This window comes from Furipterus horrens, unplaced genomic scaffold (assembly GCF_987537825.1).
Source record: "Furipterus horrens unplaced genomic scaffold, mFurHor1.1.pri manual_scaffold_3, whole genome shotgun sequence".
Taxonomy (NCBI): domain Eukaryota; kingdom Metazoa; phylum Chordata; class Mammalia; order Chiroptera; family Furipteridae; genus Furipterus; species Furipterus horrens.
Window position 1 is genome coordinate 103483594 of NW_028327173.1, and position 288358 is coordinate 103771951.

Genomic DNA, 288358 nt, shown 5'->3' on the forward strand with positions numbered 1-288358 from the left:
TTGAAGCAGCTAGAGGAGCTCAAGACCTGCACCCATTGTCCTTTATAAGATTATAAAGGGTCTTAAGTCTGAGAGAGAGGGATTGTTATTTTTAATTGTTAAAATAATTAATTGATTGATTATTTATTTATTTAAAAAGAAGAAGAAGAATATATGAAAGGGTGAGGCAGGAGAGCTTGTATGTACGACCCATGGGCACGTACTTGGGGAGGGGGGTTGTTGGGAGAGAGGGGTGCTGGGCGGAGGGGAGCAAAGGGGAAAAATTGGAACTCTTGTAACAATATAATCAATAAAATATACTTATAAAAAAAGAAAAAGAAATTGGAAACCTATTTTAAAAATTAATGACAGAAAACTTCCCTAACCTGGTGAAGGAAATAGACATAAAAGATCAGGAAGCGCAAACAATATAAACTCAAATACATCATAGTTAAAATGCATAATGTTAAAAACAAAGAGAAGCTCTTAAAGCAGCAAGATAAAAGCAGTTAGTTACCTATGAGGGAGCTCCCATAGGACTGTTTCCCTAAACTGATTTCTCAACAGAAACTTGGCAGGCTAGAAGGGATTGGCACAAAATATTCCAGGTGATGAAAAAGGATGCAGCAATTCCACTTCTTGTGTTATCCAGAAACACAAAACATATATGGAAAAGATCTATCAGGCATATATCAAAAAGGCATATACCTCCATATGTTTATCTCATCATTTTTTAAATTATATTTTATTGATTATGCTATTACAGTTGTCTCATTTTTTCCCTTTGCCCCCCTCCACTTTTTAGATTCTCTCTTTATCTTTAACCTTTGGCTTAATATGATGTGTGTTGATGTGGTCCTCTCTGGATCCAACTTGTTTGGAACTCTCCCTGCTTCCTGGATTTGTATGTCTGTTCCTTTGCCAAATATGGAAGTATTCTTTCATTATTTTTTCAAATAAGTTTTCGATTTCTTGCTCTTCCTCTTCTCCTTCTGGCACACCTATGATTTAGATGTTGGTACATTTAAAGTTGTCCCAGAGGTTCCTAAGTCTCTCATTTTTTTTCATTTTTCTTTCTTTTTTTGGTTCTGTTATAATGTTTATTTCTTCCTTTTGTTCCGCATTGATTTGAACCCTGGCTTCCTTCCACTCACTATTGGTTCCCTGTGGATTTTTCTTTATTTCACTTAGTGTAGCATTCATTCCTTCCTTTATGCATTTGTCATAGTTAATGGGTTATCTGAACATCCTTATCCGTTTCGAACTCTGCATCTGATAGGTTGGCTATCTCCATATTGCTTAGGTCTTTTTCTGGAGTTTTGAGCTGTTCTTTTATTTGGTCCACATTTCTTTGTCTTCTCCATTTGGCAGCCCCCCTGTTTGTTTTTATGTATTAGGTAGAACTGTTTTCACTCCCTGTTATGTTGTAAGGGGAGGAGCCTTAGGTGTTTGCCAGGACAGGGCAACCTGTTTCACTGCTTTGTGGTACTCTTAAGTGAGGGAGGGGTCAGATGTGTCACTTACCCCATTTCCAGTCAGCTCACCCACTTACCATATGCAACTGGTGCCCCTCTAGCTGTTGCCCTGGTGGTGCTTCCCAGAGTTAGTGTGATCATGTACATTCTAGGACCATGGAAGCACTCTTAGTGGACTCTCCTGAAAGACAGGCAGTTTCTTCCACCACGCCACCCCCGCTTGTTTTCCACAGCCAGAAGCTATGAGGCTTTATTTTCCCAGCGCTGGAACTCTGTGCAGCATGGTCTGGCCGGGGCTGGGATTGCTCCCAGGTGTGCCTCCCAGCTTTTATGTGCTGCATGTGAATGTGCAAGCACCTGTTACACCAGCCACCACCACTTCTTTGCCACTACTGCCTCTCTGCTACCCCACCATATCCTCTCTGCCCTGGCTCCCCTTTTCCACCCCTCTGACACATCTGGATGAATATATCTTCATTAAGTCTGTGGTTGTCAGACTTCCATACAGTTCAATTTTCTGGCAGTTCTGGTTGTTTTTTGTTTTGAGGTTAGTTGTGATGCTTTATGGTTGTATGAGGAGGCAAAGTGTCTACCTTTGCCTTCATGTTGGCCGGAAGTCTATCTTACTGTTATTGACAATAGCCAAGATATGGAAACAACCTCATGTCCATCAATAGATAAATGGATAAAGAATTGGTGATATACAACAGGATATGATACTGCCATGGAAAAGAATGAAATATTATCCTTGGCAATAACAAGGATGGACATAAGGGTATTGTTCCTTAAATCCCACATATAAGTGAAACAATCTGGTATTTGTCTCTATTTCATTTAGCATAACACCCTCTAGTCCCATCCATGCTATCTCAAGTGGTAAGGTTTTGTTCTTTTTATGGCCAAATAATATTCCATTGTATATAAGTATCACTGCTTTGTTATCCACTTGTCTATTGATGGGCACATGAGTTGCTTCCATATCTTGGCTATTGTAAAAAAATTGCAGTGAAAACAGAGGTGATTGTATTATTTTGTATTAGTGTTTTGGCTTTCTTTGGATATGTACCCAAAAGTGGAATTACTGGGTCATAAGGCAGTTCCATTTTTAATTTTTTGAGAAAATTTCATACTTTTTTCTAGAGTGTTACACCAATCTGCATTTCCACCAACAGTGCACCTCACCAACACTTGTTGTTGACTTATTGATGATAGCCATTTTGACAAGTATGATGTGATATCTCAATCTAGTTTTAATTTGCATTTCTCTGATGATCAGTGATGTTAAGCATCTTTTCATATGCCTATTATCCATTTGTATGTCCTCTTTGGAGAAGTGTCTAGGCAAAAGAGAAACAGACTCATAGATACAGAAAACAGACTGATGGTTGTCAGAGGAGTGTGGGATTGAGGGATGGGTGAAAAAGGTGAAGGGATGGAGAAGTACATTTTTGTAGTTATACAGAGATGTAAAGTACAGCATAGGCAATATAGTCAATAATACTGTAATAACTATGTATGCTGGTGATCACTTCATGTTATGTAAATGTTTAATCATGGGTTTGTACACCTGGAACTAATATTGTCTGTCAATGGTAATTTTAAAATTTTTAAAAAGAAAAAAATAACAGTAACAGATCGATGAAGGACCAGCTGAGGTACAAACCTATATTTCATAAAGTTTTATGGGGTCACTTTTCTGAACAACTCTCTCTCAGCAATTTCTCTATTACTATTGTTTCCTGAGGCTTCTCATTTTAGTCTTCCAACGAGAAAACTGTGACTTTAATTATCCAGATCTGCTATGCACTTCTACATCTGGCACCAAGGAGCAGGACAGAATTGGAACAAAAACAGCACCAACTGGTTTTGTCCCTCAAGTCTACAGCTCCATCAACTGGAGAAATTTCCCTCTTTCAGTTTTGGTTCCTGTGTTCAACTAAATGGAAATTCTCATAAGGTTCTTCCTGTAGGCTGTTCTCTTTGCCTAGAATGCCCCTTTCCTCTTTCTTCTGAAAAGCTCTTTCAGTATCTTTCAAACCCCAGTTTAGCCATCACCACCTTTGGGAAACTTTCCTAGAGTCCCTAGAATTAACCATGCTCTCATCCGAGCAATCTCTGTATCCTACTCTTATTTGTTAGTTCTTACCACACAATATTCTGATGCATTCTTTATGGCCCCTGGTGAACTGTAGGCTTTCCAAAGACTGAAAGTTTATAGCTGTTTTATTATTACCTAGCACAGTTGGTTGGAGCGTCATCCTCATGCACTGGGATTGTGGGTTCAATCCCCAGCGGGGCACACGCAGGACTCAACCAGTGAAGGCATGTTATGGCTTTGTAGAATACTTGAAAAGGATAAAAGTGTAATGTACATTGCCCAAGTATTCAGTCTGCCATTCAGTAATTACTGAGCTCTTACCGGGTACTGGGCACTGTGAGATGCATGGAGGATACAAAAATAAGAACAACACAGCCCTGGTTGGGTACCTCAGTTGGTTACAGCATCGCCCAGATATGCCAAGGTTGTTAGTTTGATCCCTGGACAGGGCACATACAAGAAACCACCAGTGAATGCATAAATCGGTGGAACAATAAATATGTCTCTCTCTCAAAGAAAAAAACAATACAACCCTTTCTCCAGGAGCCAGACTTTTGATGGGAATAGAAACCAATACATACAGTTCACTTAATAACTACTTAAGTAGAGGTACAGACAACTAGGGAAGCAGAGAAGAATGATTTATTTTGCTTTAAAAAGTCAGGAAAAGCTTAAAAATGGAGTGAAATTTCAGCTGAATCTCAAAAGTGAGAAGCATACATTTTTTATAGGAAGGCAATCAAGGTCTGGGAAAGATAGTTCTGTGTAGCATGCACATTGGCCATTGGGAGACAAAGACTTAACAATAGGTTAGGACCTGCCTGTGAAGGTCTTTGACACCATAGGAAAGAGTTGGGACTTTATTTCACTTGTTTGAGTAAGCCAAGGTTAATAAACAAGGAAGAGTTGATTGATGGTTGGGAAGTCTGAGCAGAATGATGGCATGAGGCAGGCAGGGGCTGCAAGTCAGGAGAAGGGTTTCTGGGACCTTTCTGCAGTTGAAGTGATGAATTTTTGGAGTACTTACATGTGGGAACAGGTGGAGGTTGTGGGGAGTGAACAGAAGTCAACTCAATATTAGGTTGGAATCCTCAATAGGTGGTGATGTCACTATAGAAAATTGAGCAAATAGGAAATGAAAGAGGGCCAAGGCAACCCATCTTGTGGCCCATCCTCTGCCTGGTTAACTTGTATTCTCCTTTTGAGATGGCTTTCCTAAGAAGCCTTCCCTCCAGCTCTGCTGAGGGTGATGCTATTGTGATCTTGCAAGACCCTATGATCATTCCACCACAAATACTTCCCAACTTTTGTAATTACCCCTTTTACCTGGCCAGGGGGAAGTCAAAGCTCTGTACCTGCCCAGGGGAGGAAAAGAAGCGCAAGACTCAGAGTCTTCAGGATCTCTATTTAAGGAGGCTGAAGAGCCAAGAAGGACGAAGCAGAGAGGAATGCACTGGCAATGAGCGAACACACCACAGTGCCTCAAGGCTTGCTGAATGATGTTCCGTTGGCCAAAATTTGTTTTTCCCATTCGATGGCTCTAGAAGTGCTTAGTTGTCTTTACTTCATTCTAAACAATTTTGTTAAGATTGTATTTTGACAGCTGTCATATCAGTGTGTATTAAAAAAAAAAATCAAAGTCAGTGAATGTTTTGTGCAGCCATTTTAATATTGAAGATGTAAGAAGCTATGCAACATTTTTGGCATATTATGCTTTATTATTTCAAGAAAGGTAAAAACGCAACTGAAACACAAAAATAATTTTGTGCAGTGTACGGAGAAGGTGCTGTGATTGATCAAACATGTCAAAAGTGGTTTGGGAAGTTTCTTGGTACTATTGACATTTCAGCCAAATAATTCTTTGCTCTGCAGCTGTCTTATGCATTTGAAGATGTTTAGCAGCATTTAGCAGCACCCCTGGCCTCTACCCACTAGAAGCCAATAGCAGGAGATAGCCAACATACTCAAAATATCCAAATCAATAGTTATTGGTGAAAATGAAAAACTAAATGAACTTTTTGGCCAACCCAATATTATGTCTCTTTTGTTAAGAAACGAAAACCATGGGCCACTTCTAGTGCTGCTTGTGTGCTCGCTGGGTGCAGACCTGGTACCTTTTGTGAAGCGGCAGTTGAGGCAGCTCTGGCACTTGCCATGGCTAACGAAAAGCCCAAGGAAGGAGCACAGACTGAGCATGATCATATTAACTTGAAGGTGGCAGGGCAGGATGGTTCCGGGTTGCAGTATGAGATAAAGAAGCATATACCACTTAGAAAACTGACAAAAGCCTATTGTGAAGGACAGGGTTTGCCAATGAGGCAGATCAGATTGCGATTTGATGGGCAGCTATTCAATGAAGCAGACACACCTGCACAGTTGGAAATGGAGGAAGGTTCAATTGGTGTGTTCCAGTAGCAGACAGGAGGTGTTTACTAAAAAGGGAACCTGCTACTTTACTACAAAACTCTGGTCCTCCAGACCAAGAAGACATTCTCTGAAAACCACTTTTTGGTCCCACCACATTTTTACTACAGTATGCTACTGCTTCTTCTCTTCTTTCACTTTCCCTTTTTTCCTTTATTGTACATAAGGTAACTGATACATGTGCATAAGTATTTGCATTTTTAAAAACTAGACAGCCAATGGTGTGTTTTGATGGACATCAAATGGAGTTTGGATGGGGGAAAATATGGATTCTCTGACTAGACCCGCTTTTTCCATTACTGGCATGCTCATTCAGACCTTATCTTCCAGTAAGTTATTTTGCTCTCAATATTTAACAAAAAAAAAAAAAAAAAAAAAAAAGGCATTTTAAACCTCTGGCAGTCACCATCTCTTTGTTTGATTGGAGATTTTAATGTTTTTCATTTATTATTCTAAAACCAAGACAATTGTTACATGGAGGGAAATGTGTCTTTAAGGAGGGATAAATTACTTCAAAAAATAAAATAGGAAAAAAAGAATCCTAGATTCCCCTTCAAGTCAAGCATCCCATTGTTTAAGTAAATATCTTAAATTTAAAAAAACTGAAAACTATCAGAATTTATGGTGAATAGCGGGACGATTTCACCAGTATTCTAAATGCTTCTAAGACTTGGCTTATTCTCATATATAATAACCAGATCCTTTTATTTATAAACATGAATGTTTCTACTATTATGTTGAATACTTGAATTTTCTTCACATACAAACCTGTAAACACATCTTATATACACATGCCAAGAGAAACAGGACCTACTTAACATCACTATGTAAATCCTCTGCTGTAAAAGTGGGACGAATGTTAAGTACTCATATTGTTTTAAGGATTAAATTGTCTTGTGAATTTTCTATGTTTGATATTTTTCATGGTTTTAGATATATTACTTTTAAATTGTGTTCCTAAAAAAAAAAAACTACATATAGTAAAAATTTAAAATGCTCTTTTAAAAAATGTGGAACTTATAAAAAGATATAACTGACATATATTAGTTTCAGGTATTCTACATGATTCAATATTTGTATATATTGTGAAATGGTCACCACAATAAATCTAGTTAACATCCATCACCACAGTTACAGATTTTTTTCTTGTAATGAGAACTTTTAAGATCTACTCTACTCTTAGCAACTTTTAAATATGTACTACATTAACTACAGTTACCATGCTGTACATTACATCCCTGATTTATTTTATAACTGGAAGTTTGTACCTTTTAATCCCCTTCACTCATTTTGCCCACACCCTACTCCTATCTCTGGTAGTCACCATCTTTCCTTGTATCTATAAGCTTTTCTTGTTTTTGTGTTTTTTTGTTTAGATCCCACATATAAGTGAAATCATACAGTATTTGTTCTTCTGACTTATTTAGCATATCTTCAAAATCCAAGATCCACCCATGTTGCTGCAAATGGCAAGATTTCCTTCTTTTATGATTAACAGTCCAGTGTATACATGCATACACACCATACTTTATCCCATTCATCATCAATGGACACCTCCGTTCATTACAAAAATGCTTTCTTTAAACGTTAGCCCTTTCTTCTCAAAGTTCTATGTCTCAAAGTCATTCAAATTAAACAATGTACAATATTGTTATTAATTATGAACATTTATTAAGTACCAAAAGTATACTGCAAGTTGCTATATAAAAACATAATTAGCGATATTGTGTCCCTGCTATTGAGTTTACAATCTAAAATGAAACACAATAAGAATGCTTATAAACCTACCTTGAAATTTCCTGAACTTAGAAATGGCTCTTTTGGCAAATAAGTGAGGCAAAATTCAGGTACAATATTAATAAGGCTTAGAACATAATCCAAAGACTGTTTTATTTGTTTCCAGACATTTCCTCTAATTATACCTGGCTTGGTAAGAAAAAGAGCACTTAGAAATTTGGTAAAAACCACAAATTATTTAAAACTGCCTTGTTGGACTTTAAACAAAGAGATGCTTACTAGCCTTAGTTTTTTCACAGCTAGGAAAAGCCCCACCAAAAAATATCATGAACTAAACCAAGTTTGTCTCTTTTGTCAATACAGCTTTTCAACTTTTTCCTCCTTTCCCACAAATAAGGGCTCCAATGATAGCCCTATTACGGAAGTACGTATGGCATCTAGATAAAATACCTAACAAGCTGAACTTCCAGGAAACACTAATTCATATTTTAGAGAAGAGTGAGCGAGGAGGGCACCGAGACCTCTGGCTACAGGAGAGGCCTGGCTGTGTAAAGTACGTAAACAAAGCAGCTGAGTTCGCTCCATGCATCTTCAAAGCGATTAAGAATATAGGAGATATATATATGTAAGTGGTTGCTTTTCTGCTTTGTATTTCTGGTACAGAAGTATTTTAGAATTTAGCATCAAGACCCTATACTGCAAACCCTGTACTATTTTGCCTATATCCATAGTGTAATATTAATAAATACGCTTAAGGTTTTCATTGCTGGTCATAAATTAGCTGACAAAGGCACACTGGAGAGATTTTGATTCTTACTGTCAAACAAAAAGACTGTTTTAAACTTCTGATCACACGCAGTCTTAAATTATATATGTAATTATTTTCAATTATTTGTAATTCTTTGAACTCTAAAAGAACACTAAAAATAAATTATTGGTTATAAGTTATCTGAAATCTGAAATAGAATTTACCCTATAACGTGCACACAACAACTTTTTAGTATATGCATAGAAATGTTTTAATGGCAGAGTGGCAGGATCCTGAGATGATACATTTAATGGCAAAACAATAATTTTCCCCTTAGAAGTCTATCTTGGCAACTTTCTTTTAAAAGATAACATAGCAGCAGAAGCAACATTCAAATAACGTTCACAACAAAATACACTGCATACCACTTATCAAGAATGGTCCAGGAACTTCAGAATAAAATGTTTTATGAAGTAGAATAATTCACTACTTTTGACCTAAAATTGACACTTAAACATTCCTCTTCCGATTTAAAAGTGTCATTTATACATCTTTCTTACAGCAAATAAAATCCAACTAATTAGAAACACATATCAACATCATTCTATTCTAATAAGATGGCAGAAATTAATCTTAATATTTCCCAAAAGGGAGAAAAAAAATTAAAAATATAGTCATAGCTGTGGTAAGTGAATCTGAGTTTATAAATCTCAAACAATAAATTTATTTTTAATTGGTACTGTATGGAACAGCTAGAATTCCTGATTAAATCATGTGTTTTTCTAAGGCAAGGCAAATATAGTAACTTATCTATTAATATAAAGCAATATGACCAAAACATATACATTCACTTTTTTTAAGTGATACATTCCAAGCTACATAAAATTTAGTTTCATGTCCTATTCTACATTTTGATATTAAGCTTAGAAGTATAATTGCTAATATAAAGAAAGTTTCATTTTTCTAATACTGCAAATTATACTGTCTTTTCAAATACATAGGATAAATTTTTGCACACAATTTAAAAAGGCAAACTATTAGCTAGTTGTATCTACTGTGTTAACTGTATGAAGAAGTTCACAAGGAAAACAAAATATAAAACTAAGCGTAATTTGAAAAACTAAGCATAATTATTGTATTTAACAACTACAACCACAAAAAAAATCAAGTAGTTCAGAAAACACTTGTTTTGTGTAATATGTATATTCATTTTACAGCTACCAGTTTCATAAACATACTAAGATTCCGTAAGACTTGTTTTTCTTGGTTATTTTTCTTCCTTGTATCCTCCCCAATAGCAGTTTGGAATTAATTTTCTTTTGAGTACAAAGTAAAATAATGTTTGTATTTTTTGAGTCATGTAAAAGCTGACTCCTTACTTTCATTTTTAAAAGTTGTATTTAATTTTTTAAAAAACTAAAAACTAAAAACTAAAGTTGTACAGAGGAAACAGAACTCATGGTCATGGACAACAGAACGGTGACTGCAGGGGGAGTTGGGCATAAGGGGGATAAATGGTAACGGTTAAAAAAAAAGGTGTGTTTAATTTGTTGGACCTTAATTAAAACTTAACATTTCACCATCTGTTTTTTGCTATTACGTATAATCTGCATTTTAATAAATTGGTAAGAATTATTAACAAAGGCAAATCTTGATTTCATCTGTTTTAAATATGATCACACAAACATTTTTTTTCTTTTTTAATGAGAAAAAGGAAGAAAACCATTTATTTAGGTCCTCTTCACTCAATTATTCTGAGACAGGTTCAAATAGGGTGGGTCAGGTCAATAATGTCGGCACTCTTTTATCTTTGCAGAGAACAGAAAAAAATAAAATGAAGTTATTTCCTTCCTAAGGTCTCAGCTAGTTTCTTAAGTCTTTTCTTCAGCTCCAACGGAAATTTCTCATAGCACTTCTTACAGACTGGTTTCATATCAAACTCCACAAATTTATTCCTAAAGATAATAATAAAAAAATTAGTGGAAATATATTTAACACAGACATGTAAATAATGTTAAATAATTTTACTAAAGTAAATGAAGATGCTATATAATGATGTGTTAGCAAACAAATATAATTCTAATCTCAATTCTTGTCATTGTGATAGATGTAAAGAAGTCACAATATTTGAAAAACAACTGTGTTATAAACTGATCTACCTATGTAATACAGAATGTGTATTACATTGTAGTCAGTGCTAACTATACAGGAAATTTAATATAAATATAATTTAGGTAAGTAAAGTCAGTCATACTTTTAAAAGTACCATGAGCACCATTTTAAAGTTCTTAAAAAATTATATTTCTGTAATTTGAATGATCCTCTTTATTGAAAACAGATTACTCTAACTTTTAAATTAGGTAGTTATGTGGTATAATCTTTCCTGGCATAAAATGGTTTCCCTCCCATCCCCCTGCTCCCCCCAAAAACAACTTAAAAAATCATCTGAAAAAATTTTAAATCAGAATGGGTTATTTTGGTTGATTGTCTGACAGAAAGGTTGGTAGGGGAGATACAGGAAAGTTTTAATCACTCTTAATGAACCAGACTGCCTGTAGTTACATTTTGTGAATGCTAGCTAGCTGTATGGAGTACTGAAGTCTTCTTTTTAAAATCTAGAGAAATACACATTATTAATTTATTGGTAAAACAATTCTGGAGGTGGCCTCCTATTTGTAATACTTTGCTAATTTGTAATTACAATAGCTTATTACTGCAGAAATCTAGGGTCCTTAATTGTGAATTGAATCAATACACAACTTTATAACTTGTTTATCATCTTTGAAATTATATTTAAATAGCACTTGTGGATTACTTCTGGAATTACATTGTCATATATGACAAGTGATTAAATCTGCTAAAACCTTTTAATTTAAAGCACCACGTAGGGATTATTTTTTAGCTGTTTTTCAGAGATACTAATGCTGACAGTAATGCAAATGATGTTGCATTTCAATTGTCAGTTTGATTTAAACTATTGAATTAAAAATTTCTCCCAAAGTCTTCCTAGAATAGAAGCTATTAAAACTGCCATTTTTTTAACTGAAGGAAATAAATCATCACTTCTTTTGCAGATACTGCTAAGCAAACCTTCTATTGTGTTAATTTGATATTTGAATTTTAATTCCTCTTTATAGAAGATGAAAACTGAAAAAAATAAGAAAACCTTTAGAACTCAGAACACAATGGTAACCATAAAGGAAAAATGGGAAAATCATGTTAGTAATTCAAAAGAATTTCAAAGACTGAATTATTTTTCATAAAAATCAAGAATAAAGTTTGGAAACTTCAAGAAAATGAATTCATCTTCCTGACTGGTGTAGCTCAGTGGATTGGGCGTCCTCCTGCAAACCAAAAGGTCACTGGTGGATTCCCGGTCAGGGCACATGCTTGGGTTTTGGGGCCAGGTTCCAGCTGGGCGTATGTGAGTGGCAACCGATTGATGTTTCTCTTGCACATTGCACATCCATGTTTCTCTCCCTCTCTTTCTCCCTCCCTACCCCTCTCTCTAAAAATGAATACATAAAATCTAAAAAAAAAAAAAAAAAAAAAGGTAAATGAATTCATTAACATTAAACATATGGGCATTATATGGAAGTATACATACAGGTTTGGCAAAAGTAGGTTTACAATTGTGAGTACACGAAACAGAGTTTATTGTTGTATTATTATTTATTAATTATTGTATTATTTTCCATATGAACAACTTAAAACCTACTTTTGCCCCACCCGGTACATATACCAAAGATAGTAGATTCTCATTATGTACATTACATGGTGTTTGTTTAGATCTGAAACACACTGAAAGTATTACCAAATTTAGAACACAAGACACTTGAAACTTATCAATTAAATTGATTTAGGCAAAGAAACCCAAAACTAGGATTTTAACAGCTGCAAATATCAAGACAAAATACTTTAAAACTTTCTCAGTATCAAGAAACTGAAATTCTTCCCTTTGAACCCATTTTAAAAAGAGAGAAATCTATCCCTATATTGTGATTTAAAAAGAGATGAGGGAATCTACAAGTTAAGGTAAATAAGAGAAGTACAAGTAAAGTACAAGCTGGTATTAAGTGTGAATCTTATTATTTTAAGCTCTAGACTTTAAAATAATCATGTAAAAGGACCAATGCTACACAGGACGAATTCTTGTATTTCACTCTCTAGCGGTTACAAATATATGAGTTCCCCTCCCCCGCCAAAGTAAAAAGTAAAAGACATAAACAGAAGAAAAACATTCTAAAGGACTAATCAAAGAAGAAAGTAGTGAAAATGATAGAAGGGACAGAAAAGTTTACAAACAGACAGGCTTTTTCTTTTTCTGCTTGTCCTTATCCTTTGCTTCTCTCTCCCGTTTGGCAAGTCGCCTCTTAAATTCTTCTGGCATTTTCTCATAACAGTGTTTGCAGACTGGTTTTAGATCAATTTCAACAAATTTATCCCTTTGAGCAGGACAAAGAAGAAACAGAAGAAAGAACAGGAAAAAATTAAAGGAAGAACATTTACTTTCAGAAGGCCTGAGTAAAAGAAGAAAAAAGGAATAAAGTAATTATCTTTTTAAAAACTCTGTTTTAAAAAATGTTACCCCAAAGTTTTCAGTGTTAGGATTCATGTTGGACCAAAATGTATACTTACTTGAGAGTTAATTTAGTGTTGCAGGTAGAACAGGCAAAACAGTTCACACACCAGGCCTTATTAAGAGCAGAGACCACTAGAGAAAGAGGAAAGACAACTGGTCACATACACTGGTATGGGAAGTGGGGAAGCTGAAATTTTCAACTCAAATACAGAATTATGGTTATTTTCAAGACACGTGGAAGAGGTTCTCAGAGGATTGCTTGCAAAAGAAGCACATAAAAACCTTAGTGCCATTAATTAATGCTTATCGAATCAATTTTATTAATTTTTTTCACATTAAAAACATATAAACGGAACAATTTATGTCTTCTATGACTGTAGGCTTCATCTTAAGATTATTATTGCCCTTTTCAACCTTTTTATTTTATTTCTTATTAAGATTTCTTTTTTTTTTTTTTTTTAGAGAGGGAGAGAAACATGGATCTGTTGCTTCCCATATGCCCTAAACGTGGGACCTGGCCTGTAACCCAGGCATGTGCCCTGACCTGGAATCAAACCGACAGCCTTTTGGTTTGCGGGCCAGTGCTCAGTCCACTGAACCACACCAGCCAGGGCTCAACCTTTACTTTTTAAAAATATACACAGAAATCTACTTTCATTCTTCCTGCACTGAAAACTGGATGAGTTAAGTATTACTGCTCTGTGTCTTGAAAATGCTTGACTGAGCTTCACTTATTAGGAAACCATTCATTTAAGGTGTGACTTTAGGAAACTGCATATCAACCTCTATTTATAGTTAATTTTGTTCCTTTCCTTTGAGTGTCCTATGAGGCATATAAATGGTATGTACCATGTCTTCAGAGCAAAGCTCTTGTCCTCTCACTCCTGCCAACAGTGTAGTGTATATGTCACTTAGATGAGCTTCTGTGGCACAGTGCTTGCCTACCAGAAAGTATACTTCTCACTACTTTTCTGTTCCTACTGCCATTGGTCCAATAGAGAAATACAAAATAGAGAGGTAATTAAAGAAAAAAAATCCAGACATTAATGTATTCACTTATAGGAGTCTTTCTCTGAGAACTGAGAGCTTCCTTTGACAGCACCTTTCATCTGGTAACTCTTCCAATGTAGGAGGAAGTTTTATTGTAATGGCTCTAAAAGATTGCTTTAACTAATCTTTTTGCCAACTGCATATACGCATTATTTCAGCAAGTCTTTTCTGAGTTAGGTTCTCTGTTGAGAACCATGAAGCATGCTGAAAACACTGACAGGAAGCTTCTGGCAAAATTGCTCTAGGGACTAATTAGCAAACACAGCTGCTTGCTGTTCCAGTCAATCATCTGTGCCTAATTATCCCAGTACAATGGTGGTAAGCCTTAGAAACGTCTACAGAAACTGCCAGGTTTTAACATCTAAAAGGTTAAAGTGACTTCCAAACTACCATGGTAGATTAAACTGTTCTTAAAACACTGCTCTACAGTTTCCAAATATATAATTCTACGGAAAGGAAAGAGAAATAGGTTTCAGGGTTGGCCATGAATGTTTTTTCAACTTCTAGTGTTTAACAACACTGTTGGACTGGACTGAACCTTGAAGTATTATAAAAAATGGGTAACAAATCCAACTCTTAGACTACTATCACCTCACTGATATAAATTGCTTGGGAAACAGACCAAAGAAAGAGAAAAAGTAACTGATAACAATAACATTCCAAATAATAGCAATCATCCACCTGTTTCAATTTTCACATTTCCCAAGTGTTTCTGTCTCAAAATGGGGCCATATGAAATTCCTATAGTTACTTACCATCACCTTCTATAACACGGTTGCAGTGGAAACAAACATCACCAAATAGCTGAAAAATGAAAAGTGGTAAAAATTCAAGATGTGTTTGAAGTAAGTTTTAAAACACCAAACATTTAACATAATTTTATTTCTTTCTACCACTTAAAAACAAATAGCTGGCACCCTAAATCAAGGTTTTACCATTACTAGAGAAAATGTGCAGTAGTTTACTAATTTTTACTTGTTATGATGAAAATAATTTACTTTTCATTACTACCAAAAAACAAAAAAAGGCTCTGGAGGTGTTCCAGATTTAAGGAAGCTAAAGGAACATGACAACCTTAGAATGGATCTCATACTAGAGTGGAAAAAAAATTTTCCAAGAGGTTTCTTTCTAGCAGAAATATTGATAAGCTTAATTTCATAAAAGTATATTTAGTATCCAATGCATATAAACAATACCTGGTTATAGTGGGTTTCACAATATGCCAGGCCCTTCCTTTCATAATGGCGATGTCCAAGAAATGGTTTTTCACACTTGGCACAAACAAAATGCTGAAAAAAATTGCCACAGGTCATTTTTGATTTGCCATATTTTACTTATTAAATGAAGTAGAATTCCAAAGTTAAACTATCCTCAGAGAAGATACATGAAAGTTTGAGGCAGCAGTTTCATTTGGCCATAGGTACTACTGCAGCACTTTCAGTCTTAATTCAGGTGTCTTTGACAAGTTAAGACCTAGCCTATTCAAAAGTCACAAAATGAGAAGCCAGGTGAATGTCTGAGCAGCATCTATAAGCATGGGCTGCTCCTGGAGATGGATCATGACACTTCTTGCCTCAAGAAAATTTAAGAACAAAACATCACATCCTATATCATTACAAGAGCTCACAAAAACAGTATATATTCTGTATTCTTAATTTTCTACAAAGTCAGTTGTCTTTAAAATGTTCATATTTAATCTTTAAAATCTCCTATTCTTGCTAACATATCTGAATCAAGGAAATTAAAAAGTACTGTTTGCCCCTACATCATTTAGAACTCACCTCCACATGCCACTGTTTGCCCATGGCATTTACCACACGCCCTTCAATGGGCCGTCGACAAGCTCCACATATGGGGACCCCCATTTTATCATGGCATGGCAAGCAATACAGTTCTCCTTTCAGCTCCCGGGCATCAGCAGTCAGCTCCTTCCTGCCCATGAGGAAGATACCCAAATGAATGGATACCATCAATAGAGGAAAAAAACAGGCAACAATGTGGATAACATTTTTTAGAAGGTTTCTGAAGATATCATTATAAGAATCTCTGTAACTTCTTTTTCCTCCTGGTAATGTGAATTAACATTTTTTTTAGAACTGTTTTTTCAGTTACAATTGTCCCACTTTTTCCCCCCATTGTGAATTAACAGGTTTGAATAGGTTTCCAATTCCTACCAAAACATCACTACCATACAATAATGATAAAATGTACCAATAGGTCATATACATATCATCACACTGGTCATATCTGTCATTTCCTTGTCTATTATCACATTATAGTTCATTTGTTGTCTTTAAAAAGCTAGGGAATAGTAACAATACTGAGGAGTTTAGAGACTAGTTCCATATAATAATTACTTAAGCTTCACAAGCTTTTAAGAATAGTTACAGGCTAATAGGCAATAAACAAATGAAATAACTAATTTTCTGTTTCCAAATGCTTAAATATGCTATTATTTTCAGTCTCTTGTGTCAATAAACATGCCAGAAATAGCCCCGATTAGTCAAATGGATTTTTTTAAAAAATTTCATCTGCTTAAATAATGCTTTAAAAATGCTAATGAAAATGAGAAATATCCCACCAGAGGACAAGCCAGAAAACCAGATAGAGCATAATCACAAAAAAGATGAGATGGCTGTACTAACACCACAAAGCTGTTTTCTTGACCTTTTAGCCCACCTATGTCTTCCCTTACTAGGCTTTAGCATGTAAGTTCATATTCATTAAAGTACCTTTTTCCCTGAATTTTTATATTAGATAACAAATTAAGAAAATCATAGCCCAACAATGTATCATGAGTTTTTGAAGAAAAAAAATTCCCTTTAGATGTTATTTAAAATATTTTGAGATAATACCCTAATTACTACAACTGTAGAAGTTATATATATTCAAAGATAAGACTTTTAAAAGCTCTTTTTGAATCTTGTATTGGAAAAAGTTTTGGGGATGATGGGGAATATTTTAATATGGTTTGAATATTTCAAAGTCTGTACATGCACACATATATGCACACACATACACAAAATGTGCTGCACACCAAATCAAATGGGGCAAAAAGTTAACTGATGAAACTAAATGATGAGCATGTAGGTATTCTTTATATTATTCCTTGACTTTTATACAGGTTTAAAATTTTCCAGATTAAAAGTTGGAGAAAAACAATTTGGTTTGCAGAAGTAACAGAAATATAGATAAATGTGATCTTTTATTTCCAACATTCGTGCAATAACAAAGAAATCACAATACCCGCAGTTGGCACAGTTGAAATGGTCTGGATGGTAAGGGTCATTCTTGAATATCAGAGGCTGTTCATCAATAATAGCATGGCATTTCTGGCAGATGTATTTTCCAAGGCCCCTGGCTTTCTCACGATTATGACAGGGGCGGCAAAGATGTCTAAACAGAACCAAAACTTTTTTAGAAATTTAAATTTAAAATCTAAGGTTGTTCCTAATAATTAAATAGAAATATGTTTCCCCAATATCCCAATAGAAATTAAGGAAACCATCTCTTTAAAATCACTGCTGATGTAACAGAGCAGTATCAAGCCACTACTTTTTATATAAAAAATTATGTATCCCAATCTAAGTAATCTGACTGATATTTAAGAAACTGCATTTTAAGTACCTAACCCTCTTTTTGTCAGCTCAGGAACTCAAGTGGCAGCAAGTACTACTGCACAGAAATCGTAGGGCCCTCTCCTAACAGGCACCAGTTCAGAGTCCTTAAACCTTAAATTCTGTGTCTTAAAGCACTGCCTTACAGCCCCACGAGAAAATATGCATGACCTTGTAGTAGTCATTCTATCCACCTGCACCTGACAAGGATAAAAACTCCTACCTGCCAGCATTCTTGACAAACCCGATGTCTGCCAGGACTTGCTGGCAGAGGTCGCAGCGGAAGCACTCAGGGTGCCAGCTGTTGTTCATGGCTTTGATAACTCGGCCAATGATGAACTCACCTGTGGAAAGGGACACAACACAAAGCATATCCAGTGTGGCATTTTACTGCTAAAAGCAGTAAGGGAAAAAATACGAGGAAAAAATACATTTAAACCTTTCTCCACAAATAGGGACTTTTTATGTATGTGTCTACTACAGTAAGCACTGTATCAAAAAATGTTCTCTTAGTGGATTGAGCGTTGGCCTGCGAGCCTAGTGTCGCTGGTTTGATTCCCAGTCAGGGCACATGACTAGGTTGCACGTCAGGTCCCCAGTTAGGGATGCAAGTGAGAGGCAACCACACAGTGATGTTTCTCTCCCCCTCTTTCTCTTTTCCCCTCTCTGTAAAAATAAACAAACAAACAAACAAATAAATTTTAAAAAATGTCTTCTATTTCATTTGAGTCCTTGTTTTTCGTTCTGTAGTTCTATTTTCAGGCTGTCTTATATATCTGAATCTGGCTTTTCTTTTCCAAACAATGTACTGGGCTCTCTTAAATGTCTTTTGGTAATTTCTGGTCACTGACACAGAAAACTGAAATCCACAGAACATATTCTTGTAACCCATGTTTAATTTTTCTTTCATTAAATCTTCGTAACATTCTAATCTGTTTCTCCAATCTCTGGAGACCTTCTAGTAGGGCTGTTAGTGACCAGTAAAGGGGCAAAGGTGCAAGCAAGCCCAGCACTTATGCAACACATAGGCAAGCTTTAAGTATCTACGCACCTCACTGATATCTTCTCTGTATCCTGGCAAACCCAAAGCAAGTAGGTATAGTTTGCATTAACAGGGGAAATGAACATTCTAAAAGGTCATCTAACAGAAGTCCTAGTTTATCCCAAAATACCTTTATACTAGAAGTCCTTAAAAATCATTAAAAAAAATTTTTTTAAGTTAATTTTTTATTTTAGAGAGAGGGGAAGGGAGGAAGAAAAAGAGAGAAAGAAACATTATGTGAGAGAGACACATTGTCTGGCTGCCTTCTGCACACAACCCAAACCGGGCTCAAATTTGCAACCTAGGCATGTGTCCCTAATGGGAATTGAACTGGTGACTTCTTGGTTTGTGGGATAACGCCCAACCGAGTCACATCAGCTGGGGCTTCACTCTGGTTTTTAAATAAATTTTAAAAATTTTAAATTTATTTATTGATTTTTTTTTTTTTAAAGAGAGCGAAAGGGGTAGATGGGGAGGTGGAAGTGGGAAGAGAGACAAAGAGATAGAAAGAGAGACACTGATTTGCTGCTCCATTTATTGATGTATTCATTGGTTGATTCCTATATGTGCCCTGATCAGGGATCAAATCCACAATCTTGGCGTATCAGGACGTATCAGGACGATGCTCTAACCAACTGAGTAATCCAGAGCCTCTCTCTGGGTTTTGATACTCTTCCAGTTTATTATATATTAATAATAGCAAAGAGGACTGGTAAATTACCTAAATGCTATTTATAAGGAGCACCAAAAACCATTGCCATTTCAGTAAACAGCTTAAGTAATTTTGAAACTTATTTTACATTCAGCAGTAAAACTTACCACATTGATGACAGCAAGGTGCAAAGAGCATCTGAAAATCATGTTCACAGTACTTCCTTCCTTCAAACTGAAATAGAAAGTACTTGTAAATATTAAATATCCAGAGGATAAACATAGTTATTCTATAGAGACAACAGGAAAGATGGTTTTGAACTAAGAGCTCTGCTACTGAGATTTTAAAAAGCAGGTCCACTTTTGTATCTTCCATATAGCTACATGTGGGCACAGGAAAAGATACAATGAAGAAGTTGAGACCAGAACTAAAATTGTGTCCTCAGAATATGGTGACTTTGCCTCTAACTATTCTTAATTGTTTTTGGCTCACACAGTCCACCTTTTAAGAATCTGCAGAAAGCTACAGACCCCATTCCCCAGACAACATGCACATACAAACCCCTTCTCACAGGTTTTAAGGTTGGCACCTAAAATATTTGACTTTAGTCTTAAATATTTTAAAAGGGTAAATATTCCAGCATATTTTACATTTAAATATTTTGAAATGGGTCTAAAACTCTATTAAAAAATTAAATTAAATTTTTTTTAACAGTTGGAAAATTTACACCCTTCATTTCTCTCCTTCAACTGTTTCCATTTAATTTCCCCCAAAGTTTTATCCTAGTGTATTTAATATACTAAGGTCTAACTGATCACCCAACCATACCTCACTGCAATTAAAAATTTTAATTTCTGAATCCATAAGGCTCTAAAAACCAACATTTCCCCCCCTTTTTTAAGGGAATGCACTGATACTTGTGAGCAGCAATCTTAAAAAAAAAAAAAAAAGATTTTATTTTTAGAAAGAGGGGAAGAAAGAAAGAAAGAGAGGGAGACAAACATCAATCAGTTGCCTCTTGCATGCCCCCAGAGGGGTAACCTGATGCATGACCCAGGAATATGCCCTGACCAGAATCAAACTGGTGACCTTTTGCTTAGCAGGATGATACCCAAACCATTGAGCCATGCTGTTCAGGGCAACGTTCATTTCTTTTCTGATTAAGTTATCATTATAATGATTATTAGTAAAACATAAGTTAAAATGTGTTACATTTTACTTTTTACTATTTATTTACTTGAAAAGCATATCTTAATGAGATGAGCAGAATTACTTCATGCATTCATGGAGAAATATGACTTACCACTAGAAGACCCATTACTCTAGAATAATTCCTATTTGTGGGAATTACATCTTCCTTTGAATCTTTGAGCTCCTTACAAGTTATATGTTTAAAATCACACACTTTTATCAAAACCCACTTTTAATAATGTATCGGTCGTCAAGTCAATTTCCTCAATTATGAAAATTACCTGAAGATTTGAGCCATTCAATTTAATGAACATATCCACAATAGAACTGGCAAACCAGGCAAAGCAGATTTATTTTGTGCCAGAAAAAGTCTTTCTTCACATGTAAATTCAAAGCAATAAAGTGTAATACACTTAATAAATTTAATTTAAAAGTTACAAACAGAAGATAATAAGTCATAAAAGCAATTACTCAATAGCATGTCATAATGTAATGCACTATAACATGTACCTCAAAGTAGAAGTTATTTCTAAAGTGAGATGTTCCTTTAATGCATATATATATTAGGTACGTGTATAGAAACCTGATATTTGCCCTTTAGTAGTAATTTAAAAAATAAAATATAAAAATTCAAAAATTTAAATTAAAAAAATATTAACTCCCCCTACTCTTCTTAGTTAGTAAGGAAGAATGATCTCAGGACTGTTTGTCTCAATTGGCCACTTCAGTTTAATAGTAAAAGACTGGGCTGATGATAGCAGGGAACATAAAACCTTCAGAAGGAAAGGAGAATGTTTTGTAGACCATTTGGTTTTTCTCTGTGTGTGGTAGTTTTAAGTTACTAGTTTTAAAAATCAGTACTTTTTAACAGAAAAACTTGACAAAAAGTCTGTCACAGAATATTGAGGCCCATTAAAATGTTTAATGAGAAGAAAAAGAAACGATCAACTTCTTCGTATTTAATAAAGACATGTATTTTTCTTTTTTTAAAATGAGCCTAACACTTAACACATATACTGTATTTGTTAGCATAATGTAGAAAAAAATAAGACTGGTTGTTATTTGAGTCAGTCTTCTATGACATGACTCAAATAGGTACATATCATAGGTATTAAGAACATGGACCATGGATCCAGATGAACTGGGTTTAAATCCTGGCTGAAGCACTGACTGGTGATGTGACTCGGGGCAAGCTTTTTAACCTTCCAGTGCCTTCTGAGAGTCACACACTTATTCTGTTTCCATTGTGTGTCCTGGCTCATAACACATACTCACCATGTTCATAATTTCTTACCACTGCTCTCTGTTTTGCTTTCACAGAACTCTCTTTAAATGGATGAGTCTTTTTGAAATTAGGGGATGAAAAAGGAGAAGTCCTAAATGGAAAGTTGTCATGACTATTCCCCACATCTCCAAATTTACCACATAACTGAATATAAAACATCCAAAAGCCAGCTTCATCCTTAACAAGAAAAAAAAACATGAGGCAAAAAAAGGACTGGAAAGCCTTATGGGTTTAAGGACCCCGGACCAATCCCTTTAGACTGGTGTCCTGGAGCAATTCATCACAGTAAGACTCGAGATCCCTGTGTTTTGTAAAGTGAGAGAAATGCTATTGTGAATACAAATATATATTAACAGACAAATCAATATTAGGAATAAGAATGCAGAAACTGAGTTGACTGAAACTACCCAAATTACAAATTGCACACACTGGGTGCTTGCTTACCCAAGGTGACCACAACTGCAAGAGCAGAACTTCCTTTGCTCTAATAAGCTACCTGTTCTCTACACTGTATAGAAATTATCGAAAACTGTTATGGTCAGAAGTTGATCCAAAGTGAAACTACAGGATGTAAAATGAAGAAAATTCAGAAATCATAAACTTGGAAGAATCGAAGGTCCCTAAGTATTTCCTTTCTAGGTAATCACCCATTACAATGCCAAATTGGTTTAAAACACAACGAGTCATCAATAAATGTAATACACTACGTAAACAAAAATCACATGATCATATTAACAGATGCTGAAAAAGCATTTGATGAAGTACAGCACCCATTTATGATAAAAACGGTCAGGGAAGTGGGAATAGAGGGAGCATACCTCAACATAATAAAGGCCATATACAAGAAACTTACAGCCAACATCATATTCAATAGGCAAAAACTAAAAAGCTTTCCCCCTAAATTCAGGAACAAGACAAGAATGCACACTCTCTCCACTTCTATTCAACATAGTGTTGGAAGCTCTAGCCACAGTAATCAGACAAGAAAAAGAAATTAAAAGGAATCCAAATTGTAAAGTAAAACTGTCATTATTTGCAGACAACATGATAGTGTACATAGAAAACCCTATAGGCTCCACCAAAGAACTATTCAACCCAGTAAGTGAATTTGGCAAAATAGTAGAATACAAAGTCAATATTCGGAAATTGAAGGCACCAACAATGAACTATTAGAAACAGAAACTAGGAAAAAATCCATTTACTATAGCAAAAAGAAACATAAAGTACTTAGGAATAAACTTAACCAAGGAGGTAAAAGACCTTTACTTGCAAAACTACAGAATACTGAAGAAAGAAATTAAGGAAGATACAAATAAATGGAAGCACATACCATGTTCATGAGTGGGAAGAATTAACATCATTAAAATGTCCATACTGCCCAAAGAAATCCATATATTCAATGCAATCCCAATTAAAATAACAATGACATAGTTCACAGATCTACAACAAATATTTCAAACACTTAAATGGAACCCAAAACGACCTTGAATAGCCTCAGCAATCTTGAGAAAGAAGAACAAAGTAGTAGGAATCACAGTACTTGATATCAAACTAAATTACAAGGCCACTGTAATCAAGAGTCTTGTACTGGCATAAGAACATACACATAGATTAATGGAACAGAACAGAGAGCCCAGAAATAAACCCAGGTCTGTATGGTCAATTAATATTTGACAAAGGGGGAAGGAGCATAAAATGGAGTGAAGATAGCCTCTTCAATAAATGGTATTGAGAGATCTAGATAGGGACATGCAAAAAAATGAAACTAGACCACCAACTTACACCATACACCAGAATAAACTCAAAATGGATCAAAGACTTAAATGTAAGCTGTGACACCATAAAAGTCCTAAAGAAAAACATAGGCAGTAAAATTCTAGATATCCGATGCAACAATATTTTTGCCAATATATCTCCTAGGGCAGGAAAATAAAGGAAAGAATAAACAAATGGGACTCCATCAAACTAAAAAGCTTCTGCTTGGCTAAAGAAAACATCAGCAAAATGAAATGGGAAACAATTGTATAGGAAAACATACTTGCCAATGATACCTTAGACAACGGTTTGATCTCCAAAATATAAAAAGAACTCTTATGACTCAACACCAGGAAGATAAACAATCTAATTTAAAAACGGGCCCTACCCTGGCTGGTGTGGCTCAGTGGATTGAGCGTTGGCCTGCGAACCAAGTGTCGCTGGTTCAATTCCCAGTCAGGGCACATAACTAGGTTGCACGTCAGGTCCCCAGTTGAGGGTGCGAGTGAGAGGCAACCACACAGTGATGTTTCTTTCCCTCTCTTTCTCCTTTCTCCTCTCTCTAAAAACAAACAAACAAATAAACAATTGTAAAAAAAAAAGTGGGGGTGCCCTGGCTGGTGTGGCTCCCTGGATTGAATGCTGGCCTGGGAATCAAAGGGTCGCCAGTTCAATTACCAGTCAAGGCACCTGCCTTGGTTGTGGGCCACATCCCCAATTGGGGGCATACCAGAGGTCGCCACACATTGATGTTTCCATCTCTTACTCCCTCCCTTCTCCTCTAAAAGTAAATACATAAAATCCTTAAAAAAATGGCCTAAGGACCTGAACAGACTCTCTTCCAAGAAGGACATACAGAGGGCCCAGAGGTACATGAAAGGATGCTCAACATCATTAGCCACCAGAGAAATGCAAATTAAAACCACAATGAGATACCGCCTCACATCAGTCAGAATGGCCATCATTAACAGTAAGTGCTGGTGAGGTTGTGGCGAAAAGGAAACCCTACTGCACTGTTTGTGGGAATGCAGACTGGTGCAGCCACTGTGGAAAACAGTATGGAATTTCCTCAAAAAACTAAAAATGGAACTGTCTTTTGATCTAGCGATTCCACTGCTGGGATTATACCCTAAGAATCCTGAAACACCAATTCAAGAGAACCTATCCACCCCTATGTTCATAGCAGTGTTATCTATAATAGCCAAGTGCTGAAACAACCTAAGTGCTCATCAGTAAATGAGTAGATCAAAAACCTGTGGTACATTTACACAATGGAATACTATGCAGCAGAAAGAAAGAAGGAATTTTTACCTTTCATGACAGTATTGATGGTACTGGAGAGTATTATGCTAAGTGAAATAAGCCAGGCAGCAAAAGACAAATACCATATGATTGCACCTATAGGGGGAACCTAATGGACAAAGAGCATGGAAACAAGGAACAACCTGACAGTGACCAGAAGAGAGGTGGGCTGGGGAAAAAGAGGGAAAGAAGGGGGAGGGTCTAGTCAAGGAACATGTATAAATGACCCATGGACATGATCAAGAGGGTGGGGATTGACTGTGGGAGTGGGGGTGGGGCAGGGGAGAGCAAGAGGGGAAAAATTAGGAGAACTGTAATAGAACAATAAAAAAAAAAAAATCACAGTAAGCCTGTAAGACTACTAATGCTCCGTATTAGCAGTGTTTAAACAAAATGTCCAAGTCCCACCACCTGCAGGGAACAAGGGTAGTTCAGTATGGGGGAGGATGAACTCTAGCCATGATTGGCTCTACTCTGAACTGATTAAGTTGTGGAGTTCTATGAATATTCTCTTTGAGGCTAGAAAAAGAATTCTGCTGCTTTAAAGAATACTAGTAATTAGAAACTTAGGTAATGGTCTGATATCAATTCAAGCGCAAATGTTGAAAACTTTCAACATTTGTATTTGTTTGTCATAAGTTGTCTGGAGTGGATCAGCAGATGAGCACCTCTTTTTGGGTTTGCAGGCAGGCGCTCAGTCCACTGAGCCACTGCAGAACCTCTTTTTGTCGGAAACTTTTTCCTCCAACAGTCATTATTCCCTTTTTAGGTTTCATCTTTCCTGAGTAATCATGATTCAGTATAAGAGGAAACAAGTGAAGAAATCTCCTGTAAAACATTCTTCCACTAAATCTCTCATCATAAATTAGTCTTTCCTGTTATGCATTTTGTGATGGGGAGAAAAAGGATACATTTGGAATAGTCAAACTAAGGAGAGAAAAAGGAATCTGACCTATCAGCCAAGAACTCAGCCCCTAAACGTGTACTATGCCAGGTTGAAAAGGCTGCATACCAAATCCCTAGTCTGGTTCAGATCATCATAGTTTGTAGTATTTCTGAAAGTATAGCCCTCTTTAACTATTGATTCAATTTCCATTACAAAAGTATTTTCTTAGGGGAAAAATTAAGATAACTCTTTTACTGGAGATAATCTCAGATGTCACAAAGTTAGATTTAGGAACCACTATATGGCTATATATAGTTGATATTAGGTCTTTGGGTTGAATGGGTACTTCACCCTGGAAATGGCATTTAATCAGCTTTCTCATACCACCAGTAATTTGACAAATACCAGGCAGCGGAAGACAAATACCATATGATTGCGTCTATAAGGGGAACCCAATGAACAAAAAGCATGAAACAAGGAAAACCTGACAGTGAAATATTTTACAAATATTTCTCCATGTGGACTGGAGAATGATTTAGGATACTGACAACTTATGTAAACCAGCACTGATGGAAACAGATTTCCCTTTGAAGATAACTACAATACCAAATTTAAGATCAATAATCATATACAGTAGTCCCTCACTATATTGCGGTTCCCTTATCGCGGGATTTTAAAAAATATTTAATTATTTTATTTTTGTAAAGATTTTATCTTTTTAAGTATATTTTATTGATCATGTTGCTACAGTAGTTCCAATTTTTTCCCCCTTTGCTTCCCTCTGCCCAGTGCCCCCCTTCCCTCCAGATATCCACCCTCCTTAGTTCATGTCCATGGGTCATGCAAATAAGTTCTTTGGCTTCACCCTTTCCTATATTATTCTTAACTTCCCCCTGTCTATTTTGTACCAATCGATTATACTTCTTAATCCTTGCACCATTTCCCCATTTTCCCCCCTCCCCCCTCCCAGCTGATAACCCTCCAAATGATCCCCATACCTATGATTCTGTTCCTATTCTGGTTTGCTTAGTTGGATTTTGTTATATTTTAGATTCAGTTGTTGATAGTTGTGAATTTGTTGTCATTTTAGTGTTCATAGTTTTGATCTTCTTCTTCTTAAGTAGGTCCCTTTGACATTTCATATAATAATGGCTTGGTGGTGATGAACTCCTTTAGCTTCACCTTGTCTGGGAAGCACTTCATCTGCCCTTCCATTCCAAATGATAGCCTTGCTGGATAGAATAATCCTGGTTGCAGGCTGCTTTTCATCACATTGAATACTTCTTCTCAGTTCCTTCCTACCTGCAAAGTGTCCTCTGAGAAATCAGCTCATAGTCCTATAGACACCCTCCTGTAGGCAACTTTCCGCCTCTCTCTTGCTGCCCCCAGGACCCTCTCTTTATCTTTCACCTTTGGCATCTCAATCATGATGTGTCCTGGTGTAGCCCGGGGCCCTCCGTGCTTCCCGCACCTGTATGTCCATCTCCTTCACAAAATTTGGGAAGTTTTCCTCATTTTTTTTTCAATTCTTGCTTCCTCATTCTGCACTGGCTGTTTTTTTCTTCCTTATGTTCCAAATCATTGATTTGAACCCCGGTTTCCTTCCCTTCACCATTGGTTTTGTGTGGATTTTCCTTTGTTTCATTTAGCATAGCCTTCACTTCTTCTCTTATGCGTTTGCCATACTCAAGCATATCTGTCAAGCCTGTGAGCATCTTTATTACCAGTGTTTTGAATTCTGCGTGTTAGGTTGGCTATCTACTCATTTGTTAGGTTGGCTATCTCCTCGTCACTTAGTTCTCCCACTGGAACCTTGATCTGTTCCCCCTTTTGAGCCATACTTCTCTGTCTCCTCATTCTGACAGGCTCCTGTGTTTGTTTGCCTCCGTGTCCCAGGTACAGTTCTCGCTCCTGTTATGTTGTAAGCGGCAAAGCCTTAGAGATTCGTCAGTACAAAGCAACCTGTTTCACCACGTTGTGGTGCGATATGTGGGGGAGGGGTCCGAGAGGGAACAATGCTGCCTGTCCAGCACTCACTCCTTTTCCAGGCACCTCTCCCACTTCCACACTGGACCGGCACCCCTCCAGCCGCTGCCCCAGCCATCGCCCCCAGAGTGGGTGGGTCTGCGGGTGCCCCAGGACTGCAGGGGCCCTTCAAACAAGCAGACCCTGCTGAGAGACCGGCAGTCTCTGTCTCTAGCCCAACCCCCACTGGTATGCACAGACAGAAGCAATGAGGCCTGACCTTCCCCAGTGCTGAGACTGTGAGCCACTAGGTCCAGTGAGGAGCTTGGAATGCTCCCCAGGTGTCCCTCCTGATTTTAAAATGTGTGATTGTGCTTTTCGCCGGACCGTGTCCTCTCCGCCCTGGCTCCACAACCCCCCACTCGGCCAGACGAGTACCCCCCCATTCACATGTTTGTCTGCTGGATCTCCACGCAGCCCGATCCTCTGGAACCTTCAGTTGCCTCCAGTCCCAAGGGAGTTGCACTCCCTCCCAGCTGTGGAGGGAGATGCAGCGCGTCCGTCCACACCTCCATCCTGGCTGGAAGTCCTTATATTTAATTATTTATCACAAATTTTTCGCTATATCGTGGGATTCTGCAGTACTGTATATGTATGTTGTTAAAGTTAGGTGAGTTTCGGAGTGTAGAATAAATGTAAGGCTCCTACTTCGCGGTGGTGTCTGGAACGTAATACCCGCGATAAGTGAGGGAATACTGTATAACTCATACATTTATATGACTGCTCAATTTTCCTAGACCGAAAATGAGAACAAGAAGCACGCAAACTGTCATCAAGTCCTACCCAAATCACTCACCGCATTCATTCCTAGAACTAGGATGTAATGCGGTCCATACAGCATGCCACCACAGGGCAGGTTCTCCATGAACCTCTAGGGAGAGACTGAGCAAAGCATAGTGGTGGTAACACAGGAGAGCATTACCCATCTGTAGGGAAAATGGAGTCAGGCTCCCTCACCCAGATGTCCGGGCATGAATGACTTGAGATATTAGTTAAAAGACCCGCATGCACAGAGCACTTGCACTTATGTAACCAATGATGTCATACTCTGGCATGCAGCTTTGTTTATGCTTAGTATATAGGGGGATGGGACTTTCCGCCTGCATGAATCACCCCAGCCCACGGAATAAAGGCATGTCAGACATCCCCATGGCTCCATGTATTTTCTTCCATCTGCCCAAATTCCGATTGAACCTGCCTGGCCTTGAACATTTCCAAAACAGCATCATTTACATAAAATACCACTCCTAGGAAACTGTTTCAGTTTCAGAGAGTCAGGGCATCATATGGAGGAAAACAAAGCTGTGGATACAAGCAGGCCTGAGATAAAATCTTAATTTGCCTTCTTACCCACCAGTGAACTATGTGCAAGGTCTTTGAGACTCATGGCCACATGAAAACTGTGAATAAAAATATTTAATGTGCAGGGTTCATGTGAGAAGCAAAAGAAAGAAAAAGAACAAGAAAAATTTGTAAAACATCTATAATAAGGGTTTAATAGAAAATTATTTCAGAAATAAAAATGTTAATATAATTCACACATCTTATAAAATTAACAATAGGGGACTTATTCATGCATAAAGTACTACATTCCAGGCAAGATCAAGTAATGTGAAGCAACACAAGCCAGATGAACCCCAACTTTGAGAGACACATGAAACTACGAAGCAGCACCTCAACTCTTGGTGATGAGAGTGGTAGAAAGCAACACCTGTTATTGTTTTAACATGTTCACATCGTTTCTATTATTACCCTGACCACCATCTTCTGATACAAGTAAATTTAAAACAGTTATTATAATAATTACTATTTAAAATTTACTTAAAATTAAGATGCAGAAGTAGAATATTTGAATAAAGAAAAATAAATTTCAGTTGGGGAAAAGTTCCAATTACTACACAAAAGATATATCTTGCCTTCTGCTAAATGAGTGATAAATTATTCAATTTAAATAAGAAATGTATGCTCTCATTAGGGTCTTTCCTAAGTCAATTCTTTCTAGAATTACTTTCTAATTAAATTCACGGCATAAGAATTTACTGTGACTGCAGTTAAATTCTTAAGAGACAGGACTATAAAAGTTTTTGCTTTGTGTAGGATATTGTCTAAACAACTTGGGAAATACACCCATTTATAAACTGGCTTGTTATTAACATAGTGAACTTCACTACCTATTTGAAGGGATGTCCTCATTTTAGTGCAGTGGCTCTCAAATGAGGGTGGTTTTGCTTCCCAAGAGATATTTAGCAATGAATGGAGATATTTTTGGTTGTCAAAACTGGGGATCTAGTGGGTAGACTAGGGATGCTACTAAACATCCTATAATACACAGGACAATTACCCAGCTCAACATGTCAACAGTGCTGAGGATGAGGAACTCTGTTTTACTGTGGAGAATCAGTACTTATCTGAAGCAGTACCCACTGTAAAGTGGAGGAAGGGAGTGGGATAACTTACTGGGTATTGTACAAGCTACCTTGGTTCAAACTCATAACCCTATGAGACACATGTGATTATCCTCTTGTTTAAGAAAACTGAAATTCAGAAAGATTAAATAACTTGCACCAAAGAGAGTGGAGCTGAACAAAGCCATCAGATCCCATAATCTGAGCTTCTACCTCTGTATCCACCACCTCTCTATTGCTCTTTGCCAGAGCAATAGAGAATTTAACCTAGAATTCTTCAATTATCTTGGAGTTTCTATCAGAATTTGAAAATCACGATTGAAAGATAACTCTTGTTTCTCTGCTAGTACCCAATGTAATCTTGAATTCAGAATTGCTTACTTGAAGATAGATGAAGATGATGTGGGACAATGACATTAGTCTCGCACTACTGGGTTCCTTTTTGACCATGTATTAATACCAATAGTAAATCCACCCTCTATCCCCACTGCACAAAGCTGAGAAAAATGTTGAGGTTCTAAAAAATCCTCCTTGTAGATATGCACTTACTAAGACACATTTTTGCCCGCAATTTCATCAACAGCTTCTCTCAGTCAGCGAATACTCAAGAGCACCCTCTAAAGGCAAGGCATTGTGCTAGGAACTGCTGTAATGTGTACTCTGTAAAAACCACATTGCGATTATTTTCTAAAACTAGTATCTTCCATTTATTAAGCTCTTACCAAGGGCCAGGCACTATGCTAAAGCACTGAAAACATCATCTATTCTAGTTTTCAGTGGATTCAGGGGAGGGAGGACAATCTGTGTTCAGGTATATTTAATTTTTCCCTATTACCCAAGCAGTATACCCTGGCTGGTTTGGCTCAGTGGATTGAGCGTCGGCCTGCGAGCTAAGTGTCGCTGGTTCGATCTTCCAGTCAGGGCACATCAGAGAAGGAAAACTCTGATTCCAAAAAACCTCCGCTGCCTTGCGGCATACCTCTTCAGGGGAAAGGCTAAGGGAGTAAACCCCAACAGAAAATCCGGAGCCGGAGTCCCTAAGGCGGTTTGACGTTGTAGTCAACACTGGCAACTCCTGCGGCGCACCTGAAGCCAAGCTGTATTGACTCTGTCTTTCCCCTTGGATCCTTCAGCTGCGAAGAGAGGGGGGGTCTGCTGCATGGGCAACAGCTGGCCCTCCATATCACCCTGCCCAGGCTTTGTAGCTTCACTGGAGAGGACACTCTAGCGTCATCACAGATGTCGACTCAACACGGGAGGAGACAGATACCGGTTATAAGCTCATCTGACTGGCGAAGGAAACGAGCGCCAGGGGTCTCCTCTGACGGTGGGAGAGGTCATCGCACCTCACTGGACAGCTACCGCCCGCCTCAAGCTGGGCAGCCCCCAGCCAATTAGGTGCCGTCTCGCTATGGCTCGCCTGCCCCACTGGGTGCATGGGGATCAGAGAGGCGCCTCTCGAAAAGTGGGCCATAAAACACTCGCACCAGGCAATTCCAAGCAAAAAACAAGAAAGAAGCCTCCAGCTCTTCGCCTCGCTAGCTGGAACATCAGGACCATGTGTCCCGGACTTACTGCAGACCTTCCGTGGATCAATGATGCCAGGAAAACCGCCGTCATCGACAGGGAACTGGCACGACTAAACATCGACATTGCGGCTCTACAGGAGACCCGGTTGGCCGACAACGGAACTATCAGAGAAACCAACTACACCTTCTACTGGCAAGGGAAGTCTCCGGACCAACCAAGACAGCACGGTGTTGGGTTCGCTGTGAAGAACACGCTTGTTAACTCCATAGAGCCACCCACAGGAGGCACAGAGAGATTACTTACCCTCCGATTGTCAACAACTTTCGGCCCAGTCAGCATTCTTAGCGCGTACGCCCCAACCCTCTGCGCCACCACCGAAGAGAAAGAACAGTTCTACCATGCACTGGACGAAGCGTTGTCCAAGATCCCCAGAAGTAACGCTCTTTATCTCCTTGGAGGCTTCAACGCAAGAGTAGGAGCCGACCACATGGCCTGGCCCACCTGCCTTGGAAACTTTGGGAGAGGAAAGATCAATGAGAATGGTCAGCGACTGCTTGAGCTTTCGTGTCACCACGGCCTGTGCGTGACAAACACATTCTTCAAGTGCAAAGAGATCCACCAGGTGTCATGGAGGCACCCCCGCTCCCACCACTGGCACCAGCTTGACCTCGTCATCACCAGAAGAACGGATATTGGCAGCACCCTCCTCACCCGCAGCTACCACAGTGCAGACTGCGACACGGAACATACCCTCGTGGTAAGCAAGGTGCGCATAATGCCGAAGAGGTTGCACCACTCCAAGATGAAGGGTCGCCCACGCATCAACACCAGTTGTGCCAGCAACCCAGTTAAGACCCAGCAATTCATCAACAGGATGGAAGATGCACTCGGCGAGGGAATGGCGGCAGATGACATTATCGAATCCAATTGGTCACGTCTCCGCGACGCCATATACAACTCCGCCATTATTGCTTACGGGAAGAAAGAGCGGAAGAACGCTGACTGGTACGAGGCTCACTGGGAAGAAATGGAACCCGTGATCGAGGCTAAGAGGAAGGCCCTACTGGCTTACAAGGCCACGCCCACTCCCAGTACACTTCAAGCTCTACGGGCTGCCAGGAACAAAGTCCAGAAGACCGCCCGCCACTGTGCCAACACCTATTGGCTAAACCTGTGCAGAAGCATCCAGGAAGCCGCCGATATAGGCAACGCATGAGGGATGTATGAGGGTATCAAGAAGGAAACAGGCCCAATCCCCTCCAAGATCGCCCCCCTTAAGTCCAAGACAGGTGAGGTCATCACTGACCAGGAACAGCAAATGCGGCGGTGGACCGAGCACTACCTCGAGCTGTACGCGACGAGGAACACCGTAACAGACATTGCTCTTAACGCCATCCCAGACCTACCAGTCATGGAGGAGCTAGACACCCCACCTACTGCGGCAGAGCTCGGCAAAGCCATTGACCGCCTCGCTTGCGGGAAAGCACCAGGAAGCGACGGAATCCCTCCAGAAATCCTAAGAGCGGGAAACCAGTCCTGCTACAGCCGCTCCACCATCTACTCTGTCTCTGCTGGAAGGAGGGTTACATCCCCCAGGATATGAGAGACGCCAACATTATCACCATGTACAAGAACAAAGGAGACCGCAGCGACTGCAACAACTACCGGGGCATCTCTCTCCTCAGTGTCGTCGGCAAAGTATTCGCCTGGGTCGCTCTTGCCCGCCTGCAGACCCTTGCTTCCCGTGTCTACCCAGAGTCCCAGTGTGGCTTCAGAGCTGGCCGATCAACAGTGGACGTGATCTTCTCCCTACGCTAGCTGCAGGAGAAGTGTCACGAGCAGCATAAACCACTCTACCTCGCCTTTATCGACCTCACGAAGGCGTTTGATCTGGTCAGTCGAAGCGGACTCTTCAGCTTGCTACGGAAGATTGGCTGTCCACCACATCTGCTTGCTGTGGTCATGTCCTTTCACGACAACATGCACAGCACGGTGTCCTACAACGGCGCAACCTCTGAGGCCTTCCCAGTCAGCAGCGGAGTAAAGCAGGGCTGCGTCCTCGCGCCTACGCTGTTCGGAATCTTCTTCTCCATGCTCCTCCAATACGCCTTTAAGGACTGCAGCGAGGGTGTCTTCATTCACACCAGATCCGATGGCAAGCTCTACAACCTGGCCCGTCTACGAGCCAAGAACAAAGTCAAAGAGGTGCTCATCCGTGAGATGCTCTTCGCCGACGACGCAGCCTTGACATCACACTCCGAAGAGGGACTCCAGCAGCTAGTCACTTGCCTTTCCCACGCATGCAAGGAGTTCGGACTAGCCATCAGCCTGACGAAGACGAACGTTACGGCTCAAGGCACGGGGACTCCCCCATGCATCACCATCGACGGATACACCCTGGAGGTTGTCAACGACTTCACTTACCTCGGGTCCACCATCTCGAGCTCTCTGTCAGTTGACTTGGAGGTCAACCGGAGAATCGCCAGGGCAGCCACAGTTATGGCCAAACTGAACCGGCGAGTGTGGAACAATTCCAGCCTCACTGAGAAAACCAGACTGCGCATCTACCAAGCCTGCGTACTCAGCACTCTCCTCTATGGCAGCGAGACGTGGACCACCTACGCAAGGCACGAAAGGAAACTCAACAGCTTCCACATGAGGTGCCTGCGACGCGTCCTGCATGTCGCCTGGCAGGATAAGGTCCCCAACACCGAGGTGCTGAAGCGAGCCAACATGAGCAGTTTGCATGCAGTTCTTAGTGAGAGACACCTCAGGTGGCTCGGCCATGTCAAAAGAATGGATGCAGGCCGTATTCCCAAAGACCTCCTCTATGGCGAGCTAGCAGAAGGCAAGAGGATGACAGGGCGCCCAAAACTGCGGTTCAAAGACATCTGCAAAAAGGACATGACACAATGCTCCATCAATCTCAACACATGGGAAGTTCAAGCAGACGACCGCCTAGCCTGGAGGCTCGCGGTCAGGCAAGGTACGTCACGCGCAGAGGCTGCGCGCAACGAGGAGGCGGTCCAGAAAAGATCGAGGCGGAAGCAGCGTCAACAGCAGCAACAACAGCCATCTGCCTTCACCTGTAACAAGTGCGGCAGGGATTGTCACTCCCGAGTCGGACTGCACAGCCATTCTCGGCGGTGCAGATAGACTCTCAAGAAGCTACGCCATCGTCTCTCGAGACGGACAGCTGCCGACGACGACGACCCAAGCAGTCCATAATATCATACTATAAACTTTTCATATCTGACTTGCAAAGACTTGGTTAGTCTAGCATAATACACTAGGTAAGTTTTTGAAAACTAAGTCTGTCTTGCTCATCATTGTACTCCTAAAATATAACACGGTGTCTGGTACATTTTAACTAGTTGATTAATATTATAAATATTTGTTGAATGGATGGACAGGTCAATAAATAAATGTCACTCACAAAATCTCATGAAAGTCAGACCAATCAAGGTTCCTTAGAGTCCTCCAATCTGTGACAGTTCCTCAGCATTGCCCTGTCTTGCATGACACTTTTGAAAGGTACTGGTCACATAGTCTGTGGAGTGCTTGTTATGAGTCTGTCTCATGATTACACCAAAGTTATAGTTCTGGTGAAGAATACCACAGAGATAATAATACAGACCATGTTGGGGAATACATGATATCAACATAACTTATTCTTACTGATGATATTAACTTTAATGACCTGATTAAGATGCTATCTTCCAGGTTTCTCCACTGCAAAGTTACAACTTTACCCTTCCTATATCTCTGTTAGAAGAGAGCCAATCACTCCAGTGCATAGTAAAAGGGAGGAGAATTGAGATCTCTTTTTTTCCTTTTAATGTCTGCTCTTGGAAATAGCATTTAAACTTATTTGAATCACTTAAATAAACTATGAGGAGGGTATTTTTAATTCAAGAAATGTTACTCCATTACCAGAGTGATTATAAAATATTAAAACCCCAACCTGATATAACATGTCACTCAATAACAGAACATTTTGGTAATGCCAGTGTCCCCAAAAGTGATCTCTTAAATATGACTTTCCCATTGCCCCCCTTAAAAAAACCCAGATAAGACCCAGATTATTAACCATCCTCACAAGTATTTGAAGGTAAATGCCAAACTTGTAGAAAACTCTAAGTAACTTCATGCAACATCACATGTCTGCAACTTACTTTCAAAATGTTTGCCAAAAATGGGTGTGGTACATGTGTGTGTGAGATGTGTAAGGTACATGGCATTCATTGTACTATTTTCAACTTTTCTGTAGGTTGTAAATAAAAACACCACATTGATCTGAACCAACATATAAAGTCAACGGTCCATATGTGGTACTAAAAACAGGTTCCACCGACAAGTGAGAACTCCTGTTTTCATTTAAGAATGCATTTCTTTCATTCATGCTCTGCATATAAAGCTCAAAAAATGTGCGAGATAAACAAGCAGTTAAATACATTCCACCAAGATTGTGACGTATAGCCTGCAAATGTTTACATTAAAAACTGTCTGGTCCTGGCTGGTATGGCTCACTTGGTTAAAGCGTTGTCCTGTAAACAGAAAGGTTTCAGGTTCGATTCCCTGTAAGGTCACATGATTAGGTTGCTGGTTAAGTCCTGGGTTGGGGTGCATACAAGCAGTCCCCAGTCAGGGAGTGTATGACAGGCAACTGATTGATGCATCTCTCTCACATTTTATGTCCCCCCACCCTCCCCGCTTCCTTCCTTCATTTCTAAAATCAATAAGCATATCCTTGGGTGAGGATAAAAAAAAATTGTCTGATGTAGTCCTAGTTGATATATTAGCACTTTATCTTTTTAAAATTCATTTAAATTTTTTCATTTACAGTTTACATTCAATATTACTCTGTGTTAGCTTCAGAGGCACAGCAACGTAGTTGGAAAATCATGTACTTTACGGAATGGTCCCCCAATGCCTCAAGTACCCACCTGTCTCCATACATAGTTACCACATTATTTTTATTCCCTAAGCTGCAATCTACATCTCTGTGACTGTTCCCTAACCACCAATACTGCTAATCCCTTCATCTTTTTAACCTAACTCTCCAACACCCCTCCCCTCTGACAACTGTTAGTCTCTTCTCTGTATTTATTTTGTGTGTTTTTGTTCTTTAGATTCCACACATAAGTGATATCATATGGTAATTTTCTTTCTCTGACTTATTTCACTTAGATAATATGCTCTAGGTCCATCCATGCTGTCACAAAAGACTTCATTTTTTATGGCTGAGCAATATTCTGATGTGTATATGTACCACTGCTTTGTTATCCACTGTCTATTGATGAGCATCTAGGTTGCTTCCATATCCTGGCTATTTTAAGTATTTTTAAATAATGCTGCAATGAACAGAGGAGTGCATACATTCTTTTAAATTAGTGTTTCATATTTCTTAGGGTATGTTCCCCAGAAGTGAAATGGCTGGGTAATTCCATTTTTAACTTTCTGAGGAACCTTCATACTATTTTCCATGGTGGTTCCACAATCTACATTCCCATCAACAGTGCACAAGGGTTCCCTTTTCTTCACATCCTCACCAATACTTGTTTGTTGATTTACTGGTGATAGCCATTCTGACAGGTGTGAAGTGGTATGTAATTGTGGTTTTGATTTGCATTTCTCTGATAATTAGTGATGTTAAGCAACTTCCCATGTTTATTGGACATCTCTACCCACTTTTTAGTTGGGTTGTTTTTCTGGTGTTAAGTTGTATGAGTTCTTTATAAATTCTGGATATAACCCCTTATCAGATATATCATTCTTCTTTTATTCAGTATGTTGTCTTTGTTTTGTAAATGGTTTACTTTGCTCTGCAAAGGCTTTTTGGTTTCGTATAGTCCCATTTGTTTGTCTTTAGTTTCCCTAGCCCGAGGAGATATAATAGAAAAAATATGCTAAGAGAAATGTCTGAAATTTTACTACCTGTTTTCTTCTAGGAGAACTACAGTTTCAAGTACTAAATCCAGTCTTTTAACCCAGTTTATTTTTTAAATTTTTATTTATTGATCAAAGAGAGAGGATAGGAGAGATGCAGGGGAGGGAAAGGGGGACACGGAAGTGGAGGGGGGGAGGGGGAGAGAGAGAGAGAGAGAGAGAGAGAGAGAGAGAATGAGAAGGAATGAATTTGTTGTTCCACTTATTTATATATTCACTGGCTGATTCCTGTATGTACCCTGATTGAGGATCAAACCCACAACTTTGGCGTATCGAGATGACACTAACCAACTGAGGTACCTACCTGGATTTCCTGAGTTTATTCTTGTATATGGTCTAAGAAGGTGGTTGAAAAGGTGGTCATTTCATATGTCTGCATGTATGTGTACAATTTTGCCAACACCATTTACTGAACAGACCGTCTTTACCCCATTGTATGTTCTTGTCTCCTTTGATAAATATTTAATCGACCAAATAGTCCATGGTTCATGTCTGGGCAGTCTACTCTGTTCCACTGATCTATATGTGTTTTTATGTGAGTACCATGCTGTATTGATTACTATAGCCTTGTAGTATAGTCTAATCTCAGGCAGTGTGATACCTCCAACTTCTTTCTTCTTTCTTAAGATTGTGGAGGTTCCTTGGGGTCTTTTGTGGTTCCATATAAATGTTTGAACTATTTATTCTAATTCTATGAAAAATGCCAGTGGCATTTTGATAGGAATTGCATTGAATCTACAGATTGATTCTAGTATGGACATATTAATAATGTTAATTCCACTCCATGAGAACAGTATATGCTTCCATTTATTCGTATCTTTTCAATCTCTTCCTTCAGTATCTTATAATTTTCCAAATATAGGTCTTTTACTTCCGTGGTAAAATTTATGCTGACGCACTTCATTATTTTGATGCTATTGTAAATGAGATTGTTTCCTTAGTTTCCCTTTCTGATAGCTCATAATTGGTGTATAAAAATGGGATAACTTCTGAATATTTGTTTTGTGTCCTGCTATGTTACTGCATTCATTTATCACTTCCAGTAATTTTTTTGTGGAACCTTTAGGGTACCCTACATACAGAACCATGTCATTTGCAAATAATGAGTTTTGCTACTTCCTTTCAAATTTGGGTATCTTTTATTTCTTCTTGTTTGTATGCCGTGTCTAGGACTTCTATTACTATGTTTAATAAGAGTGGTGAAAGTGGACATCCCTATTTTGTTCCTGATCTTAAGGGAAACACTTTTAGTTTTTCCCACTGAGTATGATGCTATGTGGTCTTTATTATGTTTTGGTATGTCCCCTCTATTCCCACTTTGCTGAGAGTTTTTATCATAAATGAGTGTTGGATTTTGTCAAATGCTTTTCCTGCATCTATTGATATAATCGTATTATTTCTATCCTTCATTTTGTTTATTTGATGTATCACATTTATTGATTTGTGGATACTGTATCAACCTTGCATCTCAGGAATAAATCCCACTTGATCATGGTGTATGATCATTTAATGTATTGCTGCATTTGGCTAATATTTTGCTGAAGGTTTTGCATCCAGATTTATCATGAATATTTGCCTATAATTTTTTTTTTTGTAGTATCCTTATCTGGTTTTGGAATTAGAATAATGTTGGCCTGTAAAATGAGCTTGGGCATCTCTCCTCTTCAGTTTTTTTGGAAGACCTTGAAGGGGATAACTGTTAATTCTTTTTTGAATGTTTGGTAAAATTCACCTGTGAAACCATCTGATTCAGAACTTTTGTTTGCTGGGAGCTTTTTGACTACTGCTTCAATTTCATTAGTTGTAATTCGTCTGTTCAATTTTCTGGTTCATATTACAGTTTGGAAAAATAGCACATTTACAGGAATTTATCCATTTTTTTCAGACTGTCCAATTTGTTGGCATATAGTTTTTAATAATATTTTCTTATAATCATTTGTATTTCTGTGGCACCAGTTGTTACTTCTCCTCTTTCATTTCTCATTTTATTTATGTGGACACCCCCTCTGTCTTTCTTGATGACTTTAGTTAAAAGGTTTATCTTGTTTATCTTTTGGAAGAAACAGCTCTTGGTTTCATTGATCTTTTGTATTGTTTTTAAGACTCTATTTCATTTATTTCCTCTTTGGTCTTTATTAATAGTCGCCTTCCTTCTACTCACCCAGGGCTTTGTTTGTTGTTCTTTTTCTAGTTCCTTTTGGTGTAAGGTTAATTATTTATTTCATATTTTTCTTGCTTCTTGAGCTAGAAGCTAGACCTGTATTGTTATGAATCTCCCTCTAAGGACTGCTTTTGCTGTGTGCCATCAATTTTGTGTTGTGTTTTCATTTTAATTTGTCTTGAGGCAACTTTTGATTTCTTCCTAGATCTCACTGCTAACCTTCGTTGATTATTAACATGTTATTTAACTTTCATGTGTTTGTGCATTTCTCAGTTTTCTTCTTGTAATTGATTTCTAGTTTCATACTGTTTTGATTGAAGAAGATGCCTGATATAATTTCAATCTTCTTGACTTTACAGAGACTTCTTTTGTGTCCTAAGATATCCTACAGAATGTTGCACATGCACTTGAAAAGAACGTAAATTCTGCTGCTTTGGGGTGAAATGCTCTGAACGCGGCAATTAAATCCATCTGGTCTAGTGATGTCATTTAAGATCACTGCTTCCTTGTTGATTTTTTTTTTTTTGGTCTGGAAGATCTATCTATTGATGTAAATGAGGTGTTAAAATCCCCTAGTAGGACTGTATTACTGTACATCTCTTCCTTAAAGCCTGTCAAGATTAGGTGCTCTTAAGGCCCTTCTTTGTCTTGTTATAGACTTTAAAGCAACTTTGTCTGTCATAAGTAGTGCTACCCTAGAATTTTTTTTTGTTTCAATTTTTATGAAATATCTTTTTCCATCCCTTTACTTTCCGTCTGTGTGTGTCTTTCATTCTGACGTGGGTCTCTTGCAGACAGCATATATATGGGTCTTGTTTTCTAATCATTCAGCTATCCTTTCTCTTTTCTTTGGAGCATTTATTTACATTTAAAATAATTACTGGTGGTATGTATTTATTGTCATTTTATTCATTATAACTATGTTCCTCTTTATCCCCCTTCTTTTTATAGGGGATACTTTAACATCTCTTGAAATACTGTTTTGTTTCATTTTCAATTGTAAATGATACCTTGCTGGGTAGAGTAGTCTTAGTTGAAGATCCTTGCTTTTCATCACTTTGAATATTTCACACCAATCCCTTCTGCCCTAAAATGTTTCTGTTGAGAAATCAGCCAATAGCCTTATGGGAGCTCCCTTGTAGGTAACTGTCTTTCTCTTGCTGCTTTTAAGATTCTGTCTTTAATTTTTGCCATTTTAATTATTATGTGTCTTAGTTGTGAGCCTCTATGAGTTTACCTTGTTTTAACTATCTCCAGTTCCTGGACTTGTGTGTCATTTTCCTTCATCAGATCAGTAAAGTCATTATTTATTTAAAGAGGTTCTCAATTCTTTGCTCTCTCTCTTCTTTTTGGTACCCCTATGATGCATATGCTGTTATGCTTGATGTTGTCCCAGATGTCCCTTAGACTTTCCTCATTTTTTAAAATTCTTTTTTCTTTTTGTTGTTCTGCTTGCGTGTTTTCTGTTATCTTATCCTCTAAATCGCTAATTTAATCTTCTGTTTCATCTAACTTGCTGTTGATTCCTTCCAGGATTCATTTCCGATACTGTATTCTTCATTCTTGATATTGTATTCTTCATTCCTGATATTGTATTCTTCATTCCTGACTGGTTCTTTTTATGGTTTCTGTGTTCTTTTTAATGCTAATTATCTCTTTATTTAAGTTCTAAGTTCATCCATTCTTCCCATAAGTTCCTTGAGCATCCTTATAACCATTGTTTTAAACTCTGCATTTGGTAGCTTTGTCGCCTACATTTCATTTAGTTCTTTTTCTGGGGACTTCTCCTCTTTCACTTGGGGCACATTTCTTTGTCTCCCCATTTTGTCTGCTGTTATGTGACTGTATCTGCATATTACGTAGATATGCTATGTCTACAATCTTGGTTTCCCTGGCTGGTTTGGCTCAGTGGATTGAGCGTCGGCCTGCGAGCTAAGTGTCGCTGGTTCGATCTTCCAGTCAGGGCACATCAGAGAAGGAAAACTCTGACTCCAAAAAACCTCCGCTGCCTTGCGGCATACCTCTTCAGGGGAAAGGCTAAGGGAGTAAACCCCGACAGAAAATCCGGAGCCGGAGTCCCTAAGGCGGTTTGACGTTGTAGTCAACACCGGCAACTCCTGCGGCGCACCTGAAACCAAGCTGTATTGACTCCGTCTTTCCCTTGGATCCTTCAGCTGCGAAGAGAGGGGGGGTCTGCTGCATGGGCAACAGCAGACCCTCCATATCACCCTGCCCAGGCTCTGTAGCTTCAGCTTCACTGGAGAGGACACTCCAGCGTCATCGCAAGATGTCGATTCAACACGGGAGGAGACAGATACCATGTCACTCGCGAGTCGGACTGCACAACCATTCTTGGCGGTGCAGATAGACTCTTAAGAAGCTACATCATCGTCTCTCGAGACGGACGGCTGCCGACGACAATCTTGGTATGGTGGTCTTATGCATTAGGTATCTTGTGGAGCTTAGTGGTGCAATTTTCCTGATTCTCCTGAGCCAGGTGTTCTAGGAATGTCTCTTGTGTGGGCTATGTGCACTCTGCTGTTATAGCTGAATTTGGAAGGCTGTTAGCCCATTCATGGGTGGGGTTAACCCTCAGGCTGGCTGACTATGAGGATAGACCCTGACCATAGTGTATGAGCCATTGTGGTGAGCTGCCACCTGAAGTGGAGTTGGCCCCAGTGTGGTCTAGTGCCTGCCAGGATTTCCCTTGGGTATGCTACTTGTATGACTAATTGGGTAGGGCTCAGTTATGACCTGAAGCCCATCACTTGATATGTTGGTTCTGCATCCACCTGGGCAGGACCCCAGTGTAGGTCAATGTGAGAGGCTCCCTGCTGCTGGCCTTGGGATACTTATCTGAAGCTACCAAGCTATCTGCAGTTTGCGGCTCCCTTTGCTGAGCCTAAGTGTGCATGGGAGGGACCAAGCTGTGTACAAAGTTGGCTTCTACTAGCTCTGGGCCTGGTGGAAGATCAGTAAAAGCCCAAGGATCTCCACCTCTACTTGATGGTTACTCTACCACTCCCTGAAGCTGCTTTGATTTCCTTGAAAGCCTTCTGAAAAAGAGTCTATAGATTGGGCCTAGGCTGGCCACAGCCTATATGCAGTCTCTTCCACAAGGCACAAGCTTAACAGGGCACAGCAACCAGGGGCAGGACAGGACTAGTGGGTTCCATTTGCATATGGCACCAGATAGATACTCAGTGGGGAGAAAGTGACCCTTATTTCATACACCATTCAGTGTCTATCCAGTCTCTGACCAGCACTCACCAAGAAGAATGCATTGCAGTTCCCAACTGGGTGCAGGAAGCAGACTTTTTTTGCAGGAATATCTATCTATTGACGTCAATGGGCAGGACCACTGGGAGTTGGAAGGATGGGGCCAGTGGGTTTCCTGTTGTGGGATAGGTGCCAGTGGGAGGGAAGAATGGTGCTTGCTCTGGAGCCACAGAACTCAGTGTCTGTCCGAGGCTCTGACAAGAGCTTTCTAAGAAAAAGTGCACCACAGGTTCAGGCTGGGTATAACCAGCAGGCTTTTCTGTAGGAAACAAGCTTGACAAGGTGGGGCCACAGGGAGCCAGGAGTAGTGAGTTAGTGCTCTCCCCAGGCTGGTGCTGTAATGACAGGAATGCTCAACCCAGGGAAGATGGTGCCTATGGGTGGTGTAGGATAGGGACTTAGCACAGAGACCTTGGCAGCTGACTCTCTAGATATCTCCTTGGGGCCATGCAACCCAGATCTTCTCTGTATGACTCCAGTTTACTCTGCATCACCATCCCTCCTCCTGAGCTCTGGGTGAGTAGCTGAGAACAAAATTTTGTGTACTAGCCATTTGAGAGTGCATGGATTTCTAGCAGACACCTGTCTCCACCTGGTGGCCATAATCACCACTGATTTTCACTGCCAGATATTATGCAGGCTCCTCTTCCTAGCTCTGGTGCTCCGGGTTGGGGATCCCAGAACTCCTTGTTTCTCAGGGTGATCCTCTGCAGCTGAGATATATCCCTCTAGATTCTCAACCGCCACCCGTGAGTGCAAGGCCAGCACTTTCTGCATCTCTGTCCTTCTTACCAGTCTTTATGTGGCTTCTTCTGTAAATCTTCGGTTATATTATTTCTGTTTAGCTAGTCTTCAGTTGGTTATTCAGACTGATTGATCTGTAATTTAGTTGTAAATATGGTTTGTCACTGCGAGAAGGTGAGTGTAGCTTCCACCTACTGTGTAGCTACCAGTCATCAAATACTGTTAAACAAGTGATAGAAATGTAGAATCAGAACAGACTTTGCATCCTTGGCATTCATAATCAGATGCAAAGAAGATAAACATATAAATAAATAGCTAATGAAATGTGTAAATGAACTCCATACTAAAAGTATAAAAGAACTGCTGTGTGGACTTAGAGAATATAACTGAAATGAAACAGATGAAATTAGGTTGAAAACACCATTAATGATATCATAATAAGAATTACTTTGAGTAAGCTAAGATACTGCTTCTGATTTTTATCCACCACACGTGGGTGTGAGACAAGTCTGTTCCTCATCTTCTTTCCTCCTATCCAATTCAACGTGGCTTCTTCTTTAATTCCATAGGTGTAGGAATTCCGTTCAGCTTGATTCCAGGCAGTTCTGAATGATGGCTGTTCTGAAGTTTAGTTGTAGTTTTGATGTGGTTGTGGGAGGAGGTTAGTACTGTGTTTACCTATGATGCTATCTTGACCAGAAGTTAAGTTTGCTTTTAAATCACATAATCTAGTGGGATTCAAATTCATCTTGAGTAGGGAGCCACTGCGGGTAATAATCCAGATTGGTGTTAAATTACTGTAAGCAGAGTTGCAGAGCCATAAATATTTGAGCTGGATCAGCTTATCTCGAGACACACATCCCAGAGACTGGTAAGAAACAAATCTCACATTAAACTTGCCTTTGTAGTCAAAGTGAAGAATGTCCTGGCTATGTGATCCAAAATACCAGGAAGTTCCACAACAAAAAGTGAATCCCACTTTCAGGGATCTTGAGTACAGAGAACCCACCTGTAAATCTTCATCCTTAGCCTTTAGAGAAAAGGTAAGGGCTGTGAGAATGAAGGAAAGATGGTGTTTTAATGATTAGACAAAAGCCACAGCAAGGTATAGAGTGCAAGTAATGCAATTACTATTACCACCAAGATTGCAGCACACAGTAGTCTCAAATGGAAAGCAAGACAAATAAGTTTTTGAGCTTCCTTTCTGGAAAACAATTTATTGCTGAATATAACTGGAAATGCAGATTATTCCTCAGAAGTCTTGGATAGCTTTTTTTCATTCAACCAAAAGGAAAGGTCTACTCTGGCCTGAACAAAGGGTTTTAGTTCTAAATATAGCTAAAATAGCAATCTTCCTCAAGACTCCAGGGAGCTTAAGCTGGTCAACATCCCATTAACAGACTAGTTGTGGGTGTTGATAATATCTTCTGGAACACTCTCAAAGAAGCCCAGGGAGACTATTTATAATACTGAAGTCAAGAAGAGTGAGGGGCGGACAGGATGACAAGTATGAGTCATGCTTTATTTTGTTCTACTAAAGACTCTTACCAAGCCTCCCCTGTGACTAAGCACAAGTAGCTTGGCATCTGACAGGACCCAAATATAGGACCCAGGAGAGCTTAGGAGGTGATTGTGTTTAACAATATTATTAATTCCAAAATGGCACACAAATGGATAATATAGGAAAAAGGAAGTTATAGAGAGGGATTAGCAGACTATGATAAGAAAAATGCTTGAAAAAACAGTCTGCCTTTCTCTGTTGAGTTCTTCTGTACTGTTGCTCTGGAATCTCTTTTAAAGCCTTTTGCCATGATAATCCATTTCAATAAAAATACCTTACATTTGAATAGAATATATAAGAAAAAGGATACCATATCGAGTATTAGGAGACCAAACTAGATTCTAATTCCATTCATGTCACAAATCTGCTGTTATCAAGGACATTTCAACCTCTCTCGGCCTCATGGAAACACAAAGGTAGGGATAAGGAGGGATTACAAAGTACGAAGACAATGTTTCCTCTGGGTGCAGATTCCTAGGGTTCCCTTAAATGTGCTTTGGGAGTCTTACCTCCTTCCTTGCTAGTCCTGGCCTGCTTCCCCTGTGCTTACTCAGAGATCAGAGACTGTTCTGTCAACACTACAGAAGCAGGTCCTTAGGTCTTTATATACACTGCTTTTCTCTTCTCATGCCTCAGCGCTAAGAATTACCTTCTCTTCTTGCATGTAGTTGCCACGCCCTTCATTATCAATAGCAACCCCACCCACAACCTCAGGGTGGGGTCTCTTAACAGTCATCCCCCACCCCAGTTCCCTCCTGCTGTTGGACACTGCCTTTTCTGTTCAAGTCCACTCCAACTCTCACTTGCTATTTCCATCCAAAAGCCATCCCCCTTGACAGAAAAGAGACTGCGCAGGAAAGGAGTTCAGAAGAAGTGAAAAAGAAAAAAAAATTCCTGTTCCTATTGCTAGCATTTTTGTTGCAGTGAATGTATGCTTCTGGGCCATAGCAGGAGCTCAAAATGTGTCCCAGTGAATACAACAGAGTTCTCTAATCAAAACTCTCAAAACTGTTTCGCAGAGTGAAGTTACTATATACACGGTAGTTCCGTATTTCATGTAAACATGACAGGTAAAAAAGCTTTTTGCAGGCTGACCTGGGAACCCTACTTTCACAAGGCATTGTTTCTATGGGAAAATGCTGTCTGAATCGCAATTTACTAATAACATTAACTACTACCTTTCCTTCCTCAGGAATGGCTGGTAAAACTATGAAAGTTAAAAACCTGTTAAGCAAAAGAAGAAATCAAAAAGCAGTCATTTCTGGATATAACATAATTCTATGTACATATATTATCATATAGAGATACACATATGGATAACATATATATACAAATATGTAAGGAGTAAGTTGGTAAAAGTAAATTACTAAACTGATCTCTCTCTCTCACACACACACACCACTCTTATCTCCATTAAGAGCCTGAGGTCAGCCTCCCTAGACCAGTCCCAAAAGTAGACATTTACTGTGAGAAGGGAGTTTCAGTCATAGTAAGAATAAATACAAAGGATGTAAAGAGCACATGGTAACACCAGAGGATCAAGAAAAACAAATATTTGGAAAAGAATGTAAGACACACAGAAGAGCTAAATATGGACAAGGTATCCGCCCAAAATACTGATTTCCAAACAAGATCTTTAGCAAATAAATGCATGGAAGGTCCCACTGGTTGCCTGAAAGTCTTGGTTTAGGTTAACAGACAGCCTCCTTCAGAGGAGATATCCAGTGGTGCTCTGAGAAGGAAGACATAAGGAAAGAAATCAGGAAAGTATGTGTAGGGGCAAGCAAATGGAGGGAAACCTAAGTGGAAAAGTCAGAAAAACTGCGGCTGAAGCTTCCAAAAGAATTCTGTCTGCTGAGCTGAAGTGCTCAGGTTTGATAGGTTGAGTCACAGGTGCCACGGGTTCTGAAATAGGAGGGTGAAATGAAGAATATAAATGGTGGAGTCTGTCAGGGCATTCCATGTATAAGCCATCATTACCTGACAGGTACCAAACATCTGGCACCGTATCTAGCTCTTAAATACAATCTTTGACATTAAAATTTAAAAGGAAGGTGCCTCCAAAAAGAAGGGGACTGGAAGAAAGGGAAAAAAGAATGGTATCTTTATGCTTTTCTTCAAGTTGACTCACCTCATAAAAAAGTCCTTCTGGAAACTGCTGGAAGCACTGAGCACACACAAAACACTGCTCATGGTACAGCTCACCATTACTGTTTACGATCTTCTCAGCGGGTGCAAACCCCCCCTTGCAGCGCTCACAGGTGGCATTGGCAAGGGCATTGGCCATGTTACTGTAACAAACAAAGGAAGGGAAGTCACAGATTGACCACTTCTTAGACTTAAGACCAAAAAAACAGAATGAACTAAAGAGCACATTCTGTTTACAAAAATCATATTTTATCTATAAAGCCCAATTTTTCCCTTGTGTCTTAAGTACTCAACTCAAATTTTTCTCATCTCTGCCCTAGCATGTTGGTCCTGAAAGCTCCTCCTGCTTGGAACCTGTTTTTCTTTACCATTTTGACATTGCTCTTGATAAATATACCACAAGTGAATACCTATGAATACAGATGAAAGTCAAAAGCTGTCCCCATGGAGCCTGAGTTTACAGCTTTATTAGTGGCTTAATTAAAATGTCCCTGGCTGGTTTGGCTTAGTGGATTGAGCGTCGGCCTGCGAGCTAAGTGTCGCTGGTTCGATCTTCCAGTCAGGGCACATCAGAGAAGGAAAACTCTGATTCCAAAAAACCTCCGCTGCCTTGCGGCATACCTCTTCAGGGGAAAGGCTAAGGGAGTAAACCCCGACAGAAAATCCGGAGCCGGAGTCCCTAAGGCGGTTTGACGTTGTAGTCAACACCGGCAACTCCTGCGGCGCACCTGAAGCCAAGCTGTATTGACTCCGTCTTTCCCTTGGATCCTTCAGCTGCGAAGAGAGGGGGGGTCTGCTGCATGGGCAACAGCAGACCCTCCATATCACCCTGCCCAGGCTCTGTAGCTTCAGCTTCACTGGAGAGGACACTCCAGCGTCATCGCAAGATGTCGATTCAACACGGGAGGAGACAGATACCGTGTCACTCCCGAGTCGGACTGCACAGCCATTCTCGGCGGTGCAGATACTCTTAAGAAGCTACACCATCGTCTCTCGAGACGGACGGCTGCCGCCGCCGACGAATTAAAATGTCTACAAGTCAACATCTCAAAGTCAATTTTCTCTCCCTTCTGAGAACAGAATCTAAACTTCATGTCAACTGAATGCCATGTCATTACACAAACACAGATTATCCCTTTGGTTAGACCCTGTTGAAACTTCTCAAGTAACTCTTAAAACCAGTCAAAATTCCTTAGCCCTGTAATCTAATTGGTAAAACAAATATTAAACACTAATATTGTAAAATACACCTTAAAATCACAATTTTACATTATAAAGATGATGTCACAGATGATAAAATGGAGGTTTGGAGAAGACAAAACAAAAGCTATTTGGGGAATTCAATAATTTTTAGAAGTGTAAACGGGTCCAAGATAAAAATGTTTATCAGTGACCATTACACTAAAGATAAGCAATTCCCAACAAGTGTGCCACAAGAATTTTTAAAACATACAATATCTGACTATTTAGTCAGGGGCACTGACCTCTTTTTCTTTAGACTGTCAAGTAAAAATACAAAACTACAACAACCGACACAACAAAAGCCATCTGGTGCGAATGAATCAAAATTATACTTTTTTTTTATCAAATAGGCAAAAATATAAAATATGCAGACACGTTATATAAAGAAGCATATAGTTCTTTTTACCAAAGACAAAATAAACTATTTTTTAGAGATAATGTAATATGTATTTTTGAAGTATTCCTTTTCATAACAACCAGGAAAAGAAAAGAAACAGAACACAAGAGGAAACTTTCAGGAAAAAAAATCAGTAATTTCACTACCTTTGATCCTCTGACACTGCTTTTATTGTTTCGCTCTGTTTTGTTCTGAATGGACTGTTTTCCAGAGCAGTTTTAGGTTCACAGAAAAATTGAGTGGAAGAAACTGGGATTCTCCATACGCCCCCCTGCTCCATTACCAACATCCCCACCCAAGCAGTGCCATTTGTTAAAATGGATGAAACTACACTGACCTATGTGGTTTTTTACAGTTGACTTTTATATTTAATAAACACGATAAAAAGTTACTTTTTGAAAGTCATGAATGATAGTTATAGCTGTCATTTGGTTAGTTACAATAAATCAATTTCTGAGAAAAGAAATTTCACTAGATTTTTCAACAGAAGTGTTGATGGCAATGATTATGTACACTGGGGGATATCTCTAGATATATTTTTATGCAGGATATGCCTTTAGTGTAGAATCTTCTTAACAGCCCAGTCACAATTGTTCTAGCTGATCTACTTCCAAAAATCAGGCACCCGCAGAACACCTGACGTCATCAAGCTTTCCATTATTTAAGTGCCTCATTTATCAAACTATGAAAAACAAATTTTCTGGCATTAAAATGCAAAAAATGTATAAATTCAAAAAGCATCTTGAGAGGTCACAAGCATTTCAGTTACAGTGTGATTATAACTGACTAATTACTCTTAAAAGCTCTTTATGAGCTGTGAAAATGAATGACATCTGTTGCAATACCACACGAAATGAGTTCATGGAAATAGGTCAGTTAAATTCTCCTTAACTCTCAAGTGAAAAATCGGGGATTAGCAATAAGTCCAAGCTTACAATGTTATATAAGGTCAACAATCTTACATGAGTTGGTCTAAATAATATTCTGCACTGCTTTTTTAAAAGAAATTTTGCTAAAGCCCAGTAATAATATGAATAAGATGAACTTTGAGGACTAACTACATTATACATATATTATTTGCTAGTTATATAACACCCTTTTGTAGTCATTCAATGCCCTAGAGATATTTTTAAGAAACCCAGTTAGTGTACTTCAAACTCCTAATTTTTGAACATCACAAAAACCTGTATTTTTATCAGCAGTCTATAATTCATTTTTTGGTTTCTCCCAATCTGCCCCTTACCTGTGGGCAGTTTTAGATTATGAAAATTTATTATAATCCTAATAATGAAAATTCTAAACCTCCCTCTTGGACTATACAGTGAAAATGTACTATTATCAGGAACCTGCTAAGACAGATGCTACTACACTTACTTTAAAGGTAGCACTTCCCTTCACATTTGCACTTCATCCAGCACAAGTTTACATGACCAGGCAACTGATCTGCCGCTGGAACCTGCCGCACCACCTGGAAAGCCCTTGCTAAAAGTCCAGGAAATAACACCGCCAATGGCTATCAAATTGAAAGCCGAGAAAGGCTAGATCTGGGAGAGGGGAACTCTAGGAAAGGAGACACTCACAATTTCGCATAAAAGTCACAGAACTCCTTGTAGACTCTGACGTCACTGTGCCTGTGCTGCAGTTTGGACACAGCCCTCTCATCTTCGTTGCCATCAGGCTGGTGGACACTGCTCAGTGCTGTCTGGGACATTTCTTTATTCTTTGGGATAACAGAGGGGGTGTGTGCCCTACTCAGGAATGCCATCATTGATGCTTTTGAGCTTGGAGCCCAGGGCAGAGAACAGAGGGACAGGAGACGGGAGAAACAATGTCCAGGCCTCCCCTGCTTCCCTGCCAGGGTCACTCCTACTGTCCCCACATACGTCAGCCTGAGGCTTGCCAAGGTGGCTACTGCCCTTCACATTAAGAGCTCCAGCAGCAAAGCAGTCAGTTGGCATGACAGTCTTGATTTACTGAGGCATTTTGGAACCTCTAGGAAACATTCCAAAAAGTGGTGATCCACCCTTTGCAGAGCAGCCCTCCTGGGGGTGGGGGACTGTGCCCATAATCACTACTGCAGGAATACAGGGCTGCTTGGTAGGTGTCTTAAGAGAGAAGCAGCCATGTACCCTGGGTGTCTGCTGCTGGCTTCAACAACACTAACACTGTGCTTTTCAACTTTGGTGAGCAGAAGAATCTCTTAGAGAGCATGTAACACCCCCAGAAATTCTGTTTCTAATTAGCTCCTGGTGAGGCTGACACTGCTGGCACACTCTGAGAAGCATCACGATGCCCAGGGCATGCTTGTCAGATGTGCACTATAGCTGCCTTCCCGCAAGAATCTATGAGTTGGTGCAATGAAGAGCTACGAATGACTTAGTCTCACACTTGACACATACTAAGAGTTCAATAATGTGTTCAATGAATGGATGTAAGAGGTAACAGGGAAAAGCTGGAGTTTAGTTAGAACTCCTTGTATTTGATCCCCAGCTAATCCTGTAACTTGTGAGCCAATACTGGTTTTTATCATGATTAAGGATATGACTGGCATGCTTTATTACAGGTCACAGGTCCTGTAACAGTGTCAGCAATGAAGGTGATAATGATGTAGTACTGTCCGGCTCTATTTGTTTATTTTCCTTACAACATTCTTTACAGTCCTTAATTTGTATTAGGTTCAGTGAAAGCAAATCATGTTCATTCTCCTGCTAGAAACATCATTAGATCCAAAATATTCTGCCCACACTCACATAATATCCAGGAGGGCTGGGGCAAATTCTCTCTCGACTGTCTTTTAGCCTTACTTCATATGCCAAAAATGTAACGCCTGGGAGGGTAGAAACTTTGTTTTGTTCGTGATTGTACCCACGTCAGGGCAGAGCCCACCCCTTAGCAGGTATGCAATAATTACTGGAATTAATAATCCATCTACTTGATCAACAAACCATGGAAGCAATGAAAGAGCAAACTGGCTAACAGTGTGCTAAGCACTTTGAGTCAGCAAGAGATCTAAAAATGTAACTGAAAAAATAATAAAAAAGTAAAAATGTAACTTATTTGCTTCACAATGACTACTAGACAGAACTATGAAAAAGTTAATATAAAATATAATGAAGTCTCTTATCTACCAAGGAACTAAAAATATTCTGAAAGAACTGCAACCAAATTTTTAACTTTTTATTTTGGAGTAATTATAGAGTCACGGAATTGCAAAGATTGTACAGAGAGATCCTGTGTATATTTCATCAAGCTTTCCCCAGCGGTTATATCGTATGTAACTACAGTACATAAAAAACTAGGAATCTGACACTGGTGCAATGTGTGTGTATAGAGTAGATATAGAAAACAGCATCCCAGTCATGATATAAGACTAGTCCATCACTACAAAGGTCTGTCATGTTATCTCTGAGAGTTCTCTCCCCACCCTGCCATCCCTAACCCCTAGCAAGTAGGAATCAGATTTTCATCTATGTAATTGTAACTTACAGAATGTTATTGCTATGGACTGAATGTTTGTCTCTCTCCAAAATTCACATATTAAAAGCTTGATCCCCAATGTGATGGCATTTAGAGGTAGGGCCTTTGGGAGGTTATTAAGATTAGATCAGTTCATGAGAGTGGGGCATCAATCCCTCACCATGAGACTAATACCCATAGAAAGAGGAAGAGACACAGATCACTCTCTGTGGGCCACGAGATACATGATACAGTACAGCCAGAATAGCTGTCTACAATCTAGGAAGTGGACCTTCATCCAAGCCGGATCTGCTGAATCCTTGATCTTAGAATTTCCAGTCTCCAAAACCTTGAGAAATAAGTAGTTGTTATTTAAGCCACATAGTCTACTGTATTTTCATTATAGTAGCCAAAGCTGAGACAATTACATAAGCAAAATCTATACAGTATGTGACCTTGGAAGGTTGGCTTTTTCCACTAGCATAATGCTCTTAAGATTCATCAAAATTGTTTTATTTATATATAAAAAGCTTGCTCCTTTTTATTGCTGAGTAGTATTCCATGGTATGAATATACCGAAGTTTAACCATTTACCCATTGAAGGTCACTCAAATATTGGGTTGGTCAAAAGGCCATTTAGTTTTTTCCATAAAATAAAAGACATATTTTTCATTTTCACCAATAACTTTATTGATTTGGATATTTTGAGTATGTCAGCTATCTCCCCCTATTGCTTTCTAGTGGGTAGAGGCCAGGGGTGCTGCTAAACATCTTCCAATGCATAATACAACCCCACAGAAAAGAATTATTTGGCCAGTATGTCAACAGTACCAAGAAACTTCGCAAACCACTTCTGATATGTTCAGTCACAGCACCTTCTCCATACACTGCATAAATTTATTTTTCTTTGCGTTTCAGATGCATTTTTTAACTTTCTTGAAATAAAGACTAGTATGCTGAAAATGAGTATTTTCTTCCATCCTCAATATTAAAATGACTGCACAAAAATTCACCAATTTTGAGAAGTTTTTAAAAAATGCATGCTGTCACTAATATGATCAAACAAAATTGTTTAGAATGAAGTTAAAGAGAACTAAGCACTACTAGAGCCATTATATGGAAAAAACGAAATGAGCTTTTTGGCCAATACAATAGCTTCTATTTTGGGGCTATAGTGTTTAAGTTTCTGTGTGACTATAAGTCTTCATTTCCCTGGGATAAATGTCCAAGAGTGAAACTGCTGATCTGTATAAGTCCATGCTTAGTTTTTTAAAAGAAACTGCTGAATTATTTTACAGAGTGGTTGTACCATTTTACACTGCCACCAACAATGTGAGATTCAAATTCTCTATATCCTTGACAGCATTTGGTGTTACCATTATTTTTATTTTAGCTGTCCATATACAAAAATGTATTAAGTATATGTAAAGATAAATACAAAAAACAAGTCGGAAATTTTATTTCTCTAGATAACCATATTGACAAGAAGAAAAAAAGAGTAATACGTATATTTGGGAAAAATTAAAACTCTACAGAGAGGTATAAAATGAAAACTCTCCTAATAGTTTGTGTGTGTGCACACATGCATTCTATTCTAACTGTCCCTTTGATGAAACTGAAGAGCTTATTTAAAAAATCATTTGTTTCTTGATCACCAACAAGACATTAAGTTGAAATTAAAGCAAATCTGGTTTTGTTTTGTGTTTTGTTTCCCCCAGTGCCCTAAGTACAAACAGGCTCATGGTTCTCACTACTAACAGAGCCACCAGGAATCTGTTCTTAAACAGGAAATACATCTTAACTCTCCTCCATTAATCACTAAATAATTGCACACCTGTCCTCTGCTTAATCATATTAGTGCTGGAAATTTAGTAAAAATTCTTATTTCTTCAAGTTACTTAACAAATATTGTTAAGAGGAAGCATGTAGAAGACCTTTTTCCCCTAGTTTCTTCTGCTTCCAGCTGGGACTATATTAATGAGGGTGCTTGGCACCCAGAAATCCTAGACAGAACTCTTCAAGAGAAGCCCCCTTGATATGATTCAGTTTTGTGATCAAAGGTATCACATACTATGTAAATATTTTAAAACATTTATATAAGTATTAAGACAGATCTGTGGCTCAGTCTCTTTGTTTTGCCAGCTCCTATTCTTTCCTTTATTTTTATAACCAAGGCATACCCTTACTGGGAGCTGAAAGTTCGGAAGGCAGGCTGAGTTTCTAAAGAAAGAAAAGATGGGTCATGAAAGGGCTAGATCATCTTCTATCACACATCTCCGTCCCATGTGCCTTTCCACAGGAACAAAAGACTTGCAGAGAAACTCTTGCATCTTGCACATACTACTTACACTCAAACGACAAAGGAACTAATTAATAAAGTGAAGGTTCTACGCCAACCAGGAAGGCACAGAACTCTGAAATTATGAGAATAAGCAAGGTCTAGTATCTTAGGGCCTTGTGGCAACATAAACTGGCTCCCCTTCTCTTAGCAGCTTTTCTATTACAGTCAATAGCTTCTTAAAAAGTAATTGCTCACGTTATTTCATGTTTACTTACTTGTATTATTTTACATTATGTCTGAACATAAGGAACTTTTACTATGTGCTCATGGTACAGCACACATAAAGGGGTACCTAAGAAAGATCTGTTAAATGAATAAATAAGTGAATACAAGTCACATCCTCTGTTTCTGAGTATACGATATAGTTGAGGAAACAATATATGGATATATGTGATTTCTTCCATTATTTAAGCATATAATGATGCAGATTTCTATTTCACTTAGTCCAGGGCTAAGTGAGCAAAGCCATCTGTGGGGCCCTAGTTCCTGGGTGAGGGCCAGTAACCATGTATGTGGCCAATGAAAGCTTAGGTGGCACTATTTGTCCAAAAGGACTGTACAGGTGAATCAGTTGATCACTTCTCTTATCCAGATACTATAGAATAGAGCTGAAAAAAAAAGTGTGTTATTTTTTCAAGAGGACAAGAGGGTAATTTGAGGCACCATTGCTCAATATATACCCGGGCATTTTGTTACCTTTAAAACCATTTTTGGCACTTCATATCACTCTAAGAAATGCAAACAATCCTTTTAGACTGTGACTGTAACCATAGAAAAAGTTACCTGAACTCCCCTTATAAAAAAATTACTACTCCCACTACAAGTGGTATCAAAATAGCTCTTGAAGTAGGGTGGGTAGCTGTTTTTAAAAATACCAAAGACAACATTTTTGTCTAAATAGAGGGCCTGTTAGGTGGTTTTTGATAAAGAACTAGTTTCCTGAGGCCTGTGATTCCTTAACGATTCCAAAGAGGTTCTATAATCTGATAGATTATAACCTGTTTATAACCATGCATAATTTGGGTCTTCGGGAGATCCCACAGGACAACTCTGAAGCCCAAATATCCCTTAAATCCATCCAGAGTAGAGAAATTTATATTTCATAAACTCAACATTTTCTCATCATTTACCGTGTGCTAAACTATATCCCTTACTGAAGTGATCATTTTCTCAATATCTACTGTGCAGTGTTCTACCCCATTTGGGCTATTATAACAAAATACAGACTAGGTGGCTTATAAACTATAGACATTTACTCTTCATAGTTCCACATGCTGGAAGTCCATGATCAAAGCTCCAGCATGCTTGGGTTCTGGTTCACAGTTGGCACCTTCTCACTGTATCCTCACATGGTGGAAGGGGCTAGGGATCTCTGTAACACCATTTTCAGAAGGGCATTTATGCTATTCATGAGAGCCCCACCCATATAGCCCAAGCACCTCCCAAAAGCCTGAACTCCATATACCAACATCTTTGGATGTGAGGATTTCAACATTTGAATTTTGAGGGGACACAAACATTCAGACCACAACAGGGAGCACCTGGGACCCTTGCTGAGTACATCTAACAACTTGTTAGATGCCAAAACGTAGACAGAATGTCTGATGTTAAGCTGACCGACCACTCTCTGTCCCATAAATGCTGCAGGGCTTCAGTCCTGCGCTAATGCCATGATTTCAGCAAAAACGAATTCCACCCCTAACATAACACATAGCCAAAGACAAATAACCTACTTAGAGCCTTCATACAAAAATAAACTGCAGCTATTTCCAGGAGCTCAAATACTTAAAGCCTGGATATAATTATAAACACGGCTGTCAAAATTAAAAATCAACTTTTAAATAACTGGTATTTCTAAATTAAAATTCTTTCAAATAGAAACTACTGTATTGTGTACATCACTACCAAATATTTCACATATGTGGTTTTTAAAACCCAAGCTGCAGATTTTGACCAACTGCCACTAAAACAGGAGACTCTAATGTAGGAACAAGGCTGGCAGGGAGATTCAGTTGGTTAGAGTATTATCATGATACGCCAAGGTTGTGGGTTCAATTCTTGGTCAGGCATATACAGGAATCAACTAATGAATGTATAATGAAGTGGACCAACAAATTGATGTTTCTCTCTCTCCCTCTAAGTCAATCAATAAATAAAAATAAAATAGGAACAAGGCTATTATATTCCAAAGAAATTTGTCTTTGTGGATGGCAAATGAAAGGCTTCAATGAATGCAGGGGTATACAAATTGTTGAGATGGCCTGGTTAAATTACCACATGGTAAAATATTTTCACCGTGATTCTCAATGCTACTCAAATGGAAAATTTAATCTGATTTTCCCCTATTTGTAAAAACAATAATAACATTCAAGTAAAGATAAAAGATAATGGAGCTGAAAAGTTCTTTCTTATTTCCCAGCTTCCTAGACAAATACACTGTGTTTTCTTTTAAGAGATGATGAGGAAATAGACAAAGGCTGGTCAGAAAAGGACGTGGAATTGCAATTAATATGCCATTTTTGCCCTGTCTGTTCAAATTGTTTCCTGATTCCTGAATGCACAAGCAACAAGAAATCATCACTACAATAGGGGCCAGAGAGTGAGAGCAGAATAAGGTGAACATCTCAAATTTAAAATGAAGAAAACTGCCCTTGCTGGGTGGCTCAGGGGTTGGAGTGTTGTTCCATACACCAAAAGGTTGCAGGTTTGATTCCCAGTCAGGGTACATACCTAGCTTGCGGGTTCAACCCTCGGTCGGGGCGCATGCAGGAAGCAGCTGATTGATGTTTCTCTCTCACATAGATATTTCTCTCTCTCCTTTCCTCTCTAAATTAATCAGTAAATATAACCTCGGTTGAGGATTTTTCTAAAATGAAGAAAACTGCACATTTACCTGCTTACCCTGGCGGAGCTTTCTGTGATCATGATCAAAGCAGGGAAGAGCCTCTTTGGCTTCATTAGTATGTGTTAGAAATAACTGGAGAGCGCTAAGGAGGATGAAGAGAGTGTAATGATCTTTCTGTATACCACCAACCGCCCTTTTGTCCTCTCCAGGGTTTCCAACTCACCTGAAATACTCAGATCAATTCAGCAGTGACAAGGAGGCTGTGACCCAAGAAGGAAGTTTGTATCCGAATGTAAGACCCTTCCAAAGGAAACTAATCTGAAGGAGAACTCTTTGGTGCTGGAGACAATACGTACAGCACCTCAAACTTTGTGATACTTTAAGCAGAGCGCTCATAAAAAGTGAGTGAAGCACAATTCCACCTCAGGTTGAAATGTTCCAGTAAGTGCATTAGAGGGCGCACTTTCAGTCCTGAAGTCGACAATTAAAATGGTGTTTCTGCTTGGCCGGTACGGCTCAGTTTGAGCGCCATCCCGGAAACCAAAGGGTCAGACCCCCAGTCAGGGCACATGCCTGCGATGCAGGTTTTGTTGCTGCGAACGACAGAAGTTTCTCTCTTACACTGATGTTTTCCTCCCTATCTTTCCCTCTCTCTAAAAACAATAAGCATATGGTGAGGGTAAGAAAAAAAATACAGTGTTTCTATTCTCCATGAAACTCTCTTCATGCAGAGACATTCTGAACCGCCTGCAGAGAAACTAACAAATGATTTGAACAATGGGGCAGCCCCAGTTTCTGTAAGCCCTATGTGTATGAAATGTGAACACTTGCAACAGGGTCACTGGGCTGCATTGTGTTTGCTTTATAATTTTCTCACCTCCTTCGACCCAAAAGTAGTTTATTACAGAAAATTTATAAAAGGCAGAGAAGAGTCACTGACATTTTTGCCACCCAGAGATAAGCACTTGAACATTTGATCTCTTTTCTTTTAAAAATACATATATGATTTTAAATAAAACAGAACTGTAGCAAGTGATTGTTCAGAATTACCTTTAGTATTATGATGAATCGAACATTCCTAGTATTGGGTGATATGTCTAAAAGAACATTTGACAAATGCTGGTAAGTTGATTCCTTCCCCAGAAACTCAAACAAGCTCCATGCAGCTCATGTACTTCAGCATGACATTCTCCTCTCAGTAAAGAAAACTCACCTATCATAAATGCAGTTTGAAATCTGTAAGCTCTCTCACTGAATCCCCATCTCATGGTCACTCAAATAAGCAGTATTTGGTCAACTGAAAAAACATTCTTAAAATTATCTTTCATAGGTTGTGCAGTTTTTCTCATAAAATTTTAAACTTTACTGGAAAAGGTCTTTGCAGGAGTTCCTCCGTTATGCAAATAATTTCTCTCTGGCATTTGTATTGTGACACACTAACACTATTCTCACCCCTAAATACCTTTTCAAAAATGATATATTGTGTCCTGACCAAATAGACAAATTTAAGAAAGACTTGTATTTCAAACATACAACAGTATTTTTAGCTAAGTGTGTTGACTTAAGAGAATGCCCAGCTTACCAGGAAAATACTTCTAATGTACCCATGAGCCCCTTTTATGGCTGCGGTGAGCATCAGCACCAAATTTTCTGACTCTAAATTACATTCTTATTTTAGTCTGATTCACGTAGGGATTTCTCACTGAACACTGACCTTTAGCTAAGTTGGTAGAGGAAGTCAGTGCGAGTTTTTATTTTGTGACTAAGCTTAACATGAAGTCTACTTTTCTCAATGATAAGGTAAATGAAAACCAGAATTTGATCATGGAAAGACAGAAGAAAAAAAACCACTTTACTCAAGTCAAGCGAAAAAAATCCTTTCAAATTTAAATCTACATACATATATTTCATTCCCAGTTGTTTCTTTTTAACACAGAACCTGTTTTCATGTATATCTTACTGTATTAAACCTTTGACTATATTGGACAGGATTAAATAAAAGAACTAAAATTTTAATTTTTTGTTAACTTTAAAAAGGTTTCTTCTCTTTCATTAACTTCAAATTTTGTGACATATATATAGAAAGTCAAGGAATTGTTTTAGCTACCATGACTTAGATTTTCCCACAAATGTGACCAAAAGATGTGGAAGTGATAGGTCACAGGAGGCCTGACACCCTGTAACTGTCAGTGTAACGATGTTCAGCACACAACTAGGGCTTCAGTTTCTCCTGGGTGTCTTTGGCATCTTCCTCTTCCCTCTTCTGGCTCCTGTCCTCAGCCCTCCTCTCTTCCTACAGAGCTCACCATCAGCTGTCACAGGATAAAACTGGGTTTCTGAAAGCATTTTACAAAGTTAGGTTGGAAGCTTTGTTCAATTCCTTTAGCTCTTCTCAAGAAGATGTATTCTAACCTTGCCCAGTGTGGCCTGGTTGGCTGGAGCATCGTCCCATAGACCGGAAGGTAGAGGGTTCAATTCCCAGTCAGGGCATACAGCCAAGTTACAGGTTTGATCCCCAGTCAGGGTGTGTATGAGAAGGCAATCAATCGATGTTTCTCTCCCTCCCTTGGGTGAGGATAAAAAACAAAAGATGTATTCTATAAATCTAGCAATAATATATAAAAGCATGGTAATTATGACAGCAGACAGACCCACACATTTCCCTGATGGACTGTTACTGGAACCTCTTTGGTGTTCCAGTTATGGAGTTTTGCCTGCTCTGTGAAAGTGGTCTTTTCATTGGAGGACACTGAAGAGACCTGTTAGACAAAAGGGTTTTGCATCCTGGGCCTGTGGGCTCACTTGCCAATCTCCTGGGTTAGGGCTTTCTTTGGTACTAGGCTCCTGCAGCACACTGAACTTTGTCAGTGTCCAGCTCCTGCAGGCAGGGCAGCCAGAATCAGCCAGGGGCAGGGAGCCTCTCAGGCAGCAGCCAGTGGTTGTTCAGCAGATGGCCTCTGACTCCTACAGTACATGGGCGACTGCAGCACACTGACACCTTCCCCCAACCCCTCCTCTCAGCAGTTCTGTAATGGGAGTGCCTCTGGTAATATACCTCCTATGAATGGCCTTCCCTGGCACCATGGAGGGAGGACCTTCTGAAGTTCAGATTTATAGCAAGTTTCCCTGGCCTGACACCAATCAACTTCTCTGATATTCCAAGAGTCTTCACAGTATGTCCTGTGGGTAGAGGGTGGGCAGGAGCTTCTCCTTGGGGCTCTATCTCAGCCCTGAAGTAGTAGTTGCTCCTTTTAGCTGCTACTCCTATACTCTTGTTTTCTCTACTTCTTATTAGTCAATCCCTTATCACCCCAACTCCCTGTTAAGAGTTAATAATTCTTTCTATCTTTGTATTAAACCTTCCTTATTTGAATTACTGTGTGGTTCTTCTCTCCTGATTGAACCCAGACTGATACAAGAGACTACAGTTAGGACTCTGACTGTTCTTAGAACCTCATGGACCCTTTATCCAATATGAAGCACATGTCTCACTTAGCAACTCAAAACAACTGTATATGCCTTTTAAACTAGGAAGGAATGGGAGGAGTAATAGGACAAAAGCTCCCTTTTCAGGCCTTCTTTGCCAGAGCTAGCTGGACACCATAAAGCATGACTGACCGTTGTTTTATAAGCCTCTACCCTCAGGACTAGAAAATTACTGGAAGCACCCTAAAGCCACAGAGGCTCAAGGAACTTACCAAACAGGAGATGTCAGTCATCAACAACAACCAGACTCTGCACCCAAAGATAACACCAAAACAAGCTACAGCCTATATAGGACCCACTGAAACACCCTGCTCTGCAACCATCCCAATCGCCAAATAAAAGCTCAAAGCCACTACATCGCACTGCTGGTGTATCTTCCACACCAAGCCCTTCTCCCTTCCTAGAGTGAATAAAAAACTTTACTCTCTGCACTTTCTTTTCTTTGAGAATTCTTTTACAGCCCATGTCACTGACCACCCTAACATTTGGAGGGCCGTACAGGGACAGGCTCTAGTTCTCCCTCTCCTCCACCTCCCAAGACTTGTGACTAGGGGAACAGTGGGCACTGGAAGCTCGACTTGGGCTAATTCCCTAACCCTGTCTCTCCGGAATCTGAGGATAGCCTCCTCCTCACCCCCTACACAGCCTGCAATCGGTAATTCTCTCCAAATTTTGGTACGAAATATTAGCTTTGTCGAAAGTGACAGTTTAGCCCTGCCCCCGTCTCATGGTCCTAAACCCTGGTACGGGGTCTATCACTCTCCCAGGGTTTTGGCCATGAGGGATGCCTTCTACTATCTCCCTGCTAGGTTTGGTCTGCTCTTGGGCTTAGGGATGCCTGGCTCTGAGGCAGATCTTCGTGGTCTGTCTGCCGTCAGGCTCAAAGATGCTCGACTCTGGCTGTAGATCTTTTAGGCTGTTTGAGTTAGGGATGCCCTCCATATACCTTCCGTAGCCTCTTTTATTCTCAACCCTGAAATATCCTTCCTTTATCATTTTTGTAGTTCTCACCACATGCAATACTCAATCAATGCTGCCCAAGGACTCCCCATTGGGACATCTACTTAAGAACTTGAAGGCTCTGGGACTTACTGACCTCAAGCCCAAGTGCTTGACTTCTTATTACAACACAGCCTGGCCCCAATACAAACTGGGTAACCAGGAGGTTTGGCCCATGGACAGATCTTTTTTATTTTTATTTTTGTCTTTTTTTTGCTTACTTGGATTTGTTTTTATTTTTCAGATTCAGTTGTTGATAGTTGTAAGTTTGTTGTCATTTTAATGTTCATAATTTTGATCTTCTGTTTCTTAAGTAAGTCCCTTTGATGTTTCATATAATAATGGCTTGGTGATAATGAACTTCTTAAGCTTTACCTTGTCTGGGAAGCACTTTATCTGCCCTTCCATTCTAAGTGACCGCTTTGCCGAATAGAATAATCTTGGTTGTAAGTCCTTGCTTTACATCACCTTGAATAATTCTTGACAGCCCCTTCTTACCTGCAAAGTTTCTTTTGAGAAACCAGCTGTGAGTCTCATAGGCACCCCTTTGTAGGTAACCCGCTGCTTTTCTCTTGCTGCTTTTAAGACTCTCTCTTTATCTTTAACCTTTGGCATTTTAATTATGATGTGTCTTGGTGTGGTCCTCTTTGGGTCTACCTTGTTTGGGACTCTCTCTCTGTGCTTCCTGGACTTGTATGTCTGTTCCTTCACCAAATTTGGGAGTTTTTCTACATTATTTTCTCACATAAGCTCTCAATTTCTTGCTCTTCCTCTTCTCCTTCTGGCACCCCTATGATTCAGATGTTGGCATAATTAAAGTTGTCCCAGAGGTTCCTAAGCCTCTCCTCATTTTTTTTCAATTCTTGTTTCTTCATTCTGTACTGGTTGACTTTTTTTTTCTTCCTTATGTTCCAAATCATTGATTTGAACCTTGGTTTCCTTCCCTTCACCATTGGTTTCATGTGGATTTTCCTTTGTTTCACTTAGCATAGCCTTCACTTCTTCCCTTATGCGTCTGCTGCACTTAAGTATATCTGTCAAGCCTGTGAGCATCTTTATCACCAGCGTTTTGAACTCTGCATCTGTTAGGCTGACTATATCCTCATTGCTTGGTTCTCCCACTGGAACCTTGATTTGTTCCCCCTTTTGGGCCATACTTCTCCGTCTCCTCATCTTGACAGGCTCCCGTGTTTGTTTGTCTCTGTGTCTTCCAGATCTCTTAACTATAATACCATCCTCCAGCTCTATCCCCTACTTAGGTTAAGTTCTCGAGAGGAGACAAGATTTTAACCTTCAGCAGGGATTCCAAGTCTCTTTCTCCTAACTATGTCTTTCTGTTCAAATTTGCCTCACAAGTTTTTTTCCTCCTTTCTCTGACCATTCTATTTACATCTCTACCATCACCACCACCACCCTCCCAACGCCCCCCAACCCCCACCCCAAGCCTGTAAAACACTTTAAATTCTCCTCCTGGAGACCTGGGAGCTGCTAAATCCTGGGAACACTTGGGCTTGCCTCTCAATGCAAAAAGAAAAAAGTGACATATTAAAACTCAAGCCACTTTTCTGCTCTTTTGTCTCTTTAACACTTTCTCCATCTCTTCTCCCTACTTCTCCTCCTTAGACCTTTCCCCCTGCCTAGCCTTCAGATTGGATTTCTTCCACTCATTCAAGTTCCATCCAGCCATCCCTTTCAGGAACACTCTAAGCCTCTGACCCAGCTCCCTCTGTGTGAGGTTGCTGAATCAGAGAGCATTATTTGGGTCCAGGCTCCCTTTTCTTTTTTTAATTAATTAATTAATTGTTTGTTTATTTATTTTTAGAGAGAGGGGAAAGGAGAAAAGGGAGGGAGAGAAACATCACTGTGTGGTTGCCTCTCACTCGTGCCCCCAACTGGGGACCTGACATGCAACCTAGTCGTGTGCCCTGACTGGGAATTGAATCAGCGACACTCGACTTGCAGGCCGATGCTCAATCCACTGAGCCACAGCAGCTGGGCCAGGCTCCCTTTTCAATGTCAGACCTCTCTCAAATTTAAGGTCAGACTGGGCAGTTATTGTTGTTGTTGTTGTTTTTTATCTTTTCAGTAAATCTAAATTTACAAAGGAGTTTGAATATCTCACCCTTTCATAGGATATCTTGTGACTGTTTCTTGACTGCTAATTTGTACTTCTTAATACCTTCACTTTACTCACTTAATTCCCCTTTACCTCTGACTACTGTCATTCTCCCTACCACTTCTACCATTTGTGAGCTTCTATACAAATGGTAGAAATAACTATCCAATGTTTTTAAATCAGAACCTGTTTTCTTCCAGCTAAGAAATGTTATGGGGTAACACATATTTTTACCAATCAAATCTGTCCCGATTCACCTGGTATGGTGAGACTTTCTTGAAACCAGTGATGTCCAAATATCTTTTTCTGGAATATATTTAGAATTAAGTAAACCAGATACCGGATCCAATGAAAAACTAATGATTTTAAAGGAAACTCCAAAGAGGAAACTAATCTTGAGACTGACCGACTATTTGCTAATCATCTATGGCCATATCACCCAGAACACACCCAATCCCATTTGAATGTTTGCTAACCATCTTTTTTTCACCAGAGCCCCAGGAACAGCTTCACAGGGTACCTGCTCTATTCATAATGACCCAACACAGCTCAGAGACCTACAGGAAGGCCTCTAACTCTCGGCTTGCTACATATCTCTCTGTAGATAGACAACCAGTCCACAGTGCCTCGAGAGTCCCCTTTTGGGGTACATACTCATGAGTTGGGAGAAATCTGACCCTGAGTCACTCAAGAAAAAGGCTGATCTCTTTTAAACACAACCTGGTCCCAATGTAGAATGGGCAATGGAGAGGTCTGGCCAATCAATGACACTTAATTTCAATGCTATCTTGCAACTGGACCTGTTTTACTATTACCATGGGAAATGGACAGAGGTTCCATATATTTAAGTCTTTAGGGCTTTCAGAAATGACCTAAGAAATATGCTGTCAGTAAATTGGAAAAATGTACTCAGACAGAAAAAATTTCAAATATGGATAAATGGATTTGTCGGCCCTTTATAAACACTTGAGTGGTTATCCAACTGTTAAAGTATTAAAAATAACTGTTCTTTGATTTATGAGTAAAGTCTTTACAGGGCCAGAGGTGCGGCTCCAGAACTAAATCCTTTTACCTTTCCAAAACCTCTTCTATTCATCTTAAAAAATCTTATAGGTACTTGGCTTTATGAAACCAAAGTCCTTCTAGGAGAAGCTTACTTTTCTTTCTCTACATTTTTGATATGCACATACCTGGTCTTCTTCAAGAACTCTTGTCTAGGCCATCTTCTAAAATACAAATTTGGAGGAGATAATTCTTATCAAAAAGGGAACCTTAGCTATATCTGAGCAAATCAATTTAATTTATTTCAGCTATTCCTTTCTAAATTAATAAATTCTCGTAAGTTATTGAATGTCTAGGTATTTTGAAATAACATGAAATACCTGAAACATTGTTAGACAAGTCAAGTTCACCTATTTTTGGTTTTTTATTACCAAGAGGCTGTAAAATGGATTTGGAGCTGTAGATAAATGTCTTGTGCTTTGTCGGAGGTGTATTTTTTGAAAGTGAGAGTGTGCCTGTGAGTAGAAAAACCTGTTTCTAAAGGTCATGAAATGTGTTCATAAAAGTCAATCTAGGAAACACCGTTGCTTACCTTTTATCATTAGAAATGGAAGTTTCTAAAAGTTAAAAGTTCATTAAGTTAGAAAAAAACTGTATGGTTTTAGTAATAGAGGGCATGAAGATACAATTTTGAAGGACAAGGACTGAAAGCGAATTATTCTAAAAAGTTATTTCTGAACAGATTTTTAAAATCTATGAAAGTTACAAAAAGGTTTGTAAAAGTATATAAAAGTTTTAGATTTGTAAAGAAAAAAACCTCAATCAGGCTCCAGGACCCCTTCCTCCACCTAATTTCTCTCTGGTGACATCATTTGCCTCTGGTGGGAACTGGAGTTATTTTCATTACTATAACTCCCAGCCCTCTATCTGTAACATTTACCTTCTGTCACAGGTTTCTAACCTTTCAGGGGGCCAAAGCAGCCCCGTTCATGCTCTTCCCTGCTACTTGATGGCTAGGATGAATCCAAGACTTTCTTTATTTCCACCACTCATTCATAGTTCTTGAAGCTTTCATTGAGAGTCTCAATGGGTCCTCCTGCTTGGTATTTAGGACCTTGCAGCCCTTTTTCAGTCTTCTTAAAAGATGTCAAGAGCAAATGAGAAAAATCTTGTGCTTTCTCTAGAAAAATTAATAATTCAAATTATGTGTATGGTCTTTATGTGTTCAGTCTTCAGGTGTATGCTCTTTATGTAATGTGTTTTTCTGTGTATTACATGTGGTATGTTTTCTGCCTCTGGTTGGCATAATTAGGGTATATGTTATTGGCCTAAAGAAATTAAATACTAGAATCCCTCTCAGCTCCCTGCGAAGATGGAGGCGTAGGTGGACATGCTTCACCTCTTAGCAAAACCATTAAGGATAACAACGGCCTCAAAACAAAGAAAACAACCAGAACTTCCAAAAAACTGAACTGTATGGAAGCCCAAAACCAAAGATCTAAAGGGGAAGTGTTCACTGAGACAGGTAGGAGGGGCAGAACCAGGGTGGAGAGGATGCATGTGGTGCTGGTGGCGGTGGTAAGGCAGAGGCTGCGGCCAGCTGGCTGAAGGAATGCTCCCACATTATAAAAGCCAGGAAGAGACACCCTGGGAGCAATCCCAGCCCCAAGCTAGACAGCAAAGCTCATGGGTCCAGCGCCAGGAAAATAAAGCCTCACTGCTTCTGGCTGTGAAAACCAGTGGGGGTTGGAGCAGAAGAAACTGCCTGTCTCTCAGGAGAGTCCATTTAGAGGGCTCCCATGTTCCTAGAACATACACAAACCCACCCGCTCTGGGAACCATTACCAGGGCAACAGCTAGAGGGGAGCCAGTTGCATATGGGAAGCAGGAAGGGGGCAAAACTAATGGAAACAGGGCAAGTGCCGAGCAAGCGGCATTGTTTCCTCTCTGACCCTTCACCTACGTACAGCCCCATAAAGTGGTGAACGGGGTAGCCCAGCACTGATGAATACCTAAGGCCCTGCACCTTACAACATAACAGGTACAGCAACTCCACCTAATACACAGAGGCAAACACAGGAAGGCTGTCAAGTTCAGAAAGGGAAGTATGGCCCAAATGAAAAAAACAGATCAAAACTCCAGAAAAAGAACTATGTGAAAAGGAGACAGCCGACCTGTCAGATGGAGAGTTCAAAAGACTAGTAATAAGGATGTTCAGAGAAATGACTGAGTATGGCCACAAAATAAAGAAGTGAAGGTTATACAAAAAGAAATAAAGGAAAATATATAGTGATGGGAAGGAATCCATGATTCAAATAAACAATTTGGAACATAAAGAAGAAATAAACATTCAACCAAAATTCAAAAAAATAAGGAGCTTAAGAAGACTCTGGGACATCTCCAAAAGTGCCAATATCTGAATTACAGATGTGCCAGAAGGAGAAGAGGAAGAGCAAGAAATTGAAAACTTATTTGAAAAAATAATGACAGAAAACTTCCCCAATCTGGCAAAGGAAGTAGACATACAAATCCAGGAAACACAGAGTCCCAAACAAGTTGGACCCAAAGAGGACCACACTAAGACACATCATAATTAAAATGCCAAAGGTTCAAGATAAAGAGAGAATCTTAAAAGCAGCAAAAGGAAAGAGTTACCTACAAAGAAGTTCCCATGGGGCTATCAGCTAATTTCTCAAAAGAAACTTCGTAGGCAAGAAGGGACTGGCAAGAAGTATTCAAAGTGATGAAAAGCAAGGGCCTAGAACCAAGATTACTCTATTCAGCAAAACTATCACTTAGAATGGAAGGGTAGATAAAGTGCTTTCCAGACAAGTTGAAGTTAAAGAAGTTCATCATCACAAAGCACTTATTATATGAAATGTTAAAGGGACTAATTTAAGAAAAAGAAGATCAAAACTATGAACAGTAAAATGACAACAAACTCACAACTATCAACTGAATCTGAAAAATAAAAACAAAAACAAACTAAGCAAACAAGCAGAACAGGAACAGAATCATAGGTATGGGAATCATTTGGAGGAGAAATGGGGAAATGGTGCAGTGATCTAGAAGCATAATTAGTAGGAACAAAATAGACAGGGAGATGTTAAGAACAGTATAGGAAATGGTGTAGCCAAAGAATTTACAAAACAACACATGGACATGAACTAAGGTGGGTATTGCTGGAGGGAAAAGGGGATACCAGGTGGAGGGGAACAAAAGGGGAAAAGAAATTGGGGCAACTGTAATAGCATAATCAATAAAATATAACTTAGAGAAATTAAATACTGATATAAATTAATCAGGATCCTGTGGTTTGGATAAATTATTTCATATCAAAACCAGTTTTAAATTTGATTGACTTTTTAAAATTATATGTGTGTGTGTGTGTGTGTGTGTGTGTGTGTGTGTGTGTTTTATAACAAGATTATGTTATAATCTTTTAGTTAAGGTTGTTTGACAACCATCCCAAAGTTTAAGTTTTAGAAGATCTGTTCACCGAGAAGTGACTTTGGCTTGTTCAAATGTGCCCTAGAATACTTCAAGGATTTATTCTCTCTTCTTATAAAAGAGAAGTTTTTGAACTAATTACTCCTGTTTATTATGCTCAAAGTTACATGGGAAGCTTTGCCAAATAGAACATCTATGTTCTGTTTAAGATAAATTATAATGTGATAGTTACCTAAGAGGATCAAGTTAGAATTGTGTTATTATCATAATACATACCAAAAAAATTACTGAAGACTTCAAACACATTTAATCTAGAGAGAACAGTATAATGAATCCCATCAAACTCATTATTTTGATAACTCCAAAAGCTGTCAAATCATGATCAATGTTTTATCTGGTCTTCACACATAAAATATTTTGAAGCAAATTCTATACAACCTATCATTCGAACCATAAATTCTTCAATATGTAACCTTGACATATATTTAAGGTTTTATTTCCTACAGGGTGTAAAGCAGCAGCACCGTGAGTTTTGAAGGAGGCTCAGTACAGACATACTTGAATTCCACTGTTTCAAAATTACAGTCCCTTAAGTAGGGGCTGGCTGTCTTCCAGTAGCTGCCACAGGAAAGACAAAAGGAAGGTGATCAGGAAAAGAATTCAGAATCCAGAGTCTACTATTCATCCCCGTGCCTTCTCATATCACCTCCACAGAGCATCACAGCTTTCATACCACAGTCCCCAGGGGAATACTGTCGGGGGGGGGGGGGGGGGGATGATTCTCTGAAAAGTTTCTGACTTGACCTTTTGATCCTTTCCTGAGATTCTCAAATGAAAAATCTGCGGTATAATCAATATCTCATGTTGGAATATCTGAACAGGTACATGCAAAAAAATAAAACTAGACCACAAACTTATACCATACACCAGAATAAACTCAGGTTAATAGAAGACTTAAAGGTAAGCCATGACACCATAAAAGTCTAAGAGGAAAACATAGGTAGTAAAATTTCAGATATCCCATGCAGCAATATTTTCACTGATGTATCTCCTAGTGCAAAGAATATAAAGGAAAGAATACACAATTAGGACTAGATCAAACTAAAAAGCTTCTACTTGGCTAAAGAAACATCAGCGAAATGAAAAGGGAACCAACCGTTAAGGGATAGCATATATGCCAATAATACCTCAGACAAGGGTTTGATCTCCAAAATATATAAAGAACTCACACGACTCAACACCAGGAAGACAAACAATGCAATTAAAAAATGGGCAAAGGATCTGAACAGACACAATGAAATACCACCAGTCAGAATGGACATCATTAGAAATCAAAAAACAACAAGTGCTGGTAAGGACTGGAGAAAAGGGAACCCTAGTGCACTGTTGTTGGGAATGCAGACTGGTGTATCCACTGTGGAAAACAATATGGATCTGCCTTTTGATCTAGTGATCCCATTGCTGGGATTATATCCTAACAATCCTGAAATACCAATTCTAAAGAACCTATGCATCTCAATGTTCATAGCAGCACTATTTACAATAACCAAATGCTGGCAACAGCCTAAGTGCCCACCATTAAATAAATGGATCAAAAATCTGTGGTACATTTACACAATGGAATACTACACAGCAGAAAGAAAGAAGGAACTCCTACCTTTAAAGACAGCATGTATTTAACAGGAGAGTATTGTGCTAAGTGAAATAAGCCAGGTGGCAAAAGACAAATACCACAAGATCTCACCTATAACTGGAACCTAATGAATAAAATAAACAGATGAGCAAAACAGAACCCAAGGCATGGAAATAAGGAACAACCTGTCAGGGACCAGAGGAGTGAGAGGTGGGGTATCATAGGGGAATGAGGGGAAGGGTCTAGTCAAGGAACAAGTATACAGGACCCATGGACATGGACAACAGGGTGAGAACTGTTTGTGGGAGGGGAGTGGCCAGGGCAGGGGAGAACACGGGGTGGAAAACTGGGACAACTATAATTGAACAACGATAAAAACAAAAGAACTGTAGAGGCACTGAGCTAAACTGTACCTGAATTCACACACACACACACAATGAGTAACAAATGTTTCTTGTTTTCAGTCTACAGTTAGCAAATTAATACCCATAGGTCAAATCTGGCTCAACGTCTGCTTCCGTAAATAGAGTTTATTGGAATACACACAGTGTCATTCATTTTCATATTTTCTATGGGTGTGGTCACTCTACATAGCATATTTGAGTAGCTATGGCACCGACTGTACAGTCCATAATGCCTAAACTATTTATTATTTGGCCCTTTATAAAAAAGTTTTCTCATTCCTGCTGCCTCATAAGTTTTTGGGTAATTTGTTATTCACTAATGCATTCTGCTCCTATAGCATCTTGGTTATTCCTCTAGCAACACAGTGTCTCTTAATTATCTGTGTGCCTATTTTTTTTCAACCATATACTAAGTTCCATGTTAGTATATAATGAATGTTTTAATCAACTTCATACCCTCATTTCCCCGGCACATAGTAGGACCTTAATAAATGTAGACTGGCCCAAGAATGCCTAGACAAATGTATTTAACACACTAATGCAAAAACCTTGCAGTCTAATAATATATCTTCGTGTGACATACAACATTAAATTATGAAGAGCCAAAACTACTATTTGTGCTGAATAGATAATATTTAAGTTGAATCCATTTTAAAGGTATTTGTTGACTGCCATACAAAGGATGATTTCAGATTCAGAAAAACTTTTGATCTTTTAAGCTGGCTATCCTTTTATAAAACCTCATCCATTTAAAATACCTGTAACAACAGTTTATATCAAGTATTTCCAAGATTACTACCATTAGTTTTTACCACGAAACAAATAATATATTTTCTGGCTCCTGGAAATGTTATTGAAATTTTCCAGAACACTGCAGAATTTCAGCTTTGTTCCAACAAATTCTGTATGTTAGATTAAAAACTAAAGTTCACAGCAGAAATTTTTAAACATAAGTAAACGTCCTACATGCAATGATTCATTATATATAGATAGCTTCCTACCTCAGTCAATTCCCCTTTGCATTGTCTGCCAGAGGCAGGGTAATATTTTAGGCAAGATAAAAACCTGGATATTTTTATAATATTGAGTTTTAAGCAATATATTCATTTTAAGACATCTAAGAGTTTTAGCTTTTTAAACTGAGTAATTTTCTCTGGCAAATATCTAAGAAGAAGAGGCAGAAAAATTCTGTTTTTGCTTCCATCTTATTAGCCAAAGCAACACAGACCCTTACTGTTATGTTCAATGGTAAAATTTTAACTTGTAAGATATGATCTTCAGATCTTCATTCAGTGTAAGAAATCTTACTCTAAAACTGAAGTGAAGCCTAAGTTTTGTGGTTAAGAGCCCACCCAGCTCACGCTTAGAACAAAAGACACAACTAGGTACAGCTCCGAGTTCAAATTCCAATTGTTCAAATTACTATGTGCGTTTCTAAGAGTCTCTTCCTTGTTCTGTGAAAAAGACGATTACTGTACTGTGAAAGCTCAGAGACTGTGAAGCACATACAACAACAGCCTGGTAAGCAAAAAATGGTGTGGAAGGCCAAGCTGATTTTAAAAAATTATTCATGAATTTATATTTATATGAAAAATTTATTAATAATCTTCCTGACAGTGAGTTTGGGAAAGATATCCTATATAGGACACAAAAAGTACAAACTTATAAAAACTAATAAAATATCAAAATAAAAAAACTCTGCTTTTCAAAAGGAACTTATAAAAATGAGAATACGAGCCACAAATTGGGAGGAGACATTGGCAATGTATTATCTGACAAAGGACTTTTATCTTGAATATATAAAGCACTGTTACAACATAATACTATACAAAACAACCCAATAAAAGATGGGCAAAAAATCTGAAGATACATTTTGCCAAATAAGATATATGGGTTGCAAATAAGCACATGAAATGATACTCAACTTCATAAATCATAAAGGAAATGCAAATAAGAACTACAATAAGCTACCACTACATTCCCCCAAAATGGCTAAAATTGAAGAAAAAAAAATTACCACACCAAGTGTTGGTGAGGATGTGGAGAAAATGAAACCCTCAAACATTGCTGGTGAAAATATATAGCGGTACAACCTCTTTCGAAAACAGTTTAGCCATTTCTCAAAAAAATTAAATATACATCTACCAAAAACTCAGCCATTCAAGAGAAATGGAAGCATATGTCCATACAAGGACTTGTATGTGAATGTTTGCTGCAACTTTATTTGTAATAGTCAAAAACTGGGAACAACCCAAATGTCAGCCTATAAGGGACTAGCTAAACAAATTGTAGGATATCCATAAAATGGAATACCATTCAACAGTAAAATAGAATAACCAATGATATTGTACATACAATGATATGAGTCAGAGAAGGAAAACTCTGACTCCAAAAAACCTCCGCTGCCTTGAGGCATACCTCTTCAGGGGAAAGGCTAAGGGAGTAAACCCCGACAGAAAATCCGGAGCCGGAGTCCCTAAGGCGGTTTGACGTTGTAGTCAACACCGGCAACTCCTGCGGCGCACCTGAAGCCAAGCTGTATCGACTCCGTCTTTCCCTTGGACCCTTCAGCTGCGAAGAGAGGGGGGGTCTGCTGCATGGGCAACAGCAGACCCTCCATATCACCCTGCCCAGGCTCTGTAGCTTCAGCTTCACTGGAGAGGACACTCCAGCGTCATCGCAAGATGTCGATTCAACACGGGAGGAGACAGATACCGTGTCACTCCCAAGTCGGACTGCACAGCCATTCTCGGCGGTGCAGATAGACTCTTAAGAAGCTACACCATCGTCTCTCGAGACGGACGGCTGCCGACCGAATGATATGAGTGAATCTCAAAATAATTATGCTGAGTTAAAGAAGCCAAAAGAAAGCAAGAGTAAATTCTTGAGTGATTCTATTAATATAAAATTCTAAAAAATGCAAACTAATCTAGAGTGACAAAAAGCAGATGAAAGATTCCCTAGAAATGTAGGGAAGGGAGGATTATAAATTGGCATGAGGCTACTGTGTGGATGATGACAGACTGGACATTAAAGTCATGCACCGTATTGAGGTTCATTAGTTTAACCTCAAGAAAGCTTTTTCTTAAAACACAGCACAATGGAATGATCTTTAATCTTTACACACCACTGTACAAACAGACCACTATTGTAGGTTGAATTCTGTCCCCTAAAAGATAGGTTGATATCCTAACCCCTGGTACCTGTGAATATGACTACTTTAAAAGCCTTTGTAGATATAATTAAGAGAGAGGGTAGATGAGGTCCCACTGGAGTGGAGCCCTAAATCCAAAATTACTGGTGTACTTACAGAGGACAGGAGACACAGATTTAAGAGGCACGGAGAGGAGAATGCCATATGAAGACACAGACATACATGGAGAAGATGGCCATGTGATGAAAGAGGCAGAGATTAGAGTGATGTATTATAAGCCAAACACCAGGAATGCTAGCAAACACCAGAAGCTAGAAAAGACAAGGAAAGAATTTCGCCTTCAGGCTTCAGAAGGAGCATGGCACTGCTGACACACTGATTTCTGACTTCTAGTCTCCAGAACCGTGAGACAATACATTTCTATTGTTTGAAGCCACCCAGTTTGTGGTAATTTGTTAGGCGGCTCTAAGAAACTAACTCAACTACTTAAAAAAATTAAGGAGCTTTACATTTATAAGAAACATATTTAATAATTATTTCTAAAAGTAGACTTTCTGTAAAAAACATTTGTATCAAAAGTTTGTTTTAATCACAGAATGGCCACTGGGTTGCACAGATGCACAAATAGGTGACTATGTTTCCCAGATATATAAAAAGTATAAACAGTACTATTTCATCTTAATAACACCTATCTAATGTTAAGTAAAGCTCGTTTTAGTCAACTGCTATGTTTTTTTGTTTTATAAGTGATTTATAACTGACACTTTATGAAAAGCAATTATAATGATTTAGATTCTGGCATTTAATTGTTAATTTAAAAATGTTATGTGTATTGGCAACAAATTTACAAATTAGGCTGAAGTTGAGGATCATTCTTTTCTTTTTTAATAATTTTTTAAATTAATTAATGTTTGTTTATTTTTATTTTTAGAGAGAGGGGGAAAGGAGAAAGAGGGAGAGAAACATCACTGTGTGGTTGCCTCTCACTTGCGCTTCCAACTGGGGGCCTGACATGCAACCTAGTCATGTGCCCTGACTGGGAATCGAACCAGCAACACTTGGCTCGCAGGCCGACGCTCAATGCACTGAGCGACAGCAGCCAGGGCTAAGGATCATTCTTAAATGTCTCTCAGAAGTACTGAAAAACAGAAGCAATCCTTATCTAAAGAGTTTTCACTTCTTTTAACTATTCCTTTCACACATCTAATTTTTAAGCATTAACATTGCTATTTTTAATTTTAGCATATACTCCCTTGACTATAGAAATATTTCATCCTATATACAGATAAAAATATATTTACTTTCAGAAAATAATCTTCCCAAAACTACTGGAAAAAAGAAACCAAACAACAAAGTGATCATGATCTATACTGTGGTAGACATATACCTCTCTTAGGCTTCTCTCACTGTGATACTGTACATACATTATAACTTAGCAAATAAGACTAGAAAAGTAATCAGAGCAAAGAGTTTAATCTGGAATAAAAGAGGTACCTCTAAAGCAGTTTAGTTTCTTATTCCTTCACTCACTTAATAAGGAATACATACTGTACAGTGACTACCTAATAGTCACTGTGGTGGATGCTAGAAATGCAGAAGGAAAGAACGGTCCCTGGCCTCGGAGAATCCGCACTCCATCAATGGGGGCTGGATGGGGTGTGCAAATGAGAAGGTAAGGAGAGGTGTGCCTGTAAAATCAATTACTACAATATGAATACTTGTGGATTATACTCATGTAAAAATTTTTAATTGAAAATACAAATATAACTGACAATATACCACTGTGTAAGTTAGAGGTGTACAGTATGTTGGCTTGATACATTTATATATTGCAATGTGATTACTACAGTAGCATTAGCTAAAACCTTTTCATGTCACATAATTATCATTGCTCTTTTGTGTTGAGAACAGTTAAGATTTAGTCTCTTAGTAACTTTTGAGGTTTTTAATACAATTTTGTTGACCATAACCATTATGTTGTGCATTAGATCTCTTGAACTAGGTGCAAATTCGTACCCTTAAAAAAAACCTCTCCAATTTCCCCCAAACCCCTGGTCACCACCATCATGCTACTCTGTTTTCACAAGTTCGTTTTTGTAGATCCCACATACAAGTGAGACCATGCAATATTTGCTTTTCTCTGTCTGACATATTTCACTTAGCATAATGCCCTCAAGGTTTATCCATGTTGTCACAAACGGCAGAATTTTCTTGTTTTTCATAACTGAATAATACTGTATTGTCGGCAGCCGTCCGTCTCGAGAGACGATGGTGTAGCTTCTTAAGAGTCTATCTGCACCGCCGAGAATGGCTGTGCAGTCCGACTCGGGAGTGACACGGTATCTGTCTCCTCCCGTGTTGAATCGACATCTTGCGATGACGCTGGAGTGTCCTCTCCAGTGAAGCTGAAGCTACAGAGCCTGGGCAGGGTGATATGGAGGGTCTGCTGTTGCCCATGCAGCAGACCCCCCCTCTCTTCGCAGCTGAAGGGTCCAAGGGAAAGACGGAGTCGATACAGCTTGGCTTCAGGTGCGCCGCAGGAGTTGCCGGTGTTGACTACAACGTCAAACCGCCTTAGGGACTCCGGCTCCGGATTTTCTGTCGGGGTTTACTCCCTTAGCCTTTCCCCTGAAGAGGTATGCCGCAAGGCAGCGGAGGTTTTTTGGAGTCAGAGTTTTCCTTCTCTGATGTGCCCTGACTGGAAGATCGAACCAGCGACACTTAGCTCGCAGGCCGACGCTCAATCCACTGAGCCAAACCAGCCAGGGCGCATAATACTGTATTATATATACATATATATATATGTGGATTACACTAAAACACATTATAAGAAAGCACACTATCCTTTAAAAAGCAACATAGGCAAACTGATACCATTCTGTACCAAAGGGAAAAAATATCTGTTATTAATTGTGCAATCTGGTCTTTATTAGAAAAATTAAATGTGCTCTCACTGAACCATTAAATAATGAGAACAGACAAAAATGATAAAGTTGCTATTTTATCCCCCTAGTTGTCTAACGGACTATCTTTCAATATAAACATTGGTTTCTCAGCTAAAAGGCAGGCCAGACAAAGATCAGCAAACTGCAAAATGCACATGCAAAGAAATGCACATCCTAGACTGACCAATTCCAACCTTAGCTGAACTCAAAGCACTAACTTATTTCCAAAGACAGGAATTGGTTATGTAACAATGATGGTCTTTTACAGTCTTAGGTTCTGCCTCCTTCCTTATAGGATTGTGAATTAAAATTTAAAAAAATCGTTCTTAATACAGTGCCTGGCCCATAACAAGGCCTCAATATTATTCAGGAATGCATGATCTGAGTTTTCTAACCTCAAACCAAATAAAGGGCATTTCCACTAAAAAAATGATTATTATCCTATATTTTAAAAATATGATCTCAGAACCTTTATTTTTTATTTTAAACTAATCAAATGTATTAGGGTGACTGGTTAATATGATCACATAAGATTCAAGAGTACATTTTCATGATATATGATCTGTACACTGCATTGTGTGCCCACCACCCAACAGAAGGTTTATTTAATAACCAAAAAGTAAAGGTTACTTTTCTTTGCAGTTCCTCCCATTCCTGGTTATCCAGTTCCATCAGGAAAAGTGCAGAAAAGGAAAACATAAAGGTTTTCATCCAGTCAACTTTACACAGTGATCAAATTTCGAAGCACATATTCTTGATTCACATTCATTTCTAAAGACATCATGATACAGCCCTGATTTCATCCAGCCATAACTATAACAGAGAGATGGAGGAGTGGGGAAACAATAGGGAAAAACCAAGAATTTTTTTTTATCTTAGCACTAGACCAGGGGATGACTGTTAAGGTCCAGTTAATAAATGCTTTTGTTTTTGCATGCACAGGGGTCTCTCACAACACAATTGTGCCACTGTAGCAAGAAACCACCATAGAAAATATGTACAAAATAAAATACGTTCCACTAAAACTTTATTTACGGACATTGAAATTTTAATTTCATGTAATTTTCGTTTCATTAGATATTCTTCCCCCGCCCCCGCCCCCAAACATCTGAAAATTGTAAAATCCATCTTACATTCATGGGCCATAAAAAATTAGGCAGTGGGTCAGATTGGACTAAGGGTCCTAGTTCCCCAATCCCTGCATTAAACTATGTTTCAGATCCAGTCATCCAAGACTTAAATTTTGAGGTGTCCCTAATCCAGTTATTTACAGATCCTTTATATTTGAAGCAGAGCAAAAGTAATTTTTTGAATTTTAAAGAAGGATGGGGTTGTAGATTTTTCAGGTGTGTTTTTCATTCAGGTTTCCTCAAAAAACACTGTGTGGAGGTAACATAACTTAACAGTTAGAATATACATAGAGCTTACATGTTATTTTGGTGCAACAAAAATTTCAAGGAAGACAGGGTCAATGTCCTGTAAAGGTGAGGCTCAATTTCTGAGCCCACTGGAATAAGAGTGTGAGCTACTTCACTCTGATGAATCTACTACTTAAATTGGAAAGTTGTATCAGACCTATTCAGGTTATGAGGAGAAAAATACACTATCTATCTCTATGTGTATAAACAGTCTTTACATATAGAGTCCTTGTGTATAAACAAATATTCATGCTTCATCCAAATCCTTAACATTTAGCTTTATAAAGAAAAATATTTCCGACTGCTTCTTAGACATATCAGATTCTAGCCAAAATTAAGGACATTTTCTACAACTCAAGATAAAAACCCACAGGACACTCTACTAGTGGTGATAATTACTATTTAAAAAAGATAAATCACTGTAACATAACCCTCAATATAGTGGGTAGTATTCCATTACACAAAAGTATACAATTATAGTAAGTTTCAGATTATACTTAATACTTTAAAATAAAAATCTATAGTCAGTGTTTTTCACGCTGCCTTTTACATGCTTCTGTTTTAAACCATTTCATGTTTAAAGCCAGAACTATTCTCATGTCTATTACGGTGCTCTTTTAAACACTTGTATTATGTTTCAAAGCACAGTCTGTTACTTAAACTTAAAAGAAAAATATTTTCTGACAGTGAGCACAGCCCTTTTTAAAGTGTTTGATGGTTTTTCTGCTGGAGTCCATAAACACACCAAAAAAAAATGAACATGTGAGTAAAAAGGAATTAAGAGTAGAAATGGGTCTTGTGTAATACTCAAGACTGCATGAAAGATGTTTGATAATAAACACATATTCGACATCAAATAACTGCTCCTAAGAAGAGGATCTTTTGATCACATTCAGTCTGCCAACACTTAGGGATTCCTTGAGGGGAGGAACTGTGTTTGACTCATCACTGAATCTTTATATAGCACACGCAGGCATTCAATAAAAATCAGTGGAATCATGCAGGGAAGGCATTACCCTATAGCACTATTTATAAGATAATAATAACCCCTACCTTACTAAGTTGAGGGTAAGGATTGTATGAGATAAATGATGCTTCATAATGGTAGTTATTATTATCCTCATTTTAAAGAGGAACAAACTGAGGTTCAATAAGATTACACAACTTGTCTGAGTGGCACTGAAATAGGTATGCCTAATTCAAAACCCCTACCTTCTTTGATTCTTACTAGCCAAGAAACCTGACTGAATTCTAAATATATACGTAGGGAAAAAAAACTAGGAAAGAAAACGCTCTGCCTCTCTAAATTGATAAAAAGTCCATGGAAAAACAGATGATTGTCTACTTTTCCTAGCTTAGCGCTGCACTCCTAAAATAAGGAAAATCGTCATTCTCTATGCATCAAGGGACAGAGAAATGGGGAAAATGTAAGGCTCTTATCATTTCCAAGAAACTATATCACCAGAAAGCATGGGAAAATATTTCTCCTTAACCTAATAGAACAAGCAATACTTCCTAAGAATTACTCTTCGTCCTTTAATTTAAACTAGACAAAAGAGAAAATCTTGTTGCTTCAAAGGCCATTTTAACTATATGAGTAACTACCTCCTTTGGCATACAGGTGTACTTTTGCTACTGTCTGAAAATAAGTAAAAGATGGTTGGTCTCAAATGGTGTTTTATGTATCTTAATTTTGAAAAAAATAGAATCCCTTAGGGCCCCAATTCTAAAATTAAAACTGTTTTTGGTAACTTTCCACTCTTGGATCAAGAGTAGACTGAAGTCTAAAACTAAATGTCAATTGCAGAAGTTACTTCCAAAAGCCCATCTGGTTAGTAAGAGAAAGTTCAATATTTTCACTAAAACTCATGCTTAAAAATTTATAACATTTTAAACTCTGAGGCTTTTAAGTACTGTTTAGTCTAATCAATTCATAATTAATACACTAAATGTAGCTAAGAGACACCTGATATAGTAATGAAAAGTGCTTATAATGTTAGCATCAATTATAGTCCTTTAATGTTACTATTCATTTCAAAGATAGTAAGAGTTGATAATTTTCAAATAAACACTTCCCTACCAAAGTATAGTTCTTGTAGTATAGCTGACTGTAAGTTAAGCCAGACAGAGAAAGGCAAATACTGTATGATTTCACTTATGTGTGAAATCTTAAAAAGAAAAGAGAAAGAGAGAAAGAGAAGAAGGGAGGGAGGGAGGGAGGGAGGGAAAAAAGCCCTGGCCAGTGTGGCTCAGTTGGTTGGAGCATCATCATCTCATAAACCAAAAGGTTGTTGGTTCAATTCCCGGTCAGGGCACAGGCATGGGTGGCGGGTTCAGTTCCAGTCAGGGCACATGCGAGAGGCAACCAATCAATGTTTCTCTCTCACATCGATGTTTCTCTCCCTCCATTCCCCTCTCTCTCAAATCAATAAGCAAGTCCTTTTGTGAGAATAAGAAAAAAAAGAACAAACAAAACAGAAACAGACCCACTGGAGACGGGTGGGGGATGAGGAAAAAAATAAAATAAGAAAAATACAAATTTGTTTTTAAAAAGCTTCCTTGTTGACCTGAATAGCCACTTCTCCAAGGCGTATATACAGATGGCCTATAGGCATATGTAAAAATGTTCAACATCACTAGCCATCAGAGATATATAAATTAAACCCACAATGAGATACCACCTCACACTGGTCAGAATGGCTATCATTAATAAGTCAACAAACAAGTGCTGGCGAGGTTGTGGAGAAAAGGGAACCCTTAGTGCACTGTTGGTGGGAATACAGACTGGTATAGCCACTGTGGAAAACAGTATGGAATTTCATCAAATAATTAAAATCGGAATGGCCTTATGATCCAGTGATTCCACTGCTGGGAATATACCCTAAGAATCCTGAAACACTAATTCAAAAGAACTTATGCACCCCTAGGTCCACAGCAGTGCTATTTGCAATAGCTAAGTGTTGGAAACAGTCCAGTGGCCATTAGTAGTTAAGTTGATTAAAAAACTATGGTAGTCAGCCTGCGAGCCAAGTGTCGCTGGTTCGATTCCCAGTCAGGGCACATACTAGGTTGCACGTCAGGTCCCCAGTTGGAGGCGCGAGTGAGAGGCAACCACACAGTGATGTTTCTCTCCCTCTCTTTCTCCTTTCCCCTCTCTCTAAAAATAAATAAACAAACAAATAAATATTTTTTTTAAAAAAACTATGGTACATTTACACAATGGAATAATGTGCAGCAGAAATAAAGAGGTCCTACCTTTCATGACAGCATGGATGGAACTGAAGACTATTATTCTAAGTGAAATAAGCCAGGTGGCAAAAGACAAATACCATATGACCTGACTTACAACTGTAATCTAATGAACAAAATAAACTAACGATAAATATAGAACCAGAGACATGGAAATATGGAACAGACTGATAGGTGTAGGAGGGGAGGAGGGCGTGGCGGGTGGATAGTGGAAGGAAGGGGAAGGGACTAGTCAAGGAACACATATGAATGACTCATGGACATGGACAATGGAGAGCAGACAGACTGGGCAAGAGGGGTGGGCTGGATGGAGAGGGCAACAGGGGGGACAAAAGAAATGAAGACAATTGTAATAGAATAAACAATAAAAAATAAATGCTGCTTAGAAAAACAGAAGCTTCCTTGTCAAATTTTCCCTGTCATAATTAGAGAATTTAAAATAAACTCTAAAAATGAATTCATAGAAAAAACAGCAACAGTAGACAACATATAAATATCCCTTCCATCATGTAATTGGAACATTCACTTGAAAGTCCATAAGCAAATTATGCATTTGCAATAAAAAGAAAAGGAAGTCTCTCTTTGCTGTAGCCTTCTATCAGCACTAAAACAGGAACACTTCGTTTCAGAAACAGAGACTCGAACCCTTTCAAAGGTATTTTAACATATAGCTTAAATCTGCAGGGGCTTTTCAGTACCTAAAATCTAAAAAATACAACAGTTTACCAAAAGCCAAAATTGTGCTGTTTTAAAAAGGCAAATTAACTTTGAAAACAAAACCCCATAACGTTGTTAGTTAAAAAGGTCTGTAGATTTTTGATGTCCTTCCTTTCTAGGTTACACGCAATAGTTTCTCTGCAATCTTTTGTTAAATCCATTTCAATAACAAAGAATCGTGTATGAAGACCCCCCCCTGACCTCCACCAAAACACTACAAACCACTCTCACCATCAAACATTTAAAAAAAAGATTCCTCACAGAAACATGTTCTAATAAACCAAAGCAATCTATTTTTAAACCAAGGGGATAAAATCAATTGTTTCCAGTTTTAAATATTATTGTGGTAATTATACAATTTTTAAAGACATAAAAATACTACAGATTTGGGGAAAAGCTAAAACAACTTACAGGATTTGTGAAGAAATTGAAAAAATAATTCTAGTTTCGCACAGTTCCACCCAAGCAAGAGGCTCCTAGTGGAATCTTTTCAACGTGTACTACACATTACTGCATCCACTTAGGCATGACTCTCACCGCAATTATTAGATGCCTTGACCTTCAGCCAACCATGACTTTGCACTCACCTTAGCTCTTCCTCTGGTAACCCAGTTAGTCTCAAACTACCATCACGATCTCGTCTTCTCCTGTAGAGACTTGAATGTGAAAGCTCTTTAAGCTGTAATGCAGTCATACCTCTCTACACATAAATTACTGACATTTTAAAGCATTTATGGTGAGCAGCATGGCTGACAAGGCTCAGAAAGGCAGTGTCTCTGCTGCTGAACCTCACTCAGCACACCTGAGTCGGAGTTAGAAACCTCCAGGCAGGCCCAGCGAAGCACAGCTTCCTGTTTCTCTGCTGGTACACACCCTCCCCGGCAAGGCCCGGCTTGCCTTATCTCTGGGCTTTGCACCTTGGAGGGTGTGTATGTGTGTGAGGGGTGGGAATGAGTGACCTGGGTTGCTCACATGTTTACTAATAAGAAAAATTTAATTGTTATGAATAAATACACCCATTCCTTTATAAATCTTCTCAGTATCATTCTGCATTAAAACTGAGCTAAAGCCCTGGCCAGGTGGCTCAGTTAGTTGGAACCTATCATCCCCTGCGCCAAAAGGCTGCAGATTAGATTCAGTCAGGACACAAAGCTAGGCTGCCAGCTTGATCCCTGAGGCAACTGACTGATGTTTCCCACAACAGTCTCTCTCTCCCCCCACCTCCCTCTCCCTCCCTTCCTCTCTCTCTCTTGAAAATCAATAAACATATTATTGGGTGAGAATTTTTAAAAATTGAGCTGAAAAGCTCCACAGTAAGGTACTGACTAAAGGAGAGCCCTGCTCTATTTTATTTGTCAAGAAACCATTAACATTTCACAGGCAGCTGTCAAGTTTAAAGAAGTGCCTGGTCATCATGAGCTCTTTGGGACATTTTCCTTAAAAAGAGGGTGGGATAGGGGGAGAGCAGAACTGTAAAGGGAGCAGAACTGTAAGGGAAGCAGTCCAATTCCTTCCTCTCACACTATACTCTAAATCCTCTTTAGAAAGAAAGTGTCTTTTCCCCCATTAAATATGACTCAAATATTCTTAACTGAAAGAAAAGTAGTTTCTTCTATCAACCCCCATTCAATGATTTTCTAAATCTGTAACTATCCATTCTGAATACTTTCCTATCACAAAATGTGTTACTCAATTTAATCATCATGTGGTGCCTACACAGACCCTATATTTAGTTAGCTGTATATTTGATCCTAGAGAGTGACAATGTAAGAAAGGAGGTTTTGGTTTTTTGGGACAAGGTATGGGTATTTGCAAGGGGGAGGGGTTGTATATAATGGAGGATGGATAGTATGAGGTAAGTTTTTTTTCTTTTTAAATTTTTTAATTTTTCAATTAGTTTACCTTTCATATTATTCTATATTAGTTTCAAATGTACAGCGTAATGGTTAGAAAATCATGGTTCCTCTGATGCTTCAAGTAGACACCTGGCCCCATACATACTTATCACTATATTATTGACTACATTCCCTAACCTGTAATCTACACCCCTGTGACTATTCTGAAACTAACAATTTATATTGCTAATCCCTTCACCGTTTTCATCCAGCTCTCCACCTCCCTTTATTGTTCAATTCCAAATATTAGTGCAAGAGCAGGCAGGGTTCTGGCCTCCAATCTAATTGAATCCCACTCAGTACATACCAGCATAGCACAAACACTGGCTAGATACTTAGCAAGTTCTTAGCCAACAGTTTGACTTTCTGGTTCCAGTAATTTCTCTTTTGGTAATTTTTATCAGCTTCTTTCCATTCTAAAATACCCCGACGACAAGAGTAGAAGAAATGGATCTGAAACTCTTATATCAGAGAGAATTTGTATTATAAATACAAAACTTAAGGTATCCCCAAAAGGAAAGGGGAGTGTATATCTTACTCCTTCACTCAGGATATGCAGATGCTAGCTAGCTCCCCTTAGGGATACCATATGTCACTCTGGTTCCATGGCCCCCAACAGTAAAACAGACAACTTTCTATTGCTGCCATCAAAACATAATGTATGCTTTTAAAGATGCAGGAACAAAATTACTATTTTGTTACTACACTAGATTCAATTAGTGGTAACAGATGTTTTAAAAAAGTGACAGATATATCTCTTCCTTGCCATAGGAGACACAAAAAAATGATAGATAATATTAGATGTCTGGGGAGAAACAGTAGCAGAAGAAAGCCTTTCCATTACATACTACTTTATACCTTCTGAATTTTGAATATATTGCCGATTCAAAAGTAAATAGACATAATTTAGATCCTGGGGCTCTGTCTTTAGTACAGAGCCCTAGGATCCTACAGAAGTCTGAAATACAGAAAAGTCTTAAGTTTATAGTAATGGAAATATAAAAAATTAAGATTCCTAAAGTGTCTAATTCTCACATTTTTATAAAAACAGGTGAAAAATGAAGAGAAAGCATTAGCAATTTTAATTTTTTCACTCTAAACATCAAAACAAAATGCATGGTGAATAACATACAAATTAATTGTATTCACTGCAAGCACATGAACCTCACCATTAAATAGGACTTGTTTCTATAGAAAAAATTTAAATAAGGAGCTTGATTTTTATTTTTTAAATATTTAATTTAATTATTTTTAGAGAGAGGGGAAGGGAGGAAGAAAGAGAGGGAGAGAGACATTGGCTATGTGAGAAACATCAATCAGTTGCCTCTTGCACTCACCCTAACCAGGGACAGCCCTGCAACCCAGGCAGGTGCCTTGACCAGAAATGGAAAATTTCGCTTTGCAGGACTATGCTCAACCAACTGATCTCCATGGGTTAGGGTGAGAGCTTGCTTTTTAAAGTTTTTTTTAAAAAGTAATGCATCATGCTGAGAAGAAAAAACAGCTTGGTAACTACTAAAAGTTAACAAGACAGGAAACACCTAACTGTGTAGGGCAATCTTATATCTGATGAGTCTATGGTAAAGAGAATATGAACAGAAAAAGAAGTTCCCTAGCTATATAACAAAAACAAAAGACAAAAAAAAAAAAAAAACCCTGAAACAATTCTGGCCTTCTAACGTTTAAAATGGCTAAACTGACAAAAAGGAATTTCAGTAAATCAATGCTTTCATTGTAACAAAATTGTCATAAATTAATAAAATTAAATATTGGGGCTTTGGAAAACTCTTTTAAACATTGTCTTTTCATTGAAAACAGAGAGAAAAAAGGCTTCCTCTTTTTCCCCAGCAGCCCTTCAAATGTACCTTGACATTTTACTGTGCGATAAGCAGAACTAGGAAAAAAGGTAACACAGATGGGCACCACACAATTTCTGAAAGGGAAATGCCTCAAATACACACTACTGCCTGGCATATATTGCAGCCAGGTTACCCAACTCTTCCCTCATAACAGTGCTCCTGTACATCAGCAATAAGGGATGGAGAACACATCCCTGAAACACACAGCAGGGCCTCCACAGGCAAAAATGGTTTCATGTCTTCATTTTTTTTTTCTTTCATGTTTTTCTATAGAAACAGAGTTATCGATTGTGCCTGATTCTCAGATCTGGCCCATTTAAAATTAATTTTAAATTTCAAACAACTGTCAACAGTACAGAGGGAGGGTCTATGTTAAGAGCATTTTCTGTGGGTATCCATATAGGACAAATTTTTTTTAGCACTCTAAACATTTTTTGAAGGCTAGTCTAGCCTCACTCCTATATGTCCCTGGCCTGGGATTCTGCCTCTTCTTAAACAATTCCAGCAAAGCACTTACTACCTCATAAAACTTCTGGGGCTCTCCCCTCTCCCTCATGTGCAATGGCTATTAAGGAACAATAAAATTGTTAAGGCTAACATCTTCCTTTCCACTACCACAGTGCAGCTGATCACATGAACCTAATGACAACTTTTTATTCACTTCTGTCCAATCTGTTGGGTTCTCTCTGAATCTGTACCTTGAGTCTCAGTATAATTAGATACTAGTACCAGCTTGATATAATTAGCATAGCTGATAATCCCCTCCATAAACATAGCCCTTGATTGAAATGACTACATACAAAGCTCTGCGGAGAATCACACAAGGTCTCTGTTCTGCTAGGCTAACATCTAACCCAGTTTTCTATCTTTTGGAGGGCCACAAACCTTTTATGAATCTGATGAAAGTTAATGTTGCTTTTAAAAAATGCATGTGAGCATACAATTTTATAACCATTTCAGGGAACTGAGAGATCTTTCAGAAGCCAACAGATGGAACTTTATCTTCGGTCTTCCAATTACATTGATCTCCCCCTTCTATGAAAATCTTCCAACACTGCAGTGTAGGACTTTTGATCTCATTTGTTCATTTAATACATAGTTACTTGGTGCCCTACCCCTGGCTGGTTTGGCTCAGCCGATTGAGCGTCGGCCTGCGAGCTAAGTGTCGCTGGTTCGATCTTCCAGTCAGGGCACATCAGAGAAGGAAAACTCTGACTCCAAAAAACCTCCGCTGCCTTGCGGCATACCTCTTCAGGGGAAAGGCTAAGGGAGTAAACCCCGACAGAAAATCCGGAGCCGGAGTCCCTAAGGCGGTTTGACGTTGTAGTCAACACCGGCAACTCCTGCGGCGCACCTGAAGCCAAGCTGTATTGACTCCGTCTTTCCCTTGGACCCTTCAGCTGCGAAGAGAGGGGGGGTCTGCTGTATGGGCAACAGCAGACCCTCCATATCACCCTGCCCAGGCTCTGTAGCTTCAGCTTCACTGGAGAGGACACTCCAGCGTCATCGCAAGATGTCGATTCAACACGGGAGGAGACAGATACCGTGTCACTCCCGAGTCGGACTGCACAACCATTCTCGGCGGTGCAGATAGACTCTTAAGAAGCTACACCATCGTCTCTCGAGACGGACGGCTGCCGACGACGACTTGGTGCCCTGCCCTGGGGTAGACACTATTTCAGAAGTTCCTTTTTTCTCTAATTTCCTCAGCCTCTTAACTGATCTTTTTGCCACTGATCTTGCCCTCTTCTAACCTATCCTACAAATTTGTGTTCTTTTTAAAATATAATTTGATCACTTATTGATACAGCTGAAAAACCCTTCAATGGCTCCAGCAGAGCCCTACTCCCTCCCCACCTGCACTACACTGAACTCCAAGAGTTTCCAGGACAAACTTCGTTCCTCTCACTTCCTGGCCTGTCTACATGCACCTGTGTAAGACTTGAAGAAGGATCTTAGACAGGACTAGCTTCTAGTCATCCCACTAGAACTCACTGCAAGGGTTATCTCTTATGAGAAGCCTTTCTAGACCCTAGGCACCCACAATTCCCTTTCTGTGTACCCCAAGAACTCCCTGCTTTTTTCTATCACTGGGACCTCTCTCAAGATGAGTTCTTTCTTTAACCACTCTCTTCCTGGAATAACAGCTTTTTGAGGGAAGTGATGTATCTAATTTATAACTGTGTCTACAAAATCAGGTACACGGTAGACATGTGGACTTGTTAGCACATCAATTCCAATTTTGGAAAAATGTACTTTCTTGGTTAGACTGTAAACACTCAGAATCTTTTCATATTTGTAGAGTCCAAAAACTGTGTATACCATCTGGAACAAGAATTTAAAAACTGGCCTGCATTTTTACCTATACCTGACATAGCCAGTTTTCAGTGTACTTGGCACAAGTGCCCCTCCCTCCGCCTGCCCCTCCAAGCACAGGAGGTTAAAGAAACCTAGTCAAACATCAAACCTCTAAAACTGACCGTAAGTATTATTTGATTGTCAGTTCTATATCCTATACAGAATTCAGACAGCTGCAAACTGGCTTCCAAGGCAGTTATAGTTAACTGGGCCTCATTAGCAGTATCTTCTATACTAGGCCTGTAAACTGGTCAAATAGCTGTACATTTCCAGACCATTAATTTTACTGTGTGACATACAGTATGAGAAGAATTTTATGTTTTGAAACTGACTTTGAACTTAATGGAAGTAAATCCTTTCTTTTTTTTTGGTTAAATTTTATCTCATAAGTAATGATTTACAGAGGAAAGCAAACTTCCTGTTATAAAGCAAGAATACTCTTCCTCAACATTTCCAACACATTCATCTCCTTAACATTTATTTTCCAACTGTACCATCTTCCTAAATGTGACCTCTCATGAGTGTCATGGGCAATCAATATAAAGAAAGGCCCCAGTGTTGAAAAAGACCTGCCTCAGAACAGTTCAGACTACAACATGCTATTGTGAGTAGGTCCAAGTTCAAATTAACCAGAGCAGAGTATGAAAAGGCAGAATCACCATCTAGGAAAATAGCCCAAAGTAAAAAAATAAAATAAAAATCACCAAAAACATGATCCCATTCATAAGTAGATGATACCACAATTGTCTGTCTACAAGCCCCTGTGAATCATTTTCCTTAATCAGCGTTTTTGTAACTCTCAAGCGGACAGATTCGATTGTCATCAACAGTATGTGAAAACTTGACTTACATCATTCTGAATCAGAAACACACAAGTCTCTATCACAACCAGCACCACGGGGCCATCTACAGTCTTTTGTTAGACAATTAAAAAATGTTCTCAAAGCCATTGTTAAATACAGTTTTCCTGGCATATTTTTTTTTTAAATTAGAATGAAATTTTAAGTAACCTATTGCATCCCACATTTTTAAGGAGCTGAAAAAGAGTACAAAGTAACTTGGAGTAAGGGTCCAAGAGCAAAACCAGAAGACATTTAGGTGACAGATACACATTTGGCAACTTATTTGCTGTAGTTGGCATATAAGCACACAGGAGGTCACTTAACTATGGAAGCCCTCAACTTTTCATTTGTAAACAAAAGCAGCCACATCAGATATTTTTAACGGTCTAGACTCCCTGACATAGCATACTTTACTCCTTAAGAGTCGTCAGAAATTCCATTACTGTGACTTTGCTAAAATCGCTCAAAGGTTCACAAGCTCCAAACAAACAGCATCTGAACTCAGCATGCCCGTATCTCCAGTACTAGGCTGTAGGCCCAATACTAGTGGCAGCTGAACTCAGCAGCTTGAGCACCAACAAGACCAGGACACACAGCAGCCATCTGCAAATCACTTTGTAGCTCATGCTGGGTGGCCCCAATCAGGGAACAAGTGGTGGCTGACCTAGCGTGCTACTCCAGGAGGCCCCAGAACCAGTATATCTGGTTGGTGACGGGCTTCAGATCACACCAGAGCACCACCCACCAACCACTTCCATGAGAGACATGCATAAAGGAAGTCACAGCTGATCCTCATAGCCGATTGGTGTGCCAATAGCCATCAAGGCCCAACTACAACAGTAGGGTGCATAACCCTCCCACCTCCCGACCCCGCTCAGTTTGTGCTACTGGGCCCTACAGGACACCTATTATATAAGGCCATTCTACCAAGACTGGGAGATGTAGCAGCTGTACCTAATACATAGAAACAAATACAGGGAGGCAGCCAAAATGAGACAAAGAAACATGTCCCAAATGAAAGAACAGAAGAAATATCCAGAAAAAGAAATAAATGAAATAGAGGCAAGTGAACGACCAGATACAGAGTTCAAAACAAAGGTTATGTAGGGGCTTCAACCATGCTTGTAAGGAATTCCAGTCATCCCCTGAGGGCCCCATTGCCTAAGGCCTGTAAAAATTTGCAAATATCTGCTGCTAGCATTAAGTAATTGCCTCTTTGAGGCTTTTTTCTTGCAGAGAATTTGGCCTTTTTGCAGAGCTGTCTGTCCTGCAGAGAATATGGCTAAGCAGCCAACTACAACTGAAGATAACCTCATAAACCTTGTCCCTATCACTGCCAGATGTCAGGTACACACCTACCTGCAGCTACCCCACCCCCACTTCCTGCCTCAGTCATTTTCCCGCTGAAGGAGAAGACCCTATATAAACCCTGCCCTAAACCCAATTGAGAGTCGGCACCATTTTGGAGACTTGGTCTAGGCCTGGCCACTGGCAATAAACCCTTTGCTTTCCTTATCCACTGTCTCCGAGTGGTTTATTCTCGCTGAATCTGCCCTAACATTTTGGAGGCCCCAGAGAGAGAAACCCTCTCGGGAGCACAGTGCCAACTTCAGCGGACCCCCTGGAGACTCAGTGGACCCTGTGCAGTTCTCTGAATGGCAACGAGACTGTGGCCACACGCTCAGAATTCCGAGCATCCCTCGTGTCTTCATGGATTGTATGGGTCCACGGTTTCCTCCGGCGGCCTGGTACAGGGACAACAAAGATGGACAACCAGTCTCGGCGAACAGGTGAGTGACAGCCACTGGGATAGGTGACTCCTAGAGGCACCTGTCATTTGTGGGCAAGGTGCCCCTTGACGCCTGGACGCAGGGTTGAGTTTAGTTCTCCTTTAGTGAGAATCTTGTTGGTCTGAACTATTGAGACCAGTTGGATATTGAGCTTTCTGGAATCAGGTTTTGGCTGGACCACCTGTTAGTCGACACGGTGCGTCCCAGGGGGGTTCAAGTCTGGACAAGGGACGGGGAGGAAAACTGTTTAACTTCTGTGCGCGTGTGGAGTGAGTGAGTGAGGGGAATTAGGGGCTCGCCCCTAATTTGTCCAGTGTGTGGCTCCACGGCTATGGCTACTGAGTCTGAGTGGGCCCTAACCTGCAGTTCCTCGGCTTGTCATACAGCGTAACGGCTGGATATAACCCGAATTTTACTCAGTCTTAGCTAAGATAAGCCTAAGATCCTCACAAGAGGAGAGGCCAGGCAGGCATCTGAGTGGCTTCCTTTGGGGAGTTCCCTACCCTTATTTGTCTGCTCTGTGAGGCAGGGGGATTGCTCCTATGCCTTGTGTTCCCGCCCTTGATTTTAATCCAAATTAAGTGTATACTTGTAGCAGCAGTCACCTTAAGTCATCATGGGTGGGTGTCAGTCCAAGTCCACACCCACGGTTCTCGAATGCATGCTCCGGAATTTTTCCCAATTCCTGGGGCAAGACCCTTCTATGAGCCCTGATGCCTTAGAGATCCTCTGCAGATTAGAATGGCCCATTTTAGGGGTGGGATGGTCCCAGAGAGGAACTCTGGATCTAGGCATCATACGGGCAGTGCACCTCATTGTCGCAGGGAAGCCCGGTCACCCTGACCAGTTTGATTACATCCACCACTGGCAGGAACTGGCTAGGGACCTGCCTACTTAGCTCCAAAGGTGTGTAGGGTCAGAAGCCTGTAAAGTTCTCTTAACCCGACAGCCTCAGGGCAAGGATAAGCGCCACAGATCATAGTCCGCTAACCAAGCTCTCCACCTCTCCCTAAGGAGGATCATCTTCTACAGCCCCCTCCCTATGGCTGATCCCCCATGTCCCTCTACCCCAGGTCCCAGGGGTGGAGCCAGACTCCACTGCTGGAGCCTCCTCTGAGCCGTCTCCCTTGGGGATCCCCCCTTCCTCCTGTCTACAGCCAAGGCACCTGCCCAGTTCCACTAATTCTTCTAGTGAGGCCCAGGCCACCATGCCTGTCCTCCCGTTGAGGGAGGCTGTTGGGCCCGGTCCTGGGCACTGAACCACTTACATTTATGTCCCCTTCTCCACCAGCAACCTGTATAACTGGCAACCTCAGAATCTGTCATTTTCTGAGCAGCCCCGAGCTCTCACTAGCTTGTTTGAATCTATTTGCCAGTCACACCGACCGACCTGGGAGAACTGTCAGAAAATTTTGATTGCTCTTTTCTCTGTTGAGGAGCAAGAATTAATTCTTAAAAGATGCTAGGGAGGATATTAGGGGCCACGTCGTAGGAACAGAACAGGAAAGGGAGGAAGCAGTACAGGAAGTTCTACCTGCCAAGCCATCCCTTTGGGACCCTAATACTGTGCCTGGAGTGACAGTTCTTAGAGCCCATCACCAAGCCCTCCACCAAGGGATGATTAAGGCAGCCAAGAAGCCAACTAACTTGAATAAGGTTTTGGAAGTTATTCAGGGCCCCACTGAAAGTCCAACCGCTTTCCTTGAATGGCTTCAAGAGGCATATCACTTTGATCCAGAGGCTCCAGAACATGCCCGCACCATTAGTTTAGCCTTTGTAACCCATGCAGCGTCTGATATCCGAAAGAAACTGCAAAAATTAGAGGGATTTGGAGGCATGAATTTAGGCCAGCTCCTTGAAATTGCTACCAAAGTATACTTAAACAGAGATGAGGCTGACAAGAAAAGGGAGATTGAAAGGGAGAAGCGGCAAGCTAAGGTCTTAGCAGCCACCCTTCGAGAAAACCCTGATGTGCTGACCCCGGCATCTAGGAAGAAGGTCTGTAAGAAAGGGGGAGGCAAACAAGGAGGGGAATTGATCTGAGGCTTCAGATCAATGTGCCTATTGTAAGGAAAAGGGACTGTGGAAGAACGAGTGCCCCAGGCGGAAAAACAAACGACCCCCACCCAGGGTCATGGCTAGTAGAAGGGGGCTCCTACTGAGGGGGTCAGGGCTCCCTCTCTTTAGGCCCCCAGGAGCCCATGGTAACAATGAATGTTGGGGGCCACCCAGTGACTTTCACAGTACACACAGGGGCTGAAGTCTCAGTAGTGAGTGCTCCTACAGGACCACTTTCTGGTAACAGAATGAAAATCCAGGGGGCCACAGGGAACGTCGCGGAGTACCTTCTGTGAGGCCCGCAAGGTTCACTTAGGAAAAGCTACCACTACTCATTCATTACTCCTTGTCCTGGACTGCCCATTCCCTTACTGGGCAGGGACCTCCTCAGAAAACTCCAGCCCGAATTTCCTTTTCTCCTGAGGCTACAAAACCCCAAGGGGATATAAGTACCTGTTAGTATTAGTTTGTACTTATTCTGGGTGGATTGAAGCAGTTCCCACCCGGACTGAGAAGGCTCGAGAGGTTGAAAAGGCTTTGTTGAATCTAGTTATTCCCCGATATGGGTTGCCTATTAGCATTGGGTCAGACAATGGTCCAGCTTTTGTGGCAGAGACAGTTCAGGCTATAGCCCAAGCTTTAAAAATCAAGTGGAACCTCCACGCTGCCTATCGGCACAGAGTGCATGCAGGTCAGTTAGAATGTATGAACCAGGCCCTGAAGCAAACCCTGCAAAAGCTCTACCAGGAAACTAATTCTCCCTGGCCAGACCTCCTTCCATTGGCCCTTTTCTGGTCCTGGTGTACTCCATATACTGATGGCCTGACCCCTTTTGAAATATTATACGGCAGGCCACCACCTTTGACACCCCGGATAGGGGACTTGCAGGTCAGGGGTGACCACAACTTAGTCCAGCAACTGCAGGCCCTCCAAAAGACCCTTGCTTCAATACAAGCGAATCCTGGGGAGGCGTCCGATCCCTATAGTAACGCTCCTGCACCCAATTAGGCCAGGGGACCAAGTTCTTATAAAGGTTTGGAAAAGACAACCTTTAGGACCGTTATGGGAAGGGCCTCACACTGTTGTTCTTACCACCCCCACAGCTATCAAGGTTGCTGGTGTTGCTGCTTGGGTACATCATACCCGGGTCAAGTCTTGTCCACCAGGGACCCCTGAACAAGGACCCAAAGGGACTGAGGAATTGCCAACAACACTACTCTCTCCTCGGAAGTCAGAGGGTCTCAAGTGACAGCAATGATAGGACAGTGTTCCTGGTTTTTTTAGTACCCGTTACTTTAGTTGTAGCGTTCTTTGCCACTGGACTGGCTGTTACAGCTCCAGCTGACTGGAACCTTCGTGAACGCATCCTCTTTGAACTCCTATGCGTGTTTATATGTTCTGTAATTATACTTATATACTGTATGCTTTACTAAAGAGCAATTTAAAGTCATCATTAAAGACACTCAGCTCCTCCTCCTCACCACTGAGCCTACCCCAGACTCAGCTATCTAGGTAGTCCCGGGATGGACTTCAAAGGTCTCATCTAGGAACCAGAGGGGGGAATTGTTACAAAGCGAGGGTCTCCAAAAATTCCCAGAACCTGCAGGTTGAGGAATGGGGAAAAGGGAACAGCTTTTAAGATGTCTTTGCATGACTATGGCTAGTAAATAATGCCTCAGTTATGCAAATGGATTTGGTACTTCCAAGGCCCCAAGAAGATGGGAGGGGTTTTGAGCATGGAATGGTGCAGAGGAAACAGTGGTCCCAAAGCTTTTTTCTGAGAGTAAAACACCAGAAGAAAGAGACAATGAGGAAATAGCCCTCATTAACACTCTGAATCCGGGGGACAAAGACTCGGAGACAAAAGGAGCTGTTTTGGTGCCAAACTATGCCAGGCAGAGGCAGTTTCTGCGGCACTGCCCTCTCTACAGGTGGAAGCTGCTTCCACCACACCACCTCCTCCACAGGTGGGAGTGGTTTCCACAGCGCCCACCCCTCTACAAACTCAGGGGGCTTCCCTCCCACCACCCCTTCTGGTTACAGCCTCTGAAGTGTTCACAAAGCCCACGGATCCACCCGCGCAGGAGGAAGAGTGGGTCTCCCCCGCCAGAACCCACCAAAGAATCCAGTATACACTGGGGCGTCCCAATTTAAAGCAAGCCAATTAAATCATGTGAGTACTCCACCATAGTGGATGAGTCATGTGGGTTTCCCATCATCTTGTGGGTGGTACAAAGATGTGCCATCATCTTTGAAGATGCTGCACATAACGCTGCAGCCATCTTTGAAGTGGGCAAAATGGTGGGTTAGGTAAGGTCTTTGGGTGATGTGCTTTGTTTGCAAAATGATATACTTCTAGACATTCAGGTCATTGCTGCATGACAGGGTGTTTGCAAGATCTAAGCTTCAGAAAATTGCAGGATATCTCTACAAATCTAGGGAACTTTTAGCTGCCAGATACTGAGTTCGAGCACAGTCCTCTGCAGTGTGAAAAAAAACAAGAATTGGAAATGGGTTATGGTTAAATCTGAATGGGTAAATATATGAAAAGACTGGAAGTTTTAAACATGGGAAGAGGAAAACTACTTGTGGTCTGACTGTATGGTTACTGCACTCTGTATTGATATTGGCCAATGAGACCTAGGAAAGGTTGTCTGGAATTCTCTGTATTGGTATTGGCCATATACTCTGAAAGGAAAATTGAGGTTTCCCAGGGAAAGTTAAAACTTCACATGTAGGAGAGTGAACAAAAGAATGTAAGGCATGGAAATGCAATTATAGTGAATATTAGAAAAACAGGGATTTCCCTTCACACTGTATATTTTTATCCTTACCTGATCCCTCCAGAATTTGGCAATTTGAAGAAGTAAGTAATGACATTAGGTTTCTTTGCATACAACTATTAAGACCAGTTGTTAATAGAGGTTTTGTTAAGCAAGACTTTGACTGAAATGTCATGCCTGAAGGAGGCATGCTTAGGCTCTGGTTATTACCAAAAGTCCTGAGAAACTGGACTTGACTTTTGAAGGTAATAAAAGCCCATAAGAAAAAAAGGTCTGGCACTTTGGTTGGTTGTGCGGTTCATGGTAATCTTTCCAGGGAAGGAACGAAAGTTACTGTCCTGAAAGATGACTAGAAGGAACTTAAGGCACAATGGAAAACCTGAAAGACTTGGAAAAGACAGGTGTTTATAGGCAAGGCTGAATGGCAGGTGTGTGGCTCAGCTTCTGTGCTCTGATGGCAGACTAACAGTAAACATGAAGGTTCCTTGTTTAAGTTCCAGCAAAGCAGACTTAAAGATCACATATGATCAATCACTGCTCTTGTTGTGTTTATGCAAATAAACAGGCTAAATTAAAACTGGAATTAACGCAGTCCCTTTACTGACAAGGAAGGTAATCTTAAGGAGAAAAATCATGACTCAAGGAAAATCACAATGCTCAGTGGTAAACTATAAACTAGTGCAGCTGTCTATAAAGTTTATTTTCATTTGAAAGTTAAACCAGGTCTGTGACATTATCAAAGATGCTTAATTTACAGGCAAGAAGAATGTCAAATGCCTTGCAACTGGATGTCTTCCCAATAGGACAGTCTCGCAAATCTAGAGACTGGTTTGTGAATTGTGTTGTGTGAATTAACATGTGTGCTCTTATTTCTGTTTTCATAGGGCATAAGCCTATGATCTCATTATCTGAGTGATTGTCTGTACATATAGGAGTCATTTAATCCTGTTGGCATCACCACCTCCTAAGACTCAACGGTTTGGCTGAACTAAGTGGCTGGGTTGGTGAAGAATGGAGTGGTCTGTGGGCTTCACTTTAAAACTGGTTAATCTTCTCTGTCTTTATGGCTTGGACACAAAGGGCCCAGAGGTCTGTGAGAGAGGGAAAAAAAAAATTCCCCTCAACCCAAACTAAGTATAGTGGGCGAAAGGGCTCTGGACAGGTGTGACAAGCCCTGCACACTTTCCTCCAAAGAAGCCGTTTTTTTGTCATCTAGAGGTTATGGTTTTAATGACGCCTTTTAACCCTGTTGCCAAATCTATTGCTCCCAGAATATGAAAAGGATGCCAGCTTATCCAACAGTGCCAACCCTTGCAAACCGAGCATTCCGCTGCCCAGGGACAGCTAACTGACCTGGACTCTGCAAGATCCTTCCCCATGTGGGAAGGCCACCCTCCCCTACAACACCCTGACTCTTATTAGGGATTTCTGGACCCAAGGGTAGGTAGGACGACAATTATGTCCAGCTTGAAGCAGCTAGAGGAGCACGAGACCTTCGCCCAATGTCCTTTATAAGGTTAAAAAGGGTGTTAAGTCTGAGAGGGAGGATTATGTAGGGACTTCAGACATTCCTTGTAAGAAATTCCAGTCATCCTCTAAGGGCCCCATTGCCTAAGGCCTGTAAAAATTTGCAAATGTCTGCTGCTAGCATTAAGTAATTGGCTCTTTGAGGCTTTTTTCTTGCAGAGAATTTGGCCTTTTTGCAGAGCTGTCTGTCCAGCAGAGAATATGGCTAAGTCAACTACGACTGAAGATAACCCCGTAAACCTTGTCCCTGTTGCTGCCTGATGTCAGGTACACACCTACATGCAGCTGCCCCACCCACACTTCCTGCCAGGGTCGTTTTCCCGCCGAAGGAAAAGACCCTATATAAACCCTGCCCTAAGACTTCCGGCCAAGATAAAGGGGTAGAGAGACACACAGCATCTCCCTCCACAACTAAGAAGAAATGCAACTACCTCAAAACTAGAAATAACCAGAAATTCTAGGAAAATCAAACTGTATGGAAGTCCAGCAAACAAAGATATAAAGAAGAAATACTCATCCAGACAGGTAGGAGGGGTGGACGCGGTGTGGTAGCGGTGGCGGCAGTGGTGGTGGCAGCGGCAACGGCAGGCCGACACAAAATGCAGTCACACGTCTTAAAGTCAGAAGGGACACCTGAGGAGCATTCCAAGCTCCTCATTGGACCTCGCAGCTCACGGTCCCAGCACTGGGGAACATCTCAAGCCTCATTGCTTCTGACTGTGCAGAGCAGTGGGGGTTGGGGTGGAGGCAGAAACTTCTGGCCTCTCAGCAGAGTCCGCTTGTTTGAAGGGCCCCCACGGTCCTAGAGTGTCTGCAGACCCACCCACTCTGGGAATGACGGCCAGTACAGCAGCTAGAGAGGCGCCAATCCTATACGAAGTGGGACAAGAGCCTGGAAAAGGGGCAAGTGCTGGGAAGGCGGCATTGTTTCCTCTCAAATCCCTCTCCTACGTACAGCGCCACAACATGGTAAAACAGGTCGCCATGTACTGACGAATCTCTAAGACTCCGCCCCTTACAACGTAATAGGAGCGACGGCTCTACCTGGGAAGCGGAGGCAAACAAACACAGGAGCCTGTCAGAATGAGGAGACAGAGAAGTATGGCCCAAAAGGGGGAACAGATCAAGGTTCCAGTGGGAGAACTAAGCAACGAAGAGAGCCAACCTAACAGACACAGAATTCAAAACACTGGTGATAAAGATGCTCACAGGATTGACAGACATGCTTGAGTACGGCAAACGCATAAGAGAAGAAGTGAAGGCTATGCTAAGTGAAATTAAGGAAAATTCACATAAAACCAATGGTGAAGGAAACTGGCGTTCAAATTAATGATTTAGAACATAAAGAAGAAAAAAACAGTCAACCAGTGCAGAATGAGGAAGCAAGAATTGAAAAAAATTAGGAAAACTTCCCAAATTTTGCGCAAGAAATGGACATACTGGTCCAGGACATACAGGGTCCTGGGCGAGCTGGACCTAGAGGGGACCACACCAGGATGCATCATGATTGAGATTCCAAAGGTGAAAGATAAAGAGAGGGTCCTGGGGGCAGCAAGAGAGAGGCGGAGAGTTGCCTACAAGGGGGTGCCTATAGGACTATCAGCTGATTTCTCAGAGGACACTTTGCAGGCAGGAAGGGACTGGCAAGCAGTATTCAATGTGATGAAAGGCAACCTGCAACCAGGACTACTCTATTCAGCAAGCCTATCATTTGGAATGGAAGGGCTGATGAAGTGCTTTCCAGACAAGGTAAAGCTAAAGGAGTTCATCATCACCAAGCCATTATTATAGGAAATGTCAAAGGGACTTAAGTAAAAGAAGATCAAAACTATGAACACTAAAATGACAACAAACTCACACCTATCAACAACTGAATCTTAAAAATAAAAACAAAATCCAAACCAGAATAGGAACAGAATCACAGGTATGGGGATCATTTGGAGGGTTATCAGTTGGGAGGGGGGAGGGGAAGAAATGGGGAAATGGTGCAGGGATTAAGAAACATAATTGGTTGGTACACAATAGACAGGGGGGAAGTTAAGAATAATACAGGAAAGGGTGAAGCCAAAGAACTTATATGCACGACCCATGGACATGAACTAAGGGGAGTGGGACTGCTGGAGGGAAGGGGGGTACTGGGCAGAAAGGAGTAAAGGTGAAAAAAATTGGAACTACTGTTAACAACATAATCAATAAAATATACTTAAAAAAACAAAAACAAACAAAAAACCCTGCCCTAAACCCCATTCGGGGTTGGTACCATTTTGGAGACTTGGTCTCGTCCGGCCGCCGGTCATAAACCCATTGCTTTCCTTATCCACTGTTTCTGAGTGGTTTCTTCTCCCTGAATCTGCCATAACAGTTACACGAGAACTTAAAACTTCAACAGATTAAAAAGGACCTCGAAACCATAAAAAAGAACCAGTCATGAATGAAGGAAACAATAATTATTACAAAGAAAGTCCTACAGGAAGAACATTATGGGAGGAACAGCACCACCCAAACTTCCTCTTCTCCGCTCTAAAAGAACTTCTTTTCCTTTGTCTCCCCACTCCTTCTCAATCCTCCACTAGCATGTGGCTCACCATGGCTGCAGGAGCCAAACTGCAATCTTTTCTTTTTTTCAGGAATAAATAATTTTTGCTGAAGGAATACCTGGCTGGCTTTTCGTTTATAGTCAACAGGGCGAAGTGTGGATGAGGATGGAAGCAGACCAGTTAAGAACCTACGTTGAGCTTCAGTGGTGACAATGAAAACAAAGAGGAGTATTGGTGTGCGAGGCCTTTAGGAAGTAAAAAGAGAAGCCAGAGTGACAGACTAGACACAGAGGGGACACAGAGGAGGCAGTAAGCACTGACAATATTAACATTTCCCCCACATTCTTTTACTGACACAACAACAAAACTGACATAGTGAACTGGCATGTTCTTCATGTTGCTTTAATCTTGCACAAAGAAAGGCAGATATTTAAAACTTACTTTGAATCTAAAAAGTTTTTTAAAAATTTAAAAAAAAGGCATACTATGACAAAAAATATTCACAACACACAATTATGAAGTTAAAGATTCTTGACTATTTATCTAATATAATCAACAATAGCTGAGCTATGAGTGCCTGCCTGCCTACCAAACATGTTATGTATACGATCTCATTTAATTTTCAGCTCAATCCTACAAGGCATGTATCATTAATATTCCCATTTTACAGATGAGGTAACTGAATCTTAAAGCCTTTAAATGTCTTGACCATGTAACATAACCAATAAGGTAAAGTGCAGATCCAAACCTAAGTCTTCTGACTCAAATGTTCCTGTCAGTCACTAACTACACTGTCTCTGGACCCCAAAACACTCTGCCCCACTAATCATCAAAAGGTCCACCCTGAACTAGAGCTACCTCTAAACAATAACAAACCTAACCCAAGAAGCTTCTGGGAAACTCAGGACCATGACAGGCACAGGAGCCCTGAGGACAACCCCAGACTGCAAAGGAATTAAATCCATACCTTCCCTTCCCGAAAATGAACAGTAGTCTAGTTATGTTCTAGATCAGTATCAAGAACAAACCATCTGAGGTTTAAGAGGAGACCCATGGTGTACTCTTATACAATTCCTACGAATACAGATCTTCCTCTTCAGTTAATTTTTCTCTATATGTCTGGCAGCAACAGCCAGTGAAAGAAAGAAGGCAAATTTTGTGATCTTCGATTTAACTGAGTTCCTGGATAAATTTAGAGATATTTAGGTTCAAATTACTAATGCTGCCTTATTTCCTTTCAGAATACATGTGAGTACTCAATGTTTCCAAGAGTCCTAGGGGAAAAAAAGACAGAATGGGCAAATATTGTAATGAAAACAGGGTTTTGTCATAGCAACTATGCTGAAACCAAGTGTATTGTTAAATAGCAACAGGGAGGCAATAGAAGCAACTGAGACTATACTGAGACTTAAGGAGTGTGTGGGTGTGTATTAAAAGGCACTGACAATGTGACCAACCCAATTTCAATTCCTTTGAGAACACTTCAAACCACTTTAGAGTTTAAGCCATACAAAGAGCCATTTGCCTACAGTATCTATGCAAAGCAAGGCTGGTAAAGAAGTTGAGTCTAAAACAAAAAACAAAAAACAAACCAAAACAAACAAAAAAACAAAAACAAAAAGTATGCAGTTTTATCCTGCAATCTTGATTTTAAGAAATTCTTGTCAAGGGATAAAACTAACTCCTTCACCCAATAATAGACTGATCTAAACATACTAGAGAAATATGATCTACTGACTAAAGATTTTCAAAATAGAGGTGAAGTACCTGAGAATTCAATGAGACCACTATCATAGAACCAAAGCAAAGAAACTATTTCTAAGGCACATAGAAGGAAATGTCTATGCATTAGCCCCGCCCCCCCCACTACCACCACCAGTTTCTTCCCTGAGGTTCTCTGACTTAGGAAATAATACCTTTGTCAAGAGCTATGTTTACTGAGTGCTTCTTATGTGCCAGGAACTGTTCTGAGCACTTTGCATGCATTCACCAAAATTTGTTTTTGTAATTATCCAGTGAAGTAAGTAATATTATTATTGCCATTTTAATGAGGGAACTGAGAATTTAAAACTTTCCTTATGCTTGGTTTTAGCCATGTTTTTAACCATTATACTACATTGTCTCCTAATCAGAAAATGATGCTAGAATAGAAAAAAGACATTATGAAGGTAATGTAAGATGTTAACAAGAAAGGAAAATGGGTGAGGAGTATACACGAATTTGCTGAACTATCTAAATCTGCAACTTTTCTATAAAGCTAAAATTATTCCAAAATAGTTTATTTAAAAATTCAAAACTATACTTACACATGACAACAGTGTTAATATTGCCAACAAGCAATGACAAGAGAAAAAAACAGTGAAGGGCTATTTCTCCAAATTAAGAGATTTAAGACATCATCAAATGTATTATTAAAGTATGAACTCTGTTTATATCCTAGTTCAAACAAAACAGCCACAAAATGTTATTCTTAAAACAAAGAGGAGAAATTTGATTATGTACAGAGTATTCAGTAATGCAAAATAACTACCACTCATTTTGTTAGATGTGAAAAAAGCATGTGGCTATATAAGAAAATGTCCACATTATTGGAGAACAAATCTAAAATATATTGGGAAGAAATGACCTATTGTCTGGGATTTACTTTCAAGTACTTAAGTAAATTAAGAAACAAAAAGACCCCAAATAGCCAAAGGCATCTTGAGAAAGAAGAACAAAGTTAGATGTTTCATTATCCCTAATTTCAGACTATATAAAAAAGTTATAGTATTTAAACAGCATGGTACAGTATTCACATAAAAACAGACATCAGTGGAACAGAATTGACAGAGCAGAAACAAATGCCCGCATATAGAGTCAGTTAATTTATGATAAAGGCACCAAGAATATACAATGTGGGAAGGACAGTCTGTTCAATAAGTGGTGTTGGGAAATCTGGATAGCCACATGTAGAAGAATGAAACCGGACTCATCATACACAAAAACTAATGTTAGGCCTGAAACTATAAATCATAGAAGATAGCGGTAAGCTCCTTGATATGGGTCTTAGCAATCATTCTTTGGATTTGATACTAAAAGCAAAGGAATGAAAAGCAAAAATAAAGAAGTTGGGACTACAACAAACTATAAAGCCTCTGCCCAGCAAAGGAAACCATCAACAAAATGAAAGGAAACAAACTAAATGGGAGAAATTATTTTCAACTCATGTACTGCTAAGGGGTTAATATCCAAAACATATACAGGAGATCAAAGATGGTGAAGGAGTAAGTGGAAGATACACTAATCTTCTCCCGGTACCAATCTGGAATTACAACTAAATTGTAGAGAACTCATCCTGAATAAGCTACTGAACACTAACTGGAGAGAAGCCTTATAACCACAGGCAGACAAGCAATCTCTTCACCACAAAGGGACTGGTAAAGAGTGCAGAGGAAGTGTGAGAGAGCTGGCTGGGCTCCATGGGCAGCAGCTGAAGTTCTAGAGGGATAGTTCAGCAGCCGGGAGTTCCTTCTGAGAAGTGTGGGGTATAAACTCCAAGCTGGGCTCCTCAGCCTACAGCACCAGAGCTGGAAAGGAACCCAGATAACGTCAACAGTGAAAAACAGCAGGGAGAGATGGCTGGAGACTCAGAGAGCCTCTTAAAGGACCAACACACAAATTTTGTTGGTAGCCACTTACCTTGGGCTCTGGCAGAGGGAGAGCACAGTGGACTACAGATACCTGAAGAGAGTCTGGGGTTGGTGGTTTTGGGGAAAGAACTAAAGGAACAGCAACCAGGATCCCTTTGCTGAGTCATTCCCAATACTGCAGAAGCGATCTTTCTCAGGCAGAGAGCACTTTGCTCCAAGTACCATCAGCCTGAGGGGAAGCAACAGACCCAAATACAGGAATTACTCTGCCCCACCTGATGGATGTTAAGCCAGGCTGCTGGACACATTCAAGGTTATCTCAGTGATTAACAACTAAAGCAGATTGCTGGGAGTTCTATGAGACTTCAACTGACCCTGCATTTGGGCTGGGGTTGATAAAAGTGAGCCTTGGTGTGCAGCCTGATTCTTTATGCACACAAACAGGCCCAGTAGAGGTAGCCACACACTGGATTGCTGATAGCTCTGAGGAGGTTGACCAGGGCCAATCACAAACAGCATCTGACAAAGGCCTACACTAGAGTCTTTGCAGACCTACCTAATACATAGAAATACAAAGCAGCAGCAAAAATGGGAAGACAAAGAAAGAGACCCCAAATGACAGAACAAGAGAATTCTCCAGAAGAGGAGTTAGATGAAATGGAGGCAAACAGATTATGAGATAAAGTTTAGAAAATGATTTTAAGGATATTCAACAGCATGAAAAAAGACATAGAAACCATAAGAAAAACAATTAGAAATAAAGAATGCGATATCTGAAATAAATAATACACTGGAAGGATTAAAGAATAAGTAGGTTATATGAAGCAGAGGACTGATCAGTGATACGGAAGATAAGGTAGAAAAAAACACCCAGGCAGAACAGCAAAAAGAGAAAAAAAAAGTAAAAAACAACCACAACAACAACGAGGAGAGCTTAGGAAACATTTTGGACAATATAAGTGTAACAACATCCGCATCATGGGAGTACCAGTAGGAAAACAGGGTGAGCAAGGGATCAAGAACCTATTTGAAGAAATAATGAACAAAATCTTCCCCAATCTGGAGTAAGAAGGAGATACACAAGTCCAGGAAGCTCTGAGAGCCCCAAACAAGTTGGTCCCAAAGAGTCCTACACTGAGACACATCATAATTAAAATGACAAGGCAAGAATTCTAACAGCTGCACAAGAAGAACAGGTAGTTACATAGAGAGAGCACCAATTAGACTATCATCTGAATTCTCAACAGAAACATTTCAGGCCAGAAAGGAGTGGCATGAAATATTCAATGTGATGAAAAGGAAGGACCTACAACTAAGGCCAGCAAGGTTATCATTTAAAATAGAAGGAGAGACTTCCAATCAAGTAGGTTGAATCGGTAGATATGCTTCGCCTCCTCATGCAACCACAAAATGAATTACAACTAAATCACAAAACAAATAATATCCAGAACTGTCAGAAAATTAAACTGTATGGAAGTCCAACAATCAAGGATTTAAAGAAGCACTATCATCCAGACAGATAGGAGGGGAGAAGATGTGGAGACAAGGGCAGAGAGGCGAGGATGTAAAAGACCCATGCTCAAAAAATTATAAGACACTGAAGAAAGAAACTGATGAAGATATAAATAAATGGAAGTACATACCTTGTTCATGGAAAGGAAGAATTAACATCATTAAAATGTCCATACTTTCCAAAGCAATCTATAATTTCAATGCAATTCCAAAGATGTAGTTCCCAGGACTAGAACAAATATTTCAAAAATTTATATGGAACACAAATGACTCCACATAGCAACGGTGATCTTGAAAAAGAAGAACAAAGTAAGAGGAATAACACTACCTAATATTAAACTATACTATGAGGTCATAGTAATCAAAACAGCATGGTATTAGCATAAAAACAGACACATAGATCAATGGAAAAAATAGAGAGCTCAGAAATAAATGCATACCTTTATAGTCAATTAATATTCGACAGAGGAAGCAAGCACATATAATGGGCTAAAGATAGTTTATTCATTAAATGGTGTTGGGAACATTTGAACAATAGATGCAGAAAAATGAAACTTAGACCACCCTCTTACACCACAGACAAGAATAAATTCAAATTGGGCCAAAGACTTAAATGTTGGACCCGAAACCATAAAAACTGTAGAAGAGAACAAAGCAGCAAAATCTCGGACATTCCTCATAGCAATATTTTATCAGGTGTATTTCCCCAGGCTAGGGAAACAAAAGAAAAAAATAAACAAATGCAACTACATCAAACTAAAAAGGTTTTGCACTGCAAAGGAAATCAACAACATAAAAAGACAAACCACAGAATGGGAGAACATATTAACTAATATATCTGGTAAGGGGTTAATACCCCAAATTTATAAAGAACTTACAAAATTCAACACCAAAAATACCAACAACTCAATTAAAAAATGGGAAAAGGACCAAAATATTTATTTATCAAGAGGACACAGAGATGGCCAATAGACATATGAAAAGATGCTCAATATCACTAATCATCAGAGAAATGCAAATCAAAACCACAATAAGATACCATCTCACACCTGTCAGAATAGCTATCATCAGTATATCAACAAACAACAAGTGCTGGCTAGGATGTGGAGAAAGGGGAATGAAAATTGGTGCAGCTACTGTAGAAAGCAGTATAGTAATACCTCAAAAGTTAAAAATGGATCTGCCTTTTGACCCAGCTATCCCACTTCTGGTATATATCCAAAGATACCCAAAACACTAATTTGAAAGAACATAAGCACCCCCATATTCAATGCAGAGTTATTTACACTTTCCAAGATATGGAAGCAGCCCAACTTTCCATTAGTAGGTGAGTGGATAAAACAACAATTGGACATTTGCACAACGGAATACTGCTTGGCTGTAAAAAAGAAGAAAATTTTAGCCTATGCTGAAATAAGCCAGTCAGAGAAAGACAAATGCCACATGATTTCATTCATATATGGAATCTACTGAACAACAACAAAAGGAAAATGGAGCCAGACTCATAGATGGAGAGCAGGATGACACAGGGGTAGGAAGAACTTAGGGGGCTGAGGGACTGAACAAAAAGGTCAAAGGACACATAGACATGGACAACAGTGCAGTGATTGTTGGGGGGAGGGGGGTAAAAGGGGACTAAATGGTAATGGAAAAAGTACAATAAAGATTAAGAAAAAAAACCAGAACTCATATAACGCAAAAGTAAAAAAAATCTGATTTTAAAAATGGGAAGAGGATCCGAATTGACATTTTTCCAAAAGAGAAACGCAGATGGCCAACAGGTACATGAAAAATACACACCATCACTATCATCAGGGAAGTGCAAATCAAAACTACAATGAAGTATCACTTCACACTGTTAGAATAGTTATCATATGAAAGATAAGAAATAACTAGTGTTGACGAACATGTGGAGAAAAGGGAATCTTTGTTCACTGTTGGTAGAAATGTAAATTACTATAGCCACCATAGATAACAGTATGGAGGTTCCTCAAAATTAAAAATAGTCCTACTGGACTTCTGGCGAAGATGGAGGCCTAGAGAGACACACGGTGTCTCTCTCCACAACTAAGAAAGAATACAACTACCTCAGAACGACAACCAGAAGTTCCAGAAAACCAAACTGCATGGAAGTCCAACAAACAAAGATATAAAGAAAAAATAATTATCCAGACAGGTAGGAGGGGCGGAGTCGGGACAGAGAGGATGCGGTTTGGTGGCGGCAGCAGCGGCAGTGGCAGACCCGAGGAAAGCGCTGTCACACATTTTAAAAAGTAGACAGGGACACCTGGGGAGCGCTCCCAGCACAAGACCAGAACACACAGCTCACAGTCCCAGTGCCAGGGGAAAATAAAGCCTCATTGCTTCTGACTGAGCAAACCAGTGGGGTTTGGGGTGGAGGAAGACACTGCCGGTCTCTTAGCAGAGTCCGTTTGTTTAAAGGGCCCCACAGTCCTAGAACATCCGCAGACTCACCCACTCTGGGAACAACAGCCAGGGCAACAGCTAGAGAGGCAGCAGTCCCATACAGAAGTGGGAGAAGTGCCTGGAAAAAGGGCTAGTGCTGAGCAAGTGGCATTGTGCCCTCTCAGACGCCTCCCCCACACAGAGCGCCAAAACGTGATGAAACAGGTTGCCCATACTGACGAAAACCTAAGGCTCTGCCCCTTACAATGTAACAGGTACAACAGCTCTACCTAAGACACAGAGGCAAACAAACACAGGAACCTGTCAAGATGAGGAGACAGAGAAGTATGGCCCAAAAGAGGGAAGGGATCAACATTCCAGTGGAAGAACTAAGCGATAAGGAGATAGCCAACATAACAGAGGTAGAGTTCAAAACATGGGTGATAAAGATGCTCACAGGCTTGACAGATATGCTTAAGTATGGGAAACTCATAAGGAAGAAGTGAAGGCTATGCTGAAACAAAGGAAAATCCACACAAACTAATGGTGAAGAGAAGGAAACCGGGGTTTAAATCAATAATTTGGAACATAAGGAAGAAAAAACAGTCAACCAGTACAGAATGAGGAAACAAGAATTGAAAAAAATGAGGAGAGGCTTGGGAACCTCTGGGACAAGTTTTAACATGTCAACATCCAAACCACAGGGGTGCCAGAAGGAGAGGAAGAAAAGCAAGAAATTGAAAGCTTATGTGAAAAAATAATGAAAGAAAACTTCCCAAATTTGGCGAAGGAAATAAGACATACAAGTCCAGGAAGCACAGAGTCCCAAACAAGCTACACCCAAAAAGGACTACACCAAGATACATCATAAGTAAAATGCCAAAGGTTAAAGATAGACTCTTAAAAGCAATAAGAGAAAAGCAGAGTTACCTACAAAGGGGTGCCTATAAGACTCAAGGCTGATTTCTCAAAAGAAACTTTGCAAGCAAGAAGGGACTGGCAAGAAGTATTCAAGGTGATGAAAAGCAAGGACCCACAACCAAGATTACTCTATCCAACAAAGCTATCATTTGGAATGGAAGGGCAGGTAAAGTGCTTCCCAGAAAAGGTAAAGCTAAAGAAGTTCATCATCATCAAGCCATTATTATATGAAATGTCAAAGGGACTTACTTAAGAAAAAGATCAAAACTATGAACACTAAAATGACAACAAACTCACAACTATCAACAACTGAATCTTAAAAATAAAAACAAAAACAAACTAAGCAAACCAGAATAGGAACAAAATCATAGGTATGGGGATCATTTGGCGGGCTATCAGCTGGGAGGTGGGAGGGGGAGAAATGGGGATATGGTGCAGGAATTAAGAAGCGTAATCAGTTGGTACAAAATACACAGGGGGGAGTTAAGAATAATATAGGAAAGGGTGAAGCCAAAGAACTTATATGCATGACCCATGGACATGAAGCAAGCAGGGTGGGATTGCTGAAGGGAAAGGATTACTGGGCAAAGGGGAGTAAAGAGAAAAAAAAAACTGGGACTACTGTAACAACATAATCAATAAAATATACTTTAAAAAGGAGAAAAATAAATTAAAAAATAATGTCTATTTTTCATAGTACGTGGCTAGATACTTTCTGGACAGAACCTCATATGTATGTATGTATATCCCTGGACACAGACAACAGTATGGTGATGGCCAGAGGGAAGCGGAAGTAGGGTTTGGGAGAAAGGAGACAAAGGGCAGGGGGAATGAAGACCATCTATACTAGTGTCAATAATAAAAATAAAGAAAAAAATAACAATGTACTGAATATGTGAAAGTTGCTCAGAGTAGATATTGAGAGTTCTCATCACAAGAAAAATAAATTTGTAACTGTGTATGGGGACAGATAGTAACAAGACTTATTGTAGTGTATATCTCCCAATATACACGAGTACTGAATCATTATGCTGCACAGCTGAAACTAATAAAATGTTATATGCCAATTATATCTTAATTAAAAAAGAGAAAAATAAATATAATAGAGTAAGTTTGGCTAATGAGTATATGGGTATTCGTTTCTTCCATTTTTATACTAAAATTTTTTCATATAAAACTTTTTTAAGTTAGAAAAGTTTCAAACAAAGAGGATGAAAACAAGTATCACTTCCTTGAAGTAAGAACACAATACATCAATACCAGTATAAGAACAGCAGGACATCCATGACAGGGCAATAGAAGGCCTGGTGCAAGATCCTAGGTTTTACTTGGTGCTTTTTTAAATGAAGAATCTAAGGATGTCACATCTGAGAAATGTTAAATAACTTGTCCAAGATTATATAAAATAGATTAAAGGATATGTTAGATTTTGAAAGGAGGACATGCGGAGAGAGAAGAGGATATTCTAGGTCAGTGGTTCTCAACCTTCCTAATGCCACGACCCTTTAATACAGTTCCTTATGTTGTGGTGACCCCCAACCATAAGATTATTTTCGTTGCTACTTCATAGCTGCAATTTTGTTATGTTATGAATTGTAAAGTAAATATATGATATGCAGGATGTATTTTCATTGTTACAAATTGAACATAATTAAAGCATAGTGATTAATCACAAAAACAATATGTAATTATATATGTGTTTTCCGATGGTCTTAGGCGACCCCTGTGAAAGGGTCGTTCAATCCCCAAAGGGGTCACGACCCACAGGTTGAGAACCACTCTTCTAGATGAAGGAAGAAGAAATAGAACAAAGCCATGGAAAGGTAGAAAGCTGATCCAGAGAACAATGGGTAGCCTCATTTTGTGGAAACAGTGTAGGCAGAGATAAGGGGAGTTAGGGCACCAAAGGTGGTTTAGGGCCATAATTTAAAGACCTGTCAATTCCAGGAATTTATATGACATATAATAATAAGACATAAATCATTTGGATTCAGTGTGAGAAGGTTACAAGGCCGGAGACATCTAGTTGTAGAAGACAGTCCAGGCAGCAAGATATGCCATGGGAGGAGGAGGAGAGAGGACTCCAGAGTAGAGTCAGAGCCTTCATGTTTTATCAGATATAAAGGATGTTGTGAATAAAAACAAAACAAATAAGAAAAGCACACAGCACGTAAACAAGAAAGTCTTTTGCATGTACTTTGCCAGATCATGTCTTAAACAAGGCACTTCGAACCTTCAGTACCACCAAATTCCCACCCACCCACCTTTCCTATCAGTCTTCAATGAAATATTATACACATACAGAAGAAAAATAATCTACTAAAACTACATAAATCCACATGAATAAATCTAAAACCTAATACTCAGTGAAAAGCATAACTTGCATAGTGACACAAAATAGTATATACTATACAAACTCTTTTAAAACAGTAGAAACAATTCCATGCACTGTTGAGAATACATGCATGTGTAATAAAAGTATAAAGATTTGACCAGATGTGATATCAAATTCAGAAAAGTGACTTCCTCATGGAGGAAATTCTGGAGGAGAGAAAATAATTACAACAGAAAAATGTACCAAGAGATTTCAACTATATTTATAATGCTTTATTTCTTAATGTGGATATCTGAAGGCTCCTTTTATTAAAGTCTATATATTTGTTTTTTAAAAAGGATGAAGATACAAAGCAGACATTCTCTTAGAGCATGTTTGCAAATCCACCAGTTTCAAAGCACTGTTTCTGCCATCATGTGGCTCCTTAAGATATTACATGAACACAATTTTCAGAAAATGAAAGTTCAAAAAGGGATTCATGGCTTTCTCAGATACAATATAACATTAACAGAACCCAAAGTGAAAGCCTGAGTAGCCACCACTTCATACAATTTTAAAAACATATTTTATCACTTCTAAATAATGTTTAATAAAATAGAAGACAAAAACATTACATTAGGTGCAAAAGAATGAAATTGGATGTCTATCTTACACCACTTACAACAATCAACTTGACATGGATTAAGGATTTACATGGAAGACCTTAAACTTTAAAAATTCTAAAAGAAAATATAGGGGAGAAAACAATATGACATCAGTCTTGGCAATAATTTTTTTGACTATGAAACCAAAAACACAAACAAGAGAAGCAAAATCAGCAAGTGGAACATTAAACTAAAAAGCTTTTGCACAGCAAAAGAAACAATCAACAAAATAAAAAAGGCAACCTATGAAATAGGAGGAAATAATTTCCATATATCTAATAAGAAATTCATATTCAAAATACATAAGGGACTCATACAACTCAACAGCAAAAAAACAATCTGAGTAAAAAATGGGAAGAGGATCTGAATAGACATTTTCCAAAGAAAACATACAAATTGCTAAAAGTAATTGAAAAAGTTCTCCACAAAACTAATCATCAGCAAAATGCAAATCAAAACCACAATGAGGTGTCACTTCCTTAGAACTTATAAAATGGCTATTATCAAAAAGACAAGACGAGTCATTGCGGAGGACGTGGTGAAAAGGGAACCCTCGTACACTGTTGATGGGAATGTAAACTGGTGCAGCAACAATGGAAAAAAGGTATGGTGGTTCCTCAAATAATTAAAAATAGAGTTACCATATGACCCAGCAGTCCCTCGTTTGGGTATGTATTTGAAGGAAAGAAAATCACTATCTCAAAGAAATATCCGTGTTCCCTTGTTCATTGCAGCATTGTTTACAATAGCCAAGACAGGAAAAGAAATGTCCACTGATAAATAAATGGATACAGAATATGTGAGACACAAAAATATTCAGCCACTAAAAAGGAGACCTTGTCATATGCTGAGATAAGTCAGACTGAGAAAGACAAATACTATATGATCTCACTTACATGTAAAATCTTAAAACATGAAACTCTTAGAAACAGAGAGAAGAATGGTGGCTGCCAAATGCTGAGGGATTGTGAAAATGGGGAAATGTTGATCAAAGAGTACAGATTTCCAGGAATAAGATAAAATTTGGGGGATGTAATGTACAGCATGGAGTTTACAGTTCACAGTACCATATTATATACTTGAAAACTGCTATGAAAGTAGATTAATGTTTTCACCATAGCAACAAAATAGTAATTTTGTTAGGTAATGGACAATACCTGCATGTCTTTAAATCACCACACTGTATACCTTAAAATTACACAATGTTATAGCTAGCTACCAATTATATCTCAGTTGAGCTGGAAAAATTAAAAAATTTAAAAGTGTATACTGGGAAGCACACTCAAAGGAAGATTATACTGGAAAGTTAACAGATATGAACTGTAAGAGAAAAGGATTACTGTAAGATACATTGGAAATAAGACTAGCAGACTTTCAGCCAAGATGGAGGCCTAGACAGACACGCTGTGTCTCCCTCCATACTAAGAAGGAACACAACTAACTCAAAAATAGAGACAACCAGAAGTTCCAGAAAATCGAGCTGCAAGGAAGTCCTACAAACAAAGATATAAAGAAGAAATACTCATCCAGACAGATAGGAGGGGTGGAGCTCAGGCGGAAACACTTGGTGTGGTGGGGGCAGCAGTGGCAGTGGTGGCAGGCCAGCAGAAAGTGCAGTCAAACATTTAAAAAAGTCGATAGAAACACCTGGGGAGCACTCCCAGAACTAGACCAGACCGCACAACTCAAGGTTCCAGCTCCAGGAACAATAAAGCCTCATTGCTTCTGACGGTGCAAATCAGTAGAGGTTGGTGCAGAGGCAAAAATTGACAGTCTCTCAGCAGAGTCCCCCTGTTTAAAAGGCCCTCACTCTCCTAGAACATCCCCAGAACAACCTACTCTGGGAACAATGGCCAGGGCAACAGCTAGAGAGGTGCCAGTTCCATATGGAGGTGGGAGAAGTGCCTGGAAAAAGGGCGAGTACTGAGCAAGTGGCATATTTCCCTCTCAGACCCCTCTTGTACACACAGTGCCACAACATGATGAAACAGTCGCCTTGTTCTGACGAATACCTAATGCTTTGCCACTTACAACGTAACAGGTGTGACAACCACAGCTAAGAAACAGAGGCAAACCAACACAGGAACATGTCAAGATGAAGAGATAGAAAAGTATGGCCCAAAAGACGGAACAGATCAAGGTTCCAGTGGGAGAACTAAGCGATGAGGAGATAGCCAACCTAACAAACGAGGAGATAACCAACATAATAGATGAAGAGTTCAAAACACTGATGATAAACATGCTCATAGACTTGACAGATATCCTTAAATATGGCAAATGCATAAGGGAAGAAGTGAAGACTATGCTAAATGAAATGAAGAAAAATCTACGCAAAACCAATGGTGAAAAGAAGGAAACAAGAGTTCAAATCAACGATTTGGAATAAGGAAGAAGAAAACAGTCAACCAGTTCAGAGTAAAAAAACAAGAATTGAAAAAAATGAGGAGAAACTTAGGAACTTCTGGGACAACTTTAAACGTGCCAACATCTGAATCATACGGTGCTATAAGGAGAAGAGGAAAAGCAAGAAACTGGAAGCTATGTGAAAAAATAATGCAGGAAAACGTCCCAAAATTGGTGAAGGAAATAGATATACAAATCCAGGAAGGACAGAGAGACCCAAACAAGCTAGACCCAAGGAGGATCACACCAAGACATATCATAAGTGAAATGCAAAACGTTAAAGATAAACAAAATCTTAACAGCAGCAAGAGAAGAGAGTTACCTACAGAGGGGTGCCTATAAGACTCACAGCTGTTTTCTGAAAAGAAACTGCAAGCAAGAAGGGACTGGCAAGAAGTCTTCAAGGTGATGAAAAGCAAGGACCCACAACCAAGACTACTCTATCCAGCAAAGCTATCATTTGGAATGGAAGGGCAGATAAAGTGCTTCCCAGACAAGAAAAGCTAAAGGAGTTCATCACCATCAAGCGATTATTATATAAAATGTTAAAGGGACTTAAGAAAAGAAGATCAAAACTATAAACACTAAAATGACAACAAACTCACAACTATCAACAACTGAATCTAAAAAATAAAAACAAACTTCTCGCCAAGATGGAGGCATAGAAAGACACACTGTGTCTCCCTCCACAAGTAAGAAGGAATACAACTACCACAAAACTAGAAAAAAACAGAAGCTCCAGAAAATCAAACTGCATGGAAGGCCAGAAAACAACGGTATAAAGAAGAAACACTCATCCAGACAGGTAGGAGAGGTGGAGCTGGGGCAGAGAGGACGCGGTGTGGTGGCAGCAGCAGTGGCGGCAGCAGCAGCCCAGCAGAAAGCGCAGTCACACGTTTTAAAAAGTCAGGAGGGACACCTGGGGAGCGTTCCCAGTTCCTCACCGGACCTCGAAGCTCACCGTCCCAGCACCAGGGAAGATCAAGACTCATTGCTTCTGACTGTGCAGACCAGTGGGGGTTGGGATGGAGGCAGAAACTGCCGGTCTCAGCAGAGTCCAGCTGTTTAAAGGGCCCCCATGGTCCTAGAAGATCCGCAAACCCACCCACTCAGGGAATGACAGCCAGGGCAGCAGGTAGAGAGGCAACAGTCTGGTGCGGAAGTGGGAGAGGTGCCTAAAAAAGGGGCGAGTGCTGGGTAGGCAGCATTGTTCCCTCTAGGACCCTTACCCCACATACAGCGCCACAACGTGGTGAAACAGATTGCCCTGTACTGACGAATCTCTAAGACTCCACCCCTTACAAAATAACAGGAGCAACAGCTCTACCTGGGACGCAGGGGCAAAGAAACAAAGGAGCCTGTCAGAATAAGGAGAGAGAAGTATGAAAGAGGTAACGAATGAAGGTTCCAGTGGGAGAGCTAAGCGATGAGGAGAGAGCCAACCTAACAGATGCAGAATTCAAAACATTGGTGATAAAGATGCTCACAGGCTTGACAGACATGCTTGAGTACCGCAAACGTGTAAGAGAAGAAATGAAGGCTATGCTAAGTGAAACAAAGGAAAAGCCACACAAAACCAATGGTGAAGGAAAGGAAACCGGGGTTCAAATCAATGACTTGGAAAATGAGGAAGAAAAAAAGTCAACCAGTGCAGAATGAGGAAGCAAGAATTGAAAAAAATGAGGAAAACTTCCCAAATTTTGTGAAGGAGATGGACATACAGGTGCGGGAAGCACGGAGGGTCCTGGGCGAGCTGGACCCAGAGGGGACCACAGCAGGACGCATCCTGACTGAGATGCCAAAGGTGGAAGATAAAGACAGAGTCCTGGGGGCATCAAGAGAGAGGTGGAGAGTTGCCTACGGGAGGGGTGCCGATAGGACTATCAGCTGATTTCTCAGAGTACACTTTGCAGGCAGGAAGGGACTGGCAAGCAGTATTCCATGTGATGAAAGGCAACCTGGAACAAGGATTACTTTATCAAGCAAAGCTATCATTTGGAATGGAAGGGTAGATGAAGTGCTTCCCAGACAAGGTAAAGCTAAAGGAGTTCATCATTACCAAGCCATTATTATAGGAAATGTCAAAGGGACTTAAGAAAAAGAAGATCAAAACTATGAACACTAAAACGACCACAAACTCACAACTATCAACAACTGAATCTTAAAAATAAAAATAAAATCCAAACCAGAATAGGAACAGAATCATAGGTATGGGGATCATTTGGAGGATTATCATCTGGGAGGGGGGGTCAGGAATGGGGAAATGGTGCAGGGACTAAGAAGCATAATTGGTTGGTACAAAATAGACAGGGGGAAGTTAAGAATAATATAGGAAAGGATGAAGCCAAAGAACTTATATGCATGACCCATGGACATGAAGTAAGGGGGATGGTACTGCTGGAGAGGAAGGGGGTACTGGGCAGAGGCGAGCAAAGGGGAAAAAATAATTGGAACTACTATAACAACGTAATCAATAAAATATACTTAAAAAATAAAATAAAATAAAATAAAAACGAAACAAACTAAGCAAACAACCAGAACAGGAACAGCATCATAGATGTGGGGATCATTTGCAGGGTTATCAGCTGGGAGGGGATGGGGGAGAAATGGGGAAATGGTGCAGGGATTAAGAAGCATAATTGGGTGGTACAAAACAGATCGGACGAAGTTAATAATACAGTAGTCCTTTGCTATATCGCGGTTCACTTATCGCGGCATCTTAAAAAATATTATATTTAATTATTTATCCCGGATTTTTCGCTCTATTATGGGATTTAGCAGTACTGTATATGTATATTGTTAAAGTTACATAGGTTTAAGAGTGTAGAATAAATGTAAGGTTCCTACTTTGCTGGGGCATCTGGAACGTAATGCCCACGATAAGTGAGGGAATACTGTATAGCAGTGGTTCTCAACCTTCCTAATGCCACGAACCTTTAATACAGCTCCTCATGTTGTGGTGACCCCCAATCAAGAAATTATTTTTGTTGCTACTTCATAACTGTAATTTTGCTACTGTTATGAATCGTCATGTAAATATCTGATATGCAGGATGTATTTTCAGTGTTACAAATTGAACATAAAGCATAGTGGTTAATCACAAAAACAATATGTAGTTATATATGTGTTTTCCGATGCTCTTAGGCGACTCCTGTGAAAGGATCATTCGACCCCCAAAGGGGTCACAACCCACAGGTTGAGAACCATTGCTCTACAGGCTACACTAAAAAAACTACACGACCTAATAAGTGAATTTGGCAAAATAGCAAAGTACAAAGTCAATATTCAGAAATCGAAGGCATTTATGTACACCAACAATAAAATATCAGAGATAGAAACTATAAAAAAAAATCCCATTTACTATAGCAACAAAAAAAAGTACTTAGGAACAAATTTAACCAAGGATGTAAAAGACCTGTACTCAGAAAATTATAGAAAACTGAAGAAAGAAATTAAGGAATGTACAAATAGGTGGAAGCACATACCATGTTCATGGATGGGAAGAATCAACATCATTAAAATGTCCATACTACCCAAAGCAATTTATTGATTCAACACAATCTTTATTAAAATACCAGTGACATATTTTACAGACCTAGAACAAATACTTCAAAAAATTATATGGCGCCAAAAAGTCCCCAAGTAACCACAGCAGTCTTGAGACAGAAGAACAAAGTGAGAGGAAGCTCAATACTGATATCAAACTATATTACAAGGCCATGGCAATAAAAACAGTCTGGTACTTACATAAGAAAAGACATACAGATAAATGAAGCCCTGGCTGGTTTAGCTCAGTGGATCGAGCGTCGGCCTGCGAGCTAAGTGTCGCTGGTTCGATCTTCCAGTCAGGGTACATCAGAGAAGGAAAACTCTGACTCCAAAAAACCTCCGCTGCCTTGCGGCATACCTCTTCTGGGGAAAGGCTAAGGGAGTAAACCCCGACAGAAAATCCGGAGCCGGAGTCCCTAAGGCGGTTTGACGTTGTAGTCAACACCGGCAACTCCTGCGGCGCACCTGAACCCAAGCTGTATCGACTCCGTCTTTCCCTTGGACCCTTCAGCTGCGAAGAGAGGGGGGGTCTGCTGCATGGGCAACAGCGGACCCTCCATATCACCCTGCCCAGGCTCTGTAGCTTCAGCTCCACTGGAGAGGACACTCCAGCGTCATCGCAAGATGTCGATTCAACACGGGAGGAGACAGATGCCGTGTCACTCCCGAGTCGGACTGCACAGCCATTCTCGGCGGTGCAGATAGACACTTAAGAAGCTACACCATCGTCTCTCGAGACGGACGGCTGCCGACGACCGACGACAGATAAATGGAACAGAACAGAGAGACCAGAAATAAAACCCAGGTATCTATAGTCAGCTATTATTTGACAAAGGAGGAAGGAGCATAAAATGGAGTGAAAATAGTCTCTCAACAAAAGGTGTTGAGAAAACTGGACATGGACATACAAAAAAAATGAAACTAGACCACCAACTTATACCATAAACTAGAATAAACTCAAATGGATAAAAGCATTAAATGTAAGCCGTGACACCATAAAAGTTAACAGAGGAAAAACAAAGGCAGTAAAATCTCAGACATCCCACGCAGCAATATTTTCACCAATACATCTCCTAAGGCAAGAGAAATAAAGGAAAAGTATACACAAATGGAACTACATCAAACTAAAAAGTTTCTGCTCAGCAAAAGAAAACATCAGCAAGATGAAGAGGGAACCAACCACATGGGAAAACATATTTACCAATGATACTTTGTACAAGTGTTTGATCTCCAAAATATATAAAGAACTAATACAACTCAACACCAAGAAGACAAAGTATCCAATTAAAACATGGGCAAACCTGAACAGACACATCTCCAAGGAGGACATACAGAGGGCGCACAGGCATATGAAAGAATGCTCAACATTACTAGTCATCACAGAGATGCAAATTAAAACCATAATGAAATACCACCCCGCATGGGTCAGAATGGCCATCATTAACAAATAACAAGTGCTGACGAGAATGTGGAGAAAAGGAAACCCTAGTGCACTATTGGTGGGAATGAAGACTGGTTCAGCCACTATGGAAAACAGTATGGAATTTCCTCAAAAAACGAGAAATGGAACTGCATTTTTTAAAATTAATTTATTTGGGAGGGGCCCGCTCTGTAACAATTCCTCCCTCTCAGACTTAAGACCCTTTATAATCTTATGAAGGACAATGGGCGAAGGTCTCATGCTTGTTTAGCTGCTTCCAGCTGGACATGGTCGTCATCCTACCTTCCCCTGGGTTCAGAAATCCCTAATAAGAGTGGGGATGTGGAGGGGAGGGTAGCCTTCCCATATGGGGAAGGATCTTGCAGAATCCAGGTCAGCTGGCTGTCTCCGGACAACTGCATGCTCAGTGTAACAGGCTGGCATCCTTGTTGTATTCGTGAAGTAATAGATTTGGCAACAGGGTTAAAAGGCATCATTCAATCCATAACCACTAGATGACAAAAGGCAAGGATTAATTCTGCAATGTCCCACATTAGGGGGAAAAAAAGGCTTCTTTGGAGGAAGGTGTGCAAGGCACATCACACCTGTCCAAAGCCCTTTTGTCCACTATAATTAGTTTAGGCTGAGGGGAATATTTTAGGTTTCCCCCTTCTCAGACCTCTGGGCCCTTTCTGTCCAAGCCATTAGGATAGAAAAGAGAAGCCAGTTTTAAGCAGAAGCCCACAGACCACCCCATACCTGAACAACCCAAAAACTTAGTTCAGCCAAACCACTGAGGCTCAGAGGGTAGCGATGCAAACAGGATTAAAGGACGCCTATTCGTACAATCACTCAGGTAATGAGACCATAGGCTCATGCCCTATGAAGAGAGAAAACACATGTTAATTTATGCAACATAACCCACAAATCAGTCTCTAAATCTGCGAGACTGTCTTATTGGAAAGACATCCAGTTGCATGGCATATGACTTTCTTCTTGCCTGTAAATTAAACATCTTTGATGATGTCACAGACCTAGTTTAACTTTCAAATGAAAACAAACTTTAAATGAAAATAAATTTTAAAGACGGTTAGCTGCACTACTTTATAGTCTCCCACTGAGCAATGTGATTTTCCTTTAATCGTGATTTTACTCAAGATTACCCTCCTTTGTCATTAAAGGGACTGCATTAAGTCCAGTTTTAATTTATCCTGTTCGTTTGCATAAACACAAGAGCAGCAAATGATCACATATGATCTTTATATTTACTTTGCTGGAACTTACACAAGGAACCTTTAGGGCAACTTTCAGCCTGCCCTTCAGGGCACAGAAGCTAAGCCACATACCTGCCATTCAGCCTTGCCTGTAAACACCTGTCTTTTCCAAGTCCTTCAGGTTTTTCGTTGTGCCTTAAGATTCCTTCTATCCATCTTTCAGGAAAGCAAACTTTGTTCCTTCCTTGGAACGACTGCCATGAACGGTACAACCAACCAAATGTACCAGGCCTTTTTTCTCGTGAGCTTTTATTACCTTCGAAAGTCAATCCCAGTTCCTCGGAGCTTTTTGGTAACATCCAGAGCCCAAGCATGTCTCCTTTAGGAATGACATTCCAGTCAAAGTCTTGGTTAACAAAACCTCTATTAACAACTGGCCTTACTAGTTTCATGCAAAGAACCTTATGTCATTACTTACTTTTTCAGACTGCCAAATTCTGGAGGGATCAGGTAGGGAGAAAAATACACAGTGTGAAGGGAAATCCTTGTCCCTCTAATATTCACTGAAATTACATTTCCATACTTCACCTTTTTTTTTTTTTCCACTTTCCTACATGTGAGGGTTTTGTTTTGGGGGGGGGTTGCTGGCTCATTTATTTATTTATTTTGCTTTCATTTTGTTTCCCCACTAAAATATTTTTTAATATGCTTTATTGATTATGTTGTTACAGTTGTCCCAATTTCTTTTCCTTTTGTTCCCCTCCACCCAGTTACCCGCCTCCCTCCAGCTGTCCCCCTCCCTTAGTCCATGCTCATTGGCTGTCCATATAGTTCTTTTCAACCTCTTCCTATCTACTCCACTCCCTCCTACTATGCTTCTTAATTCCTGTACCATCTCCCTTCCTTTCCCCACTTCCACCCCCCAGCTGACCTCCCCCCAATACGTTCCCCGTACCTATAATTCTTTTCCCACTCTCGTTGCCTGCTTAGTTTGCCTTTGTTTCGATTCCCTAGCTTCTGTTGTTGATACAGTTTTCATTTTAATGTTCATAGTTTTGACCCTCCTTCTCCTAAACAAGTTCCTTTAATGTTTCATATAACAGTGGTTTAGATCTGATGAACTCCTTCAGTTTTACTTTGTCCTGGAAGCACTTTCTCTGCCCTTCTATTCTGAATGACAGCTTTGCTGGATAGAGTATTTGTCACTATAGGTTTTTGCTTTTCATTACTTTGAATACTTCTTGCCATTCCTTCTTGCCTGCAGTTTCTTTTGAGAAATCAGCTGAGAGTCTTATTGGGACCCCTTTGTATGAAATTCTCTTCTCTCTTGCTGCTTTTAATATTCTCTCTTTATCTTTAATTTTTGACATTTTGATTATAATGTGTCTTGGTGTGGTTCTCCATGGGTCCAGTGTTTCTGGAACTCTCTGTGCTTCCTGGACCTGTAAGTCTATTTCCTTCCCAAGTTCGGGAAGTTCTGTTTCATTATTTTTTCACATAATTTTTCAATTTCTAGTTCTTCTTCTTCACCTTCTGGCAACCCTAGGATTCGGATGTTGGCCCGCATATAGCTGTCCCATAGGTTTCTGAGCCTCTCCTCTTTTTCCTTGCTTTTCATTTCCCCTTTCCACAGTGGTTGACTGTTTGTTCCTTCCCTAGGTTCCGATTTGTTGATTTGATCCTTGGTTTTCTTTCCCTCTCCACTGGCTTTGTATGTGTTTTAGTTCACTTCAGCAGGACTAGCCTTCATTCCTTCCACGTCTTGTTTAAGATCTGCTATCAGGTCTATCTATAAGCATTCTTGTAAAGAAAGCTCTGAATTGTTCCTCTGAAAGATTTATCTGCTGATCTGTTAGATCAGATATTTGCTGGCTGGTCAGCTGCATCACTGGGATCACTATTGTCATCTGTTGCCATCCTAATAGTTTTGTGTTTACCTTTGCTTCCTTGGCAGGGCTGTCACACTTCCTATGATACAGTGGGCAGAGCCCCATGCACTCGTCACTACCGGGCGACCCTTCTCACCATACTATGGAGTTTTGTGTGGGTGGAGGTCCAAGATGGGTTCTTGCCATTTACTCTCCGCTGGGAGACCGGGAGCTTCTTCCTCCGTCCCCACCCCCTCTGGCCTTCACAGTCCAAGGCAATGGGGGTCTTCCTTCCCCAGCGTTAGAATAGCGAGCTGATGGTTCTGGTCTATACCGAGGGTGCTCCCCAGGTGTTTCTCGCCTCTGTTTAAATATGGGTGTCTGTGCTTATCGCTGTCCCACCTCTGGTGTCATAGCTGCCGCCGCCAGCACAGCTTGACCTCTCCGTCCCAGCTTCACCCCTACCAGTCTGGCCGAGCACCACTTGTTTATAACTTAATACACTGGACTTCTATGTAGATTTATTTTCTGGAACTTGTTTATTTCTGGTTTTGCGGTAGATGTATTCCTTTTTAGTTGTGGAGGGAGATGGAGCGTGTCAGTCTAGGCCTCCATCTTAGCCGGAAGTCTGTTACAGTTTTCCCACTTTTTTCCCCATTGCTTCCCCTCAGCCTGCCCACCCTTCTCCCAGGTCAGTCCCCACCCAGTTGTCCATGTTCATGGGTCATTTATACACGTTCTTTGACTAGACCCTTCCCCTTCTTACCTGCCTTCTCTCCCTCCCCCTGCCCCCCTTGTCACTGTTAGTCTGTTCCTTGTTTACATGGTTCAGTTTTGCTCATTTGTCTGTGTTGTTCATTAGTCTTCTGTATTAGTTGATATCATATGGTATTTTACTTTCATTGCCTCTCTTATTTCGCTACGCATAATTCTCTCTAGTTCCATCCATGTTGTTGTAAATGGTAGAAGTTCTTTCTTTCTGCTACATAATACTCCACTGTGTAAATGTACCATAGTTTTTTGGTCTACTCATCTACAGATGGGCACTTAGCTTGTTGGAACGGCCTTTTAATTGAGCGATTCCACTTCTAGGATTATACCTGAAGAATCCCAAAACACCAATTCAAAAGAATTTATGCACATCTATGTTTACAGCAGTGCTATTTATAATAATCAAGTGCTGGAAACAGCTTAAGTGCCCATCAATAAATGACTCGATCAAAAAACTGTGGTACATTTACACAATGGAATACTGTGCAGCAGAAAGAAAGAACTCTTACCTTTTGTGACAACATGGAAGTAACTGGAGAGTATTATGCTTAGTGAAATAAGCCAAGCAGCCTAACACTAATACCATATGATCTCACCTAATATAGGAACCTAATGAACAAAACAAACAAACAAGCAAAATAGAACCAGAGGCATGGAAACAAGGAACAGCCTTGACAGTGACCAGAGAGGAGGGAGGAGAGAGGAAAGGGAATAAAGAAGGGGAAGGATCTACTCAAGGAACTAATATAAATGACTCATAGACATGGACAACAGGATGGGGATTGACAGTGGGAGAAGGGGAAGGTGGGCGGGGCAGGGGAGAGCAATGGGGGAAAATGGGACAGCTGTAATATTACAACAAAAAATAAAATAAAGTAAAATAAAATACAATACTGAAGACATATATCATGAAAAAAAAATTAATCAATTTTAATTTTTTTAAAATGCATGCTGATTTGACAACTATTACAATACAATCTAATAAATTGTTCCGAATAAAGTTAAAGACAACTAAGCACTACTAGAGCCATCTTATGGAAAAACCAAACGAACTTTTGGGCCAATCCAATGTTTCTATACTCCAGTAATAAACAACCCAAAAATTAAATTAAGAAAACAATTCCATTTGCAAATAGTATCAAAAAATAAAGTATTGAGGAATAAATTTAATACTGTTGAAAGAAATTAAATAAGACCTATGTAAATGGAAAGACATCCATGTTCAGGGACTGGGACCCTTAATACTGTTAGGATGGCAATACTCCCCACATTGATCTACAGATCTAATACAATTCCTAACAAAATGCATTTTCCAGAAATTGACAAGCTTATCCAAAAATTTTTAAAAGGCTGGGAACCAGTAATAGCATAAGAATCCTAAAAAAGAAGAACAGGTCACAATTTCAAAATTACTACACAGCTACAGTACTCAAGATAGTGTGGTGGTACTGGCATAAGAACAGATATATGGATCAACAGAGAAATAACTAAATTAATAAAAGGCAGGCTATGTGTACAGAGAATGAGAACAATTTGGTACCAATGTGGTCCAGGAGTATATTGGGGTGATGATTATAAATACTAGAAGACCTATCCCATTTAACATTTATAGAATGTCTACCCTGTGTAAAAGATTATGTTAGTGATTTAGACATGAAAGAGATGTAATGTCTCAAGCGGTTCATAGCCTAGAATGGCACAATAGGTACACCTAAGCCAAGTAAAATATAATGTAATAGCTATTCTACCAATACTGTGAATAAAGTACTATCGAAGTGCAAAGAAAATAACTTACTATTGGGACAAAAGGAACTTCGGGCATCATCATCAAGGAAGTGATTTCTAAGTTGGATCTTAAATACAATTAGGAATTTATAAGAGTAAAAAGAGGCAAAAGTGGGACAGAGTGGTCTGAGGAGATTTCTGGGGGTTATGAAGGGCTTATTTAAGGCAAGGAATTACTAAAAGCAGAGCAAATGACATCTGTAGAAAGAGGATATAGAGATTAGTAGAAAATTAACAGGATAATTAGGTTGGGGCTAGATTATTAAGATTCTTAAAATGCCTTTATCATACAGGCAATGGAGAGCCAGTAAAGGTATTAGAAAATGAATAAGCTTATGGCTATAGACAGAATGAGGTGAATGGAGTGAGGAAAGAGAGGCAGAGTTAAGTTTGGTGAAACACAGAGGAGTCCTGGTTATGGCCAGCTCTGGGGCACCACCAAAGAGTTTTTTGAGAAACTGATTTAGTAGAAGTGACATTCAAGAAATAAACCACAGGTAAGATTCAGGAACAAGACAATATACTGGGGATGCAGAGAGAGAAAAGAAGTATTAGCAGGAGAGTCATTCAAATAGAAGAACAGAGAAGTCAAAGTAAGGGTGAATTTCAAAAGTAATCAATAATGTGACATAACAAGAAAGTTAAAAACCAACATTTAATAAAGACATATAGACCTGGTTAGAAAAAAGTCATTAATGAGAGGTCACCTCACTGATGAAAAAACTTCAGGGAGTGATGTGGAAAGGTGAAAAGGAACCATTCATTCAAGGATTCTGTCTAAACAGAAGGCAAAAAATGAGACACAAAGGATACCAGTGGTAAAAAAAAATAACTATAATAGATAAGGAGAAGTATGGAAACAAGCTCCCTTAGGAAGCGGAAAAGAAATGGACAGAGAGCAGAAGTGGAATGGCTCTTGAGAAAAAGACAATGAAGGGAAGATACAGAAAGGAAATTGGTAACCTACTTGTTAATTTTGCCTTGCTGGAGAAAAACTTTTTCCTTTTCCTATTCTCAACATAGAGAAATGACAATTACAGTTTTCAACACTGCCTAAATAACTTCCATGCATCTGTGCTGGATTAGAACTCAGATATCTGCTAAGAAGAAAGCATTAATTAGCTAGTAAAAGACTTTTTCTTTCTGGTTGCTTCTAAGCAAATCAAGTAATACACTTGAGTTAATACAATAGGCAATTCTGTCAACTATACCAAGAGTTACACTTGGAATTTTGATTAATAGTATTAAAGCTATATATTAATATGAATAATTGAGAAGTTCACAAGAAAAATTGTTTGGTCTAAAAGATTTAACACATTCACTTAGAAGCTTCACTGATCCAGAATATAGCATCTTCCCACAAACAACTGTCCATGCACTAAAAGATAAGAAAGAAAAGAAATATTTGCAATTACGTATAGTTGAAATAACTTTTTAATTATAATTTAACGCCTACCGAAAGGTACCTTATTAGTACTTACTCACATATTTTATGGCAATATTTAAAGAACTATATACTACACTAAACCCAAAAACCCATGTTTACCAAATAAAATATACTGTATCATTATTTATTCATTTGACAAGTATTTACTGTGCTATGCATATTATATGGGCATGGGAAACAGAGGTTTCCTACAAAGTATAAATAGCTTTTCCTAGGGCCTTGCTCTTTACTTAGAACTTAACCTCTTTCCTTAAGTTTATCTAAAAACTCCAACCATTTGTTTAGCTAATCTCTAGCAATGGTTCCTCCTAGAAAGCATGATTAACCCTGACTTAGCAAAAGAAAACTTCATTTCTAAACAGTTCCCAAGGCCCTGTATCCTTGGAGTTCCCATCTCCCTCTTAATCAAGCCATGTTTGCTGCAGCCTTCACATTCCAGAACCAATCACCACCACTTCTTCACAAAAGTTGTTCTAAATGACCAAACATATTATCGGAAAGAGATGTGGGTGTTTCTTCAAGTCTGGTCTCACAGTCCCAAAATGACCCATGTGGGGAAAAACAGACCTCTGAAATTCTGAGGAACTGCTGGAATTTTTTTTTGTGTCAAATTTAGTACAGTTACGCATTAAAACTAAACATCACTTTCTACACTTCACCAATGCCCTTTGTCATTATCAGTAACACTCCCAAAGGGGAAATGACTGGGAAATCCAGCTCTAAAATAGAGTAACAAAAATAATGTAGCTTTCATATAACTGTATAGGTCAAACGTTCCATTACAAAGCATAAACATATTGCCTTAAAAAGACATCTACAGATGTTTCATGCTTTGAATAGATTTGGCAAATGCCCAAAAGATAAAAAATGCTCTCATTTCCTGATGTGGGTTAGCCAGCTTTAAAAAACAAACAAACAAACAAAAAACAAAACAAAACAAAACAAAACCCACATTAATTACAGAAACATCATTAAATGATTTCAAACATTAGTCTTGCATTCACTTCAGAGTAACATCATTGTGATTCTGGTCCATCTATAAAACAGATAACCTAGTGTCCTACACATGCATCTTTAAAAAAAGTTTTAAACACATTTTTTCATCATTATCCTCAATCATGTAAATATAGTCAATCACCTAAAATGAGCTTAAGTAAGTACTAACAGAACTTTCTAGATGTAATAGAGCTATTCAAAAGCTCTAACTTTCTTGGACTCATTTTTAAAAAAAGATGGTGAGAGTGTTGTCTCAATATGCCAAGGTTGTGGGTTCAATCCCTGGTCAGAGCACATAAAAAGAGAAAACTAGTCTCTAGCCATGTTTATAAAGGTTTCATGGCTATTACAAAAAAAGATAGCTACCCATACTACTAGAAGAAAAGGCTACTCATTTAGCAGATGAATTACTCCATCTCAAGATTCTAAGACTACTCTTTATTTCCTAAAATATGTTTCACCATGACAAAATCTGCACTGTATTCCAAAGAAAGAACTATTGTGATAGCAATCCATTAAAACTCAAGGGAATCAGTGTGTTCTAATATTGGCAACATCTTAACCTGTGATATTTTGGACATTTTCCCACACATTCTCTGAATGAGAAAATTTTAAAGTAGTGAACGAGTAATTGTTTTGCTCTAAAATTTCCCATTAGAATAACAGACAGAGGTAGTTAACTCAAGCCTGAGAAATCAGGCTAAATTTTAACCCACATTCATATGCTTTAGGCTTCTAAGATATCCAAAGAATAAATCTAAGGTGGATAGCATAATTCAAAGTGCCAAGGTCCCTTCTTCAATTATGGGCTTAGAACACATCATTTTTATCTGACTACTTCTGCATTTGCCTCTGTGAGCCCAGGACTGAGAGAACTACTACCAGAGAAGATGTCCAACCACTTGGAGCCAGCAGGTCAAGCTAACCTTTGCTGAAGATTCTCTCACCACCATGTTCTAAGGATTTGAAAAGAAAGACTCTCATCCTCAAGAATTCTACCTCTACCCCACACCATCCTTCAGTGATGACGTGTAGAACACTGACAAGTCCCATAAAAGTGCCACCAGGTTGTCCAGCATCCTGAAATATGACTTGGCCTACTTCCCAGCAGCACAAAGTTCAACAACATTATCAGTAAGTGTGGAAGCACACCAGTCTTGTAATGAAGTCAATCTAAATGGTACTTTGTAATCCAAAGGGTGAGGAAAAAGCTTTACTCAAAAAAATTTGAGGGGGGTGGAAGTGGAAGAGGGTATAGTACTGGGGGATAAATGGTAATGAAAAAAGTACAATTTTAAAAATGTAAAAATAGCCCTGGCTGGTGTGGCTCAGTTGGTTGAGTGTCGTTCTGCAAAGCGAAAGGTCACCAGATCGATCGATTCCCAGTCAGGGCACATGCCTAGGTTGTGGATCTGATTTTCACTCAGGAGGCAACCAATTGATGTTTCTCTCTCACATCAATGTTTCTCCCTTTTCTCCCTTCCTTCTCCTCCCTCTAAAATAATTAGCTAAAAAAAATTTTTAATTATATATGTAAAAAATATATATTTTTAGAAAGTATTGCAACTAAAATATAAAATGTCTGAAACAACAAAATTAGAATATTTCCACTTTGCAACCCCCTAAAGAATTTAATGATCTAGACTGAAAGTCTACAAAATATGGCCCACAGGTAAATCCAACACGTTACCTATTTTTTTATAGCCTATGAGCTAAGAGTTCTAACATTTTCAAATTTATTAAGGAACTCTTCATTTTTCCATTTTTAGTAACAACGAACATGTAACAGCAAACACACAGAAAGCTTAATGTGCTGGGCACTGTTCTAAATGTTTTACACAGTAACTTGTTTAACTCTGTAACAATCATGAGATGAGTACTATCACCTTCATTTTACACAAAGGCAGAGAGAAGCTGGGTAATTACCTACAAATTAAGAAGCTGAGATCTGAACACAGGTATTTTAGTTCCAGAATCAATGCTCTTTATCTTGATATGTGCTGTTTGGCATCTATAATATCTAATCAGTGATACATCTGGCTCTTTTCAGTAACGTAGAAGTGATTGTTAGGGCCACAGACCCCATGTTGCCTGCCCCATGACCTGTCACCTGTGTCAGGCCTTGCAAAACAGGCTACAGCCAGTGATCATTGGGTTCTCAGGAACTGTGGCCTGCAGTCACGCAGGTGCTGAGCCACTGCCTGTGCTGAAACAAATAGGGTCTGTGTCACCGACAAGGTTCTCCTTAACAGAAGCAACTAAGGTATAGCTGCTGGCATCCCCCTGACAACTAATTACACCCTCACTGCCCCCTCCCCTCTCCCTTAATCATTTCCCAGAAACAAGGGCCACAGGTCTCCTGACAGCCATCCCTAATCAGAGGACATTGTTCTTTTGCAAACACCTATAACCTGGGCTCTTGGAGCCAACCAACAGGGTGATCCATCCCCCTGAAGGTCTGCTCCAAGCCCTTAAAAATCCCTCTATCCCTTCCCTTGGGGCTGCAGTCTGCTCGGATTCAGTCTGCCTGCTTGAACATCCTTTAATAAAGGCTTTGAACTGGTCCATCCAACTCCTCCCTTCTTTCCCTGGCATAAACATAACATTAGTCAAGGTATACTAACTCCAATAGGCCAGGCCCCCAGGTGGAAAAACCATTATACCTAGAGTCAAGTTACTAGAATTCAAGCTGCAGGTCCTCCCTGTATCAGCTTTGCACCCTTTTAAATTTCCAAATCTCCAATTCTTAACATGACAGAGTAAGGATATTCATATTTATCCTAACTCATACACTTACTTATTGAGCACCAAGTATGTGTTGGGCATTGTTGCTAGGTCTTAGAACACAAAGGTGAATGAGTAAATCATTTTCCTGATGAAAGTCAGAGCCTAAAGTAGACATATGGGAAAAAAAACCCTTACATATGATGTGAGCAGTTTTATATCAAAGGAGTTACTGTGTATTACGGAAATAGAGAAAGCCATGTATAGCATATCTCTGGGTGATCAAGAAGGGAATGTAACATCAGGGAAAACATCATAGAAAAGATGATTCTTGAAATGAATCTTGAAAGATTAGGCATTCGTCACAGGGCACAAAAGCGGGGGAAAGAAGATATGTAAAAACATGAAACAAGGAAAGAGATACCTCCTAATTTCAAACAGTTCTAAAAACGTAGAACACACAACTTGTGGGCAGTTAGGGGTAGGGGTGGATGAATTACCACCACCTACGAAGCTGGAAAGGGTTTGAGAACAAGAAAAAACATGTTATAAAGCACAAAGACCCACACAAATAGACAATAGTACTGGGTTGGTCAAAAAGTCCATTTAGTTTGTCTGTAAAAGACACATTTTTCATTTCCACCAATAACTTTATGGATTTGGATATTTTGAGTATGTAGGCTATATCCTGCTATTGGCTTCCAGTGGGTAGAGGTCAGGGGTGCTGCTAATCATCTTCCAATGCATAAGTCCCAAAGCAAAGAATTTTGGCCAGAATGTCAATAGTACCAAGAAACTTCACAAACCACTTTTGACACATTTGATCAGTCACAGCACCTTCTCCATACACTGCATAAATCTTCCTGCATTTCAGTTTCATTTTTACCTTCCTTGAAATAATAAAGAATATGCCAAAAACATTTTTTCCATTTTCAACATTAAAATGGCTGCACAAAAATTCACCCATATTGATGTTTTTTTAAATGCACGCTGATATGACAGCCATCACAATAAAATCTAACAGAATTGTTTCAAATGAAATTAAAGACAACTAAGCACTACCAGAGCCATCTGAACAGAAAAAATTAAAACTTTCTGGCTAACTCAATATTTAGGATAATCATTACTAAGGACTGAAGTCATTACTGACAGTCTGTTTCCTCAGTTGATGCAACACCAGTACATGCACAACTCTGAACAACCACAGAATTTGGGAGTCTTTCAAACATGTCAGAAATTCTGAAAAGATTATTCTTGAGCTCTGTTCCAGAAGTACCTAGGATGGAATTATAATTTCCTTATACCTTTTCATCTAAAATTTCAAGTTTCAGACACTAGTTCTCAATTAGGTACTTTGCATCTTGAAAAGCCAGAAAAGACAAGCTTAGAGAAATGTGAGAGATCTAAGGGGTCCTTAAATAAAAGACCTTTCGGCCTATTCCATTTATTAGAGATGTGACTGTTCAGCACAAGGAGTCTGGATTACTCAGGATGATTGCTTCAATTTTCTACTTCACTCAGCTTTTGGTAAATGAGGCAGGAAATAAACAGCACAATAATTTAATTCAAGTGTCCTACAAATATATTTATTCTCCCTACCCTAATTCACTCTCCACTTCACTCTTGGAGAATTTCAGTGAAAATTAAGAATATACGCTGTCTGGAAAAATTTCATTCGTGTTATAAATGTATTAAATTTTCAAAGGGGCACAAGTAGGAAGAAGATGGTTGTTGCCCTTTTTGGCAAACATGCATTTAAAAAAAATTTTTTTTTCAATTAATTTATTTCTTTTTTATTTTTATTTATTTATTTTTAGAGAGAGGGGAAAGGAAAAAGAGACACACAGAAACATCACTGTGTGGTTGCCTCTCACACGCCCCCAACTGGGGACCTGACGTGCAACCTAATTATGTACCCTGACTGGGAATCGAACCAGCGACACTTGGTTGCAGGCCGACGCTCAATCCACTGAGCCACAGCAGCCATGGATAAACATGCATTTTTTTAAATTAAATGTTTTCAAATATTGTAGACTCACATGCAGTTCTAACAAACAGTACAGAGAGTCCATGTACACTTTACCCAGTTTCTTCTAATGATAACACTGTTGCAGAGCGGGGTCCCCAAAATTCCCCAGAGCCCCAGTTTGGGGAATGGGGGACAGGACTCAGTGGAGCACAACTGTTTTTCCTGAGACATGCCTTCGTGTATCTATGGCAGGTAGCTAGTCTCTTAGATAAGCAAAAGGCTTTGGTTCTTCCAAGGCGCCAAGGAGATAGGACAGGCTTTGGCCATGGAATGGTGACAAAAGAGCTTACAGGGCCTCGGCAAGATTCTGCTAATGGTCAACCGATTTCCACACCCACTGCATCTGAGGCCACAGTCAGGGATTTAAAAATTAGGTGGCAGCCATTAGCAGGGGAGAACCATGTGGTTTTGAAGGGGTGCGGAGCCATGCAGTCTGAAAGGAAAGCGAGGCCATGCAGCCTGAGTTAGTAAGAAAGCCAGCCTGCTGCTGCTTTAATTATGCTGACTTCAGCGGACTCCAAGCCGCCAAGAACTCCGCTTTGCAAACGGGGACTTCACTATGACCCAGTGCAACACGGCACATGCTTTCCTGGACTATTATAAGGAGGCCGATAACATCCTGGACTGTTATACAGAGGCTGATGACATCGTACCCCAGATCCTGAAGGAAACGGCTGACAGATAAGGGATGGGGAACTTCTGGTCATGTTTCTGGCTTACAGCCTTTTGGGGAGCAAGGGAAATGTTGGGTCCCGGGCAAGAACAGGGCACTGAGCAGGAGTGCTCACTAACCCCCCCCCACCCCGCCCAGGTTGGAATATTGTAAATAAAGAGCTGTTTTCCTCAGCACTCGTTGTTGGGTTTTACACCAAGGCGCCACGTGAAAGAACCCCCTTTTGCACTGTAATAGTCATGAAGTTGTGTAGGGCTCAAACCTGAATCTTATCAGATCTCTAGATCCAAGAAGGGAACTGCTGATCTAGAAGTCAAAAGCATTTTCATAACAACCCTAAGATGTTACAGTCTATTTGCCTTTTATTATTCTCTCACAAGTGCATTGTGGAGTTTTTCAGAAAGTACATGACATGAAATATTACAAAAACTAAATGCAAGCTGACTTCCAATAAGACATGAAAGAGATTTGCAAAAAAAAAAAAAGAGGCACTCTTCTCACTATTTTCTTGTTTTGGAAAATAATTATGAAATGTTATTTATGTTAACATACAAAAGGCTTATTAAATTTCAAATACAGCAAAAAGCAATAAATTCTTCAGGGTCTTCAATAATTTTTAAGAGTGTAAAGTGGTCCTGAGACCAAGAAGTTTGAGAACTGCTTCTTTAGATCCAATAACCAACTTATTGGCTATATAGAAAACAAAATAAAATGTTTAATTAACTATATCCTGACGATGGAATCTGCCAAATCCCAACTATCAGAAATTCTTCAAACCAAACACCACAGTTTCTTCAACAACTACCACAAAAAAAAAAAAAAAAAAAAAAAATCACAAGATGGGGGCAGGGGAAGAGATGGAAGGAATACCTATCTGTCAGAAGAAGCAAAAAGACTTACCCAGCTATCACAATGCATGAACTGTATTTAGATCCCAATTTGGAAAACTATAAAATAAAATGGATGGTTGAGATACATGGAAAATTGAACACCAACTGGGTAGCTGATGATATCAAGGAATAATTAGTAATCTTTTTTAGAAGTGATAATGATATTGTAGTTATGTTTAAAGAATACATAGTAAAACTTCATAATATGTAATAGGGAGAGAAAAGTGAAAGAAGACTGGCTCTGAGTCAATAATTACTGAAGCTAAATGGTAGTACATAGGCCTACATTACTCTATTTTTGTATATCTATTTTAAGTTCCCCATAATAAAAAACTTAGATGTACAATATTTCATGGCATTCTTTCCCCAAGAAGTAAGGAATAAGGATGAATCTGTGATCCCTGTACCATGAGTGGCCTGAAGCTCACTCTCAAGTGTTCTGAGAGCACTGCTCTACTTGATTAGGAATTCCCGCAAAAGGTCCATATCAATCAGCTTCTGGCTGAACACTGCCCTGACTGACATATCTCTACCTGCTGAAAGAGTTCAATAAATATTCAACTGGCCATCAAGTCTTAAATAAATAATAAATCTATAACAACTGGTTACAAATGATCATTTCTGCATTTAAGTATCTAAAAGGCTGTTTTTAACTTCTCCTAAGGTACTTATACAAAAATAGCTACAATGCAAGACAGATAATGTATGATTCCATGGCCCACGGCACAGTCCAATCTACCCAATGGACACAATGTATTGGAACATATGTCCCCAAATGTGCAAACGTGGCCAAGATTTCAAAGTGAAAATAGCAGAAGTTTGTGTGTTACACAGAAGTACATATAGTAAATTTAAGTAAAGAATTTATTTTTATCTGCTATGCTCTTTAAAAGATCAGAAAAGACTAATAAAAGTTTAAGCAGTCAGGGAAGCCATCTTCAAGACAGAAGAGTTTAACTTGGGCTTTGACAAGAAGATGTAGAGCCCTCTACAGAAAAGGAAAAGGAAAAGCCTTGTTTGGAAAGGACTGTAATATGTCTTGGCAGGAAGATAATGTAAGCTAAAAAAAGAATAGGTTGGTTGGTTATGTAAAGAGAAAGCCTTGAAATCTAGAAGAAGGAGGGAGCTGTGACCTTTTGCTGAATAGTGAAGTGAACCGAGAAGACACAGGTCTCTGCAGGATACTTCAGTGTGAACCCCAACCCTGTCACTAACACTGACTTGGAGACTTCTTACCCTCTTGAACTCCGTTTTCCCATCTATAAAGTGGACATAAAAATCCCGCTTCATGGTGCAGCTGTGAGAGTAAGGTTTGTTACATAATTTCACAATTTTAAAGTACTTTTTGACAAAGTAGGTAATTAATACAAGGTTATTACCCAGAAAGTTCTCAAAAGAATGACTTGGCAGTGAAATGAAATAATCTAAACACGGATGACTAAACTTCATTTGAATTTCTTCCCAATGTTCTGTGGATATTGGGTCTCTGCCGCTAATATATAACACACTGTAGAGTTAAGTTAAACAGAAGGTGAAAGCTATCTTGTCTTACCCAAAGTTTTGTCAATTTATTCAAACAATGCAACAGGCACTAAGCAAGCTGGCTTTGAACTTTTCAATTCCCTAACAAATGGAGCAATAAAAGTAGAAATAAAGCTCATTTAAATGCAGTTTATCTTTCTTTGGACATTTAACAAATGTGATTAAGATATAATATTCCTTTACTTCCAGAGATTACAATGTGGCAGAAAATATTAAACATATAAACTACTATCATAACAAAACAGTAGTTGATAACTACCAAAAAAGAAGTCAAGATGCTTTGAGAGGATGGATATAAGCTCTGAATCTCTAATTTCTTAGCACACAATAGGGGCTCAATATATGTTCCAGGAATCATTATTTCATGGAAGAAATGGCAATTTTGCCTCAGTGGCAGAGAAGATACAGGACAGGATGGTTGTCTAGCCTGAGAACAGCATGAGCAAAAGCACTGACATGGGAAAGCACCAGGTGTTTCTGGAAACAGCAAGTTGATTAGAGTTTAGTGAAACCAAGACTAAAGGAACAGTGTGTGATAGGCTATAAAAACAGGCTTGGGGGGCCAGGTCACAAACAGCCTTAAATTCCGGTCTCTGGTGTTCGGACCTCATTTGAAATCAGTAAGAAGTCATCCTAACATTTTGAAAAGAGAGGTAATATGACCAAAGTGGTGCTTTAGGAGAATCTAGAACCAACCTGAATAATAGAACAGGTAAATTGAAAGATTCTCAAAAGGAGGGATTTTTTGGGATTTTATTTTGCATTTGTTAAAATCTTTCTCAGCCTTAATATTGTTATCTTACATTCACTTGAAAGATAATTAGGATGAGGGTGAAAATGAAGTTAGTGAGAAAGGATTAAGAGAAAGGATTCAAAAGAAAATTCTCAAGGAGGAACTCAGCAAGAAAGTAGATAGATGGAATGAAGAAGAGAATGAAATCAAAATTCACTGTGTTAGTGTACCATTAACAAACATGGTGCAGTCAGAAGTTGTTAAGTTTGGAGAAAAGAAGCAGGGTGGTGGGAAAAATCAACACCAACAGCTAGTCAACATTAACAGAGCATCAAATAGGTTCCTGCCATTATGTTAAATTCTTTAAAAATTACTACATGCATATGGTTAAAAAAATTCAAACCAGTGTAAAAAATTTCCCTCTCATTCTAGAGTCCTAAACTCCCTAGATTACTAGATTCCCTCATCAGGGACAACAATTATTAATAATTTCATTCTATCCTTTCAGAAATGTTTATGTTTGCCTTCATATTTAATTCTCACAACTCCTGAGATAAGTGGTATTCCTTTATAAATTAAGAAACTGAGTCTTAAAGATGCTGACAAGGCAAGGCCACAGAGCCATAAAGGGACAGCGCAGGGATTGGAACATAGGCCCAACCATCCATGCACACACTTCTATACTAATTATTTATTGCGAATTTTTTGCTGTATCATGGGATTTTGTGGTACTGTATACGTATGTTGTTAAAGTTATATAGGTTTAAGAGTGTAGAATAAATGTAAGGTTCCTACTTCGCAGGGGGTCTGGAATGTAATACCCATGATAAGTGAGGGAATACTGTATACGAAAGGGATCTCCTAAACAAACACTGGCACAAAAGGTCAAAGTGTTTGTAATGACACAAGACTGGTTATTTAATTATATCATATGTGTACCATGAAATAATACACAGCCATAAAAACTAAGGTTAAAAAATATAACATAGATATCCAGATATGCTACATAGGAAAACCTTAAAGAAATCTTATTAAGTTAAAAAAGCAATTGCCACAATGGGTAATTATTGTTTACTGGGCATGGAGTTTCAGTTTGGGATGATGAAAAAGTTCTGGAAATGGATAGTGTTGATGGTTACACAACAATGTGAATGTAATTAATGCCACTGAATGTACACTGAAAAATTATCAAAATGGTAAAAATTTTGTTATGCACATTTTACCACAATTTTTTAAATCCTGAAAAAAGCAATTGTACAACAGTATAATTTTGGTTCCATTTTTGTACAAAGAGAATGTGTGTGTGTGTATATATTCTTTAGATTTTTTTTATCCTTTTATCTTACTCTCAGACACCCTGATAAGGCTCCAGACTTCCACCATGCTAACGATGAATCCTGTGTCTCCTGCCCCCATCTGTTGGCATTTGAGCTCAATTCCTAGCAGCAGCCTTTTCCTGCCTGACACAAAATAAGTATGCCATTCAGACCATCATTTATCCAAGCAGCTTCCCAACCCCTTTGTTAAATGTCACTGTAGACTTATCAAACTCCAAAATATGTTCCAACATGAAAAAAATGTGCAGGAAAATGCTCCCTACTTGCCCCCCGTGAGCTGCAGTGTAAAAATGTCTCAGGAGATCAAGTAAAAGACGAGCTGGTGTTGATATGAGGAGGGACAGTGCCCTGGCTGCTGAAGAACGCACATGTGGCAGCAGGCAATGTAGCTCCCGCCTCTCAGGGATCTCACAATTAAAGTTTCCGGAAGACAACATGGCAACACTCCAGCATGTAACATAGATGATATTCCTGTGGGTGAACCACCACAGCTTAAAACATAATTACAAGAAATTTAAAATCGACAAATGATTTGAGATATTTTTCCTTCTATGTAGTGTAGGGCAACCCTAACTATGAACATGACCTCTACCGAGGTTTATTTAAATGATCATCTGAAGAACAAACACAGCATTATCCTCATAATAAAGCTCTGCTCTCATCACCAGTCTATTGTAGCTGTTGAAGTTTCTCTGTCCCAGTGAAGGGGCAGAAAGCTAGCTCACATGCTGTGCCTGCATTAAGCAAGAGAAAGAGTTATCCAGGAGATGGTTCAAAGGAAAGTAATGGGAATGATTAAAAACAAAAAGTCAAGACAGCACAGTACTGATAGTTTTTTCTAGGCTTATAGGGCACAAACAACCAGGCCTGAAAAGTATCTTTTCTACCACCAGAATTTCATTAATTTTCTTAAAAATTAAGAGCTCAGTTTCCTCACCACACAAACAGGCATAAAGCATTGAAGTTTTGTTTTTAAGTATCTCACACTTCACAAATTTGCACAGAGACTATGCTAATCTTCCCTGCATCATTCTAATTCTAGTATACAAGTATGTGCTGCCAAAGCGAGCCTGAGCGCTGAAGTTTTATGGAGATACTGCCGTGACATTTACCCTCTTCATAACAACAGTGGAAAATCCTTAAGGCCAGCAAGTTGCTGTTTCCATGGTGGTTCTTCATGGCTTAGTTACTAAATCCCACTAAAGCTCCCCCAAACTAGAAAGCATACAACAAGCATTCAGGACATATCTTTAAGAAAAATTTCTGTGTACATTTCTTTTTAAATATCCTAAATATCTGCACTTCCCTCATCATTTAGGATTATGTCATTAACAGTGTCTCAAAGTGTGGTCTGGAAGCTTGGAGAGAGTGGGGGTGGGGAGAGAGGGTCTAAGACCTTTTCAAGAGGTCTAGAAGATCAAAACTATGTATTTCTCAGAATAATGCTAAGAAGTTCCTAAGAAGTTCATGTGGACTTTTGCACTGTGTTGACAGTTTCACTGATAGTGCAAAAGCAATTGTAGGTACAACTGCTGGTCTCTTAGCACTAATCAAGTCAGTGTTGTGTCACCAAATTCTTCATGCACGTGCAGGAAAACAATGCCAATTTCTCTTTTAAGTGTCCTCGATGAGAACAGTACAGTCACTCCAGAAAAGTCTGTCAAACAACCTGGTAATTGTACTCTTCGACATTTATCCCAAAGAAAAGAAAACTTACTTTTACAAAAACCTTGTCCACAAATGACTGGGTAAACAAATGAATAGTATTCCACACATGGAATATTATTCAGCCTTAAAAAGGAAATTCTTACATGTGCTAGAACATGATTGAACCTTGAGGACATGATGCTAGGTGAAATAAGCCAGTCACAAGAAGACAAATGCTGTATGGTTTACTTAAGTACTGGAAGAGTCAAAAGACAAAATAGGATAGGGGCTACCAGGGGCTGCAGGATGGGTGGATGGGGAGTTATTTTTTAATGGGTAAAGGTTTCCGTTCTACAAGATGAAGAGAGTTCTGAAGATGCACAGCAATACAAGTGTACTTAATACAAAAAATAAAAGAGCTTGCTAATGGAAAACGGATGAGATCAAGGAGAGACACTAGATCAGAAAGAGGTTCAAGGGTCTTTTAAAAGAAAACTTATATTCTTTACTTACACCGTTTATCAATTGTATCATTATTCTTTATATTTCACATATATTTTAAATTGTGTCAACTTAGTAGTTAATATTTTTTAATGTCCTTGATGAAACAGTACAAATTATTAATATTTAATCATGACCTTTGACCTTCATATTTGTCACTTGTGATGAAAAAGAGGCATGCATAAAGCACTTCTGCTGCATACCAAGGAAAGCCAGTTGTCGTGAGGAAAAACGTTAATGTGTGCTTCAGTGACAAGATGAATTAAATGCTTTTTCATGATACCATTTTTACTGGAAACAATAATAGACAGACAAACCATGCTTTTTAGACGTGTACGACATTTGGCAGACATTTCCTGCAACTGAACAAAATGGACCTGTCACTTGAGGAAAACAACTGATAATAGCTGCCTACCAATAATAAAAATCAAACTTTCAACTGAAAATTAGAATGCTGAAAAAAACTGTATCTACCACCTGGAGTTTGACAGTTTCTCAATACTTCCAGGAAATCAGTGGTGATATTAACAAATGTGATTTAATGATATTGTATAATGAAATGTGTCCGAATTTGGAAGATCTGCCTTAACTCGGTGAATCAATATTTTCCAAATGACAAACACAAGATGTTACAATGGGTAACAAATCCATTCAAACTGCAGGGCACACCAACAATTTTAATGTAACATATGTGAAAGTTCATTGGTAAGGGATCCAAACTAATCTTTAATAAACTACCACGTATCTCGTTTGAGTCTAGTAACAAAGGGTATCAACAATTATCTGAAAAACTATTACAATATCCCTTCTTTTTTCAACTGTTTATCTGTGTAAGACCAGATTTTCTTCAAATAGTTCAATCAAAATATATCGCAATAAAGTAAAAGCAAAGGAGATGGGGAAATTCAGTTGTCTTCCACTGTGCAAACATTTAAGAGTTGCAAAATGTAAAGGAATGCCACTCCTCCCACAAATTTGTTAGAAAAATACTATGTTGATAAAATGTGTTCTGTATGTTAACGTTATCATGGGATTGTTTTTTAAATGAATTAAAAATATTTTTAAATGTGTTTTCATTTCTAATAAATACCTATACGCATAACTATCATAAGTAGAAATTCTTCCCTATTTTTAAAGCGGGTGCTAAGACCGCCTGTCTTACTACATTCCAACTATCAGAACATAAATTACTCAACAAGTGTTCGTTGCTGAGGCCTTTGCTAAGCACTGAGACAGTATTTGCCCTCACGCGTTCATAACACATCGGACGCACACAAACTGTTAAAACATCTCCTAGGAAGCAGAAGCAGGCCCTCCGCGGCAGGGCGCGCCGGGGAAGGCGGAAGCTCGGCCTGGCGGTGGAAGGACGCGGCCCCGCCGGAGCAGGCGCGCGGACAAAGGCCGACGCCTAGACTGGCGAGAAACCTGGGGGGCGGCCCTGCGCCATGTCGGGGGCTGAGCGCCGGGCGTTCGCGGCAGCGGCACGGCCCTTACCTGTTGGTCATTCCTGCTGCCACGCCCAGCATCTCTCCGCAGCGGGCCGCCGTCCCCTCGGCACCGCGGCTCCGACAGCTCCCCCACCCTCTCCTTCTTCCCTCGCGGCTGGCGTGAGTGCGCGCCGGTGGGAGGGCCTCAGACAGGAAGGGGAAGCGGACCGGGAGCGGAAAGGCCTCCCCTCCGGCGTCGTCAAACGGCCGGGCTGGCCGACAGGGGGCGCGCTGCGCGCAGCGAGGAGACGCGGGAGAGGGCGGGGCCGGCGACGCTCGCGGCACCTGGGGGCCCGTCAGACCTGGGCCCGGAGGTTCCTGCACTCCCCAGGTTTGAGGCAAACTGTTACTGACCAGCCCTGTCCACGTTCTTGGGTGGCTGCGTTGTGCACCGGGAGCGGGAGGAGCTGGCCAGGTTCTCGTTCCCTGAGATATCTCTGACTCTGCTTTGTTGACGCGCCACGTGGTTCTGGCCGAGGCCTTGGGCACAAGGTGTTAGGGTCTGCGAAGTACACCCTGTCCTGTTGACGAGTCCTGAGGAGACTCCAAGAAAGGTGGTGCCCTCATCCGGATTGGCTACCACTAAATCCCTGTCTGTGCAGGAAGCCTGGCACATTATGAGGGGTTCGCTAGGATTTTCTCTGCACTTACGAATTATGAATTAGGAAATCTAACCTTTCTTTAATAATACACTCCAGTCTTACCTCTGCAGTGTTTATTATTTTCCCTCACTTTCACCCATTCCCTCTAATAAAAACAGATCTGCAAAGCATCTAATATAGGTTATTTACCCTGGGTGTAAATGGTCTTTTCTAGGACATCTGATTTTGATTTTGCAATTATACCTAATTTTTTTATTTCTTTTTTAATTGTTATTCTATTACAGTTGTCCCAGTTTCCCCCCCATTGCTCTCCACTGCCCTGCTCCTACCCCCACTCCCACAGTCAATCCCTACCCTGTTGTCCATGTCCATGGGTCATTTATCCTAATTTCTAATTACAGAATGAAAACTCTTGTCTCCTTCTAGTCTAGGTATGTGATAGAAAAACAGTGGATGCCTTTGACATCCTTATATCAAAATAAATTCTAAAAAGAGGAAATATTTACATGTGAAAAAACATATAGAAATACTAGAACAAAACATAGGAGAAGAAAAGGTTGGCGCAAAGAGAAACTCAAAACAAGATATAAACGGCAGAAGTCATAAAATTAGAAATCAATAAATGTAATAACCAAAAAAATTCTAATTTCCTTACGACAAAAAGAATCAGTAACAAAAAGCCCAACACCTCAGAAATAAAAACAAGGTATGTACACAGGTTTCCACAGGAGGAAAAAAAATGTCTGTAAGAAACATCCAAACCTGAAAGAATTTTTATGAGTTTGAACCAACTGACAACAATTGCCAGGAAGCAAAATCACCACAGATTAAGAAAATGCTCTAGAAAATGAGTTTTACCACTTACTTATACATCAGAATCAAAGGGAAGGCATAAAGGAGGTTACAGGAAATCCATTGGTGATAGATTAAGGAGTTGGGAGAAAGCAAATGGGAGGAATTTCTGGGATTAGATAAAAAGTAAAATGATAGACATACTTCTTCTGCAGAGATGACTATAGGATAGATACTGGATAGCAATTAACATAACAATAATAATGAGGGGATTTGTGGTCTCTATTGGTGGTGGTTGTGCTTTTAGGAGTGGTGGGGAAGAAATGATGTTGATATTCCAAAGATATCTTAATGCAAAAAGACAACAGACAAGCTCACTTAAGATGATAATTGACCTTTGTTAGGGAAAAATACTGCCTTAAGACATGACTACCTACCTTGAACTGATTTTAGTTAGAGAGTTTTAATTACAGACCATCCTATGTGGTTACTTTAGATCTCTGAGTTTATAAGACTGCCATGCAGCTGAGCTTACAGGTTTAGTGTCTAGCCCCTTTTTTGTCCACAAAAAGAAATACAAATGATTTTTAAAAGTATAAGAAAGTATCCAATAAAAATTTGAAATACAATTTTTCCCATAAAAAAAATTAACAGTTGAACAAATATTCTGTTTTGATGAGGATGCAGAGAAACAAGTGCTTTGATTTATTGTTGACAGGAAAATAAAGCCACGCAATTTTTGTAAAGGACAAGTGGACATTATAATGTGAAGTTCAGCTCCACTTTGATCCAGGATATTCATATTTTGGAATTTATCTTACAGCTGTACTCTTATGTGTACACAAACAGTATGTATATGTTTTAAAGCTATCTAGAGAACTACTTATAAACTAAATGACATAGTTGTTACTGTCAGTATTTAGCTAGATACTGAGAACGAAGAGCAAAAAGGACTTAGATGTTGAGCTTAATAAACTGGAAAGCAAAGGATGCTTGCTAGCCGGGAAGCTACAGCTTCACACCCCAGGGGATTACAGTATTTCGCTGTAAAGAGGAATTAACACTCCTCCTTTACACACTCCAGTACTAGATTGCCAGGTGGGAACAGGGGAAGGCAGACACCTACTCAATAGAAGTCAAAATGGCATAGGGGGAGGTGCTTGACCAAAGAGGCCTAATCAGTCTAACCTGTGGAAAGAGGGTTGGTTGGGAGATGGGCCCATCCAAAGCCCATGGAAGCTTGGGAAGTTCATTGGTCATTTTGAAAAGGTATCTGGCTTATTTCAAATCTAAACTAATATAACCCCAGGGGAATAAAGAAGCTCACTCATGCACGTGCTCTAGCTCTCTCCTTCTCCCTCTCCCTGTCCCTCTCCCCCCCACCCCCCATCCCTCTCCTTCTCCCTCTGCCACCTGGTGATGCAATTGCCTGTTCCTCCATGCGCTCTCTTGCCCAGGAACATATGACCATGTGGGTCTAGCAGCTACCAGGCCCACAGCAGACGTTGTGGACTCCCAAAGGACTAAGCTCTGGTAACCTCAGAGACTCCACCATCAGAGCAACCTGGATGGGGACTGAGACCACTTAGCAGTTGCCTACAGGCTCCAAAGGACTGTACTCTAATATGAAGCAGAAACTCTGGACACTGGCTTTCATCGTGGCCTTACTGAGGGCATGGTTGGACTTTTTCCAAGGTGGGACAGAGGGAGATGGGACATTGAAAACCCAGAGGGCAGCTTCTATATCCACTCAAATAAACCATGCCATACCACAGTCTTCCACGTGTGGGTCCTTGAAATGTTTTTCTCTTGATCCCGTGGAAAGACCTAATTGCTGGGATTTCCTTCAAAATAAAATGTGGATGTGGAGGTGGGGGACTGGGTAGGAGTGTTGTACCTGGAACATAGGTTTGGCTGCCTGCTGCAAGGAAAGCCAAACTCGTGAGACAGGTGCTGATGTAAAAGGAAAGAGGTTTATTTGGGTGTCATGACCTAGGAGAATGATGGATTCCGTCTCAAAGACCTTCCTTCCATCCTGCTCAAGACCCCAGTTCTTATAGGGATAAGGAGGAGAGGACTTTATTTCTATTCAATTATCTTGCTAGCTTTTGTCACACTGAGGTTCTATTTATCTCTAGCTTTTCCTGGGCTTAATGTAAAACCTCCCCCTGTATCATCTTGGCCAATGGGGGAGACTCCCCAGTGCTCCGACTGATTATCCATGGTAACAGTATCAGTGAAACAAAATTGGCCATAGTTCATAACTGTTGAAGCTGGCTCATAAGTACATGAGGTATTTATAATAGTTTGTCTACTTTTGTGCATATTGAAATTGTTTTAAAAAATGTAAACAAGAAGGATATATAAGGAGGGTCATTGTAGTTTTGTTTTTAAGAGCAACTGAGAAAGTTTATTTAACCAGGCCATTAATTAAGTACCTGAACAGACACTTCTCCAAGGAGGACATACAGAGGGCCCATCGACATATGAAAGGATGCTCAACATCACTAGCCATCAGAGAGAAGCAAATTAACACCACAATGAGATACCACCTCACACCAGTCAGAATGACCATCATTAACAAATCAACAAACAAGTGCTGGTGAGGATGTGGAGAAAAGGGAACCTTGTGCACTGTTGGTGGGAATGCAGACTGGTGCAGCCACTGTGAAAAACAGTATGAAATTTCCTCAGGAAACTAAAAATGGAATTGCCTTTTGATCCAGCAATTCGACTTCTGGGATTATACCCAAAGAATCCTGAAACACCTATTCAGAAGAACCTATGCACCCCAGTGTTCATAGCAGCATTATTTACAATAGCCATGTGCTGCAAACAGCTTAAGTGCCCAACAGTAAATGAGTGGATCAGAAAAGAGTGGTACATTTACACAATGGAGAAAGAAAGAAGGAATTCCTACCCTTTGCTACAGCATGGATGGAACTAGAGAATATTATGCCAAGTGAAATAAGCCAGGCGGTGAAACACAAATACCATATGCTCTCACCTGTAAGTGGAACCTAATGAACAAAACAAATAAACAAGCAAAATAGAACCAGTGACATGGAAATAAGAAACAAACTGACAATGACCAGAGGTGGGGGGGAGGAGAGGGATAACAAGGGAAAGAGGAGGAAGGGTCTAGTCAAGGAACAAGTAGAGGTATTAGGTATTAGGAGTGGGGGGCATGTATGCACACAATCTATATTTCCTTAATGTAATACTATAAATGTATTCAAAATTTAAGTTACACAACCAAACAGAACCAATTCTCATAGTTTTGTCATACATTCTTGTTTTCATCTATATTGTTGAAAAATATTTGTTGTTTTTTGTAAATGGACATATTTTTCAGTTGAAACAGCACACAAATTATATTGACCAACTTAAAACTGGTTCTGCTCCCTTAAAGCCGATCAACAATTAATTTAATCCTTGAATTATTTTACAGAGACAGCACTGTGCATGTGATACCCGTTTTTCAGCTGAATCCAGAAACAAAGGGTCTGTTGTCCAGTAAGATCCAGTGCTGAAATCTCTTATGATAAATAACCAAGTTTCAAGGTACTCCAATTATAACTTGCCCCACCAGCATGCTTCTGCATACCTGTTCCCCCTAACTCCTTAAAACCTTTCCTCTATAAGCCATCCAGAAGTTTGGATTTTAAGCATGCAGTTCCCTGTTCTTGCTTAGCACCCTATAAATAGAGACTCTAATTTCTCCATGGCAAAACTCAGTGTTCAGTGTTTGGCTCTTCTGGAAGCCTGAGGGGTGAACTCTCATTCAGTTCCGTTACACATTATATAAATGGTATCACACTATAGATCTCATTCTGTCTCTTGCTCTTTCACTCAATACTATGTTTAAGCAACCATCTCTATATGTTTATTTTACTTAACAATTTTAGTACAGCAGAGTATTGTACAGTAAACCTCCACCTCTACATTGCCATAGAGGTGGACACCTAGGTTACACCCAATTCTGCTACCACAACTAATGCCTAGGTGAGCATTCTCATCTTGTGTACACATTCCTCTGAAATATATGCCAAGAAATGGGATTATTGAGCTATAGTTATACAGTACATGTTTTAATTTCTCTAAGTTCTGCTGACTGTTCTCCAGAATGTCTATATTATTCTACACTTGATCCTAGTTTTAAAATACTTTGAGATGCCTTTAAAAGGTAGAATATTCAAAATGAACTGCTATGTGTCAGCCATCTATCCTCATAAATAACTAGCATATGAATATCCCAAGCAGCTCTCACTGCCTTGACCTGCAAGCTTTCCTGCATTTCTTTCCAACTGACAGTGCCATTTATGCACCAATATATGCTTTCAGTTGATATTCCACATTTCTGATCCTTAAAAATGATTATTGCATCCTTAAAGCACTTGCACCATTGTTATTCTCTAGCTTTCTTATTTGCTCCATGTGATTCCTGTGATATTGATTCACTTTAACTGTGATGCTCATGTATCTATGGTGTGGCTTTCAGCAGCATTCTTGGGGCAAAAACAAGGAATTCTCAGAATTCTGAGGGGCTTTAAAATGCTGGTGACCATTGCCTCATAATTCCAAGTCATGTGTCCAAGGCATCAATAGATAAGTTTTCAAGGCTTGTGCCTACTCCCTGCTTTTCATGTTGACAAGAAAGAGGTCAGCCCTGGCCAGGTAGCTCAGTTAGTTAGTGCATCATTTCATGCACTAAAATGCTGTGGGTTCAATCTCAGGTCAGGGCACATACCTAGGTTGTGTGTTGATTCCCGGTGGGGCACATACCAAAGGCAACAGATTGATGTTTCTCTATCACTCCTTTCCTCTCTCTCTAAAATAAATGTAAAAATATATGCCGAACAGGTGCAAGAGCTCTATCTAAGACACAAAGGCAAACAAACACAGGAGCCTGTCAAGTTGAGGAGACAGAAAAGTATGGCCCCAAATAAGGAATGGATCAATGTCCCAGTGGGAGAACTAAGCGACGAGGAGCTAGCCAACCTAACAGACGCAGAATTCAAAACACTGGTGATAAAAATGCTCACAGACTTGACAGATATCCTTAAGTATGGCAAATGCGTAAGGGAAGAAGTGAAAGCTATGCTAAATGAAACTAAGGAAAATCCACACAAAGCCAGTAGTGAAGGGAAGGAAACCAGGGTTCAAATAAATTATTTGGAACATAAGGAAGAAAAAAATAGTCAACCAGTACAGAATGAGAAAACAAGAATTGAAAAAAATTAGGAGAGGCTTAGGAACCTCTGGGACAACTTTAAATGTGTCAACATCCAAACCATAGGGGTGCCAGAAGGAGAAAAGGAAGAGCAAGAAATTGAAAACTTATGTGAGAAAATAATGAAAGAAAACTCTGTAAATTTGGCGAAGGAAATAGACATAGAAGTCCAGTAAGCACAGAGAGTCCCAAACAAGCTAGACCCAAAGAGGACCACACCAAGACACATCGTAATTAAAATGCCAAGGTTAAAGATAAACAGAGAATCTTAAAAGCAGCAAGAGAAAAGCAAAGAGTTACCAACAAAGGGACGCCTGTAAGACTTTCAGCTGATTTTTCAAAAGAAACTTTGAAAGCAAGAAGGGACTGGCAAGAAGTATTCAAGGTGATGAAAAGCAAGGACTTACAACCAAGGTTACTCTGTCCAGCAAAGCTATTTTTTAGAATGGAAGGGCCAATAAAGTGCTTCCCAGACAAGGTAAAGCTTAAGGAACTCATCATTACCAAACTATTATTATATGAAATGTCAAAGGGACTTACTTAAGAAAAAGAAGATCAAAATTATGAACATTGAAATGATAACAAACTCACAACTATCAACAACTGAATCTAGAAAAGTAAAAACAAAACCCAACTAAGCAAACCAGAATAGGAACAGAATCATAGGTATGGGGATCATTTGGAGAGTTATCAGCTGGGAGTGGGAAGGGGGAGAAATGGGGAAATGGTGCAGGGATTAAGAAGCATGATTGGTTGGTACAAAATAGACATAGGTAAGTTAAGAATAATGTAGGAAAGGATGAAGCCAAAGGACTTATATGCATACCCCATGGACATGAACTAAAGGTGGTGGGATTACTGGAGGGGAGGGGGGTACTGGGCAGAGGGGAGCAAAGGGGGAAAAAATGCAATACTGTAACAGCATAATCAATAAAATATACTTAAAAAAAACATATATCAGGGTAAGAATTAAAAAATCTAGAAAGAGGCCTGGACCAGAAGGATATTGCACAAGATGTTACAAGGTGAAGGGGGTCTATAAATATCCCCAAAACTTTACTCCATTATCCATCTCTTTATCCACTCACCATGAGATGAAGCAGTCTCATGAGAAGCCAGTCTGACTTAACTATATCCCCTGGGGACTTACATCTCACTGTATCACTACTGGCAAGGGGGTTGGTTATATCAGTAATGAATGGTATATATGCATGTATTGTACATACATATAGGAAAACACCTGAAAGAATATAAAAATGTTAATAATGATGTCCTCTGAGTCATCTTTGCACTTCTTTATATGTTACAACTTTTTAAAAGATTTTTTTAAATTTATTTTTAGAGAGAGGGGGAGGGAGGGAGAAAGAGAGAGAAACAACATGTGGTTGCCTCTCATATTACCCCAACTGGGGACCTGGCCTGCAACCCAGGCATGTGCCCTAACTTGGAGTTGAACAGGCAACCTTTTGGTTCACAGGCTGGCACTCAATCCACTGAGCTACACCAGCCAGAGCTGTATGTTACAATTTTTTAACCTCAGTTACATGGAATTGGTTAATCATAATCATAGTTCCTGACATACTTTCATCATTGGTTCATTAATGATTTGCTTTTAGTTGTCTTGTTAAGTCATTGATTACTTTAATAATGTAGTGAGAACCCATGAAAACACCACTTAAAATTAAAACTACATCCTTCATAAAAATTTACATAAATATATGATTATGCACTGGAAACATTTTCCTGCCTCTCTCCATTGAAGACATCTATTATTCTGAATTCCTTTTTATCATCTTTCGCTTTTATTTTTATATAGTTTTATTGCATTTATATAAATTCTTGAATACACATATATCTGCAAGCAAGCAACTAAAATTTATGTTAATTCAGTATAACATTCTTAAAAGTATTTATAAAATCTATTAGAACTTATCGCTTAATATTTCATTTCTAAGGTTCATTAATATTATTGCATGTTGCTGTAGTTAATTGTTTTGACTACTGTGTGAGTATATCACAACTTATTAATTTATTCTCCTATTTGGGGATACTTGAGTTGTTTCTAGGTTTTAATCATTGTAACTAGTACTCCTATGAATATTTTGAACATGTTTACTGTTGTTTATAAGTATGAATCTCTCTTGAGTAAGTATCTTGAGTGAATAGATGATAAGACCAAACTATTTATACTCCCACCAGCATAGTCTAAGAGATTTTGAAGGTGTATATCCTCTCCAACATTTGGTGGTAGGGTAACTTTTTTCTTTTGCCAATAATATGTTATTTCAATTCCCCAATCAGTAATTATAAGAAAATCTGTTTCCTCATGTTATGTGCGGGTGATATGTGTTTCATCTTCTATACTGAGTTGCACATCATTTGCCTGTTTTTATTGTTTGTACCTTTCTTAATGGTTTGAAAGAGATCTTTTCATTTGTGATATTATGCTTTTTTCAGTTGTTAATTGTGAATATCTTCTTCTAGCCTGTAACTTGTCTTTTCACTTTCTTTAAAGTATTTTTCACAAAAACAATATTAGTACAGATTTATCAGTTTTCTCATTAATAGTAATGTCTTAGGCATCTTTTCCAAGACAGTTTTCTCTACAGCAAGTTTTAAATGACATTCCTCTCCCTCCCTCCCTCTCTCTCTCTCTCTCTCTCTCTCTCTCTCTCTCTCTGTGTGTCTCTATCTATCTATCTATCTATGGGGTACACCCCAAGGAAATGGAATTTATTCATTTAAAAAATGTATATTTATTCTTACATGTTTAAACTTCAGTCACCTTCAAAGTATTCTCCATTTGATGCAATACACCTATTGAGACATGTTTTTCTCACTGCTCAAACAGTTTTTGAACTATTCATTTTTGATGTCTTTTAGTGCTTCTGCTATTTTTTATTTTACTTCTTCCACACTGGTGAAACTTTTCCCTTAGAGCACTTTCTTTCATCCAGGGGGAAAGGTCACTTGGAGTGAGACTGGGTTAATAGGGAAGGTGGGGCATGGGAGTCATGTTGTTTTTGGTCAAAAACTGCTGACCACTCAGCACAGTGTGGGCAGATACATTCAAAAGTCACCCGTTATGACATGGGCAAACATGTAGTTTTCAAAAAATTTACTGAAGCCAAACGCAGCCTCTCACAACACTGCCAGCTGGTACAGTGATACAGATGGGCTCCTAGAACACTCACTTAGTGGGGGAAGCCTGTACTATAAGGGGCCTGCTCTCAGGAAGACAATTCTGGGAATAGGGAGAGAGAGAGAAACATTGATGTGAGAGAGAAACATTGACTGGTTGTCTTGTATGTGCCCCAACCAGAGACTGAACCCACAACCTAGGTATGCACCCTGACCAAGAATCAAAACCATGACCTTTCAGTTTATGGGATGCTGCTCCAACAAACTGGGCCATAATGCCAGGGATCCTCTATATATTTTAAGAGCTTTAAAGTTTTGTTGTTGACATTTAAGCCTTAATAAGTCTAAGGCTGTTGTTACTGAACCAAAATGGAGGTTCTGCTGCCTTTTGCCACAAAAAGCCAAACTGGTGAGGCAGGTGTTGGTGTAATAAGGAGAAAGGTTTGTTTAGGTGCCACACAACCTGGGAGAATTGTGGACTCTCATCTCAAAGACCATCTCAATTCTCCTGCTCAAGCCCACAGTTCTTACAGAGATAGGGAAGGAAAGGCTTTTTTCTAATCCAATTATGTTTCTAGCTTTCACACCCCTCTATCCATTTATCTTTTTAGCTTTTGGCACACCCAGGGCCCCATCCATTCATCTTTCTAGCTTTTGGCATGCTCAGGCCCTACCCATTCATATCTCCAGCTTTCCACATGCTCAGTGTAAGAACATACCGCTGCTGCCATCTTGGCCAACAGGCAGAGACTCCCCTGGCTCTCTGACTGACTGTTCTGTGATAACAATTCCCTTTTCAAAATTCTGGACCCTTGTAATCTTACACGGGTAAATGGATGAAGGTCTCACTCTTCTATAGTTACTTCCTGCTGGCTAAGGATGTAGTCTTACCTATCTTTGGTTTCAGAGATTCTTACTATCCAACAAAGGGAGAGGTGGGTGTCAGGAATGGAGGGAAGCTTTTACATGAGAAAGAAAGATTGCTATCTTCAGAAGACAGCATATGTGATATCTTGAGGATGGCACTGCTGAACAAGCAAAGCTGGTTGACTGCTCCAAGTTTTAAGAGATGGTGTTGCAGATGGGCTTCCAAAGTGAGACTTATTGTGCAGAGAGACAATCAAGTGTTTAGTGAGAGGTCAGAAACTAGAGAAACTAAAGGATTCCCATAATCTAACACTGAACAGGGCTTTTGGCGACAACCCCCCCACACACAGCAGAATAAATTTGATGAGGAAACCACTCTCTGGGAAATGCAGAAAAAAGAAGGATACAAAAAAAATAAATAAATAAATAAAATAAAACAGAACAAAACATTGTCACTTAGCTTTGGGAGCTACTGTCCCTTTTTGAAAGAGGAATTTTTAAATATCCTTCAGGAATGCGTGTCCAGCTTTCCCTTGTGGGTATCAACAGTGGCAGCAGGATCCTAGTCCTCCTCAGGTGACACCCACTTTACACATGTATGGTAGATTCAAGAACTGATTTCTGTGACCTTTAAGGTAAGAGTGTGTAGTCAGCAGGACATCATAGGAATCAGTCCATTGCTTAGCTAACTGATGTTCAGGGCACTGAGTGTTTCAGGTCTCTAGTGACACTCAATCTCCTGGCTGGAATGGCTGTAAGAGGTTGTCAGATGGGTAGATGGACCTCCAATGAGCAAACGTGTGCAAAATTGTTAGCATTTGCCCTAGATGCACCTACTGTTTAATTTTTAATTCATGCTTTAAATCTAAAAGGAGTGTTCCTAAAACAAACTTGGAAGGGTCTCCCGTAAACTATTTTAAAAGGACTTAATTTAAGCCTCCTTTGGTGTGCTACCCTAAGTCGGAGCAAGGAAATAAAAGTGTCTGGTTCTATTTCAAATATGTTTCCTCGCATATTTTTGCCAGGGTCTTCTTTATCATGTGGTTCATTTTCTCACTCTTTCCTGTAGATTGAGGTCTCCAAGATGCATGTATTTTCCATTAAATATGTAATGCCTGCCCTATCTTCTGGAAGATATCTGAAGTGAGCAGTGGTCCATTGTGGCTTTGAATGCTATGAGGAAGTCCAAACCTAGGAATTATTTTTTTAAGTAGAAGTTTTGCTACCTCAGTTTCCTTCTCAACTCTAGTGGTGTATGACTGTACCTATCCAGGAGAAGTGTCCTAAAACACTGGTAAAAATGTAAAGTTTCCTCTGGTTTTAAGCATCTTTGTAAAGTCAACTTGTTAGTCTTGAAATTGCCATATCCTTTTATATTGTACTTCCTTTTCTGTTGGGGCATGTTCTGTGTTTTTGGCACATCTCTGACAGGATTGAATAGTCCTTTGGAAGGTTCTTTGCAAATGAGGACCCTTCGAGTATGGTCTAATGAGGTCCATTAAAGCATCTGACCCATAATTGTTCTCCTCATGTAGGTGTTACTAGATATTCAAGGAATAAGGTCACACAATGAATGTTGCTCTTCCATATAAAATTAGGGTCAGGGTTAGAGAATCCCCATTCACAGGCCCATTTCTCATCGCATTCTGTGTAATGGGTTTAAATTCTGACTAGTTCAAATGGGGAATAAAATCTCCAAGGGGCAGTGGACCTCGGGAGACTTGCATTGCTGCTTTATCGACAGTTTGGTTTCCTTGACTTGTTTGGGAACTAGTTTTCTGGTGTCCTGGGCAGTGCATTATGGCAATCTGGTTCAGTAGATTCACTGCCTCTAGTAACTGTAAAATCTCTTTTGCAAGTTTGATATCTTTATTCCCCAAGGATAGGAGCCCTCTTTCTTTCCATATCACCCCATGGACAAGGACTACCATGAAGTCATATTTAGAGTCTGTTGAGGACTTTCAGTTTAGACTTTTGTGCTGTGATTCTTGTGGCAAGGATTTGGGCTTCTATTACTTTGTCTATGGTGAATACTGTGTACTCAGTTCATCATTGACTAATCTCTATGAAGCTGTTCCTATCTGTATATAATTCCCAGGCAGGTTCTGTCAGTGGCTGGTCCAACAGATCTGGTTTGCTGAAATAAACTTGGTCAATTATTTCCAAGCAACCATGCTGGAGGTCTGAGCCTTCCTCTGAATCTTGGAGTAGGGTGTTGGGTTTAAAGTAATCTCTAAGGTAACATTTGGGTTGTCTAATAAAATGGCCTGATATTTTCCCATGCACCCTGCCATCAGCCAATACCTTCGTTTCTATTGTAATAGAGTTAGGACTTAGTGTGGTACAAATATCATAGTAAGCTGCCCTAGAGTGAATTTCTTTGTTTCCTGTAAGATGTCTAAGGTAGCTGCCACTGCCTAGAGACATGGTGGCCATCCCTTTATCATGATTCATTTCTTTGAGAGATAGGTTATGGGTCAAGGGAGTCTGAGTTAGCACCCTTACCTGACTCCTTGCCTTTCACAAATGTTTAATTTGAGGTGTTTTTCTAAATTTGACAATCCTAGTGTGGGAGCTGAAACCAGTTTTTTCTTCAAGGTGTCAAATGCCACCTGGAAGTCTCTTGTCTGTTCAAAAGATTCAGAGTCTAGTCCTTTCAAAGAAGTATACAATGGTTCTGCTATAAGTCCAAAGTTCGGAATCCAAATTCAGCAGAACCCTGAAATCCCTAAGAACCAATGAAGCTGCCTCCAATTCTCTTGGATTTTTATTGTAGCAATGCCTTGTTTTTAATTAGCCATCAAGCTTCTAGTGCCTTGTTTCAATTGGAACCCCAGATATGCCACCTCATGTTTGCAATTTTGCCTTGTGAGGTGATAATTTATGTCCTCTTCTTGCCAAATGATTCAGGGCTGTGATGGCTGTGAGCTAACATTTCTCCTAAGTATTGCTAGTTATTAGTGAGGTGTCTACATATTGTAGGAGAACTCCTAATTTCAATTGAATATTCCTTAAGTCTTTTGCTGATATTCCCCTAAATATAGTCAGGAAATTCCTAAATCCTTGTGGTAATACAGCCCAACAGTATTAGAGTGTGGCTTTAGTTTCCAGGTCCTGTCATTCATTCAAAGGCAAATAATAGTGGAGCCCATTCATCTATTGGGATGCAGAAAAAGGTATCTTTCAAGTCTAGGACTGAAAACCATGGTCAACAACATGTAAGGGTTGGGCACTGTAGGATGAGTGTCCTGGGAAATGCCATTTATGGCCCTAAGATCCTGTATAAATCAATATTTTTCTGAGTGAGGCTATTTCACTGGCAGAATGAAAGTGTTATAGGGAGACTGGCTTAGCTGAATTAATCTTGTTTCTAAGAACTTTTGTAATACTGGTTGAATTCCCTCTAAATCTTCCTTTTAAGGGGTTATTGTTTCTTCTTTAGGATCCACACCCCTTTTCTTTAGGTTTATTTTACAGGTTGGATGTTAACCACTCTACCTGGTGTTCAATTGGCCCAAACAACTTGATCAATCTGCTCATAGATCTTGGGTGGGAAGAGTGCACCTCCAAGTCCTTCCAGGCAAGTCAGGAGTGCCTGGAGCTGAAGAGCATGTTCCAGCATGACTTCTACACAGAACTTCTGCTTCTCAGGAGAAAAAGGTATATGTGCATGCAATTTACAAAGTAAATCTCACCCTATCAATGGAATGGGGAAATCTGGCATGTAGAGAAAACTGTGCATAATGACCCCTAAACTGGCATTCTCAATGTTGAAGGAATATTTATTTTTGTAATTGCATGGTCACTCCAGTAATCGTTACTGCAGCTGAGCCTTTCTTGTTTGGCTTTGTATTTAGCACTGAGTATGTAGCTCCTGTATCTACAAAGAAGTCAATTAGCTTCTTTCCACTGTCAATTGTACTTGGGGCTTCTGTGGGAAAATAGTAATAGGTCAGGAGATGTCTAGGGGAGGCCCTGGGCCTCCACATTCATCACAAGACTCATCTTTCCTTTATAGCATTTCTGGGGGAGGGTTTCTTGAAAAATAATTTTTATTTTAATTTTAATTTTTGAGTTCTTGGCAGTCTTTTCTTAAATGGTCTTCCTCTTTGCAATAAGCACATTGATTGGCACCTACTGGGTCTTTTCCTTTTCCCTTAGGGTCACACCTTTTCTTCTGGTTTTCCTGCATTGTTTCTAAGAAAACCATGGCCTATTTTAACTTCTGTTTTGGGTGTAAATGGTTAATTTTAAATGCAATGTCCACCAGCTGAGAAGGATCCATTCCCAATACTCCATCTAAACATTGGAGCTTCCTTCTGATATTTCGGGCACTTTGCCCAATAAAAGTAATGGTTACCCTCCACACATTTTCTGGTGCCTGTGGGTCAGCATCACTGTGCTTTCAATAGGCCTGATAGATCCTTTCTAAAACTTCAAAAGAGTCTTTGTTTGATTTTTGTTGCATGGCCTGTATCATATTCAGACTCTTGTTTAGGCGCCCCTTTCTTAGATCCTTCCAATATGCACCTTTCATAATGTTCTAGGAAGGGTAGGTCCTGGCTATTTGGGTCATAGTTGGGCTCTGTCAAGGGAATTGCCCTAGCTGAGTTGAGGGTCCCATTGGGATTCTCTGGATGGAGGCGATGAGCCTCTTCATTAGCCTCATTTATAATTAACTGCCTTTCATCTGCTGTTGTAGGATGTCAAGGAGAGCTTGTAAATCTGCCCAGCTTGAATTGTGAGTTGCAAATATGAAAGTAAAAAGATCTTCCATTTTATGAGGATCCTCCCTATATGAGCGGTTGGAATTCTTCCAATTCAGTAAATATGAAGTGGAAAATGGAGTATGGGTTCAATAGTAGCCTGCTGGTTTATTCCACCTTCAAGGTAGTGCCTCAAAGGGAATTGTCCTGCGCTGGATAGGGATTCTTCCTGGCCAAATTGGGTACCCTGCTGGGTCTTTGAGGGGGAGACCATTACTCCATCATACAGGGGTGAGCCTGTTGCCCCATTGGCCCCTGTTTCATGGGTATTTAGCTGCAGAGTGGTGATGAAGAAAGCCTTTCTGCTGTTATTTTTTGTCCTTTGGGTTCAGGACATTAAAGAGATTCATTTCCTCATTTTTCTTTTCTTCCTGTATCTTACTATCAGGGAAGGGTTTTGAAGCCACTTCCCTTCTCTGCATCATTAAGTGGTTCCCCTTCCTTGCAAAATCCTTATTGTGTAAAGACAAATGCCTGAGCAGAAGGGATTTTGTCCCATTTCCCTGGCCATTGGCAAAATAATTTTAATTGCATGATGGTGTAGTAATTTTAGGGAACCATTTAGGAGCCATTTTCCTTCATAGTCTAAAGTGTACATAGGCCAAGCAGTGTTACAATAAAAAACCAATTCCTTCTTAGACATTGGTTAATAATTCTACATGTACCAATCTGCTTAAATTTGGCCCAGTGGGCTCCCTCCAGGAGTTGAAGAGCATCCCCTGTGGCACAAAAGTACAAACCCCAAAGCATAACCAGGATAAGATCCCATAAAAAGTGGCAACAGATAAACAAAATTGAATCAACAGCTCCATTATTCCAAACAAGTGCTCACAAGCATCTTAGTCTCTTATCTTCTGCCGACTGATACCACAAGTGTTCCTAACTGGACCGCAATAGTGCCAAGGCCCAAATAATCCTAACCGGATCCAAGTGAAACAAAGGCCCAAGTGGTAGGGATAGAGGACCCCTGGTATGCACACAGGTTCAACTCACCCAGTTTTGAGGTCTGTCTGTTTTTCAGACCCCTTTCCTTTCACCATCCAGGCACTTCAGGTGGCTGATGCCTTGAGCATGAGTGTAGAGAAATTCCCTGAGGCTGGAAAATCCCCGCAATCCCAATCTCGGGGTCAGCCTGCCATAGGTAAATGGGACCTGAGACCAAGTTCTCTGTAATGTATCAAGGTCCACACAATCCCAGATTAGTCACCAAAACGGTTACAAAACAAAAACAGAGGTCCAGATACCTGCTGTCACAAAAAGCCAAATTCATGAGGCAGGTTTTGGTGCAAAAAGAAAAAAAGGTTTATTCAGGTGCCACACAACCTGGGAGAATGGTGAATTCCATCTCAAAGACCATTTTCATCCTCCTGATCAAGCCCCCTGTTCTTATAGGGATAGGGGGAAGAGACCTTTTTCTCTAATCCAAATGTCTTTTTAGCTTTTGGCATGGTCAGGGCCCTATTAATTAATATTTAGAGATTTCAGCATGCTCAGGGCCCTATCCATTCATAAATCTAGCATTCCTTTGAAAAGTATATTTTATTGATTATGCTATTAGAGTTGTCCCAATTTTTTCCCCCTTTGCCTCCCTCTGTCCAGTACCTCCCTTCCCTCCAGCAATCCCCCCAACCCTTAGTTCATGTCCAAGGGTCATGCAAATACTTCTTTGACTTCTCCATTTCCTATCTTATTCTTTTTGGGGGAGGGGGTTGATGGCTGATTTATTAATTTATTTTGCTTTCATTATTTTTTTTCCCCACTAAAAACTTTTGTTTCTTTTTCTATTACAGTTGTCCCACTTTTTTCCCTATTGCTTCTTAGCACTCTGCCCACCCCTTCTCCCACAGTCAGTCCCCACCCAGATGTCCATGTCCATGGGTCATTAATACATGTTCTTTGACTAGACCCTTCCCCTTCTTAACTCCCTTCGCTCCCTCTTCTCTCCTCCCCTGTCACTGTTAGTCTACTTGTTTACATGCCTCTGGTTCAATTTTGGTCGTTTGTGTTGTTCATTAGTCTCCTATAATAGATGATAGCATATGGTATTTTTCTTTCATTAGGCAATGAATCATGCTTATTTTACTAAGCATAATTCTCTCTAGTTCCATCCATGTTATTGTAAATGGTAGAAGTTCCGTCTTTCCTTCTGCTACATAGTACTCCATTGTGTAAATGTACCACAGTTTTTTGGTTCACTCGTCTACAGATGGACACTTAGGTTGTTTCCAGCACTTGGCTATTGTAAACAGTGCTGCTATGAACATAGGAGTGCATAGGTTCTTTTGAATTGGTGTTTCAGGATTCTTTGGATATAATCCTAGCAACAGAATTGCTGGTTCTAAAGGCAGTTCCATTTTTAGTTTTTTGAGGAAATTCCATACTGTTTTTCATAGTGGCTGCACCAGTCTGCATTCCCACCAACAGTGCAGTAGGGTTTCCTTTTCTCCACATCCTCGCCAGCACTTGTTGTTTGTTGATTTCTTGATGATAGCCATTCTGACTGGTGTGAGGTGGTATCTCACTGTGGTTTTTATTTGCATCTCTCTGATGGCTAGTAATGTTGAGCATTCTTTCATATGCCTACTGACTCTTTGTGTGTCTTCCTCGGAGAAGTGTTTGTTCAGGTCCTTTGCTCATTTTTTAATTGGGTTGTCTGTCTTCTTTGTGTTGAGTCATATAAGTTCTTTATATATTTTGGAGATCAATCCCTTGTGTGAGGTATCATTGGCAAATATGTTTTCCCATATGGTTGGTTCCCTTTTCATCTTGCTAATGTTTTCTTTTGCTGAGCAGAAACTCTTTAGTTTGATGTAGTCACATTTGTTTATTCTTTCCCTTATTTCCTTTGCCTTAGGAGATATATCACTGAAAATATTGCTACCTGGTATATCTGAAATTTTACTGCATATACTATTCTTAATAGTCCCCTATTTTGTACCTGCCAGTTATCTTTCTTGATCCCTGCACTTTTCCCCCATTCATCCCCTTCTCCCTCCCTACTGATAAACCTCCAAATGATCTCCATATCTATGGTTCTGTTCCTGTTCTAGTTGTTTGCTTAGTTTGGTTTTTTTAGATTATTTTTTGATAGCTGTGGATTTGTTTTCATTTTACTGTTCATAGTTTTGATCTTTTTAAGTGTGTCCCTTAAACATTTCATATAATAAGGGCTTGGTGATGATGAACTCTACCTTTATCTTGTCTGAGAAGAACTTTAGCTGCCTTTCTATTCTAAATGATAGCTTTGCTGGATAGAGTAATCTAGGTTGTAGGCCCTTGCTTTTCATCACTTTGAATACTTTTTGCCAGTCCCTTCTTGCCTGCAAGGTTTCTTTTCAGAAATCAGATGATAGACCTATGGTAACTCCCTTGTAGGCAACTCTCTGCTTTTCTCTTGCTGCTTTTAAGTGTCTCTATTTATCTTTAACCTTTGGCATTTTATTTGTTTATTTTTATTTATTTTTAGTTTTGCCCTTTCTTTGTTGTTGTTTTTTAAGTATATTTTATTGATTATGTTGTTACAATAGTCCCAATTTTTCCCCTTTGCTCCCCTCTGCCCAGTACCCCTCTTCCCTCCAGCAATCCCATGGGTCATGCATATTAGTTCTTTGGCTTCACTCTTTCCTATATTATTCTTAACTTCCTCCTGTCTATTTTGTACCAACCAATTATGCTTCTTAATCTCTGCACCATTTCTCCATTTCTCCCCCTTTCCCCTCCCTGCTGATATCGTCGGCAGCCGTCCGTCCCGAGAGACGATGGTGTAGCTTCTTAAGAGTCTATCTGCACCGCCGAGAATGGCTGTGCAGTCCGACTCGGGAGTGACATGGTATCTTGCGATGACACTGAAGCTACAGAGCCTGGGCAGGGTAATATGGAGGGTCTGCTGTTGCCCATGCAGCAGACCCCCCCTCTCTTCGCAGCTGAAGGGTCCAAGGGAAAGACGGAGTCAATACAGCTTGGCTTCAGGTGCGCCGCAGGAGTTGCCGGTGTTGACTACAACGTCAAACCGCCTTAGGGACTCCGGCTCCGGATTTTCTGTCGGGGTTTACTCCCTTAGCCTTTCCCCTGAAGAGGTATGCCGCAAGGCAGCGGAGGTTTTTTGGAGTCAGAGTTTTCCTTCTCTGATGTACCCTGACTGGAAGATCGAACCAGCGACACTTAGCTCGCAGGCCGATGCTCAATCCACTGAGCTAAACCAGCATAATCCTCCAAGCTATCCCCATACCTATGATTCTGTTCCTATTCTGGTTTCCTTAGTTGGATTTTGTTTTTATTTTTTAGATTCACTTGTTGATAGTTGTGAGTTTGTTGTAATTTTAGTGTTCATAGCTTTGATGTTCTTTTTGTTAAATACGTCCCTTTAACATTTCATATAATCATGGCTTGGTGATGATGAACTCTTTTAGCTTTATCTTGTCTGGGAAGCACTTTATTGGCCCTTCCATTCTAAAAGATAGCTTTGCTGGACAGAGTAACCTTGGTTGTAGGTCCTTGCTTTTCATCACATTGAATATTTCTTGCCAGTCCCTTCTTGCCTGCAAAGTTTCTTTTGAAAAATCGGCTGAAAGTCTTACAGGCACCCCTTTGTTGCTAAATCTCTGCTTTTCTCTTGCTGCTTTTAAGATTCTCTGTTTATCCTTCACCTTTGGCATTTTAATTATGATGTGTCCTGGTGTGGCCCTCTTTGGGTCTAGCTTGTTTGGGACTCTCTGTGCTTTCTGGACTTCTATGTTTATTTCCCTCACCAAATTTGGGAAGTTTTTCTTCATTATTTTCTCACATACGTTTTCAATTTCTTGCTCTTCCTCTTCTCCTATGATTCAGATGTTGGCATGCTTAACATTGTCCCAGAGGTTCCTAAGCCTCTCCTCATTTTTTTCAATTCTTATTTCCTTATTCTATACTGGTTGACTGTTGTTGTTTTTTTTCCTTTCTTATGTTCCAAATCATTTATTTGAACCCTGGTTTCCTTCCCTTCACTATGGTTTTTGTGGATTTTCCTTTGTTTCATTTAACATAGCCTTCACTTCTTCCCTTTTGCATTTGCCTTAGTCAAGCACATTGTCAAGCCTGTGAGCATCTTTTTCACCAGTGTTTTGAACTCTGTATCTGTTAGCTTGGCTATCTACTCATCTGTTAGGTTGGCTATCTCTTTATCACTCCTTTTTTTCACTGAACCCTTGATCCATTTCCTCTTTTGGGCCATACTTCTCCTTGTCCTCATCTTGACAGGCTCCTGTGTTTGTTTGCCTCTGTGTCTTAGGTAGAGCTGTCACTCCTGTTACGTTGTAAAGGCAGAAGCCTTAGGTATCCGTCAGTAAGAGTGACCGGTTTCACCACGTAGCACTGTATGTGGGGGAAGGGTCTGAGAGGGAACAGTGCTGCTTACTGAGCACTTGCTCCTTTTCCAGGCACTTCTCCCACTTCTGTATGGAATTGGCACCACTCTAGCTATTGCCCTGACTGTCATTCCCAAAGTGGGTGGGTCTGCGGATGTTCTAGGCTGTGGGGGCCCTTTAAACAAGTGGACTCTGCTGAGAAACCTGCAGTTTCTTCCTCCACCCCAACTCCCACTGGTTTGCACAGTCAGAAGCAATGAGGCTTTATTTTCCCTGGTGGTATGACCATGAGCTGCGCAGTCTGGTCTGGGGCTGGGAACGTTCCCCAGGTGTCCCTCCTGATTTTTTAAAATGTGACCGCGCTTTCTGCCAGCATGCCACTGCCACCACCACACTGTGTTTTCTCTGCCCGACTCCACCCCTCCTGCCTGTCTGGATGAGTATTCCTTCTTTCTCGTATCGGCAGCCGTCCATCTCGAGAGACGATGGTGTAGCTTCTTAAGAGTCTATCTGCACCGCCGAGAATGGCTGTGCAGTCCGACTCGGGAGTGACACGGTATCTGTCTCCTCCCGTGTTGAATCGACATCTTGCGATGACGCTGGAGTGTCCTCTCCAGTGAAGCTGAAGCTACAGAGCCTGGGCAGGGTGATATGGAGGGTCTGCTGTTGCCCATGCAGCAGACCCCCCCTCTCTTCGCAGCTGAAGGGTCCAAGGGAAAGACGGAGTCGATACAGCTTGGCTTCAGGTGCGCCGCAGGAGTTGCCGGTGTTGACTACAACGTCAAACCGCCTTAGGGACTCCGGCTCCGGATTTTCTGTCGGGGTTTACTCCCTTAGCCTTTCCCCTGAAGAGGTATGCCGCAAGGCAGCGGAGGTTTTTTGGAGTCAGAGTTTTCCTTCTCTGATGTGCCCTGACTGGAAGATCGAACCAGCGACACTTAGCTTGCAGGCCGACGCTCAATCCACTGAGCCAAACCAGCCAGGACCAAATATTTTAAGTATTCTGTAATTAATTAGCAAGTGTTGTTTACATGCCATAACTACCTGGATCCTGTAACAGAAGCGCTAGGGTGTTCTGCTAGGGAGGCCGCCTTGACCCCCGGACCAGTCGTTCTATAGGTAAAAGATTCGCCTGCTCAGAAGAGGGTTCTCATCTCTGACAACGGGGCCCATGAAGCAACCCTGGCGCTGCAGCAATCTTGGATAGAAGGACCCTGACCAGGCGTTCCCATTCATACCCTAGAACCTCACCCCAAAGCACTGCCCAGGAACAGGCGCCCCGCCCCGCCCATCCCCAGAGACAGGAACTGAACTCAAACCCTGGTCATCGCGTGACCTTGGCCACGTCCTGGGCCAGGGGCCACAGTTTCTTAGTCCTTGAAACCCCAAGGCGGGAGACTAAGAAGGAAGCGGGACTTCCTGGGGAGCCCGCGGTCTGGCCAGACTTCCGGGCGCCCGCCTCGGCGGCTGTGGGAAGCTCGGGGCCGTGAAGGGTGACTTAGTGGGAGACTAACCCCCATCCCAGACGGATTTCAACTCGGGCCCAACCTTGACCTCAACTTTATCCCCCGCGGGCGAGTGATCCCGAACCCAACCCCGGCTCAGCCGCGACTAGACCGGCAGTCCAGCCCTACGCTCCCGCCCCGCCGTGCCTCAGTCCCAAACCTGGCCTTAACCTTCACCGGCCTGACTTCATCTCGGTCTCCACCCTGGCCTCACCTCGCTTTAGACTCAGGCTTCACCTTGGCCCCGGGCCAGACCTCGCCTCGCGTCAGCCTCGGCCCTAACCACGGCTCCCGGCTCGGCTTCGCCTTGCCTCGCCCCGGACCTCACCGTGGCCCTAAAGCCCTGCGCCGATCCTCCCCACCCGCCCCACCGCTCCAGACGTGGTAGCAGGGTCTCACGAGGCCCAGACCTGACCTTGGCCCCAGTCCCGCTGCCCCAGCCTCCGCCTCCGCCTCACCCTCGGCGTCTGCGACGCTGCTGTTGCTCAGAGCCAGGCGTTGGTTTCGCTCCCCTATTCCTTCTTTATATCTTTGTTTTTTGGACTTCCATGCAGCTTGATTTTCTGGGATTTCTGGTTGTCTCTAATTCTGAGGTAGTTGTACTCCTTCTTAGTTGTGAAGGGACATGCAGTGTGTCTGTCTAGGCCTTTATCTTGGCCGGAAGGCCACCTTTGGCATTTTAATTATGATATGTCTTGGTGTGTTCCTCTTTGGGTCTACCTTATTTGGGATTCTCTGTGTTTCCTGGACTTGTATATCTATTTCCTTCACCAAATTAGGATTGTTTTCTTTCATTATCTTTTCAAATAAGTTTTTAATTCCAGGTACCCCCATGATTTGGATGTTGGTTCATTTAAAGTTGTCCCAGAAATGTTTTTGAAGATGGCCGTGGAGTAGGGGCAGTGTTCTCTGCTCGCTCCTGTTAAGAAGAGACTCCAGGAACGAATGCAGAGAGGAGTGACTGAGTGTGGATCTCTGATAGCGTGAACAGGGAGGAGAGCATGGGAGCAGCGTGGAGGGGGGTGGAGGGGTTTACCACGCACTGCAGGCTGAGTCATTCCAGGACCCGGTGCGTCTGCAATACCACGCCCGAGGGCTCAATAACCAAGAGCTGCTTGGAGACTCCCCCTGCTAGGGGCGCATCGATAAGTGAATTCTTGTAGGGAGTTAGGGAGAGGATTCAGCTGAAAAAGCCAGAGGAGTGAGAGAACAGTGAACAACCAGGACAGGAAGAAACTGTGTGATCTGAGTCTAGAGGGAAACCTCCTCAGCTGCAACCTCCGACTGAAAGCTTGGCATTCCGGGCGCACACAGCACTTGCGCTAGGGCCCTACAGAACAAAGGGACAGTTTTGGGGCAAGGAGATGGGCCGCACAGAAAAGCTACTGCGGAACTCTGGACTGGGGAGAGCTCCTGAGCAAGAGAGCAGTGCATGCCCCCCGCGCTTTGAGCGATCACGCTAGAATCCCACAGAACAAAAGGTGGGTTTGGGGCTAGGAGAGAGATAGGGCCCGCAAGGCATGTAAGCAGGGAAGAGAGCGGAGGCTGTGGTTCCGGAGTGGAGATGGTTTTAGGGCGGGGAGAAGGGCCCATGGGAAAAGGCAGCTGCGGAGCTCCAGACTGGTGGAGAACTCCTGGGTAGGAGAGCGCCACGCTGACTGACCACACTAGAGTCCTGCAGAACAAAGGGATGGTGCTGCGGCGGAGAGGGAGATAGAGCGCGCAGGCCTATAGACAGGGAAACCAGCGGAAGCTGTAGCTCGGGAATAGAGAAAGCTTTGGGGCAAAGAGAAGAGCCCAAGTGGGAAAGCCGCTGCAGAGCACCAGACCAGGGAGAGGTCCTGGGCAGGAGAGCCCCACTGGACCCAGCGCTTTGACTGGTCGCGCTAGAGTCCTGCGGAGCAAGGGGATGGTTCTGGGGTAGAAAGAGAGAGCACGCACGCAGGCAAGTAGGCAGGGAGGTGAGTGGAGTCAGTGGCTCAGGAGTGGAGATGGTTGTGCGCCGGGGAGGAGGGCCCGCGCGCGGAATGGTCACTGCGGAGCTCCAGACTGGTGGAGAGCTCCTGGATAGGAGAGCGCCACGTTGACCGACCACATTAGAGTCCTGCAGAACAAAGGGACGGAGCTGGGGCGGGGAGAGAGATAGAGTACACAGGCCTATAGACAGGGAAACCAGCGGAAGCTGTAGCTCGGAATAGAGACAGTTTTGGGGCAAGGAGAAGAGCCCACGTGGGAAAGCCACTGCAGAGCTCCAGACTAGGGGAGAGGTCCTGGGCAGGAAAGGACCACTGGGCCCGGTGCTTTGACCGACTGTGCCAGAGTTCTGCAGAACAAAGGGACGATCTTGAGACAGGGAGAGAGGTAGGGTGCGCAGGCATATAGACAGGGAAGAGAGCAGAAGCTATAGCCTGGGAAAGGAGACACGACTGGAGGCAGGGCGGGGATTGCTGGCAGGCACAGGCTGGACCAACAGGGGGGAAGGAGTAGCTGGACAAGCCTGATGAGGGCTGAGGCTGCCTCAGGAGGGGACAACTAAACGCAGCTCACAGCAGAGCAGCGGTAGGCCCACGAATAAAAGACTAGCAACCCCAGAATCAAGTAGGACCTTCCCACAGCCAGCCAACCAAACAGAAAAGATTTGAAACCCATGGAATCTTGAATAGGGCGGACCCAGGAAGGAAGGAAGGAAAAACAAACAAAAAAAATACCCAGAGACTGTGCCTAAAAGTTGCATTGAGCTAAAATCCTCTCATTCTTTTATTTCTCACTCTCTCTCTAACTGTCCCTCTCATCCTTTCTTTTTCTCTCTCCTTTTCTCCCCTCCTCTTCCCTCCCTTCTCTCCCTTTAGCATGTCTCCCTTTCATCCTATCCTTTGTTAATTTTTTAATTTTAAGTTCTCTCCCTTTCCTTCCTATTCCCTTCTTCTAATACCCTTCCCTCCTCCTTATCCTTGTCCTCCCTCCATTTCCTTTCTCTCTTTTCCTTCCTCTGCACTAAGCACTTTCAATTTTATTAAATTTCTTTATTTTGTCCCCCTTCTGTCTCCATTCGTTTTTCTTTCTTCCCTTTCCCTTGTTTTCCTTCTCTCCCTATAAATATTCTCTTTCTCTCTTTCTTTCTTTCTCCCTATTCCACTTTATATTCTAATCTTTTAATATTTAAATTTTAATTCTAATCTATTCCCCTCTCCCTTCACCCTCTCTTTCTTACCCCTTCTCTCTTTCCTCCCCATCCCCTCTCTCCTTTCTCTCCCTCTTGTATTTCTCTCCTTCATCCTATCTTTTGTCAACTCTTCAATTTCAATTTTTCCCTCCCTAATATCTCCTCTTCCTCTCGATTTCCTTCCCTCCCCTGTGTTCTTTCCCTCACTCATCCTCTTCTTTCTTCCCTTCTTTCTAAGTACTTTTAATTTTATTAATATTTTTATTTATTTTGCCCCCCACTCCCTCTCCATTCAGTTTTTCTTGCTTCCCTTTCCCAGCTCTTATTCCTCTCTCTATATATTCTCTCTTTCTCTCTATATTGCTATTTTATATCATATTTTAATCTTCTGATTTTTTAATAATATATATTTTTTAAAATTTTAATCCAGTCCCCCCTCTTCTCCCTCCCCTTATTCTTTCGTTCTCTTTCCTACCCTTCTCTTCGCTACTTTCTCTCTCTCTTTCCTCTCCCTTCCTGTCTTGCTATTTTCTACTCTGTATTTTTATTCTTGAAAAATTCTTTCTCAATCTGTTTCCTACCTTCAAATACCCTCAGCCCTCTGCTTCAACTTTTGGCTGTCTGTCTGTCTGGGTGTCTGTTGTGTCTATCCTCCCTTCCACACTAAACATATAGCATATACTTATTATATAATCCTAATACTATACACTTCCACTTTCTCACTACACCCTGTAACCCTCTCCTCCTTTTCAAACATACAGTGTAAATGTTAATTTCTGTCTTACATAGCCTTGATCCCAATTGCTAATATTATTACTTTATCAACTTCCCTCTCAAAAATTACCCTTCCTTCATTTAAAACAACTCCTATCTGTTTCTCCTATGAAATAAGAGTCCCAATATCTCCACAAGTATATTAATACGGGCTCATTTGCAACCTATAGTGAGATTGTAGTTGGGAAAGATATTGGAGGGTGTGGGTTTCTTGCCTGGGTTGTGTGATTATGTTTTAGCAGCACCTGCACAAAAGATCTCAAGACAAGGTGGGCAGAGTGACTCTCAATCAACTAACAAGAGGAAAAGACCCACCAAAGAGTAGCTGAAATACAACCATACAGATTAAACAAATAACATCAAGGACAACACAGACAGAGATCCAGGAGGGCGGAGGAGTAAGTGGAAGCTGCACTAACCTCCTCCCAGGACCAGCCAGTGCTGACTCAGCCCCAGTACAGTAGGCAGACCATTCCCCTCCAAGTGGCATCATCCTGAGGGGGAATAAAAGCCCTGCCTACAGGAATTAAGCTGCCACACCCACAGTCCTTAAACCTGATGGCTATTCATAGATTGAGTAGATTAACAACTAAAGAAGACAGATAAAGGCAGTAGATCACTGGAGGTCTCCAACAGGTTGCCTAGGCCCAGACTGGTACATGATCTGACGCTACCAGAGGCAGATCCAGGAAGTGCAGATCATTCTAAGAAGCACCAACAAACAATAGGAGTCACAAAAATGGGGAGACAGAGAAACAACCCCCCATCAAAAGGAAAGCTAGAAGACCCAGAAAGAGTGCTAAATGAAATAGAGGGGAGCAAACTATCAGATATGGAATTCAAAACATGGATTATGGAGAAGCTGAATGAGCTCAGCGAAAACTACGAAGAACTCCAGGGAAACTACAAGGAACTCCAGAAAAACTACAAGGAACTTACTGAGAATTACACCAGCATGAAAAAGGACATAGAAGCTATCAATAAGAGCCAGAAGGAAATGAAGAATACGATCTCTGAATTGAAGAACACAATAGAAGGAATTAAAAGCAGGCTAAATGAAGCAGAAGATCGGATCAGCGAGCAGGAGGACAACGTAGACAAAAACTCCCAGACAGTACAACAAAATGAAAAAAGACTGAACAAGACTGAAGAGGTTCTAAGACAGCTGCAGGACAACATGAAACGTAATAATATCCGTAACATAGGAATTCCAGAAGGAGAAGAAGAAGAGCAAGGGATAGAAAACCTTTCTGAAAAACTGATGACAGAAAACTTCCCTAATATGAGGAGAGAAAGAGTCACACAAGCCTAGGAAGCACAGAGAGTCCCAATGAAGATGAACCCCAACAGGCCCACTTCAAGACACATCATAATTAAAATGGCAACACTGAAAGACAAAGAGAGAATCCTAAAAGCAGCAAGAGAGAAACTACTAATAACATACAAGGGAGCTCCAATAAGGCTATCATCAGATTTCTCAGCAGAAACACTACAAGCCAGAAGGGAATGGCAAGAAATATTCCAAGCAATGAAAAACAAAGGCCTACAACCTAGAATACTCTACCCAGCAAAGCTCTCATTCAAAATGGAGGGTGAAATAAGGAACTTCCAAGACAAAAGAAGGCTAAAAGAATACATCTCCACCAAACCAGCATTGCAAGAGATGCTACAGGGTCTGCTTTAAGAAGATAAAGAAACAGAGAGAGACAGAGAAGAACACGAGTACAAAGGGGGGAAATGACAATGAATAAGTACTTATCAGTAATAACCTTAAATGTAAATGGATTAAATGCTCCAATTAAAAGACATAGGGTAGCTGAATGGATTAGAAAGAATGACCCACATATATGCTATCTACAAGAGACCCACCTTAGAACGAAAGAACTATACAGACTGAAAGTAAAGGAATGGAAAGAAGTATTTCAAGCACATGGACATGAAAAGAAAGCTGGGGTAGCAATACTTATATCAGACAAAACAGATTTCACAGCAAGGTCCATAAAAAGAGACAAAGAAGGGCATTTCATAATACTTAAGGGAAAAATCCATCAAGAAGATATGACCCTCATAAATATATATGCACCCAACTTAGGAGCACCCAAATATATAAGGAAAAATTTTAAAGACTCCAAGAAAGATATAAACAGCAACACACTCATAGTAGGGGACTTTAACTCCCCATTGTCAACAATGGACAGATCTTCAAAGCAAAGAAACACCAAAGATATTGAGGCACTGAACAACACTATAGATCAAATGGACTTAGTCGATATATATAGAAGTTTTCACCCCAAAGAAGCAAAATATACATTCTTCTCAAGTGCACATGGAACATTTTCAAAGGTAGACCACATGGTAGGACACAAAACAAGCCTCAACAAATTCAAGAAAATTGAAATTATATCAAGCATCTTCTCAGATCACAATGCCTTAAAATTGGAAACCAACCTCAAGGAAAAAACTCAAAAACATTCAAACTCATGGAGAATGAATAACATGCTATTAAATAATGAATGGGTTAACAATGACATCAAGGAAGAAATCAAAAGTTTCTGGAAACTTATGATAATGAACACACAACAACCCCAAACCTGTGGGATACAGCAAAAGCAGTCCTGAGAGGAAAGTTCATAGCAATACAGGCCTACCTAAAAAGGCCAGAAGAATCCCTAATTAAAAATTTAAGCCTACGGCTACAAGAACTAGAGGAAGAACAACAAGCAAAGCCCAGATCAAGTAGAAGGAAGGAAATCATCAAGATCAGAGCACAATTAAATGACATAGAAACTAAACTAACAATTCAAAAGATCAACAAAAGTAGAAGCTGGTTCTTTGTAAAGATAAACAAAATTGACAAGCCTTTAACCAGGCTCATCAAGAAAAAAAGAGAGAGGGCCCAAATAAATAAAATCAGAAACAAAAGAGGGGAAATCACAACTGATACCACAGAAATACAAAGGATTGTAAGAAATTATTATGAACAGCTGTATGGCAAGAAATTTGACAACCTAGAGGAAATGGACAAATTCCTGGAAACCTATAGTCTTCCCAAACTGAATCAAGAAGAAGCAGAAAGTCTGAATAGACCAATAACAGCCAGTGAAATTAAAGCAGTAATCAAAAAACTCCCAGCACACAAAAGCCCTGGACCGGATGGTTTCACAAGTGAGTTCTACAAAACATTTAGGAAAGAACTAACTCCTATCTTCCTCAGACTATTCCAAAAGATCCAAGAAGAGGGAAGACTCCCAAACCCGTTCTATGAAGCCAGTATAACCCTAATTCCAAAACCAGGTCAAGACACAACAAAGAAAGAAAACTACAGGCCAATATCGCTGATGAACATAGATGCTAAAATCCTCAACAAAATATTGGCAAACCGGATGCAGCAACACATTAGAAAGATCATACACCACGATCAAGTGGAATTCATCCCAGGAATGCAAGGATGGTTTAATATTCGCAAATCAATAAACGTAATACACCACATAAACAAAATGAAAGACAAAAACCACATGATCATATGAATAGATGCAGAAAAAGCATTTGATAAAGTACAACACCCATTTATGATGAAAACTCTCAACAAAATGGGACTAGAGGGAGCATACCTCAACATAATAAAGGCCATATACAAGAAACCTGAAGCCAACATCATACTCAATGGGCAAAAACTGAGAGCATTCCCCCTGAGATCAGGAACAAGACAAGGATGTCTGCTCTCTCCACTCCTATTCAACATAGTCTTGGAAGTTCTAGCCACAGCAATCAGACAAGAAAAAGAAATAAAAGGCATCCAAATTGTAAAAGAGGAAGTAAAACTGTCATTGTTTGCAGATGACATGATAGTGTACATAGAAAACCCTATAGACTCCACAAAAAACTACTCAACCTAATAAGTGAATTCAGCAAAATCACAGGATACAAAGTCAATATTAAGAAATCGAAGGCATTTTTGTACACCAACAATAAAAACTCAGAGATAAGAGGTAAGATGGCGGAGGAGTGAGGAGAGGTTGCGGTTTTAGGCTCCGGAGACCCGTCTGCAGTTTGGGCTAATTGCAGACAGAACATCTCAGTGAGCAGCTGGACATTGGTGGGAGTTGAGCCAAGGCACTGCTGGATTAGAGAAAATCCATCTGGGAACAACCTGTTTAGTGAGGATAGCGGAGAAAAAGGGGACGAAACGGGATTCCTGACTGGGGCGGCTGCCCGAGCTGTGGCGGGAAGCACACAAAGGATTTTTGGCGACCACAGGCTGCCCGGAGAGGAGTCAGGCGGAGAGCAGATCTCTGCCCGCTGGCAGAGACGGGACTCGACCAAGTGGCATTGGCGCTGAAGGACAGGAGACAGCGTGCTGCTGGGCAAGTGAGAACATAATTCTCCTTTATATTTTTCTCTAGTGGACGGTGGAGAGGGGAGGAAAGTTTGGGGGTGGTAGGCTGTTCTGGAGGAGCCCAGGCGCAGAGGCGCGCTCATCCACTCCCCAACCCTACCCTTGGGTCGCGGGGGCGCACATAGGGAAGTGCTCTCACTCACTGGCCCAGGTGCGCGGGGCCGTGAGTCCAGGCGTCCCTCGGACACTCCCCAACGGACATAAGATCAGTGCCCCTACGGGCACAGGGAGGGCCCACTGAACAGGCAGAGAACCGTGCACAGACACCCCTAGACAGCTCCCGTGGGCACCGGGCCCCAGGCCGGAAAGTAGACCACTAGCGCAGGCTCTGTTTGTACCCACCCAGATGGGTGAGGGAAGGCGGGCGGCTGCAGCACGGGAACAGCGGGAGGAGGCGACCCACGGACGTTCGCTTCCACTGAGCACAAGTGTCCCTGGCCCTGCCCTAAGAGGCCAGAGACCAACTCCCGGAGCTCGGCTCAGCGGGACTGAGGGCACAGGGCGGCGCGTGAGCGCGAAAGCACCTCAGCCCAGGGTCAGTGGGCGCCAATCCCAGGGAAAGCTCTCGGGCTGCCCGCGAGTGCAGGGACGCACGCAGGGATTCCTCGGAGCGAACGCGGAACTGCCGCAGCCCAGCGACAGCAGGAGCCAATCCCGGTGAAAGCTCTCGGACCGCCCGCGAGTGCAGGGACGCGCGCAGGGATTCCTCGGCGCGAACGCGGAACTGCCGCAGCCCAGCGACAGCAGGAGCCAATCCCAGGGAAAGCGCTCGGGCCGCCCGCTTGGGCAGGGTCGCACACAGGGACACCTCGGCGCGAACGGGGAACCACCGCGGCCCGACAGCAGTGGGCTCCAACTGCGGGGCAAACTCTTGGGCCACCTGAGCGCGCAGGGGCTCGCGCGCCAGGGCTCGAGCGCAAGGGCACCTCAACTGGCCCCAGCGGGCAGCAAGGGAGCGCGCCGTGCCGGCAACCGCGGGCGCGCACCATAGCGGCAACCGGGGGCGCACACCAGTCCTGCAAAAAACAAGAACCTCTGACCTGCCACACTAGACCAGCTGCGGACCCAGAAAAAGAAGGCAACACACCAAGGCTTAAACGGAGTAAAAACATCGTTTTTTTTTTTCCAAATTTTTTCTCCCAAATTTTTTTTCCCTTGTTCTTTCTTTCTTCTTAATTATTTCTTTTCTTTCCTTCTTTCTTTATTCTTTTCCTGGGGTTTTTTGGGGGGGTATATATATATTTTTTTTTCAATATTTTTTTTTCTCTTTTTTCTTTCTTTCTTCTTTATTCTTTCTTTTCTATCTTTCTTTGTTCCTTTCTTTCTTACCTTTTGGGGTTTTTTGGGGGGGGGTTTTGTGGTAAATTTTTAATTTTCTTCTCTTTCTCTCTTTCTTCTTTTCTTTCTTCTATTTTCTTGGGGATTTTTTGGGGGGGTGTTTTTCCTTCACCTCTTCCAATAATAACAAACTTTATCTCTAACGTGTTGCATATAACCTCTCCTTCTCATCCTTTCTCTTTAATCGTTGTTTATTCGTTTGTGTGTCTAGCTTAGCCCCCCTATCACTCTAAATAATATAATATAATTACTATATAAACCCAAATACAATACAATCCCACTTTCTTACTATATTATGTATTTTTCTATCCTTTTCTTCTATTTTTATTAACATACAATGTAAATATTACTAACTGGCTTGCACAGTCTCAAATATTATTAATCTATCACCCCCTCTATCAAAAATTATATTTTTCCTCCCCAAAAACAACTCTTATCTATTCTTCTTATAGTATAAAAGCTCAAATCTCTTTACATTTATATTAATACGGGCTAGTTGGCTAACGATAGCAGGATAGAGTGGGGGATACTTTCTGAGGGTGTGGGTCTCCTGCCTGGGCTGTGTGTTTATGTCTTTAACAGCATATCCACAAAAGAACTCAAGACAAAGCGGATAGAGTGATTCTCAACCAACTAGCCAGAAGGAAGATCCTATCAAAGAACATCTGAAATATAACCGAACAGCATAAACAAACGACATAAAGGGTAACTCAAGAACATCAGGCTCAGGATATCAAAGAGACTGCACCACTGAAACTCCCAGACCTTCGATAAAGAATATTACACCACAAAGGAGGGAAGTCAAAGCAGACTACCCCCCCAAAAAAATAAATAAATAAATAAAAACAAAAAGAATCCAACATGGTAAGACGCAAAATAACCCCTCAATGAAAAGAAAAGAGGAATCCTCAGAAAGAGAGATAGATGAAATAGACATAGCCCAAATGTCAGACATGGAATTCAAAACAATGGTGGTAAAGAAGCTCAATATACTCGACATCCTTAAAATCAACTATGACAACCTTCAAGGAAATTACCAACAGCTCCAAGAAAATTACAGGGAACTTGCAGAGAACTACACCAGCATTAAAAAAGACATAGAAATTGTTAACAAGAACCAGGAAGAACTTAAGAATACAATCTCTGAACTGAAAAACACAGTAGAATCAGTCAAAAGCAGACTAAACGAAGCAGAGGATCGGATTAGTGAGTTAGAAGATAATGTAGAGAAAAACTCCCAGACAATACAGCAAAATGAAAAACGATTGAAAAAATATGAACAAGATGTAAGGGAATTACAGGATAGCATTAGCAAAAATAATTTAAGGATCATCGGAATATGAGAGGAAGAAGAAAAGGAACATGGAATTGAAAATCTGATAAGAGAAATAGTGACAGAAAATTTTCCGAACCTGATGAGAGAAAAAGCTATGCAAGTCCAAGAAGCAATGAGAGTTCCAATCAAGAGGAACCCCCAAAAACCCACTCCAAGGCACATCATAGTTAAAATGGCAACATTCCAAGACAAAGAGAGAATCCTAAAAGCAGCAAGAGAAAAGCAGCAAATAACATACAAGGGAGCTCCGATAAGGCTATCAACTGATTTCCCAACAGAAACATTACAAGCCAGAAGGGAATGGTCAAAAATATTTCAAGCAATGAAAAACAAAGGCCTACAACCAAGAATACTCTACCCAGCAAGACTCTCATTCAAAATAGAAGGTGAAATAAGGAGTTTCTCAGACAAAGGAAGACTGAAAGAATACATCTCCACCAAACCAGCATTGCAAGAGATGCTAAAGGGAGTGTTCTAAGAAAAAAGAAGGAAAAAACAAGAGAGGAGAGGAACAGAGGTACAAAGGGAAATGAATAAATACACGTCAATAATAACCTTAAATGTAAATGGATTAAATGCTCCAATTAAAAGACATAGGGTAACGGAATGGATAAGAAAACAGGATCCACATATCTGCTGTCTACAAGAAACACACCTGAAAACAAAAGATTTACAGAGACTGAAAGTAAAGGGATATAAAAAAATATTCCAAGCAAATGGACCGGAAAAAAAAAGCCGGGGTAGCAGTTCTCATATCAGACAAAATGGATTTCAAAGCAAGGACAATAAAAAGAGACAAAGAAGGACATTTCATAATACTTAAAGGAACAATCCATCAAGAAGATATGACTTTGATAAACATATATGCACCCAACATAGGAGCACCCAAATACATAAAGCAAATACTAGAAGACCACAAAAAGGATATCAACAACAACACACTCATAGTAGGGGACTTCAACACTCCATTATCAACAATAGACAGATCATCAAAGCAAAGAAACACAAAGGATATACAGGCATTGAACAACACACTAAACCACATGGATCTAACTGATATATATAGAACTTTTCACCCCAAAGAAGCAAAATATACATTCTTTTCAAGTGCACATGGGACATTTTCAAAGATAGACCACATGATAGGTCACAAAACAAGCCTCAACAAATTCAAGAAAATTGAAATCATATCAAGCATCTTTTCAGATCACGATGCCTTGAAACTAGAAATCAACCTCAGAAAAAAAAATCAAAGACACCCAAACTCATGGAGATTGAATAACATGCTATTAAATAATGAATGGGTTAACAATGACATCCAAGAAGAAATCAAGAAATTTCTAGAAACTAATGATAATGAGCACACAACAACCCAAAACCTGGGGGACACAGCAAAAGCAGTCCTGAGAGGGAAGTTTATAGCAATACAGGCATATCTGAAAAGGCTAGAAGAATCTCAAATAAAAAACCTAACCACAATGCTATAAGAACTAGAACAACAACAACAAACAAAACCTAGGGCAAGAAGAAGGAATGAAATCATCAAGATCAGAGCAGAACTAAATACATAGAGACTAAACAAACAATCCAAAAGATCAACAAAACTAGGAGCTGGTTCTTCGAAAAAATCAACAAAATCGACAAGCCTCTAGCCAGTCTAATCAAGAAAAAAGAGAGAAGACACAAATAAACAAAATCAGAAATGAAAGAGGAGAAATCACAACTGATACCTCAGAAATACAAATGATAGTTAGAAATTACTTCAGACAACTGTATGACAAGAAATTTGACAATCTAGAAGAAATGGACAAATTTCTAGAAACATACAACCTTCCAAAACTGAATCAAGAAGAAGTAGAAAGTCTCAACAGACCAATAACAAAGAAGGAAATTGAAACGGTAATCAAAAATCTCCCTGCACACAAAAGCCCTGGACCGGATGGCTTCACAGGTGAATTCTACAAAACATTCAGGGAAGAACTAACTCCTATCCTCCTCAAACTGTTCCAAAAAATCCAAGAAGAGGGGAAAATCCCAAACTCTTTCTATGAAGCCAGTATTATCCTAATCCCCAAACCAGGTCAAGACACAACAAAGAAAGAAAACTACAGGCCAATATCACTGATGAACATCGATGCTAAAATCCTCAATAAAATATTGGCAAACAGGATCCAGCAATACATCAAAAAGATCATACATCATGATCAGGTGGGCTTCATTCCAGGGATGCAAGGATGGTTTAATATTCGCAAATCAATAAATATAATACATCACCTAAACAGAATGAAAGACAAAAATCACATGATCATTTCAATAGATGCAGAAAAAGCATTTGATAAAGTACAACACCCATTTATGATGAAAACACTCAACAAAATGGGAATAAAGGGAGCATATCTTAACATAATTAAGGCTATATATGAGAAGCCTGAGGCCAACATCATACTCAATGGACAAAAACTGAAAGCATTCCCCCTGAACTCAGGAAATAGACAAGGTTGTCCACTCTCTCCACTCCTTTTCAACATAGTGTTGGAAGTCCTAGCCACAGCAATCAGACAAGAAAAAGAAATAAAAGGCATCCAAATTGGGAAAGAGGAAGTAAAACTTTCATTATATGCAGATGACATGATAGTATACCTAGAAAATCCTATAAACTCCACTAAAAGACTAATCGATATAATAAGTGAATTTGGCAAAATCGCAGGGTACAAAATAAATACACAGAAATCTAAGGCATTTCTGTACACCAACAATAAAATAGCAGAGACAGAGACAAAAAAGAAAATACCATTTACTATAGCAACAAGAAAAATAAAGTACCTAGGAGTAAACTTAACCAAAGAGATAAAAGACCTGTATTCTGAAAATTACATAACATTGAAGAAAGAAATTAAGGAAGAAACAAATAAATGGAAGCAAATACCATGTTCTTGGATGGGAAGAATCAACATCATCAAAATGGCCATACTACCCAAAGCAATTTACAGATTCAATGCAATCCCTATTAAAATACCAATGACATATTTCACAGACCTAGAACAAATACTCCATAAATTCATATGGAACCAAAAAAGACCCCGAATAGCAAAAGCAATCTTGACACAGAAGAACACAGCAGGAGGAATCACAACACCAGATATCACACAATACTACAAAGCCACTGTAATCAAAACAGTATGGTACTGGCATAAGAACAGACATATAGATCAGTGGAACAGAATAGAGAGTCCAGAAATAAACCCAGGCCTCTATGGTCAACTAATCTTTGATAAAGGAGGAAGGAACATAAAATGGAGTGAGAAGAGCCTCTTTAACAAATGGTGCTGGGAGAACTGGATAGGGACCTGCAAAAAAATGAAACTAGACCACCAACTTACACCACACACAAGAATAAACTCAAGATGGATCAAAGACTTAAATGTAAGCCGTGACACCATAAAAGTCCTAGAGGAAAACATAGGCAAGAAAATATCAGATATCCCACGTAACAATCTCTTCACGGATACATCTCCTAAAGCAAGAGAAATAAAGAAAAAAATAAATAAATGGGATTACATCAAACTGAAGTGTTTCTGCTCAGCAAAAGAAAACATCAGCAAGATGAAAAGGAAACCAACCATATGGGAAAACATATTTGCCAATGACATCACAGACAGGGGACTGATTTCCAAAATATATAAAGAGCTGATACAACTAAACATCAAGAAAACAAACAACCCAATTAAAAAATGGACAAGGGACCTGAACAAACACTTCTCCGAAGAGGACATACAGAAGGTCCATAGACACATGAAAAAATGCTCAACATCATTAGCCATCAGGGAGATGCAAATAAAAACCACAATGAGATACCATTTTACACCAGTCAGAATGGCCATCATCAACAAATCAACAAGCAACAAGTGCTGGCAAAGATGTGGAGAAACGGGAACCCTACTGCACTGTTGGTGGGAATGCAGACTGGTGCAGCCACTATGGAGAACAGTATGGAATTACCTCAAAAGATTAAAAATGGAACTGCCTTTTGAACCAGCGACTCCACTACTAGGATTATACCCGAAGAATCTTGAAACACCAATTCAAAAGAACTTATGCACTCCTATGTTCATTGCAGCACTGTTTACAATAGCTAAGTGCTGGAAACAACCTAAGTGCCCATCTGTAGATGAGTGGATCAAAAAACTGTGGTACATTTACACAATGGAATACTATGCAGCAGAAAGAAAGAAGGAACTCCTGCCATTTGCAACAACATGGATGGAACTAGAGAGAATTATGCTTAGTGAAATAAGCCAGGCAAAGAAAGAAAAATACCATATGATATCACCTAATACAGGAAACTAAAGAACAACACAAACAAAGGAACTAAATAGAACAAAGAGCAGAATAGCAGTCAATAGGGGGGAGGGGAGAGGGAGAGAAGGGGGATAAGTAGGGAAGGGATTAGTCAAAGAACCCATATAAAAGACTCATGGACATGGACAACGGGGAGGGATATGATTGCAGGAGAGGGGGTGGGTTGGGTGGGGGAGAGAAATTAGGGGAAAAGGGGACAACTGTAATTGAAAAACCAAAATAAAAAAAAAAACAAAAAAAAAACCTCAGAGATAGAAACTGAAAGAAAAATCCCATTTACCATAGCAACAAGAAAAATAAAATACTTAGAAATAAACTTAAACAAGGAGGTAAAAGACCTGTACTCAGAAAACTACATAACACTGAAGAAAGAAATTAAAGAAGATAGAAATGGATATACCATGCTCATGGATGGGAAGAATCAACATCATTAAAATGTCCATACCACCCAAAGCAATTTATAGATTCAATGCGATCCCTATTAAAATAGCAATGACATTTTTCACAGACCTAGAACAAATACTTAAAAAATTTATATGGAACCAAAAAAGAGCCCGAATAGCCACAGCAATTTTGAGGAAGAAGAACACAGTAGGAGGAATCACAATACCTGATATCAAACTATACTACAAGGCTACGGTAATCAAAACAATCTGGCACTGGCATAAAAGCACACATATAGATCAATGGAACAGAATAGAGAGCCCAGAAATAAACCCAGGTTCATATGGTCAACTAATATTTGACAAAGGGGGAAAAGAGCCTCTTCAACAAATGGTGTTGGGAGAACTGGACAGGAACATGCAAAAAAATGAAACTAGATCACCAACTTACACCATACACCAGAATAAACTCAAGATGGATCAAAGACTTAAATGTAAGCCGTGATACCATAAAAGTTTTAGAGGAAAAAATAGGCGGGAAAATTTCAGATATCCCACGTAGCAACATTTTCACTGATATATTTCCTAAGGCAAGGGAAATAAAGGAAAGAATAAACAAATTGGATTACATCAAACTAAAGAGTTTCTGCTCAGCTAAAGAAAACATCAGCTAGATGAAAAAGAAACCAACTTTATGGGAAAATATATTCGCCAATGACGTCTCAGACAAGGGATTGATCTCCAAAATATATAAAGAACTCATACGACTCAACACCAAGAAGACAGACAACCCAATTAAAAGATGAGCAAAGGACCTCAACAAACACTTCTCCAAAGAGGACATACAAAAGGCCCATAGACATATGAAAGAATGCTCAACGTCCCTAGCCATCACAGAAGTGCAAATTAAAACCACATTGAGATACCACCTCACGCCAGTCAGAATGGCCATCATCAACATAGCTACAAACAAGTGCTGGCAAGGATGTGGAGAAAAGGGAACTCTACTGCACTGTTGTGGGAATGCAGACTGGTGCAGCCACTATGGAAAACAGTATGGAATTTCCTCAAAAAACTAAAAATGGAACTGCCTTTTGAACCAACAATAATTCCATTGCTAGGATTTTACCCGAAGAATCCTGAAACCCTAATTGAAAAGATTTCATGCACCCCTGTGTTCATAGTAGTGCTATTTACAATAGTCAAGTGCCCATCTCTAGATGAGTTGATCAAAAAACCATGATACATTTACACAATGGAATACTATGCAGCAGAAAGAAAATAGGAACTCCTACCATTTGCGATAACATGGATGGAACTACAGAATTATGCTTAGTGAAATAAGCCAGGCAATAAAATAAAAATACCATATGATATCACCTAATACAAGAAACTAATGAACAGCACAAACAAATGACCAAAATTGAACCCGAGGCATGTAAACAAGGAACAGACTAACAGTTACCAGGAATGGGGGAGGGACAAAGGGGGTAAGTAGGGGAAGGGTTTTGTCAAGGAACTATTATAAATAACCCATGAACATTTACAACTAGGTGAGGATTGACTGTGGGGAAAAGGGTGGACTGGATTGAGGGGGACCAATGGGTGGAAAAGTGAGACAACTCTAATAGAAAAACAATAAATAAAAAATAAAATAAAATGCCAAAGGTTAAATATAAAGAGAATCTAAAAGTAGCGAGAGAAAAGCAGAGAGTTACCTACAAAGGGGTGCCTATAAGACTATCAACCGATTTCTCAAAAGAAAGTTTGCAGGCAAGAAGGGACTGGCAAGAAGTGTTCAATGTGATGAAAAGTAAGGATCTACAACCAATATTAGTCTATCCAGCAAAGCTATCATGTAGAATGGAAGGGCCGATAAAGTGCTTCCCAGACAAGTTAAACTTAAAGGAGTTCATCATCACCAAGCCCTTATTCTATGAAATGTTAAAGGAACTTTTTTAAGAAAAAGAGGATCAAGACTATGAACATTAAAATGACAACAAACTCACAGCTATCAACAAGAGAACCTAAAAAAAATTAAAACAAAAACAAACTAAGTGAACTAGAACAGAAGCAGAATCATATGTATAGTGATCATTTCGAGGATTTTCAGCTGAGAGGGAGAAGGGAGAGAATTGCAGAAAAGGTGCAGGGATTAAGAAGCATAATTGGTAGGTACAAAATAGACAGAGGGATGTTAATAATATAGGACAAGGTGAAGCAAAAGAACCTTATATACATGAGCCATGGACATTAACCTAAGGGGGCAGGAGTTCTGGAGGGAAGAGTGGTACTGGGTGGAGGGGAGCAAAGGGGAAAGGAATTAGGACAACTGTTAGCAGCATAATCAAAAAATACTTTAAAAAAAAGATATAACCATTGTAAACATATATGCATCAAACACAGGAGCATCCAAACATATAAGAAACATCTTGGGAAATTTAAGAAAGATATAGATAGAGAGCAACACACTTACAGCAGGGGACTTTAAAACCCCACTGTCAACAATAGATAAAGCTTCCAAACAAAGAATCAACATGGATTTTGTGGCACTGAATGACACTCTAGATCAAAGGAGTTAAATGATACATACAAAACCTTTCACCTCAAAGAAACAAAACATATATTCTTTTTAAATGCACATGGAACATTCTCAAAGATAGATCAATAGTAAGATACAAAACAAGCCCGAACAAACTCAAGAAAATTAAAATCATATCAAGCATCCTCTCTGATCATAATGGCTTGAAACTAGGAAACAACCTTACTGAAAAAAACTCAAAAACATTCAGATTCATGGAGACTGAATTACATGATATTAAACAATGAACGGGTTAATAATGAGATCAAGGAAGAAATCAAAAGTTTTGAGAAACAAGTGAAAATGATCATACAAAGCCCAAAACCTATGGAACACAGCAAAGGCAATCCTGAGAGGGAAGTTCATGGCAATACATGCTTACCAAAAAAAGAAAAATTTCAAATAAAAAACCTAACCCTACATGCACAAGAACTAGAGGAACAACAACAAACACAGCCCAGAGCAAGAAAGGAAATAATCAAGGTCAGAGCAGAATTAAGTGACATATAGACTAAAAGAACAATTCAAAAGATCAATAAATCCAGAAGCTGGTTCTTTGAAAAGATCAATCAAATAGACAAGCCTTTAACAGGCTCATCAAGAAAAAGAGAGTGAGGACTCAAATAAATAAATACAGAAATGATACAACTGATACCAGAGAAATACAAAGGATTTTAAGAAATTACTATAAACAGCTATATGCCAAGAAATTTATTTTAAATTTTTATTTTTTAGTATGTTTTATTGATTTAGCTATTACAGTTGTCCCAATTTCTTTTCCTTTTGCCCACCTCCACCCAGTACCCAACTTCCCTCCAGCAACCCATCCCCCCTTAATTCATGTCCATGGGTCATGCTAAGTTCTTTGGCTTCACTGTTTCCTGTATTAGTCTTAACTCCCCACTGTCTATTTTGTACGTACCAATTATGCTTCTTAATCCCTGAACCATTTCCCCCTTTCCCTCTCCCAGCTGATAACCCTCCAAATGATCCCCATACATGTAATTCTGTTCCTATTCTGGTTTTTCGTTTTGTTTGTTTTTGTTTTTAGTTTTTAGGTTCTCTTGTTGATAGTTGTGAATTTGTTGTTATTTTATTTATTTTTAATTTATTTATTGTTTTTCTATTAACGTTGTCCCACTTTTCCCCCCACAGCTCTCCCCCACACCAACCCCTTCTCCCACAGTCAATCCCCACCCCGTTGTTCATGTTCATGGGTCATTTATACTAGTTCCTTGACCAGACTCTTCCCCTTCCTTCCCCCTTTCTCCCCCACACTCCTTGACCCTAGTCACTGTCAGTCTGTTCCTTGTTTACATGCTTCTGCCTCAATTGTGCTCATTTGTTTGTGTTGGTCCTTAGTTTCTGGTATTAGGTGATATCATATGGTATTTGTCTTTCTTTGCCTGGCTTATTTCAGTAAACATAATTCTCTCCAGTTTCATTTACATTGTTGCTAATGGTAAGAGGTCCTTCTTTGTTTCTGCTGCATAGCATTCCATTGTGTAAATGTACCACAGTTTTTTGATCCACTCATCTACAGATGGGCACTTAGGCTGTTTCTATACGTGGCTATTGTAAATAGCGCTGCTATGAACATAGGAGTGCATAGCTTCTTTTGAATTGGTGTTCCAGGATTCTTCCAGTATAATCCTAGCAATGGAATTGCTAGATCAGAAGGTTGTTCCATTTTTAGTTTTTTGAGGAAATTCCATACTGTTTTCCAAAGTGGCTGCACCAGTCTGCATTCCCACCAACACTGAATGAAGGTTCCCTTTTCTCCACATCCTTGCCAGCGTTTGTTTCTTGATTTCTTGATGATGGCCATTCTGACCAGTTTTAATTTGCATCTCTCTGATGGCTAGTGATGTTGAGCATTCTTTCATATGCCTATGGAATCTCTGTATATCCTCTTTGGAGAAGTGTTTGTTCAAGTTCTTGGCCCATTTTTTAATTGGATTGTCTCTTTTTGGTGTTCAGTCATATAAGTCCTTTATATATTTTGGAGATCAATCCCTTGTCTGAGGTATCATTTGCAAGTATGTTATCTCATACAGATGGTTCCCTTTTCATTTTGCTGATATTTTCTATTTCTGAGCAGAAACTCTTTGCTTTGATATAGTCTCATTTGTTTATTCTTTCCCTTGCCTTAGGAGATATATTAGCAAAAATATTACTATGTGGGATATCTGAAATTTTACTGCCTATGTTTTCCGCTAAGATTTTTATGGTGTCACTGCTTACATTTGAGTCTTTTATCCATCTTGACTTTATTTTAGTGTACGGTGTAAGTTGGTGGCCTAGTTTCATTTTTTTTGTGTGTGTACCTGTCCAGTTCTCCCAGCACCATTTGTTGAAGAGGCTATTTTCACTCCATTTTGTGTTTCTTCCCCCTTTGTCAAATATTAGTTGAGCATACAGACCTGAGTTTAATTCTCGACTATATTCTGTTCCATTGATCTATATGTCTGTTCTCATGCCAGTACCAGACTGTATGATTACAATGACCTTGTAGTATAGTTTGATATCAGGAATTGTGATTCCACCTGCTGTGTTCTTCTTCCTCAAGATGGTTGTGGCTATTTGGATTCTTTTTGGTTCCATATAAGTTCCTGAAGTATTTGTTCTAGGTCTGTGAAATATCTCATTGGTATTTTAATAGAGATTGCATTGAGCTTATAAATTGTTTTGGGTAGTGTGGATATTTTAGTGATGTTAATTCTTTCCAACCATGAACATGGTATATGCTTACACATTTTGTGTCTTCCTTAATTTATTTCTTTGGTGTTATGTAGCTTTCTGAGTACATATGTGTTAACTCCTTGGTGAAATTTATTCCTAGGTACTTATTTTTCTTGTTGCTCTAATAAATGGAATATTTTTTCTAGTTTCTATCTCTGATGTTTCATTGTTGGTATAGAGAAATGCCTTTAATTACCAAATATTGACTTTGTACCCTTCTATTTTGCCAAATCACTTATTAGGTCATGTAGTTCTTTAGTGGCATGCCGTCCAATTTGGATGCCTTTTATTTATTTTTCTTGTCTGATTGCTGTGGCCAGAACTTCCAACTCTATGTTGAATAGGAGTGGAGAGAGTGGACATCCTTGTCTTGTTCGTGATCTCAGAGGGAATGCTTCCAGTTTTTGTCCATTGAGTATGATGTTGGCTTCAGGTTTCTCATGTATGGACTCTATTATGTTGAGGTATGCTCCCTCTTTTCCAATTTGCTGAGTGTTTTCATCATAAATGGGTGCTGTACTTCATCAAATGCTTTTTCAGCATCTATAGATATGATCGTGTGATTTTTGTCTTTTGTTTATGTGGTGTATTACATTTATTGATTTGTGTATATTAAACCATCCTTGCATCCTTGGGATGAATCCCACTTGATCGTGGTATATGATCATTTAATGTGTTCCTGGATCTGGTTTGCCAAAATTTTGTTGAGGATTTCAGCATCTATGTTCATTATGTGATATTGGCCTGTAGTTTTCTTTCTTTGTTGTCTCTTGACCTGGTTTTGTAATTAGGATAATACTGAACTCAAAGAATGAGCTTGGGAGTCTTCCCTCTTCTTGAATTTTTTGGTATAGTTTAAGAAGTGCAGGAGTTGGTTCTTTCCTAAATGTTCAGTAAAATCGCCTGTGAAGCCATCCAGCCCAGGGCTTTTGTGTGCTGGCAGTTTTTTGATGATTGCTTCAATATCACTTTTTGTTCTCAGTCCTTTCATGCTTTCAGCTTCTTCTTGATTCAGTTTTGAAAGATTACGTGTTTCCAGAAATTCGTCCATTTTATCCAAGCTGTCGAATTTCTTGTCATATAGTTGTTTTTAATAATTTCTTACAATCCTTTGTTTCTGTGGTATGGGTTGTGATTTCTCCTCTTTCATTTCTGCTTTTTTTTTTTTTTTTGGTGGTGGTGGGGGATTCCTCTGTTTTAGTATTCATGAGTCTGGTTAAAGGCTTTTCAATTTTGTTTGTCTTTTCAAAGAACCTGCTACTCTTTTTTTAAAATCGTTTGTTTAGTCTCTATGTCATTTAATTCTGCTCTGACCTTGACGACTTCCTTTCTTCTACTCATTCTGGGCTTTGTTTGTTCTTATTCCTTTAGTTCTTGTAGCTGTCAGCTTAGATTTTTTATTTGAGATTCTTCTATTCTTTTTGGTAGGCAATATTGCTATGAACTTTGCTCTCAGTATTGCATTTACTGTGTCCCATAGAGTTCTGGCTGTTGTGTGTTCGTTATCATTTGTTTCCAGAAACTTCTTGATTTCTTCCTTGATGTCATTGTTAACCCATGCATTATTTAATAGCTTGTTATTCATTCTCCATGAATTTGAATGTTTCAAAGTTTTTTCTTTGAAGTTGATTTCCACTTTCAAGCCATTGTGATCTGAGAAGATGTTTGATATAATTTCAATTTTCATGAATTTTTTGAAATTTTTTTTGTGTCCTACCATCTGATCTATCTTTGAAAATGTTCCACATTCACTTGAAAAGAATGTATATTTTGCTTCTTTGGGGTGAAATGTTCTATATATATATATCAAATAAGTCCATTTGATCTAGAGTGTTGTTCAGTGCCACAATATCCTTCGTGTTTCTTTGCATGGAAGATCTCTCCGTTTTTGACAATGGGGTGTTAAAATCCCCTACTATGAATGTTTTGCTGTCGATATCCTTATTGAGGTCCTCCAAGATTTTCCCTATATATTTGGGTGCTCCTATATTGGGTGCATGTATGTTTACCAGGGTTATACCTTCTTGATGGATTGTTCCCTTAAGTATTACAAAGTGTCCTTCTTTGTCTTTTTTCATGGCCTTTGTTGTAATATTTATTTTGTATGAAATAAGTATTGCTACCTCAACTTTGTTTTTATGTCTATTTGCTTGAAATTCTTTTTTCCATCCCTTGACTTTCAGTCTGTGTAAACCTTTTGTTCCGAGGTGGGTCTCTTGTAGACAGCATATATGTGGTTCATGTTTTATTATCCATTCAGCTAATTTATGCCTTTTTATAGGAGCATTTGAACTATTTACATTTCAGGTTATTATTGATAGATACTTATTCATTGTGATTTTTTCCCTTTGTACCTGTGTCCTTCTCTTTCTTTCTCTTCATCTTCTTAAAGCAATTTCGTTAACATCTTTTGCAATGCTGGTTTGGTGGAGTTGTATTCTTTTAGTCTTCCTTGGTCTGGAAAACTCCATATTTCACCTTCCGGTTTGAATGAGAGCCTTGCTGGAGTAAGTAGTCTTGGTTGTAGGCCTTTGTTTTTCATTGCATCAAATATTTTTTGCCATTTCCTTCTGACTTGTAGTGTTTCCGTTGAGAAATCAGCTGATAGCCTTATCTGAGCTCCCTTGTATGTTATTTGCTGTCTTTAGGATTTTTTGTCTTTGAATGTTGTCATTTTAATTATGATGTGCCTTGGAGTGGGCCTCCCTGTGTTCATCTTCATTGGGATCCTCTGTGCTTCCTGTGCTTGTGAGACTTTTTCTCTCCTCATGTTTGAGAAGTTTTCTGTCATTAGTTTTTCAGTCAGGTTTTCTATCCCTTGTTACTCTTCTTTTCCTTCTGGTACCCCTATGATATGGATATTATTAAGTTTCATGTTGCTATGCAGCTCTCTTAACCCCTCTTCATTCTTTTCCATTCTTTTGTCATTTTTTTTGCAGTGTCTGGTAATTTTTTTCTACATTGTCCTCTACCTCGCTGATCTGATCCTCTGCTTCATTTAGCCTGCTTTTGATTCCTTCTACTGTGTTCTTTAGTTCAGAAATTGTATTCTTCATTTCTTCCTGGCTCTAATTGAAAGTTTCCATATCCTTTTTAATGCTGGTGTAGTTCTCAGGAAGTTCCTTGGAGCTCTCCTGGAGTTCTTTGTAGTTCCCTTGGAGTTTGTTGTAGTTTACTCTGAGTTTGTTGAGGTCATTTAGCTTCCTTATTACCATTTTAAAAAAATTCCATGTCTGATAGTTTGCTTGCCTCCATTTCATCTATCCCTTCCGGGAATTCCTCCTTTCCTTTCGATGGGGTGTTGTTTCTTCACCTCCTTATTTACATGGCTTTTCTTGTTTGTTTGTTTCTTAAATTTACCTGCTTTTATTTCCTTCCTTTGTGGTCTGACCTCCTGTGGTTGGAATCCTATGGGATTCAGTGGTGAAGACGCCTTGATCTCCTGAACTTGATGCTCTTGGGATGCCCTTTATGACATTTATTTGGACTCTCCAGTAGTATTTTGGTTTTGGTTGTTGTTGTGCTGCACTTTCATGGGTCCTTCCCTCCTGCTACTGACTGAGAGTCATTCCATCCACCTTGTCTTGTAAACAGTTGTTGAGCTGCACTAAAACAATGCCACAAGTCTAGGCAAGAATCCCACACTCACAAAGATTTCCCTCACCCTCCATCACCGTATTAACTGCAAATGAGCCAGTATTAATAAGGATGTATACATATTAAGACTATTATAGGACAGGAAAAACAATTAAGAATTGACTAACTGAAAGAAAACTGATTTTTGAGAGGTGAGGAGAAGGAGCTATAATAGTAGGAAGTAGGGACAAGACATTGAGAGAAAGAAAGTAAAGTTCATATCATATATAAAAAAGGGATGGAAGAAGGCAGAATAAATTAAGAGAGGGGAAACATGTAGTATTAGATTTAAACTGAATTTGTACTATATATATAGTGTGTGTGAGAGAACACACACACACACCCAAAAATAAGGATGATGAATGAGAAGAAAAAAAAAAGGCACTAGAGAAAAAGTTTCACCACAGCACTGTCAATAACCTATGAGCTAAGGTTAATATAGGTGAGATTGGAGTAAGTGGTACAAAAAAGAAAGAAAGAAAGAAAGAAAGAAAGAAAGAAAGAAAGAAAGAAAGAAAGAAAGAAAGAAAGAAAGAAAGAAAGAAAGGAAGAAAGAGAAAAGAAAGGAAAGAAGGAAGAAAGAAGCATAAGAGATATCTGGAGGAAAGAGAAGTGACTTTGAGATGATAGAGCAAAAAGGAATACTAAGAGTGAGGAATGAAAACCAGGCTAAGACAGGGGAAAATTCAACTTTAAAATAAAAGAAGGAAAGGGCTGGAGGAAGGTACAAACAGAATAGCAGAGGGGAATGATAAGATTTGAGCTATGAAATACCACAATAGTGAAGATCTATGCATAAAGGTGGAAATGTCACCGCTACCTCCCTCTCCCTCCCAATGGGCACTGATTAATCAAGGTAGAGAGAGAGTAAGTGTATTTTATGATGGGAAAAAGAATAGGGGGTGACTAATGACAAGAGAAATGGTATGGAGAGACTGGAGAGGTAAGAAATTATGAGTACAGATTTGAAATGTGTCGTATTCAGAGAAAAGAGAATTTAAAATAAAAAATGGGAGGAAATCAGATGATATAATTGATTGAGAAAAGGGAGAAGCAAAATATGAGCTTGAAATATACTATAATAAAAAGACTAGTTATTTATAATGCATAGATTGTGAGGACAAAAAAATTACTTGAAAGGATATGAAGGAGACATAAACTCCTGTAGAAGATCTCAGTGGTCTCCTTAGTACCTGGTTTTTGCCACTTTCTTCTCTTTCTGGATCGGCCCCTGGTGTCCCAGTCAGATCTAGGCATCATATTCGAGCCTACTAGCATTCTACTGCTTGTGTCTATCTCTTTCGGTTGTTTTTTGCTCTAGTCACTCTAGTTCACAGTCAGGGTTAGGCATCATGGGGCACAGCCAAGTAATTTCTCTGGGTGGGGCTACTGCTCAAGCTCTGGCTAATGCCACTTTGAGGGGAGTAGTCTACTTAAAAGATTTCTCCCATAGCACTGGGATCTGTCTTGTTGCTTCCCCAGCTCTTTCTCTGAAACCAGTGCCCAAAACTTTTCCAAAGAGTCTTTAGTTCACATCTCCCTTTCTCAGCCGCAGCCTAGGGCAAGCGGGTGTGAATGCACTCCTGCGCATGCAGCCCAGGGCAAGTGGGCACGAATGTGCTCCTACATGTGCACCCCAGGGCAAGCAGATACAAATGCGCTCTTGCACGGGCTCTCCTCAAGAATCTCACCCTGCCTCCAGCTGTTTCTCCCTGCTCAGCAAAAAACAAATGAACTAATAATAATAATAATAATAATAATAATAAAAGAAAAACACAGAAAACACATTACTCTTTGTCTCCTAGAGCCAGGCGGCACCTGGTTCTATCTCGGCTCTGCCAGTCTGCGCAGCCTGATCTCTACCCCTGACTTCTCTCAGGAGGAACCCTTGGGGCACTGAAAAATCTCTCTGCACAGCCAGCCGCTTCCCAGGGTGCCAAGCCAGCCAGTACTCGTGTCTCTCCCAGGTCTCCTCTGTGATCCTCACCAGATAGGTCGCTTTGAGGCAGCTGCCTCTGTTGCCAGCGGCCACAAGTCTCAACTCCAGCCAGTATCCTGATGGTAACTGAGATGCTTTCTCCACAATTAGCTGAAACTCCAGACTGGTCTCTGGAATAAGCAAGAACAGCCTCCTCTCACTCCTCTGCCATTTTCCTCTCTTCTGTTGTCATTTTAATGTTCATAGTTTTAATCCTTTTTTTCTTAACTAAGCCCCTTTAACATTTCATACAATAAGGGCTTGGTGATGATGAACTCCTTTAGCTTTACCTTGTCTGGGAAGTCCTTTATCTGCTTTTCCATTTTAAATGATAGCTTTGCTGGATAGAGTAATCTTGGTAGTAGGCCCTTGTTTTTCATCACTTTGAATACTTCTTGCCAGTACCTTCTTGCCTGCAAACTCTCTTTTGAGAAATCAGCTGATAGTCTTATAGGAACCTCATTTGTAGGCAATTCTCTTCTTTCCTCTGCTGCTTTTAAGAGTTTGTCTTTATCTTTCACCTTTGGCATTTTAATTATGATGTGTCATGGTGTGGTCCTCTTTGGGTCTAGCTTGTTTGTACTCTGTCCTTCCTGGACTTGTATGTCTATTTCCTTTGCCAGATTTGGGATGTTTTCCTTCATTATTTTTTCACATAAGTTTTCAATTCCTTGCTCTTCCTCTTCTCCTTCTGGCACCCCTATGATTTAGATGTTGGCACATTTGGAGGTACCCCAGAAGTTCTTAAGCCTATCTTCATATTTTTTCAATTCTTGTTTCTTCACTCTGTACTGGTTGACTGTGTATTTCTTCCTTATGTTCCAAATCATTGATTTAAACCCTGGTTTCCTTCCCTTTACCATTGATTTTGTGTGGATTTTCCTTTGTTTTACTTAGTATAGCCTTCATTTCCTCCTTTATGTGTTTGCCATACTCAAGTGTACCTGTCAAGTCTGTGAGCATTTTATCACAATGTTTTGAACTCTATATCTCTTAGCTTGGCTATCTCCTCGTCACTTAGGTATCCCACTGGAACCTTGATCTGTTGCCTCTGGCCACAATTCTCTGTCTCCTCAGTTTGACAGACTCCTGTGTTTGCCTCTGTGTCTTAGAATGTGCTCTTGTACATGTGATGTTGTAAGGGGCCGACTCTTAGGTATTCATACATAAGGGGTGACCTGTTTCACCACGTTGTGGTGGTGTATGTGGGGGAGGGTTCTGAGAGGGGAAAATGCCACTTGTTCAATACTCACCCCTTTTCAAGGCACTTACTTCTTCCACTTTCCATATGGGACTGGCATCTCTCTAGCTGTTGCCCTGGCCATGTTTCTCAGAATGGGTGGGTCTGCAGATGTTCTAGGACTGTGGGGCCTCTAAATGGACTCTGCTGAGAGACCAACCATTTCTACATCCACCCCAAACTCCACTGGTTTTCATAGTCAAAAGCAATGAGGCTTTATTTTCCCTGAGCTGCACAGTCTGGTGGGATGCTGAGAGTGCTCCACAGCATCCCTTCCCTTTTTAAAATGTGTGACTGTGCTTTCCACCAGCCTGCCACAGTCACTGTTGCTGCTGCTGCCACCATCACAGCATGCCTTCTCTGCCCTGGCTCTGCCTCTTCTACCTGTCTGGATGAGTATTTCTCCTTTATATATTTATTTTTTGGACTTTCATGCAGCTCAGTTTTCTGGAACTTCTGGTTGTCTCCAGTTTTGAGGTAGTTGTATTCCTTATTAGTTGTAAGGGAGATGCAGAGTGTCTACCTACACCTCCATCTTGCCCGAAGTCCTATATGCCAAGAAATTTGAGAACATGGGTCAAACTGACACAATTTTGGAAACATATAATCTTCCAAAACTGAATCAAGAAGAAGCAGAAATCCTGAATAGGCTGATAATACCTAGTGAAATTGAAGCAGTAATAAAAAATACTCCCAGCACACAAAAGCCCTGGACTTGACTGCTTCCCTGGTGAATTTTACCAAACATTTAGGGAAGAACTGACTCCTATTCTTCTCAAACTATCAACAAGAATTCAAGAGAGGGAATACTCCCAAACTCTATGAGGCCAGTATTATCCTAATTAAAAAACCAGGTCAAGACACAACAAAGAAAGAAAATTACAGGCAAATATTACTGATGAACTTAACAAAATATTGGCAAACTGAATCCAGCAATACATTTAAAAGATCATACACCATGATCCAGTGGGATTCATCATAGGGATGCAAGAATGGTATAACATTCACAAATTAAGAAATGTACTACATTACAAAAAAAATAAATAAAGGACAAAAATTACACATTCATATCAATGGACGCTGAAAAAGCATTCGATAAAGTGCAGCACCCACTTAGGATAAAAACTCTCAGCAAAGTGGGAATAGAGGGAGCACACCTCAACATAATAAAGGCCATATAAGAAAAACCTAGTGCTAACATCATACTCAATGGGCAAAAAACTAAAAGCTTTCCCTCTAATATCAAGAACAAGACAAGTGTGTCCACTTTCACCACTTACATTCAACATAGTTTTGGAAGTTATAGTCATAGCAATCAGGAAAAATAAATGAGTAAAAGGCATCCAAAATGGAAAGGAGGACGTAAAATTGTCATTATTTGCACATGACATGATAGTGTACATAGAAAACCCTATAGACTCCACCAAAAAACTACTCAACTTGTTATGTGTATTTGGCAAAATAGTGGGATACAAAGTTCATATTCAGAAATCGAAGGCATTTTTGAACACCAACAATGAAATATCAGAATTAAAAACTAGAAAAAAATTACATTTACTATAGCAAGAAAAAGAATAAAGGACCAAGGAATAAACTTAACCAAGGAGGTAAAATACTTGTACTCAGAAAACTATGAATACTGCGGAAAGAAATAAAGTAAGATAAAATTAAATGGAAGTATAATCTGTGTTCATGGGTTGGAAAAATTAACATCATTAAAATATCCATACTACCTGAAGCAACTTAGAGATTCAATTCCACCCCTATTAAAATACCAATGACATATTTCACAGATCTAGAACAAAGAAAAAATTTATGGAACCAAAAATGACCCTGAATATCCTCAGCAATCTTGAGAAGGAAGAAGTAGGAGTGAATCACAATATCCCATATCAAACTATACTACAAGGCCACTGTAATCATAAAAGTCTGGTACTGGCATAAGAAGAGACATATAGATCAATGGAACAGAAAAGAGAGCCCAGAAATAAACCCAGGTCTCTATTATCAATTAATATTTGACAAAGGGGCAAGAACATAAAATGGATAAAAATAACCTCTTCAATAAATGGTGTTGGAAGATCTGGACAGGGACATGAAAAAAAATGAAACTAGACTACCAACTTACACCATACACCAGAATAAACTCAAGACTTAAATATAGGCTGTGACACCACATGTGTCCTAGATGAAAACATAGGCAATAAAATTTCAGATATGCCATGCGGCAATATTTTCACCAATATATTTTCTAGGGCAAGGGAAATAAAGGAACGAATAAACAAATGAGACTACATCAAACTAAGAAGCTTCTGTTTGGCTAAAGAAAACATCAGCAAGATGAAAAGGGAGCCAATTGTTTCAGAAAATACATTTGCCAATGATGCCTTGGACAAGGGTTTGATCTCCAAAATTTAAAAAGAACTTATACAACTCAACACCAGGAAGACAGACAATCCAGTTAATAAATGGGCAAAGGACCCGAACAGACACTTCTCCAAGGTGGACATACAGAGGGTCCATAATGTATGAAAGAATGCTCAACATCACTAGCCATCAGAGAGATGCAAATTAAAACTGGTCAGAATGGCCATCATCAAGAAATCAAGAAACAAACGCTGGCAAGGATGTGGAGAAAAGGGAACCTTCGTTCAATGTTGGTGGGAATGCAGACTGGTGCAGCCACTTTGGAAAACAGTATGGAATTTCCTCAAAAAACTAAAAATGGAACTGCCTTTTAATACAGAGATTCCACTGCTAGGATTATACCCCAAGAATTCTGAAACACCAATTCAAAAGAACTTATGTAACCATATTTTCATAGCAGTGTTATTTATAATAGTGAAGTGTTCAAAACAGCCTAAGTGCCCATCTGTAGATGAATGGTACCAAAAACTGTGGTACATTTATACAATGGAATACTAAACAGCAGAAAGAAGAAAGGAACTCCTACCTCTTGTGACAGCATGGATGGAACTGGAGAGTGTTATGCTAAGTGAAATAAGCCAGGCTGCAAAATCAAATATTATATGGTCTCATCTATAATAGAAACCTAAGAAACAAAACACATAAATGAGAAAAATGGAACCAGAGGCATAGAGACAAAGAACAGACTGACAGTGGCCAGAAGGGATTGGGGTGGAGCAGAAGGAGGGAAAAAAGAGGGAGGATCTAGTCATGGAACTAGTATAGATGACCCATGGCCATGGATATCAGGGTGGGGATTGACTGTCATAGTGGGTGGCTAGGGAGTAATGATGCAGTGGAGAGCAACAGAGGAAAAATTGGGACAAGTATAATAGAGCAATAAAAAAAGAAATTAAAAAAAAAGGGACTCAAACAGAAATGAACGTTACACTAAGTGAAGCAAAGAACAATTTACAGGGAACCAACTGTGGAGTGGATGAAGCCAAGAATCAAATCAATGTTTTGGAACATAAAGAAGGGAAAAAAATTCATTAAAGCAGGAAGAAGAAAAAAGAATTAATAAAAATGAGGATAGGTTAAGGACCGTCTGGGACAACCTCAAATGTACCAATATTCAAATCATAGGGGTGCTGAAAGGAGAAGAGAAAGAGCAGAAAATTGGAAACTTATTTCGAAAAATAATGAAAGAAAGCATCCCTAATTTGGTGAAGGAAATAGACACACAAATCCAGGATGCACAGAGAGTTCTAAAGAAGATGGACACAAAGAGGACCACACAAAGACACATAAAAATTAAAATGCCAAAGGTTAAAGATAAAGAGAGAATCTTAAAAGCTGTAAGAGAAATGCAGATAGTTACAGGGGAGTTCCGTTAAGACTGTCAGCTAATTTCTCAAAAGAAACTTTGCAGGATAGAAGGTACTGGCAAGAAGTATTAAAAGTGATGAAAAGCAAGGACCTACAACCTAGATTAATGCATCCAACAAAGCCATATTTTAGAATTGAAGGGTAGATAAAGTCCTTCTCAGACAAGGTAAAGCTACAGAGTTAATCATCACCAAACTATTATACGGAATGATAAAGGGACTTATTTAAGAAAAATCAAACCTATGAACAATCAAAATGGCAATAAGTTCACAATGATCAACAATTGAATCTCAAAAACAAACTAATCAAGCAAGCAGAAAATAATCATAAATATGGAGATTATTTGGAGGGTTATTAGTTGCGAGGGCAGAATAGGGAAAAGGTTGCAGGGATTAAAAAGTACAAATTGGTGGGGACAGAACAGACAGGGGAATGTCAAGAACAGTATAGGAAATGTAGTAGCCAAAACTCTTAATCACATGACCGCTGGACATGAACTGAGGGGTAGTGTAAAAAGGAATTGGGGGTACCGGGTGGAAAAATTGGGACAAGAAATAACAAAACATCTTTAGTTTATTCCCTCCACTTTGCCCCATATGCCCCATCCTCCCTGAGTGTGATTCTATGTATTAGGTATATGGCTGTCTCCCAGGCTTGGTAGTGTGGTCTAATGTAGTAGGGGTCCTGTAGGGTCCAGTGGCACTGTCTCCCATATCACCCAAACTGGGTATTTGAGGTACACCCATTGTGTGGGCTAAGTACATCCTCTTCTTACAGTTGACCCTTGATTGCTATTGGCTAGTTAATGGGAGGGATTTACCCAGGCCAGTCAGCTGTAAAGATTGGCTGTGACCATTGACCACCAACTTTCACCATCCGTGGAGGAATAGCTGTGTAGGGGCAGTGTGGTGGCGCTCCAACGTGGTCTGTAGCTGTTCATTGGCTGTGCAGACTCAGCAGTTTCCCGGGTACTGCAGGCCAGTGTCAGCTCCCTCAATGTGGTCTGCCCAGGGCCCCTCTGCATGGGCTATAAAGCAATCTTCAGATGGCTACTACTTGTGCCGGGCTTGGAGGTTTCCAGGCAAAGCAAAGCTGTGAACCTACGCTAGCTGCCTCCTTTTCCTGGCCTAGGACCACTTAAGTGATACAGGGGCTGGAGGCTCACTGAGGTTGGCTTTTGCTTGTTTGAGAGAATTTATGAAATTGTGAAGCATAAGCCAAGGCTAGCCATTCATATGGAAAACCACTGTTAACCACTTGGGTGGGACAGAGCCTCAGGAGATTTCCAGGGCAGGGCAGTGTTATCCAGGTTGATGGAGTCTCTGATATGGCATGTCTGCCAGCTCTTTGTGGGGAGGGTTCAGAAAAGGGACAAGTGCATCTGTCTGCCTTTCTGTCTGAGAGAAAGCTCTCTCCTAGCTCTTGACTTGATGCCAGACACTTCAGTTCCTCTCCTTCTGCCATTGGTGCTTTTCAAACTGCTACCCCAGTGCTGGAGCTCAGAGGGAGTCTGAGGAAATCTGTGCTTGTGTTCTTTAAGAGGAACTGCTTGGGACTTCAAAGGTTTCTTCCACTGACTCAATACCCACTGGTTTTTGCAGCTGAAGTTTATGGGGACTTATCTTCCTGGCATTGGAACCGTGGGCTGGGGGTTCTGGTGTGGGGCTGGGACTCCTTGCTCCTGAGATATCTCTCCCAAATTTTTTTCCACTGCACATGGGTGTGGGGCCCGTCCATTCAGCATCTCCATGTCTCCGCCCCACCTACCTGTCTGGATGGATGTGATGTCTTTCATTTTATAGTCATTGAACTTCCATTCAACTAGATTTCTGACAGTTCTGAATGATGGTTGTTCTATAGTTTAATTTTAATTTTGATGTGGTTGTGGAAGGCGGTGAGCCATGTTTACCTATACCTCTATCTTGACCAGGAGTCCTGAAGATGCTTTGTTATTTCAAATTCTTCTACCATTTCTGTATTTCCTGTACTGGCAAAGTGGCATTGATTTTTATCTTCCAAACTGGAACTTTTTGAGTATGAAGGTGGGCATGTGCTATTAATAATTATATTAGAACAATTGGCTGCCCTGAACAAAATAGGACACTAATCACTTATAAAATGTCTTCTTTAAAATGTGCATTTTAAGGATTTAAATATATCTTGGTTAATAGTTTTGGGGCTTAAAAATGTTTACGAGGGTTCTTCAATAAAAGCTGTAGGAGAAAGGTATCTTTAGTCATAACATTGGACTAACTCAAGAAAACTGGATTCTAGTCTGGGCAGTTATAAAGTTTGAAAAACTAAGAGGTTATTACTAAGGACATGATGAGGGTAAACATTACATTGATTTACTATTAACTACTTACTAAGTACATTTATTTAGTGCTATGTGCTGTGCACTGAGCTAGAACCAGAGATAGAACAAATGTGGTAAACTGGTAAACCTTTTCACAGGCTGAGAAAATAGGAAGATGATATTGAAAAGAAGGGACTTAATATTGGAGTGCCCATTCTGTGCTGGGGTCTTTATTATATCATTTAGTAACTCATAATTATGTGAGTACAACATACCTCATTTTACTGTGCTTTGCTTTACTGCACTTCAGAGACATTGCATTTTTTACAAACTGAAGGTTTGTGGTAACCCTGTGTCAAGCAAGTCTTTTAAGACACCATTTTCCCAACATGCTAAGATGAAGGTTAGCATTTCTTAAAAGCAATAATAGACTACAGTAGAGTGTAAACATAACTTACATGCACTGGAAAACCAAAAAGTTGATGTGACTCCTTTTATTGCAATGTTCACTTTATTGTGATTGTGTGGAGGTATGCCTGTAATTTGTTGTCTTCCTTTTCCAGATCAAGAAATGGGGACTTCAAGCAGTCAAGACAAATGTATCCTTTCAGTCAGTGAAGTAGACATTGTTTTCAGGTCTGAATATACAATTCATCCTCTTACCATTAGGTTGTGTTCCAGACACCTGACACTCACTCTGTCATGTGTAGGAAGTTTACTATGAGGCTGCAGAGAAATTTTAGAGAAGGCACTGTACCTCAATTTCAAGGATCAAAGCAACACCGAAGGCTCTGGGATTTCTCCCCGTTTCTGCACATCAGTGTAGCCCTTTTTGCACTGTTGGTGGGCTTTCTCTGCTTTTTCTGGTTATTCCAGAGCTCCTGCATCTACATGTCACAATGCCAGTTATGAAAATGCTGACTTGATTCTATAGTCCCTCAACATTCCTCAGATAATCTAGTTAATTTGGCTTGGGTTAGGGATCTGTATCTGGTTCAGTTCATTATGGTTGTTACAGGACAGCCTCATGTTGTCCCAGAACATTCACTGAGGTCCTATTGCTTGCTGCCCAAAGGCAAGAACTCTGGATAGAAGAGTTTGGTGAAAAAAGAAAGGAGTTCTTTAGTTAAAGGATATATAGTTTTGGAATAGTGGCAGGTTTCTGCCTTAAGAGTCCTGTTCCCCTTAAAACACCTGAAGATACTTCCGGCCAAGATGGAGGCATAGACAGACATGCTGCGTCTTCCTCCACAACTAAGAAGGAATACAACTACCTCAAAACTAGAAACAACCAGAAGTTCCAGAAAATTAAACTGCATGGAAGTCCAACAAACAAAGATATAAAGAAGGAATACTCATCCAGACAGGTAGGAGGGGCGGAGCTGGGGCAGAGAGGACATGGTGTTGTGGCAGTGTTGTGACAGGCCGGCAGAAAATGCAGTCACACGTTTTAAAAAGTCGGGAGAGACACCTGGGGAGCATTCCCAGCTCCTCACCGGACCTCACAGCTCACGGTCCCAGCACTGGGGAAAAGCAAGCCTCATTGCTTCTGACTGTGCAGACCAGTGGGGGCTGGGTCAGAGGCAGAAACTGCCAGTCTCTCAGCAGAGTCCGCTTGTTTAGAGGGGACTCACGGTCCTAGAACATCTGCAGACCCACCCACTCTGGGAACAACGGCCAGGCCAACAGCTAGAGAGGCACCAGTCCCATACAGAAGTGGGAGAAGTGGCTGGAAAAGGGGCAAGTGCTGGGCAGGCGGCATTGTTCCCTCTTGGACCCCTCCCCCACATACAGCGCCACAACGTGGTGAAACAGGTAACCCTGTACTGATGAATCCCTAAGGCTCCGCCCCTTACAACATAACAGAAGCGACAGCTCTACCTGGGACGGAGAGGCAAACAAACACAGTAGCCTGTCAGAATGAGGAGACAGAGAAGTATGGCCCAAAAGGGGGAACAGATCAAGGTTCCAGTGGGAGAACTAAGCGACAAGTAGATAGACAACCTAACAAACGAGGAGATAGCCAACCTAACAGATGAGGAGATAGACAACCTAACAGATGCAGAATTCAAAACACTGGTGATAAAGATGCTCACAGGCTTCACAGATATGCTTGAGTACGGCAAACGCATAAGAGAAGAAGTGAAGGCTATGGTAAATGAAATGGAGGAAAATCCACACAAAACCAGTGGTGAAGGGAAGGAAACCAGAGTTCAAATCAATGATTTGGAACATAAGGAAGGAAAAGAACAGTCAACCAGTGCAGAATGAGGAAGCAAGAATTGAAAAAAATGAAGAAAACTTCCCAAATTTTGTGAAGGAGATGGACATACATGTCCGGGAAGCACAGAGGGTCCCGGTTCAGCTGGACCTAGAGGGGACTACACCAGGACACATCATGATTGAGATACCAAAGGTGAAAGATAAAGAGAGAGTCCTGGGGGCAGCAAGAGAGAGGCGGAGAGTTGCCTACAGGGCGGTGCCTACAGGACTATCAGCTGATTTCTCAGAGGACACTTTGCAGGCAGGAAGAGACTGGCAAGCAGTATTCAATGTGATGAAAGGCAACCTGGAACAAGGATTTCTTTATCCAGCAAAGCTATCATTTAGAATGGAAGGGCAGATGAAATGCCTCCCAGACAAGGTAAAGCTAAAGGAGTTCATCATCACCAAGCCATTATTATATGAAATGTCAGAGGGACTTACTTAAGAAAAAGAAGATCAAAACTATGAACACTAAAATGACAACAAACTCACAAATATCAACAACTGAATCTAAAAAATAGAAACAAAATCCAACTAAGGAAACCAGAATATGAACAGAATCATAGGTATGGGGATCATTTGGAGGGTTATCAGCTGGGAGGGGGAAGGGAGAGAAATGGGTAAATGGTGCAAGAATTAAGAAGCATAATCGGTTGGTACAAAATAGACAGGGGGAAGTTAAGAATAACATAGGAAAGGGTGAAGCCAAAGAACTTATATGCACGACCCATGGACATGAACTAAGGAGGACTGGATTGCTGGAGGGAAGGGGGGTACTGGGAAGAGGGGAGCAAAGGAGGGAAAAATTGGAACTACTGTAAACATAATCAACAAAATATACTTAAACAAACAAACAGAAAAACACCCAAAGATAAATAACCTTGCCACCCTTTGCCAAGCCAGATCAGGCCAAAGCAGAGCCTTGAATTTTCTTCCATTTTAAAAGTATGGTCCTTTAAGAAATGCAAATTCCCAGTTGCAGTTCAGCTCCAGGCATCTCACAAGTCTGTGCACCTGCCTGAGTCCTTCTTGTAGTGCCAGTTTCTCTCCCCCAGAACTGTTTTTTCTCTGGCTGTAGGTGTGTCTGTGTGCTTGACCAGGCAGAACCTACCCCAGCCCCTGCAGCACTATACGCTCTGCTGTGCCTTTTGTGCAGGAGGGAGAGGGGGACTGTTCCCAGACCACATGGCCCCTTGAGGACCTGCTGGTGTCAGGAATTCAGGCTCCCTGTGTCTGATCCAGGTAGCCAGGGAAGGGGAAAAAGCCTTTTATTTCCCGGTGCCCTGCATTTTAAAGGCTTGGCCCAGAAATCCCTGTGCGAGGGAGTGTCAGGCTTTTTTCAAGGTGCATCAGTGTCTGCCATTTTTGTCAGCTCTCCACTGTCTTTTGACCCTTTTCTGGACACCATTTTGAAGGGGGCAGAAGTTTTTCAGTTGCCCACAAGCACAGTGTCTGTTTGCCTGAGGAGGGGCGCCGTGCCCCATTATCACACAGGCTGCTCTACCAGTGGCTTGGCTGTGGGCACCTTTGCACAACCATGTGGCCTTTGTTTATAGTTTGGCTCAAGGGTGTAAGAAGGCTGTCATGTGGTTTTGGTTGTGATTTCAGTTCAGGTGGGCTCTGGCGCTTTTTGCAACCAGTGCTCTGCAACTCCCTTCTGCGGGGGGTGGGGGGTGGGGGAGGGGTGGGGGGACGGGGTGTGTGTGTGAGAGATTGGCTCTGGCAGATCGGGGTTCCCTGGGCCTGCGTTCTCTCTAGCTTCCTAGTGATTTCTGGCCAGACCCCATTACAGTTGGGCCTACCTGTGTATTTGTGTGGTGGTGGGGCAAAAATCCCTAGAGAGGCAGGGGTGGACAGAATTGAAACTACAATCATATTTCCTCACCACATTCAGTGTTCTAATCACACAAAACTAATTTTAAATGATAAATTGAAGGTCACAGTTTCATTTTTTCCCATGAAATCTACATTTTGAATGCAGGTAAAAAATTTTTCCAAATATATAACATATAAAAATAACCAAATGATTTTTAACACTCATGGGTGAAAATTAGCTCAGATACCTACCAAGTTGTATCAGGTTATTTTACTTGTTGTGTATTTATTTTAAAGCAATATCAAATCAAAATAAAATAGCTTCCTTATATATTGAGTACTTTTTTGTGTGCTGTGCCATTCACCCAATACCAAAATTGTGTCTTTATGGAAAACGTTATATTCTATAATACATATATTCCCAGCTACATAATCAACTAACATAAGGTTTAAAAAGAATACAAGGCACTGTGGGCCTTTAGCAAGCCTTAGCTTTGCTAGTAAGTAGTTTGGTTACACTTCTGACGAAACTTCTTTAAAAGAACGTAATTTCCAAAGTTTGTTTAAAAAAGTATAATCCTTGATCTTATACTGTTTGGAATGTAAACAAAGCTCATTGTATCCAAGAGCTGCCTTACATCAGATAGGCTGAAACCTGAGGTGCCCAAAGAAAAGCTAAGCAAGGCTTGCAGTGTAAGGTGGAAGATGATTGTCAGACGTTGCAGGCACCATGATCTACACATGACGTACCAAAAGGTCAATCTCTGTTCTCTCAAGCACGTGATATTCTAGATCCCAAAAGTCTAAGGATGTTAGTAAGGGACTTTATACTTCTAGTTCATGAACAATTTAAAACTCCAAAGACAGTGTCTAAAAGAAAGAGCAGGCATAAAAATATAATATATAGTAAACATATTTAATGGAAATATTAAAATAATTATAATTTTTCCTTTCACTGCTAAAGCCATGAAAGAACATAGCTTTTGTAATTACAGTAATAGTTTTTTAATTATGCAGAAAGGTATTTTTGTTATTACATTCATGAGTAGAAATTATATTTCAAAACCAGTTAACAGATTTCAAAAAGGCCTACACTTAAAGAAAAAGTGGAATTTATTTACATACTATTACAGTTTCACTGTATGCTGCTGGCATACTTATAGTCACAGTTATAAAGTAAAAAATTTAAACTTTTATAGTCAGCTCTGAAATAAATGCATTTTCATTAATACATTCACTAGTTAGGTCTGTTCTTCTAAAGGAGGAGGAAGGAAAGATGTATGAGATATTTTTTAAAGAACAAACTCAACATGTCAGCAGCAAATGGCAGTTAAATTACTGGAAGCCAATGTTCTGAGTAACCAAAGCAGACTCAGTTCACCAGTTGAGATTGAAAATTAGAATATAAGTTGGAAAGCCTAAGAGAGACCTTCATAGAACATGCTGTGTGGTTCTTTAACATGTAAATATTAATAACAGAATTCTTAATTTTATGACTTAAGACACAATTTTGATTTAATCAATGATATATATTCAGAGGCATCGAAGCAAGTCATACCACTATCCAGAATTATTCACAGGAACTGCTGAAATGTAGCATTGATCTCTAAGGTATCTCCCTAAAGTCTCTTCTAAAGAAATTTACAGAATGACATTATCTGCTGAAACATGGGAACCACCAGTTTCATATTTAGATAAAATGCTGAGTAATACAGTCACTGTTCTAATAAATTTTTATTTGGGAAGATGGAGAGAATTCTCAAAATAGACCCATGGCTTAGAAGTAGCTGAACCATAACAAAAGCTTGGAGAGACACCATGAAATCAGCCCCAGGTGAGGTGTTATACCAGCCAATACCAAGGCTTTAACAACTTACTATAGAGGGAAAAAAGAACAGTTCATTTTAAAGTAAGTTGTATTTTAACTTAATCTCATAATTAACTGTAGCATATTTACCTTATAGTCCCTTAATAAACATGCCAACTTTACCAATAAAGCATTTTCCTTCATGTTCTAATTAACAAATTTCTTTAACAATTTATAACTAATAACGATCTGTAAGTCTGACCTTGCAATAAATATTCTTGGAACATTATTTTAAAAGTCTAAATTACAGTTGATATGGTACCACAAATTTATTTTAATTTCAAAATTCACAGTACTGCCTAGAAATAGGCAGGTCTTGAGGTTCCAGAGAACAGAGTGCTCATTCTTGGTGTTTCCACCTGGCAGCATGCGTGGGGATCAGAGTCAAGGTCTGTGGACTGATCAACAGTGCAGGCTATTGTATTTTTATTTCAAGCTGAGACTTTTTAAATATAGGAGTAGGCAAAAGTAGGCTTACAGTTGTGAGTATGCTAAACACAGAGTTTATTCTCATTTATTTGTATTACCACTGTAAACCTACTTTTTTCCACCCCTGTATGTGTATGTATAAATACATGTAGATACGGATATATACACACTTTTTGACAAAAGAATAAGAGCAATATATGTGAACCCTTTTTGCCAAATGAATTCTATTTGGTTAGTAAATCATGTTCTTTCCATCAATCTATCTAAGTCCGGACCAACTATGCAGATAGGATGTCCATCCAGAAGAACGAGAACCATTTTCTTCCTCACCTTTGGGGAGTTAAAAAAAAAAGTATTAATTTTCTCATACCAAATTTTGATGTTATGAATCTTTCTGTTCTTTGATTTTTAGTATTTGTCTTTCCCTTTTAGATATTCCAAAATAAAGTCTCCAGCACAAGTATTATTGAAAATAAGAGGAACTTTTTACATCCTTTTAAAACAGAAGCGTTTATATAACTTAGAACCTAAAGCCAATAGATTTACAGTGAATCTCAAAGGTAAACTAAAACAATCCAAAAACAACTGTTTTTTAATCATTTAAAATCAGGCTTATTGAAGTATAATTTACTTAAAGTTCAACCTTTTTAGGTGTAGCACCACCAGCCCATGTTAAAGTTCTCTCATGATCTTTTTTAGCCAGAATCCCTGCTACTCCTTCACAACCACTGATTTGTTTTATATCCTTACAGTGTTTTTTCAGGAAATTCACATAAATAGAATACATTGCATACAGTCTTTCTGAATCTTATAGTCTACTTTCACTTGCACAATGCATTCAAGAACCATCCATGTTGCTGTGTGTATCAGTAGTTTACTTTTTTACTGCTGAGTACTATTCCATTGTATGCCTGTATCAGTTTGTTTCATTTACCAGTGAAGAATATCTGAAAAATAATTTTTAGCAATTTAAAATAAAACTCCTATAAACATTTGTGTACAGGTCTTCAATTTAAAGAATTTGAAAACTAATTCACATACCATAAATTTCACCGCTTTAAAGTATATAATTCAGTGTTCTTGTTTTTTTAAATTAGGTGGTTTTTAATACGTTCATGAGGCTTGTGTGTTTTTGCGTGTACAGACTTAAGTTTCCATTTCTTTTGGATAAATACTTTGGAATGGGACTGTTGTTGTACAGTGAATATATGTTTAACTTTATTTTTAAAAAACGCTACACTTTTCAAGGTGGTTGTGTCATTTTGCATTGAATATTCCATTTTCTCTCTTTATCCTTTTTATGATCAACACAAATCCTTTGTTAAAGATTTAAAAAAATGTTTTTTAAAGATTTTATTTATTTCTTAAGAGAGAGGGGAAAGGAGGGAGAAAGAGAGTAAAAGAAACAAGATGTGTGAAAGAAACATTGATCAGTTGCCTCTCACACGCCCTCAACTGGGGACCTGGCCTGCAACCCAGTCATGTGCCCTGACTGGGAATAGAACCAGTGACTCTTTGGTTCACAAGCCACTGAGCCACACCTGCCAGGGTAAAGTTTAGAAAAATTCTGAGCCTCCAAGAAAATTTCAGAAAAGGTCTCCTTTATTGTTTTTTTCTTAATATGATTTGTATATTAATATGTATAATTTGAAAGATTCATAACCTTAGGGAAAAGTGGGCATTCTTTTCATTACACATCCTATCCTTCACTCCTCCCCTCCCCTCCAAAAGCAACCATTATTACACTTAGTATGCACCCTTCCATACACCTGTGTTTTCAGACATATATGTACAGTTGGGTCTCATTCAGAGAAGCATTTTCAAAATTTTAAATGGAGAAACCCTTTCTACAGTTTACAAACCAATTTCATTTTTTCTGTTCATTGTCTGATTTTATCCATGTATTAGTTATGAACTGCTATATAACAAATTACCACAAACTTATCAACTTTAAACAGCACTCATTTGTTATCTTAGTGTCTATGAGGCAGGAGACCAGGAATGGTTTAGCTAGGTCCTCCATCCCAGGGTCTGTCAAAAATCTACAATCAAGCTATCTGCCAGGCACGGGTCTCATCTGAGGGAGCAGTGGAGAAGGAGCTGCTTCAAACTAATGGTAGAATGCAGAATTCAGTTCCTCCACAGCTGATGGACCGATGGCCTTAGTTCCTTATCACAGGCCTCTTCCATAGAGCAGCCTACATCAATAGTGTAAGAGGAGGCGGAGTCTGCTAGCAAGACAGAAGTCACAATCTCCTGCAACCTAATTATAGAAGTGACATCCTATCACCTTTGTGTATTCTACTGGTAAGAAACAAGTCACTAGGACAGCCTACTGGCCACTTGAGAGGAGAGGATTACCTAAAGGCATGGCACAGACACCTGGAGGAAGGAATAGTGGGGACAGGAGGCCTTTCAGAAGCCTGTCTTCCAAAATCTGCAGGGAGAAAAACTTCTGGAAAGTTGAAGGAAGAAATATTCTTTATTTAGGAATGGACAACTGGGCACTAACTCCACTTTCTCCATCAGAGAAGGGGGCTCCCAGGAACAATGAGAGCTAGGTGACTGAGAACACTCCCCTGACAAAAGGCAGAGATAACTGCATGTTCATCTGCAATGAATGGTATACTCTGAGAGTAAGTCCTGTGGCACAACAAAAGCTCAGCTGTTTTCAGATCTGGCAGGACTCTGCTCTGTGCAGTCAGTCAATACTCCTGGCAGCTCTTTACCTCCTTAGGTAAATAAGAACCAGAGCAAAGTTGTGATGAGATCCGGTGCATTTGCTCTTGCCTGGAGCAACTGTTCTCTTCTGATATGATTCTATACCCTCTGCAAATCAAACAGGCATTTACAGTGAGTATGTCAGTGTGCATTCTCCTCCTGCTGTTAAGTGAGCTAGGTAGTGAACTAAGGCAGAAAGGAGGAGGAAGACATGTCTCCCCCGTTGATTAAGGAGGCCTGAGCCCCGTCCAATAAGACTGCTGGGTGTTCCAAACGTCACAAGCAGAGATAGTGCAGGAGAAGGGGAGTCTTTGAGACTCTGTACTAGGAAAAGGAGCCGCTGTAACCATTTCACTAAGACAAAGAGCCTTTACTAGCTGAGAGAGAAAGCCTTTGTAGCTGTACATTATTCCCAAGGTTTGGAAGGGGGAGGAGGGGGAACCAGAAGCTGACTAAGGCATATAACCCCTGAACCCCAATAGTTGGTGCACTTAGACTAGCCAGGTGCCTGCTTGTGGCTTCGTGCACGTAGGTGTTTCATAAATAAACTTGCTATCTCATTTCCACTATACACGTTGTCTCTCTCACTTGAACTCGTCTCTTGTAAGCAAGGCAAGAACCAAGGAACAAGCTTGGGGAGGGTGGGCGGTGGCCTGACTCTGGTCTCTCTCCAGTAATCTCTAGATGATCAAAACAGCTTATGATAGATAGTCTTTGCCTTTTTTTGCCATTGCATTTATTGGCCTTCTTCCTCTTTATGTCTACAGTGTTTGACCCTGGTATGTAAGTAACAATATACAGCTCTATAAATCATAACCTAGTTGGGGACTAAAGGTGTACAGAAGCAACTTTTAGCTCTTGCTTGAGCAGCACAGCTGAGATTCCAGTTTTGCATAGGGAAGTACTATATAATTAACTTATTTGGGGGGGAAAGTTGATTTATCACAAGTTGTATCTCAAGTAGACTGCAATCTTTGAGCTGTGCTGGAATCTAATAAGCAGGGAGCAGCTTGAGTTAAATCTTATTTACATTGCAAGTAGAGCAACAATACTCTTCTTAGCATTGTCTTCCTCAAATTACTTGTTCTGGGACTAATGTGGCCCTTTATGTTGTGTTACCTTACATAGAGATGCAACAGGCATCTACTAGCGGCTCATAACACTCACTTGAGGTGTTTATTGTAAGGATTTTAATATTAATTTATTTATTCATTTTAGAGAGAGAGGAAGACAGGGAGAGAGAAACATGGATTTGTTGTTCTACTTATTTATGCCTTCTTTGGTTCATTCATTTATGTTCCCTGACCAGGGATTGAACCTGCAAACCCTGGCATATAGAGATGATACTCTAATCAACTGAGCTATCAGTCTAGGGCCTATTGTAAGGATTTTAATGTCTTTTATCAGAGCTGGATAACCTACTTTACTCCCTAAACTAATGATTCTCAAATATTTGCAACCCAAACACACAGAAAAAAAGAAATTTTGTATGAGCTGATACAGTTAGACAGATAACCAACATCCACATATATACCTGGAGAGCTTTAAGAAACAATTCCTACCCTTACTAGATTCAACGTATTCTGATATGTCTTATTCTTTTTATTTGATGTAATCCACCAAATTAATCTAATCATACACTAATGATTAGCAACCTGAATGAAAAATACCGTTTACACAATATCAGAGATGAAGAACAGAAGAGGCACACATATTCTTTGCTTTTATGGTTCCATTTCTTTCAGTGCAGGGAGAGTAGCTCTCAGACTCTCTCTCTGGTACCTGACATGTGTGTAATGTGGGCTATTATCTTCTTGGTAAAGAAATGTCCCTGCTGTGCTCCAGGAGGCCAAGGACCTGTATCTGTAGCATCGGGGCAAGGTTCCTCCATGTGCATTCCTTCTTGCATCTCAGACTTCCTGTTAGGTAGCAGCTAGGAATGAGCGGCCAGAGGGGAAATAAAGGCAGGGCCCTCACCATTACAATCTCACAAAAAACTTAATACAGGAGGCTAAAAGCAAAAGGAAGACATGTCTCACCAATTAATTCAGCAGTCCTGAGCTCGGTTTGATAAGATAGCCAGGTGTCCTGAGCATTACAAGCAACATGGCGCAGGAGGATGGGAGAGTCCTTGAGATTGTGCTGAGAAAGAGGGCTTCTGTAAGCTTCTGTAACAATCTTACTAAGATTGCCAGGTGTTCTGAACATCACAAGCAGCAATTGCACAGGAGGAAGAGGGGGGCCTATGCTGAGAAAGGGGGCCTCTGTAACAATTTTACTAACTAAGACAAAGAGACTTTACTAACTGAGAAAGAGTCTTTGTAGCTATACATTGTTCCCAAAATTTAAAAGGGGAAGGAGGAGGAGCCTAAAAGCTGACTAAGGTATATAACCCCTGAACACTAATAGCCAGCATACTTAGATTAGCTAAATATCCACTTGTAGCTTCAGCTCAAGTATATAGAACAAATGTACAGCTTTATTTCCTCTATATGTGGAGCATTTAGACTAGCTAGGTGCCTGCTTGCAGCTTTGTGCTTGTACGTGTTTCATAGATAAACTTGCTATCTAATTTTCACTATATGTGTCTACCTCTTGCTTGAATTATTCTCTTGCAAGTGAGACAAGAACCAGACTCTGGTCTCTCTCTCCTCTCTGTAACATTTCCATCTAGAAAGTTTTCCTTATGTATGAAGTACACTGCTAAGAATTTCCAGTGGAGGCGAATTCTTAGTTTTTGCCCGTCAGAAAAGATCTTTAAAAATATTTTTACAAGGGTGGTAATATTTCTTACAGCACACAAAAGACAGTATTCTACCAATGCCATTGACAAGTGTGGCTCAGTGGATTGAGCACCGGCCTGTGAACCAAAGGGTCACTGGTTCGATTCTCAGTCAGGGCACATGCCTGAGTTGCAGGCCAGGTCCACAGCTGGGGTGCTTGAGAGGCAACCACACACTGATGTTTCTCTCCTCTTTCTCCCTCCCTTCCCCTCTCTATAAAAATAAATAAATAAAATCTTAAAAAAAAACTCAAATTTAGAAAGGTCCAGTGTAAGCCTGTCTGTTACTCCCTTAAAGGTAATGAGGCAATGTGCCTTCTGTCTCTGACTGCTTTTGAAATTTTTCTCTGTTCTTTTTTGGGGGCCATTTTACTTTTATGTGACTAGAGGTAGAATTCCTCTGATTTATCCTACTTGAAATTTTATTGAGATTTTCAAATCCTTCAGCAATTTTGGAAAATTTTCAGCCATTTTCTTCAAATGTTGCTTCTACCCAAATCTTTCCTATCCTCTCCTTCTAGAAGTTCAATGATTAAATATGTTAGATGTTGTCATTCTATCTTCTATGTCCTTTACTCTTGTTTTTTCATTGTTTTGTTTCTCCACACTAAATTCTGAAAATTAAGTTATCTTCCAGTTTAATCATTCCTTTTTAAAACCATATATAAACTGCTGCCAGATAATAACTGTTTTTAATTTAATTTTTATACATTTTCTCTTATTTGCTCACATGGATAAGAAATAGAAAGTTAATAACCTTTAAAAGGTAAACTAGTTTAAGCCTAGTAAATTGGGTTTTCTTATACATTTACAGAACTTAGCAAAATACAGGTATCCCCCATATAACACAGTACTTCTAGAACATGGTTAGAGAATTGGGGAAACCCCCTGTACAATACTGACTGTGATTAAAGCTTTTAAGAGCAAAAGATAACTCATTTACAATTTTTCACTCGAGCACATATATCATATAAGTTTACTCTAAAAAGCATAAAGGACTAGACTTAGCCGAACAGTTAAAGTCATATTTCTTAAATAAAGCTCCTTGCACTGAAAGAAGCACAAAGTATAAGAGAGAACTTCAAAAGTGCTTAGCACCATACGTATAACGAAATTTATAAAGAACTCTCAGCTAAAAGCAAGCAATCTAAAATAACAGATTTTTTGCAAAAGGTAGAGCATAGAAATCAAGATGATGCTGAAGAAAGTTCAGAGGATGAGGATATCTTATCAAAAAGAAAATCCATTCAGTTAATGGAGCTCATTAGTGATAACGAAGAAAGCGTTACTTAATTCATATTAATACGTAATACTTTTGATGAAAATTGCATTAATAAAGATATATCTCTTAATTATAAAAATGTAATAGTATGTTTTTTTAATTTTTGGACCCTAACCCCCCATTTTGTACTAGTTCTTTGTTTCGTATAACATGGATTCGCATAACACGGCGTTTGTTAGGAACCTAACAACCATGTTATATGGGGGTTACCTATAGGTCCTGGGTTTCTAGCGAACTTCTAAATATACCCTCTGTATGATCAATAACACTGGTGTTACTGGGATCCCAAGGTTAGTCTGTTTTGGATTTTGTATTGATCAATGGACCTTCAACTTATGGACCATTTGAGTGTTAAGAAATAAAAATTATATAAAACATGCTATGCTTTTAAAAGCATTCTATATGTTAAATATTTTGAAATCATATTGTTCTACTGAAAACTACATTTTAATTAAAAAAAATTCTTCCTAAAGTCCTGATTAATTTTACAATGAAAAAATAGTTTTAGCTTTGATAGAATAAATAAAAAGTAAAATATAAAAGCAAATTTGTATTTAGGTTAACTATATTACTAAAAATGTATGCTCTGTATTCTTATTTTAGATCTCATGACAAAAATGCTATTGTGGTTAAGGTAATGTACCCTACAGTTAGAGCTGAGATTACCATTATTAATTATTAATTATCATTAGAAACATGTAGTGTAAAAAAAGATTGAAAGAAACTGTCAGTACTACTTGTGAAGTATTTCTGCATTAAATAAATAAATAAATCTGAATTATATCAGTCCTCTAGGTTTTCAAGGTACAGTCACCAGACCTGGTCTCCAGAGTATTTGTATCACCTGGGAAATTGTTAAAAATGTAAACTCTAGGGTACTACCTTAAATCTACTCAATCAGAACCTGGGGGGTGGGTGGGGGGGGTCCAGCATACTGTGTTCTAATAATCACACCAGATGACTCCAATATCCATTCAATTTTGAGGATCACTCTCTAGATTTATCAGTTTAGTTAGGATTTATAGGGGATAAAGGAACATGAAAAAGAGCACCAACATGATGAGGTAGTCATCGAAAGTGGGACAATTAGACATTGGTCCTACTGATGTGATGTCTGAGAAAGGATACAAAAATACCTATCTCCTACCCCACCCAATTGCACCTAGATTGAATCAGACATCTAACTCCCGTTTTATAGGCAATATTGGCACAAACTAAATGCTATTATGAAGTGCCAAACTCAAAAAAGGACTTAATTCTCTAGGACAGATAACCACTTTCTCGAAGTGATAAATGACATTACACATAGGAACATAGAATTGCTATAGGTAACAAAAATAAAGCAAAGTTTAAGGAACATCAAATAGGTGCAACAGGTGAGTCCTATTTTGCATACAGTTAAAAGACGTTTGGTACACTGAATATAAATGAGGTACAGATAACAGGGGAGTCCAATACACATTGAAGTGGGGAAAACGTATGTGTAGGATTTGCTTTAAAATCTCAAGCTCTGCTCTATCCTTGTGTTAGGTAGGATAGGTAGTGAACTAAGGCAGGGGGGAAGAGGGAGACATGTCTCCCCTGTTGACTCAGATGTACTGTAGCTGTACATCATTCCCAAGGTTCAGAAGGGGAAGAAGGGGGAAGCTAGGAGCTAACTAAATTATATAACCCTTGAACCCCAATAGTCAGTGTACTCAGATTAGCTGGTTGCACACTTGTAGCCCTGGCTACAAATATAGAACAAAGTTACTAACAACTTTATTTTCTCTATACATGAGGCATTCAGATTAGCCAGGTGCCTGCTTGCAGCTTCATGCTCATATGTGTTTCATAAATAAACTTGCCATCTCATTTCTACTATACGTGTTTGTCTCTTGCTTGAATAAACTTCTTGTGAACAAAGAAGAACTGAGGAACAAGCTCGGGGGTGGGGGTGGGGGATGGGGCGCTGACTCTGATCTCCCAAGAAACACTAGCCAAAAAAAGTGACCAAGAGTTGAAAATTGCTAAAGATGGATGCTAGCTACAAGGGACATTATTACACTATTCTCTTTTTAAGCTTGAAAAATGTCAACAGTTCAAATACTTTAAAACTAAAACAAACTAGAGGACTGGGTATGCCTCTAAAATCAATATGGAGGGAAAACCCTGTAAAGTGAGTGGTTACAGTTGTGTGGTGGACAAGGACTATGGCAGAGTCTCAGGCCAACGATGCCACTGAGGAGTACTTGAAACATAAGAAATGAACAAATAAACTTGGCTTTTACTTCTCGGGGGAAAAATTAAAAGTAAAACAAAAATGAAACTATGATCCTTAAGATGCAATTTCAAATCAGGTAACTATAGCAGCTATATGTGAATCATTTTACAGGAGTTTATGAAATTACAGTACTAAATCTATTTGACACAAAAATCTAAGTGTTAAATATACAGTAGTTTTGAAGTTAAATAAGCCTGGAAAAATGGACTGTTTGATATGATATGGACAAAGTGTTAAGCCATAAGACTATTGTCTCTAGACTATTTTTGGGTAGAAGGGGTGAAGAAAGGAGGTAGCAGGAGAGAACAAGCCAACACATGTTAAAAAATGATGATATAAAATAAAACCACATTCTTTGGTAGAATGGATTATATGTCAAATTTTCAAAGATCCGGAAGACATCTACTAAGAAGAGCTGCTGGTGGCTAAATGGCTTCAAGTTATAACAAAACAAAACAAAACCCAAACAGCCTAGCAGCCATTTCTACATAGGCTCCTCACACAAACTGCACTTTAGGGAGAGGCCTACACTGAGTTGCCTTGCCTCCTGCCTGCACTATGTTTCTGCCATTTGAGCCAGCTTTTACAAAGAAGCTCCTGGAATCCCATTTCAACTAACAGGACTGAGGCTTTCCAATTAGAGCTGTGCAGCGCTGACCAACCAAATTGGCTCTATTCTGACCAATTAGAACAGTGTCTTTTGAGCAGTCTGCAAGGATTTGGAGTCCTCACTTGCTTGAAGGCAGACCAATCAGAAACCAGGGGCGGGGACTTCTGTTCATATAAGCCAGTACCCCTCTGACTCTGAAAGCTCACTGTCCCTTTCCACTTAAGAATGAAAACTGTTTCCCTGGTTGAGCTGAAACACTGAAGATGTCTCCCGGGAACAGAGTAGAGCAGACAGAGCAGACCAGGAAGGAGCAGAGCAAAGCTGTCTGGCAGGAAAGCGGCCTGGCCCCAGGGCTGCCTCACAGATGTGCTGCATCACAATTGAGCTGTTTCACACTCAGTGAGGTTTCCTTCATCACAAAAATGGGGATTCCTGTTGGCATTGAATTAGTGCCAATGACCATGAGTTGACAGAACTAAACAATGTATTGTATTTTGCTCCATGTTAAAAATTATATAAAGGTCCTATAGCTGCTGAACATTGTTAAAAAGTCGGCTTTTCAAATCTAGTTACAGGTTTACAAATATGATAGAACTCATCCAAATAAACAAAATTAAAAGTTACAATGTTAAGTCATAGTGTTACAATAAAGATTGTAAGCACACACACAAAACCTCAACCACAAGACATTTAGTGTAAACTATAAAGCAGAAGTTTTAAGACTCCTTCACCTACCTTGAGCAATTGCAGCAAGCTTTTCCTTTTCTTCAGGGCTGAGCTGCAACATTTTATCTATGACAGGAAGAAGTCTTTCTCTTTCGCTACCTGGTTTTAGGAAAACGAACTGCAGCAAGACATTCTTCAAGTACTCCAGGTTAGCTAAGGACTTCTCTCGCTCTTGATTTCTTTCCAATCTTCTTACTTCACTTTTGAGAAGCTGGTGTTAAGAGAAATGACTTTAAAAAGTGGATTTTAGAAGCTTCTGGTTAAACATGGCAGAATGAACAAATGCATTTTTTCCTCTTCCCCCTTAAAATGCTCCCAAAATGACAATAAAGGAGAGACCCTAGGAGAAAAATGCAGATGAGAAATATCAAGAAATTCCAAGATGGGAGAGATGAAATTTAAGTGACTCAGTTCAGCTGCTGACCAAGTACCACAGACAAAAGGAAAGAGTGGATTCCACAGACACACAGAGAATTGTCTGCTTCCTAAGTATAGGTTACAATGGAAATGGTTAAAAACAGAGGACTGCGTAAAGTCTACATAGGTTGGTGCCATGATGCTCCCTCCACCTTCTACTTTATAGAAATTAAGCCAGTAAGCTCAGGGCTCTGGGTTATCAAACATTTTAAGTGTTACAGAATGGGAGTGTCCAAAAAACCCCCAGAGCTTGTAGCTGGGGGATGGGGAAAAGAAAGCAGCTTTTAGGATGCCTTTGCATGCCTGGGTCCAGTGGCTGGTAACTTTGTTGCACAAATGGCTTTGAAACTTCCAACGCCCAGGAAGATGGGAGGGGCTCTGGACCGTGGGATGGTACTAAAAGAGGGGACAGAGCCTGCGTTCGGTTCTGTGAATGGACAGAACTGGTCACCACACCCACTGGTCAGAGGACGCAGTCAGGGATTTAAAAAGCAGCTGCAGACATTTTAGTGGGGTTCTCTGTGCTGCTTTAAGAAGGACTGGTTCTCCATGCTGCTTTAAGAAGGGGGGTCTCGCCATGTGGTTTTGAGAAGGAGAGGAGATCCACGCGGTTTGCAGGAAGAAGGCGCTCTCTCTCCCCACATGGATTAAAGAAGCAGAGTTCTCCACGCAGTTTTGAGGAGGTTCTCCATGCTGTTTTGAGAGGGAAACACCATGTGGCTTTGAGAAAGCAGCTTACAAGGAGGCTGAGAATCCATGCGGTTCTGCATTGAAAGCTGGCAGGCACCACAACACAGAAAGGACCTCCCCGATCAGAATTGAATGCTTGGCAGCTACCAGTAAAGCTGAACTGTGTCTAGGAAGTAGGGAAACAGTATTTCTAACTTTTCTAAAACTAGCCTGGTTTGGTAGGGGGAGGCTGAACGATGTGTTTGTGGGTGTTTTAAAGAACATAAGACTTAACGGCAGAAATCCGCAAATAATCTATATCTATATAACTGTTAAATAAACAATTCTTTTTCTTTTCACTAAACTCTGATATTGTGAGTTATAATTCTGGCGGCGGGCAATTGGGCCCCTAACTAAACAGCCTGTGGGTTCTGTTTCAAATTAGAGCTGCCCAGGTGTTCTGTTACATAAGGAATGCAGGCTGAAGTCTGAAGGCAGGAGCTGAGGTGAACTTCTGTCTTCACCACTAAACCCTTTCCCTGCCCTGCTCCCAGAAGGCAGTTAAAATGTACACAGGGAAATTATGTTTACGTGATGAACAGCAATTAACCAAAACCAAAGGTAAGTTTAGGATGGAGTGAAACTTCTGGAATATAAGACAATCTAAAATACTACCAGAAAAATGGAGCAAAGGATATGAAGAAGATGGTAGAATGTTAGTCGAGGAAGATTTCTGGATTAAAACCAACAAAATAATATAGTTTTATTTTGTCACATTAGGTTAGTTCTGGAAAGTTAGCCAAAACCTAGAGTAATTTTTAAAAAGTAACAATAAGGTCTAAGAAATAATGTGAGAATGTATATTTCTGGAAATAAAATATTTAGATAGTCACTTGGGTTCACTGGGCTAGTAAGGGATTTGTTAAATGTGATCATGTTTTGCTTACATGGGAAAATGATTTTATAGAGATGCATACTACAGCAGTTAATGATGGGATGTTAAAATACAGATAATTTACTGTAAATAAATGAATAGCTCACTATTAAAAATCATTTTGACAAAAACAGCTGATGCCCCTGCATGATATAGGACAGAAGCATGTGCTTTTCAGAAAGACAGGAGTTTGAATTTTGTTCCCCCATTTATCAACTTCAGTTGTTCCCTCATCCAGTGATTTGGTTAGATAGAACTACAGTCTCAAGGTCTGGGCCATTCTTACTAAATGCTATTCTTAAGAAATGTTAAAATGTAGCATAGTATTTTGCAGACCAGCTGTAAACATAATAAACTTGACAAAATCCAACCTAATAAGTGTAGCCAAGTGTAAAGAAGAAATAAACATGTAATTGACCAAATAGTGAATAGAAGCAATTGAGGCAGGAGATAAATCAGGAGAGAGGAAACTGTGGAGGCACTCCAAGACTAAGACAAAGGAAGTTGATACAGGACAGAAACCCTGTTGTAAGACTGGTTGTCCCCACTTTCTGGAAGAGTGTTAAATCATGGTGAATCATGACTGCACCTGTGCAGAAGATGCTACATGACCCCTGCTTCATTATAACAACATTATAATAAATTAGCATTGTGGGACCCCTCTCCCCTGGTGGGCAATCAAGGAATATCATGGGAGACCACATGCGCAGTAGCTTAAAAGCAATATAACTACTTCAACATGCACAATCCAAAACTGGCCAGGAAATATCTGCCCTATAAAAACAGAATCCCTCCAGCCACTGGGTCCATCTTTGCTTGGAGTTGACCTACTCCCTGTAAGGACTCTGCCTGGCAGGCAGACAGTGGGAAGCACCTACCCGGACTGACGGACCTTAGGAGAAAAACACCTGCTGTTAGTGTTCTTGGAATTTGGTGACTGCAGGGTTGAGAAAGCCAAGATAAGGTCGAGGTGTAAAACAGGATGCCTGGCAGCAAATGGTGCGAAAGATAACCGCAGAACCACCAACCCCCAAAAGGAAAAAATGTTTAAAAACCCCTCTCCCCAGTGCCTGGGCTCTCTGTTTGCTGAGTATTCAGAGACGCCTTTTCTTCCCTGGCTGAATAAACCTCTGCTTGCAGTCTACGAGATTGACAGTGCATTCCATCTGTGGGGAGGCGCCACCTAACACTCCCATGTTCTGTGTACTCTCATTTAATAAACCTGCTCTCCCTCTTTCTGTTGTAAACTCTGTGTATTCTATTCAATTCATTGTTTGTGATCACCAAGAACCTAGTTGCCTGTGCCCACCTACGACACAATGGTTAAGCCTCCCTTGGGAAAACAGCTTTGGATGTACATAAATCCTTTTGCTTCACTTGCTGCAAGTAAATAAAACTACCTTGCAACAACCGCTTCTCCCTTTTTGAATGGAGCACCCCAAGGTGAACCCTGAATCTGGTAACAATTATGAGGATTAAATAATTGTAAAACCTGGGGCCTGGCTCATGAGAACTACTCAGTAAGTTCTATGATTATATTCGGAGAGTTGATATATTACTGAGCCAAGGTGAAAATATCTCATTTGTGTAATCCTCAAGTTCTCCACAATCTACCTACATGTTTCTGATACCTCTAAGGAGGAAAAACTTCCTCAGTCCTTTTACCACTTGTGTAAGTAGTTCAGTGCCATAAACATCAACAAAATGATCTGATTAAGAAACGCTCCATGGTTTACCTTTAACATTTAAGGACCCAATAGGGGAAACAGAGATTAAATCTTTTTTAGGGGCTAGTTGCATTTTTCTCCCCATAGCCTTAGATAATTAATAACAGAATCTATAACCAATTAATCAAGTGTACCAGTTCACTTATTGCAGCCTCACTGTATTGCGGGATTTAAAAAAATATTATATTTTATTATTTATCGCGAATTTTTCGCTATATCACAGTACTGTATACTTATGGTGTTAAAGTTACGTAGGTTTAAGACTGTAGAATAAATGTAAGGTTCCTACTTCACAGGGGGGTCTGGAACGTAATACCCGCGATAAGTGAGGGAATGCCGTATATTTATCCTTATGTTCTGGCTGAAATCTCACTACAGTAACAGTCAACCAAACAAGAACAAAGAGACATTCAACCTGGCCTCAACCCTGGAGCATCCCAGCCACCAGGAATGTGGAAGGCTGATCATCATGTTCCAGGAACCAGTAATAAAGACATTTATCAAACACTTCCTTTGATACTCCTTGCAGCTGAGAGATAGCTGGCACTGGTGAAGGCCATAAACCACAGGTGTCAGGCAGGGGAAGAAAGTAATGCTAATGCAAATGCAGAGATAATAGCTGAACAAAGGGAGGGAGCTTGGGAAGAAGCTGCCTGACTCCCCTTTTAGCTTCTCCTCTTCTTAGTCTCAAGGGAGAGGGCACCTCTGAGCTCCCCCTAAAATCTCCTCCCCTCAGATTCCCACGTTTTCCTTTTATAAACTTACTTCCGAAAACTCAAGGGGAAGGTCGATGTCAGGGTTTTTATCTGCCACCCTCTCAGATCTGTGGCAACTGATATTAATGAAAGTGCAAATATAACCCAATCCCTGTCTCTGCTCTTTGGCTGAGTTGTGATAGGCAGCATGAGCCCCAGACTCGGTTGCCCTCCAGTTTCAGACCCTTACCCACTTTTTTTTTTTTAATCCTCACCTAAGCATATGTTTTTAAAATTAATTTTAGAGAGAGAGAGGAAGGGAGAGAAACATTGATGTCAGACAGAAACATCAATAAGTTGCCTCCTGTATGTACCCCGACTGGGGATCAAACCTGCAATGTAGGTATGTGTCCTGATCGGGAACTGAATCCACAACCTTTTGGTGTATGGGGACAATGCTCCAACCAACTGAACCACCTGGCCAGGGCCTTATTTAAGTTTTATGTAGGCTTATGTGGAATAATGACTTGTGAACATTTAATTTCTAAATCTATTACAGTTTCTTAGAAAAAGTAGGAATTAAAATAGTATTTATATTATAGATATAAAAGCAATTAAATTTTCTTGATTTCAGGAATATAATACCATTAAGAATCAAAATGTTATGGATACATCTGATATGTGAATTTTTAAACTTAGGTAAGTTTGTGTAGAGGGTCAAGAAACCCAAACCGGTGCATTTTCTTGCTGGCAGTTTTTGGACCTTACCTTAATTTGCTCCATAAGGACTGCATTGGTTGCTTCTGTTTCCCTGAGCAGGCCATTTAAGTGATCGGCACTTTTTGTGGTGGAACTGAGCTTTTGTATCAATTCTTCTTTGGTAAATTCAGCATGCCACAGCGGAGGCTCTACAAAATGTTCCAGTAATTAATTTTCAAAATCAGGATTATTGATGAAGATTCTCAATAAGAAAAATATCTTAGTATAGATATTTTATCCTGCAAAGTTAAATAGATCCACTCTCTGCCATCCCTCTGGTCCACATAACACACTTAAAAAGTTACATGTTGAATGTAACACAAATAAAACAATTTAAAGCATATAATCTAATTGAATGTAAGCTTTATGAGCACCAATTATATGATTTGTTAGGCTTTTGTTTATAAGTCATTTTTATTAGTTTTATCACTCATCCTCCTCTATTAATGTCCCAAGAGCTTGTGTCACTTCACTTATAAATGAGGTATTAACATTTACTGACCATAATATATAATGGACTCTCATAAGAATTTTATATGAGGTGGAGTAGGCATCATTATTCAAATTTTACAGGTGACAGAACAAGCTCAGAGTCAACAAGAAATTTTGGCAAAATCACAAAGCCAAGTCTAATTCTGGGGTCTATTGCCACTCTGCAGTGATGCCTCCATCTCACCACTATTAACTTCATTTGAAGGAACCATGATTGCACTTTCCACCCATATCATAATCAATGACTGTGGATACAGTCTTTACTACTCCAGATTCTGAAACTTCAGAAAGATGATAGATTCCCCCTGAATTATGAACATTAGTATTCATTATAGGTAAGAATAAAATATACCAAAACTTCACTGTTATTTAAAGAGGCAAATTTAGCACTGCTACTTCATCGAGAGGAATAAAATTTTTCCTTGGAATGGTAAGAATATATTTATTGTACTCTCTAATACCACTACAGAACTTCCAACCATCCGTTTCTGATTCAAGCTTAGCGTTGAATGAATTTTAATTTTAAAAAATCATTTTTTTTTTTTTTGTTCAGTTGGTTGGGTGTTGTCCCACAAACTGAAATATCTAAGCTTTGATTCCCAGTCAAGGCACATGCCTGGGTTGTAGGTTTGGTCCCCAGTTGGGATGCATATAGAAGGCATCCAATCAATGTTTTTCTCTTACATTTATATTTCTCTCCCTCTGCTTCTCCCTCCCTTCCCCTCTCTCTAACATCAAAAATAAAAACAAAATTAAAAAAAATTTTTTTCTTCTATCTTCCTTATTTTACCCCATTTGAAAAGGCATGGAATACTGAAAAGAGATTTTAATGGAGTGGATCAAAAAAGTAATATTAATAGGACAGGACAGAATTAAATTAAAAAAACATATTTAAACAGAGAAACATACCAAGTTTAGTTTCAGAAGTATTAAGAAGCTGCTCTAAAGACTGCATGTGCATGCCAGCAGAAGATACAGACTCTGTATCAGTTGTCTCCATTCCTTCTCCCTCCTCCCGGGTTACACAGTGCATGTCTAGAAGGGGGAGGTCTGTGTTTCTCTTTTCTCGAAGGCTCTTCACAGGTTGGTGGGAAGAAGCTGGGCCTATTAATTATTTTTAAAAGGGGAAGTGAGAGAGTGTTCAAAATTGATAAATTCAGCATTAACAGAGATACACAGTAAAATTAAAATGATCCTTAGGATGATATGGTAAGGAATTTGAATAGAAAATAAAGTAAATAGTGTAAAAAAAGAATTTCTAAAACAGCCCCCTAAATTTGGTTACTGAACTCTTAACAACTTAAGCTATTTCGGCAGAAGCTATAAATTGCTTGCTACTAGCTAGATAAGATAAACTATTAGATAACACGAAGTTCATAATACAAAAAGTTCATATTGGTAGGAATTCTAAAATTAGATTTTAGCTATTTTTGAGGATTAGGTATTTCAGATAGCTGCATATTTTCTGACACACACACTTGTTGAAGTCTGTTCAGCAGATGTTCTTGTTGATCACTGCCTTACATATTCATGTCTATTGGTTCCTACCATTGTCTGCTCACATCTTCAGTGTTCAGGCAAGAAGAACCTAGAATCCACGGCAGGGAAATAATCAGTCACAATTCACGGGCAAGGCTTTCCTGCTTGCTGGTAATGAACTCTTGCATGGAAATATATGGTTGGTAAGACACTTTTAAACACATGACTTTATTAACCTCAAGAAACCTGAAATTCAGAGAAATTAAATGACTTTGCCCAGGGTCTCATAGCTGATTTAGGGACCAGAATTCTAACCCAGAGCTCTAAAATTCCATGACATTGCCTCTCATTTCCTTTTAAACACTAGCCCCATGGCTACATTTGTTGAGGCATTTTTACGGCCTTTTGATATTTTGCTATCTGCTTATTCTACTGCCGATTCCTAGAAAATAGAATCTCTTTTGCAACCAGTGTTTCTCTGGCTGCTTACTTCCTGGGTCCATTCGTGACATATGTTAAATTTTCTTGAAGCTGGTTTCTGACTCCAATGAGTGACTTATAACTGCTGATGCCCTGGTGACATTTTTCCATGGGAAACAGTATTAAGTATAAAGCTGACACTAAGGGATTTATTCTAGGGATGCGAGGTTGGTTCAATATCTGCAAATCAGTAAACATGATATACCACATAAACAAAATGAAGGATAAAAATCACATGATCATATAAATAGATGCAGAAAAGCATCTGATAAAAACCAACACCCATTTATAATAAAAACTCTCAGAAAAATGGGAATAGAGGGAACATGTAATAAAGGTCATATATGACAACACAATAAAGTTCATATGTGACAAACACAGAGCCAACATCATACCCAATGGGAAAAAACTACAAGCATTTCCCTTAAAATCAGGAACAAGACAGGAATGTCCCTTCTCACCACTATATTCAGTATAGTACTGGGATTCTTAACGATAGAAATCAGACACGGAGAAGAAATAAAAGCACCCAAATAGAAAAGGAAGAAGTAAAACTGTCATTATTTGCAGATGACATGATACTGTGTACAGAGAACCCTAAAGATTCCACCAAAAAACTACTAGAACTGATAAATGAATTCAGTAAAGTAGCAGGATACAAAATATATAAACATCCAGAAATTGATTGCATTTTTACATACCAATAATAAACTATTAGAAAGAGAAACTAAGAAAATAATCCCATTCACAATTGTTCAAAAAGGATATCCAGGAATAAATTTAACCAAGGATGTAAAGGCTTGTAGTGAGACAATTATAAGAAGATACAAATAAGTGAAAGTATATACCATGTTTATGGATAGGAAGAATTAACATCATTAAAATGTCCATACTACCCAAAGCAATCTATAGATTCAATGCAATTCCCATTTAGATACCAATGGCGTATTTCACAGAACTAGAATATTTCAAAAATTTATATGGAACCACAAAAGACCGCAAATAGCCACAGCAATCTTGAGAAAGAAGAACAAAGTTAGAGGAATCATGCTGCCTGATATCAAACTATACTACAAGGCCATAGAAATCAAACAGCATGGTACTGGCATAAAAACAGTCATATAGATTGATGGAACACAATAGAAAGCCCAGAAATAAACCCACACCTTTAGAGTCAACTAGCATTTGACAAAGGAGGCAAAAACATACAATGGGGTAAAGACAGTCTATTCAATAAAAAGTGTTGCGATAATTGGACAGATACATGCAAAAAAAATGAAACCAAACCACCTTCTTATAGCATACACAGGAATAAACTCAGAAGAGAATGAAGACTTAAATGTAAGACTCAAAACCATAAAAATCCTAGAAGAAAACATAGGCAGTAAAATCTCAAACATTTCTTGCAGCTATATTTTTTCTATCTCCTCAGGCAAAAGAAACAAAAGAAAAATAAAACAAAAACAAATTGGAGTACAACAAACTAAAAAGTTTTTGCAAAGCAAAGGAAGTCATCAAACCAATGAAGACAACTCACTTAATGGGGGAATATATTTGCCAATAACACATCTGATAAGGGGATAACAGCCAAAATTTATAAAGAACTTATACAACTCAACAACAATAAAAAACAATTAAATTAAAAAATGGGCAAAAAACCTAAACAGACACTTGTCCAAAGAAGGCAAGCAGATGGTCATAGACATATGAAAAGATGCTTAAAGTCACTAATCATCAGAGAAATGCAAATTAAAACCACAGTGAGATATCACCTCACACCTGCTAGAATGGCTATCAACAATAAACAAACAAGTTTTGGTGAGGATATCGAGAAAAGGGAACCCTCATACACTGTTGGTGGTAACACAGACTGGTGCAGCCACTGTGGAAAACAATATGGGGTTACCTCAAAAAATTAAAAATGGAACTGCCTTATGACCCAGCAATCCCACTTCTGAGACTATGTATATCTGAAGGGACCCAAAACACTAATTCAAAAGAATATATGTACCCCTATGTTCATTGCAGTGTTATTTACAATAGCCAAGATTTGGAAGCAACCCAAGTGTCCATCAGTAGACGAGTGGATAAAACAGCTCTTGTACATTTATTTACACAACAGACTATTACTTAGCCATAAGAAAGAATGAAATCTTACTTTTTGCGACAACATGGCTGGACCTGGAGAGTATGATGCTGAGTAACATAAGCCAGTTGGACAAAGACAAGTAAATGAATTCATACATATGTGGAATCTAATGAATAAAATGAAATAACAAGCAAAACAGATACAGAGTCATAGGTAGAGAATAGGCTGATAGCTGTTTCAGGGAGGAGGTTGGGGGCTGGCTTGAGGGGATGGAGGGATTGAGCGAAAAATAAAAATAAAAAAACAAACTCAGCCCTGGCTGGTGTGGCTCAGTGGATTGAGCTTTGGCCTGTGAACCAAATATCACTGGTTCGATTCCCAGTCAGGGCACATAACTAGGTTGCACGTCAGGTCCCCTGTTGGGGGTGCAAGTGAGAGGCAACCACATAATGATGTTTCTCACCCTCTCTTTCTCCCTTCCCCTCTCTCTCAAAATAAATAAATAAATTAAAAAAAAAAACAAAAGAAAAAACTCATGGACAGGGACAACAGTGTGGTGATTGCTGGGGAGATGGGGTACAGAGTTGGGGGAAGGTATAGGAAGGTATAAGGGAGGTAAATGGTGATAAACAGACTTTACTTAGGGTGGTGAATACAAAATACAATGAACAGATGACATGTTGTGGAACTGTGCACCTAAAACCTGTATAATTTTGTTAACCAGTGTCACCCCAATAAAGTTAATAAAATGTAAAAAAATAAACCTGATACTTAATAATAAAATGTAGTCTCACCTTAACTGACATATTCTCATCTCTTCCAGAAAGCAGAATGGATGATCTAGGTGTGATCGTACTAAAACTACAACTAATCAGAAATTTGAAAGGGAAGAAGCTGTATTGGCCAAGCAATCCTACAATTTCAGTGCTGCTTGAGTGTTTCCAAGCCTTTTGCTCTCTAATATCTCTAACTTAAAAACTGATGTATTTCGATGAATAGTAATGAAGAACACCAAACATATCCAGTGAATACCAGAATTTGGACATATCGTAAGACTGACACAGTATGTTTGAATTAGAGAAAGGAAATATTCTAGTACATGGAGGCTGACAAATACATGAAAATCAGTATTATCAGGTTACATAGGCTGGTGTAAGTACAATCTAGAAGGGTTCCAATTTGTTCAAATATCTTCTCAGTGAGCAAATCCAAAATTTATTAATCACAGAATTAACATTGGTTGTTGCCAAATAAATTCTCTATTTTCTTAGGAATTTTTGAAGAATGCATTTGAGTGACATGTACATGACAACATGAACAACTCTTGTTTCCATGTGTACATACATACTTTTTGTGGCTGGTTCACTCTTAAGCTGGAAAAGCTGAGCTTCCACCTTGGAGAGCTGCTGCTGCAGAGTTTCCACCGTCTTTCTGTGCTCTTCCTGCAAATGTCTCACTTGATCTCGGAAGCTGCTGTGAAGGATCTCATTCTGGGATGTCAGGTGACCCACAGCCTGTACATGTTCAGACTTCATCGTCATGTTCTCTGATTGTACTGCACATAACCTGAAGGGTGAGAGAAAATGAATTCATATGAAATCTTTCAACTTAAGATGTTGGCTCAGCCTTTTTCAACTGGCCCTGCAAGAGAATTAGCCCTGAGATAACCACTGAACATATGAATTAACTTCTCTCCTATGCATCTATTTCGGACTAGTTGTGTAACACCTGGGGAAAAATGACACTGGCTGTCATCTAGTTCAAATACTATTCTGTGTTCCACAGTTCAGATGGGGAAATTTGCTTGAGAAACTATGTTGTATGGTTCAGATGAGAAACTTCCTTCATAGTTTATCAGAGAATAGCACTGTATTTAGAGCATAAAAAATTATCCATTTAATTATCTTATATAATAGCTCATAATAAATACAGGATTAATATATTCTCTATTACTCTGAAAACACACAACACTATCTTTTGATTCATAAAGAAAGTCTTAAAGGAAAGAACCTCCTTTTGAACCAAATAACATGACACTCTGAAACACAAAGACTTAGCTACTACAGTTGTTTTTGAATTTCATTGCACTTCAAAACTGCTGGGGTACCCTATTAAAACAGACATCTAGTTCTCATTCTTGAGCCACTGAATCAGAATCTTCAAAGGTGGTCCTACTTTTAGCAGTTTTCCATGTGATTTTTAGGTAGTCAGCTTGATACTAGCAAGGGTCCTACCATGGGAAACTACTATTTTTAATGGCTCAGTTGCAGTGTTGATGTTCTATATGTTTGGCTTTTGTAATGCAAAACAAAACATTTTCTTTTTACGAAGGATCCACAGATACACTATCATAAAAAAATTAAATACATAAGTAATTACAGGAAACAATTAAAGCCCTCTTTTATCCATTCCTCCCCACCCGAGCAATGTAAAACCCCAACTCTGGTGTAAACACCATTAATGGTTTAGCATGTAGCTTTCCAAGATCTCTTTCCTATGTGCTACAAATATGTACACTATATGAGGTTTTAAAACAAGATTTAGTGGCTAAAGGGAGACTATGCAATAAAAATATCATGCTTCAGAAAAGTTATCTTAACTGCTAAATTCATATCAATTAATGAGTTTAGAGAATGCTAGTATATATGCTATCTCACAAACTTGCATTTTTTTCCAAGCATTTTGTTCAATATCTACCAAGAAAGTAAAAGAAGAACCATTAGTTATCATAACAATTTTCTAAGGAAGATAAAAGCTACATTTTAGAGCTAGGATAATGCTTCTAGTTTTCAGACGATTATCAATGATACTTCTGAACTTACCTATTTGAGAGAGTTAGAAGCTTAAAGCCTCACCTGGAACTAGAACAATTATATGAAAGTTCACTGTTCTTTCACAGCTGTTACTGGGGTGTTTATATTTAGCTGGGTCCTCTGGGCAATGCAGGTATTAGATGGCCACCCTATTTGTTCCTCTGCAGCCATTTAAAAAATCTCATACAGGGAAAGTATGAATATTAAAATGTTTTAAAAAGAGAACACTAGAGCACATAGGGCAACAATATCATTAGCTTTTAATATTTTGGGGGAAGACTCCTATAGATATCTCAAAATGCTATGAACACTGACTGATCAACACTTAGAATGAGTGCTCAATAAGTATTTATGGAATCACTGAACTACTTCAGGGGCATCAGTGCACTTTTGTGTTAGCAGTATAGTTTGTTAAATGTTCTAGAGTAAAGAATAAATGTTGGAAATTTCTGATGTAAACATCAAGTTTGCATCCTTATATATAAGCTAATCTCATGGTAAACCCTGGTGATAGCTAGAAAATTGAAACTTCTGATTTATGAAATTAACATATATAAATCACACCGTTGTAAGATTAAAAAGCCAAGAAAATGAAGTGCTTTCACTTTTAAGATTAGAATACGATTTGGCATGCATTATAAACACGAGAGATATGTAAAGTATGCAAACATCCTTGACGAAAGATGTTCAATGAAGAATTCTTTTCCTTAATCTAAGATACAACTAACGTTACCACCCAATTTCTTTATGACAGGAATCCAAAGTTTCTTGTTCATAATCTATTTATTCTGCCAAGATCCCTAATGTCTATTTAAAGTACTGATGAACAAAAGTTTAACAAGTTAAAGACAGAGCTGCAAAAGTACGTTGCATATTCTTTTCTTTGTTAGCAGCTGTTCGCATGCTTTCCCCTAAAGGAAGAAAAATGCTTATACTTTGATACTTGGATAGGAAAGTAGGTTTTTTGTTTTTTTTTTTAAAGAAACATTCTGGCCATGAAGGCCATAGGAAAGACAAGAGTATTAAATGAGTACTCTGTCTTAAAAAAACTAAGTACAAAAACAATCAAAGGGGAAAGTTCTAAGGTAGAAAACACATTTACCAAGCCCTTAGAAACATCTATTTCTTATTTTCAATTTGTATTTATCGCAAGGAGCAACACATTAGGAGTTCTAAACACTGGCACAAACACTGTTATTGCTATTAACCACCATACTTTTCCCGGAGTTCGGCCTCTTTCGACACAGTTTCCTGCAGCATCTTGTTGTGCCTTTCTAGCAGAGTATCATGTTCGGACTGTAATGTCTGAAGTTCAGACACACTGATTTGTAAATTATTTTGGGTATCTTGTAATTTGATTTTTAGTTGGTCAACCAGCATTTCCAGGTGTTCTCTAAAACAGAAATAAACAGTTAATATATTTTTTGAAAGAGATGAACATAATTTTGTGGTTTCAAATAAATTTTACTTTTAATCTTCCAATGTTATACTTCTGCTATTATTATGGATGGTTCTAAAGGAAATATAATAATCAGAAGAATTCAGAGACTAGGACTAAATATAATACAAAAGACGTTACAGTGAAATTTTTAAAAAAATCTCAGACACTACAGATTTACAAAAAGTCTTTGAACATATAAATTTCATATTCAAACGGAGCAGACGATTAAAAGGCATCAAAATAACCTATTTCATGTTGTAAGACTATGCCATTAATTTAAAAAGATCATACAGTTGTAAGCTAACCATTATGAGACTGGTAGGTTACACTAAGCTATAGTAAAACAAGTGCCTGGAGAAAAATGTACAAAAAACGTCCTTAGAGAAAGAAAGTCCCTGGAGAACTCAGATTTTGTAGCTGAGTCTTGAATTCCAACCAGTAATTCTCCAACAACTAGTACAATACGCTATTATCTTTTTCTTCTTTTTTTAAAAATAGGTTTTATTTTTATTTACTTTTTTTTAGAGAGCGAGAGAGAAACATCAATGTGGAAGAGGAGCATGGACTGGCTGCCTCTTGTTTGTGCCCTAACTAAGGACCGAACCCACAGCCCAAGCATGGGCCCTAAATGGGAATTGAACCGACGACCCTTTGGTTCATGCGCTGATGCCCAACCAGGCACAATACACTATCAGTTTTTCCCCTTTTAGAAATGTATAAGAAAGTAGAGAAACATAAAACATTTACATTAAAATAATTTGAACCCTAAATTCTGGCACATTTAAAAAGTCTTTAAGTCTTACAAATGGTGATATTTTTATATTGTGTCAATATTCAGCTTCAGCTTTAGGATGAGCTATTGATAGAGAAAATATTTCATCATCTTCATCTTACAATTCCTTATTTAATAGACACCCAGACAAAAATTAATACAAGCATAAACATACAAATATTGTAGGATATTTAGTCCTACTTAGAACAGTAAGAGCCAGATATAAAACTGCTTTAACACTGAACTTCTACTTATAAGAACAAAACAGAAATGCTGTAGAATGCCTTACCTATCTTTTATTCCTAGTACATCTTAAAATTACAAATGTAATTTGCTGGTAGTTTTAAAGAAGTATTAAACAATACACTGTTGAAATAGTAATTGAGATGGTCATAAACTTAAAAAATATTCTAGACGCAAATTTAGTACTTTATTTAAAACTTTTTGAAATAAGTACACCATAGAACAATTTTTATTCTTCTACTTATAAACTTTAAAAATTAGAAAACCTAATCATAATATAACTTTGTCTGTATTTCCACTAATTTCATCCTATTACAAGAGGAAATTATTATGTTGACATCTCAAAGACTATATTCTGGTTTGACTGTTTACTTTACACATATTTTTGTGTTTTAACAGTGCCCTTCACAATGACGTTTCCATGGTGTTGTCTGAGGTCCAGTGAAGCCAAAAACTCTGTTCTTGTTGGTAATTACATGTAAAATCCCCCAGTCAAAAGAAATCAAATTAGGATTTTCAACCTACTTGGTGAAGAACTTGGCTTGGGGAGAAAAACCCTGCATGTTTCTTTTAATTCAGACTTTACCTTTCTTGCTTAGCTTCCTCAGTTTCAGCCTGAGACACAGATTTATTTTTCTGTTGTTTTAGAACATTATGAACTCTGACTTTGTAGCTCTCAAATTCAGAGGTTATAGCAGCTTGTTCCACCTATAACATTTAAAAGAGAGAGAAAACTTTTCTATTGTATTCTCTGTTGTAACATGATCCTATACTGTCTTTCAGATTAATGAATTACGATGAAAACCTGTTTTTGAAAATGAGGAAAATGGCTGACACTCTTTAGCCTCCTGATTAACTTTAAAAACTATGTTTGGCCTCCTACTTTTTAAGATTTGGAGTAATATTATTTTGTCTGACAAAACTGCTTCTACCATGTTTTATTTCCTGTGTGGCCCCTGACAAAGAAGATATCTACTAAAGAGGGCTTCTGGTGGCTCACTGGGTTCAAATTTTAAAAAATGAAACCTAGCAGCCACTTCTACATAGAGGCCTCTCACATAAACAGCACTTCAGGGAGAAGCTTGCACTGAAATGCCTGCCTGCAATTTTCTGCCAGCTGAGCCAGCCCTTAGAAAGGAGTTCCTATTTCAACGAATAGGACTGAAGCTTTCCCAGCCAATCGGAGCTGCACAGCTATATGCTCATCAGCTTCTTCACTGACCACTTAGAGGAGCTTAATCTGACCATCAAAACACTGCCTCTTGGACAAATCAAACTGCAAGGCTTTGGAGTCCTTATTTGCACGAGGATGGACCAATCAGGGACTAGGGGCAGAGACTATCTATATAAGCCAGCTCCCTTCTGGCTCTGAGAGCACACTTTTCCTTTCCACTGAATACTATGTTTCCCTGGTGGAGCTGAAACACTGAAAATGCCTTGCTGGAACAAAGCAGAGCAGACCAGTGCAGGCCAAAGACCAGCGAGCAGCAGAACAAAGCTGTCTAGCAATAGAGTGGCCTGGGCCAGTGTCACTTGGCCCAAGGGCTGTGTCACAGCCATGTTGTTTTCACAGCTGAGCTGTATCACAGTTGAGCTGTTTTCCACTGAATAAAGTTTCCTTCTTCACCACACCCCAAAGTGGGGATTCCTGTTGGTTTTGAATTGGCACCAATGACCATGGGTTGAGACCTGGTAGATTAATTTACTACCCATAAAATTTTTAAATTTATTTATTTTAGAGGGAGGGAGAGGGAGGGAGGGAAAAAGAGAAGGAGGGAAAGGGAGGGAGAGGGAAAGAGAGGGAGAAAAAGAGGGAGAGAAACATTGATGTGTGAGAGAAACATCAATTGGCTGCCTCCTTGCACGAGAGATATCAGTTGACTGCCTCCTTGGCCTTACCTGCAACCTAGGAATGTGTCCTGACAGGGAATTGAAACAGTGCTGGACGACACCAACCTGCTGAGTCAACACCAGTCAGGGCACTACCCTTAAATTTTATAATGGCCCTATTTGCCTTTGGAAGTTTAGGAAGACTTTCACATATATGGTCCCCCCCCCCTTTATTTTTAAGTAAATACAAGAAAATATGATTCAAAGAAATTAAGCTACTTGAAGTTCAGTTTTCAAAACAGAGTGGGAAAATTAAATTATAGGCCTCCCACTTTGCTGATGTAACCTGTAAACTCCCATGACCTTTTTGCCAAGATCGCTTATATAAGAACTGCACCTCTAACAAAGCTACTGTACTTTTGTACATAGGTAAGTAGGCCCCAATAGCCATTCCACTGGAATATTATTTTATTATCATTTAGCTCTCAGAAAGAACTATAACACTTCTCTAATAGAAACTTTAAAACAGTAACTTAATTACACACTGAAAATGCAAAACAAGGTTGTAATGAAAACAGCATGTACCCATGCCTTTCCTTTTAGTAAAAAAAAAAAAAATTATCCAAGTGACAGGGTTGCGATTTGAGTTGGGGTTAGGGTCAGATGAGCTGAAACTGATATTCGTCTAATGTGTTCTTAAATAAACGCAAATACTATAAAGCAAGACCATAGCCCTCACGTAAACTGTTATCTAGTTGATGATAACATCAGTGACATGCTGCTTCTGTGTGAAGAACCCACCTTGGCAGTACGGCACTCTTCCTGAAGGGCTGTCACTTTCTGCTGGTATGCGCTCAGTGTGCGCTGGTGCTGGTCTGCAGAGATCTTCAGGTGCTCATGAACACTGTGTTTTTCAGATGTTATTTCAGCCAGTCGAATCTAGGGGCAAAAATCTTTCAGTTAAGCTCTAGTAAATATGATCATCACCGGTTAAACAAATTTTTCTTAAACATACACTTGAATTTGGAGACATGAGTCTTAAATAATTAAGGGACATAATTAAATACCAAAATTATGTTATTATTGAAAAAGTAGAGACAATAAAGAACATTTTTCTTAATAAATTAGTTTTCCTTAAATCAAAAATCGATAAAAAAAATCAATCATGAAAAAGTTCCAGACTGCATGTTATAGTTCAATGTTTAATTAAACATCTGAAGAGGACGAACAGTTAGCGAAAAACATACAATTGACCCTCAGTGTTGGCAAGAACCCTTTGGATAATAGAATCCAAGGAGCTCAAGATCCTGATATAAGATGGCGTAGAACAATGCATACAGTTAGCTCTCTGCAGCTGCAGATTCCCAACCATGGATCGAAAATACTGTTTAGATCCATGGATGGTCGAATTCAAGTTGTGAAACCTGAACCTACAAAGGGCCAACAGTGTGCATGATTGATATAGATGTGTATATATACACACAGTATGTATATAGATGTATACTTCACATATATACACATTCACATAAATACGTATATGTATATATGTGTGCGTGTGTGTGGAGTCCAACCATTGTTAACATAATGAGAACAGTTTGTACAACATCACTATAACTTGGCAGCCAAGGAGAGCGGACTGGAATGCACATGTGTGAACAATGACCACTTCACTGTACTAGTCAGTGAGGGTGGTAGATGCTGTTGAGTGAGCATGTGTACTGTGTCGCTGTCACATTAAAAATGACTGAGGAGAGCAATAGATCTGCATCAAATTTTGCGTTGTTTCCTTCCAAGGAAACTATTTGGATGATTCAAAAGGCTGTAGCTATAGGCAACTGGTGACTGGCAGCTTTATCACGTATCACGTCTCATGCAGTTTTTTTGCAAGACATCAAATCGTCCAGGTGACTCAGCCCCACTACTACCCAGATTGGGCACCTTGCTACTTCTGGCTTTTCCCAAAACTAAAATCACTTTTGAAAAGGAAGAGATTTCAGACCATCGATGAGATTCAGGAAAATATGACAGGGCAGCTGATGGCAACTGGGAGAACTGTGTAAGGACCCAAGGTGCCTACTTGAAGGGGACTGAGGTGCCATTGTTCTATGCACAATGTTTCTTGTATCTTCTTTGATAAATGTCTCTATTTCTCACATTACATGGTCGGATACCTTCTGGACAGACCTCATACGTATGAAATAATATTTAGAAAAATCTCTAAATGGTACTTTACTTCTACATGGAAAATTTTTTCTAAATCTTTTAAAGTAAAAAGAATCTTACTTTATAGAATTCTACTTGCTGCTGGCTTTCCTCTAGCTCGCCCTTTAAAGATGCTTGAAGCATTAAGTGATCGGTTACCTACAGAATAAAAATCTTGGTTAAATAAAAAAAATTATTCACAAATACACGATAAGTAAGTATTGAATGTGAAACTGAAGAAATAACATACTGCTTGCTTTGAATCTGCCAGTTCTTTCTCGGTTTTCATAAGCAATTGCTTGATTTTGGTGTTGTTTTCTTCATGTTGATGCAATGAAGTCTGTAGTGAAACTAGTATAAGAAATAATTTCAGAAAAGATGAAAACAATTTTTATGAATGAATTTAAACAAATGGTAAGTCTTTTCTTTGTATTAATCTATCTCTTGAAGAAACTTCCTTAGCTTTTCATTATGGAACATTTCAAACATAAATGACAACAGTGATGATAGTGCGATAAACCCACTGTGCGCATCACCTGGCTTTAACAATTACCAACACATGCCCAATCTTATTTCACCCACACCAGGAGTCAGACCCACAGGTCAAATCTGTTTTTGTGAATAGTTTTATTAATACAGAGTCGGGCTCATTTATTTACATATTGCTTAAGGCTGCTTTAGTGCAACAACAGTACACTTGACTATGGTGATAAGAGACTATATGGCCTGCAAAGCCTAAAATACTTATGGCCTGGTCCTTTATAAAGCAAGTTTACTAACCCCTGACCTATACCCTCACCTACTCCTTGTGTCCCTACCTCTTTTTTTTTCTTTTTCTTTTTTAAAGGTATCCATTCATTTGTACACTAAAAAAAAAAATTCCTCATCCCAGGACATTTTCATTTGCTTTTTTATTTTTTAATTTATTTATTTGTTTGTTTTTATTTTTAGAGAGAGGGGAAAGGAGAGAGGGAGAGAAAGATCACTGTGTGGTTGCCTCTCACTTGCGCCGCCAACTGGGGACCTGACGTGCAACCTAGTTATGTGCCCTGACTGGGAATCGAACCAGCGACACTTGGTTCGCAGGCTGACGCTCAATCCACTGAGCCACAGCAGTCAGGGGTCATTTGCTTTTTTAAAAAGAGAGGAAGGGAGAAATGAAGGGAGAGAAAGATACATGGATGTGAGAGAAGCATTGACTGGTTGCCTTCCTCTGCATCAAGACTGGGGATCGAGAGGACTTCCAGCCAAAATGGAGGCCTAGACAGACACACTGCATCTCCTTCCACAACTAAGAAGGAATACAACTACTTCAAAACTAGAGACAACCACAAGTTCCAGAAAACCGAGCTGCATGGAAGTCCAACAAACAAAGATATAAAGAAGAAATACTCATCCAGACAGACAGGAGGGGCGGAGCCGGGGTGGAGAGGACATGGTGTGGTGGTGGCAGCAGTGGCAAAGATTTTGACTGCGCTCCTCAGAGTCCAACTCTCCCACCTGTTAAGGTAGCTGCCCCTAATCTCAGAAAGATGGGGGCGGTGCCTGTGATGATTCCAGCACAGAGCAAGGACGGGTCTATGGTATAGCACCTCCGTGCCTTCCTTCTGTGCTCCACACTTCTCCTCTTTCAAAATGTGAAATCTATTCTGTTCCAAATTTGCTACCAGCCTCAACAGATCAAAAAGTGAACCAGAAACTGTAAGAAATATATTTCAAAAAGTTTTGTTTGGTTATACAGAAATAGTAAAGGCATTAAAAGTTACTAAAGACAAATTTGCCATCTGAAAAAGATTTCCTTTAAGAGGTTGACTTTGTAGGTTTCTAAATATCAATATTTAGTAAGATGTAGCACTTCAGATATGAAATCATAGGGGATGATATTGGTGAACTTTCATGCATACCAAGTTGATAATGGAATCATCTAAAAGTAGTGCTTTATTATTTCTATTATTTTTAGGATGTCTTTTTCAGTGTGTGACCTAAAATTAAGCACTTGTGGCAAAAATTCTTATATACCTTTATGTTTGTTCTTGTTTTAATAGCTTCTTGGAAAACTCTAAATATGTTTGGGATAGTTCTAATAACATAAAAAAACACTACAGTGTTCTAGAAATTACTGGTTTTACTTCACAGTCATTCATAAACCTCATTTATGAAATGATGTTACATATTTGATTGACAGACTGCTATAGGCAACAGACATAATGAGCTCTTTTAATATGCAAAAATAAAGGAGTATCTATGGATTTATTTAGAAAATTTGCTGTCAGCTACACAGAGCAATGACACTAGGAGTTCAACAGTGAGGACAGATTTTGGGGATGAGTAATCTGATGCCTGGAGGCCTGTGGGCATCTTAAGAATGGTTGACCAGCCAGAGCAAGGATGGAGTATTTTGTAGCTCCCAAACTACGTAGTGGTTCTCTACTTTAGGTCATATTTTTCTATTAAGAAAAAATTATAACTCATTTACTGTTTATACAGATTGGAATTTCTTAATTATTGGTTCCAAATTTTAAAAAGTTTTTCCTGGTTCAGCATTTTGTTGTTTTTTGGATGGTGTTGCATGTTTTATGTTCTAGAAACATGTAATCCTAAATTTGCCTTCCTGAATGCAGTTCCTGGAGGATGTTTTCTTCAAAGACGTAGAATGACAAAATACTTCTTGGATAGTGTCCTCCGTCAATTCTGTATTCCAGACTTGGAGGGTGTACATGTCTTTGTGTAGTTGCAAAAAATCAAGTTGAGCTTAGAAAAGTTTGAGTCTTAGTTTTGTGAAAGTGATTTATTGTTTAAAAAACAAACAAAAGGAAAAGGAGTAAAAAAAATACTCCCAGCTACCAAATGTGTTAAATACTGTTTTAGAAGAAGAAAGTGAATTTATTGTATTGCCCTTAAGATTGTGAGGGAGTGTGGATATAGTAGAATGAGTCAACAGTTTCATTATAGTAAATAAGGTCTGCAATAAATTATTTCACTAGCTCTAAAACCTTTTCCCTAGATTTTATAGGGAGTTGGTTTCTGTTCATCTTTTTGGGTTCTGTGGTGGTTCATGCTGTATTATGAATTAATGTTGACATGAATTTATGATTAGGAAGAGTATTATCTACACTTTTTAATGTAAGTTTAAGCTGAATGCCTGTGTAATGGGTTACTATATAGTTTTACATATTCAGAAGCATTTTTAGAATAGATTTTTAACCTTACATAACGCTTTGAGTGCCAATGTCACTATCAGCGACACTGACAAATTTTCCCAAAAGTGCCAGCGTAGCTCCTAGCGACTCTTTTTTCGATGGCTATAAATAATAAATAACAATGGAATAATTCGTATTTTATGTTTTGTTCTCTTTTTTTGTACCTCAGGTTATATATTGATATAACTTTTTCTCATGTTGATCCAAATTTCAAGTTTTTATGCTTGTTCAAATACTGATATATGAGTTGTTATAATTTTTACTTACATTTTAAATGGTCCTTTTAATTTCATTTATCTTTGCAATAATCATCAAAACCCTATATAGTATGCATCATATGATGCTTTACGTGTATTTGGATGAAATAAGAACACTAAAGTATTAGAAGAAGGTTGTGTTCAATGTATTATCAAGAATGCTGCTGAATGCATACATTCTTTATAAGTAAATTTTTTAGGTGGGAACAAACCAATGTCTCGATGAACTTCAACACCTCCATAATAGATGAGCTTGCCAGAAAATGGCATGAGGTTAGACACTGTTTAACAAATCCAGAATGAAGAAAATCCACCAGGTCCCTCTCACGTATATGGCATAAGGATGCTTCCAGAAAGAAAGCTAGGATTGTGCAAGGAATGCTCAACACCAAAAAGAAAAATCAGGTTGAGAACAGTATGTGTGAGATGTGACAAAGGGCTGCACCCAAAATGCGTAAATAGCCACAAATGTTAATATAGAAACATTTTACTATTATTGTATTGTTTTTGCATTTAGTATTTGTTAATAAACTGTTTTTCACTGTTGATATCTATTGATATATGTCTCTAGTGTTAATGCCATTTGTGTTCATTTTTTTTTTACATTACGAAGTTTTCTTTTAAAAAAAATTCATGCAATATTTGGCATACTTCTTGCTTGTTATCCATGTTGCTATGTGTTTTTGCAAATTATAATAATAGGTTTTATATTATGCCATATATTATACTTCAAAAGCCATATTGAAGGAAAGAATTTATTTTTTCTAAAATAATTGTTATAATAAAATAATTTTAATGCAATAGATTTCTTGCTAAATTGTGCCAAAGAACACTGCTTACAAAAGAAGAGTGTATTTACTATATGTTGTGAAATTTTCAACAAATTATTATGAATAATAATGTTTTTATACACTTTCTTGATAAACTGCATTTCTCAGCAAAATAGCCTGGCATTTCTCACATGAATTTTAGCAATTACACATGGCACTTAAAGAGTTAAGGAGAGTTTGGGGCAGTGGCTTTGAGGAGAAAAGTAAGGGAGCAGCTGACTCATTCCCCATATGGTAGGCATACCACTGCCCTCCAACTGGGGTCAGCCTGAGAGAAAGCAATAGCCCTTCCCACAGGAATTAATCTGCCCCACCCTCGGTGCTTAAGCCTGACAGCTGATAACAGATTGACTAGACTAACAACTAGAGGAGACAGACAAAGGCAGTAGATCTCTGGTAGTCTCCAACAGGCTGCCTAGGCCCAGGCTGGCACACGATCTGATGCCAACAGGGGCAGACCCAGGAAATGCAGATCAATCTATGAAGCAGAAACAAACAAGAGTCACAAAAATGGGGAGAAAGAGAAACAACCCCCCATTGAAAGGAAAGGAGGAATCCCCAGAAAAAGTGCCAAATGAAATAGAGGAAAGCGGGCTATCAGACATGGAATTCAAAATATAGATTATAGAGAAGCTCAATGAATTCAGCGAGCTCAAAGAAAACTACAAAGAACTCCAGGGAAACTACAACGAACTTACTGAGAATTACACCAGCATGAAAAAGGACATAGAAGCTATCAATAAGAGCCGGGAAGAAATGAAGAATACAATTTCTGAATTGAAGAACATGGTAGAAGGGATTAAAAGCAGGCTAAAGGAAGCAGCAGATGAGATCAGCGAGCTGGAGGACAACGTAGAAAAAAATACCCAGACAATCCAACAAAACGAAAAAAGACTGAAAAAGAATGAAGAGAGAAAGGGGGAAAGATGGCAACAGAGTAGGTAGCAGTGTTGTCTGCCCGTTCCCATCACAGAAGGACTTGGAGTATAAACACGGAGCGGAGTGAGTGAGTACATATTTCAGATAGGGTGAACAGGGACAGGAGCATGGGAGAAGCGTGGGAGAAAGCAGAGGGCACGGCCCACACACTCCAAGTGGAGTCGCTGGGCTTCCCAACCTGGACCTCCACCACACTGAAAGGGGCAGCTGCTAACTGGCTCATTAGCCGGGATCTACTTGGAAACGGCTTCCTGCCATAGGTATCCTGACCAGCGAAGTCCTGGAGGGAGTCAGTGAGAAGGTTTGGTGAAACAGCTAGAGGCGTGGGAAGTGGGGAACAGCCTGGACTGTGAGAAACTGTGAATTGAATTTTGGTGGGGAAACCCTGAGGAGGTAACCCTGTGCCCGCGGGCATGTACACCAAGGCTCCACCAAATAAAAATACAGAACTGAGCCGTGGAGAGGGACCCACACAGGGGAAAGCTGTGGTGGAACCCCAGACTCGGTAGGGACCCCAGGCAGGCAACTCTGTGCATGCATGCATGCACCAAGGCTCTGCCAGGCAGGGACGCAGGCCAGTGCTGCAGCTTGGAGGCAACACAGAGACTTTTTTGGAGGAAGAACGGAGACAGGACCCAAGGCTGGGCAGGGACTAGGGGCATGCGCACTGGCTCACCAGCAGAGTAGGGTTGCTAGACAAGCACGAGGAGAGCTGGAGGGTGCCGCAGGACCAGTGCGGGGGACCCAACTTAGTGCGGCTCACAGCAGAGTGGCGGCAGGCCCACGAGTGAGAGAATAGCAGCCTCAGAATCCAGATACATCTCCTCACAGCCAGCCAGCCAGAAAAGATTTGAAACCCATGGAATTTTAAGCAGGGGCGGATCCAGAAAGAGAAGACAGCACCCAAAGGTTGTATGAAGGAAAAGCTTTCTTTAATCTGTTTCCTACCTTCTCTCCCTATTCTCCTTTAATTTCTTTGTTTGTCTGTTTTGTTTATCCTCCCTTTTGGACTAAACATATAACATACAACTGCTGTATAAACCTAATACTATAAGCTTCCACTTACTGACTTCATTCTGCATTCTTCCCTCCCTTTTTTCAACATACAATGTAAATATTACTTACTGTCTCGCACTGCCTTGACTCTACATGCTACTATTTTTACTCTACCACCTGCCCACTCAAAAAACATCTTTCTTTCAGTTAGTCAACTCTTATCCGTTTTTCCTTTAGTATAATAATATTAATCTCTTTACATCTATATTAATACTGGCTCATTTGCTGCTGATAGTGTGATTGTGGGTGGGGGTTACTTTTGAGGTTGAGGGTTTCTTGCCTGGGTTGTGTGTTTATGTTTTAACAGCATCTCCACAAAATAATTCAAGAAGTGGTGGGCAGAGTGACTCTCAATCAACTAGCCAGAGGGAAGGTTTCACCAAAGAGCAACACAACAACCACCAAAACTGAAATACACCCAGACAGCTTAAACAAATGGCATAAAGGGCATTCCAAGAGCATCAAGCTCAGGAGAACAAAGAGACTGTACCACTGAATCCCCCAGGTCTCCTATTACAGAAGGTCAAATCACGAAGGCAGAAAATCAAAGCAGACAAATCTAAGAAACAAAAACAAACAAGAAGAGGCATCTGAAATGGGAGACACAGAAACAACGACCCAATAAAAGGAAAAGAAAATTCCAAAGATGAAACGTAGGCAAACAAACTATCAGACATGGAATTTAAAAGAATGGTTATAAGGAAGGACAATGAACTTGACAAACTCAGAGAAAACTACAGAGAACTCCAGGAAACTACAAAGAACTCCAGGGAAGTTACAACGAACTTACTTAGAACTACACCAGCATTAAAAAGGACATAGAAACTATCAATAAGAGTCAGGAGGAAATAAAGAATAACAATTTCTGAACTGAAGAACACAGTAGAAAGAATAAAAAGCAGGCTAGAGGAAGAAGAGGATCGGATTAGCAAGCTGGAGGACAAGGTAAAAAGAAATTCCCAGACAGTGCAACAAAATGAAAAAAGGCTGAACAAGAAGGAAAAGGGGTTAAGATAGCTGCAGGACAACATGAAACATAATAATATCAGTATCACAGAAATACCAGATGGAGAAGAGGGGGAGCAAGGGATAGAAAACATGTTTGAAAAGGTAATGACAGAAAACTTTCTGACTTAAGGAGAAAAAAAAGTCACACAAGTCCATAAAGCACAGAAAGTCCCATTGAAGATAAACCCAAAGAGGCCCACTCCAAGACACATCATAATTAAAATGGCAACATTTAAAGTCAAAGAGAAAATCCTAAAAGCAACAAGAGAGAAACAGCAAATTACATATTAGGGAGCTTCAATAAAAGACTATCAGTGGATTTCTCAACAGGAACACTATAAGACAGAAGGGAATGCCAAAAAATATTTCAAGCAATGAAATACAAAGGCCTACAACAAAGACTACCCAGCAAGGCTCTCATTCAAAATGTAAGGTGAAACAAGGAGTTTCCCAGACAAAAGGGAGCTGAAAAAATACGTTTCCACCAAATCGGCATTGCAAGAGATGCTAAAGGGACTGATTTAAAAAGATAGATAGAGAGAGAGAGAGAGAGAGAGAGAGAGAAACATAGGTACAAAGGGGGAAAATGACAATGAATAAGTACCTATCAATAATAACCTTAAATGTAAATGAATTAAATGCTCCAATAAAAAGGCACAGAGTAGACTTCTGGCCAAGATGGAGGCCTAGACAGACACGCTGCGTATCACTCCACAACAAAGAAGGAATACAACTACCTCGACACTAGAGGCAACCAGAAGTTCCAGAAAATCAAGCTGCATGGAAGTACAACAAAGATATAAAGAAGAAATACTCATTCAGACAGGTAGGAGGGGTAGAGCCGGGTTGGAGATGACACAGTGTGGTGACAGCAGCAGCAGCAGCAACAGCAGGCTGGCAGGTTGGCAGAAAGCACAGTCACATGTTTTAAAAAGTCAGGAAGGACACCTGGGAAGAGCTCCCAGCACCAGACCAGACTGTGCAGCTCACGGTCCCAGAGCCAGGGAAAATAAAGCCTCATTGTTTCTGACTGTGCAAATCAGTGGAGGTTGAGTGAAGGAAGAAAGTGCTGGTCATTCAGCAGTCCCCTTGTTTAAACGGCCCCTACAAACCTAGAATGTCCGCAGACCTACCCACTCTGGGAACGACAGCCAGGGCAACAGCTAGAGAGGCGCCAGTCCCATATGGAAGTGGGAGAAGTGCCTGGAAAAGAGGCAAGTGCTGAGCAAGTGGCATTGTTCCCTCTCAGACCCTCTCCCACATACAGTGCCACAACATGGTGAAACAGGTCGCCTTGTACTGACAAATACCTAAGGGTCTGCCCCTTACAATGTAAAAGGTGTGACAGCTCTACCTAAGACACAGAAGTAAACAAACACAGGAGCCTGTCAAGATGAGAAGACAGAGGTATGCTCCAAAAAAGGGAACAAATCAAGGTTCCAGTAGGAGAACTAAGTGACGAGAAGATAGTCAACCTAACAGATGGAGAGTTCAAAACACTGGTGAAAAAGTTGCTCACAGGCTTTACAGATAGATGCCTAAGTATGGCAAATGCATAAAATGAAGAAGTGAAGGCTATGTTAAATGAAACGAAAGAAAATCCACACAAAACCAATGGTGAAGGAAAGGAAACCGAGGTTCAAGTCAATAATTTGGAACATTTAAGGAAGAAAAAAACAGTCAACCAGTACAGAATGAAGAAACAAGAATTGAAAAAAATGAGGAGAGGCTTAGGAACCTCTAGGACAAGTTTAAACATACCAACATCCAAATCATAGGGGTGTCAAAAGGAGAAGAGAAAGAGCAAGAAATCAAAAGCTTATGTGAAAAAATAATGAAAGAAAACTTCCCAAATTTGGTAAAGGAAATAGACATACAAGTCCAGGAAGCACAGAGTCCCAAACAAGCTAGACTGAAGTAGGAGCCCATCAAGAGACATAATAAAATGCCAAAGGTTAAAGATAAACAAAGAATCTTAAAAGCAAGAGAAAAGCAGTGTTACCTACAAAGGGGTGTCTATAAGACTATCAGCTGATTTCTCAAATGAAACTTCGCAGGCAAGAAGGGACTGGCAAGAAGTATTCAATGTGATGAAAATCAACGACCTACAACCAAAATTACTCTATCCAGCAAAGCTATCATTTTATGTAAGGGCAGATGAAGTGCTTCCCAGACAAGGTAAAGCTAAAGGATTTCATCATCACCAAGCCATTATTATATGAAATGTCAAAGGGATTTACTTAAGAAAAAGAAGATCAGAACTATGAACGTGAAAATGACAAAACTCACAACTATCAACAACTGAATCTAAAAAATAAAAACAAAATTCAACTAAGTAAACCAGAATAGGAACAGAATCATAGGTATGGGAATCATCTGAAGGGTCATCAGCTGGCAGGGGGAAGGGTGATAAATGGGGAACAAAGTAGACAGAGGGATGTTAATAATAATATATGAAAGGGTGAATACAAAGAACTTTTATGCATGACCCATGGACATAAAGTAAGGGGTTGGGATTGCTGGAGAGAAGGGGGGTACTGGGCAGAGGGGAAGAAAGAAAAAATAAATCAGTACTGTAACAACATAATAAAAAATACTCAAAAAAAAAAATAAAAGCAGCATAATTAGTAGGTACAAAATAGACAGGGGTAAGTTTAGAATAATACAGTAAAGGGTGAAGCCAAAGAACTTATATACACGACCCAGGGACATGAACTAATGGTAGTGGGATTGCTTAAGGAAAGTGGGGTACTGGGTGGAGGGGAGCAAGGGGAAAAGATTTTGGGACAACTATAACAGGAAAATCAATGAAATATAGTTTAAGAAAATAAAAAAATATTAATATCTAAGTGGACTTTAGATAAATAGTCCCAGTGATTAAAAAAAAAAGACATTTCACAATAGAGAGATCAAATCACTAAAAACAACTAACAATGCTAAATGTATACGTAGCTAATTCCAGAGTTCCCATATAACATGAAGGAAACCTGACAGAACCAAAAATAAAAAGAAATTCAGAATTATGGTTAGAAAACTCAGCATACCTTTCTCAGTAGTTGGTAGAACAATAGTCAGAAAATCACTAAGGATATAAAAAACTAACCCTGTCAACTGACTTGATCTAATTGACATTAGGTAGAACAATCTAACAACTAATATAATCTAATACATTATTTTCAAGTGAATGGGAAACATTTATGCAAATAAATCATATTGGGCCATAATACAAAACTCAGTAAATTTAAAAGGACTAAATCATACAGAGTACGTTCTCTAACTACAAAAGAATTAGGTTAGAAATAATTAACAAAAATATCTGAAAATTTCTTTATGTAGTTAGGAATTAAACAATACGCTTCTTTTTTTACTGTGAGGTATAGGATGTTTATTAAATTATAAAAACAGGGGGGAGGAAGATGGCGGAGGAGTGAGGGGAAGCTGCACTCTCAGGCTCCTGAGACCCGTCTGCAGTTTGGGCTAATTGCAGACAGAACATCTCAGTGAGCAGCTGGACGCTGGCAGAGGTCAAGCGTTGGCACTGCTGGATTAGAGAAAAACCATCTGGGAACAACCTGTTTAGTGAGGATAGCGGAAGAAAAAGGGACAAAACGGGATTCCTGACTGGGGTGGCTGCCCAAGCCGCGGCTGAAAGGACACAAAGGCTTTTTGGCGACCACAGGCTGCCCCTGAGAGGAGTCGGGAAGAGAGCGGATCTCTGTCCACTGGCAGAGATGGGACTCAGCCAGGTGGCATAGGCGCTGAAAGACGGGAGACAGCGTGCTGCTGAGCAAGTGAAATCGTAATTTTTTTCTTTATATTTTTCTCTTGTGAACTACGGGGGGGGGGGGGGGGGTTGGGGGTGAAAGTACATTCCTGAGGAGTGCAGGCGCAGAAGTGGGATCGTCCACTCCCCAACCCTACCCTTGGGTCGTGGGCGCGCATAGGGAAGTGCCCTCATTCACTGGCCCTGGTGCGCAGGGCCGCGCGTCCAGGTGCCCCTCGGACACACCCCAACAGACTAAGATCAGTGCCCCAACGGGTGCAGGGAGGGACCTCTGGATACACAGAAGACTGTGCGCAGTTGCCCCTGGCCAGCTCCAGCGGGAGCCAGGCCCTAGTGCCAGGCCGGAACGCAGAGCATTCGCTCGGGCTCGGCTAGTGCCCGCACAGGCGGGTGCGGGAACGGTGGGTGGCTGTGGCGCTGGAACAGCAGGCAGCAGCGACTCACAGACACTCACCTGGAGAGCTGAGCGGAGACTAGATCCCCGACTGCCTTGGGCAAGCAGGGGTGCACAAGTGCCAAAATACCTCACCGACATCAATAGGCACCAACCGCTCACTTCCACTGTACACGAGAGTCTGGGGCCCAGCACTGGCACGCGAGAGACCAACTCCTGGAGAACAGTGTGGCAGACCTGAGGATAACTCCCTGGCCACCTTGGGAAACTCCTGGAGCGCTACGCGACAGGCCTGAGGCGGGCTCTCGGGCCACCTTACCCGCTCACAGGTGTGCCTGCAAAGACACCTTGGCTAGCTCCAACAGACACCAAAGGAACGCGCCGTGCGGGGGCCCACTGCTGCAAGGAACAGGAACCTCTGACACACCTCATTAGACCAGCTGTGGGTACAGAAAAACAAGACAACACACAAAGGCTGAACTGACATCTCCACAAAAGAATTCAAGATAAAGTGGATAGAGTGACTCTCAATCAACTAGCCAGAACAAAGATCCTAACAAAAAGCATCTGAAATATAACCAGACAGCACAAACAAATGATATAAAAGATACCCCAAGAACATCAGGCTCAGGAGATCAAAGACACTGCACCACTGAAACCCCCAGATCTACCATAAAGTATCTCATACCACAAAGGTGGGAAGGCAAAGCAGACAAATCCAAATAACAAAAACAAACAAGAAGAATCCAACATGGTAAGACGCAGAAATAACATCTCAATGAAAAGAAAAGAGGAATCCCCAGAAAGAGAAGTAGATGGAATAGACATAGCCCAAATGTCAGACATGGAATTCAAAACTATGGTGGTGAAGAAGCTCAATATGCTCGAAAACCTCAAAAACAACTATGACAACCTCCAAGGAAGTTACCAACAGCTCCAAGAAAATTATAAAAACAACAGCTTAGTTAAAAAATGACACAATACAAAAATATGTACAGTAATAGAGAATATATCTAATTTTGCAATTTCTCTATTTTCATTCAACAATATATGATGAGCATCCTTCTAAGTTAATTTCTATGTATCTCTTATATTCCTTTATTCCCTTTAATGGATATGTGATACTTTATAGTATAACTATGATGTGACTTACTTATATTCTGTTTTTGATAGCCATCTACTTCTTTTTAATTTTTAATTTTATACCACCCTTCTCTCGAGATATATACCATATACACCATCTATATCTATATCTATATCTATATAGATAATATATAGATATCTTTGCAAGTAGATCTCTTTGACTCTGTGACTGAATTTAAGTAGAACAGTTTCCTGGAAGTAAAACTGCTGGGTCAAAGTGTATCTTCAATTTTGATAAATGCTACCAAATTGCCCTTCAAAGACAAACACTGCACTTCTAAATAAACCATGGGTCAAAGGAAAAAATACAAAGGAAATTTTAAAATATTCTAGCTGAATTAAAATAAAAACACAACATATGTATCTGTGAGATGGAGCTCAAGAAGCTAGGTCTAAAGGAATATTTATAGTTTTAGAGCTTATATTATGGATAAAGTAGAATATAAACACTTTAACAAGAAAGATTTCATTGCTATTTAAATTATTCTACTCTGCTGACAATCATTGACAAAGATCCTTTTTTGTCTTTGTATTACTCACACAGCAGGTACTTAAGAAATATTTAAGTGAATGCATTATGCACCAAAATGGACTGTAAACACCTGAACCAGAAATGGTTTTACAACCTTTCTGGTCCTTAATAACAGTTAACACTGTGTGAAACATCTGGTTGGCAGTCAAACACTGGTGAATAAACAACTAATGTTGCTCCATTATATTCTGTCATAATTAAATTATTAAATTAACATAAACTGTTTTACTCACTCATTTCTTCTTGCAGAGTTTCTTGTTTCTGTTTTTGAATTTTAATTTCTTGTTCCAAATCGTCTATCTTGCTGTTTTTATTAGTTAACTTTTGATTTAGTTCTTTCATCAAACGTTCATAATCAGCTATTTCCATATTCATCAATGTGGTTTGTTGGGCATCCTTCACATATTATAAATAAAAGATTCAAAAAATACTAGATCAGTTAATTTCATTTGTAAAATTGTTAAAATAATGCCATAGAAATCAATAGATTCCACTATGCTTTTCTGAAATATAGTATATAATAATGAAAAAAAAAACCAAAAAGTTGGGATACTTTCTACTTTGTAATTTCCTGTTTCATTTTATTACATTATAATTGATAATTCTTCTCTTGTTGGGCTCTTATTTATAAATACTAATATTTTAAGCAGCGTGTATAGTATCTTTCTTTTTAGCCTTATCTTTGAAAAAGTTGAAGAGTAAGCCAAAGTTGTAATTATAATATTAATTTCAACTTTTGACTTAAACCTTCATGTGTCATACAACAATCATGTACAAAAATAAAATATCACACCAAAATCTAATAATTCATCAGCTTAGATTATTCTGAAGGGACAGTCACTCAAAAGAGTAAGTTAATTTTTCAATATTTTGAGGCAAGCAATTTATAAATGATTATTTTAGTACCATAAGCAATATTGTTTTTGAAGCATTTCTTTTCAATGTTCATAGAACAGTTTAACAAACATAAATAAATACTGACTTCAGTTTTGAGTCTGTTTTATTTTACCTTTTTAACCAGCTCTAATTCTTTCATGGTTTTCTGTAGTTGTTTCTTTTCCTTTTGAAGTTGTAGCTGAACTTCTTCAAGTTTGTTTACAGAACTGGCATGCTCCTAAATTAGAAATAAAAATGCCACCATAAGCCAACCAACATGAAAAAAAGGGATTTGAAAGGAATTATGAAATAAATCTGACATAATAAAAGTGTTTGAAATCTTCCAATATTAAAAAAGATATACTCAAAAATCATAGCTTGAATCCTCAAATTCAGTTAGCATACATTATGAAATTAATGAACTCTACTGTATTCACAAATGCTATTCATTAATCTTTCCATCTTTTAAATAATACCTCAATAAAAACATCAATAAATCATATAACATGAATTAATCCCACAGGACTGTTTTTACCTTTATCTTCCGCTCATTCTTAAGTTTTTCAGCTTCCAACTCTTTGTCTGCCATTGCTTTGGCTTTTTGGACTTCTAAAATCTGTTCTTCCAATAACTTGGCATTAGATTGTAGTGTTTCAACATGAGCCATGAGATCATTTTTATTAGAATTTAATTTTTCACACTAAAATGACAAATGATTCATTGCTGTAAACACACACAAAATATACAGGAGTGAAAGAGGAAAATGGTACACTAATGAGAATGTTGGTATAGTATGAAAAAAATGAAGATTTCACAATCAATTCCAAAGAATGACAATGTTAAATTGAGGATAAGTTTTAAACACTATTACCGTTGATACTAGTTTGGCAAACATTACAGGGAACACTGGCAGAGAAAAAGGCAAAAAAAAAAAAAAAAACCAGAGGAACTGAATTAGAGCAATAAGTAAGACAAAATAGTTGCTAATTTTTTTCCCCAATAGTGGGAAAAGGAAAAGGAAATTAAGTTTCTGTCATGTATTAATTTTATTTTATGCAAAAATACTGAAATATATTTATGAAGATTTTTGTGTCTGCACTTATTCAATTTAGGGTTACCTGAGAAGTTAAGTTCCTTAATTGTCTTGTAAGTTCTTCTATATGATGCTCAGAATTATTAGCACGTTCTTTTTCTATATCCAACTGTTCCGACTGCTTATCATATTCTAGTAAAAGATTCTTCAATAAAAGACAAAATAATTTACCTTGAGGATATTATTATACATTCTACCATTCAGACTAAATAATCAAGCCATTTCGATATAAGGTTTATGAGTCCATTTTTGAAGCTTAAATATTTATCTAATTTCAACATTTGACAGAATTTCTAACTGGCATTATACAATAAAATTAGCATAATTCAGACTATTTTAAGTATGATGGAATCTATTAAAGAGGATTTTAAATATATACAATATATTTCCAAGTTAAATATTTGAATCATCAACAAAATTAAACTTTTGAAATGTAAACAAAATTTGAGGAGGAGAAAAAGTATAACCTCGTCCTAATATTTGAGAGGGGGGGGATAGTTAATTTTTACGAACCAGGGGTATGGACTTGGGGGGGATTGCTGGGGGAGGGGGGTGCTGGGTGGAGGGGAACAAGAGGGAGAAAATTGGAACTGTTGTAACAATATAATCAATAAAAAACATTAAAAAAAAAAAAGTATAACCTCGTCACTTATTAATTCCACCTAAAGAATTCTGATAATGAAATGTTTCAGGCAGACTCTAATATAAAGTGGAGGTGCTAATGGTAAATGATGAAGATGTTATATAAATACAGTCTCTAATACCTTATGGCAAAACACTCAGTATTTTCTGAATACTCTAAAATCAACTGAATTTTTTTTTAATGTGTTTTATTGATTACAGTGTCACATTTGTTCCAATTTCTCTTCCCTCTGCTCCCCTCCACCCGGTGGCCCGCCTCCCTCCCCTTGTCCCCCCCTTTTAGTCCATGTCCATTGGTTGTGCGTATAGTTCTTCTCAACCTCTCTCTCTATTCCATTCCCTCCTACTATGCTTCTTAATTCCTATACCATCTCCCTCCCTCTCCCCCTTCCCCTTCCCTGCTGACTTCCCCCCAATATGCTCCCCATACCTATAGTTTTTTTTCCACTCTCGTTGCCTATTTAGTTTGCCTTTGTTTCAATTCCCTAGCTTCTGTTGTTGTTTCTTGTGATGCAGTTTTCATTTTAGTGTTCATAGTTTTGATCCTCCTTTTTCTAAACCAGTCCTTTTAACATCTCATATAACAGTGGTTTGGATCTAATGAACTCCTTCAGTTTTATTTTGTCCTGGAAACACTTTCTCTGCCCTTCTATTCTGAATGACAGCTTCGCTGGATAAAGTATTCGTGGTTGTAGGTTTTGGATTCTCATTACTTTGAATATTTCTTGCCAGTCCCTTCTTGCCTGCAGGGTCTCCCTTGAGAAGTCAGCTGATAGTCTAATGGGGACCCCTTTGTACATGATTCTTTTCTTCTCTCTTGCTGCTTTTAAAATTCTCTCTTTAACTTTTGACATTTTGATTATAATGTGTCTTGGAGTGGTTCTCCCTGGGTCCATTTGTTTTGGAACTCTCTGTGCTTTCCTTCCCCAAGTTTGGGAAGTTCTGCTTTATTATATTTTCACTTAATTTTTCAATTTCTAGTTCTTCTTCTTCGCCCTCTGGCAATCCGATCACCCGTATGTTGGATCTCTTATAGCTGTCCCAGAGGTTTCTGATCCTCTCATCATTTTCCTTGCTTCCGGTTTCCTCCCTGCACTGGTTGACTGTTTGTTCCTTTTCTATGTTCTGGTTTGTTGATTCGAACTCTGGATTTTATTTCCTCACCATCTGTCTCGTATGTGGTTTTGTCCCTTTCAGTATGAGTGTTTTTCAATTCTTTCTCATCTTTTTCCAGATCTTTTGTTAATTCTGTAAGCCACCTGATAACAATGGCCCTGAACTGAGCCTCTGACAGGTTTCTTATTTATTCATCTGTCAGGTTCTTCATCTGTTGCCTGGTGAGCTGCGCCACCGGGATTTCTATAGTTGTCTGCCTCATTTTGACAGATGCGTTTTGCTTTCTTGGGCCGGCTATAGGGGGCAGAGCCTGTGTACTCGCCACAACCCAGCGACCGGCAGCGATTCGCAACCTTTTTCGCCGCGCTGTGGCCCTTTGTCGTCACAACCCAGCGACCGGCAGTGATCCAGCAACCTTTCTTGCTGCGCTGTGGCACTTTGTTGTCACTGCCCAGCGACCAGTGGCGATCCGCAACCTATTTCACGGCGCTGTGGCGCTTTGTGTGGGGGCAGGGGTCCAAGATGGATTCCTACAGTTATTCCGCTAGGAGACCGGGATCCGTCCTCCCGCCCTCTGGGCCTCACTGTTCGGGGAGATGTGGTGGTTGTTTTTCCGAGCGTTGGGGTCGCAAGCTGCCGGGGTTAGACTGCAGCTGAGATTGCTCTCCCTGCCACTGTCCCTGGTGCTACCGCAAACAGCTCCGCCCCCTTTTGCTCTTCTTACCTGCCCAAAGGGCGCCGCTGGTTTATAACTTTGTACTTTGGGCTTCAGTGTAGTTTTATTTTCTGGAAGTTCTAGTTATCTTTTGTTTTGAAGTAGTTGTATTCCCCCTGGCTGGTTTGGCTCAGTGGATTGAGCGTCGGCCTGCGAGCTAAGTGTCGCTGGTTCGATCTTCCAGTCAGGGCACATCAGAGAAGGAAAACTCTGACTCCAAAAAACCTCCGCTGCCTTGCGGCATACCTCTTCAGGGGAAAGGCTAAGGGAGTAAACCCCGACAGAAAATCCGGAGCCGGAGTCCCTAAGGCGGTTTGACGTTGTAGTCAACACCGGCCACTCCTGCGGCGCACCTGAAGCCAAGCTGTATTGACTCCGTCTTTCCCTTGGACCCTTCAGCTGCGAAGAGAGGGGGGGTCTGCTGCATGGGCAACAGCAGACCCTCCATATCACCCTGCCCAGGCTCTGTAGCTTCAGCTTCACTGGAGAGGACACTCCAGCGTCATCGCAAGATGTCGATTCAACACGGGAGGAGACAGATACCGTGTCACTCCCGAGTCGGACTGCACAGCCATTCTCGGCGGTGCAGATAGACTCTTAAGAAGCTACACCATTGTCTCTCGAGACGGACGGCTGCCGACGAGTTGTATTCCTCTCTAGTTGTAGAGGGAGACCGAGCGTGTCCGTCTAAGCCTCTATCTTGGCCGGAAGTCTGAATTTTTTTGATATTACAGTTGGCTCCTGTTCAGGGACAGAATGCCCAAACTGACCTTTTAGCTACATAGCAACGAAAAATACATAAATGAGACTCACTGTTTTCAGATTGCCTATAGTTTTTCCTCTCTCCCGTCTTCTAAATCCTTTTTTTGCCTTTGTTCTTGGACAACTACTGATTGCTCTCCTTCATATAAATGAATTTGTATGCACAATAACTAAGAAAATGTTTCTGAGTTTCCTTTGAAAGTTTATTTTGGGAACCCTGAAAAGTGACCTTCATCCAGCCCTAGATCTTTTGAATCCTTGGATCACCTTCCCAGGTTCCTCTAGTGGTCTCATGCATGGCAATTATGTGCTCTTCCTTGCCAAACCTGACTCTTAACCAAACCTAATTTTGTTTCTAATTATGATTTATGCATAGTCAATTATTATTATTTTTAATTTTTTTCATTTGTTGATTATAGAGAAAGGGAAAGAGGAAGAGAGGGACAGGGACAGGGTAGGTGAGGGCAAGAGAAAGAGAGATTGATTTGTTGTTGCATTTATTTGGTTCATTCTTCTATGTGCCAGACCTGGGATTGAACCTGCAACTTTGGCATATCGGAATGACACTAACAAACTGAGCTACCCAGCCAGGGCCTATGCATAGTTAATTATTGTTCACAATGATTACTGTTAGAATCTGAATATTTTATGGTCTACTTATTTACTACTTGGGAGAAGGCAGGAATTAGGAATGTAGAATCTGGCTTATAAATTTGTCCATGTTTATTTATCTGAGGATACTGTGATTTCCTGGCATACATAAATATGGGGTTGAGAAATCATATCTTCTTTTCCATAGATGCCATGCTTGGTTTTTATTTATGTGGATTCCTTTAACTCCAAAAATCAAAGACCTTTATCCTCTTAGACTCTGTGTGGTTATTTTTGTTTGTACTCATTATGGTTCTAATAGTTGTGAATAGCTGCAAATACTGAATTGCTATACCAAGGCTGACTCTAGTAAATAATGGCCCCCTACAGGAAATTCTAATGGATTATTCTTATCAGAGCTTTGGAACAAAATAATGAATGCCATATATGCAACAATCTCATTTCCATGATGGATATGCTGATGTTTCTAAGCAAATAATGACCAATTATTGAACTTCAGAATGTTGCACATTCAGATCTCTTATAAAAAACTGTTAAAAATTATTGTAAGTCATATAAACATTGAAAAGAAACTGTCTAGCAAAATACAGAAGTGACCTACCAATTCATTCAGCATCTTAACATTGATGTTCCCTGAGGAACCTAATGGAGTTTAGTTATATGTCTTGTTTTTACTTAAAGTGATCACCATTCTTAAACATTATCAGCACCTGTTTTACCCTTAAACCTTGTTGCTTCATCACACAAATGGAATCCCTAACTTACTAAAAGATTGGGTAAGTTTTATAACTATAAAATCTATTTTTAAAAATGTTTTAACAGACTTTTTAAAAGCAGTTTTAGGTTCATACCAAAAACTGTGGGGAAGGTACAGAGAATTTCCATTACCCACCTCCCCCCAATGCATCACCTCTTTCATTACCAACATTCGCCAACAGAGTGGTACATTTATTTTGACTGATAAACCTTCACTGGTTCATCACTGATAACATCACCACCCAAAGTCCCTAGTTTACATTAGGGTTCACTCTTGGTGCTGTACATTCAATAGGTTTGGACAAATGAGTAATGACATATATTCACTATTACAGAGCAGTTTCACTGCCCTAAAAATCCTGTGTCCCACCTTTTCATCCCCTTTCCCCTACAAGCCCTTAGAACCATTGAATTTTTTTTTCTCTCTCCATAGTTTTGCTGTTTCCCCAATGTCATCCAGTTGGAATCATACATTATATACATTTGTCATTATTGGCTTCATTCACTTAGTAGTGATATGCATTTAAGTTTCTCTCATGTCTTCTCATGGCTCCACAGCTTTTTTTTTTTTTTAGTGCTGAATACAGTCATGCATCACTTAATGATGGTAATGCATTCTGAGAAATGCATCATGAAGTGATTTCATGCAGGAACATCACAGAAGTACAAACCTCGATGGTCTAACCTACTATACACCTAGGCTCCTGGGTTACAAGCCTGTACAACATGTTATGGTACTTAAAGACTGTAGGCAACTGTGGCAATGGTAAATATCTGTGTATCTAGAATTAAAAAAAAGGCATAGTAAAAATATGGTATAAAAGATTTAAAAATGGTACACCTATATAGGGTACTTACCATGACAATTCATGGAGCTTGGGGGACTGGAAGTTGCTCTGGGTGAGTCAGTTAATGGTAAGTGAATATGAAGGCCTAGGACATTACTGTACACTATGGTAGACTTTATAAACACTGTTCCAAAAGCTCTTCACCTGCTTTCACTGGACAGTCAAAAGTAGAACATAAAGCTGTCAGTGCTGTTCCATGAACGGGGATATGCGCTGGACTGACTAGAGATATAGAGTAGAAGCTGGCTAGTTAAGGCATAGACCACCATAATGTCAGGAAGGAGTCAAAGATGGCCTGAGGATCAGTAGGAATAAGAAATCAAGATGGAAAGATAAAGGAACACAGGAACGTTGTGATGGCAATGTGGTTTTGGCTGTTGCACATTGGAGCAGTGGTCAAGGAACTTCGTGGTACTCATTTAAAAAAAAAGGGTATTTTAACATGCAGAGGGTATAGAACTGAGGATTCAATAGTTTGACTATGGAAATTTGTTTTTAGTTCCATCAACCCTATTTGGCCCAAAGAGCTCTCTCTGGTATTGAACTGATGGAATAAAATTTATCTATTCTTTATATGATTACAATCTGAAAATATTTCCGAAGAACAGGGACAGGCTGGCTCCATACTGCCACCAAAAGCTTCCTAAAGTGGCAGTGGCAGTCAATCCATGTTAAAGTAGCTCCTCTGGACCTCTGTCATTGTACAGGATCTTAGGTCTTCAACAAACAATTTATAGCAGTGTACTCTGAAGATCAACAAGCTAGATCTAAGAGAGCTATGAAGCCCTCTGAATATGTAGCACTGGGAGGACAGGCTCCTGTGATCCAAAACAGGTTAGTCACTGACTGGGATGTAATCTGTGCACTCAAAATTGAGGTGCTATAAGTGAGGAAATCTATTGTCAAGCCCCACAATATTGCTCCCATCAGAGAAAAAAAAAATTCCTTCTAAACCACATATCCTTCTATTTCTTACAGAAAATTCAGCTCCATTATAATCGTATGGGATCACTGACATACATTGTTATGTGGTGCATGACTGGAATATTCAATTATCTAAATGTACCATGGTTTTTTTTATCCATTCATCTAGAAGACCATCTGATTAGGTCCAAGTTTTGGTCATTATGAATAAAGCTGCTATAAACATCTGCGTGTAGGTTTTTGTTTGGATATGTTTTCAAATCCTTTGGGTAAACACCAAGGAGCATGGTTGCTGAATCATATGGTAAGAGTATGTTTAGTTTTGTAAGCCAACTGCCAAATTTCTTCCAAAGTTGTTGCATCATTTTGCATTCCCACCAGCAATAAATGAGAGTTCCTGTTGTTGCTTCATGTCCTTGCCTACATTTGGTAGTGTTGTCTTTTTGGATTTTGAGTACTCTTAACTGGTATCTTGTTTTAATTTGTATTTCCCAGATGACATATGATGTGGAGTATTTTTTCATATGCTTATTTGCAACCTGTGTAGTTACTTTAGTGAGGTGTCTGTTAAGGACTTAGGGCCATTTTTAAAATCAGGTTTTTTGTTTTCTTACTGTTGAGTTTTAATAGTTCTTTGTACATTTTGGATAACCGTCCTTTATCAGATATATGTCATCTGCAAATATTTTCTTCTGGTCTGTGGCTTATCTTCTCATTCTTTTGACATTATCTTTAACATAGAAAATTTTAAGTTAATACAGCTTATTAATTTTTTCATAGGTCATGCCTTCAGTGTTCTATCTTAAAAGCCATAGCCATACCCAAGGTTATCTAGGTTTTTTCCTGTTATCTTTTAGGAGTTTTATAGCATTGTTTTATAATTAGCTCTCTGATCCATTCTGAGTTAATTTTTGTGAGGCTTAATTTCTAGATTTAGTTTTTAATAAATTTATTTATTGACTTTCTAAAATTGTTTTCTTGTTTAGAGAAAGAGCGGAAGCAGAAAAGAGAGATGGAGGAGAGGGAAAAGGAGAGGGAGGAGGTGGGGCGGGGAGAGAGAGAGCAAGAGAAGGAAGAGAGAGAGAGAGAGAGAGAGAGAGAGAGAAGAGGCTAACATCAATTTGTTGTTTCACTTATTGATGCATTCATTGGTTGCTTCTTGTATGTGCCCTGACCAGAGGTCAAACCTGCAGTCTTGGCATATCAGGACAATATTCTAACCAATGAGCTACCCTGCCAGGGCTAGATTCTTTTTTTTTGCACGTGGATGTCTACTTGTTCCAGTACCATTTGTTGAAGATTACCTTTGCTCCATTGTCAAAGATCCGTTCACTGTATTTACATAGGTCTGTTTCTAGGCTCTCTATTCTGTTCCATAAATCTGTCCATTCTTTCAGCAATACCACACCTTCATTGCTGCGGCTTTATAGTAAGTCTTAAAATTATATAGTGTTAATTCTCCCACTTTGTCCTTCAATATGACTATTGGGGTCTGACATGTACCATTTTCCCTCTCTCTGAAGAACTTTTAATAATTGTTGAAAGGCATGTCGGCTAATCCCCTCAATTTTTATCTGATAAAGTATTTCTACTTCACTTTTTGGAAGATAATTTTGCAGGGCACAGAAGTCTAGTTAAGGAATATTTTTCTTTCAACAATTTAAGTATTTCATTTCACACTCTTATTTCTTGTGGTTTCTGAGAAGGTAGATATAATTTTATTACTTAAATTTATTTTTAATCATTTAAGAAATTTTCAGTTATAGCTGATATACATTATTATATTAGTTTCAGGTGTAAACTCCAGTGATTAGACATTACATAACTTACTAAGTGATCAACCCGATAAGTCACACACCCATCTGACACCATGCATAGTTACTAGATTATTGCCTATATTCCCTATGCTATACTTTACATCTGCATGACTATTCTGTAACAACATATATGTACTCCTTAATCCATTCACCCTTTTCACCCATTCCCCTTCAATTTGGTAATCATCAAAATGTTCTCTTTATTTATGAGTCTGTTTCTGTTCTGCTCCTTTATTTTGGTTTTTAGATTCAATTATTGATCGGTGTTCTTATTGTTCATATTTTAATCCCTTTTTTCTCCTTCTTAAAGAGATATATCTATATCTGTCTACACTGGTTTGGTGGTGATGAACTCCTTTAACTTTTTCTTGTCTGGGAAGTTCTTTATCTGTCCTTTGATTCTAAATGATAGTTTAGCTGGGTAGAGTAATCTTGGTTGTAGGTCCTTACTTTTCACTACTTTGAATAATTCTTGCCAATCCCTTCTGGCTTGCAAGGTTTCTGTTGAGAAACCAGCTGACAGTCTCACGGAAGCTCTCTCATAGGTAACTAACTGCTTTTCTCTTGCTGCTTTTAAGATTCTCTCTTCATCTTTAACCTCTGCCATTTTAATTATGGTATGTCTTAGTGTGGGCCTCTTTGTATTCATTTTGTTAGGGACTCTCTGTGCTTCCTGGACTTGTATGTCCATTTCGTTCACCAGGTTAAGAAAGTTTTCTGTCATTATTTTTTTCAAAAAGGATTTCAATTTCTTGCTCTTTCTCTTCTCCTTCTGGCACCCCCCATAATGCAAATGTTGCTATGCTTGAAGTTGTCCCAGGTGGACCACCATGGAGGATCACCTGTGCAGGGGCACATCCCACAGAGCAGGACTTATTTCAGCAGAGATCTGGTGCCTGCCTGCTGAGTCCACCCCATGAATGTGTTGTTTGTGGAGGTGGTTGGGTGCTGGTACTTTGATGTGGTCTCAAGGTGTTGACTGGGAGCACTGGCTCTGGGGCCTCCCAGGAGGTGCAGGCCAAAGTCATCCTCCGTCTGTGTTCTGCCTGGGGCCACCTGGCATAAGCTACAAAGCAATCTGCAGATGGCTACTACTTGTGCTGGGCTTGGAGGTGCCCAGGCAAGGCCAAATCAGCTATGAATCAGGCTGGCTGTCGCTAGTGCTAGGACTGGGGCCAAGTAGTAAGAGGTATGGGCACACTGAGGTCAGATGCTGTGTTTGAGAGGTTTTAGGAAAATCTGAAGCATGAGCCAAGATAAGCCATTCTTATGGAAAAGCCACTGGAACCACTTGAGTGGGTCTCAAAGTTGGTTGGCACAGGTCCTCAGAGAATCACCAGTGCAGGGCAAACAGTGTGAGCCAAGTTGTTGGAATCTTGATATGGAACCCCCCTGCCTGCTCTGGTGGGGAAGAGGAGCTCATCAAAAGAACAATGGCCTCCCCTGGCTGCTGTGGCTCAGTGGATTGAGCGTCAGCCTGCGAGCTAAGTGTCGCTGGTTCGATTCCCAGTCAGGGCACATGACTAGGTTGCACGTCAGGTCCCCAAGTTGGGGGCATGAGTGAGAAGCAACCATACAGTGATGTTTCTCTCCCTCTCTTTCTCCTTTCCCTTCTCTCTAAAAATAAATAAACAAATAAATTATTAAAAAAAAAAAAAAAAAAAAAAAGAACAATGGCCTCTGTCAGCATTTCTATCTGGGAGAAAGCTGGCCCCCTGTTCTCACCCTGATGCCAGACAATTCAGTTTTTCCTTGTATGTCTCTGTTGCCTCTTGAACTATTGCCCTAACATAGTTCAGAGCAAGTGAGTCCAAGTAAGTCTGTGTGCAGACCATTTAAGAGGAAGTGACTTGGACTCCAGAAGTCTCTGTCTTGCTCAGCCTCAATCCACACTGGTTTTTCCAGCCAGAAGTTATGGGAACTTCTCTTCTGGCACTGGAACCCTGGACTGGAGGGGCCAGGTTTGGTATTAGAACCCTTCACTCCTTGAGGAAATTTCTGCAGCTGAAATTTTTATCCACCACATATGGGTGAGGAACCAGCCAGTTCTGCCTCTCCTACCAGTCTTGATGTATCTTCTTTTTTAATTCCCTAGTTGTAGGACTTCCATTCAGCTAGATTTCAGATGGTTCTGAATGATGGCTGTTCTGCAATTAAGTTGTAATTTTGATATGGTTGTGGGATGATTTGAGTACTGTATTTACCTACAATGCCATCTTGACAAGAAGTTGGATGTAATTCTTACAGATAAGATGTTTTTCCTCTTATGGCTTTTTTCAGGATTTTTTATCTTTGTGTTCTGAAGTTTACAAATTATATGCCTAGGTGTAAATATTTTGGTGTTTATCATGCTTGGTGTTCCCTAGCTTCCTGGATCTATGGTTTGGTATCTGATACTAATTTGGGAAAAATCTTAGTCATTACTGCATGAAATATTTATTTTTTTCCTTTCTCTCTTTCCTCTCCTTATGGCATTCTCATTATGCATATTATACCTTTTATAGCTATCTCATGGTTATTGACTATTCATTCTTGTTTTTAGTCTTTTGATATCTATATTTTAAACAAATATATTGGCATACATGATCTACCTCTGGAGAAAATTAATAAATTACCATGTACAGAAGCAAGCTCCTAATAGCTGGTAAAAGATAAATAAGTCCATACATAAATTTTAAATAAATGTGTTTAAAAAATGGATTTATGAGATAGCTGTATTAAAGACAGTAATCCCTTATCATATGTTCATGTAAATTTTATATTTTGTATAGTTCAGTATCTTTCTCTTAGTAACTTCCTTAACTGCTTTTGTTTAGAAAAGTATTTCATATTCAGAAGTCTAGTGATACAGTATTTTATTCTAGATTTTAGAAAATCGCTTTTATTTTGACAATCCTCTTTAATCCATCCAGAATTTATTCTGGTGTACAGAATTAAGTAAAAATCTAAGTAGATTTTTCTGAAATAGTTTTCTAATTCTTTCTTCACTGGTTTCTGTGTTTTTAATTTTCACTGGGGTAGTATATAGCTTATTTGATGGAAGGACAGATCTAAAATCAGACTGCCTGAATCCAATCCCAGCTCTGCTATGTTACCTACTACTCTGTGGCCTTAAGTCCTTTAATCTCTTTGTACCTCAGATTCATCATTTGTAAACTGTCAATGTTAATATCATACATACCTCCTGGGGTTATTTTGACAACTAAGTGCCACAAGATATGTAAAGTGCATTAAAAAGCCTGTCCTATAAGTATTTGTTATTATGCATAAGTCTCTATGTCTTATTAAATTAAGAACAATATCACATTATTGTAGTTTTATAATAAATTTTATTGTCTGCTAGAACAAGATCTCACTTTTCATTTCTTGCTAGCTTGTAAAGATCACCCTATCAAAAAACCCTAGAATTTTTAGTGAAACTGTTTTAGAATTTGTAAACCAAACAGAATATTTCAAATAATATTCAACCATCCTATATACGTTTTACAGCTTTTTTTTAGTACCAAATTTTCTCATTAAAGCTCTTCCCAAAATTTTATTTTAGGCTATTATGGTATTTTCTTCTTTTAATCAAATCCCACTTAATTATGGCTCACTCTCTTCAATCTACCTACCTTTACTTTTCTATATAGTTTGTATCTTGTATTTTTGTCTGCTTGTCTGTTATTGCCATTGGAATGTAAGTCCTAAGAGGGCAATAACTTAGTCTGGTTGACCACCGTTTATCTAGTACTCAGAACTCAGCCCAGCTGTAAAGATATTTGCTGAATAAATAGGTAAAGAAATACAATGGCATTTATCTTGCATTTTGTTGTATTCTCATTTTTAATTCTTGTATTTTTTATAATAGTCTCACATTATTTAGTAGACAAGCATATTAACTCCAAGTAATAACACTTTCATCTTTCTGTCAGACCTATTGTTTAAGCTTCAGGTTTATTCATTTGGCCAGAACACTATTAAATAATAACAGTAACAATAGCCATATTTTATTGTTACTAATTTTATTATGAAATCCCAAAACAGAATTTTAGTTTTAAAAAACAATGCACCATTTAAAGCTTAGCTATTTAAAATATTTATACTAGAATGATACATCATACAAAAACATAGTAAAAACTACTTACTAAACAACACAAGGGATTGTGTTATGAATAAATTTCACGATTCTAGTATATTTCCTAACTTACAGGTTACAAATATAATTTATTAAAATAATTTTACCTTATAGCTTTCTGCACCTTGAATGAGATCTCTCATGGAAGTAGACAACTGATCCTTTTCTGATTGAACAGATTTGAGTTCTTCTTTTAGAATCTGGACCTATTTTAAATATAGAATATAGAGTTTTTATGAACAGAAAAACCTGGTTTTCTAAAATGTAAGGTTCTTTAATCTTGCATTTTTAAGCCACCTTACCTCTCTTCTGCTGGAATCTAGTTCTTTCTTTGCCTTCACAGCAACTAGTTTTATCTTACATATTTTCTCCTCTTTCTCTTTGGATTCTTCTTCTAGATATTCTAAAAATAAAGCGAACAGTTGATATATATAAACTCAAAAGGGAAAATATACAATTTATTTACTTTAGCCCTAGAAATTGATCTTTAATCTGAAACACAAAATCTGCAATTTGAAATTAAGAGTAATAAGTACCAAAAATAGTAATACCTTTCAAAAATATTTATGAATTTTAGAGAGAGAGAAGGGAGAGAGAAAAACATTGATTTGTTTTTCCACTTATTTATGCACTCATTGGTTGACTTGCATGTGCCCTGATGGGACTGAATTTTCAACCTTGGCGTATCAGGATGACGCTCTAACCAACTGAGTTACTAGGATAGGACAATACCTATTTTGATTAAGTGAAAGCTTAATTATTCATTATCTAAGTGAGGCAAACAATGTAAAAAATTTCCATTTTCTTCCATTCTCTAAGATTCCCTAAAACACAAGTATGCCAGGATTTTAAGTGGTAATTTACAAACAAGGATCAAGAAGAGATACCAGATGAAGTTATGTATTTATGCTCCCTAGGCACACTTGTTTAGGTTGGTAGGTCTTATTTTTACAACTAAACCTGTAATGTGTTCTGTGGGTCCAATCTTGACCTCTCCTCTTAACATCTTTAGCTGTCTTCCCTATTTAAGCTCCACTGTTCCATACGTTACTTCTTGATGGTACCATTGCTTAACTTTAATTATGGCTTCAAGTTATGTCCCTGCTTATTAACTGAGTTGCACCTTTCTCCATATACACTGTCTTTCTCTGGCTGCTACAGATGATCTGTGTGTGTGTAGCACAGGCCAACTGTTTCAATTCCGCATTTCATTCCGTATCTTCTCACCTATTCAGGCATCAGTGTAGCAATTCTCCCCATTTTTTTGTACAGCATAGCTCCTTCTCTATTAGTTTTTTTCCCCCAATTTATAAACATACAATAAGAAACATATCATGAAAAGACTAAGTCCAGGAATCAATAGCAGAAACAGCCAAAATGGTCACAGAGAGGTCACAATAGGATAGGTGGTACATCATACACACACACAAAAAGGCAAACCATTTCCCTTCTGGATATTGTCCCATCTTTTTTGTAGCAAAACTTTTATAGAAAACTCCTTCTAAGAGTTGTTTATACATGCTCTCAAATTTTACTTCCTCCATTTGTTCCTTGAACTCACTTTAATCAGGCTCTGGCTTTGGCATATCAGGGGGACTGTTACCACCAAGTAAACAATGACATCTAGGTTGCTTAATCCAATGGTGAGTTCTTCGTACCAATGTTACTTGACCTATTGTAGCATTAACCACAGGTAAATACTTCACCCTCTTGAAACACTTCCTTCACTTGCACTTCATTTGCCTTAGCTTCTAAGATTTTTTGTGCTCTGGGTATTCCTACCTCACTGGCTGTTCCTCTCAATCTCTTTTGCTGTTTCTATCTTACTGATTTTAAATGATGGAGAACTGTCTCTGGTCCTCATTTTTTTCCCCCCTATACTCATTTCCTTGGTGATCTCAATCTCACAGCTTTTAATGCCAACTATTATGTCGATTACAAATTTTATCTCTGACCTAGCTCTCTCAATTGCAGATCTGCGTATTTAGCAACCTGTTAGACATCTCCATTTACGTTAGTATTTATTCTTAATTTATCCAAAACTGAGCTCATCATCTTCCTAACCAGACTTGTCCCAATCATCTATTACAGAAAATTGGGAGTCATTCTAAACTCTTTCAACTACCTTCTCCCCTTTCCTCTGCCAATCTAAGTGGGCACTAAAATGAGGAATTATGGGCACATTACATAATACTAAATATTTATTTCTTCATCTTTAAATGAGCTAGCCCATAATGTTACTAACAAAAATAAAGGGATAAAATAAAGTCTCAACTCCTCTGCATGTGACACTGGTGCTTCTAGGCTCAGACTCCAGTCTCTCTAGGATCTTACTAGTATGGACTTGATGTTATATGTGTTAATATACAAGTACTGCTGTTTTTTCTTGCTAGAATACCTTTCTTCTTGTGACAAATTTTTCAGTCTTCAAGACGCGAGTATAAACTATTCTGTGATGTTTTACTAACTTAAAACAGGCAGTTACTTTCTGTACTGCTGGCACTGTACCATATGCACACACCAAACTACTATAATAAAAGCCCCTTCTGGCAGTGAGCTCTTTGAAGACATGGTCTGTATCTTAATCACCTTTCTATTACTAGTTCCTAGGTAGGTGGGCATTCAGATAGTTTTCTAAATAAATAAAAAGTCCAAAATAATCATAGAACTATTTATACATAAACTCACATCAGTCCTTTGCTTGGATTAAAAAGTGACAGTATTAACAGATGGCAGAGGGGCAAGAATGGGGACATTCGGAAGAGACAGCTGATTACTATGATTTAGACTCATTAATTGGCTGCTATACTTTCCATTCTATTTTCACACTAAGAAGAATTTGTATAATTGTGAGAACATATGCAAAACTACTTACCTATTTTTTCTTCTAGCTCTTTTACCAAAGGTGGTTGATCGTTTTCTACCAAAGGTGATTTCTCTAAGTAATCCTAAATTTTACAGGGTGGGGGGGACGGACACAAGAATCATCTCATTTCTGATGATAAATTGGCCATAATGTTAAGCATGAGAAAATAATTAAAGAATTCATACAAAAAACAATTTGGTGAAGTCTTTTTTTCCATTGACAGATCAGATATTGACCTTATACATAGAGCATTTACTATAAACAAACAATAGTGTCCAAAGCCAAGATAAACAATCTGACACATAACAAATACATAAGGAAAAGATTAAATAAGTTTATCATAGTCACAAATTTTGAGGAAAATCTAAAATTTTAGCTAAAGTTAATTACCATTATTGCTTTTTGTTAAATAGTGCTCTTTAAGAAAGATATTTACATCACCTAAGAATGAAATTCAAATTTTTCATATTTGCTGTTTTGCTGGTGACTAAATTATACAATATTGACCAACATATACAACCCCTTAATCATTTAATCTTATGCAAAATCATAATTCTAAAAGGATCTCAAACCAAAAAGTTGTCAATGTGATAATAAACATGAAAACAATTAATGAATTTTTCAGAAATTTCCCATTTGAGTTTAAATGCTAAAAATTTATATCTGACTTCAATGTGTAAAAAAGTTTATATATTTTCAAGACTTTATAACTAGAAGAATTTATTTAAATCAATATAATTCAAATTAATAGTACCTTTAATAATATCAACTCGGCTTTCATATCTTGCAATTCAGAATCTTTTTGTTCTAGTGCTACCCTTAGGTTTTCAAGTTCCTTTATAAAAGACTTTTCTTTTTCATTATGGATTTCAATTTTGCTACATAATTTCTGTGATACTTCTTCAACTTGAATTGAAAGCTTCTGATTTTCAAGCCTTGTTTTTTCACTAGCTTTCTTCATTTCTAGAATATCAGACTGCAGGCTGTCTTTTTCTGACTGGGTTTCTTCTAACTCTTTCCTTAAGAGAACTTTCTCTTGTTCATAGTCTCTTAGTAAAGACCTAAGTTCCTCACATTGAACTATATTCACCTCTTGAAGGCACTTAATATTTTTTTCTAACTCTCCTACCTTTTTATCATATAGAAAACGAAAGCTGTGTTTTTCCTCATTTATTTTAGCTAAGGATTTACCTATAGCTTGTAGGATATTCGCAACATCTTGCTCTTCATTTTCTTCTATAACTTCTGACTCAATTTGTTTAAGAAAACCATACAACTGAGTTATAATAAATAACTTCTGAACTTGCTCATTTTCAAACTGATTACTTAAATTATCTCGCTCTTCAACTGTAAACTGAAGTTTCTTTTCTAATTCAGAAATGTGTTCCTTAAGCATAAAATATCCTTCTTTTTGAGACAGGAGAGCTTCCAAATCCCTACTCAATTGATTCTCTTCTGAACTTAGTCTATTATTTTCCTCAGAAAGAGACTTCCCTTCAGATGACAGTGCTTCGTGGTCTTCAGAGAGAGTTTTCAATTCAACCATGAGTTTTTCTAGTTTTTGGTAATTATGATTCTTTTCTTTTAAAGTTTCTTCTAGTTCTCCTGTCAATTCATTTATCTTCTGTTCTAGTTCAGTGCTGTATTGGGTAGTTTGCTGTACTTTCTCCCTAAGGTCTGTAATTAGTCTTTCTTCCCTCTTACATTTTATGAGGAGATTATCCATTTCTTCATGAGAACTTTTTATTTTACTTATGAAATAATCTTTTTCATCAGTAAGAGAACTTATTTTTGCTTTGAATTCTTGTAACATGGAATCTCTCTGACTAAGACTAACTAAATATACTTCATTCTTTTCTTGAAGGCTTTTTATGGCACTTTCAAGTTCTGGTACCAGTTCTTTTTGTGATAATAACTTTTCATTTTCTCTTTGGAGATGATTCACAGTTTCAAGAAGAGCATCTTTTTCATTAAAAGCAGTTCTGAGCTTCTCCTGAAGTTCATTAACATCAGATGCTTGCTGTTGCTTCATTGATTCAAATTCTTGACTTATTTTTCCAGCGGATTCCCCTAGTTCCATTTGTAAAATTTCCATAATTTCTCGCAAACTTTCATAATTTAATGCAGCTTCTTGCTTTTCTTGCTGTAGGTTTTCACGCTGCTCCTTTAGACACTGTATTTCAAACATTAATGCTAATTTTTCTTTTTCTGAATCTGACAAAAAAGTCTCGTGTAGTTCTGATATTTCTTTTTGATGTTGTTCCTGAATACTCTGGACTTCTTTGTTATGCTGTTCTACAGTATAGCAAAATTCTTTATTTGAATCTTCTAGCTCAGATTTTAATTTTTCAATTACACAGCTCTGTTCTTCTTTAGCTAGTAATAATTCATTAATTTTAAATTCTAAGTCTTCCCGTTCATGAAAAAACTCATCCTTTATATGTTGGGCATCAATTTCAAGTTTTAATTTAAGATTATTCATATAAATTACTTCATCTTTTAAGATATTATGTTGAGACTCTAGTTCTTTTAAGGTATCTTCTAAGTGTTTAACTTTTTCATTTACTGCATGTTCTACAAAAGTATCTTCCTGTAAGAGCAAAGAACACATCTGATTTTCTTGGTTTGCACTTGAGGCTTTCCCTAAGTTTTCTAATTCACATTCATATTTTTCCTGGATGTTCTTCTCACTTGCCTCACATTGTTTGACTAGGTTTTCCTTTAGCTGGTTTAAATTATTTACTTCTGCTTCATGTTCTTGAGCAGATACTGCAATCTGGCACATTAATTCTTTCACCTCTTTTTGGTGTGTAGGTTTCAACTGCATAAGTTGTTCCTGCAAACTATTAATATCTTTTTGGTAATGCTGAGAATTAGCCTCAATGACTTTTTGGAGATGAGTGATTTCTTGCTTCTTTTCATTTGTAGCAGCTTCTAATTGCTTTTGCAGATATAAAATTTGCTCCTCATAGGCTTGTAGTTTTATAACATTATCTTCACAGTCACTCTGAAATTTAAGATATTCTGAAAACTCTAATTGTTTTTTTGCTTCTTTTAATTCCTTTTGCAAACTAGCTTTATCTTCATTGTATTTGAAATGTACTGCCATTAATTCATTTTCCAAATCTTCCACTTGCTTCATACAGTCCCTTTGTGATTGTTCGAACTCCTTGTGCATATCTTCCATCTTAGTTATAGAATCCTATTATGAAAATAAGCACACAAAAATTATTTTATTAAGACAAAAGAAAACCCTACCCTCACAAAAAGCATTAGCCACAAGCTAGCTAGAGAGAAAGGGAAATGGACAGAAAGGTACATAGAGAAATATCATCCTGATATTCCAAAATTCTACTTAGGCTGACTACCTTTTTAAAAAGTGTATTTTATTGATTATGCTATTACAGTTGTCCCAATTTTTTTCCCTTTGCCCCTCTCCATCCAATACTCTTCCTGCAGCAATCCCCGCCCTTAGTTCATGACCATGGGTTATGCATGTAAGTTCTTTAGCTTCTCTATTCCCCTTACTATTCTTAACCAACCCCCTATTTTGTTCCTACTGATTATGCTTCTTAATCCCTGTCCCTTTCCTCCATTCTCCCCATTCCCCCTTATAACCCTCTATATGACCTCCATATCTATGATTCTGGTTCTGTTCTAGTTGTTTGCTTGGTTTTTTAGATTCAGAGGTTGACAGTTGTATGTTTGTTGTCATTTTACTGTTCATAGTTTGACCTTCTTCTTTTTCTTAAATAAATCCCTTTATTCATATAATAAGGCCTTGGTGATGATGAACTCCTTTGGCTTTACTTTGTCTGGAAAGCACTTTAGCTGTCCTTCTAGTCTAAATGATAGCTTTGCTAAACAGAGTAATCTTGGTTGTAGGTCCTTGCTTTTCATAACTTTGAATACTTCTTGCCTGCAAAGTTTCTTTTGAGAAATTAGCTGACAGGCTTGTGGGAACTCCTTTGTAGGTAAATGCTTTTCTTTTGTTCCTTTTAAGATTCTCTTTATCTTTAACCTTTGGCATTTTAATTATGTTACATCTTGGTGTGGTCCTCTTTGGGTCCAACTTGTGTGGGATTCTCTGTGCTTCCTGGACTTGTATGTCTATTTCCTTTGCCAAGTTAGGGAAGTTTTCTTTCATTACTTATTCTCAAATAAGTTTTTAATTTCTTGCTCTTCCTCTCCTCCTTCTGACATCCCTATGATTCAGATTTTTGCACTTTTGGAGAAGTCCCCGTCTTCTTTTCCTCTCATTTTTTTGAGTTCTTGTTCATTCCCTCTGTACTGGTTCATTGTGTATTTTTTCCTTATGCTTCAATTCATTGATTTGAACCCTAGCTTCCTTCCCTTCACTATTGGTTCTGTGTAGATCTTTATTTCACTTAGTGTAGCCTTCATAGATTCCCTTATTTGTTTGTTGTACTCGAGTTCTCTGAGTATCCTTTTCATCAGGGTTTTGAGCTCTGCATCTATAGGTTGGCTATCTCCATTTGCTTAGTTCTTTTTATGGAGTTTTGATCTGTTCTTTCAATGGGGCCATATTTCTGTGTCTCCTCAATGGATCACCCTCCCTGTGTTTGTTTCTTTGCTTTTGGTAGAGCTGCTTTGACTCTCTGTCTTGACGTACCTGTTACGTTGTAAGGGGCAGAGCCTTAAGTATTTGCCAGGGCAGGGCAACCCGTTTCACTGCTTTGTGAGGCTGTATGTGTATGTGTGTGCGTGGGGGGGGGGGGGGTTTAGAGAAGGAATAATGCCACTTGCTTGGCACTTGAGCTGTTTCTAGTCATTTCACCCACTTCTCCAATGTGAGTGTTGCCCTGGTCTTGGTTCCCAGAGTCACTGTGTTTGCATGCATTCTAGGACCATGGGGGCCATCTAAAACAACTCTCCTGAGAAATAGGCAGTTTCTTCTGCCATCCCATACCCTACTGATTTTCACAGTCAGAAGCTATGAGGCTTCATTTTCCTGTCATTAGAACCCTGGGTTTGTGATCTGGCTGGTGGCTAGGATCGGTCTCCAACTGTCCCTCCCAGCTTTTACCTGCCACACATGAATGTGGGACCGCGTGTTCCTCTAGCCACCACTGCTGCCTTGCCCCTGCAGCCTCTCTGCCACAACATCGCATCCCCTCTGCCCGTCTCCCTGGCTCTGCCACTCTATCTGCCTAAATGAGTATTTCTTCTTTAAATTCTTGGTTGTTGGACCTCCATACAGTTTGATTTTCTGGCAGCTCTGGTTGTTTTTTGTTTTGAGGTTAGTTGTGATCCTCCTTATGGTTTTGCAAGGAGGTGAAGCGTGTCTACTTATGCCTCCATCTTGGCTACAAGACTGGCTCTGAGTACCTTAAGTATGACAATATATATTAGCAATACTAATGTTATTCAAAGTAATAACTAAAAGCTAGGAAATTTCTTTTTCTTCTTGAAATTTATTTTAAAGAGAGAGAGGAAGGGAGAGGGGGAGGGAGGGAGGGAGAAACAGAGGAAGAGAGAGATAGGGAAACATCAGTTTGTTATTTCACTCATTTTTTATTCCATTGGCTGACTCTTGTGTGTGCCTGACCAGGAATTGAACCCACAACCTTGGTGTATCCGTACAACACTTCAAACAACTGAGCAACCTGGCCAGGGCAAGTTTCTGAATTTTTTAAAAGGACAAAGTTGTATTAAGTCACAAGGCTTTAATGACTATCTCCTGAGAAAATTTGCCCAGACCCAAGAGGCAACTGCACATCCTAGAACTGAACAGATAATAGAATTTAAGAATATTTGTGAGAGTCAACCTACTTAAGTAAGTACTTTTCCATAAAGTAAATGTTTCTTTCATTTTTATTAAAGAATGACATCAGCAATAAGTAAGATTAAGCAATGCAATAAGGGGATGTTAGTCCTGTCTCTAGCAGAGTGATTTTAGTTATTTTTCTTTTTACATATAAATTTATTTCCTTGTTCATAAGTTGTTAAAATAAGATCAGATGTTTTTTAAGGTCTTAGGTCTAAAACTCATGACCACACTATGTAAGTTAATAACAAAATTAAAATATTGCCTTACCTCAACGTGTTGCTTCATTTTAACATTTTCCTTCTTCAGAGAAAGACACTGTTGTTCAGTCTCTGCTTTTTCCAGAAGAATAGTATCTAGTCGTTCAGTCAATGCCTGTTTTGAAACAGGGTAATTTGTTTGCCTGAGGTTAAAAATGGTGAATTGACCATATGCATAATTATCTCCTAATCTTTTCCAAACAACACTAAAGAAAGAATAAAAGATTTAAAAAGGTATATAGATAAGAACAAAGAAAAGGAAAAAAAGACATGATGATATGAGAAATTTCAACATAATTTTGGGAAAGTGAAAGTGAAAGAAAAGAAAGTGAATTAGAAAGAAGAAGTCTACAACCTAAGGGCCTTCACAGAGAAACACTTCTGAGAAACTAAAAATACTCTTTAGAGAATTACATGCTCAGAAACTGGAGGTACCAGATGTGGTCAAGGAAGATATGATGTTTATGGTGTTCAAATACTGGAGACTGGGTGACAATATGAATACGGAGTGATTAGAGTAATAGGCAAGAAATTTGCCCATGTCCTGTCTCCCTCAGAGACAGGTTTATTCCTTGTAGAAATTAAATAGGTAAGGAAGTTAATAAAAATCTAGATTAACAATTCAAAGGTCAGTTCTTTTTTAAAAAGCTAACAAAGCAGACAACCTTTAGCAAGACTGATCAAGGGAAGACTGAAGTAACAAAAATATTATGAATAAAAACGGAAAAATATCTACAAATAAATGAGAGCTTACACAGTTAAAGAGAATACTCTGAACAATTATTTGGCAGTAATAGTGAAAAACAGAATAAAAATTTTTAGAAAAATATAGCTTTACTAACTAAAGAAAAATAATTTAACAGTATAATTAACACGATATTATATCTAATTAAAAATTACACTAGTTATTTAAAATTGCCCACCAAAGAAAACAGGAGAAATAAAGTTTTGGTGGTGAGTTGCATCAAATTTGAAAAGAACAGATTATCCCAATTACATATGAACTTCTCAGATAAAATGAAAAGCAAGAAGAAATTTCCAACTTACTGTACAAAATTAGCATAACTTGATTCCCATACCCAAGGACTTCATAGACAGGAACATCATTGACCCATTTCATCACAAATATAAATTTAATCCTCAATGTTAAAATCTAGATGAATATTAAAATCATCAGTAAACATTAGTCCACCATCCCCTTGAACTGCCTACCAGTGAACTTATGTGAAATAATAATGAAAAACTTTGTTGTTTTAAAAGATAAAGAGATGCAGAAAGTTTAGTTCTATATCAAGTTATAGCTATTATTCAAACAGGAGAGTAAAACAAAGGCATTTTAACATGTAAGGTGACAAAAACTTTCCCCCTGTGCATCCATTTTTAGGAAGCTACAGAAGGAAAAGCTATACCAAAATAACAAGGCTAACCAAGAAAGCGAGGACATGTGACCTAGCAAACAGCGGGACGAACACAGAAAACCAGTGTAGAAAATCATAGGACCATGGCAAAAGGCCAAGTCCAGGAAAACCGTGCAACAAACCTAGAGGACAACCAGAGCAAATTAGTGCATGAGGAGAGCACTAATGACCATTAGGAAAGTAGAAGTCATTGTGAAAGATAGGTAAAGTTTTGTCTACTTTAACTGGAAATTAATGTCTAAAATGGATAAATCACGAAATAGCACTATAAACATATTATTTAGAAATACAGATAGTTGCCAGAAGTTATTTTGTATAATAATAAGTTATTTAGTTATTAGTATTCAGAGAAGGAAAACTCTGACTCCAAAAAACCTCCGCTGCCTTGCGGCATACCTCTTCAGGGGAAAGGCTAAGGGAGTAAACCCCGACAGAAAATCCGGAGCCGGAGTCCCTAAGGCGGTTTGACGTTATAGTCAACACCGGCAACTCCTGCGGCGCACCTGAAGCCAAGCTGTATTGACTCCGTCTTTCCCTTGGATCCTTCAGCTGCGAAGAGAGGGGGGGTCTGCTGCATGGGCAACAGCAGACCCTCCATATTACCCTGCCCAGGCTCTGTAGCTTCAGCGTCATCGCAAGATGTCGATTCAACACAGGAGGAGACAGATACTACCATGTCACTCCCGAGTCGGACTGCACAGCCATTCTCGGCGGTGCAGATAGACTCTTAAGAAGCTACACCATCGTCTCTCGAGACGGACGGCTGCCGACGACGAGTTATTAGTATTATTTCTTAATCATGCGCATATACTGCATTGGTTAAACCATTTTAGTTTTAAAATTAGGTTTTTTCACATTACATATAGAACTACAATATAATCTTCTGATTGGTAAATGTTAGGGGTAGCCTCAATATATTCTTTAAATTTAGGAGCTATGAGAGAAGTCATTAACTGAAACACCCTATAGGTTATAGGCCCAGAATGGACACTTATTTCTTAGGAAAAAAAATTTGATTCCAGGAGGTAAAAATGACAAGAGTGATATGTATTAGAAATTCCAATATCTTAACACACAAATTTCACCTTTCTCTTGCATTTGGAAGCAGCATATAAATTCACTATAATATACATACCTCAAATTTTGACATGGGAAATATGGCTTTTTATTACTCTTTTTAAAAAGCCAAATATGTAAGGTTTCCAATAAGGCTCAGGTGTTTTTCAATGACTAGAAAATGACTAGCAGAAATTTTTATCATAATTAAAACTTGTAAAAAATAAGTCAAGATGGCAGCGTAGGCAGACATGGCCCGCCTCCTCCGACAACCACATCAAAATTACAACTAAAATGAAGAACCACCATCACTCAGAACCATCAGAAATTGAGTTGAATGGAAGTCTGACAACTACAGAATTAAAGAAACCACATCCATCCATACTGGTATGAGGCGCGAAGATGCAGAACGGGCTGGTCCCACATCACCATGTGGTGGATAAAAATTTGGGAGGGCTATCTTAGGAGTAAGGAGTCCTAGCCCCACACCAGGCCCCCCAGCCCAGGGGTCCAGTGGCAGGAAAATAAGTCCCCACAACTTCTGGGTGAAAAAACCAGCAGGGATTGAGTCAGTGGAAGGAACTTCTGGAGCCCTAAGTAGTTCCTCTTAAAGAACACACACATGGACTCACCTACTTAGACTCACTCCCTCTGAGCTCCAGCAGAGGGGGTAACAGCTCGAAAAGCACCAGTGACATACAGGGAGAAATTGAAGTGGCTGGCATCAAGGCCAGCAGAGGCCATTGTCCCTTTTCCATATCTGAGACTCCATCAACCTGGTTAACACCTTTTTACCTGTTCTGTAGAGCCACAGAGACTCCGTCCCACCCAATTTATGGGCCCTCCCAAGCTGCTTTTCCATATAAATGGCTGACCTTAGCTCATGTTGCACAACTTCCTAAATCCTATCAAACAAGGAACAGCTGGCCTAAGTGGGCCCCAGACCCAACACTAGCAGCAGCCAGCCTAGATTCACAGCTCTGCTTCACCGGGGAATCTTCAAGTCCAGCACAGTAACAGCCATCTCAGATGGCTTTATAGCTCAGGCAGGGTGGCCCAGGGCAAAACACAGGTGGGGGCTGACCTCACCCTGCACCATCCAGGAACCCTAGAGCCTGTGCACCCAGTGGGCAGCCACAGACCAAGTTAGAGCACCACTACCCTGTCCCTGCACAGCTGATCCTCCACAGACAGTGATGGTTGGTCATAGTCAGTCCTTGCAGCAGACTGGCCTGGGTAGATCTCTCCCATTGATTTGCCAACAGCAACCAAGGCTCAACTAAAAGAGGAGGGTGTACAAAGCCCACACAAAGAACGCACCTTGAGTATTCAGCTTGGGTGATAGGGCAGCTATGCCACTGGACCCTACAAGACACCTAATACATTAGACCACACTACCAAGACGACAGAGTCAAAGCAGCTCTACCTAATACACAGAAAAAGCACAGGGAGGCTGCCAAAATGAGGAGACAAAGAATCGTGGCCCAAATGAAAGAACAAATCAAAACTCCAGAAAAAGAGTTCAACAAAATGGAGATAAAGCAATCTAACAGATGCAGAGTTCAAAACACTGGGTATAAGGATGCTCAAGGAACTATGAAGACCTCAGCAGCATAAAAAAGATCCAGTCAGAAATGAAGGATACAATAATTGAAATAAAGAACAATTTACAGGTAAACCACAGTAGAGTGGATAAAGCTGAGAATCAAATCAATGACTTGGAACATAAAGGAGCAAAAACAACCAGTCAGAACAACAAGAAGAAAAAAGAATAAAAAAATTGAGGACAGTATAACTAGCCTCTGAGACAACTTCAAGTAGTCCAACATTCACATCATAGAGATGCCAGAAGAGAAAGAGAAGGAGCAAGTAATCAGAAATCTGTTTGAAAGAATAAAAGAAAATGTCTCTGATTTGGTGAAGGAACTAGACATGCAAGTCCAAGAAGCACAGAAGGTCCAAAACAAGATAGATGCAAGGAGGCCCACTCCAAGATACATAATAATTAAAATGCCAAAGGTTAAAGAAGAAGAGAGAATCTTAAAAGCAGCAAGAGAAAAGAAGTTAGTTACTGAAGGGGAATTCCCATAAGACTGTCATCTGATTTCTCAATAGAAACCTTGCAGGCTGGAAGGGATTAGCAATAAATATTCAAAGTCACGAAAAGCAGGGATCTACAGTCAAGATTGCTTTACCCCACAAAGCTATCATTTATAACTGGAGGCCAGATAAAGAGCTTCCCAGGCAAGAAAAAACTAAAGGAGTTCATCATCAGCAAACCATTATTAAATAAAATATTAAAAAGGACTTATTTAAGAAAAAGATAAAAACTATGAACAAATACTACAATAAATACATATCAACAAATGAATCTAAAAATCAAACTAAGCGAACAAGTACAGAGACAAAATCATAGATACAGAGAGCATTTTAATGGTTGCCAGATGGGATGGAGGTGTGGGGGAATGAGTGAAGAAGTGAGGGGATTAAGAAGTACAAATAGGTAGTCACAGAATAGCCATGGGGATGTAAAGTACAGTAGAGGAAATGGAGTAACCAAAGAACTTATAAGTATGACCCATGGACATGAACAACGGTGGGGGGATCACCTAAGGGAGTTGGGGGTTCTGACTGGAGGAGGGTAAAGGGAGAAAAATCAGGACAACTGTAATAGCATCATCAATAAAATATAATAAAAATTAAAAATCAAAAATGTTTAACATTCTATTAAGAACAGAACATTTTACATTCAAAGCCACATTTTTCCAGTATAGTTTTCCAAATAGAGAAAACTTAGGTAGAATGTCTTCAGTTTTCCAGAAGTGTAGAGGACCTATTATATTATAGTATATGATTTTCTAAAATAGAAAACTAACTTATAACCGCTGAATAACTGATGCACATCTTTCCCAATCACTATCCAAGTAATTTTCTCACTAGAAATGGAATTCAAAGATATCATTCTCATTTAATTTTACCAAACCTTTACTATTTGAAACTTGAGTGGTTAGGATAACATGCACTAATATTAAACTAATAGTCTGAAAGGAAAACTTGCTAAGTTAGAGAAATTTTCTAATCTCATATTTAGGAGTAGTTTTGACAAAATGGGAGAATACATTGATTGGGGATAAGAAATAAAGGGCAGATATTTATATATTCTGAAATGGATTTGTATAAAAAGTATTTTAAGGGCTAAGAGTTAACTGATACAAAATTAGAAAAGAATCTTTGTGGTTTTCAAATACAAAAGCTTCCTTCTGGTGTGTATGTCTTCTTTTATTTATTTATTTATTTAAAAGATTTTATTTATTTATATTTAGAGATGGGACGGGAGGGAGAAAGAGAGGGAGAGAAACATCAATGTGTGGTTGCCTCTCACACACCTGCAACTGGGGACCTGGCCTGCAACCCAGGCATGTGCCCTGACTGGGAATTGAACCAGCGACCCTTTGGTTCACAGGCCAGCACTCAACCCACTGAGCCACAACAGCCAGGGCTGTATGTCTTCTTGTGCAATTGAATGCAAGTGTGCATATATAATTGTATATAAAATATCCCCACAAATATATGGTAGTATCAGTGATAATGAACAATTATTAAGCACTTATGTGAAAGACCCAGTTCTATGAGCTGTACATGTATTTACTCATAATACTCAGAAGAACCCTATGAAAAGTAGGAATTATTATTAGTTTTTTTTAATTTTATTTTTTTATCCTCACCTGAGGACATGTTTTCATTGCTTTTAGAGAGAGAGAGAGAGAGAGAGAGAGAGAGAGAGAAAGAGAGAGAAAGAGAGAGAAAGAAACATCAATTGCTTGCCCCCTCCTATGTGCCCTGATTGGGGATTGAACCCACAACCCCCACAACCTGGGAATGGGCCCTGACTGGGAATCAAGCCAGCGACCTTTCAGTCTACAGGACAACACTCCAAGCCACATCAGCTAAGGCAAAAGGAGGAATTATTATTTCTAGTCTACGGATGAAGGAACTCAATTACGGAGAATGAAAAAACTTAGCCATGGTCACAGGCTAAGGTGTCAGAACAGGGATCTGAAGATCTGACATGCAATTTGGCTCCAGAGTCAGCATTTAGTTAAATACCATGTAGTTGTAGCTAGAGCTGATTAAGAAAACACATAATGATTCAGTAAACATAATAAAACTATTATGAATTCAGTAATATTTAAATCAATTCATTATAAAACCAAATGGTATTTGTGCACGTCATTCATGCTTCATATAGTATTTTAGCCAAAAAAAGAACAAAATGGTATTGCATGATATGCAGAGGAATTTGAGACCCCTTGCAGTAACTTCCTGAGTCCTTCAATTGCCCAGTGCTCCTAAGTTTGGAGCCACCTAATAAGAGTGTAAGATTATACATAATAAAAAAAAGATCACAAAACTCAAATGATAAATATGAAAAAGCAAAAAAAATTATTGCAGAGCTCTGAGAAGCAAAAGGAACTTTCAATAAGGTTAGGCCAAGTGGGAGAAGGAAAATGCATTTAGTTAGCAGTAAGGGTATGTAAGAATAAGCAACTCAGGTTCTTAAACAGAATAACAGACAAAAATAATATTCTGTGATCTGGTAATTGGATATAGGAATAAAAAGAGAAAAAAAGCCTAGTTAGGGTTTAATATTAAAATAAGTCATGCATGACATGAAGCGTTTCACACAGAGCCGTGGAAAAGAGGAGGGTAAACTGTAGTGTTATCTTGAGAAAACAATAGGTCTCTGGTAACTGACTGACAAACACAAATGATAAAGGAGACAGGAAAACTGAATAGTTAAAGGCCTGAAAAACACTGCTGCCTCTGGTTGTCCAGAGAGAGGGATTTGGTCATTCTGAGGAGAAGACAAGAATAATGGGTAAAGATTTTTTCCCCAAATAGCTAGAAATACAACTGTGAGATCAGGGTCAGTAGTCATGTCCAGGAATACATATTGATCTATAGATTAAATGTATGTATAAATGATCAGCTCCCAAATCATCATCAAAGTCCTAAGCATGGCTGGGTTTTCTGAGCAGGAGAAGGAAGAGCAGGACTGATATTGAGGCAATAACCATAATTACAGTGTGTTGGAAAAAAAGGAGAGAGAATAATACTCATTTCAGAACAGAAGGGACCTCAAGGTCATTTACCCCACTTTTTTTGCAGTCAGTCAAAATGATTAAAAACTTATCCAAAGGCAGAGAGGAAGTAGGAAAACAGGGACAAAAAGCCAGATAGCACTCTAGGAGGCTGACAGACCTCAAGAAAATTTATCATTAGACATTTCCTCTAAGTAAATAAAAATAAATTAAAGCAATATTCACAACTGTTTCATTACCTTAATAATTTCATCAGTTCTTCCAGCAACAGATTTTGATTTGAGCTCTTCAATTTCTTTCTCTAATTCTAAAGAATTATTTAAAAGAAAAGATTCCATTTCAGAAACGAAAAATAACTGGCTAAAGTAGTAAGTACATTCTTTAAAAAGAAATCACTGTAAATTAGAATACGTTTAAGCAGCAGCAGATAATTTATGAAAATATTAACTTCACCCAGTATTACATTTTCCTTTATTATGTAAAACTCCAAAAGAAACAAATGATTAATCTGCATGTCCACATCACCCTGATTTAGCAATTATTACAAGGCGAGTCTTGTTTCATCCTGACCAGTACTCACTTTCTCCCGTCAAATTTTGAAGCAAATTCCAGACATTGTTATTTCAGCTATAAACAACATTAAAAGATTTATTTTTTAATCCTTACCCAAGGACACTTTTTTTCAGTGCTTTTAGAGAGAGTTAAAGAGAAACATCAACTGGTTGCCTTCTCCTATGTGCCCTGACTAGAGATGGAACTTGCAACCTAAGTATGTGTCCTGACCAGGAACTGTATCCACGACCTTTTGGTTTACGGGACTCCGCTCTAACCAACTGATCCACCCAGCCAGGGCTGTAAGCAACTTCTGTTATAGAATCTTACAGCAACAATTAATCTCATTCATTTTATCAATGCATGTCTAGGTCTGGGATATAGAACACCTTTCAAAATAAATTATTCTTATCACAAACTAATACAGCCTTCCAAAACACAATTTGACCCTTCAAGGAGAAAATAATTCTTGGCTTTTAGGTTTTGCAGCTAACATTTGTTAAGTCACTGGAAATTCAAACAGTAACCCACACATACTAAGAAGGATACTAATACCTTCAACCTTTTGGAATATAAAGAAAGGGAAGCTAAATAGGGAATCAGTCAACTTCAGCAAATAAGTATAATTCAAAATCCTAGAAAGGGAAATCTTTTATCACTTTACTTAAGCCTCTTTTTACTACTTTGGCTCACACCCTTGTGTCTCTTAACATTTCAACTGACTAGTCTAGAAAAAAAATGCTTGATTCAGAAAAATACACAATCTAAATGAAGCAAAAAAAAAAAAAGTGCTTAATTTTAACATTTGTTTTAAAAATCTCTCCTCCCTGACTTTAATAATTCGGAAGCAAATGATTAAAATGCTAAAAAAGATTCCACTACATTGTCTAAGATTTTAGTGGATTCACTGGTAAACAAAACAAGTCAAGGTACTACTAAAAAACTAATTTTTAACCATGATTAAATGATATTGTGGTCAAGATAAATATTTTCAAACCAATACCTGTACATCTTGAATTAGCTTTCTGTATTAGTATCATCTGCTTCTTGGCAAACTTTATAAGCTCTTCCTTCGGCAATGCTTCCAGCTGAAAGATGTAGTGATATTACCAATTTGTTGTAACTCTTATTTCTACTATATTGCAAAACAAAAACATCACATCTGCCAAAAATTAAAATCTTATTGAATGAACCTTTATGTCAAACAAACACATTTTTTAAAGTGAGCAAATGCAACTTCAATTATTAGTTAAGCAACTACTAGGAAATGTAAAAATAGCACATATCCTCTTACAGATACTGTTGTCAGAGGTAAAGGCACTTTCTAGATTTTGATTTCTTTTGTTGAAAAATTAGAGAACTAAGACTACTTCTACTTAAAGTTCTTTAGAGCTGTAAGATTATTTCATTCTATCCAAGCCAAATCTTTGGCTACATGCAAATAAGTAAGCATAATTCTTATAGGAATAAGATGAATCATGTTGCATTTAGGCTTTAACTAAAAAATCAGGTAAAATGCTTAACTTGTTGGCTGTTGTCTCACTTATAAAACCGTGATAATAATAGCAGTTATCTTATCGTTACCATGAAGCTAAAATGAAGTAACTGAGTGTTTAGGAAAGTGCCTGAAACTTAGTATGCAAGCAATACACCACAATCTTTGAGAATTGTTGGATGGTAAACTGCTGTACAGGGCCATAAAATCACCCGATTCAACTCTATCTTCACAGCATAGAAGAGAAGCCTACAGAATAGGGTCCCTTGACTCCTACCTACCTATATCTCTGCTCTTTCCACTACACTATATAAATCCTTATAAGATTGATTTAATGTCTGAAAATTGCAGAACCTCTCGGTTGTGCTAACCAGCAGGAGGAGGTAAACAAAGTCAGCTTTTTTTCATACTAGGAAACCTAAAAAGGAAATAAACTGGTGACTGTATAAATTACAAGTGAGATTCCTGGGAGAAAGGAGTTTTTTTTTAATAGGTCACCCCTCTCCCTATGCCAAAGTCTTCCAATTCACCATCCTCCCACTCTTCAGGAAGCCTGCTAGTCAAGTACACACTTCACCTTGGATTTCCCAGTTCCAGGGGTGGATGGTGAAGCCACCCTATCTTGAACAGGATCCTGCAAAACAAAACCAAACCGAGGTGGTCGTGAAAACTCTTCCTAAGCCCGAAGAGAACGCGGAACCTTGAGAGGTAAAGCCCCTCCGCGGATCCAGTGGAGAGAAACTTTAACGTGCGAAAGAGAACTGGGGAAGGAAAGGTCTGTCACTGGGACCAGCCGTACATAAGCAGCTCTGAGGGGCCGGGCAATGGCAAGGGGCGGATTTGGGGAAGGTGGGAAAGACAGGACAGCGCGAGGCTGCGGGGACGTTGCTTAGCCCGTGCACAGGGCCCATACCCACGTCTAACGCAGGTGAGGGAAGGCTTGCCGGGAAGATGGGGGATCTCAACCCCAGTGCGCCGTTCCGGCCGGCCGCGTTACCTCCATGGCGGCTGGCCCACTGTAGCCCCGTGGCCTGCAGCTTGGCAGCTCGGAGGTCACTACCACACACAGCCCGCTAGCCCGCAGCTCGGACGTCGCATGCTAATTTGCGTCTGCGCCTGCCTCTGACGTGGCCCCAATTGCAGGCCAAAGATGGCGCTTCCCCGGCTACCCCGTTCCACGCCTCTCCATGGCTACGGCCCCGCGCTTCCGCTTCCGCTGGTGCAGCTGCAGGCGAGTCCCTGTCGCAGCAAGCTCCTCGGGCTGCCGGCTCCGCCCTCAGTGGGCACAGGCCGCTGTAGACCTTGGAAGGACCTCACTGCAGAGCCCACTCACGGGGCAACGAAACCGTGGTCCTGTTCAGCATGGCCAGTAAGTCAGTAAGTTCCCTCCATCAAGTGAGCCAGTCAGCCTAGGGATGTGCTGTTACTTGGTAATGCTATTACACATCACTAGACAATTAAAGTTTGAAGTTAGTTTAGAACTGAAACTACAGGGATATTTGGTTCTATTAATATGAAGGACTGTGTCATTTTTTTTATCCAGTATGGGATCCAGTCTAAGATCAGATGTTGCATTTAACTTTCATATCTCTTTAGGGTTGTTTAATCTGAAACATTTCCATATCCTTTCTTGGCCTTTCATAAAACCGACATTTTTGATATTTCGTCCAAATAAAACAAAACAATTGAGCTCGTAGTTACAGAGAGCAGCAGATTGGTGGTTGCCAGAGTGGAAAGTTGGAGGGGGGACAAAATGGGTGAAGGAGGTCAAAAGGTACAAACTTGCTGTTATAAAATAAACGAGTAACAGGGATGTAATGCACAGCTTGGTGACTATAGTTAGTAATGTTTTATCGCATACCTGAAAATTGCTAGATCTTTTTAAAGAAATTTTTTCACTGTTGTTATATTACAGTTGTCCCAATGCCCCCCTTCCATTGTTCTACACAACCCTCCCCACCACCACCCCCCCCCATTGGTCATCCCCGCCTTGTCCAGGTCCATGGATCATTCCTACTGTCAGAATATAGAGGTAGCCACGATGCAAACCTAGTTAGACAAAAGGATATGTTAACTAACCTGGGGGGCGGGGGCGGGAAGCAATGAGATGCAAACAATCTACTGAATGTGTTAATACAACAAATTCATGTCACTGAAATATGCGGTTGGCAAGTTTAAAAAGCACGCCTGCAGAAGTCTGGGTGGAACTCCTATGGGCTCATGTGGAGGACCGGCAATCCCCATTCCCTTGCTCCCCATTCCCATTGCTCCTGTGGGCCCTTGAGTAGGTCCCAGACTTGCCTCTCCCCTCCACCCCCTTCGCCTTTTTCCATCAATAAACCCTTTGCCTGCTCCCACAGTGGTCTTCGGGTGATTCCTCAGAGCAAGGATGCTCTGACATTTTGGTGCCAAAACCTGGGAGTGGTCACTGGCAGTTTGCAGGCGGAGGAGCAGTGGGCTGTGGCAGCAGGTCCCAGGCTAACCCCTGATCCTGTCTGTCTGAACTCTCTTGCCCCCTCCTCTCACACCTTGCCTGTCTGACAACCTCTGCCTCTAAACCTTTTGCGGTGGCCTGCCCTCCATCCACAGTGGACACTGACTAGTCGAGCTCTGTCTCATTGGGTGAGTCTCTTGTCAGGTTGACAGTCTCATTTCTGAGCTTACTGTGGCTCTGCTCAAAAATCCTAGGCCTACATCAGTCTTCCTTGGGGCTTTGCGCCTCGTTGAACTTCCAGCGGTGGTTGAGGATGCCCACCCTGTTGACAGTTTGTTTAAGGTGCCTTGGAGCCTTTGTGCTCAGTTGAACTTCCAGAGGTGGCTGGGGATGCCCTCCCCTTGGACAGTTCTCCCAGAGCCTTTGCATCTCATCAAATCAGCAGCTTAAGCATGGACACACCTTAACCCTCCTGATACATTTCGTCTCAGACTAACCCTCTGGGTTGTTACTCTCAGTGCCATGGGAGCATATTAGTCTCCACCTCTGAAGGACTCTCTGTTGACTTGTCTCTGTCAGAACCTCTGGACCCTTAAATTAGTCTAAGACACAACTAAGAAAGCTGATTTTCTTCTCCATTGTTGCCTGGCCTCAATATTCTCTTGATAACTAACACTGCTGGACAGAAAATGGGACATTTGATTTTCAAATTCTCACTGACCTCAACAACTTCTTCGGGCATAATGGCAAATGGACCCAGGTTTTCTGTCCACTCCTTTTCCCTCCCCTTTCAGCTTCTGCCTGACCGCAACCTATCCTCCAGGAGGTTGCAGGACCTCAGGGACCCATTAGGTACATGTTCCCTTCTCCTTCTCCTCAGAGCTCTCCAGCATTTTTCTCTGCTCTCTGTCTCAACCACCCACTACTCCCCACTCTCTTCCCTCCACTATCAGCCATTTGGAACACAATATGGTCTCTCACCTTTGGGGTGAAGGAAATACTGTGCTGTGGGGTGGGCCATTCAAATTTGCTAGGCCAGTGTTTGGAGGTAGAAACAATAAAATCTAAAATAAGTACTTGGGTTCTGCCTGGGCCCGGAAGACAAAAGGGCACTTCCTTCCTCTGACCTGAGTTCTTGGATGTCCCTACCTGAGTGGAGGCATTGTGGAGGTGTCTGGTGTTAGAAATAGTAAAAACGGAAACCAAGGAAGCTGAGATGCAAGATTCATTAAGAGGAACCTGCCAGGCTGTCTCAAAGGAGAGAACAGCAGCTGGCGTATGGGCTGACCAGGTTTTAAAGGGAGGGATAGGGAATGACTGGAACAGGGTATTGGGGCGCCTACTGATTGGTTGGGCCTGGGGGTAATGGCGGGAACAATGGGTTGGGTCTGGGGGTAACAGTGGGCACAATGGTGGGAACAACGAGGCACTTGGTGTTTTGTTGGGTATGTTGCTGGGGAGAAGGCACTTAGTGATTTATCGGGCATGTTGCTGGGGAGAAGAATAGAATAAGGAAGTAAAAAATTTTCTACCCCCTACTGGTGTTTTGTAAGATTTGAGGAACTTTTCACTGGACTCCTCAATAGTCATTGTTTGTGGTTTTTACTTCCTGCTAATCAACTTATTGGGTGGGGGATTTTGAGGCTCTCACTGAACCTAAGATCTGGGTCAATCCCTAAGACGTTCAGGGACCTCATAGGGAACTCCCGTCATTATAATGCGACTTTGACTCACCTGGGATGTGCAGTATAAGGGCTGGTCCACCCAGCACACCAAGCTCTCCTGGCTGTTTTACACAGTCAGGAGAAACAGAGACATGGAAGAGAGTTAGGGTTGACCAAAGGGGTAATGGCCTTTGGGAACCCTACTCATAAAACAGCACACTTGGACCCACTACATGGACTCCCCAGCCTTTTTCTGCCTCTAAATCTGGCCATAAGAAAGTCAATTTAAATTATTGGTCTGTTGTAAGTTTACAGCATTTTTCTCCAGCCCCAGGTGACTTTAGCTACTCAATTTGCATCTGAATACTCCTTGCCAGAGCAGCAAGGAGGGGCAATGTTAACATAGTCTGGTAAATATCTTGATCTCTCTCCTTGAGAAACTGTCACACCCTGGAGGCACAGGTTGAGCATTTAAAAGCCACTAGGGCGCTCACTACAAGAAAGACTCCCATGAAAGGATAAGCTGGGACATGGACCAGTACAGAACACTAGGTTTTCACACCAGCTGTAAGAAAATGTCCACGCAACCTTAGGTACACAGTAAAGCAATCGTAGTCCCATTCCTGTGGCTCAGTTTCCCACTTAGGTTTAGATCTCAAGAGTAGAGAGCAAGATTTTAGCCTGCAATGAAAAGTCCTGGCTTTTCCAGGTCCTGATCTAAGTAGACCTTCTCATTCAAATTGCCTTACTCTTAAGTCTTTTTCCCTTTTCTCTGACTGTTCTATTTACATCTCTACCACCCCCATTTCTATCTGCTTTACAAAGTAGTTGCTGTGTTTGTTTTCCAGCCAAGTGGCCATCCAATCACCTAGCAGGAGGTGACACTTCCTTGCCTGCCTGGCCCAAGCTTTGACAGAAAGGCATTAAAAAAGTTTTTCCTATATCTGCCTAATGGCCAAGGTTCTGTTCAGTAAAATAATTATGCGTTGCAGTATATTACTCAAATACTTAACTTACATTCAAAAATACATGTCTCTCAATGCTAAGAAATGAATTTATATTGTTATACACCTTTTATTATCACTTTAAATAGTCAAATATCATCTCATAATATATATTCCTTAGATCCAATGTTTGACAAGGTTTCCAAGATTTAAAATTCAAAAGACTTTTTCCTTATGGCTTTCAGGTATTTCAAAGGGCACTTGAAATATCTCAAAGATATTTTCTTTTCTTTAAAAAAAAAGTTTTAGACTAATCAGGCTTAATACATTTGAATATTTGGAAAGCTTTATCAAATAAGGAAATTCTACAAGAATCTCCAAAGGTCTACAAAGTTCTAATCATTTATAATTCTAATGATTATTTTAGAATGTTATGTTGTAGGATTCCATATGTTGCAGAGCATCTGAGCATGTAAGTTGTAGATGGTCTGTGTAAGTTGAAGAAAGTGAAGGGAAGGAAGGGGAAAGAAAGAAATGAAGGAATAAGGAAAGAGACATATGCCACATCCATGTATGGCATGGGAAGGAAGGCCCTTGGAAATGGAAAAGAAAGGAGGAGGAAAAGTAAACATATAAGTCTTTGAAACACTGTTGTTACAGAACACGTGGGCTGCTCCAATTGAAAACAAACCCATGAGCTCTTTAGTTAGGGGCCCGATTGCCCACTGCCAAAATTATAACTCTCAATACCAGAGTTTAGTGAAAAGAAAAAGAATTGTTTATTTAACAGTTATATAGATTTAGATTATTTGCGGATTTCTGCTGTTAAGTCTTATGTTTTTTAAAACACCCATAAACACATATCCTTGCCTCCCCCCTACCAAACCTGGCCAGTCTTAGGAAGGTCAGAAACACCGTTTCCCTACTTTCCAAACACAGTTCAGCTTTACCAGCAGCTGCCAACCACTCAGTTCTGATTGGGGAGGTCCTTTCTGTGCTGTGGTGCCCTCCAGCTCTCAATGCAGAACCACCTGGATTCTCAGCCTCCTTGTAAACTGCCTTCTTCCTGCAAACCGCATGGATCTCCTCTCCTCCTCAAAACCGCATGGCGAGAGCCTCTTAAAGCAGCCTGGAGACCCCTTCTCCAAGCCACATGGAGAACTTAGCTTCTTTATTCCGCATGGAGAAGGCCCCTTCACCAAGCTGCATGGAGGGGGCGAGGAGGCGAGAGTGCGAGAGAGCGCAAGAGTGCTAGAGCGCTAAAATGTCCGCAGCTGCTTATATATCCCTGACTGTGTCCTCTGCCGCAGTGGGCATTGCAAACAGTTCTGACCATTCACAGAACCTTACGTAGGCTCTGTGTGCTTTCTCCATACCGTCCCCTGGTTCAAGACTCCTCCCATCTACCTGAGGCCTTGGAAGCATCCAAGTAATTTTGCATAAAAAAGACACTAGCCACCAGCCTCAGGCATGTGGAGGCATTCTAAAAGCTGCTTCCTTCTCCCCATCCCCCAGCTGCAAACTCTGGGGATTTTTGGACTCCCCTGTTTCTGTAACACTGTAACTTTTAGACCTAGGGGCCTCCTCTGTCCAACACAGAGGGAAAACTGACTTAAAAAAATGGGCAGTTTTCAGCCTGAGGCTGGCATCTCTGCTGCAGCTATTATTTAACCCCTCAACTCCCAGCTAAGACCTTTAGCTCCCAGAAGGATGCAGAAACCCAATTCTGTGGGCAGAGGTGGATTTAACAGTGAGCGCACTGGGTGTGCGCCCTGGGCCCCAACTTCTGAAGGGCCTAGCAAAACCCCAACTTTACACTTTTTTCTAATGACACTAAGTTTGGTTTCATTAGTACACTGCATAAAATATGGTTAACATGAATTTTTATTTTACCTGTCTCTCTTTTTTTTAAGGGCCCAATATTTTCTCCTGCGCCTGGGGCCTCAACTGACCTTAATCTGCCTCTGCCTATGGGACATACTAGGAATGTTACAGAGCAAAAGGGTTCTTTTTCACGTGGCACCTTGGTATAAAACCCAACAACTAGTGTTGAGGAAAACAGGTCTTTATTTACAATATTCCAACCTGGGGAGGACAGTGAGCATTTCAGCCCAGAGCCCTGTTTTCCCATGGGACCCAGCACTTCTCTTGCTCCCCGAAAGGCTAGAAGCCAAAAACATGCCCAGAAGTTCCCCATTCCTTATCTGCCTGTTACAGAAACAGAGGAGTCCAAAAATCCCCAGAGTTTGCGACTAGGGGATGGGGAAAAGGAAGCAGCTTTCAGAATGCCTCCACATGCCTGAGGCTGGTGGCTAGTGTCTTTCTTCTGCAAAATTGCTTGGATGCTTCCAAGGCCTCAGGTAGATGGGAGGGGTCTTGAACCAGTGGATGGTATGGAGAAAGCACACAGAGCCTAGGTAAGGTTCTGTGAATGGTCAGAACTGTAACACCCACTGCGTCAGAGGACGCAGTCAGGGATATAAAAGCAGCTGCAGACATTTTAGCTCTCTCTCTCGCTCTCATGTGCTCCCTCCATGTGGCTTGGAGAAGGGGTCTCCAGGCTGCTTTAAGAGGCTCTCGCTATGCGGTTTTGAGAAGGAGAGGAGATCCATGCGGTTTGCAGGAAGAAGGCAGTTTACAAGGAGGCTGAGAATCCAGGCGGTTCTGCATTGAGAGCTGGAGGGCACCACAGCACAGAAAGGACCTCCCGAATCAGAACTGAGTGATTGGCAGCTGCTGGTAAAGCTGAACTGTGTTTGGAAAGTAGGGAAACGGTGTTTCTGACCTTCCTAAGACTGGCCAGGTTTGGTAGGGGGGGAGGCAAGGATATGTGTTTATGGGTGTTTTAAAAAACATAAGACTTAACAGCAGAAATCCGCAAATAATCTAAATCTATATAACTGTTAAATAAACAATTCTTTTTCTTTTCACTAAACTCTGGTATTTTGAGAGTTATAATTCTGGCGGCGGGCAATCGGGCCCCTAACTAAAGAGCCCGTGGGTTTGTTTTCAATTAGAGCAGCCCAGGGGTTCTGTAACATGTCCACTCTCTCCTTTAGGACCTGGGGTAAGATGTCATCAGCCTCCGTATAACAGTCCAGACAGACATGTACCATGTTACACTGGATCGTGCATAGTTCTCTCTTTGCCCTTTCAAAGCTGCATGGATCTCTCTTTTCTCCTTGCAAACTGCATGGTTCTCCTCTAATATCTTCCCAAAATGACTGTCGCCTTATTTTTAAATTCCTGACTGTGGCCTATGATGCAGTGGGCATGGCAACTGGTTCTGACCATTCACAGAACCTTGCACAGGCCCTGTATGTTCTTTCCTCACCATTCCATAGTCAAAATCCCTCCCATTTCCTTGGGGCCTTGGTAGAACCAAAGCCATTTGCATAACTAAGATACTAGCTACCAGCCATAGATAAGCATGCAAAGGCATCTTAAAAGCTGTTCCCTTTTCCCCACCCCCCAATCTGCAGGCTCTGGGGATTTTGGGAGACCCAGCTCTGTAACAGTGTTACAGAAATGGGAGTCCAAAAATCCCCAGAGTTTGCAGCTGGGGGATGGGGAGAAGGAAGCAGCTTTCAGAATGCCTCCACATGCCTGAGGATGGTGGCTAGTGTCTTTCTTCTGCAAAATTGCTTGGATGCTTCCAAGGCCTTGGGTAGATGGGAGGGGTCTTTAACCAGGGGATGATATGGAAAAAGCACACAGAGCCTACGTAAGGTTCTGTGAATGGTCAGAACTGTAACATCCACTGCGCCAGAGGACACAGTCAGGGGTATATAAGCAGCTACAGACATTTTAGCTCTCTCGCTCTCGTGTGCTCCCTCCATGTGGCTTGGAGGAGGGGGTCTCCAGGCTGCTTTAAGAGGCTCTGGCCATGCAGTTTTGAGAAGGAGAGTAGATCCATGCGGTTTGCAGGAAGAAGGCAGTTTACAAGGAGGTTTAGTTAGAATCCAGGCAGTTCTGCATTGAGAGCTGGAGGGCACCACAGCACAGAAAGGACCTCCCCAATCAGAATTGAGTGATTGGCAGCTACTGGTGAAGCTAAACTCTGCCTAGGAAGGGAAACGGTGTTTCTGACTTTCCTAAGACTGGCCAGGTCTGGGAGGGGGAGGCAGGACTATGTGCAAATAAACAATTCTTTTTCTTTTCACTAAACTCTGGTATTGAGAGTTATAATTCTGGCAGCAGGCAATTGGGCCCCTAACTAAACAACCCGTGGGTTCTGTTTCAACCAGAGCAGCCCAGGGGTTCTGTTACAACAGGAGGGGAGCCTCATATTTCCCTTCCCTTTCTGCAGATGCAGAAGGCCCTACTCGGGTACACAACCCTTTCTCAATAGCTGGCCTGCAGCAGTACAAGGAGAAGCTAGGAAGCTTTTCCGAGGATCCCTCATGCTTCATTAATAATTTCCATATTTTAACCCTTGCCTTTGGTATGGCCTGGAGGGATCTTTATATATAATAGTTCTGACTACATGTTGCTCTCCAGAAGAAAGGCAATTAATTTGGGGAGGGGCCCACTAACATGTGGGTCAACTACATACTGAAGACCCTGGTAATACAAGGCCAGTGGCTGAGGCTGTCCCAGATCATGAACCCAGTTGGGACTATAATACAGAAGGAGGGAACAGAAGTAAATCTACCATGATTCAGTGCTTATTAGCTGGAATGAGGGCCTGTATCAAAAAA

General features: G+C 39.5%; 2 protein-coding genes and 1 pseudogene across 10 annotated transcripts; 1 reads left to right on the top strand and 2 right to left on the bottom strand.

The window, feature by feature from the left end:
• Window positions 1–5706: 5706 nt before the first annotated feature.
• Window positions 5707–5988, top strand: LOC150015606 (small ubiquitin-related modifier 3 pseudogene; annotated as a pseudogene).
• A 3999-nt stretch (window positions 5989–9987) lies between these two features.
• LIMS1 (LIM zinc finger domain containing 1) lies at window positions 9988–140734 on the bottom strand. 7 transcript variants are annotated; one of them, XM_090269937.1, is made up of 11 exons: window positions 50845–51105; window positions 47609–47768; window positions 19572–19638; window positions 17934–18054; window positions 17340–17489; window positions 15875–16025; window positions 15290–15382; window positions 14849–14897; window positions 13100–13175; window positions 12771–12906; window positions 10350–10416 (listed from the first exon to the last, which is right to left on the bottom strand). In XM_090269937.1, exons 1-11 carry the CDS (start codon window positions 51030–51032, stop codon window positions 10411–10413), a joined length of 1197 nt encoding a protein of 398 aa, XP_090126063.1. In that variant the 5' UTR covers window positions 51033–51105; the 3' UTR covers window positions 10350–10410. The 7 variants fall into 7 exon arrangements, with proteins under 7 accessions (XP_090126066.1, XP_090126064.1, XP_090126063.1 ...); XM_090269936.1 differs by having other exon boundaries at window positions 10352–10416; window positions 12767–12906; XM_090269940.1 differs by lacking the exons at window positions 12771–12906; window positions 50845–51105 and adding an exon at window positions 83067–83276 and having other exon boundaries at window positions 9988–10416.
• A 62047-nt stretch (window positions 140735–202781) lies between these two features.
• On the bottom strand, window positions 202782–279702 carry GCC2 (GRIP and coiled-coil domain containing 2). 3 transcript variants are annotated; one of them, XM_090269942.1, is made up of 23 exons: window positions 279614–279702; window positions 279194–279250; window positions 278125–278209; window positions 276809–276876; window positions 269004–269108; window positions 263700–266147; window positions 262955–263027; window positions 260382–260482; window positions 260187–260285; window positions 247796–247915; window positions 247213–247377; window positions 246811–246915; window positions 246035–246197; window positions 232909–233009; window positions 232740–232817; window positions 231258–231395; window positions 229213–229334; window positions 227387–227563; window positions 224706–224923; window positions 220219–220413; window positions 218827–218966; window positions 213626–213827; window positions 202782–203562 (listed from the first exon to the last, which is right to left on the bottom strand). In XM_090269942.1, exons 1-23 carry the CDS (start codon window positions 279617–279619, stop codon window positions 203492–203494), a joined length of 5037 nt encoding a protein of 1678 aa, XP_090126068.1. In that variant the 5' UTR covers window positions 279620–279702; the 3' UTR covers window positions 202782–203491. The 3 variants fall into 3 exon arrangements, with proteins under 3 accessions (XP_090126068.1, XP_090126070.1, XP_090126069.1); XM_090269944.1 differs by lacking the exon at window positions 263700–266147; XM_090269943.1 differs by lacking the exons at window positions 279194–279250; window positions 279614–279702 and adding an exon at window positions 278898–279070.
• Window positions 279703–288358: the final 8656 nt, after the last annotated feature.

Coding starts and splice junctions, on each gene's coding strand:
- LIMS1 (XM_090269935.1), bottom strand. CDS start 51,032: ATGATGGCATTCCTGAGTAGGGCACACACCCCCTCTGTTATCCCAAAG. Junction 17,490..17,933: donor TTTGTCAAGAATGCTGGCAG/GTAGGAGTTTTT, acceptor GGTTCTGTTTAG/ACATCTTTGCCGCCCCTGTC. Junction 12,907..13,099: donor AACACTAAATTAACTCTCAA/GTAAGTATACAT, acceptor TCCTGCTCAAAG/GGATAAATTTGTTGAAATTG.
- GCC2 (XM_090269942.1), bottom strand. Junction 269,109..276,808: donor GAACTGATGAAATTATTAAG/GTAATGAAACAG, acceptor GTTTCAAAACAG/GCATTGACTGAACGACTAGA. Junction 231,396..232,739: donor AGCAAGTAGAATTCTATAAA/GTAAGATTCTTT, acceptor TTTTGCCCCTAG/ATTCGACTGGCTGAAATAAC.